Below are 288,358 nucleotides of genomic sequence, written 5' to 3'. Positions count from 1 at the left end.
ACAATGTGTAACTTTAAACAAAGGCCACAGAGTGACTGCTTGCAAGAGGACAGCTCTCTTGTTGTCTGAGCCAGCAACACCTTGGCAAGCAGATGCATTTCCGAAGCTCCGACAGGGGATATTCTGTGCAGAGCCTGAGCAAGAGGTGTTGCTTATCTGGCCCTGGCAAAGGATCCCATATGTTTGTTCCCACTGCTTCTATCCATCTTGTTGCACTTGGAAGAGGGCAAAGGGAGGGACATTTTAATTTGTACCTAACCACCACCATTGCTCTGCACATCTCCGAGACACCCAAAAGCTAAAAACAACTAGATCTTGCAAGCTGCTGTATACCTTTCTTCAGATTCCATTGAGGCTGAAAATTAGTAAGTGTCCCATAAAACTGAGCTCTTCTGAGACCAACACGAATGTTTAAACAGATCTGGTCTGAATGACTCTATGTTCTGCAGCATCATGCAACTCTTTTGTCTTTTCCCTGGCCAGCTTCTCCAGGGAAGGAGCCTCCAGAGGTTCTCCAGCTGTGTGGGAACGACTGAGGAGCACTGGAGGAGTGACACATGAAGCAGGGTGCTGCAGAATGGGCTGGAGACTTCAGAGGGGACATCTCACAGGAGGAATTCCAGCTCTGAAGGCTTTAGTGTTTGCGTGGGTTGTTGTGACCGCTTTTGTTTTCAGCAGCTCTGTATATTGTTATAATACAGCCGGGCAGCATGGGAGTTGTTAAAGAAAAAAGATACTTTTTTTTTTTTTTTTTTTTTTTCTGCCCTATTTAGGAGCAAAAGGGAATACAATTCCTCTAATGTGGAGGTAAAATGTGGTGTGCAGAGGTATGAGCCACCTGGCTTGAGGTATATGGGAAAGCTGCTCTCTCCCCCCTCCCCACTTTCTCACCATCCATCAGAGCTGAGATCAATTCAAGTGTCTTGGCTGCAAATTTGGTTAGTAAGCGGGGAAACTATGCCTTTGTTCTGATGCTGGCAAACCCCAGCAAGCTTGATTATCTAAAATAAAACCATCTGCAGCCACTCTAATCAATGGCACATGCATAGCAGCAAAAGCTCTAAGCTCATGGCTCGTGTAAAATGTTCATTACATCAGACTGTTTTGCTGCAGGAAAGAATTTATGGGAGAGAGCAAGTGGCTCAGAATTACCCAAACTCATCGGTGGGACACATGCCCCACTGTGTGCTGTGGGACACTTGGCCTCTCTGGTGCCTGGTCCAGCAACAATGAGGCTGGACAGTGGCTGGAGAAGCTGCTGTGAGTGCCAGGGCACTTCTGGGGCACTGTTGGTCCTGGATTCAGGACTCAATGTTTGGTGATGTTTCCAGGCAGGCTTAGAAAACAATAAGGGGTCGTGAAGTTTGCTCATGTTACTCATGGGGTGAATGAGCTTACACTAAATATCTCACCAGGACATGGGTTAATCTGTTTCCCCATGCATTAACCCCCTGCAAGCTGGGGACTCATCTTTGGCTCCTCGTCTTGAGGGCGAGGTGCTGTGTGCTGATACCAGAAACCAGGTGGGTGTAACGGGTGGTCATGTTCTAGATCATAGAGTCTGACTTTTCAGGCATTCCTTCATGAACTGGAGCAGATATCCAACGTGACTTGCTTGTACAGGCGTCCGCAATGAAGTACTTATACATCCCTTGCCAGCTCAGACCAGAGCACAGAGGACAATCTTTTCCCTTGAGAAGCGCAATGCAGGTACCATGTCTAGTTCCAAAAATTTTCTTTAAAACTGATGGCCGATCAATGCAAGGAACAAGTTCCTGTGCTACTCCTGTCATTCCGTTGTCGTACAGCCTTGTGTAATAAAGGTAATGATGTGTCTGCCAAGACCAAATATTTCCTCAAGCATGAAAAAAATATATCACATTACCACTGGAGCTCACCTGCCCTAATGTCATAGAAGTTATTCACTGCCATCGTTTCCATTCACGCTTTTTGTATCAAACTATTGTGCCAAAATTGACAGACATGGCAAAGCTGGAACAGCGAATCCATTATCTTGGCTGATGATAATCACAGCATCTATTCCTCTGAAAAGTAAAAAATTCTGGTCCCCCATGGTCTCTTTGGAGCAACATGCAGCCCCGCACTCGTTAAAAAATGTCTTTGACTTTTTCTTCGTGTTTGAACAAATGCTGAGCCTGGGAGATCTTCCCTGCTTTTGTGATCTTCCTCCCGCAAAACCCACCTTTTTGCTCAGCACTATGTGAAGTGGTCGCAGACGTGGTTGCTTTGTATTCGGAGGCAGCCTGAAAACTAGCCTTTTCCCTTCAAAATCTGATGCGCAGGTCAGAGGGGTGACTGGTCACATGCTTTCATCTACACTGCCTGACAGCTCCAATCCTCTTCTGCATATTCATTGCTGCCTCTTTCTTTGCAAAATGATGTACTTGAAAGTCTGCTTTGCATCTGACCACCTTGGGGACTGTTTAATGACAGCAGCATTTTATTTTTTTTTTAATTGTATTAATCTTTACATATTGAACGTGGCCCTGGGCTACACTGCATCGGTTTTGGGCTTGCATGTTTCTGTTTTTGAAGGGTTATTATGTTCCTTTATAGTAAAGATTGATTTAATCAGACAAAATCTCCCAACGTAGAACCAAAGTCCTAATTTAGCAAACCAAATCCACTCAGCAAAGCACGTAAGCACATGGTTTACAGAAAGCAAGTGCTTAACTTGTGATAGGGTCAATGGGTTTGAAGGATTTGCTCAGGGAGCCCTGCAGAATGAGGGGCAGGGGGGGTGTTAGAAGAGGGATTCTCTGCTATTTCTCTTACCAAATTTAGGTCACTTGCATACAGTGAAGTAGTGGTGGGAGCTATGGTAGTCGAAAGCAGGCTGGCTTCTTGTCTCTGCTCGTAGAGGCCAGTGCAGTATTCATGACAAAAGCTTGACAAGAGTTTTTCTAGCCCCACCAGCTTTAATGCAGGCAGTGGACCTGAGCACTTTGCAAGTAATTGCATTGCCCTTGCAGAAGATAACTTTGCCTGGGTGAGATTTTCCTTCTCTACAGTAAATAAGGTAGCTAGATGGAAAAAAACCTTCCGGCCTCAGAAACATGAACAAGTCCCCCTGCGACTGCCAATTTGCATCCATATGAGAACTCCTCGCCCACAGCAAGTGCAAGGTAATCTGCTGGTTTAACCTCCACCGAGGAAAGGCTCAATAAATTCAGGTTGCCTCCTAATGGGAGCGTTCACAGGGACAGCTATCATGGATCAGCTGTTAGGCTGAAATGTGTTGCCCTCCAGTAACTTTGCTCATGTTTCCCAGCCCGCAGATTTGCTGCAGGCACATACTGCAGCTTTGGTATTTACTTTCCTGTAGTACCGTTTGACCGTTCGCTGAAGGAAGGTTCTCAGTTCGACAACAACACTCAGCAAGGGTGTGAATTTCCAAGTTTTACGCTCATATGTGCGGTTCAGAATTCATACTGCTGTTGGTTAGTTACATAAGATTTTTTCCAGCGAGGGAACAGGAGCGTTACCTTGACGTTCCTACAGCGAACCCACACAGCGTGAGCTGCAAACTGTGACTGCTCGCTATGCACCGCTTAAATGCTCCGCAGACTGATTATGATTCACCGAAGAAACCTGCAAATAATTTTAGATGAAGAGTCCAATCAAGAATCTATTTGCAGACAATTCACAAACACAAAAAGAAGTGAGATTCATTGGATAAATTATGCATTATGAATTATTCATCCCGCTCTAGTTAATGAGGTAAATGGTACTATCAGTGTTTAAAGTTAAGCTCATTTGTATATATTGGGCAGATCAAGGCTGAAGTAAGAGATCAGGTTTTGAGGGAGAAAATTGGGCTACGAAGACTTCAACAACAGAACTGCCAACTACATGTGCAACCAGGGTATCATCCTTCAGTTTAAAGTAGTGGCTTGTCTGTGCCCTTAATCAGAGGGGCAAAAAAAGTTATTCTTAATTGCAGGTTTGGGTCTCCACATTAGATGCCATTCAATGGAACTATGTATTAAACCAAGAAATAAAACATGTGCAAGGAAGGGAAACTTGGGATGGTTTCCTTAAAGGTTTCATAACATACTTAATATGGGGACTGTTCCACACTGCTAATCTCGGGTCCTGACTGACTTTTTACTAGAGACAAATGATATCCAGGCATCCATCAGTGTAATAGTATGGAAAAATCCTGCTGAAGGGGCAATCATGAAAATCTGAGAATATTCTAAAACTTCCCTGTTTAAATGAGTTTACTTTGACCGACATTTTAAGACTTCCATACTTAAACCTTGGCTTTAGACCAGCAAAACACTTAAGCACATGCTTGACTTCAGTCACGAGTAACTACTGAAATCAAGGGGAATGCTTCTAAGAGCAAATGTATATGTAAGCATAAGCCCATTCAGAAAATCCAGTGTAAATTTTTGGGTTTAGCCACTCAAAGATTTAATTGGAATTAAATGAGAGGTTGAGTAGATATTAATTTCTTTCAAAATATTTTTTATTTAAGTGTCTCAAGTTAGATTCAACACCTCCATTTAATCACACGAGTTTGAAAGTTTTCACTTTTAATCTTCTGCCACCCTGAGTAGCAGGAATCAGAGAATTCTTTATGGAATGGATGATTACTTTACTGGAAAAACCTTTAATTCCAAATCTAGCTTTTCCTTTTTATTTTCAATTTATGGATTTTTAAAAACTGACTTCTAAGTTCTAGGACTTCTCATTTTTTTTAATATGAAATGACATTTTCAAGAAACAGGTTTTTTGACATTGCTACACTAAATCTTTAGCAGGTAATGCTTGAAATTACAGGCCACAAATCTCGGTAAGTGCTATTTACTAACATGATAATTGTGGAACATTCGATGATGTGTTAAGTACCATGGAGTGGCAGTATAATTACAGTACATGGCACGTTACAATATAAATATAAAGTAAATACATGATTATTTCTGGCTTAGGTCACATGGTAAATACTAAGTGCAATTACGGCACCAAGTAATCTGCAGGAACGTGTAATTACTCTTGGGCTCAATTCATTTACAAATCCTTGTCCAGCTTTTCACACCACACGGGCTGTGGAGACTGTAGAAAACAGATTAATCATGGCTGCAGTGGCCTCCTTATTACCACAGCCAAACCTTATCTGTAGCTGCTGGCTCCTCTGCCCTCTCCTGTGGCCCAGGGGATGGAGGTGAAGGTTGGTGTTTTCGAGGCAGCGCCATGCAGGCAGAGGTCTATTCAAAGCTGGACCAAGAGCTCTGTCCAGCTGATTTGACAAACGTGGCTGATGTTATCTCATCCTTTTCATCTCAGTGGTTTTGCTTTAGTGAGATCATCTTGCCCCACTTTTGAATTACCACCAGCAGCAGGTACCCTGCCTTGCACTGAATGTTAGAAGTCAAAGGCTACAGATGCACTGGTCCCATTCTGACCCAGGAATTTGCTGTTTTGTAATCCCCATTCACATCCCACTGTTAGCTGGTAGGTATGGGGGGCTGAAGGGCATGGCTTGGATGGTATCTCCAGCATCTCCTCTGTTGCAGCAGCAAAAGGAGGCAGTAGAAACACCCGGAACATAGCAAAAATCCCTTGGTCCTAATGGAGAGCAGACATTTGGTTTGGATGATGTGAAACCATCAGTCTACGGACAGCCATAATGCAAAACATCAGAGAAAGGAAGAAAAAAGTAGGGGAAAAAAAGTTTTAAAGCCACCAGGGCATCATTCTGTTTACCCAGCCAAGAGGACAACACCATGCCTCATACATCATCGGCCGCCTGCTCTCCCGAGCACCTGAGGCCTCAGAGAAGGTGATCCCTGCAGTATTTTGCTAGGCAAGATTGTTAGTATTAATCTTACAGTCTGTCAACAGGATCTGAACCTGGGACCTTCGCTGTTAAAGCCCAGATCCCCTGAGATAACATTAATGACTGCAGCTGTTTGCCATTAGCGAGTCATGCTCTCTGGGGACTGCTTCTGGGGTAGCTGGGATTTTGGCTTGTTTCTTCTAGGGTCAGCTGCAAAGCATTTGAAGTAGAGACGGGAGATGAGAAGCAGAGCTGGATGCAGCAGGAAAGCGCCGTGGTCTGAGCTGTGTTGAAATACACAGGAGGTACTGGCTCCTGAGCCGAGGTGGCTGACACTTCTTGGGGTCTGAGGAATAGAAAACTTCCTGAACATCGGATGGATGTTTCCTGAAGCTTTGAAATTCCTCAGACACTTGGGTGCAGGAACATCACAGCTGCACAGCAGGCACAGGACAGCTGAAGGATAACGTGGCTCTGGAATCATTGGGGAGGGTTCAGAGTAGGCACCACTGTGTTTTGGCTGCCCTCAAGAGCTAAAGTGATTCTCCTTGTCTGAAAACTGCTTTCCTGCCCTCAGCAGGCACAAGCACTGCTTGCAGTGGTATATCACACCAGGGCTTGCAGTGCCTTGCTCTGCCACGGGCTTCTCACACCACTCTCTACCAGCAAGGGGGAATGCCAAGCTCTGAGCCAAAACACAGGAACAGGGATGTAAGGAAGCGATCCCCCCTCTCTCAGCTTTCTCATTTTGTCCTTCTACGCTTTCTTCTGTTATGCTTTTCTTTGGCTTGTTCTGTCTGATTTGCTTCAGTTTTTCTCTCGGCCTCCCTTGGACAGAAGAGAGGGAGAAATAACAAACAGCTTGAGGAAATATTTCCAGTGGTGTTGTGCACACCACAGTGCATGGGGAAGGTTAAGTGTGGGACCGTGAGGGTTCGGATGGGGGAGAAATAATAGCAACACCAGTGATTCTGATTTAGCCTCAAAATGCATCTATCTCTTCTCAGTAAAACAGTGTAACACTCTTTTAAGGTTCCCAAGGCTTTGGATAACGTCTACAAAGAGGCATTAGATTATAATTTCTGGCTTGCATTAGGCTGGAATATATGGCTGTATATTATATGATCATGGTGCCGAGAGAAACTCCAGAGCAAAAACCTTCTTATTTGTTACATGCCATTTGCTTATCATGAAATACGAAATGTACTTACACTGTGCTACAGCCTTGAGAAATCGTTATAAAAATCTGTCATCACAAGCAAAGACTCTTGCTTACTCTTGCCACAGTGAAGGCAATAACGAAGACATGAATTACATGTTACCTAACTGAAGGGAAAAGTTCCTTGCCCTAGTTGAGCAGACTACTATAATTTTTCAAGATGCTGTGTCTAATGCTAAGTGTCTGAACACTCTCAGGTTGTTTAGAATCAATTGGCTTAAATCTTGTGTAATGAAAGTGTATTTGCCAAATAGGCTCAAGCTTATTGCCATGCAAATTAACATTTGCAGGGACAAATTTCCAAGTCCTTCCTCTCTTTGTTGCTTCTAAGATGTTACGGATACGATTTTGCACTTGCAGTTATGTGTGGGTGCAGTTCGTGTCATTTAAACTTCTAATTACGGCATCTGATTGCACCCACGTATCTTATCAGCTAGTTAGACACGTCAGTGACACACACCATAACTGCAAATAACTGGGGGTACAAAATTGCACCAGCAATTATTTGCACCCACTGAAGGAAAGGATGGATATAAAGCAGGCCATTAAAGTGTTTAAAATACTTTTCTTACAGTAGCATAAACCACTGCTACAGGGATATTACCTGCAGGAAAGGAGAACAAACATTAGGCTGAATTTTGAGCTGCAGCTGGGCTGGCTCGGGAGCGTGAATCTAACTGAGGTTCTCTTTATGGGTGCGAAGTGTGTCAGCCAGGTCTGGGTTTACTTCCCTGGCTTCTTCCCTCACACTTGGCTCCGTTCAGGGTCCAGACCTGAAAAAGTTCCTTCAGTCCAGCTGAAGCCAGCAGTGCTGTCTGTCCTGTACCCTTTGGCAAATCTATTTGAGAGACGGCACCTGCATGCTCACTGTGAGCCCCGTCTGGCTTTGCAGCCTCAGGGCATCTCTTCACAGCACGAGGAGACACCTCCATGGGATACTGCTCCTATTGAAGGTTAACCTTGCATGTGTCCTGCTGAATATATAAATGGAGTGAGAATAGTGTAAGTACAAAGAAATTAGGCTCTGCTTAGGATAATAGAAAGCAGATTCATGATCTTCCTATTATTAACTCAAGTAACAAATTATAGTCATCTGTGAGACACATCCCTCTGCCTAGATCTCTGTGATCTTGCCATTATTTCCTGGAAATCTCCAGAGATGTCACCAGCATGGTGGCAAAAATTGCTGAGTGATCATCTTCCACCCTGGTGTTAGCCCAACCCTTCAGTACCCAGCTTAGAGAGACTGAGTCCCCACTGCAGGAGCATTGGGGCAGTGCAGAAAGCTTGTCCTGGCCCCAGAAACCTGGGCTGGTTCAATTCCCTGTATCAAGTGTGGGATGTACAAACATTTGCTGTCATAGATTCATGACCAGCTGAAGGTAGTAGAGATGCTAACAGGAGGAGAAATACTTGTGGTGCCATTTTGGGCACCGCATTGTGAAACCAGGTCTGTTTTATTATTTATTTTTTGTTTGGTTGGTTGATTTTGATTATTTATTTATTTATTTATTTAGAATAGGTGCCTCATCAATTATAGCCGTCTTCACTCAGAAATGGAATACATTTTCCCAAGGATGTCATCTTCCTCTGTCTGAACTGAAATATCCTACACTAACTTAGATGTACACAGTTTCAGATTCTTTATTCCCTTATTGCAAATTAGAACAACCATTCAGGATTTGATCTAAATTTTGCCAAGGAGCCGGTAACATTACAGGAATGGAGTTGGAGGGTGGTTGCTCTTAAAAAGAAGCCCTCCCAAAAAGAGGAGTACCATAGGGAACACAAATATTTACATCTACACAGATACCACTGATAATGGATATCTTGGAGCTGTACTGATACTAGACCCTCATTCTTCTTTAGAAATTAATGGGAAGGAGTGAAAAAGGAAACCTGGAAGGAGGATTGTGTTCTGTTCTCATTTACCCTGGGGTAAATCCAGAGCAAATTCAGAGGTCCAAATGGAACTAGTCCAGATTTCCACTGGTCTAAATGAAAACATTGTTTTCATATACAAGTAGGGAATTCTACCTTCTTTAATACCATACTTTTAAATTTTGCTGTCACCACGGGACAGTGAAGTTTTATTTTTTGGCTTACATTTTACCCAGGAAAGAATTAATTGCTTCAGCTTCCTAGAAATCGTTGTATGATTCAAGTTACTCTTTTTCATGATTTGTTCAAAAGTTGAGCTTAGTTTTCACCAGAACCACTCACTGCCCTAAAGCACTATTTATATCCCAAACCACTGCATGTAGAGAAGAGCCAGTGGAGAAGTCAAATAAGCACAGTATTGCCTTTTAGCTGGAGTTGCACTCTGCTCTGCAGAAGGGATAACATTTATAAATCAAACACAGGCTTAATTAACCTTCCGTCTTTGCACAGGATTAGGAGGGCGGGCACAGTCACGCTGATCTGAAGACGCAAGGTGCTCTCACAACTACTTCACAAGATTTCAGGGATTTGAAACAGTAAAATAAAGGTGGGTTTAATAAACAAAGATCTGGGTCCAGGGCTCTGCTGGCGCTGGCCCAAAGCTGTAAGAGCCCTTGGGAAGTCAGTTTATGGCAGTGTGAGATTAGAACACAGTGCCCAAAGTGAGTATTTCTACTTTTCACATAGTGAAAAAAAAAAAAAATATATATATTTTTTTTTATCTCCTGGATGAAAAGACAGTAATACACACTCTGGAATTTGAAAAGGGTTTGCATATACTTTACCATCTTGCAGCCTGCAATCATACACACTTATCCTTAACCTGTCATTTCAGTGAGTGACACTACAGTAGTCAGAACCTCATTTCTCCCTATTGAGAGGGAGAGGGGAAATTCATCTTTGCTTTGAAAAAATGCTATATCCTAGTTGAAAGGCATTTTTCCCGGGAAGCCCCTCTTTGTTCAAGTAGACAGTCCAGTAGCATTCATAGCTTAAAATTAGCAGTTAGGATGAAATCAGTCAAAGAGGAGAACACTCCCTTTTACAATGAAGTTAATTAACCACTTTAATCAAGATTTGGGTGCCTTTTTAGAAGAAGAGCTCTATCTCAGTCATGAGATGTGACTGTTTGATGCAGGAAGCCCGGGGTGCATTTCTTGGTGTAACAATGTAGGGTTGCATGCAATAATCAGACTGGTTCCTGTGGCCTTTAAGCTCCAAGTCTACCAGCTCTGCCTGTGCTGGGAAGACTTTTCAGAACATATGTGCTATCGATAGGGTCATTTGAATGCCAGTATTCCTGGTGGCAAAATAAAAGTCCTGCTGTCTGCAGGTCACTCCCTTATATCCTTATTTTCAGCGCTGTTTCTACTACAGCTGCTGCCTGCACTCATCACCCAAGCTTTGCTAGTCCAATGCAGGGAACTGGTGCTAGCAGGGGAGATGCAAGATCTTTGATGTGAATGGGACATGAATATTTCAAGAATCTCCCTGAAGTCTGCAAAAGCTTTACAATGACCAAAGTGTTGATCCCTGTTTTCTAATTGACCCAGAACTAATATCTGTTTGGTGAAGCCTGTTATAAAGGAGGTGGGCCAACACCTTTGCTCAGAAGCCCTAGTCCATGGATGGCTTCATTCCTCCACACCCACTGGTGACAGCACTGGTATCAGCAGGCATCAGCTTGGGAAAGTGTTTGGCATTGCCTGGGAGCTGTGGCAGAAGAAAAAACCACCGATGCCTGGGAGTCGGGCAAAAAGTCTGGCTTCTGGTCCCCACGGCTGGGGAGAGACCCAGAAGGATGCTTGTTTCTTGGCTGATCAAGGTGGGGGTTCTCAGCCCCACTCAAATGGACACCATTTGGAGGGAGAGAAGTTTTTAGTTCCTCATTATCCTGCCCCTTTTGCTCCCATTTAACATGAAATCCAGTTGGGTGTTTCACTGTGGCTCTTGTTGCCCTGGCAGGCTAGGACACAAGACCAACCTTGCTTGCTTGATTTCTCCTAACAGAGGGATCAGACACCCTGACTGCCGTTCTTGGCTTTGCTAAAGCCTTTTTAAACAAAGGTTTTACCTTTTTAGTGCTTCAGTCTCCTTCCTCTTACTCATTTCAATGCTGTTGTGTTATGAAGAGGGTGAGGAGTATCTAACAACTCCCACCAGAGGACTGTACTCATAGCTGAAGCTCCTAACCCCCCCGGTGAATCAAGCATATGATTTATAAAAGGCTGTACTGCAGGGCGCAGAGATAAGACACCAGTAATCCAACTGGGAGTGCAGATAGGGAAATCACTAGACGTGCACTCACGTTGTACTCTACAATACACAGTGCATGTGTGTGTTTAAAGGACATGTTTAATTCTAACTCCATTTCATGTTTCTTCTCCCTCTTGAGGAATGCTGATGTCCTATCTTTATTCCTCACTTGTTATTTGTAAGGAGTTATCAAGTTTAAGTGCTGTCTTTTTCTCTCTTGTAAGAAGAGAGTGCTTGAGCCTGTTGATTAAACACATCCCTTGCTTTTCCCTGTTCAGGCACAAATTTCCAGACTCAGACTCTGAATGTAATTTCTATTCCTCCCACACCATGTGCGTGTTGCAGAATTTTACCGTCACATTCCAAATGTGCAGTAAAAACTTTTGCAAGTTATTAACAGTCATGGTGGGTACTTCAGTTTTGACTGCTTTAGCCTTTTGAATTGGCCAGTTTGGGTTTTGTTGGTGTTGTCTTCCTTTGTTAATGAGAGATCCTAACCCTTGGAGATCTGGAGAAAAACGAGTTGAGGCAGAATTGCATGGGGCAGCCTTTCTCTCTGGCAAGCCAAATGGCCTGGGGGGGCCAGCCCCAGAAAAGGGGTCCTTGGACCCCAACCCTCTTCCTTCCTCCATGTGAGGGCATCTTCCAGGCTGCTCCCAACACAGCCACCATCGGCCATGCGTTGGCCACTCCATCACAGAGGCTAGCTGGCCACCACTGCCCCGCCTTTGCCCCACAGAGGTGGCCACCACTGCCCTGCCTTTGCCCTGGACCCCATCAAAGGGGACCCCTGCAGCTGACCCAGCACTCGCTGAGCTTCGAGGCCCTCTAACAGCCAGCTTGTGTGGCAGGAGGAAGAGCAGAAGCAGGGAGGTGAGAGGCAGCCGTTCTTGGTGTGAGGACAGCAATGCAGTCCCAAGAGGCACCAAGGAGGGCAGCTACTGAGAAGGAGACGTGTCATGGGCAGAGGGGTAGTGCCTGCGGCACAAGAAACACCAGTGCCCGAGGCACCTCAGGCACCCAGCCCAGAAACACTTACAGGTGGTACCACTGGTACTGGCGTGGGACCTGAACATGGAACTGGACGACCCCCTGGTTCGGCACCCTGGCTCAAAAACATTCCCAAAGGAAGGCATCCTGTTTAGGCAGTCCCAGGCAAGGACTGGCTTGTCCTCGTGCCAAACACGATGGAGCCCATGGAGCTGGGTCTACCAGAAGAGGCGGAGGAACTGATGGAAGTGGATCCACCTCGGCCAGATCAGACCTGGGACTACCCTGGCATGTCTTCTCTCTCTGCTATCAGCACAAACAGCATCACAGGAGTGCCCGGCCAGCTCCCTATTCGTCGCTCAGGCTCCATCCCAAACATTAGCTTGGAGCCACCAAACACCACGAACATCCTGCAGGCTCATTTGCGAGGTGTCCTGGCAATAAAGAACTGTTGCCAATTCTCAGGGGTTGTGTGAGTCCTTCTTTCCCATGCCCCGGACCTTGTGCGAGAGGTGGCATCCCTTCTGCACAGAGCCTTCAGGAACAGCACAAGAGACAGCTCCCTTCGGGCTGCTGCACTGGGGTGACAGGAGGAGTCCCCGAGGGCCACCGTGCACTCTTAACACTTGTGAAAATAGACCGAGGGGTGAAAATAGTATTGTGTAAGCGTTTATAAGTGGCTAATTTCTTATATTAGGAGTGAGCTTCTCTATCTGACTAATTGGTAATGACAGACGTGGAGAAGGCTGAGGTACTCAGTAACTTCTTTGCCTCCATGTGCACTGGTAGATGGGCTTCCCAAGTCTTTCGTTTCCCTGAACCTGTAGAAGGAGGCTGGGAAATCAAAGTCCCACCCACTGTAAGTGAAGAGCAGGTTCGAGACCACCTGATGAATATAAACAGGTACAAGTCTATGGGACCCAATGACATGAATCCCAGGGTCCTGAGGGAACTGGCTGATGTAGTTGCCAAGCCTCTCTCCTCATAGTTGAAAAGTCCTGGCATTTGGGCAATATCCCTGGTGAGTGGAAAAATGGAAACGTCATGACCCTACACTTCAACAATTGAAACAAAGAATTGAACAAAGAGCACTACTATTCAACAATTAAAACAATTAGGAGAGATTTCTTCTCAGAAAAAGTGGTCAGGCATTGGAACGAGTTGCCCAGGGAAGCGGTCAAGTCACCGTCTCTGGGGGTGTTCAAGGAAAGGTTGGATGTGGTGCTTAGGGACATGGTTTAGTGAGTGACATTGGTGATAGGGGGATGTTTGGACCAGATGATATTGAAGGTCTTTTCCAACCTTAGTTTTTCTATGATTCTATGATCAGTCACACTTCTTTGCACTGTGCTATCAATCAAGGTAAAACACAGCATCCTAGATGACCTTGTAGAAATTTATATACCAAAACGGATAAGCATGTCACTCAGGTGAAAAATGGCAACCAAAAAGGTACTGAAACTATCAGATCTTATTACAGTATGTCTGGAGAACTGTGTATTATGGTGCCTGTAGTGTCTTGCTATTACACATGTGTGCAGGGACATAACACAGTGCAGTGCACACGTTATTTTTAATTCATGCAACCATTAACTGGGAAGCCATTAGGTGCAGGGCAAAACTTGCAGTGTGCATGTCTGTGATCAGAGAAATGATTGAGTTATTTACCTGTTAGAGGCTTGAAATAATTCTCTGGACCAGGCTGCGAACCTCTTTCTCCAGGAGAATCAACACTATTCACACATCCCTGGCTTCACTGGAATTACTCACGGGAATGCTTACAAGTTGTAGTAGGTGGCACACTATCTCCCTGTAAACGCTTGTTTCCCTGGGATTCTTGCAGCCAAGCAACACTGATAATTATAGTCACCCACAGGTTTGAGATGTGTAAAATGAGGCACCTGGGAGCCCATCCTGGAGTAACGAGGGTCCTGGAGTCCCAGTTCGTTCTATTCTGATTGTGGTCTTTAGGCTCCTATCCTGACTCCCATGTTCAGTCTGGACACTGGATTTTCTTTTTTAAGCCATGACTTTGGGATTCCCAAAATGATGGGTAAGGGGAGATGAGAAGCAAGGCTTTGCCTCCATGTCTGTTTTGTGACCCAAAACATGTCATATGTCCCCATGGCATCAGCACACACCTTTCGTCCCATTCATGTCCCACTGTAGTGCGGTTGTTCTGGGGTTTCTTTATGAAGAATGACAGAAGCCTACGCTGCATGATTTAGATCTCTAGTGGTCTGAATGCCCTTTATAAATGCCTCTTTCTTGAGTACAGAGGGCAGCTGGTGTGACTGTGCTTAGATGCATCGTGTCTTTCATAGACCCTAATGTCCCATCCTGACATTTGCAGGGACCCATCTGCCAGTACTGGTTACTGAGCAAGGACAAAATCCTGAACTGTCCATCTCCTAACTTTGTTTCAAATACGTGAAAGAACTGGGTGCTCTGGATCTGTTAAAATGAACTTCTGAGCTCAGGATGGTGGGAAGCAGGGTGCTGGGAAGCCACCATCTCCCTAAGGTAGTGGAAGTGGAGGAGAGCTGCATCAGTGCCAGTACAGCCACAGCCCAGAGGGGCTGAGCTGGGAAACCTGAGCGCAGCCAAGAGGGAGCTTCTGCCAAGCGTCTCATTGATGCTTCTGTGGGCCTGAGCACAGTAGAAGTACTTTGGAGATGGTTCTGGGGCAGCTCTGAGGAAGTGGCAGAGCTGGGACTGTTCTGGAGAAGGCTTACTTGCCAAGGCTGAAAGAAGAGCAATGCAAAGACAGCTACCAGGACATCCTGGAGCTGGGGTCTTCAAATAAGTTAACATTGCTGATCTGCTCAATGCTGGGTTTTCCAATTTAAGCCTGCTTTTCTACCTCCTAACACAGTTTGGACCCCTAAAGTGCTTTAGTTTCTTTAACTCTTTGTACTTTGCTTAATGCTTGCGAATGAGAAAACTTTGTAAATCAAAGAGTCTCCAGGAGGGAAGTTTCTCTTCTGGATTTGCGTTGAGGTTGCCAATGTTCTTCTGCCCTTCTAGTGAACATATCCAGCCCTCCTGAGTCTTTGGGCCAAAGTCACTGGCCATGCAAGCCCCGACATTCCCAGGACAGCAGCCATTCAGCTGCATGAAGTTATTGGGGAGGACTTGTTGGGGAGCAGATGGAAACAGCATGAAAATCCTCAGCTATGCTCCTGCCTGAGCTTTGGGCCAGAATCCTGTGCCGTATTTGAGCAGCCTTCAGGCTATGGAGGTGGCATAGACAAGAAGCCGTGTAACTCAGCTCACAAAGCCAAAAGGCAATAGCAGGGTAGATTCCATCACTTTCCCTTAGAAAGCTCCAAGTTTCTCTTCTCTTTATTCTTCTTTTCCTCTATTCAGCTGTTCATCTCCCTTCATAGGAGTCCTGCGTGGCAAAGAGGTGAGTGTCTTTGATATCTCTCTTTCCATCAAGCTGCAGTTATGATGAGAGAGAGATTCACCAGTCTACATTCACCCATCAAACTTCAGGCATTTCACCAAGGTTCCTAAATTAGAAGCCTCATTGTACTGACTTACTGCTGTTTGTGCCAGCAGCATCTTGAGAAATGGAGAAATACTGGCATCTTGAGAGCATGATTCACCCTCCTCAGATGTGAATCCCTCTCCTGAGGTGTCTCTCTCTTCTCAGTGACTGTAGCTGGCACCCGGATAATGACAGTCCTAAGTTTGGTGTCTCTGCCTACTATTCAGTGGGATGCATCTGAACCGAAATGCCAGATAAGCAAAACAGTCCATCAGAAATGTGATGGGGGGATACGAACAACATGACTGATTCAGTCTTTCTTGGGAGAGAAAGAAAAGTTCAGTACTCAGAACTCTTTAAATCTGCTTCTGGGTTAGTGTTTGTCCTTTTTGTCATCTAATCCCTTGAAATAACCTTCTGGTAACCCATTCTGAGCAAGTGCAATGGCAGTTTTTAAGTGTTCACTTTTCAGCATAGCCAAGGAAAAGCACTTCCACCCTTTCCCACTACTGACAGATGAGGTGTCCGCTAAAAAAAAAAAATCAAAACACGACAAACAAACAAAAAGATAAAAAGGAAAAAGAAAAACCTCTACCAGTAGATAAAGTTTAAAATAAATGGTTGCTGCTTTCCAGGAAAAGGACCTCATAGGAAATATAAAACCCCTTGAATGACAAACCTATATCTACCTTGCTAGCAGGTACCACTTTCCCAAAATATTGATGCTTTTAAGCTTTAATCCATCTGTCAGAGGTGATAGGATACTTTTAAAAGGAAAACACTGCTCCAAGCTACTTGGGGGGAAATGGAATGGAGAATGTTAGCAAGATGTGTTACTTGTCTTCTGACAGCTAATGTATCTTTCTTCACATCGCTGCGCCTTTGTCCTCTTTTGCTGCCAGATAAAAACAGAATCATTATGGACGTCCCCAAAGACAGCTTGGTAAACATGTACAATAAATTAAGTTCTAGGTTCTCCTGGCAGAAAAACTCTATTCAGTATCTGTATGGGATCCAGGTGCCTCTGCTCTGTGATTGTGTCCAGAGCCAGTGAGGACGGCGAGACCTTAGACAGGATAAGGGCTTTTCTTTCTTATCTCTAGCAGTTGACTCCTTTGCATTTTTTAAGTCTCTTCTGTTTGTGTGCACAATCTGTTAAAAGCAAGGTAGCTTTGACATTTAAAAGCCACTTGAAGCATTTAAAAGAGAATTGGTGGTGCTCAGGTGAAGGCACCATCCATTCAAAGTTAGGATCAGAGGAAAGAAAGGCAGCAAGCAGAAGAGGCATGTAAGACATGAGGTACAAGCTTTGCAGCTGTAGGGGGAAGAGAAGGACATGCTATCAAGACAACTTTGAAACTTTCTTCTGGTAAGTAAAGACAAGAGAAGTAAATCATTATTATTATTAAAAAACAAACAAACAAACAAACAAACAAAAACATTTACTTGTCTGGTTGTAGGACAACATTGAAACCATACAAATAAATTATTCAGAAGAGGACAACTTGGGTTTAACCATCCATGTAATGTCTTTGCTTAGTTTTCTTGCATTGAATATCAGGGTTCAGGAAAGACAGTGAAAGAAGCTTATGCCAACAGGACTGATAATTCCGTTTTCAGTAAAAGCTGCTCTCAGTGTCTCCTCACAGAGAACTGCTTTTGGCTCCATTTTTCATCATCCACCTGCACAAGTTTTTCAAGCAATTTGCACTCTCTGATTTACTTTGCTGCCTGTTTGAGGGCACGGTCCCAGGTCACAGTCATGTGAGATATAGGAAAAGCAAAGGGTACTCCAATGTACATGAGATATGTAGGAAATGCTAGCTTACTTCTGTCTAAAAGAATTGAACTGTGGTCTTGCAGGTGACCTGCTGCAGCAGGACGTGCTGGGTTCACTTTCCACCTCCACCACAGCTGTGCTATGTAATCTCAGGGGTTTCCTTTGGAGCATTTCCGGAAATCTATGCTCTTTTATTAGATAAACTGAGCTGATTTTATCAGTCTCTCCTGGCCTTCAAACCTGTGTCTTGGCTTCACACCCTCATACTCTTTTCTTAAGCCTCCCTCGGGCTGCACTATGGGATTACACATAACCGTTCTTCAAGCTGGATTGATTTTACCTTTCTGGATATGATCAAAATTCTCAGCGAGGGTAAATCACACTGTAGGGGAATAATGTAAAAAGTCTTACTCATTTAAATTGTTGTAAATCTGGGACAGTTTAAGAGAAGTTAAGTAAATAGTTATCCTGGTAGAAAAGTAAATTTGGGGAAAGAGGAAAGGAAATCATGTTATTTTTTTTTACTAGTAGACAACAGTTTGACAGTGTCTTAAGTGGACTTACTTATTTCCAACCTTGTTCCCTTTGTGATGTTATTTCCACCTTTGTAGAATGTGTATAAACCTGTGGCTGTTCAGAAAGGTCCCTTTCATGTCCACTTGTCACTGCATCACAAAGTGTTTTAGGATGCAAGGCAACAGGAAATCCCCTCATTGTTGTTCCCACCAGAAATCAAAGCACATCTTTAGAAAACATTAAAAAAAGATTTAGAAAATCATTGCTTGGTGAGAGTCCCCTTGTTACATCTTGATTCTTGTCACATTTTGTTGAAGTCATTTAATCCTCCACCTCCTTCCCAGAGTCCACATGCAAACTTTCACCAGCTCAGCTCTCCTGTTGCATTTCTGCTTTCCACTTGCAATGAAGCTTCTGCTTGACTCATGTACACTTACCTGGCTCACAGACTCTTGTGTTCTGCAGCTTCTGTTGCAGAATGGCCATGAGAAATCCTTCCACTAATATATCACCACCTGATTTCTGAAAATCTTCTTGAAATCTGGTTTTCTCTGGTTTGTGTCTTTGTCCTTTGATTTTCCTCTTTCTTGCAGCTTTTCACAGGTCCTTAAGACCTTTCTTCTCCCCTTTTATCTCTCTCCACGACAAAATTCTTAGTTTCTGGAGGAATAAATTAACAATGCAAAGCCTCTCAGAGTGGATTTTTTTTCCTCTCATCCTCAATCTGTTACTTGAAGCAAAGCTCCTGTGAAAGTTACAGTTCCTGCTAGAAATGTAAAGTTATTTTGAGCACCAGGGCATACTGGTTGGGGCTGTAACGTTTGTGCATGCATGCATGCACACAGTGCTGTCCTGGAGACCAGTCCTTGCCCACATCAGCTCTCATAGTAAACCTCAGCACAAAACAAATGTCCTCAGATTGCAGGAGGGCAGATTTTTTAAAGACGTTTTGAGGGCGTAGGCTTAAGACAATGCTTGTGAACTTCCTAACTGAAAAAGTCTGTGTTATCATAGTTATTTCATGGCAATAGAAATGCCCATATTGGAAGGAATAGCTGCATGGAGTGTCTGACCAGGAGATTTCCATGGGCTTTCATTCCTGCCCTCAGAACCAAGATCTACAACAGTGAGAGACACCCACTAACTACTGCATGACCATCTCCATTCTGGGGACTATCAAAGACTGACAAATCAAAGCAGAGCCTTAGCTCAGAGGAGGGAAGGGGGTTTAAACACAGCAAAACCAAACCCAAACAGTGAAACCCTGGGAGCAGCAGCGTCCTTGCACTGCAGTTACAGCAAGATGGAAAAGAGTGGGGTAGAGCTCAGTCTACTGTCTGCTCGGCACATGCATTAACAAATAAAGAACCACTAAAGGACCTTTCAAAAAGAGAATTGCTTTTGAAGAGCTTGAAAAGCTCATGCTTGAACATTGTCCTCAGGACACATTTAGCCCTGCTCTGGGAGAAGGCAGGGAGCCAGCAGCACTGTGCTCTGTGAGACATGGGGTGTCCTCCTGCTTTGCTTGGATTTTCCATAGCAAGCTGCTCACCATTGCTCAGTTTTTTGGGGGGAGTCTCACTTTTCCTGTTTGTGAACAAATTAACTCATTAATACCTAGATTAATTTCAATGGAGGCAGTAAGTTCATCATGTCCCACTGTCTACATACTGAACTTAAAATGAGTTGGCACCAGCAAAGAGCTGTGCTGTGATGCCTGGGACTGCCTTGAACCAACTTGGGCTCCTCTTCCTAGTGTCTCTGCCTGTCTTTTTACAGACCCTTTGGGATTTGACCACAGAGAGTGCATGAGCTTAATTAAAATTGGCTTTAAAAACAGAAGCAGTTGAAATAATGCAAAAGATGTTTGGGACAAAGTTGGCAAATGTACAGCCTCAAGTTAAACAGACTTTTTTTATAAAGGTTTAAATCCACTGAGAGCATCTACACAAGGGTTTCTACCTGTTTAAATTAATTGGTTTTTAAAAAATGCCTTTAATTAATCTTGTGCATTCCTACAGGTAGATGAGGCCTTCCTCGGAGGCAGCAGAAAGTAGCCATCATTTTCAGACAGGGATGGTTGCAAGATAAAGCATTTAGCCATCCTTATCCTCCTCCCACGGGAGGAGCAAACAGCCCAGCCACTGCCCCACAGATGCTGATTCAGATCCATGAAGTGTCATAAAACTTCTGGTGTCACCAGGGGCGAGCTGCTCAACATTTTACCCATTTCTTTTCCTGAGAAAAAAAAGGATAATTGCATCTAATTCCCTGGGGTGCCTAAGAATAAATATATTAAGCGTTATGAGGGGACAAGATACTGCAGTGATGGGGACCATGTTAAAATTGCCTCTTCCTTTCCATGAACAGGTTCTAACGATGTACATAGCTTTGCAGCTATCCATTACTTTTCAGACAATGAAGGCGTAAGACATATCACCGGAATGATTACTGCCAAACTTGTGATGTATTTTTTTTTCATGAAATTTAAACATTTGTGGTGCTTCACAGAAATAAAGCAAACAACAACAACAAAAACCTACAAACCCTTCACCCTTAACATCTTTCAACAGATCTTGTGGTGTTGGATGGAAAATGAATTTAACAGGATATTACTGTTCTGTTGCAATATTTCTGTTGTACAACAATATTATAGTTGGTGTTAAACTTTATTACTAGCCCTGTGATAAAATTAGTTCAATATTGGCTGCTTTTATAATGTGGTTTTACAATTGCAACATGGGATAATGTGATAGTATGGGCAAAACAAAAAAAAAAAAAGAAAAAAGAAAACACAAACAAAACAAAACACCCTAAACCCAAAAGCATGGAGAGGAGGAAAGGAACAGAAAGTTACATCGGAGGAAGGTACAGGACAGGGGCTGCATTTTAATGTAGGTTGCTTGGAAATTTTTTTTCTGGAACGGCTTGAAGCCAGAAGCAGCCTTTTGATTATGTTATATGCAGGCTGATGACTGTCACGGTGAAAAGTGTCAAATGGGGAGCAGTCGGGAAAGGCAGGAGAGAGGCAGGAAAGAAGGCAACAATTTCACAGCAGTGACTAAGCCTGCTTTGCCTGGAGGTGAATTTAGAGCAACGTCATCATTCTGTCACTGGCTTCCCAGGGAGCAGAGGCTTCCAAAATGGGGCTTTTTGAGGTTACTTGTATTCCTAAATTGGGTGAGCTTAACCTCAGAAAGATTTAGTGCATTAGGGTGGAAATACAAGTCTAAGCAGTGTTGTAGTAGCATAATCATTGTGTGGCATTCAGACATCCAACCTGCAACACTATGCCATGTTCAATCAATGTCTTCCTCTCTCTTCTGTGCCATTTGCTGTTTCATCTACAAAGCTTGTGAGATCCTTGGGGCAGATATTGCCTCTTGTCTCATGTTTCTGCAGAGCTTCATGCAACAGGACCTCTTCCCCGTCATTACTTCTGGTTACTGGGCTAGCATAAATCCTAGAAGAGCTTGGAGAGTCCAGTTCTGAACTGGGACAAACCAGGTGAGCTCTACTGGAGCCAAGACTAAACAGGCAGGGATACAGGGCAGAAATGACCAGCTATGACAGCTGAAAGTCATTGTCTAGAAGTGGTGACTTCAGATTTGTGTTTAGAGTGGTGTTGCAGGTAAGATGCAGCTTGTACCATGCCTTGTCTCCATGTTACCCTTACCCTAGGGCTCCCCATCCCTTAGGTAGCAGTTGGCCCTTGCTGTGCCTTGTCATAGAGTAGAAGATGAAATCACCATCGTATCCTGGTTAATATACTACTGTATCATCTATTTTTAATGAAAGTAGGGATTTTACTTCTTGAGGATGGTGGCCTCTATTGGATGCTTATTTATTAAAAACAAGGCTGAAGTTATGCAAACCGAAGGGCTGTACTGATGTCTGTGCACTGTGTCTCTTTGCACAGATTTCAGAATAGATTTCTACTATAACCCCGATGAGCCAACCTGCTCCCAGTGTTTCCTCTGCTTCGGCTTAATCTGTTCCCATTCTGGAGCACATATCTAGTAAAAAAGGAGTGGACGGTGGAAGGAATCTCAAAAATGTATTGCATACATGAGCAGTGTAAGCAGCCAGGAGAAGCAGATTTTCCTAGAACTGAGCTGAGAATAGTTAGAAACACTCATGGGAGGGTATAAAACCCTTTGGGTTTTGTGTTGTAAAGATGTAGTGCCACAGATATATGGTAGTTTCCAGAATGAAAATGCAGCTAATGAAAAGGCATAATGAACTATCAAAGCTTGGAGGTGAAGTTCAGACATTCCCACATTAGCAGCCTAGCTGACAGCTGTCTGTGGATACATGGGCTGTGCTGGTCCTTACCTAATGCACCTTGCACTGAAATCAGGGTGTGCTTTGTCCCAGAAACCAGAGCTCAGTCAGGCTGCAGACCTGGTACTGTACCCAGCTCCTTGGACAGGAAAGGCAGCAGGATAGTTGTAAGGACCTGCTCAGCAGGACATCACCTGCAGAATCCAGGTCTAAAGCAGCTCTTTCTGTCTGTGGTGGTGCTAACTTGCTTTAAACACACTGCAATTTTCTAATTTTGTTGTTCCCAAGTATGCAGGCACTTTGATTTGTATCTAAACCCTGCATCTTCATCACCAGCTGACCCCCAAAGCCTCTGAGACTCTGTCCCCTCCAACCAGGCCATGCAGGAGATTTGGGATGATACATAATTTTTTTTAATTTTTATTTTATTATTTTTTTTTTAGAGCAAGCTCATTCGTCTGTGAACCTCTACATCCTCCACAGTGTTCAGCCCATTGCAGCAGCTGAGCAGCATCACACTGAGATGCATCCCACCGGCTGGGCTTCAGCAAGGCGAGGGATCAGAAAGCAGCGCCTGCCACTTGTTGCAGCACCACGAGCAATGTTTAAAGGAGAACGCAGCATTGCCCAGGCAGACTTCCTTAAAGCTAAGCATGACAGAAGAATGCATGAACATGTAGGTTGGAAGGATTTTAAATGGCGAATAATTAAAGGCCGAAGTTAAACTGTTTAATTATCATTGTAGTGGGCTTAGTAGGTAATAGTACAGCTTCCTTACACCCATGGCTGGAATTGGTGGGATGCTTAAGGTATGTGGAGATGGGAAAAACTTCTTGAAGTGGATGATCCTTTGCCCTAGGTGTATATTTGACTTATCGTGCAGCACTGTTGCAGAAAGTACAATATAACCTGAGACAGACCCACTGGGAGACCTGAGCTGACCACAGACCAAGGCTGGTCTGGATGCCTCCATCTCCCAGCTTTCACCCTTGGGCAGAACATCTCCATCTCTGGCTCTGGTGGCCAGAGCCCAGCCCTGTTCTCTCCAGGCCCTCTTGAAGCATCTGGGCATGCAAGAGCAGGGGCAGGAACACCTTACCCCTTGGCCCCAAATGCAGCCATGCTGGGGTGCCTGGTGTATCAGGGAAGTGAGGCTTTTTCAGGGGTGATTAGGAACACAATTGGAGTGGCTGCAGGCCTGTGACAAGCATGACTGGAATTTGAAGCAGACCAGCACTAAAATCATCCACAGCTCCTGCTCCAGCTCGATGTTTCAGCAGCAACTTCTGAAGTTCAGGGATTTTATTTTTTTTTTAATTAAGGATCTATTTATTTTTCCCACAGCTTTCTCGGGCAGTTGAGATGAAGTCACGGCACAGAATCCACTCCAGTCAGAGGGTTTGCAGCGACTAGGCCTCGAGTAAATAACCGGGCCCCAGAAACGAGCGGTAATGAGAGCGTGTCCTTTCAGAGCCAACCATCGGGGAGAGCAAATCAATCAGGCCCTGCCCTCCGCTGGGACCAGCGAGTGATTGATGCCGCTCCCGTTGGCTGCCCTTATGGACCGGGGTGTGCGTGAACATGAAAGGAGCAGAACAAAGGCCCCATTACCGCAGCGGGCAGAGGGAAGGCTCCCCTGCTGCTTGATGCATCTCTCCCTTTCTAAGCTATTGCAGCCTTCCCATCTTTGTCCTCCATCCTCCTCCAGTGCTTTGATCCTTCCTTCTTCTGCTTTCCAGCCAGCCTGGCCCCGGTCCCTTTTTCTAGTTCATTCACCATCACTTTCTCCTCCCAAAGGCGATGCTTTTGTGAGAGAAAAGCCCCAATAACCTCACGTAGCAACTATTATTCCTGGCCAATCCTCATGGTCAACCCTGCTTTCCCGTCTATTTTTCTCTCCCCAGCATCATTCATCCACCCCTTTCTGAAGAGATAAAAACCCAGGCCCAGCTGAATGTTTGCTTTTGGGGTATTGTTACTGGTGATGCACTGGTCTTCCAGTTCTTGTGGTTCCCAAAATCTCTTCTTCTGGGAAGCTCCCATTTTTCTTTCTTTATCAGGGGTAGGACCATGGCACGGAGTCACAGAAGTGGAGTGGAGCTTGGTTAATATGGTTTGAAGAAGAGAAGTGTGAAGGGAAATTTGGCTGTGACTTCTCTTCCCTAAACTTCTTGGTTTCACTGATATTATTTATCATCCCTGCCTCTTACTGCTCAGGGCTTTTCTGCCTGCAGTGGCAGAGGGCTCTCCTCCCAGCTCCTGCCACCCCTGGGTATGGCCAGGCTGCTTGCCCTCAGATATCTAGGCACAGCTGCAAATATTGAGTGCATCCAGCTTTTGTTCACAAGCTGCAGTCTCTTGGGTATCATTTTCCCTAGGACCCCTAGGCTTCCCAAAGGAGGGCAGGGATGCTCAGAGCTCAGATGTTCAAACTTGCTGCTGCCTTGATTGGCCTTTGGCTGATGGAGATGGGCCCCAGTGCTTGTTTTCCTGTTGCCAGCTGTTGTTTGACCCAGGATAAAGCACTAGAGCTGCAAACAGAGCTTTGTAAGGCTAGAGGAAGAGTTAACACCCTGGAACAGCTGGAGCCCAGTAGCCCCCTGCTGCTTCCAATACACATGGAGTGGCTCAAGGTGAGGAAAAACATCGACACCTGGTACTTCCCCTGCTGACTTATGGGACCATCCTCCCTTTGATATGTCCTTTCTTACTTGTCTGCATTTAATCACCCTTCCATTATTCACAATCAAGCTAAAGGAAGTTTCTGGTTGTGGTGAGTGCAGAATTTTTATTTCTCCAATCCATATGCCCATGCAACCTCAGCAAAATCCACTGGTACGGAGCAGCATGGTTTGTATTCTGCAACTCCATCGTTAGGCTTTGAGTTTTTTTTCCTCCCCTTTGTCTTTCTGTGGACACACACACACACAGGGAGAGGGCAAAGGCTAAAACCTCAGAGGGGCTGCTTACAGTTTCATCAATATTTCATGATTAAGAAGGTGACAGAATTCTGCTTTATTTAATAAGAATATTCCCTAGGTAGGTGCTGTTTTCCCAGCCTGCTCCTGTAATTACAAACTGTTTGTGCATTAGCTGAACAGCTTCGCTGAATTGTGTCCCCCCCCTCAACTGTTTTAAATTAAAGGGTTGACTTTTGCCTTGGTCAGACCCTTGCTTTTCCTGGAAAACCTGTGACATTTTTCATAGTTGAGTATAAATGAATCAGGAAGGGAAGAAAAGAAAGTGTGAGGGAGAAACTGGGTGCAATCGGAGGAGCTGAATTTCATCCTCCCTGAGCACAGCGTGCTCCTGTGAGCATGTAAGCATCATTCTGCAGTAGTAAAAATGTCAAAAGAGACTCTCCAAATTAAGAATCGTAATCTGGGAGCAGCAGCGCCCACCAGCTGGATAGATGGTGGCCTGCAGAGAGGTGGGGATGGAGATGCATAAACCACCACCTGCAGATCTTTGCAGCAGAAGTTGTCATTGACTGTAGATTTCCACAGCTCTGAGAGTAATGGGCCAGTACCTCGTTGGCTTCTCGGGTCTGCCACAAAATGCCATGCTAAGAGCAGGTCTATTTATTACTATGCTTAATGCTCTGCAAGTCCCTGCAGTTTTACAGACAAAGTAAGTATGGGGAGAATGGCACTGGTTTGATTTCCCAGCATGGAGACTGGAAGGGGCTAGGGAAACCATCTCAGGTCCTTGTGCATTCCTGCAGCTCAGGCTGGAGATGGATGCAAGCCCAATGTGAAAAGGGGACAGGCTGTGTCCATGGGTCTGTTGCCAAAATATAGGAGCATGCAGTGGGGAAAAGGAGGGCTTAAACCTCCTTAGGAATCCCTGTCTCGTCTCAGTAAGTTTGGGGCAGGTTTAGAAGTGTTTCATTGCTGGGTCCATCCTGGGTCCAGCTCATGAAGCTTTGGGGCATGGGATGTGTTAGGTGCAAGCACAGGGGTTCAGGCAAGAGCTTTGACCTGTAAGCAATGGACTTCTGAGCCCTAACAGCCCTTGGAATTACCCCCCTTGGCAGGATATGTTTCATTAGCATCTCCCAGGGATGCTGTTAGCTCGACTTGATGCGTCACTGTGGGAAGGCTCTGTCCTTTCAGGGGTTCCCACCATGCTGTCTGCTTTGGTCCAGGCAGAGCAGTCACGGGTTAAGTGAAGCAGTGTTTGCAGTAAGGACATGGCAAGCAAATGACAAGGGGAGCTGCAGAGGGGTGAGGGAGGACGTGGGCAGAATGACGGAGGTGGCTGCTGCAGTCCTGCCTCCTCGCATTCATCTGACTTCTTTGTTGCAGCCTCAGGAGGGCAAATTCCACAGGAGATCAGCGATTCAGCATGCGGCAGGATCAAAGCGGCCTCATTTCCAGGGTTCGTGTCTGCTGTTTGTATTCTCTGGCACAGGGACAAAGTTAGGATTTTCCATCAACCGGGGCACTGAAAGCCGTGTATGTTTGCATGCGTGTGTGTGCGTGTTTCTATTTGGCCTCTCTCATGTCTAATGCTGACTGGGGGTCTCCACACTTCCTTCTGCTTGGGGCTCTCTCAACTACTGGCTACCCATTTTTATGAAACTTGGAAGAACTGCTTAGGTTTGGGAACACTTCATCCCCTTTGTACTTGTTGGGAAGTGACCATTAGGTTCAAAAGTTGTTTAGGATGAAAACACACAAGCTATGATTGCATAAACAGCATTTCCACAGTAAAACAAGCTAGAAGCAGCTCTTCAAATCATTTTTTAGGGTCACAACCCCTAGTTTCCCTCCCAACAAGAGCTGGAGTGAAATTTACAAAAGCGTGATTTTTTTTTTTCCTCCACTAACTCAGCATCTGAACACATGTAGTTAGAAATGCTCAATAAGTACCACAAACACGTGCTCTGAGTAAAGGAAATGTCTGAAGTGAACATCACTGCTTGTGGACGTTTCCCTCTGAGCACTGCCCATCACAGCCATCCCTCCTTCTCCTGGTTAATTTTCCCTCAGCCAGCACCACATGGAGTCAGTGTGGTGCAGCAAGAGGATGTGAACACACAGAAAAAAATGACTCTGTGCCCATATATCCCAGAAAACGTTTAAGACATCCTGAAAATGTCTTCTGGTTCATGGGACCATCCTGTGATAGCCTTGAACATGTGGTCACCTTCTGGGGCTGTAGCATGGGTGGCTTGAAAGAAATGGCAAAGTTATGGCCTACAGCTGCCTACGTTTAGCTGGGACTGTGGCAACATGGGTGGAGGCTTCCAAACTCTCTGTGCCACACTTTCCCTTTGCTAAAAGGATGTACTGCTGCTGACCTTCTGCAAGGTGCTTTGGGGTTTTCAACTGGGAAGCATCCCGTGACCATTGTGTATTATTGGGAAGGGTAACAGAAATTGTTAAGAGCAGAAGGTAGCTAAAATTGCAGCTGGGATATCAGCTGACATCTGTGGGCAGTGATATTCAGAAAACCTCATGTCATCAGGTGGACGCTGATGGCTCTGGAAGCTCCTGCAGAGCAAAAGGGAGATGGAATGACCCTAAGAGGCTGCAAAGGGCTCTCTTGTCTGTGGCAAGTCAGGAGTTAAATGTGAGCAGGAATCAGGCAAAGTTACTGCTCCAGGTACAGAAAACAAACACCAGATCCTGGAGGGGAAGATGTGCCAGGTGGGGAAATGCTCAGCCTTTTCTTCTGAGACCAGGAAAGTGCTGATGAAGTCTTTGGAAAACACCTCCATCAGGTGAGCAGCTTCACAGGCTCACGTTCAGCACTTCTCTTACCCCAGGATATGCTTCTACTATTAATGGAAGCCTTGGAACTAAAATAAAAATAATAACAATAACTGGTTGGCTGCCATTTAGCCAAGAGCTTATGTCTTGAAGTGTTTATCCTTATTTCTCAATGAATTTCCCCACGTTCCTCTAGGTGGATGATTCCCTTCTCAGAGGTGGGAGGCAGCCGGGCTCACCGTGAGCCAGAGGGCAGTGGGGTGCTGTGGTAGAGGGAGCCCTGCCTCGCAATCCCTTCCCACAAACCCTTCTCCTCCTCCTCCTCAGCTGAAGGCCCTGCAGGCAGGGGTATCTCTAGCAGCACCCCACGGCAGGAATGCAGCCCCCGTGGGATGGAGGTACCCAGGGAGCCCAGAGCTCGCCTCGTTGCCAGCTGCTGTTTTTGAGGTGATGCTCCGTGTCCTCCCCGGCAGCAGAGCCTCAGCACAGATTTCCAGGCTTATTTTAGAGAGAGCTGCTAAAAGGGGCCATCTTCAGAGTGACTCCAACATATCAGGCCCCTCTCAAGCTGGAGCTGTAGTGAAGAGGAAGGGTGTTTGTTTGTGGGCATGGGTGATCCTTGAGTGGGAATGAGGAGCAGCAAAGAAGTGTATGCATTGGGAAGGCATTCACATACTTCGTTAGGAAGCCAAATCCCCTCAGGGACAGGGGAAGACCAATTAAGAGTGGATGCCATTTTGTAATGGCTGGGTAGGGAAATTCCCATTTATTTAGGCTGACGAGCCCCTTAGCAGATGCATGAGTGACTACAGAGTAGGAGGAACATCGGGACTTCACGCACACACCTGAGATCCAGGATGGTGGTGGAGAGGCATGGGGAAGCCTGGGAGAGTCTGTATTAAGCTTTCCATTTTGCTGATTGAAGGAATAGCAGGCATCCCTGGAGCTTTTAGAGAGACTGTCTAGTCAGAAAGGGATAAGTCTTAAGTTATTTTCCCTCATAAAGGCAGTACAGCACAGTTGGGTCTCACATAGCTTGTATCCAGCTTCGGAGCCCTGTTTGTGCTGATGACTCAGTTTGCTGCAGCGATACCCACAAGGAACCCTTCCCTCTCTCCCCCCAAATGTTCTTAACAAATCATTCCTGAGAAGAAAAGTCACCTGCAAATTGGCTGTTAATAAAACTTGATCCGATGAATCACGGCGTTGCAGAGACGGGGCTGATCTGCTGTGACCTGGGAGGTCTTTTGGATCTGGGTGTAGAAAGCTTCGGCGTCCCCGTGCTGCCACAGACTCCTTAAAAACAAGTTTCATCGAGAGCAGTTGTTACTGCGAAAAACTCTGCCTCGCTTGCAGTGTGCTTCGTGCAGTCAAGGTCTAGGAGAAAGTTATATAGCAGACAGTAAATCCCACCTACACTTTTTTTTTTTTTTTTTTTTTACAGACAGATCTTGGTGCCTTTGAGTGTATGCTACTTTTCAAAGTGGCTTTGTAAGCTGATAACACATTCTTCCGAGGCTACACAATACTTAGCACTGCTCTAACAATTTTTATCTTCAAAGTGCTCTCCCCTGTGCAAACGGAAAGTCAGTCTCTTCCCTGTAGAATTTCAAATCTAAAAAGACAAAAAAGGGGTAGTGGAGAATGGAGCTACACGAGACAAGTTCTCAGAAGGTAGTTCACTTGCCATAAACAAGTCAGTTTTGGTTAACCTGAGACTGGTGAAATCATGCCACATTTTCAAGGTTTTTCACCCCTGAAGCATGAAAGAAAACTGTTTTTGGAAAGATTACAACCCTGCAGCTTGATCTCTGCAAAACCAAAACATTACATCTCAAACCAGAATTTTGCTTGGGAAAGTAACTAGTTTTGTTGTAACAACAACAAAAAAAGCCCCTTCAACCCCCCCCCCCCAAAAAAAAAAAAAGGAGTATTTCATTTTGGATGAAAGGAAATAAACTTCTGTGTTTGCTGTTTCAGCACTGAATCAAGAAAAATAAAATCAATGCTGAGAAGAGCCTTTATAAGAGAAAAACATTATAACCCCTCCTGCAATGTGGAGAAACTGAGTGGTAGTGGATATCACTGCACTGATTTTTATGGTTGACCTTCTGGCTACCCTTGCCCTCCCCAGACCTATGTCATGCATCAAAGCCAGCTATGCTGTGCTTACAATTTTTTCAGCAAAGTGCTGAGATTCCAGCCTGCATTCCCTTGTTTTGTGTAAAGCAGGACCCTTGAAGGAGTCAGTTTGCAGAGCACTTGTGCTCCTGAGCTTCTCTTGTGTGAAGATCAGCAGACAGCAGAAGGGATGCAGAAGCTCCTAGAAATAATAAAAATACAGTGGGACGGGTGCTGCTGGTCAGTTTTGTGGTGTGATCCTGCCAGGTACAGGTAAGTATGGGATCTGAAGCATCAGCCTTCATCCCAGGACAGCTCTCAGGTTTGGGCTGGGCAGCCACTGAGCTGAGAGCTTCAGGGAGCTGGTTGCAGATATGAGCTTGAAATTCATCTTAAGTGTCAGTGGAGCCACAACAAACAGCTATGTTGGTTGAAGGGAGGGCTTGGATCGTCTGTAGCATCCTGGTCTCGTGCTGTAGCTGATAACTACACAAGCTGTATCCTCTAAATGAGTTTGGCAATGGTGAGGGAATGGCTTCTCCAAGAGGAGGAGGTTCATTGCTGCATGGGGAAGGTGAAACGTGCCCTCAGCTGCGCTGGCCAGGCTGCAAACTCACCTGATTCAGCAACATGCAGTCTTCTAGCTCACTTTGAGATGGCACCAGGGATTGGTTTGTGGGTCTCTTGCTCATTTGGCTCCCAATTTCTAGTTGAGATTGCTTCAAGAGACCACAAGGTCCTTTACTCATCTCCTAAAGTAAGAAGCCTAAGCACAGTCCTGTCCATAAGGAAGAGGAGTTTGGAGGATTATCCCATCTCGCAAAGGACTCACAGCATGAACTCCATCCTCCACCAGCATCCCCATGCTGCAGGCAGAAGCTGTGCATGGGTGCTTGAGAGCACGGTGAGGCTAAGTGGTGGGATGTCCTCTTGCCTTACAGCATCCTCGCTCTGCATGCTGCAATATCAGCTCATAGTACAAGTTTACAAAAGAAGCAGCAGAAGATCACCAGGAGTACTCTGAGAAGCCCCAGCGTCAGGCCTCAGCCTTAAAATAATTAGTATTGATTTGCTCCAATAACTCAGGCAGAATGTGATAGTTCCACAAGCTACATCTGCCTGGAGGCTTTGTGCTCAAAATAGCTTCCTTTTCCACTCTCCTTCAGCTCCCTCTTCCTTGGCTCCTCTACATCACTGCAGAGTAGTGTTTTGTGGGGCTCCATGGGGAAAATCCCATGGTGACTCTGTGGGTGCTCATCAAATATTTTAAAAAAGCCAGGTTAAGTTAGGTTTGAGCATTAGAAGCCAAATCACTGAAAACCAGGCTACACTTCTGCGGTGTCTCACAGCAAACAACCAAAATCAGTCCTGATGAAATCAGCTCCTTTTAAAACTTTGTTTGAGTAGAGTAAACGCCTTTTTTTTTTTTTTTTTTTTTTTTTTTTTTTTTTTTCTGCAGACACTACAAAGCTGGCTGGAAGCGTTGGCAAATAACTTTTTAAAAATCCCTGTTGCCTACCACTGCTGCGCTAACGGGAGAATAATACTCCCTCGTCTTATCTTTTTGGAGTATAATCCCCACAGAGCAAGGCTGTCTATTTGCATTTTCCCATTAGTGTCTAGCACAGTGGGTGCAACAGCAAGTTTAATTACAATTGGGCTGAGGGAGAAGAGGGAGACACGAAGGGGAGATGAGGTTCTGTAACCCATCACCAGCTCTCCTCCTCCTCCTCCTCCCTTGGCTTCTCAGAAAACCTTGGGCAAAGTTTCTCATGCTTCTCCCCAGACTGAAGAGGGAGGCTTTTAAAGAAAGACTTGAGGGGAAGGCTGGAAGAAAATTGGTTCAATGTGTTCTGCCAGTTGGTCTCCTTATGCAGCCATTACCCCGTTTGTTGGTTACCTTAAAGTTTTTCTGACGTGTGCAATTACCAGCCTCCAGGGAGGCTGAAATAACACATTGCACAACGTGATGCTGGGGCCGCCCTGGGCTCCACCTCCTTCCTCCCATAGCTGGGCACTCCTCGACCCCCACACGCATGAATACACGCCAGGGTGTCCCACAGCAAAGATCTGGAGATTTCCCCCCCCCCCCTATTTTTCTATTTGCAGAGCCAAAAGTAATGAAATAAAATGAATTAAGCTCAAAGCTTCCAGTATAATGATAAAAATTTTTGGACTGTTATGTAGTGAAATAGTCATGTCCTGAAAAACATGTATATACAATTCTTACGCTGTTTTGGGAAATGGCCCCACTCTTTAAAACAGAGGAAATTCTCTTCCCACCATCTTCTAGAGATGAATCCCCAAAAAGGGAGAAGGAAACCTCACAGGCAGCTAAGGAGAAACAAAATTTGAGAGCGTGATTTAAAAGAATGCATGCTATGACAGCAATACTTGCCATGCAAATAAAAACTTAAGATGTGAGGTTGTAGGGGATGAAGCTCAACCAGCATCCAAATCCCAACCATCAAAATAATGGCAGGTGGAAACCATGTATGAGATTAACGGATTGGAGCTTTCCTCACTTTAAAATAGCTTTATTTCTGAGGGATATGAATAGAGGACACAAAGATGAGGAGAAAAGGAACAACTAGCCCATCTCCATCAATGCTATTGCCTGGGGTGAGATTTGCTGGATTTCTGACAGTGTAACATGTGGGACCACATGTGGTTGTGTCTCCTGTGCTGTGCGTGCAGAGATCCATTGCGTGCACACCAAATTCCCCAGGCTGGGACTTCCAGGCTTGCAAGTCTGTCTTCAGATTCTGCTTTACCTCCATTTTTGTACTGAGCAGTGGGGTATGACGAGCTGATGTAGCAAACACTTCACCTGCTCAAGACCCCCTCTCCTTCAGTGGGAGTCAGCCTTGCCTTTGATCACCCTTGAAAGTTTGGCAGCTGAACGGATGCCAGAATAGGAGCTGCTTTCTGGAAAATCTGGCCTCCAGTGAAAATGAGGAGACTTTGACATTTTCTTTGGGTGGTATTCAGCTCACAGATTATGGCACAACAAATTCAGCTGTCCAGCTGTCTGAACTCCCATTATAATCAATGGAAGTCAAGGGTGTGATGCAGTTGTCTAAGCATAGGCACCTAGTGCCATTTTAAATACCCTCGGGTATCCAAGATGTCCCCTTGGGGCTGGCAAACACTGCCCAGAACCTATGGAAAACCTGCAGCCCTCTGAAGCAGCGGCTGAAAACCAAACAGGACATCCCGGAGCCTCTGACAGTACTAAATGCCTCTTTTTTATGCAAATGAATTTCTCCCCTGATCAATATTAAGTGGAGTCAAGAAAAACGGACTTGTACACATGTTCAGCATTGAGTAGGTCTCCACTGACAATTAAGGAAATGAATCACCTCTCTCATAGCACACCAAAATTCAAGAGTGAGTCGATGCTTGATCCCATAATTAAGAGCCGATTCCTTCCTTTGTCTGTCTCCATGTTCACAACCCAAGTGAAGCAGCCCTGAACTCCAGCCTGGTGGCCCCTATCTCAAACACAAATGCATTGCAGCAGGGCAGCAGGGAAACATGTCAGGTCTGGTTTCTCTGGGACCTCATGGCTGGTAAGAGGGGAGACAGTGATGAAGACACTTTCCAGACAGCTCCAAAAGATCTGGGGTGGGCTAATAGGAGCCACTTCCATGGACCAGCTTGGTGACTGAAACCCAGCACAGCTCTGGCTCACAAAGCTCTGTAACATCCTGTGCCCAGCTCCCTGTGTATATCCCTGTCCTGTTCTTTCTTCTGCTACAGCCTCTTTTCATTGCATTCATATTTTCCAGGTTTCAGGTGTTGGTCATGGTGCCTTCTTTCCCAGGGAAGTAGGGTTTTTTGCTTGTTTTAAGGCTTATATAAATTAAACAGCTAAGAAAGTGTATATGAATATGACCTCATTTTTCCCTCCTACCTCCCCCCACACACTTCCCCAGTTGACATGTTTGTGCAAATGTTGGAGATGAATAACGTAAATAGACTTCTTTAACAGTGATAGCTTATTAAAATAGCATGGGTGTGTGAATTTCTATTGCTAACCGGGAACCCTGCTGCTTACCAGTTGCAATGCCATACATGCATTATTCAGCAGCTGAAAAAGCCCCATTGTTCCCGTGCTCTGGAATTAATCAGCGGAGTATGAAAATTACCTGTCACCAGAGTATCATGTTTACTCAGTCCATCAAAACAGCCTGCACTGACGGCGGTTGGGTTTCCTCCGCAGAGCGTTACATGTAGAAATACTTGTTTATAAATGCAACGGGGACCTCGCGGTGTTAAGGAGAATGCAGGGAAGCAATCTTTTTCATCTGTCTCGCGTGCTGGAGTTTAAAGCCTGTTGTAGAGGGAAGAAAGATGAAATGCACGGAGCAGGGAGCACCTGTGAGTTATAATTCAATCAATCTGAAATGCATAGTGTTATTATGACAGATCTAAATCCGACTTTTCAGGCTTAAGCATTTTCCAGCTGCAGCAGAAGCATGTGAGGTCCTTGACTTCATTATTTCGCTTCCATGCAGCTCTGAGCCGTGGTACTTCTCTTTACTGAGAGCTGTGGCCTTTCTTCCGTTTCTCTTCTGCTGGCCCTTGACCTCCTCACTGCGTTTGCTCCTCTTGTTGCCAAAGCGAAAGTATTTGAACATCTGTCCTTGCCTATTTTCACCACTCTGCTCTATCAGATTAAGGGGGCCCAAAGCTGAACTACGCTGTGGCACATCTCAAAAGGCCATTGTGGACAGTGTGATTGAACTGACACCTGAGTGAACAATAACCAAAAAAAAAAAAAAAAATAGAAAAAGGGAAAGAGTGCCCTACTTGGCTTTTTTTTTTTTTTTTTTTTTTGGCTTCTGAGTCACCAGGATATTTGGAATAGGCACGAATGCCTTTTACCTTAAATATCCTTTTTTTTTTTTTTATACAACTTTTTTCCCAACATGTATACAAAATTATCCATGAAGTAAAACCCTGATCTTCAGCTGCACAGCCTCCTGTAAGAGCCAGTGGTTTTGTGAGTGGTGATGGAGGAGACGGATGGAGTTGTCCCTGCGGTGCCTCCAGGTCCTCGCGGAGCCCCCTTGGAGCAGAGGCAGATGTGTAGCAGCAAGGTGCTGCCTGCCTCTTTGTCTGCAGAGGCACTAATTTCAGTCTCTCTCCTTTAAATTGCCCAGATGCTGCTTTTAATTAAGCTCCTAAAGTTTCATGGTCTTTGAGACCTCTTTCACTCTGTCAATTTTTTTGGCGAGGCTGGCAGGCAGCGTGATCACAGACCTGGCTCTTCTCATCTCAGGCTAAGGTATGTGAGCAAATATGACTGTTTCCAAGCAGGGTTAATGCATTCACCTGGGGTGTGAGATATCAGCGATGTTGCATGTTACCCGTATGACCTTGAATCTGAGACTGCCATATGCTCGCTGAGGCTGGTTGCAATTTTTTTCCCCTCATTGACTTCAGTAGGTGTCTGATCAGGGTCTTAATCTGCATGTGCCTGTAATCCCAATCAGTAAATGCGCACGCACTTTGTTTTATTTAAAATATAAGCTCCTCAGGATCACCATTCGTGCAAATTCCAGGACAACAGCGTGGGGGTTGGTCCCACTTTCAGGATTGCCTATACCCGATAATAAACACAAAGCCCTGCCACCCACCCCGAGGGATGCTCTCCCATGGACATGCTCCTGTCCAGGATTTTCACAGTGTGTCATTGTTCACATTTTAAAATTGTATACCCAGAGCACCCAAGGCAGAGAGCACAACAGGGAAGAGGTTGGCCTTGTTACATGAGGGGTATGTCCTCTAGCACAAAGGCAACTGTCTCCATGTCTGTCTTTTCTTAACTTGATCAAACCTGTTTGCTTCACAAGGATGTTCTCTTTAAATTTCCCAAGGAGAAAAATGGATAATTTTGACTGAGAAAACCTAAAGAAAAATAACAGCTTTAAAAAGCATTGGGAAAATGAAAACTAGGAGAGAGAGAATGATGCCACTATCAAATATTCCAATTAACACTTTTGGAAAAAAATCTGTTCTTCTCAAAAGCATTTCTTTGATCTTTTGACTGTCTGAGACCCGTTTTGTTGGTTTGAATGCTGGTATCTCTGCTCTTCCCATACAGAGCATGCCCCTGGCCTGGCTATTTGAATTCCCTAAGCTTGAAACAGCTTCATTCATTGCAAGTATGTCAGCTCTGCTCCAGGCTCTGTAATAATAACTCTTTCACTTCAGCTGATGAGATCTAGATATCAATCTTGCTGAGGTCACCAAAGGAAAAAAATGAGCTTGGTCACTTCTCCATTGACGATTCAACACAAACCATTTATCTTCGCCTAGGGGGCCTCACAGTTCCCCCTTGTTTTATCCGAATTGCACAAAAACGCACAACTGAGATTTCACTGAGATAAAAAACAAAAACAAGAACAAAACAAACAAACAAACAAAAAAACCTTCGTGACACCATTCATTTTTGGTAGCTACAATGTCACAGGGACAAAGTGGCAAAAAGCTTCTCCCTTTATTAATGCCAACCATCCCTGTTAGAAAGAAGCTGTGAGGCTGACCTGAGCTTTCCTCAAATGCAAAGCACAAAATCCCTGTACCCAGAGACATTGCACGAAGCTCATAACAGCCTTTTCTCTGGTGCTTGCTACTACTGAGTGGAGAAAAGGGAGCAAATGAATTCAAGTCTGTTTATCCCCATCTGGTTAGATGATGTGTTATTGGCAGGCCTGGCTGAATTTGCTTTGTGTGGCACCTTATACAAGACACCTAAGGCATATGTCTTCCAGATAAAAGCCAAGTCCCCTGATTAAAGGGTCAAAGCAGAGTGCTGACAGTAGGAAGATGAAGCAAGCTGTTACTGAGCTCTGCAGAGGGATGGGAGTGGAGATTTCAGAGCAAGACAGTGAAAAGCTGAGAAAAGATGCATTTCATCCAGGCAGAGATACCAGCACTGAGCGGGCTGCACAAGACACAAAAAACCTACCTCCTTTCACCTCACAAATACAGACTGGAAAGATATCCACTGCAGGGACCAAATTTGAATAGGGATGAGTGGTGTGTGAAGGACATCCAGGAATGGGCAGCTGCTGTGATACGCTCCTGGAGCAGGTCCTGTGATTGTCACCTTCCCCTTTCCCCCACCACTACCTCTCCCTCCTTGCTCACCCCCAGCTTCAAGCAAGCTATGCGGACCCCATATTTATGGGCACACAGGACTGGTGCTGACCCAAGAAAAGATACCAACCTTTATCAGATGACTTCAGGTCACCAAGCTGGACCAGCACCAGCACTGGGGACAATGAGCATCACAACCATTTGTCCCTCTCTGGTCTATACTACTCATTCCAGCAGGGTTTTGCTGTTATATCTCCCCTGGGGAAAGAAAGGCAGCTCTGAGTACCTCAGAGATGTGGAGAGCTAAATCTCCCCTGGGGGAGCAGTTTCCATTTCCATGGGCAGCCCTCAGCATGTCCCAGCAAGCGCAGCTCCACACCTGGGGACCGGGTTTTGGTGCCCTGCGGAAGAGGCTGCCGTACAGGATCCCCGAAGCAAAGATTAATTAATGAGTGTTTGCACAGCACTTCAAAGGTGTGAAGAGCCATATAGATGCTGCTAAGTATCATTGTTAATTATGATTAGGTGTAATATTTTAATATATCAATATCGCACGGTAAATAGTGTGAAAAACGTGAGCTGAAAATCAGCAGCCGCTGCAATTTTGTCTTTGCATCTGGAGATGCATTGACCCTGTGGGCACAGACCTGGTCTGGGGGTCCAAAGGGCATGTGCAGTGGGGGACAGAAGCCAAAAAGCTGTTTTGGTGGTAACCCGGCTTGCACGGACTTTTTGTAAGGGGTAGGGAGAAGGCAGAAAAAAGTGGCATTTTGAAAGCAAACCAAACAGGGCATTGGAAAATTTGGCGGCAGTTGAATGGCCATGATTTCAGTGATCCATTTTAAGGAAACCACCATCTCACCCACCTCCACACCTCACCAACAGCAATGCTTCTGCCAAATGTATTTTGTTCAAAGGCAGGTTTTACACTGCTGAGTACCAAAAAGGATCTCCAGGTTGTCCTCAGGGTGGTCCATGCAGCCTTCTGCAGTTTTGTACTCCCTGTTCTGGGGGTCATTTCCACCTCTGGGTGTTCACACCAAAGGTTTAGCACAGCTCTCTAGATGGGCAGGCAACAATAAACTCATAACATCAGCTCTCAGGGTTTGGGTTTGCCCATGAGCATCAGAGTTTTTGCATTCATTCACCAATCAGCCAGAAGGACCAAAGCACAGGGGGACGTCTCTCCACCTTCCCGTTACCTCCAGCTGCCTCTGTGCTTAGGATAAGCAAAGGAGCTGTAAATCTGAGGATTAAGCTCTCAACCAACACACCTGACAGACTTCAGTGTTAGGCAAAACCCCATTAAAATCAAACACCTGAGTATCCCTTAGGCTGTGGTTCTACTTTCTCAGGCCCTCGCTTTCCTCACCTGTGAGGCTGAGGATGATAATTTCTCTTTGGAAGCAGACTGAGATGTATGGCTGAAGGGCCCGAAGCCAACGAGAGTTAACTTTTATTAAATGGATTCTGAAGGCCAGAAGGACCGTTGTGATCGATAGGTCTTGTCTGTATAACCTTCTTCTGCACATTCTTTGTACTGATCCTTTAACTTCTCTTTTAGGCCTGACATATTGTTTTTCTGTGCCTTTGTCCACCCTGGAGACCTCCGTCTGCCTACCCCCGTGACACCCTGGAGGACAGATCTGGTACCTGGTGCTGCTGATACAAGGTTTGATGCAAGGGTAAAATTGTTAATATTTGTAAGGGGCTATAACTTGATGGCTGAGGTATATTAATCAGTGGTGTGAGACTGCTATCAAAGCCCAAATTTGCCAGAGAGAAGGGAAAAGAAGTGGTGGGTTGGGTGGGGAATTGGTACATGATAAATCTATGTAATGCAGAGAGAGAAACTTGTAGGGAGGGAGCTGCTCTGCTTCCTCTCTTCTCTCTGTCTCTCATGCCTTATTAATAATGCTTGTGATGTTAATTATCATCTCACATAAATGACAAATAAAAAAGACTGATTTATATTGTTCTTGAAATACAAAGATTCATACACAGCCTTGGAGAAAGACTCTGATCACTCATTCCCCCCAGTAAACATAAATATTCAATAATTAATATTGAATTTTTGGAAGGCTGATCTGTTCTCTTGATCTCTACAGCAGCCTGTTGACCCTGTCATGTGTTATAGGCAGCATGATATTGAAATCAGGGCCTCATCTAGAGCTGCACTTACCAAGCAAATCTATTCAACCCCAGTTAGAAGGTGATATATTAACCAGCTCCAACCTGCCATCGCTGCATTACTGCCTTTGCTGAAGAAGCAGCATCCTGACTACACCCTTCATGCAGTGGTACGGGAATTGTTTGTCCTGTATTTGCTCACAGGAGTCCTTGATCTTCCCTGTTCCAACTCACAGAGAGCTCTGCTTCACCACTGAGCCAGCACGGGGTGGCAGGAGAGCCTGGATTTCCTGGGCTGTGCTCACTGCTGCCCCAGAGCTGCCGGGTACCTCTAAGACTCACGGCAACCCTCTGTCTTAAATTTTCCTCTTTGCCACATGGAGGACATCCTTCTGCAGAGCACCCCAGAACACCCTCAAGAAAGGGAAATGATGTGGAGGAGAAAGAGAGGAGGAAGCTGGTCCAGTCCTGGGGGGAATTAGCACCCAGCTGCTCCCTCAGTGCTGGTGTATGGGGAGCAGCCTTCCCAGTTTCACAGGAGCAGGGACTCGGTATTTTGGGCTGGTAGTAACCTTCCTCCAGCCATGAGGCCAGTCGTTGGCAAGCCCTGCCCACAAATTCTTCCAGATCAGAACAGCTCATTGCTTCTGGTCCCAAACAACTGTGGTTTTTTTTTTTTTTTTTGAAAACCAGACACTTTTGAGGGCAGCACATCAGCACTTCTTGAGGCTGAGTCCCCAGCGCCTCAGCCAGAGGACCATCTCTGTTAACTCCCAGGGCCACTGACACAGAAACCTCACACGACCTGCAGTGCGGGCTCTGGGAAGAGGTGTCAGCAGCTGCTGTTTTCCAGAGTGTCCCTGCCAAAACAGCCATGGTGATGGAGGAGGAACATGGAGAAGCAAAATGAAGGGACAGTTTCCAAAGCATGTTATTTTGGGGGTAAACATTTAAAAATAAAAAAATAAAAAAGGAAAAAAAAAAAAAACAAACACAACAACAAAAAACCCACCTCAAAACAGCACAACAAATTTCCTCCCTGGACTCCCTGGTGATTTTATCTTCCTCCTTGCTTGACCTCTCATAACACAGCTGAACTATAAATAAACTTGAGATAGTTATGACACAAGCCAGGCTACCAAAGCAGGCGTGGAAAGTGGATGGAGATGCTATGAATGATCTCTACTATCTGAAGTGTTACTTTCCAGTATTTCTTCCTAGCGACCAAGAGAAGAGGAAGAACAGACCCAAACAGATGAAAAACGTCCTCTTATTCTGCACTTTCAAAATCATTCCCTTTTAAAAACTGCTTTAAAATGTATAGGTACTTTTCTTCCTGTAAATAAATTGCTCTTTTGTGCAATAAACATGTAAATTAGACTATCGAGCATCTCAGATACAAAGTATTTCCTTTTGGGTATCATAAATAACACAGTGTAGCCCCTGTCTGCGTTAGCAAAGTTTCTGTCTCATAGTCAAGACAGAGGAAGAATCATTCTCACAAAAACACCTTATTCCCTGAAAATGGTTTGTTGTATGTTACCAATCAATCCTTTAAGAGTCTGTAGGCAGCCCCTTCCTGCTATAAATTGGTGTCACTCCACTGAAGTCAATGAAGATTATATAAATCGAGGGTCTGACTCCATGTGTGTGTCTCCCACTCCCTTATGCATGGTGTGTTTTAATCAGCCAAAGCAGAGAGCTTGCTGTATAACCTATTTGAGGAAGGAGAAAAAATAACATTAGAGAAGTGATCTTCTTTATCTAGGGCATGGATTTTCTGTTTGAAGCTTAAGCTTGTAATGATGACTGAGAAACAGCTTGTTGGCGAATGTTTGTGGGTCTGTAAGCAACTGAGAAGAACACCATTCTTTTAAATATTCTAAATAAATTTTCAGGGCTTGCTTGTTTATAAAGTATACTTCTGGTGGTGGCATCTCTGACCGCAGGAACATTACTTGTCTGATGCTACGCTCCCGAGTTCTGTTTGCTGACCCATTACTGCATCAAAAATGAAGAGATTGAATTTAGTTCCAATAAAATTGCATTAAGTTTGCAATAGACATTTTTTATTTCCAATTGGATATGGCAGCTCCCTTCTACGTGAAAGAACAAAGTACAGTGTTTCCAACAAAAACCTCTGGAGGTCTCATCTGTGACCTTGTCTCCAGAACTTTTAACAAAGTCCTATTGAATTAGGTTCCTTTTTTTTTTTTTTTTTTTAAATGAAAGATACCTTCCAACTAGTATTGATAAATAATTCTGGGTTGACAACACTTAAAACTTAGTCTTGCAACATAAGCTACACTCATAGACCTGTCCAGAATACCACTGAGATGATCTTTGTTTTATAGAGAAAAAAATGATGTACAGTAGATGTATAGTATTTACCTAGTTCCATTGGTGTCTATGAGAAAGGGGGACATTTGAACACATTCTTGCTTTTGTATCTGAAATTCATCATTACAAGTACACGTGACCCAAATGTCTCCACAAGTGTTCAATATTCTGTGTTCAACAAGTTTTCTGGAGTTTAGCTTATATACTCTTTGTTCTGCCTATCCATTACTTCAATTGGGAGACTGGCTGCTATCTCATTAAAGGAACGCTTTAAATGGGAAAATAATACTATAATGAATTGTGCACTACTGAATAATGAATATTATTATTTTATCCTGACATGAAATTGGAAGCATTCTGGGCATTGTGCTTATTTTCTGAATGCCCGAAGTTGTTGTTGTACTTGTTTGCAAAGAAAAAGCAAAGCAATTCTACAAAATACCAGGAATCAAATTCAAGCTGTTTTGTTTATACTTATTTACCAAATCTGTTTCCATTTTCTGACTAGCTCTCATTGTAACTAGAGTTTATCAACATTTTTCAAATGCCAACATTTCAGTGAAACAGATTTGTTTGGGGGGAGGGAGAGGAAATGTTCATTTCATTCCAAAAAAGAAGACTACTTATGAGTCAAATTGTTCCATTCGATTTTCAAAAAGCTCTATTTTCAATTATTATTCCACGTGTCTTGCAGGTTTCTGTGTAGAATTTGATAGTTTTCAAGACATTTTCCAAAGGCCCCTAAAGCTGGTGAACAACAGCTGTGAATTCCACGTGTGTCTGCTCGGTGAGAGTGATGTTTCTTGAGTATCCCTATATAGGACAAGTATTTCATTTCTCTTCACATCTTTAGTACTTCAAAGTTTAATTATCACTTATTATGAAATTATCGGGAGCTGTAAGCTTACATAGATGCCCTGAGGACTTCACAGAAACAACACAGAAGTGATCAGAGCTAAGGGGAACAAAATCAATACATTCTTGTCGTTGCTTGGAAGGTGATACTTGTCACATTATTGGCTTCACCTCTCATCCTGACCTATTTCCCTACCTGATTGCAATCACCGATGTACACGGTATGAATAATCTGTGGCATAGCCTTGTCTATAATTTCTCATTCTGACTGGATCCAGTAAGTGCAGAAAACTGTGCACCAGCTTCATCGAGGCAGTGCCTGAGTTATGGTTGTGGTAGGGGCAGAGCTGGGCCCAGCACTTATGGCTGGGACTGCTGATCTCTAACATCACTGATTATTTAATATCAAACATTTTGTGTTTGAAGTAAGTTTGCTGGTAGTCTGACTTAACAAGTACGGTCTGTACAGCCCACATACTTTTAAAATAATTATTTTCCTCCCACAGCTATTAGTGAAAACTGTGACATCTTCCCCTTGTTCGCAGTGATATGTCATCTCTGCTTCAGCACCAGATGGTCCAGGAAAATGAGCAGGAGAAATAAGCGTGTCTATTTTCCCCTTCTCTAACATGGCAAGAAAATAAATGTGAAATAAAGAATGTGTTACCTGTGCTAGGATAAAGCCTCCGGATGTGATGGCTCTCTCTGCCAATTTCCTCCTCTGCTCTTTCCTCCTCTGCCCCCTCTGCCAGTGCCATCGCTGCCGACAACCGGACCATATGTATGGACTGGGCCTTTCCCCAAGCCTTCTGCCTTGAGCTTCAGGTGCAGGAAACACCTCAGACACTGTGTTTTTATTTTTTATCAAACACTTTTGCATATCATGTGTGCTACCTGACCCATCCCATGACCAAAGCCCTCTGCTGGGATTTGGAGAACTAACTTTGGTTTCTGACTCCACCATGGGGTTCCCAAATGAGCTTAAACACCATTCATGCCTCATGTTCCCCCAGTTGCCAGGAGAAAGTGATTCTTGCTTCTTCTCTTGCTTATTTAGAGGCAGGGATTGTTTATGACTCTGGAATCAGGCAATTGGATCAGAGTGAGATTTATTCCCATGTCTAAGGAGGTGTTTTGCACACTCACACCTGTGAAGCAAAACTTGGAACTGTGAACTGAACACAGTGGAGAAAACTATATCTGCTTACATGTGTAGGCAGCTGGCACAATAGTTTTGAGGCTCATGACCAGAGGATCATTGCCCCCCCACCAGACTGAGAAGCTGCAGTGTCCTGCCATTCATGTCTTAGCTTTGCCTGAGAACTGAAGATGGCAGTAAGTCCCAGCAAATATACTCTGGTTACTGGGTTAATAACACAGGACCTTTTATTGACCCTCAATACCTTGCCTTGAGAGTTAAAGAAGACTTTTTTTTTTTTTTTTTTTTTTTTCCAGGGGTGCAGGACAAGTGTTCTCCAAGCTGGTGTGCCAGCTATCTATGAAGAGTTTGGAGCTGTGGTGTCCCTCTGTTGAAGTGTTTCCAGACCCATATTTACCTTTATCCAGTCAGTATTCAGGGCTGAGGTAGAAAAGAAAGGGGAATTGAGGATGGCTGTCTCAGTTCCCTTGAAGCCAGGATTTCCTCATACTCTGAAGCCATTTCATACACAACTTGCAAGAAGTTCTTCACCCAGGTTGGAACAAGATCAAATGGAAGGTAACTTGGATATTAGCTTCAGATAGCAGCTCCCTTCCACTACATCTTTCCTTTCAGCTTCAGCTATTGCTGCTAAATCAGCCTAAAATCCAAACTGTCTTAATATTGCTGCCTTAAATTGCTGCTTCAGCTCACCAACCCCTGCTAGGTGTTGCCACCTTTTCCATGGTAGCCACGTCCCTCATGTCCTGTCAGAGGTTCTGATCTCCCAGTCTGATCTGCTTGCATAGGAAGTGACAGCATTCATGGAGATGTGAGCATGAAATTCAGCTGTGAATTGTCTGTCCCCTTGTTTTACTTTGCTGCCTGCTCATTGAAATGTTTGTTAATCCTCAAATTCCCTTCAACTTCTGCACCAGTGATTACATGTCTCAGGGTTTCCTAATACATGTTTCTTATTCTCTTCCTTGAAAGCCCTGTCATTTATCAGATAATAGAAACAGTATGACTGAGATGAACTGCAACCCAATATGGATATAAAATATTCTGAGTGAGCATCTTGTGAAGAAAAAGGTCCTGAACTTCCTTCAGCAAAAGCTTGACAAAAGCGTAGGAATAAAGAGTTGCTTTGCAAAAGCGTAGATTGGGTCATAAGTATTTTCTGGCCCAAATTACAGCTGTTTATCTGTTCTTACAGCTATCCATCACAAGCGGTTTGAGCAGCCACCCATAGTTCTTGTTCTTGGCACAATGCCATGCTTCCATTTTCTTTTCATTACTGACCTACAATAAATTGTACTGATGTCCCAAAAGCAAAAGTCTCTCCAGTCCATTATCAGTCCCTAGAGCCATCCTTTTAAATGTAGTTAAACTTGGATCTCTCTCATCTCTGAGGCCTCTCTCTTTTTCAGACCTTTTTCCATTTGGATTGACTGAAGCTCTAAAAGGCCAAACAACTTGGCCAGGGTCATTCGGTGAGCCTGCGTCTGAGCAAGAGAGAGCCCCTGCACATGACGACAACTGCAACCTTCTTCCCTACCCAAGCCCCAACCCCAACCCCTCAAGCCGTTTAAAAGGATTTTATAGGCACAACTTCAGCTCGCAGCAAATTGCAGATCCTTAAATAGCAGGGTGTATAATGGAAATACTAAGAGAAACCTGACTGTAGCAGTGGAATCGTAGTAATGCATTACTTATTCCATTAATGGCTGTGTTCTTAATAGAAACAGGTTCATTACATGGTAAGAAGCAAAGTTTGCATTAAATAGAAACATCATTTGGTGTTTTATTGATTAAAAGGAGATTAGATTTCCATGATGTTCTTTAGCAAATAGGATGCCTCGGAGGAAATGTATATATTTATATTATAAGGAGGAGGGTTTTATTACAGCATAATGGAAAGAAAATGTATCTCATAATGATAGTTTATATCACACAAGGGATCCAATAACTAAAAGTTTAACTCTTAACCTAGCAGTGAAGTCCAGAAGTCTGTATTAATGGAAAACTAAGGTTGGATAGCCTGTTGTTACCTGCTGCATGTGCAGTGAGGTTAGACCCTTCATCTCGACCCAAAGACCCCATCAAACCCATCCCCGTGGGCTGCAAAGCTGGTGTGTGGAGAGGGGAACGGAGGGGGCAAATTGCTGCACTGAAATGTTGACATCAGCAGAAACATAATCATCTCCAATCAGCAAATGTATGGTGTAGTCTTGTTTCTCCCTGGATCCTTAATGGTATAAACATCAGCAATGTTAATTACCCACCAACTAGTTCACTGGTGTCTTGCCGACACACGTGGCTTTGAAAATGTGTCTTTAGGAAGTGCCAGGAGTGTAGGTGAGGGGCTGAATTTCATCTGTGTAGGGACCACCTTTCCTACTGCCCTGCTGTTGCAGAGGGGTCAGTCCCTGATACCACAAAGTCGTCACAGCCACTTTTGTTAGCAGACCAGAAGCACATTAGCTCCAGCAGGGGAAAATGGATGTGATGGCCAGGGAGGGCTGGATCACCTCACAAGCTTTTGACTTTTTTACCCCTCACACCAGCCTCTGAATGCTGTGGTTCATGTTCCCCAAGGATTGCATTGGATGCAGGGTGATGGATTTTACAAACTATATCGTTAAAACACGGTGTGGATCCCTGCACTGATGTGAATGTGTGGCTGTGCTGTGTAGGCTCACTAAGAAGCAAACATCTGCATGTCCTAGTGTGTGTGTCCAGATTAAATGGAGAATAGACACATCCAGGGTGGATGAGATTCTAATGAATACCCCAAAAGTGGCCGGGTTATCTAAAATCGTAGAATCATTAAGGTTGGAAAAGACCTTCAAGATCATCTGGTCCAACCACCACCCTACTACCAGTGCTCTACTCCCTCACTGTGCAACCTCTCTGAGTCTATGTCCCCACAGCACATGTCTCCATTCACAGGTACGTGGCTTGAAAAAAAAAACAACATGATTGTTCTGTCTGCCTTGAGTCAAATCCATCAGGGCAGTCAAGAGTTAATGGTAAAGCTCCCATTAACTTCAATGGGGCCAGACTTTGCTCCTAAATAATTCTGAGGAGTTCAATTAATATTAATGGATTCCTAATGCTGGTAACTAACAATATACCTTTAACAACCTAATTATTTCTTGACAGATGTTGGACTAGTAAATAATCTAGTGGTCTTTGGTGATAGCTGTTTGACAGCTTTGGAAAAATGCCTCTCAAGGCAAAGCAAAAATGGTTTTCCACCAGCCGCCCTGCAGATGGTCAGGTTTTACAACTTGGCTGTGTTTTGATGCCCTTTTTTTCTTTTTTACTGTGCCTGAAATATGCATAATAGGAAGGAAATACTGTAAACGTAGTTTGGTTGGCTCTACTTCTCTGCCAGAGTGCAAGATTATAGTTCCTAAGTGCTTACTGGCATGTATGACCTGATTATCTGTAGTCTCTTGTTTCTCTCGAAATACATGTATCTGCAAAAGGGGGCTGAGAACTCCTGTGCCATACCATGAGCATTGCCCAGGAACAGACAGCAGCCTGAACTATTTCACCAAGTGATGTGTATGTGGCTGCAGTGGCTGGAGAAACAGCGGTTCAGTGTTTCCAGGTGGGTGCAAGGGGTGAGGTGGGAAAAAAACCAACATTTTAGAAGTCTCCCAAATCTTTCAGATCTTAACATGAGAAATGTTCCTTGCTGTGATGTTCATAAAGGAATCCTTGAAACCACAAGAGGAGCAAAACAGTTCAGAAATGTCTTCTTGAGCCTGCAAATGGCCTGAAAAAGCATGTGAGACGGGAACTGCCTTGATCTTTTAAGCAGTGTGTAGTTTGGTTCTCAGATACTTCTGATGTCTTCATCACTGGTCATTCTGTTTTCACCAGCCTATCCGCATGGTTTGCCAAACGGACAAGACAAAAGATAAACCTGACACAAATAAAAATCTGCATTTACATTGTTTTCAGGAAAAAAAACTATGCTTCTGGGAATACTAATTTTATTTATTTTTCTGATAAGAAAAAATACACAGAATTTCTAGATTTTCACAGAATCACAGAATGATTGAGATTAGAAGGGACCTCTGGAGATCATTTGATCCAATCCCCACACTTAAGCAGGGTCACCCAAAACATGTTGCATAGGATCGTGACTGGGTGGGTTTTGAATATCTACAGAAAAGGAGACTCCACAATTCATAAAAAAAATATATATATTTTGTTGATATGTTGATATGATCATCAACATATATATATGTTGATGTTGTTGTTCTTTTCTAAAATTCTAATAACCATACACAAAAACATACTAGCAAGAAAAAGAAGAATGTTTATTTGGAAATAATGTTGAAGAAACTTGTGGAAATTGCAATTTACTCCATCCACTGCCATCCCAAGCTTCTGTTGCATTGTCCTTGCACGCCACAAACAAGGATTCCCAAAAGGTAGCTCATGTTTGTCACACAGGATGTAATCCAGCTGCTATGTAGGTAATGATGACAGTGATACGAGTGTGGAATAGATAAAATACAGCTCCAGAAGATATCACAGAATTTCCAGATCAAAAATGACACAGTTCTGAAAAAAAATGTGGAATTGTTCTATTTCCAATGAAAAATCAGGACAATTCCATAAATGGGGATAGGGACGAAGAGAGGCTTGAACCTGTTCTATGCACAATTAGAGGTGATGTATATTTGGCCTTCCCTAGTTTTCACTGAAGGACCATGGAGCATGTACCTGTATCACACCTGAGCTGTGAAATCAGTGCAGCGTTCAGCCACCCTCTGCACGTGCCTGCCTTTGACATGTAACGTGTATGGGAAACCTCCTTCGCTCCCAGAAACCTTTTTCACCAGTCTCAGAGGCCAGATCTGGAAAAGGCTGTTTCTGTAACCGTGTCTACCTCCTGCTTGGCAGCATGCCTTGCGCTGCCTGGCACAGGCTTTACCTCCTGGGCAAACACCAACGCTCCCAATACTTATTGTTTTTATAGGAACAAGGCATAATGGTGATTTTTATGTAGTCCAGCATGGGTCTGATTCAGTTTAAAGCATGTGAGGACCTTTTTTTTTTAAGGAAACCATTTCTGTCTGGATGATATTGAATGTCTGCTCCATGTGCTTAATGGTGCTAGACCTGGACAGGAAAAAAGGCTAATTCGATACGTCTATGAATGCTGTGTGTTCAAGAAAGTACTGGGGAAAAGCCAAATACCTTTCTGATCCAGACCTACCTGAAGATAAATGTCAGGGTACTCATTACAGAGCTTTCCTGAAGATATTGGCCCTGTATTTTGGGGATTTGCTTGGCCCAAGAGGTATCAAAGTGGACAGAGCAAAGGCAGAGGCTGCCATTGCGGGGTGCATCTCTAGTGTGGCCACCACTCAGAAAGTGTCTATGGCCCAGCATTTACAGCAGTTTTTCACCAAAGGAGATGAGTTTTTGCCCATGGTGCTCACACAGAGCAGAGAGATGCAACTTGCACAGTGATATGAGGGTGTCTGGCTGAGCTAGCCACCCTTGGCTTCCTTTAGAGTCAACAGAGGGGAATTGCTGTGATTTATCTGGCCCTAAAGCTGGCCGTTTGAGGATGAGCTGAAGCGCACAATAAAAGCGCCTGCTTCTCTGCAGGGATACAGAGGAGTCAGGCTGTTCGGCTCTGATGGAGACATTCACACTGCCAGGGCGAACGCCGGGTCAGACGAATCTCTCCCACCAGGCTTTGGACACAGCTCACTCAGATGGCTGCCGCGTGGTGGCTGGACCAAGCAATGTTAGCCCGGGCCAAAGATGATGATTTGCAATTTGTCACTCACTTCTCCGAGAGCTGTGCTCTTTGCAGTACTGCAAAGAGACAGTTCCTGCAAGTTAATTCTTTCAGCTGTTGATTTCAGTAACTTTGTAATAAAATACTACTTTTTCTTATTGTGTTTTGATGCAACATCAAGTAGTTACTGTGTAAGGTGTTGCTGAAAGCAATCCTGGGATACTGTGCAGATGAAGATAAATATTCAATGGGACTGGTTGAGATGAAGAGAAGCAAAAAAAAATAATAATAATAAAAAACCCAACACATTATGTTTAAAGACCTAATGTTTGTGCCTATGGTCACAAATGAAAGAGACCAGGGCCCGTGCACTGCTCCTAAAAGCCACTGGCATCTCATGGTTCCTGTCCAAGTAGCTAAAACCTCATAGACAGAACTTCCCATTGCTTTATCCCAACCAGTCACAAGCACTGGGGATGCCTCCAGTGATAATCCTGTGGTTCTGCAAGAGTGCATGCAGAACTTTGTGGTTTCAGGCTTAGCTGTACCCATGTTCAGCTTCTGCATCTGTGAAGCCTTACATCTGGTCACTGGCTGCTAGTTTTAAGAACATATTTTTATGGTCAAGTTTATTGCTAACAATGGTGAAAAATAATGATAGTTATAATACCTTGGGAGTAGGTGACATGGAAGAGGGAGACTGCAGGTGAGAATTAGTCCATTTCCAAAGGACAACTCTAAAGATGAGAAGCAGACACCAGAGAAGAGGACAGAGGCACCTGTAACCTGTAGATGCTGAAACAAAGTAAGGAGAGATTGTTTGAAGAAGTGAGATTTAAAGACATATTTGGATGTGTGAAGATAGAGGCCCAGATTCTCAGCCATTCCCTGCTGCTCTCAAGATACAACACAGCAATAAAATTAGGATTTGAAGCTCTGAGTGCCACAGAACTGGCAGATCCCTGTTTTTATTTGGTGCTGTTCCTAATCAATTCAGAAAGGAAAAGTGGGAAACTCCACTTGTTGGAGCAGTTCCTTAGGATCATACACACAAGTTAGAGCTCAGCTGGTGATGGATTTGTGTTGTAGTGGAGGAACTTATAATTATTTGTACCTCCCTTTGGTCATCTACTGGAAATATTTCAGTTGGCCACGATGGGCACAGGGAACCTGCTACTGCAGAATGATGGATTGTGCAGCGAAACAAACCTGAGAAGGGGAAAATGTAGTGATAGAACTGGGAAGACCAAAATAATTACAGAAGAGTGTGGAAAAGGGAAAGATGAGGTCAGAGACGTTACAGAAGGAACAAACTGTATTTTCCCTGTCCCCTTACTGCATCTGCTAACTAACACGTTCTCTCTCTTCTTTTCTCACTTTCATTTTCTGCACAACTCAAAGATGAAACTGCTCATGACTTTATTTTTGGCATTTCAATGTCTGTGTCCATATGAATTTTACTCATCTGTATATCTCAAATGAATGAGATATGAAATGTAATTAAGCAAGCAAATTAAATTAGCATGATTTGTCCTGTCCTTGTTCTTTGCCTCAAGTCCATCTCTTACATGTTTCCATGAATTATGGTTTCTATGGGGAACAAGACTGAAGGCCTAAAGAGAATAATGTGTTGAAATTAGCATGGTGCTGAGACGGGATCCTTGATTTAGGCTCATCTCACATTAACGACGTGAAAAGGTCAAGCTCCAATCCCCCCACACCTTTTGAGCAGTGACTGTTTCCTGGGCTATATCAACTTATGAAAAGAAATGAATGAGGAAAGGCGAAGGTATGCACAGTATCTGTTCTCACCCCTGCCATGGGTGCTCTTGCAGTCCAGCCCTGTGCTGTAGCCACCAGGTTGAGTGAGTCAGGCGGAGGAACAGTGCCAGGATTCAAGAGGCCTCTGGGGTTTTGAAATGGAGAGAAATACTTTAGGTGAATTCTGCTCTTTCATCACACTCAGGGTAGCCTGGGTCACAGGAAAGCTTTTCCTTGCATTTCCTCCCATTGTTTGAAGGTGATGACACAACTGCTTTGTTGTTGGCAATTTTGTTCCTTTTTTTTTGTTTGTTTGTTTGTTTGTCATCTTTAAAACAATGTACTCTCCTAAAATGCCAGGAGTCTCCTGTTCCCCATATCTATTTCATCTCAACATCACACGCTTCTTTGGGCTTTCAGTGACACTACAGTGTGTTGAAAACTTGAACCCATGTGCCAGACTTGCCTTCCAGATTTCTTCTTCTAAAAGTGGCACTTGGACTCTGGTTTATCCCCCTTGCACCCACCCCTAGTTGCAGTGTTTTCTGGTTTATATCTGGGCTTCATTGTGCCATGGCCTAGATGGGGGGATGATGGTGAAGAAGTCTCTTTAGGTCAGGGTGGAGGCTCCACCAGATGACAGTGACTGGCACCAGGTATTGCAAGGGACCAAGAGCCCGTGGCAGCCAGAAAACTCCCCTCCTAGCTAAGTTCACACCTCAGGTTCTTTGGTTAAACAGTGCTTGGTGCAGGTTAATGTCCTTCACTTCCACTCGGCTTCCAAAATCTGTGCTTTAACCACGTTCATGGCAAGTTTACATAGTCTGAGCTCTCTCTATTTAAATGCTTTTTCCCTTTTCTGCATCTTTCTGAGCTCTCAGCCTCCACCAAGACATCATAGTTTCTTGCAGCTCAGTGCAGTTGTTGAATTACACAAAGTACCAAGTGCCATTCTCCTCCAGCCTTTTGAATTCATCCTCTGAGCTATGTGTTATCTATTAGAAGCTTATCTATTAGAAGTTATCTATTAGAAGGTCCTTTCTGACCTGTTACTATTAAGGGAATGCTGTTCCCTTAACCTAGACTACCTAAAAGAAGCACTGAGAGCTGGTTCTGGTTCTCCTACTTCCAAAGTTGATTTTTTTTTCCTTTTACGACCATATTTTCCTGTACTTTGGTGCTGTTTTCTCAACCCCAAAGCTTTGGGAAAGACCACACATAGTTAGTTGCCTGCAGAGCCTGTTAGTCCCTGCAGAGGGAGGTGGAAGAGGTCCTGGGATGGAGGTGGGCTGTTTTTCATCCTGCTGCCTCTAGGCACAAGGGGTAATTGCTTCAACTGGGTCACGAGATGTGCTCTTCCTTTCAGCTCTGCCTGCTCTTAGTGCTCTTGGTCCTGGGGCAGGGACAAGTTTTAAGCTGCTCACCGCTGCAGAAGAGGAGCATTTGCTTGGCTCCAGCCACTTCTGGTGGCAGTAACCTGATGTGCTGCTGTCTGACAAGCTCATTAACCACTTTACATATTGGCTCTCACCTCCTCCTGAAGAATTTCCTGCTAGGGCTCTCGCTGTGCATTAGCTCGAGTGCTGCTTGTGTGCTGGGAATAAAGTGGCTCAGGCAGCAATGTGAAGTGTCCTCTCGGGGCGTGCTTTAAATGAGACACAACACCCAGCTGTGGCCAGGATGTGGTTCCCCTTCTGTCTGACACCAGGGAGAGGCAGGAGGAACTGGGGAATGGCCACCATGAACTGAGCCCGGAGAGGTTCATTTGCATGTCTGGAGAAAGATGGTTTCAGTCTGGGCTTTTGCAAGACATGAGCAATGCTAAAACACAGAGAGGACCAGGAGAATGAGCACAAGGCTGCAGGGGAATCGAGCAGAAACATTTAATAATCTGTGCAGGCATCCCCGTCCTCTCTTGGTCATCATTCTGCCAAGAGAATGGGTACCCCGGAGGACTTAACTTGGGATCCTTCAATTGGTGCTCATATGTCCTGGGCCACACAGGACATATCTAACACAGCAGCTGAATGATGATGGAGAATGCAGAACTCTTTTCTTTCAGGAAGCACAACCAGCAAAACATCTCAGAGAAATAGGACCAAGCATTGTGTTGTCGGCTCCATCTATGCTCCTGGAGGCATAAGCCATGCCCTCTGCACTGCTTTCTCTTGACACCAGCAGTGAGAAGCCCTGGTCAGGTCTCCTGACCCTGAGGTTTGCCCCTACCTTGCTAAGGACACAGCAGTCCACTTGTTTCCCACCCCAGCCTCCTGCCACAGCCACCCTGAGGGTAGTTTGTTCACTGTGGTGGGTCTCTTGTGTTCCCCTGTATCAGCATGGGTTGGCTTTTCACCCCAAAAGAACACAGTGGACCTTTGGGGCTTTGTTGCCACCTCCACACTTAAATCACATGGTTTAAATTGCAAGAGGTCTCCCCGTCTTTTTGCATAAGGAGTGATGAGCAGAGCAGAATTTTATGGCTGCAATGTTGAAATCTTGCTCAGGTCTTTGGACGTTTCCTCGTGAGCAAGATCTGGATATGATGTGTTGCCGGGGGAGCCTGTGCAGCCACTTCCCACATCCTCAGGCCAGCACAGACCTGAATACAGCCTTGTTTCTGCACCACCATTAAGCTGGGATCACTGGGCTGGAAATTTATGATTTTGTGGCAGGCTGAATGCAGGACCAACAGGACTCGCCACGGAGCTCTTTTATGAAAGAACACAACCTGCGCAGACCTGGCTCAGGACCCTTTGACTCTGAGTTGTCTGAGCAGGTTTGATAACACTTGTAAGCTGACTCAGACGCTTTGCTGGAAACAGTTGTGTCAGAGCAGCACACTCCAGTGCTTTGCACGCAGCTTGAGCTGTGAGGATGCTGACGCCTTTAAGCCATGCGCCTCTCAGGTCTCTCGTCTTTGCATTGCTCCACTCTTGGTGTACGTGAGGACAGGGGTCACACGTGAGCTTTCATTAATTGCAGATGGCCACACTGTATGGGAGTGGTGGGTTTTGTTTTCAGCTTTCTGGGGAAAAAGCTTACTTTCTTGCTTGCTTTCACCTTCACACCACATCAATTCATCCTGCCGTCTCCTCCGGTCCCCCCCCCCCCTCCATCCCGCCTTGTTAAAATCGTTGCACAATAATTGTAAATTTTACAATGCTCAAATTAGTTTATTTCCCTTGACACAGAAACAAACAGACTGCTAGGAAATGACCATTTCGGATTACTGGAAAAGTCACACAACACTCTCAAACCCAGGCCAATTGCTGTTCTCAGTTGCACATGTGTAATCCCAGGGACATCATTTAGGGCTGCACAAATGAGAGCCCCAACATGCATAAATAGCTGTGGACCCCATCCTGTGTTCTGCTGTCATCACGTCCAGACCGCTGTGCTTATAAACCAAACACAGTAAATTTAATTAAAGGATGATCCCGCAACGCTAATCAGATACATGTGCAGATCCCAGCCACAGGATCAGGCCCCATCTGCTGCCGTGGATGTGCTTAATAATTTGGGGTCAGAGGAACCATACGACTGAGCTTTGGGGTATTCTTCTGCTGAACTGAAGCACATTTTTACATGTCAAGAAATGGTCTCCCCTGCACCGTAGTGTCCCCAGGACTGGTGGTGGCAGCAAGCAGAGGTACCCCTGCCTTGCCCAGAGCAGGGCTGGAGGTAGTGTGCTTTGATCCAGCACCAGGTTATGACCAGGATGAGCTCAGCTCAGACCAGAACTGGATTTGCCTTGTCCAACAGCAACAAGGACCAGATCAGCAAACAGAAGCTGCTGACACTTCAAAAGGAATATCAGCCTGGAAGGTTGACGATACATTGAGCCTGTTTGATGCTGTAGAGGGAGATCAATGCTATGGCCATGCAATGCCTTGATCCTGATATGCACTTGGCTCTTGGCTCAGAAATGAAGAAAGTGAGTGTAGAAAGAGCAGCTTTGCCATTATTTGTTGGTAAGCATCAGCCTCTCAGGAAGTGTGTCAGCAGGACAGCATCATTTGCTTAAGTATGGAGACTGCAGGTTTGTTCAGGTGAGTTAGTGGCATCTTATGGGATGTGGGAGTTGCTTGTGTGGTTTTTACCTGTGCTGGGTTTATGCTGCAGCCAGGGTCTTTGCTGTGTCTGCACCTGCTGCACAGATCCCCTCTTTCGTGGAGAAGGAAAGGAGCTTCGTCTGCAGCTTTCCTTCTTTGAAAGGGGAACAAAAAGCCCTGACCCGAGTCTCTGTTGGGCAAACACAAGCAGGGATCCCCATTTCCCACGCACTGTGCACCATAACGCTGCCGTTAGCTGCTGCGAGCAGGAATCCAAGCTAATGATAGCAGTTATTCCAACAATGTTAATGATTTGTAGAAAGATGAATTAAGCAAAGAGAGAGAGCTGCACAAGTCTATTATTACCCTGTGCCTAACTCTATTAAAAAGAGCTGAGCTGTTCATCCATTTATGAGCCATTGACAGGGAGGCATATATCTCCATGAAAAAGGTCAGATTGCTCCAAAATGGTCATGGGCACATTTCTTTTCAAGGAGGAGCTTTCTGTGGCAGCAAGTCTGTGTTTGGCAGAGGATTTCCAATTGCAAGGCCACCACCTGCAAGGCTTCTTCCCTGCCTGCTGCTTGCACAAGGATTTACCTTCAGCTTTTGAGGTGCTGGCTAAGGGGACAAGAAAGCCAATTCAGTCTTGACTGCCTACTTGCTCCTTGCACATGGCAAAGGAACCTTCTGGCAGGGGAAAATTCTGTGTTTGGGGCTGGTACAGAGCCCTTGAGCACCCTTGAGGAAAGCTGGGTGCTTTGGATGAGTGCTAATCTCCCACCCCACACTATGCTAACTCATGGGGTTTGCCCTATCTGTCTCTCTCTAAGTATTTTAGGAAGCTGTCATCACGGTATTGAAGTGCCACTTGTTTAGCACAGCCAGGATGAGGCGGACCTGGAGTTCCCTATTGATCTGCAGAAGAAAAACAGCCTGAGCAGCAGCAGGCAGCAACACGAGGCTGCCTGGAGGCAGAGGCAGGCGGCTGCCAGCCCCATATTGGCTCCTGGCCCCATAGGGTGCATGCCTACAGGCAGAGGTGGGGCGGGCAAAGGGCAAAGTAGATCTGCATGAGGCACAGATGAGCTCTTTTTAAATCTATTTTTTGTGTAGCTGTTTATAGCACTGAGAGCAGGTTAGCCAGGACCACCTCAGTATGGATGTACGAGGGTCTATATGTCTTGTCTGGAAATAGTGACCTAGAAGCTAAGCACTTCACATCCCCTTCTGCCCAGTGACCTGCTCTTCTGCTCCTCAAGGGAGTTTAATGATGAAGGTAGAACCCAGCCAAGCCAAATGTTCACTTTGTTCATCTGTTGGAGGCTCTGAAAAATGTGCAACAAGTGATGTGCTCGCCAGGGCCTACTCCGGCCCTTTCCTGCCAACTGACAAGAGATTCAGGAACACCTTGAATTTTTGTCGTGTCTTGGTTCCAGCACGTTGTGTCACTTCTGTTATGTTGGGCCGTGGTCTGTCATCCCTGATGCCATGACATTTATTGACATCTAAGGAAATAAGATGGAAGCAGGCTTTCAGCTGTCAGTGATGCTTAATATTTGTACCGTGGTCATGTCTAGAGAGCTGAAGTGAGACAGGGTTCTTCGGTGATGGCAGCACAGCAGAAACAAGGCAAGAAGTAGGCCACTGCCTGAAGAGCTTTAAGATAAACCTGAAAGGCAAGGCATCAGGGGAAGGAAATATCATGCTTCTTTTTTGTGATGGCAGCTTGGGCCACAGTTGAAACATGTCACACCTCAGGATGCCAGAGACCCTCAGCAGGGTGGTGGGATGGACCCTGCTCTGCTTGATCTCACTTATGTGCTTCATTAAATCCATCCATCCTTGTCTGGCAGTAAAAAGAGAAGCTGTACCTAAAAGGGACTCTGGCACCACATTCTCTAAACCTTACACAAGGCACACAATGTTTTATTAATTCCTTCTCTGATATTTCCTCTTACTGCTAATAGCAGGTAATGAAGGGTGAGTTGCCACTGAAGACCAACATTTTTCATGACACACAACACAATTTGTCCACCTCCTGCCTCCACCCAAAGCTGTGCCATTGTAGCTGCTTTATGCAAGACAGGAGAGTTGCTTGTGAAGCTTCTTTCAAGGGACATTGCTTCCAAACCAAACCCAGCATGTAGGTTATGGAAGGTCATCGTCTGGAACCAACGATGTGTGAACAGGTTTGTGTAAAAGGAAAGGCATCCCCAAACCTCTCCTGTTGCTCAGACTGCATGTCATCCAGGCAGCAACCATGTCTTTATGAAGCCAGTTCTGACTTTCTCTGCAGGCTTGGCAAAATTTCCATTCTTATTCAAAGTCTGCTGTTATCTGATTTCTTGGAGGGTATTTCTGGTGGGTGGGGAGGACATATCTCTCCATCCTGTTAGCTCTATCGTGTTCACTTAACGGGTTTGAAAAAGTCCTGTTAAAATCCAGCAGTGTTGTGGGGAAGAACCTAGATTATATCATCTACCGCCAGATCTTATCGTGGCTTTTCAGCCCTCATCAATTGCAGCAATTCAGAAAAATGTCTTTTTTAATTTTTTTTTCGAACTCAGACCAACTGATCCTAGAAGGCACTCAATTGACATCCTAAATAACACATCATCTGTCCATTACTCAGGCACGGCACTGCTGATGTTCCCTGAAATCAATGTACCTCTGCCACAACAGTACTAAAGCAAAGAGAGGGCTCAATTCTGCCTTCACATTTTTCTGAGTGTCCTCACTGCAGCAGATCTCTGGAGACAGCAATGTAGGTTATACTAATGAAGATAAAAAGGTTGAAGTGGGATTGTCCTATATTTTTGGGATCAAGCCCTGTCCCCTCAATATACTGCTTTCTGTTTCGTGGGTAGAAGTTCATATAGCAGTAAACGCATTAAACACAGCGACAGGTTAAACAAAACAGATTCCCAGACAGAGTAAAGAGTTTGCTCTGACCCAAGAAGTCCTTTTATACAACTAGAATTAGAAACTTCTGGTAAAAATGGAAGTCCTTAATGAAGAAAATAAGGATTGCCAGCAATACAGTGAATAGTTGGGCCACTATTTTCTTTCAGAGACGATTATAGATAAGAACCGACAGACACCAAGCAAAATTGATTTCTGTAGCAATAAAACCCACTCACCTTTAAGGAGTTTGTTACAACCTCAGAAACCAGGAGATAAATGCTTAGAAGAGCTGCAAAAGATGTAGCAGAGTATTGTGCACCACAGCCAAGCAATTTTGTAGGCTCCTTTGAGCTTCATAGTAGGATGAAGAGATGATGTAGCTGAATATGTGGCGGAGCTAGAGGGGCTAATTGAATGTTGTTTGATTAGCAGCCTCCTGAGGGATCTGCTGTGAGACAGATGGAATTTCATCATTACGAGTGCCATAAAACACTGCTGATTGCTGGTGGAGGAGAACTTCACCTGGCCCAGAACAGGGCTGTCAGCAGTGGCAAAGGAGGAAGCTGTGAAATGCTGAAAAGATGGGCATTTAGAAAGCAGAGACTACTGAGCTGGCCAACCATAAAATGGAAAACCATAATGAGGAATTTTTTCTCTTTTTTTTTTTTTTTTTTTTTTTTTTTTTTCTGCTGTGAAAAAGGAGTTTGTTTTGCAGAAAAATCTACATATGAAGTAGCCCAGGGTGATATATGCCTCAGGATGAGATGTACAGCCAGAAAAAGCAACGGCAGCTCTCAACAAAAGCCTCCAAAAGCCAGTATTTCTTCCAGAGGTGAAGGAAGGAAGCAGGGGGCTTTTGATTTTGATGAGGCAGAAGATGCATGCACTATATGTTTCCTAAAAGGCAATGAAGGACTTTACAGCATAAATGTAGAGTTAAACTGCCTGTCAGCTTCAACAGAAGCTCATACAACAACCGTCAATGAATATATATCCTGAAGGGCAAAAGAGGACTGAATCCACTGCTGAGTGCCACATTGATATGTGGGCTTGCTTTGGAGAACTCCTTCTGGCTCTTGGTTTGTTCCTCTAAAACACAAATGCAGAGATAAAAATATATTAGTGTTAGATACCGGGGACAAAACCAAAACCTGTCAGGTAGAGATTGTTTGCAAGAATTAGAAGGAAAATGTCAAACGAAACCCAATGGATGTACTACTTCTCCATGAAAATACATGCAGGGATTTATAAAGGGCTAGGGTGTTTAGAAGGGAGAATAACTGGGATTTATGCCGACAATGGGCTCACACTGAAATAGTTGCAAGTAGGGTTAGATCCCTGTGCCCCTGGAGGAAGGATTAAGGAGGGATGAGGATGGAAGGCATCATTCACAGCTGCTCCTGTCTGCTTCAATTGCACCTTGAGCCCCTGTATTTGAACCAGAAGAAGCCAGTTCCCTCTGCAGCAATTATAGAGCCACTGTGAATCAAGTCTCCAGAGGACACAAGCAGCCCATCCCTTGGGACACAGACTGTCAGGGCAGGGGAGGTACGGGTTGAAAGCATAATTTATGGGGTGCACAGACATGGCAGGATGAGGATCTGAGTCCCAGGAGAGTACAATAGGCAATGACAAGCCTCAGAGATCCCCAAAGCTTAAATGAAACATCACTGAAAGGGACCCTGTGGTTTGTGGTGAGAAGAGGTGATGCTCCCCAATGCAAGAGGAGGTATTTTAGCCACTGGGGGTAGCAAGACCTCATAACCCACCAGCTGGTAGTACCTGGGCTAACTGGTGAGCAAGGCAAGGATTTACCCTTCTTGTGGTTATTATGTAGTCCAGCCTCCTAGGGGGGCAACTAATTGTACTGGGTAAAACCACCACACTAATTTATGAAACATACTTGAGTTGGTTAAAAATTATTATCAGAGTGGCTCTCAAATATTTAAATCCCTTTACAATCACATGAAAATCGGAGGTGACTTGCTGCCGGTGAAAAAAAAGCAAAAAGAGGATTATGAGAAATCTGAAATGCTGTGGGGTCATGGGAAGCGCTTTCCATTTTGACCCTTGCAAAGATCATCTGTGCTGCATCCCGTGACATTTTGGTATGTACCGTGAAGGCTATTGAAGGGTGGACAGATGGCTTCATCTCCAGGTCAGTGACTAGGGCAGAAACGACTAAATTAGCCGGTGAAAGAAAGGCGCGTTGTTGTTCTAGGAATAAAACATCGCTGCCTAGATGGGAAGTGCTTCATTTTTCTGGCAGATCGCAGCCCACTGAAAGGATTCTTCCATGGGAGCAGGGGTGAGCTGGCCAACACACCCAGACGGCTGCTCTGCTGGGATTTAGCCTTTTCTGTGTAGGCGATGATGGTCTGTGGGGTGAAGGCTAACGTAGACGTCCTCCCTCTGGCAACTGCTGGTACTGCAGGGACTGTCCACAAGCAAGCGAGGACGTACCCTTCCCCAGCAAAGGGAAAGGATGGCTCAGGTGCTGCAACAAATGCTGTATGTTCAGTATAGACTGCGGCACACTCAGAGGTCAAAAATTGCATCAAATGCACGGGGCAATTTTGCCTAAAATCTTAAACTTTGGATGAGGTGAAGAGGAGATGAGAAGCCCATCAGCATGTTGCTCATCAGGGGCCATTTCTCCATGTCTCTCCCCATATCCCCTCCCCTCCAGCAGGTCAGATTGACCTCTCCAGTTTTAAAAATTCATTTCGTGGAACTTACACTTCCAGAGATGTCCACAATGACCTCAGAAACCTCTGCTGGTGTCCCCAGAAGGCACAGACCGGCCGTGACTAGGCAGAAACCACCCACAGGGGCTGTGGAGTCTGAAAAGCAGTGAGCATGGAAATACGGAAGGCATTCTGAGCAAGAATCGACTTAAATATGCTCAAGCATTTTAATACAATCCAGCTCCAAATGGCTTATCGGAGAGCTGCTAGAAAGAGGGTGTGAAGGAGATGATTAATGGGAGCTTGGAAAAAGATCCAGATAGATTTCGTTTGAACTATGCCTCAAATTACAATGGATGCGAGCCTGGCCTAGCTGTTGATGAGCAGGAAGATAACACTCATTTGGCCTTAATCTATCCCATTGCAGGAGAAGAAATAAAGCAAGCCTCAAAAATACAAACTGCTCACTTTCATGCTAAGGATGAGCACCGTGTAAAGACCAGCCACATAAAAATGCCAATAGTTGACAGTCTACATTATTTCTGGGTATTACTTGGAAGTAATTGGACTCCTTCTATTTAAGCGGTGGCTTAAGATGATATCAGGACAGTGTGTCTATTGGGGGGTGGTTAAATATAGGAATTTGGGTACCTCTGTGCCTGTGTGAAGGAGTTGAGGCCAGGAGACGTGTGCTTGGACCCAGGATGGAGGCAGCTCCTCAGTTTTGGGGCCTGACGGTGGGTACACCTCTGCCACGTGAAGACGTGAGTGCTATGGAGAGCAGGCACTAAGCAGGCTTTGATTTTTAAAGTAAAGCACGTGAGCTCTAATTAACAGTCTTGGTTGCTAATGGTAAAGGAGGGATAGAATAAAGAGGTCGCAGAAGTGTTAATATCTTATCCAGGGTATTATGGGATGCAACACACTCATTTTATGTTTTCTGCAGCTCTGTTATACCATTAAATAAGGCAGCAGGTTCCCACCTGCAGTGCTGTTAGCAGTGGTTGGTTTTCTTCAACCAAACACTCTCTTTACTCAAAGAACCACTTTTTTCCCCCCACCTCGGTTGAAGTGTGTTCACAGCAGCTCCTGCCACCAGGCACGGAGGCAAAAACAGATCAGGAAGCAGCCCGTGCAACGGCGCAGCTCGAGAGCAAGATCTCTTTGAGTCATTTTGTGTTTTCAACAGCAAGGACGAGCCCCCAGCCCTGGTGGTGCTGAGGTGTGTGCAGCGAGGTGTGCACTGCTGTGCACGCAGGGGCATTGTGTGTGTGCAGAGCACAGCCTCCTCCTCGCCAGCACCTTTCAAAAGCGAGCGAGACGAAGCACTGCTCGTCTTAGCAGCTGCTTTTTGGAGCTGTCTCTGGCTGTCATTTTTGGGGAGGGACGGGGGCAGGGAAATTGGGTTGGGTGGCAGATGGCGTTGAACAGGAAGGGAGTCAGTGTTTGTTTGCAAACATGCCGAGGTGTCGTTCCATTATTGCCCGGCACTCCGACAAAATCAGTGTGGGAGCTTTCTGCCAGCTCCCGCAGCCCCACAACGCCGCAGCAGATGAATTGATGCCAGCCCAGGAGCAGGTCCCTGCCCTGAAAGTCCTCCCTTGGAGCACGATGAGCAGCAGCAGATGCAACAGAGATTTGCTGCCAGGCACAAGCAGGGACAGTGGTGCCCCGTATTTTGAGGGTAGTGCCTCCAGCCAAACTGTGTGTCTAGCTGTTTGGTTTCCTCCTCACCATCCTTGGAGATGGAGATCCAGCCTCTCACAGATAACTTGGCACCTGCCGATGTGCTGTATCTCACGGTGCCCACACAGTGACTTTTGGGCACTGGGGACCTGTGCTCAGCTCTTGCATTTCACCTTGTTCCCGTTAATAAAGTGCTGCTGCTCTGGTGGCTCACCCTGGGGATGCCACAACCCTTCTGCAGTGGCACAGAAGGGCTCAGGTCTGCAGCTCTGGTAGAGGACCCTTTGTTGATGCACCTTTTGCAAGATGCTGACAGCTCCTGCAGACCCATGCCGGTGTCCCAGCAGTTCAGCACATTTAGGAAAGTTGGCTTTGCCATGATCACATCATGATGGGGTTAGTTCTTGGCAGGGTTGGGTGGGATGCTGGGGGTTTTAGCCTCTCCCAGGGCTCGCACTCATTCTAGAGCAACATTGATGGGTTTCTCCTGGCCATCCCCGATGCCATTTTGGGAACCCCAATGCCCCTATGGTGCTGTGTTAAGCACCTGGGCAAGGAGCATTTCCCTGTCCCCAGGCTCTAGTGTGGTGGGCACGGGGGAGGCAGGACCCTGACAAACCTGGGGCTGCCACTACCCTGCCTCTGCCTGACCCTGCTGTGTGGGACGAGCAGCTCAAGGACAAAAAAAGAGATGGCAGCTTTAATGAGTATCCTCCTAAGCCACAAGCCACCCCAGACCCTATTTTTTTTTCCTTTTTTTTTTTTTTTTTTTTTTCCTTTTTTGAAAATATGTTGTTTTAGGACATCGCTGCTCTGCTTCTCCTTTCTTCTCCTGCTGGGAGAGCCAGGATTGATGACTCAGAAATTGCTAAAAACATCACGCTCAGCACTGCCACAATCAGGAGACCGGCTTAAAAATCATGAGATTTCTACAAAACAGAAATCAATTCTTTTCCCTCACCCTCTGGTGTTTTTGACACAGAGGTCACTCTTCAGCCCTCAGCTCTGAGGAACGTGTTTCTTGTATCTTGTTTGTTTTTAATGAAAAATGGGGTTCCCGGCTCGTCTCCAGCAGGCAGGGTGTGAGCACCTCACCACGTCTCGTGCCTCTCCCACAGAAAATGTGCAAACTGCCCACATCCAAGCCCAGGAAAAACCAGGAAGGACGAATGTGAGCACCCAACTCTGCACCATTAGCTCTTGCATGAATATTAATGACCGAGGCAGCACTGCAGAGTGTCAGGATCTGGGGAGCCGGGCTGCCTCCAGCACCAGCGACCACTTGCCAACAGGAAAAATGAGTGAACTTTCCCTGGCTGTTTTTCAGGGCTGGATATTGTACTTTAATGAACAATCAGAAGGCAACTAGCTGGAAAATAACTGGACCTTTAACAGCCTTGGTGCTTAATTTACCATGTACTTTTTCTTACGTTCTCCCTCTCATTGCTGATATTATATCGGCATGGCCGCCTCTCTGACACCAGCTTTATTCAAATATTGCTGTTTCATCTCGCTTCTGCTCCTCGCCCTGCTTCCCTGGGCTATTTTGCTATCCCTGCCTCACCTGTCAGAGCAGCCCATCGCTGCCTCCTCCATCCCAGCCCATTAGGTGATGACACCTCCATCCCTGTGCTCATCCCCTCCTTGCAAGACCCGGCTCCTCCGTGGGGTTTGGGGCCGGTTACAGCGGCGGCTGCTCGGATGGAGTCGCTTGGATCTGTGATTTATGCGTTCTTCACACTTTAATTGCATCGAGGAATCTCTCACTCTGGCAGTGTCTAATCTCCCGACATTTCGCATGCTCTGCCTGCGCAGTGTCAGAAGATGAATGGCCCATTCATGTGGGGAGTGCTTCCCATCCAGATATGCTGACTTACAATGCTGATAGGCTGGAGCGAGAGATGAAGGATAGCAGCAGGGACTGGGTGACTTGTTGTGCCTACCAAACCTCATTGATTCCAAAATAAAATGCATTCTGTGTTTATCTGTAAATGATGGCATTCTTACTCGCATGGCTTTTTGCTTGAATCTTCCAGCAGATCTCCTCCCTGTCTGTCTGCCTCCAAAAGGAGCTGTAAAGCGTATCTTTGCCTTTAGGGTTTGCAGGGTGGTGCTCCCAGAGCCAGCTTTGGCAGAACAGGCAGCTGAGGAAACCTGAAAGCTCTCTTCAGAATATGTATGTGAGTATTGTTGCTATTTGGCACTGAATCTGTCACCTGAAATGCCTCAGATTTTCTTAATGGGGCATGCACATTTGGCTGGCTCCTTTTCTCTGCTCTCCTTAAAATATGTTTGTTCTGAAATACTAGGGCTGAGGTCCTCGATTTATTTTTTTGGCATTGTCACAAATAGGAAGAGAGCAGACCATACCCATCAGACAGAGTGGGCGGAAAGAGGTGACTTTATCCTCATCTGAGGAACTAACACATTAAATAACTTGCCCAAGGTCATGCAGAAAGTCTGTATCGCCAGATCAGAGAACTAAAACCAGGTCTTTTTTTCCATACTCCTGATCATAGAACAAGTTTTATCATCCATGATCTGCTATATTTTCAAACTGAAATCTATTATTTACCTCTAGAACGGGTAAAACTTCTCTACAAAGAATATTTATAAGGGATGTTTCTGCATCCAGTCAGCAGATCCTGTGTGGATAACTCCTGACTTCCTTCAGTAATTTGTGTATTTGGTCTGAAGAGTTTGGAATAAATAGAGGGGTTCATCCATATTGAGATTTGAGACATCACCTGCAAGAACAGCCAGGTCAGATCATCTCAAATTAATAATTAGATATATAGAGACACAAATCAGAACTTGGCTGAGCTGCAATCCTTGTGCGTGTAAATCAACAAACTGAGGAAGAAGTAGAAGGGAACGTCTCCATCCCTGAAATTATAATGTCCTGTTTATTCTGACCACCCAAATGATAGATAGTAAATCTTTTCTGATTGCCTAATAAATGCTAAGTTACTTGTACAAAAGAGGAGCAGCTTTGGCAGAGTTTGAGGCTTAGCCCAGAGCAGTCCCTGGTCTGGCTGGCACTGGTTAAAGGAGTCTCCTGCGTGACTCTTCCTTGGTGACTGAGCACCTCCATAATTTTCAGTCTAAAGGCTTTCTGTCATGCTCATATAAAAATGTTTGGAAACCTTTCTGAGAGAGGAAGATCTGTTTTGGGCCATGTTTAATCCTGAAGCCTGAGGTCAATCAAACTGCACAGCGGTGGGATCAGAAAAGAGGAGGGTTTCTTCCATTTCAGCCACAGTCCCACAAAGCACTTACAGCATGCAAAGGTAATGTATTTACAAGAAAAAGGTAGGAAAAGGGTCCTGTCTGTCACAGCCCAGCAATGTACCAGGGGAGGATGCGTGCGTTCAACTGGCAGAGATGCAAAGGCCTCTTCCCTCTAACCCTCTGCAATTCTGTTCCCGATGTTCATTGTCTGGGTGGAAATTTCCTGGCAGCATCTCTCTGCCACTATCTGCCACTAGATGAACTGTCTTGGAAATGTTGAGCAAATACAGCTTAAATGATATCTTCTCTTCTTCTGAGAACATATGAAGACATGAAAATCTGGATTTTTTTAATTATTATTTTTTTTTTTAACATGGAAATCACAGTTGGATGTATTGGACTGTGCTTGAATAGACCAGCAAATAACTGCCTTTGGAAGGGGGGGGGGGGGGGGGGGAGCTGGGCCTTGGAAATGGATCTAACAGCAAGAGTGTGTGTTTATCATTGCAATGAGTAACATGATGAGATGCTGTCTACTTTAATTTCCACTAATTTGGCAAGTTGCTAGAGTAAGTCTAGGTCCAGATTTTCAGAAGATCTTGGAGGCTTTTGAGCATGTCTGAAAATCTGGCTCTTATTTTAGGTGACTAAATGGGAATCAAACACTCGTAAAATAATCTAGCCCAGTTGTGGGTGCTGAGCAGTTAGAAATCTGGCCTTCAGTTCTTGAGAAAATCTGTCTGCTAACATGTTTTAAGACTGAGAAAAGCATGGCTGGAACATCAAGCCAAAGGAAACAATTTGTCTTGTAATGACAGGGTTGAGAGGTAGATGATATTCTTTTAAATAAGTACAGTACCTAGGTCTGGATGATCTCTGCTTCCAACTAGATGAGGATATAAAGACACTGGTAATGAGATTCATTACAGCAGCTTTCTAATCTCTTTCGCTACAAAATACATTACATTTGGAATTTAACTGTGTGTGCAGCACACCAGGTGGCCAAGCTGCTTTTACTGGGAGAAAATAAAGAAGCTGAAATGCACTGCTATATAGTGCTCTTAATGCCTAATAATGTCATAGAGGAAGAAGTATGTTCTTGCTCTCTGTTGCTGATGACTGCCGAGCGAAGCACATGTTATACAAAGTCACATATGCTGGAGAATAACGCTGCTGCGGGAGCCCTTAGCTCACTGGTATGTGACACTGCAATGTGATTAGGAAAGAAATTACATACCGGCAAAGAGCTTTCCCCCATTTTGAGAGTGAGAGAGAAGAATTACCCCCTTGGAAATGTTATATCTGAGTGAATTTACTTTTCCATGGGCTGGTATTCTTCTAAGGAAGAAGGATGTTCTAACTGCTGCTCAGCAGAAGGGACATTTTTTATGTTATTGGCCCAAGATGGACACAGGGTCGCTGGCCAAATCCCACCTTGGGTGAAGCAGGGAGTGTTTTGCCACAGCCGGGGGAATTTCAGTCCAAGGTTTGTGTTGCACTGAATTTGAATATGGTGACTTAAAAATAGGGCTTCTAGTTCACATCCCAGTCTCTGAGGTGTTCTTGCTAACGGTGGAGGTGTGTTGACATGGCAACTCCCTAAATCTAGCCCTGAACGCTATAAGCTTAGCTCCTGGTCTACCAGGACTTGTAACTCTTTGGATTGAAAGACTAAGTCAAGGATTTCTGTCCACTAAAGGTGACACTGCTTAATCATATAGGTGAAAGTGGCCTATGTTTTTTTTGTTTGTTTGTTTTTTCCCTAGTTTCATAAATGCTCTCAGAAATTTACATTTTAATTTAATAAGAACAGGCTTGGACTGCTCATCTGTGGCCTTCAGTCATAATAAAACTGTGGCAAACACCATTTCTCCCCTTATCATACGTAAGCTCTCTGTGCTACAGAATTATTTCACCTTTTTCTTCCCCCCCCCCCCCCTCCTTTATTGTGGCACTGAGCAGAAGTTGTGTTTGGCTTTGGTAGGAAACTGCAGACGGGCTGTGAAGTACAGTGTGAGCTTTGAGTGCTCTTCCCAGCTGTTTGTCATGGATCAGATTCGCTCTTTGTCATGGGCTGGGATCCAGTTGCAGGACAGATGCTTTACGGTCTTGTTTATTGGACTTGCTACACAAAGGGTTGTGCTCCACATTGACAGGCGGCAGGTGGCCTGTAGAAAGAAAAAAAAAATCATGTTTTTGTACTTTTTTTGACTGTTTACAGATTCTTGTGACATACCGATTGCAGCTGGATGTGCAGAAAGACAGGGCTGGAGGTATCTGTGAAGCCTGCCAGCCCCTATCACTCAGACACAAACGCTGATGCTCCAGGACTTGAGGTTTCTTCACAGCTCAGGGATGCTCACACCATGGCCTGTGGGCAAGTTCAGCCCGTTCATAACCTGTTTTCTCATACCCTTCTCCCGTGACTTCTTGCTCCTATCAAAGCTGTGGACCAGGTGAGTGTCTCTGGCAGCCTACTTTGTTAGGATTTCCCTTGGAGACTCCCTTAGGAGTGCAGTACTGACACACGTCAGGTCTCATAGCAGGTCTTCTGTCACCTCCTGTCACATTACAAGACACCTGCCAGTCATGGCATGCAGGAAACTGTCCCCTGAGTGACAAAGTGTTGGATGTCTCCTTAGTCTGTCTTCACCGATGTCATGGATTTTGCTTGGAAGAGAATAAGAGATGAAGTTATTGAGATATGTAGGTAAATGTAGCATTGATTCACTTGAAAAGAGAGCAAGAAGCTGAACAGTGGAGGCTGGCTTTTGTTTTTGGTCCCAGATAGAACTGCTCAGTGGTCGTGCTCCCTTCATGCCCTCCTGCTTCCTCCATTGCGTGACCAGCTGTGAGACCTTGTATGGCCAAAATGTAGGTGTCTACCTCTTCATGCTGCACCTCTGATGATACAAGTCACTTAAATGAGACACACAAGGTCTTCCTCTCAGGTCCCTGGGAAGGGACCTTAAGTCCCTTCCTAAGGTCTCTCACCTCCCTGGGGACTCCAAAGAAAGGAGAAAAAGCAGAAAAAAATATAGTAGACTAGTTTGGGTAGTGATCCACCAAATACCTTCATCATATACTTTTAAGGCAAAATCCTGGGGAACAAGAGGTGATATGTCAAAAAATACCCATATGTGACTGAGGAGTCCTTGCTGTCAGCATATTTCCAAGTCTGTGTGATTTGTCCATGCTGCACTGGTTGTGCAGAGTGCTTCAGAACTGATTTGCAGTGTTTGGTGATTTCTCAGGGACTTTTCCAAGCAGTGCCAAACAGTTATCCAGAAATGTCTTGAACAGTGGGATGGGCTTTCAGACTCTAGTTCGTATAAACATAGCCTGGAAAACCATATTAACATGTAGCATGACTGCCATTCTGGCATGCACATGCATTATTTCTGCACATGAATAAAAAATAAAGAATATAATAAAAAATATGTATATAATAAAAAATAAACACATGAATAAGCATACTTTCGCTCACATCTTCATGCAGGAAGCACTGGTGAAGACATGGGACGTCCCATGCCCTGTTCCCACCCCATGAAGTTGTAGGGTGGGATGAGACACTTGGTCTTGGCAGCTTGGAGAGCAGACTGGGGACTGGGATCCTGTTGTTCATAGCAGCAATGACCAGTGTGTGAACAATCCTGATGTCGGCACAGGTCTGTATAAAGCAGCCAAGGTAATGAATTGTGAATAGGTGTGGATTTGGGAGAGATCAGCCTGTGTTAGTGGGGAAAAACAGGAAAAGGAGCTGGTTTTTAGAGAGAGCTCCCAGCCAGCAAGTTGCCCAGCTCTGGGCAAGACTGGAGAGCTTTGGTGGAAATATAGGAAATGAGGAGAGAAATTGCTTAATTTTAGTACACAAGGAGGTTAACAGGAGCCCACTGGAACTCTTTTATTTGGCAAGTAGCTCTGTGGAGACGGGGACATGTTAAACAATCATCCTGGTAATCCAAAGCACAGCTAGGCTGGAAGTGTTCACATCTATCTTGTGAATTCCTTAAATAATAAACACTGGACAAAGTTCAATAAACAACCAGATCAAATCTCGCTGAGAAGGCACTAGGAAAGCAGCATGTATGGGGCAATGCTCTGCAAACAGGGAAAAATCACACAGAGACGTGTACTGGAACTGATGTCTCCTCTGAAAGGATTTCTGGCAACACGAGGTGGACTGTTTAGGGCAGGGCAGGTGCTTTTTATTCGTGTTTTGAAGCGAGAGTTAGAAAACTTTTCCAAGAGTTGACTCAGCCTATCGGACTCATTTGGTGGACCAGAAATGAATGTCAGCCCATAATAATGCCAAGAAACAACGTGTCCATGAGCTATATGAAATGGAATTGTGGCTTGTGGAAGGGCAACAAGTTCTCCATTCCCATCTCTAACGTACATGGGATTTGGTTCAACAAATCTCTTTTCCACAGCCTTCTTCAGTGTCCACAGCTCTCCTTTATTGGGGAAAATGTTAGTGTCCCTAAATTACCACCAACTCAAAGTATGCTTTCCCTGAAACAACATTATAGTTCCTTGTTTTTTACTTTTCTAAACTCCTGGCATGGATCTTCCATATGATGCCTCCAAGAAACCCTTCAGATGGGGTGACTGGACTGGTCAGTCTGGACCCGGCACAGTGTTTGGGACTAGATACTGTGGAAGCTCAAGCAGAAGCAGCTTTGGGGTACCCATGGTAAGCAGCTTTAAGCCATCTCATCCCTCCCTCTTGGTGAATACCAGTCCAGACCTGGTGGATAAGGTTTATGGGGTGACATGTAGGGATGGGAGAAGGTAAATTGAAGGGTTGTGCAGGTGAGGGTAGATATAGGTGGGCTTTTTGGGACATGTGAGGGATGTAGACCACGGTGGGATTTGTGGGGTCATACACAGGAGGGCAGTGGTGCTGTGCATGGGGTTGGGGAGGTCAGTAGATCATAGGGGAGGGCTGGGAGCTGTGTGAAGGGGTCAGGGGCCACCTGGAGATGTTATATTGATGTTGTTGATGCATCCTGAATGAGTATTGATATGATGTTAATGGCCTTGAAAATGAAGAGCTTTGGGTATCTCTTTTTCCCCCAAAATGGAGATCTCTAAGCCTTGTGGATATAACACCCTTGTCACATTTAACAAGCTACTTGTGAACTGCTGGCTTTCCTTCTGCCTACCTGCACTTCTCCCGAGCCGTTATGCCAGGCCCCTTATCACGCAACACTTTGCTGTTTGCACCTTGCTGATGGGTTGTCAGGGCAGTGCAAGGGAATGTCACGGCGCCGTTTGTCACCGTGCTGTCACAGTGGAAGCAGGTGACAATGACGTGCAGGTCTCCTTCCCAGCTCACCTCTCCCTGCTCTGCTGGTCCTCAAGATCATGGCAACCTCCCCACGACTCCTTCCGGATTTTTCTCACCCCATGCAGCAGACAGACATAAATGGGGGGGGGAGGGTTCCGAGTGCTGCAGGTGTCCACATTTGGGTTGGAGGATGGGGTTCAGCCTTTCTGTGCCACAGTGATGCAATTCCCAACCACAGAGCAGAACCCCACAGAGCAGCTCCTGGTCCCTGAGATCCTACCCAAACCCGCTGTGGATATATCAGTATTGATTTCTGCAGTGAATAAACAGAGAAAAGTCTCTCTTGATCTCTGCCATTGTCTCAAAGAGCAAAACTGGTTAAAGAAGGAAGTAATGCTGCTGCCGTATGATCAAGTGGCACGTCATTGTTTGGGCTTTGCAAGGTTGTTTCTATTAGGATGAGCAAGCAGCAAATTGAGCCAGGTACCAGGCTGATATTCTTTTGTTTATTCACCAAACAATGCCAACAGAATCCTGTTTCCCTAAGTAAAGTGGAAGCAAAGAACAAGCGGCCTCCTTGACCTAAGAAGCTCTGTGTGCAAACGGCTTGCATTTCTGTCTCTTATTAGGATCCTGCTCTTAAAAGACTTCACATCTTCAGCATAAACCCTTAGACAAGCACGTCCAAGAGCAGGGACTTGTTCCTTTAGGATGCTCTGGCCCAGGCCAGAGGAAGCTGATGTGGGGTGAGCCCATGGGTGACACCACCCAGCTCTGATGGACCCACACAGCCCAGCTGAAACCAAGCCCTGGCAGGTACCTTGGCTGTGAGCAATCACTAACAGCTCTGCAGCACCCAAGGATCAAGCTGGATATTTCATCCAAATCCTCCAAATCTTGGTGAGATGCTCCCCAGTGCCTGCTGGTGTTAATATGGCACATTCTCCAGCAGAGCAGGGAACAGATCCTGTACATCCTGCTCCACACATCCCTTCACCCAAAACCCTCCAGCATGAGCAAGGAGGACCTTGATATGGCAGATGAGCTCTGAAAGGCGAAGCAGCAGAGAGATGCAGGTATTTATAGGTGCAGCCTTAACTGAGGAGCAGCACTCATCAAATCCATCGGGTTGCTGGTAAAGCTGGTTGGAAAAAAGCTAACACTGAGTTGCCATCATGTCTTGAAAGGACAAAAGCATGAGTGAAAAAACCACCAGCTTATAGTGGTGTTGGGCTTTGAGTGAAGTGACCTCTACTCTGGGCCTCCAGAAAATAAGACGGGAAGCTAGAAGGGAGATGGGTCAGACAGGTTTCAGTTGTGTCCCTTGATCATAGAGAGCAAACTGAAATACTGCACTTAGAAAGGTGGAAGGTAGCACCTGCTGTGGTTTGAAACACTCTCTTGCATGCCTCCTATTTTTAAAGCCAAAGGAGAATGTCAGAACTGTGTCTTGCAAGAAGGATGAGTGAATTTCCTATAGAAGTATAAACATTTAACATGACCAGCTCTTCAAGCCTGGAAAGCACAGGGCACTTTCTGTGCAGCTGTGGGTAACAGGCATGCTCTGGGGCTGATGTGTCCAGAGAGCGGAGCAAGATCCTACTTTAAACAGGATTTACTCCCATCTAAGTCAGGATTTACACCCATCTAACCTCATCTGGGATTCACCTGGCATAGCATGTACATCTAAATGATAGAGGCTGAGTTTGAAGCACTTCAGGCATCCTTTATAGCTGAGGGGGAGAAAAGGGAATTCAGCCCCTCCAAGAGGTGCCTGCAGGGCCCCTGTAACACTTGTATTCGTGTCCGACTACCACAAAGGGAAAGGTCTGGACCAGATGTCCAATTTACAGAAGGTATTTGTGATTAGACCCAAATCAGACAAATCTGGCCTATTCTCTTTTTGTCTTGTTACAAGTCGGAGAATGAAGCAATGTGTTGGCATTTCAATAATAATGCCAGCAGGATTTCTTCATTTCCTGTGTTTCTTAGCTCCAGGAGGGACAATGAACTGCATGGGTGATGAGTCAAGGTTTCAGATGTTACCTCCCTGTGTCAGCATGGATTCAGTCAAGTGCACATTTGGATCAGCTTGCTGGGAGGGTGAGAGAGACCTGAGGCAGACCTTGCTTAAAGAAATGAAATTGAGTCACCATTGGGGGAATCGGTACGTATGAGATTCTTAGTTATTTTTGATCTGGATGGGAGCATTTGGAAACTCCTTGCATTTCCTCAGGTAGACTGTCTTATTGTGCTGTGTAGCTCAGCTGTCCTTTCAGAGCTCACAGCACCTCTTGCAGGCAGTAATTGCTGGACCAGTGCATTTATGTAAAAGTTTTCCTCTCTGTCGGGTTGTGTAAATGTGTCTTACTCAAGTCGCCCTTGAAAACTGGCCAGACCCCTGGATCCAATTTGCCTGGACCTAGCAGACAATGAGATGACAACATGAAGGATTGATGGGATGTGCCTTGCGCATCTCTGGAGTCAGCATCCTCACAGTACGGGGACAAAACTTGGTCCTGGCTGCAGCAACCTCAGACTCATCTCTGTATCTCGTACCACCATCGGAGCCACACAATGTAAATGTTTATTGCTGTCTTTCCATAGACCTGCGGTTTGTGTTTTGAGTTTCAAGCCATGCTGTGAGGAAGGCCTCCGGAGAGCAGCGCTATAAAGGAGCCAGAGGCCTGATGCATGTGAGGCTGGAGAAAAGCCCCATGGTTTGACTCTGTCAGGGCAGCAGGGCATTGAGAACAAGGGAAAACTGAGCTGGCGGGAGGATGCCATCTGGTCTTTAGGGTGGACAAATCCACGCAGCCTCGGTGGGGGCTGTAAAAGCAGCACTGCTAGGCTGGAGGGGGGGGAATGCCCGGCTGGGGAGCTGCTAGGATGGAAGGAGGAGCCTGGAGGAAGGAGGAGAGGAGCGGCATTCGTTTTCCCTATCTGTGAACTTGATGCAGAGAGACATTTGTAGTTTCCAATAAGCAGTTCATTTATCTTAACTTAATACCTTTTTACTCCGTTGCTAGAAGAGTGATCCCAATTAAGGCAGCACAGCAGGGCTTCCTGTGTAAACCTCCTAACGCCGCGCGTTGCGTTATTTGCTACAAGCAGCCAGAGTTATGATCACCAGTGAAAAATAAGCTTCCCATCTGGCAGCTGGCCAGCAGCATCCTAGCGAAGCAGCGGAGGAGAAGGGCTTGGGAGAGGGAATGCATTGAAATGTAAAGCAGTTAACATTTCCACAATATATGTCAGCATCCACCAAGCAGCGCGGGCAATTAAGTAATGTTACATTGTACACTTCACCTTGGAAGAAAAGCTCATTTTGATGGAATAAAACACCCGAATGCCGCAGTCTCTGCTGCTGGTTTCACATCTAAAGCAGTGTTTTCCCTTCTATGTGCGACGCTTAGCATAGAATTAAAAAAAAAAAAAAAAAAAAAAAAAAAAAAAAAAAAAAAAGGCAGCATGATTTTAGACTTAGGAGATAAGTAAAAGTGTGGGCCCTCTGCCAAGTTTCTCACCATTTAGCAGTGCTGGGATGGGATAAAGAGCAGATTTCTGACTGCTTCCCACAGCCACTTCTCTAGTTTTGCGGAGCTGTTTTATATTAGAAAAATGCCGAAGATCTTTCGTTACGTCTTTTCTCCGCTTTAGAGGATCTTCAGGTCTCCTCCTCCCCCTGCTTTTTGGTGGACGCAGCCCCTGACCTCACACCGCATGGGAGCAGTTTGCTCACAGGAATGTCAGCTCTCTTCAGCAGGGTGATGGGGAAATTGGTTGTGGCAGCATATGTCAGTCCTGCTGCACTACTTTTACATTTTTTAAGGTAGGGGTATCCCAAAATTAAGAACGATAACACTGCTGGAAATCTTCCACATCACCCCATGGGCTGGCTTGGAACTGGAAGGTGTTTTTAGCTGGGAAATAAAATAGTGTATGTGCAACTGGGCCATTAGTCTGAATAGCTGAGCTCCTCAAGAGATGAATGGAAATTGCCTGTTGCTTGAGTTCACCAGAAGGGAAAACCTGTCTTTCAAAAAAAAAAAAAAAAAAAAAAAAGGATATAAGCAAAAAAATGTAGTCTCTAAATTCCTGTGGGTTCTATTAAAATTCTTCCTCCACTGGCATGTTATTGGAGAGCCTTTAGCTTTGAGAACTGATTGTCCAGCACTGCTGGCTTGTCTTTTTTAAAACCTGGATGCTGACTGGAACCAGATGAAAAATTTTAGCTGAAATGTCTATTAGGGAACTAATTCTGAGAGGAATTCAATGGTCTTTCAGGCTCATTTCTGATACACCCAGATGCTGAATTGGTGAAGAGATACTGCACATGCTGCAGAGCAATAGAAGGAGAGAGATAGGGAAGGAGAGAACAAAAAGAGAGTAGAAAAACTCTTTGCTTGCAGGGCTGGGAGGTGGAGAACAACTCTTTAACCAGGTCTTCTTTTGCCTTTGGTCCATGAATCTAATGAATGTCACTGTTAGCTTAGTCACTTAACTTAATAGGATCATGAGATTCAAGGAAGAAAGTTCCTATTTGCAGCTATGCCAAAGCTTCCAAAAATCCCTTAGATACACAAACCACTGTTGTGCAAATTTATTATTTATTTATTTATTTGTTTGTTTATTCATTTATTCTTTTTCTCAGACGTCTCTTTTTGGGGCATCAGAGCCTGGTGCAGCAGCATCCCTTGGTATGGTATTTTGGAAATTTGTTAGGCTCACAGTCTGAATGCAGGCTCTGCTGTTAACACTTCGAGGGTGTAGGAGGCTTGCTTTGATATTTTGCATAGGTTCTGCTGAACCTATTTCAGGCTGCAGTTTACACAAGAAAATAGCCTGAAGAAAGTGACATTTAAAACCCGATTGTTTGTGAACTACCAAACCCAGGAGAAATTGTATGTAATGGGAGAGCTGGAAATCCCAATTTTGTAGAGGTTCCCTGCTGGTTGTGAATGTTAGGCTTCCGGAGAGTCGCTGGTCATTCACACTAGGCAGGAAATAGGTTTTTCAGACCTCCCAGAATACCCTGAACAGCAAAACTGGGTTTCTCAAGCAATCAGGACCAAATTACTCCAAACAATGTCAGCCCTAACAATGGGACAATTATTCAAATGGCAAGAGAAAGACACCCTAGAAAATGTCTGTGTGACATAAGGGACATTTGAGCCATGGGGATGGCATTGTGTTTAAATGACAAATACAAAATGTCCTTCTGCCAGCACTTCCCCATGGGTTATATTGCTTCATCCTGCTAAAAGCTTTGCTGTGATGGACATGGGTGAAAACTGCTTTCTGGGTTTTGTCTTATCATTTATTTAGAGCTGTTTTTGTTTGTTTTTATTTGTTTGTTTGTTTGTTTGTTTTTTAGGTAGAGATCTGCTACAGTTGAAATATCCAGGAAGTCAAAGGAAGGAACCTTCAAGGGCTCAGCCTTCTGAAGACATTGACTTAGTTGGGACTAGTTGAGCTTATTGTTAAACATTCTCTCAAGCCTTTCCTGAGATGAGGGCTTGGATTAGTAACCAGGACAATAAACTGTCAGCGGTGACTTGGAATGCCAAGTAGCTGGTTTAAAATATTTAGATGTCTGGGACTTGAATCCAAAGAAAATTGATTCTCTATTTCCATATTCTGAACTGACCTGTATGACACAGGGTTTTTTAACGTTCCCTCAGCACTCTCTTAATCTCTATTCCTTGTATTAGCTGGAAAATGAATGTACTGCCTGGGGGGAGCAGCTTGGTTCATCTTCATGCCGTGGCTCTAGTTGCATGTCAGCTCAAGCGATGGGCTAACAGGGTTTATATTATTCCTGGGTCATTTTCTGCTGGGTTCACTGTTGCCTTATGTATCTTTTAGCCTTATAATGCTAGCATTGATTGTGATACTTTGAAACAATGTGCCCTACTAAACCCAAAATATGAGCATTATGGGTGATGTATCCTTCATCCAAACTTCTCTATGTCCAGCCAATTCTCTACTAAAGCCTTTTGAACCATCTGAGATTATTAACAGTGGCAAATCCGAGCACCTTCTCCTGCCACTATTTCCCATATGGCTTCAGAAATAAGACTCAGGAGCCTGAACAATCTCTAGCAATGGCACATCCCTCCCACAGCAATTAAGAGTTGCTCTGTGGAGGAGAATGGGTGATGGATCAGGCCAAATGAACTGGTGACTTGTACTTACAGCACGGATGTGGCAGGCTGGGAGACACATGGTCGGCTCCTGGAACCGTGCTAGTGAGGATAGCCCGCTCCCTTAAAAATGATTCACATGCTGTTCCTCAGTACGATTCCTGGTCTGTTTAATAGGACAAATTCATTCTCTGCCTGACCTCGGTGAGTTTTGTACCAGCACTGCATATAGCTCACTGTGCCCAGCTGCTATCGTTGTGGCTAAAGCCAGCAGTGGGAAGAGCCACTCTGTCATTGCTTACATTACACTGCTACATGCACAAAACACTGCCAGCAAAATGTCCTTAACTAGGAAATCCTCTTACATGCTCTGGAGAATGAATACAGAAAATGCCCTGTGTAAGCTGAGATACAGAATACATCAGTAACAGTGCCCTGAGTTCCAGTTTTGGTCTGAAATAATGATGTCAGTGAGCAAGGGGCTCTTCTGTGTGTAAATAGTCTGTGATAGTCTGTGGTACAGAGAGCGAATTCAGCCTGTGGCCAGAATGCACTGTGCAGTCTCTGGATTTTCTGTGTTTCTATGAAATCAGGTTAAACAAAGCTCTGACAGCCCCAACACACAGTGGTCGCCCACCACCAAACCCATATTGCCCTTGTTAGCACAGGGTTGCACCCCAGATGTGGAAAGTTCCCCTTCCTCTTTGCCCCAGTTTCAGCAGGAGGGGACACGAGGCTCAGAGCCCGTCTTTGTGCTCAGCAGTTCCAGTTCTGGATGGGTAAAATTCATCTCCACAATAAACATCTTCAAATATTTACATACAATAACAATTATGGGCATTTTGATTTAAATGATTAAAACACCAGGCTTGACTAGACACTAATTGCTATTGATTGTTTAATGATATTGTGGAATGGTAATGCAGGCTTCATATTGACAGTCAAAAGCAATTGACCGAAAAGTCATTATCCATTTTTAGCCTTACAAGCAAACTGCCTGAATTTTGATTAAAAAATATTGTACTAAATGTAGAAAACCTCCTAAAGAAAAAGGATGAAAACTCTAACCTCCATATTATTGAAAGCATTTAAATTACTCTTCTGACCACACAGCGGGAATGCAAGAAGAAATTTAACCTTAATTTCCAGAAGGAAGCTTTGACTACAGTCAGTGGTTAGAACACTAATCTTTTGGTTCTGGGACTGGGATTTAAGTTCCTTCTCTGATTTTTATGTGCAGTATGTTTATGGCCTCATCTCACTCCTATAATTGGCATTGCATTTCATCACAAAACCATTATACATAATTTAGCTGTGTTCTTCATAGGTCAGACCTGAGTAGAAGGTCACATTGGAGCTACCTAAACCATATGCATTCTGAAGATAAACACTGAATCTTGATTTTCATTTTGCTGCCAATTCTTTTTTATGGGAAAGGGGGAAGGTAAGATGCAAGGAAAATCCTGACAAAAACGCTGTATTTTATCAGTAGCAGTATATTTTTAGTATTCTCTGTGCATATTATTATGCATGCAGCTTGCAGCATAGTATACGAACCTACTGGGTCAGATTAAGGGTCCACAAACCACTGTCTTGTCTCTTATCGTGACCAGTATGAGAATTGTGATTACATTGTTAGAGCTAATGTTTCCTCAGAGGTGTATGCGAACTAAAGCAGAATCAAAGCAGAACCAAGGACCTACAGGACCATGAGCCATTCAGAAGATCAGAGTTGGACCACGACTTGTGCAGAGCTAACCAGGTCCAAAATAATCTTCCCAAAGTTGGCCAAGCCCAACGTCTATACCTCATCCCTCCCACTCCTGTTAGCAGTTGTCCAGGTTTCAACACACATCTAAATTCAGGAATGAGATTAATCGTCCCCAGAGGAGCAGCCTCAGTGGATTTCAGTTCAATGTTTTGATTCTGCTCCTGGTGGAAATAGGAAGTCTTGGTTAACATGTGAAACAGGAATAAAGCTTGCATGAAAGGAATGATTTGAGGAAATGGGGGGTTTGTTTGACCTGGTAGTTGTAGGCTGGACCTTAGCTAAACTACTTGAACATTCCCAAATCTCCAGCATCTCCCCTACAGCTGTTTTCTGGGACTTCCCTACGAAGGGGTCAAAATGTGGCTGTGTGAATAGCGGGGGTAGGACCTATGGGCAGAGACAAGAGAAAATCCTGCTAATATACACAGCATGAAGCTGGGCATCCAGAGGAATACATCCCGAGTATTTCTTTGTCTTCAACTTGTTGCACTGGCGTGAGGCTCCCTCCCACACTTAGAGTGACTTGCTCTCAGCCAGTGGGGAAAGCAGAACTGCTCCACCAAGATACTCAGGAGAGAGAAGCACAATTTATACACTTCAAATAATTAGGAAAAAACATACCTCTTCTGTATCGTTTATTGTGATACTCAGGAATCTTTTCAAAGAAACTGAAACTAGTCACTATTCTAATTAGTACACTGAATTCTCATCTTCACTCCTTGTTCAAAGTATGAAGCTATTTTGTTACAACTCCAAGAGGCTAGGCTGCTAAATAGGATGCCTCAATCAATATTAAATCACAAGTGCTTTTCAGGGCTGTAAAGACACAAATATACACTTTGATAATTGTTCTGTGACCCCATTATATGACAGGTATAAGCCACTGCTGCTAATGAGTTGTCATGAAATAAGACAAAAGTAACCAAATTAAATTATAAATAGCACTTTTGTTTGGAAACAATTCTGAATATATTTTTTTCCTAAATGAAACTTAAAAAAATGGCTTTTAAATACTTCTTCACTGGGAATGAGGAAAATATTTACATAAGTTACAATTAAGAAGGAAAAATAATGTTGTAGTGGCCCTCCCAACACAGATCATGACCTTTCAGCCTAGTTATACTGTGAAGTTTGCTTTAAGGTAAGACCAACACTTTCAAATATTTGTTTCCACTTGTAGATCTCTAAAATCTAAACAAAATCAACTGGAATTAGCCTTATCTTTATAAAACTGTTGAACCTTCAGTGACTATAGAAGTTGAGACCAAATATTATTGATTTTAAGGTCAGAAAACCTTCAGAACAGCTCAGGGAAAAAAAATAAATAAATAAAACCACATTGTTATCATACCAATCCTAGCTGGTATATCCAGCTAAAAATTCTTTCCAGAAACACATCTAAATTTGATCTGGATAACTCAGTCTATGGAGAATCTTTCTTCATCCTTGATATTCTGATAAATTCATGCATTTTTTTTGGCTTTCAGGAAAGGAAAAGAAAGGAGCAGGGCCATTTATCTATTTAAAATTTGTTCAACCTACAGGCACCAAATCTAGCTGATAACATTTCTCTGCTACGAAACCCTTTAGAACCTGGTGTTCTCTCACTATGAATATGCTTGACGTTGCATAATTATCATCAAGATCGCTCAGTTTTAGGCTCAGTTCTGGGAACTTTCTCAAAACCTTGCAGAGACTATTGCCCTGTTTGGGTAAAGAAGGGAAAATGACTTCCTCCAGTGCCCAGTGGCACTGATAAGGTGGGAGTCTGATATTCTGCTTCCTGCAGAATATCAAAAAAGATTAAAGTAGTAGGGGATGATGGCTTCTCTGATGTGTGCAATTCTTCCTTAGGATTCTGTTCATTCCCTGTGCTGTTGTTCTTACATGAAGAATACCCATGAAGCAGATGCACTTCTCTCTCCTAACATTTAATAATAGGGTGGAACACTTCTGGCCATGTTTGGCTACTTGGTTTGCATGCTATTTCATTGGATTTTGTGTGCCCCATCCTGAAGAAGGATGGAGGTGATGCAGTCCAGATTGCCTAGTGTATTTAAGTACCTTTTCCTATGATAGAGTCTGACCCTTCTGAAGACCTTCAGATTAGAGTCCATTCTACCTAATTTTGGTACTTTCTTTTTTCATACTCAGGAGACTTTCTCTGGATCATACCTGTGTCCAGGGGACAATTCAGTCTGCTTTTGCCTGTTTGCCTGAAAATACTGGGAGGTAATGAGAAGCCAGAAGCCAGAAAAAAAAAAAACAAAAACAAAAACAGAGGAGGTGTGGTGGTGACAATAGTAATGCTGGTCTTTTGGAAAGCAGTGTTTTTGTCCAGGAATGAGAAGACCCTAGTCCCTTTGTCTCTAAACAGTGCTCAGCCAGAAAGGGACGTCATTTTTTCTGTCCACCCCAGTCAGTGTTCACTGGCACTGGGACTGTGTCTGTGACAGCCTTCAGCACTCTCCTAGGGACAGGGAGCAGCCAGGGCTGGCAGATTTGTAGGCTGGACAGAGAGAGAGAAGAAATCTAACTTTAGGCAAACCATAAGAGCTCTTAGCTAGAGCAAATCAAAACTGGGCTCCAGGCCCAGCTTCCTGGCAACCCCATGCAATTTTCTTTAACTCATCGTTGGGTTAAGTGATGAAGTCTGGGACCTGAAGCCTACTCTTTTCTCTTGACCACCTGCCACTCCTTTCCCACTCATCTAGTCCACGGTATCAGTCTTTCATCTCCTTTCCTCTCCTGAAAATTCTTGTTCTCCTGCCTGCAGAAATAGCACAGCTGGAAGAGAAGAGAGTTCAAGAGCAGGCACTTCTAGGCTATCTCATGGCCTACTGGTTAAGGACCTCGAGATAAGTGAGAGGGAGGTTAGTCAGTCTCCTTTGTAGTGAGCAGACAGAAGTTATGGCATGCTGCTGTGGATGCCATAACCACCAGAGAAATAGGCCAGAGGCTGGTGACACCTCCACCACCCCATACTCCCTAGTACCCCCTCCTTGCATTGGAGAGGGCCATTGTCTGCTAAGTTAAGGACATGTTGTGATGGGTGGGTGAACACAGCTACACAACCAAGGATATTTCAGGTTTAGTAGACTTAGGCACCCCCAGGCAAGGCAGATTGGCATACACACAAGCTGTTTGGGACTTCAGATGAACTTCAAATATTTAGGTCTCATTTGAGGCAGGATTTGAGCTAACTAGATCCTTTTGCAAATGACTAAAGTCAGTTTATGAGTCCATGACTTAATACGTGATCTTTTGATAAAATTCACAGGTATTGAGCTGGTGAATTAAATTATTTTGAAATTTCTTGCTAGGAAAATGAAATGGTTGTAATTCAATTCAAAGAGACTTTCTCTGTTTCTCTTAGATACCCAGCCCACCACCTTTGGTGTAATCCTATGCACACTGGCATCATAGATGAAAATAAGAGCTCTATGTGCTTCTTTCTAAGATCTCTTTTTCTTAAGTGACCAGTACTTTCTCCTTTACATTGAAAAGTTTCTATTTAAAGTGTGAAAATTCACTTATATGAATTGATGTCTTCTATATATATACATTCCTTCTGTCTTTATGTCTGACCTTTATGGTGTTAACAAGAGGTTTACTAAGCATCTAATAGGTAAAGCACTCTAAAAAAGCATGTAGGCACTTCTACTAGAGCTTTGTTTTTACTGCAGATTGAAGAAGGCGGAATGCAATGCAGATATTAATTATAATCCTCTTTGCTCTGTAATCAGAATAATATAGGAAATACATTCCACTTTCCTGGCAGTGGCCCTGATCCAGCAAAGCACTTACTTATATGTGGGAATAGTCCCATCCAAATAGGCAGGAATCTTATAGGATCAAAGCTGAGGCATACATTAAAGTACTTTTTTTTTTTTTTTAATTTATTTTTTTTTGGTATTCATGTGAAAACACACATATATACATGCACATAATCCAGATTATTATTTTTTTTTTGTCAAATTCTTGAAAAGTAATCCTCTAATTACTGAATATTAAAGTCAGATCTAAAAGGAGAAAATTGTCCACTTCGCAGAAGGTATTGTGAGGCCTCTCTCTGGTAGTATTCTTAATAAGCCACATGCAGCACCAAGCCAAGGTGGCTATATAACCCTTGGAAAAGAGCTAGCTAGTGGGGTGAGTGGGAAGAAGTTGTTCGTCCATCCATGTAGACATGCCCTTAGTCATGCTGAGTGAATCACATTTTAAAGGAAAAAATGAATTTCTGGATGAGAACGTCCAGTTCTTTTGGATTTATGATAGCACAGTCTGAATTTAGATCCAAAATTCATGGCTGACTCTTCCCTCCAATGATCTAAGCCAGAATTCTGGACAGGAATAAATATCCTGGAACTGTTGGAGAGTTTGAGATCCAGACCAAAGTTCTGCAACTCACATCTCTCTCCAAGGGATTGCAAGGTATTTTTAATTGAATGGTTGTTTTCTTCAAATAACACAAGGCTTCAGAATTTGTCTTTTATCCTCCAAGTCTGTTTTGTCACCTGCAAACAATCCATGCTAACACCTCCAAGTCAGACACCCAACGTTTCCAAACTCTGCATTGCATACCACTCTCTCTTTCCTTATCTCATCTTGAAATAGGAATAAAAGCCCTGCTTGCTAGTAAAGTGCTAGGAGCTGGCACACGGAGGAAGGCTCATGGCACACAGGATTTTCTTTTTCTTCTTCTTTTTTTCCCAACTAAGAACGAAAAAGAAAAAAAATCCTAGGACTTGTATCTGTTAAAGTCTGACTGGACTCTACCACTAAGACAGGAGGCAAGGTAACAATTAGCACATAGATGGCTAAGGGGACAGCATTTGTGCTTCCTCCGTAGCCCTCTTCTGATTTGCTGTGTATTCCTTGCAATCTTAAGACCTTGATCCAAAACGATACATCTTTGCTCAATTTTGCATGTGGAAACTTGATGTACATATAAATCTGCATAGGGTCGGGGTCTGAATGAACAATGAGAGAAGTACTGTGACAGAGCAGCTTTCTCTTGGTCAAAATCAGTCAGGAACTGTTCCAAGAACAAAATTCTGTTCCCCTTACTATCAGTCCACTAAGCACTCACAAGTGACTTCTTCAATAAAGAAGGGTTGTAGTCCTCTCCAAGAGAGAGGCTGCAGGTGGTTCTTTACACCTGGAGATGTGCAAAGACAAGCTCTGAAGTGGGACAGGAGAATAATTCAAGAACATCTAGACATCAGGAGAGACCGCAGCTGATCAGACCGGAGAGCAGGAAAGCCACCTTCCTGCCTCTCCAGAGGAAAATCCAACACAACCTGGTGGACCTAATTCTTTAACTCCTGGCAAAGGGTTAAGCACTACAGCAGCTCCAGCCTAATGGCCACACTCACTGTGAGTAGTTAGGAGCTCTTTGGCCCATTCTTCACACTTTAGGAGGCCCCTCTCAAAGCAAACATACGTCAATAGTTTAGAGGCAGAAACTATCAAGTCATGCTGTGTTACTCAGAAACAGAGAGAAGAAACCGGTATAATGGGAAAAAGAAATGATCTCACCTGCCTGGTGGTAGAGAGACATTTCTCACAACATTTAATCTAAGAACTAGTCTTAGCCGCTGGCCATATCTATCATTCATCATGACTTAATGAGAGAGGAATTGTCTTCCATTGGGCTCAGAGCTGTGCAACGGTAACAACAATAAACATTTTTGCAGTTATAGTGGAATTCTCTTATCTTTCTTTCTTTCTTTTTTTTTTTTTTTTCTTTTTCTTTCTTTTGACATATTCAGCACCACACAGCAGGGAAGAGTTTGGCTTTATATAGAGCTGTACACTCTCTGTATGCTTTGCAAAGTAATTGATTGGTATAGAAGTAATGATACAGTTGTACTGCTCGGACTGTCAGCTCAGCAAGGGCTCACTGGTGGATGTGGAGCTTATAGAGATGAGGAGTGTTGGTCACGGCATCAGAGATATCCTACTCCCTCAAGCTTTTCTGTGATAATTTACAAGTGGGATAAAAATATGAGTTGCAAAAATCCCACTGAACCTCTGTAATCCTTTGCATCTGAATGCTGTTCCGGAGACTGCGGTGCAATGAACAGATGATCAGTTTTCAAACAAGCAGCTTCAGAAACTGGATTCATCTTAGCTGGGGTAGCATGAATGTCCATGCAGCTCCACAACTATCTGCCTTTCGCAGTCCTACTGCACTGCAGGTGTTTGTGAGGGTCCCATGTTTCCTGCCTATTGGCCTTAACTGGGCAATAAGGCAAAATGTCATCCTTTGGTCACTTGTTTGCCCTGTCACAATGTTCTGTCTGTCCAGACACCTTATGGTACATGAAAACCATAGTCATATGGTCATAGTACAGTCATGGCTAACCCTATTGATGTGAAGATCTGACACAGGGAAGGCAGAGCTAGCCAAGTTAGCACACAAGTACAGAAATAATTACCAATATCCAGCCCAGAACTAAAGAACCATCAAAATTTTATTTGCTCTTTAGCAATCTCAAATGAAGCTCTCTAGAGATTTTGATTTCTGCTTTCTCCAGATGAGCAGATCCAGAGGAATGGTAGCCTCAGATTTTGGGAGAAATATCAAAATAACAACAAGGTGAGTGCTTCTCAAAACATACACTCCTGGGAAGGGGATTCAGAACATTCACAGACTTTTAGGAAGATGGCTTTACCTGCTACATAGCCTGTGCTGCTGCTCCAGGACACAGTATCACAGCATATGTCAGGTCGGTGGTCCATCTAGACCAAAATACAAAGCAGAAGTTAAATAAATTCAGCGCAAAGCAAAAAGAAGAGATTCTTGACTGAGATTTCTTTCTCTTCTAAAATCTACAGTGCTACAGGCAGAGATTAGAACACAGAAACAAGAAACAAGAGGATTTGTAAAAATCACAAGCAATTATAGAATGGAAAAGATGCTATCAGAAATGCCACCCTTCTTCCCAAGTGTGAGTCTTTCTTCCCAAGTTGCTAATACAATGTTGGAAAAAAAAAAAAAAAAAAAAAAAATCAGTTCCAATATTTAATTTTAGCAAGCTGGACTCTTTTCCTCTGTTCACCCAGGTGTGTTCTCAGAAAAGTCTGGACTGCTTTTGATTATATTGAAAGGAATCAACCTGAGGCAACATTTAGTGTGGAAAACATTTTCTTATACGACCAGAAGTTTTCAGAGTTATAAGAAATGGAAAACAGGACATTTTAATGAAAAGCATTGGCTTAGATTAGTAGTATGCAGAGTTAGCTTCCCTAACAGTGACTTTGTTCATCTGAGGATGAGATTACAAATAACCACATTTCTATGTACAAATTAAGGCACATATATAGGAACTCCTCCAAAATCCCTTGAAGTCTAGGAAAGCCTCTCCACTGATTTCATTGGATTTTCACTTGGATCAAGCTCAAGGGGTTGAATTTGTTAAAGCAGCTTAAGACAGGAGAATGTTACTTCAAGCTAAAATTTGCAAGGTAATTATAAAAATAGTTGGTCGTTGAAGTAATGTACAGGGAAACCACTGTTTGTTAATGAGAATAGCAATGTGCTTAATATGTCTAACTGGAGGTAATAAATGAAGCAGTCTCACATTGAGAGTCTGGTTAGTTACCTGAAGCCAGGGTAAAAGAAGCTATGATGTACTTAGATATGATGTGTAATAGGGACTGAATCTGATGAGAATTTGTCTAGAAGCAATAACTGTTTCATAGTCAGGTTCTATTTTTTTATTTATTTATAAAGCATCTTAAACTAATGTGAGTTGAATATATTACCAGATTGCATGCACCGACTTTAGTTACATTTGTGAACAAAATATTGGATTTAAAAAAAAGAAATTCTGTCCAGACTCCAGTCTCATATTATTTAACATAAAGCATCAAAATTCAGATCTTTACTAAGATCTGTATGTATAACTCTTTGGAACTTTTAGGTGATTTTGATCCAATTCAAATAGCTTGCTTCCTTCATCCTATAAATTTCAATCTGTTTCGATCATACTTGGGGAATAGTACAGGTTTCTTTCAGCAGATAAAACTACTCCTTTAAATTCCTGTGGGTGTTAAATGTCTACTAACCCACTGCTAGTTATAAAAACTAATGCTAAGCTATGTTCCACCTTGAAATGCTTTCATCTGAAAATTCTTCAAGTCCTTTTACAGTGAACATGTTATTTGGAAGTTTTTCCTTTTCATTCCCCATATAAATTCATAGACTGTGTGTCCAATTCCTGTCTGAAGGAAGGTACAGGTCTCACTCTGGTGGTGTCTGGAAATGATTCTTTACAGCATCAGCTAAGGCAGAGATGGAGACTTGGTCTGTTTGTACGGGGGTTACCAGAAGTTCTTCACCACAAACAATGCAGTGTCAGATACCTGCTGCGCATTTTTCTATGGCTTGGCAAACAGTTGAAAAATAGAGTTAAATAGTGACCAAAATATTGAGCAGGTCTGGGTAACAGTTCAGAGTATGGGGTGAACGCGGTCTGTAGGTGGGTGTTAAGCTTCATGGATGATGGATTGAGAGGCACAGGTCCCTCATGCTACATGCATGTGCACATGTAGTTGGCAGGGTCTGCTGGTGCAGGCGGAACCCTTGGTATACCCTGTGTTTACTTCTGGGTGATTATTGCCCAAAATAGATGAAGAAAATAAGGGACTTTCCAGAATCCCAACATTGCAAACTTGGCTGGAATTTATAGGCCAACAATGCCTGGTCTTTCTGAGGACAAGCAAAACTCTGAATAAGGCTAAAGGAGGGGACAGAAGGGACTGGGGAAAGTCTTTCTGGAAAGCCAAGGGAAGCTCCATGTGTTCAACAGGTCTCACTGCCCTTATCCTGAGTAGGAAATAACATTCAGACCTATTTGCCCCCATCTGAACCCAAAACCAACCCTCCTTCCTTCTCCTCCAGCAGCCTTGGCCCCAAAGTAGAGGAAAGGATGTACGAGTGCTTATGCCCTGGAGTCGTCCTTTCCATTTGTGAGCTCCACAAACACTCCCACAGGCAGAAACACAGAGACGACTAAATCAGGAACGTTCTTTCTTTGTAGGTGGGAGATGGGAAGGAAGAAGATGTACCTGGAGAGGTGTTGGGGGGGAAGCTACAAAGCTAATTTGGGAAGGATGACTTACTTAGCACAGCGTACACACACTCAAAGGGACAGCACGCAGAAACATTTACCAGTGCCTGGGGTGGAAGATAAAGCTCCTTCAAAAGAGCATTTTCAGAACATGACAGCAAGTGAAGAAATAAAGATATCCTTCTTCCCCTGCACCTAGTGTAGTTCCCTCTCAGATATCCTCCATCTTCTCCCCCTCTGAGGTCTTGTAAGTTAAGATGGAACTGGGAAAAAAGCTAGCAGTTAGCATAGCTCAGCCAGGTGAAAGATTTGCTTCTCCCTTTCTTCTCCTTGGAGCAACAAGGCAATGCTGAGAGGGGTTGAGGTGGGAGGGGATGAACTTTATGTGTTTCGGGGATTTTTGTGGGACTCTGAGAGGCCATGCAACAAGAGTCACTGGTTAGAGACTGCAGAGTGACCTTTGGTACTTGGCCAGTCTTTCCTGAGCAAACTGGCCCCTCCCACTGCATATATTGGACTTTTGAAAGGGAATAGGTAAAGTCCACAGCTGTTGAGGGACACACAGCCCAGTATGGAGAGCAGCACAACCACGGCAAGGGAAGCCCAAAAGTCTGTCCTGACCTACCTTCTGAGGGAGCATGCTGCTGCAAAAACATCTGCAGCCTTTCAGATGGGCAGGGGTGCTGGGAAAAGAGCAAGGAGTTTGCTGAGCCAAAGATTTGCAGTAAAAGGAGTGGAGAGAAAGACATTTTCTGAAGATGGGTCTGATCTGAATATCTCCGAGCAACTGAAGTGCAGAGGCACCAGCGTAAGCAGAGCATCTCCGAACACCAAGCTTTCCCCTTTCTCCTCCGAGCTGCAGGAGGACCCTTCACATGTAGAGCAGAGGAAGCCCTTCCAGCTGTCTGCCTGGCACGTTCACAGCAAGCAGAAATTGTTCTGGCTTTCAGTTTTGGGAAAATCCTCTCCCTCTTTAAAAAAAAAAAGAAAATAAAAGACCCTTTTGCAACTGAGCAATGTGGGAAGAACTCTGTTTCTTTCTGTTGTTTCAGCCTTCTTTATTAATAAGGAAAAATATGAATAACCTAAATGGATGTGTTGTAGAGATGGCTGGTGCTGTTCTGTTCCATCGTCTTGCTGATGCTAAAAGGACCCAGTAAGGGCAGTGATGCAATACTGCATCCAGCATACACTGGTATTAATAATATTGCACTGTGAAAGGCCTTTATCAGCTAGATTAGAGCAGCAGTGGTGGTAACATTAGGAAATGCCGGCACATTATCAGTACAATAATAATTATATAATTGTGTCCCAGAACTATTCTGTCATTAAAGAGGACTCTGAGAGATAGAAAATCCAGAGGCTGAATTCTAAAGAAACTCATTTGGTTAAAGTCCCTCTCATCGGTAACCTATTTTTCTGACTATTGAGGAAAGAGACTGATGATTTTCCTTCTCTGCTCATTTAAGGATCACCTCCAAAATAATGCCCTTTATGAAAAATTTCAATCAGGTTTCAGACCTTATCATAATGCGGAGGCAGCTCTTCTCAGGGTCAGCAATGATTTACATATGTATAGTGTGCTGATCGCAACTTGCTGTCAGCTATTTTATTTTTGGATTTCTCATCTACTTTTCACAGGACAGACCATACAGTCTTGAGCTCAGCCTGGGGAAAAGTGACTATGATTTCCAGCATGGCTTTCAGGAAGTTCAGCCCTTGCATTACCACATCCACCAACCAATTTAAGATTTTTTTTTAATTTTATTTTTATTCCTCCCACAACTTTGCCTACCAATTTCCTGAAAATCTAAGCTCTGGGTTCTTCCTTTAGTAGAGATGATATCTTTTGTATTGTCAGTTAAGCAGCAGTAGGATGAGCTGTGTGAATTTCAGCTGCATGTCTCAGACCATTGACACTGAGGCTAAAGTATCCCTGAAATCTTCCCCTATCAACTCAAAGCAACATATTCCTTGAATCTTTCATTTAAGTGGTGGGGAAACGAGGCTGAATTTTCCTTTTTTGCTTCACCACTTCTATATTACTCCTGTCTTTTTCTTCCTTTTTCACAGTTCAGCTGGCAAAAATAAAAATAAAAATAAATCATACCACTGAAGCTTGGATTCCTGTTCACATATTTCCACTGAAGCTTGGGTTCCTGTTCATGTATTTGAGCAGTCATTGTGTGTTTTTATGGAATATCATTTAATATCAAGACATAACTATGCCTGAAAGGATCCCAGGACCCTGTTCCTGCCTTTGCCCCTTACCAACAGGCTGCAGAATGAAGATCTTTTGACTCTTGAAACTTGTATTCCTGAAATGGGGACATTTTCAAGCCATTTACCTGGCATAGGTGGACTCATACCCCAGCACCCCAGGTAGGGAGGGAACTTGGCTCCCATGAACAGCCTTAACTGCTCCACTGTCACTGTCTTTGAGAGAAAATATTTATAAATTGCATTACTTTTGAGGGGCTGGGTCTTGTTAATTTAAACCAGGGAGAGGCAGACCTATGAACCAGGGACAGGATGCACAAGACAGTGTTTGTTGGCATGAACAAGGCTGGGACAAACATTTCCTATAAAGATGTCTTTTCTGTATCCGTATCTTTGGTTTTGTTTGGTTGTTGTTGTTGCTTTTTTTTTCCTCATTTATATTTCTGTAAAAAGGAGATGACAACTGTGAAAGACACTTACTTCAGGGTTTGAACAAGTCAAGGGTGATTATTTTTCCTTTTGCTGAAAAAAAAAAAAAAAAAAAAAAAAAAAAACAATCAAAACTGATGGAGATGTTTTCCCTCAGAAAGCTTCATCGTTGTGACATTTTAGAGTGATGTAAAGAAAAACATGTTTTGCACTGCCCAGTGTACAGAACCTCTGATTAACCCCATTAACTTCAGGATCTTACTCCCATGTTTAAATCTAAGCATGTGCTTAAGTAACTCACTTTACTGAACATTGTGGGACTGCGGTGCTCTGCTTCTCTACCATAAAGACCAGCTGGTTTTAGGGCACGTCCACCTGAGCTCCTTGAAGCTATTTAGAAAAGAGCAGCCTAACGCTAAGTGTCTTTGCTTTTTGTTTCCTGTATATTTGAGCCTTCAAAGTGTTCAGGATACAGGCCACAGATAGTTTATGCTATCCAAACTCAACACGTCAGAGGCTTTAACGCTATAATTCAATCAAAATACCAAGATGCTTTGTTTGATTTTTTACTTTCCCTTACAAAACTTCACTCCTCTTGTTTCTTTTTCATCTGTACCATGATGGCACCTCGGGGCTTCAGTCATGACTGAGGTCTCTCCAGCTCATACAAATGCTAAGAAAGGATTCCTGCTTTGAAGAGGTTATGGTCTAATGGAAGATGATGCAGCAAAGATACTGCAAAGAAAGAATGAAAAGGAATGAAGCTGCACGGAGAGGATGAGGAGAACACATGGTGGCTTAGCTGGGCCATTAGTTGTTTGTAAAAAATGTACACAAACAAGTGTAAATTGTATAAAAGCACATGGATCTGTTACAGATTTTTCTTTTCTTTCAATATTTGTTCTGTTATTTGAAAAGGTGTTGAAGCTAGGTTTGGAGGATGTAATAGGTTGAATTTTTGAAGAGAAGCATGTTGTTGATCTTTTTTTTTTTTTTACCCTTTCATCTTTTTAACACCTCTCCAGGTGTCTAGGATTTCTAAAAAAATAAGTCAGTAGGACAGTAAATTCATCAGCAAAGCTCCCTTTGATCTCCTTGGAATGGATGTCTGCAGATATTCCCTCAAGTCTCCTGTCCACTTCTTATTGACAGATTTGACTGCAACTAAACCGTAGGAGTCCAGAAATAATCTGTCAAAACTCCCTTCCTTTTTTTTTTTTTTTCATTTTTTGGATGTTTCAGTAAACACAACACTTTAGAAATAACATCTGCTTCCTGAAGAGGACTTCCATTCTGGGAGAAAATCACAAATATTTTCAGGCAAGTCCCCTTTCCCTTTCCCTTTCCCTTTCCCTTTCCCTTTCCCTTTCCCTTTCCCTTTCCCTTTCCCTTTCCCTTTCCCTTTCCCTTTCCCTTTCCCTTTCCCTTTCCCTTTCCCTTTCCCTTTCCCTTTCCCTTTCCCTTTCCCTTTCCCTTTCCCTTTCCCTATCCTTTTCTCCCTTGCTCTACCTTGCCTTGTCTTCCCTTCATGTCTTGTTTTTTTTTTTTCTCTTGATATCCTCATGGAGTTGCTATTGTCGCCCATTACCCATAACTCCATCATTATATGAGATTTAGCTGCCAAGCAAAGCAATTCAGAGGAGGGTACAGCTCCACAGCACTGGCCTTACAGTGGAAAAAAAGGCAGCAGGAGGATGAAGTTGGCTGTGATACAGCCTCCCAGATAAGCAGTTTGGGGTCTGTAATTCTTTTAAATTAGTAATATTTGGTTTCTGTGAATTTCCTTTAAAAAGTATGTTTTTAAGGTAGGCTATTATGCCTTGTGTTCATCTGACTAAACTTCAAATCCCAGCTCGTTACCCCCAGCTCCCTCTGCAGTCAGTGGAGATCTAGTCCAGGGAACCAGTGATTCATTTCATCCTAAATTAGATGCTTAAAATGGATGAGAGAATCACGCCTCAGGTGCCTATTTCTCTCCATTGACTATGCGGGAATAACTGGCAGAGTGACTAACTCACCTGCAGCCATCTACTTACAGGCATCTGAAGTTTGGTGAGACAGACCTTGCCTTCTCTGACTGATTTCTGAGTTTTAATTTCATTCTGTCTGGTTTGGTGCCACTTCATACATTCTTTGTTAGCTCATGAACCTAAATTCTGTCTTCTGATGCTGCAAGATGGGCCTTCGAGGATTGGAAGGATTGGATTTAATTACTGAAAAAAATTGCAAATATTTACGTTTCTACTAGTATATACTGGCAGGTGTTCCTTTTCTTGTGGAAATACATCATTGCGTTTGTGATAGAGACATCAAAAAATCTGTTTCCTATCCAAGTGGTTTTATTTATACCAACTATTGAGAAAATGATCATTTACAAGAGAAATAGTTTCTATTAATATTCATTATCATATGCCTTGAGAACCCATACATGAAATGTAATCACAACCTCTATTACTTCTCTAATTTGTACACCTGACGTGCAGCTATTTGAGAACCACACTGGCACTAGCATTGACAGGAACTCTTCATTTATATTGTTTCACGGTACTTGGAAAAGAGGAAAAAATTGTGGACAAATGAGGGATATTTCCATTACTGCCTGAGAGATGCTCAGGTTGATCTGTTTGCAGTCATGGAGAGCTACAAAAGCTTTCTATGGAAATTGGAGGGGGAAGAAAACCTTAATGTACTGGTAAAGGATGTAGATACTGAAGGGCTTGACTGAAACTGAGGGAAGGTTGGAAGATTTTAACTCCAATTTGGAAACGAAGTTTGGAAAATAAGCGCCAAAATATGTTAGTTTATGGTCGTTCAGTTGGGGATGGAGGGAAAGTGAAGTAATAGCTAACTTGAGTGAGTGATTTAGTGTTATAGCACGCTGGAAACTTAGCAGCAGATACAAAAAGGAGGAAAAAGACTTAGGGGTGAGATTCATCTCTCCTAACTTCAGGGATAGGATCCATCTCACTGAAATGTGGGCGTATAGAGAGTGATTCACTGACCAGACGTAGGAGTCTGCTTTACAGTGAGACAAATCGCTTCCTAGGCTCTGCCGACCACGTTGACTGGATCCCCAGTGCCGGCAGTGGGAGTGCAGACTTCCAGCTCACATGTAGACTCTTGCATTGCACCGTCCCACACTACCTCCCACCCAGACTGGCTTCAGGGCTGGGATTCACTTCATCTAATTTCAGACGTCTTTGCAGCACACTTCTACATCAAGCTGGTCACCCTGGGCTTCCTGCACCGTCAATGGAGAGGCGCAGGTATTTTTAGGGAATGAGTCATGACAGTGCAGATCTCTCCTTCCCAATTGTTGGGCTGCAAAACCAGAGCCCCTCTTGCATGCTCCTCTTGGTTCAATGACTCCTGCCCGCTTGTCTGTGTTTAAAAGAAGGAAAAAAAGAGTCCCTCATCCCAGTCTTGTTGTAATGTGAAGAATGGGGAGCTGCAGACTCAACGTTGCAGAGGAAAGCATGGAAAACAGCTGTGTTTTTGTTGTTGTTGTTGTTGTGTTTTGTTTGTTTGTTTGTTTGTTTTTTCTGATTTGTCTTTCCCCAGCTGCAGGTCCTCCTCAGCTCAGTCCCTGTGGTTATATCCAGCTCTGTGCATGCAGCCCAAGGGGTGGCATTGCTGTCACCTTGTCCATGGCCCTGAGTCCATGACCTAACATGTGCAGCAAGGTGCCTCTTTTGTGGTGCTTTGCTCAGCTTCTTTGGAGCACAAAGAACCTCTGGGCTTGACCTGCGTGATGCTGGACCCCAGCTGTGGCTTCCACACCACAGACAGACACACTGAGATGTGTCTCTGGCCCACCTCAGCTGTGGGCATGCACATCCCTTTCTGGGACTCAGAGCTCACCTGGGTTCCAATCTTGCTGAAACTATTATTTCAGCAAGATATTTGCCAGAGGGAAGCGTTATGGAAAAGCTTATTGTGATTTTGGCTTTATTTCCATGGAGTTATTAATTTGGGGAAATGCTGCTTTACCTGTTCTCAGTTTGTAAGATCTTGTGCCAATAGTGCTCCCAGTTGTGAGACCAATAAAAACAAAAACAAAACCCGTCATCTTATACCGCTTCTCTCCTTTCCCCAATTCCTAACGTCCCAAGGTGCCTTGCAAAGTGCACATACATGTGCACAGAAGGGACATTTAGCCATCAGTCAAAGGACGGTAGCTATTTGGCAGCCCGCTGGACTCTTAAACTTCTGTTTTGGACAGGAAGGGAAGAAAATTGCTAAATGCCAGGGAAAACTGAGGAAGAAATTTAAATAAGTGGGATATAATTACCTGAGCTGGGACTGAGCCAGGATACCAGAACAAAATATCTTTGCTGTTTGGGTTTGCTGGTGCCATCAAATCCTCCTGGATCAGGACTCTGCTATTTTAGCATGCATGAGAGGGGGTCGGTTATCCCTGAGCCATGGCACTGTTGGTGGGCTATGGTCTGAGCCAGCACCACCAAAATGTTTTCTTGTAGGACTCCATCCCTGTCACACCCCCAGCCCAAATTTGCTTAGCTCTACTAGATGTTTGGAGTCACTTCTTTTGAACAAGCAACTGTTGATTTAGTCCCAAGCCGCAGGTTTTCCAAGTGCAAAGCACAGAAAATAACAAGCTACACATCTGTCTCTGCATGGAGAGATGCAGTCCAAAGCCACTGGAGACAGGAAGAGCTAATTCAGCACTCTTGCTGAGCTCCATTAATTCACATTTTTAATACAAACACAGCATTAGAACTAATTCTGGCTTCGATGTAGAAAGCAGATGTAAAGACTGTGTGTGTGTCAGAAAATCCAGCTTTTCATATTACCTATCATTTGTGGTTTGGATGTTAATATGGTAGTCAAACCTCTTAGGATTATCTACCTGTCAAGGAGAGAAAAGCAGTGGTATTTTCTGTTAGGCAAATGTTAAACCACATAAATGAAGTTAGTCCATTGCCAGCTACCTTAGAGGATTGTCTAAAGATCCAGTGCAGTTATCCTGTTGCAGAGCTAAAACTTGTTTATCTAGCTAGGCGAATGTAATTATTTGGATTATGCATGGAGAGGAAAATCATCGAAGGTGACTCCACTTTCTGGTGCTCAGAGAGGTTACACCAGAGGAGGCCAAAATTCAGAAGCTGGCAGTGTATCCAGCAGCTCACCCCTGTTGAGTGCTTCACGGGCTCAAGTTGTCATGCAGATATCTGAAGAAAAATCCTTTTGTTCCCAAGCCAAACGCACCCAGAAATGAGCAGCAAAGACCTATAAATTTCTCTCCCATCCTCTGGGACCTGACCTCTTGAATTCTCTTTGTGCTTCCGATGGCAGGTCCTTGCTGCAGCGGATTTCAGTTTGCCCTGAAAGCCAAGTACGTGACAGCAAAAGGTAGAAGAAAAGGGAGAGTTATGTACCGGGGGGCAAAGCTGGGACTGGTGCAAGTGGCAGTCAAGGGGTGATGGGATGAAAAATACAGCTGGAGTTTTCAGGGGTGGCCAGGGTGCAGAATTTCCTGAAAAGTCACTCAGAGAGCTGTTCCTCTGACTCAACCCCAGCCAAAATCTATGAATCCTTTCTCGTTCAGGTGCAGCCACCATCGCGTGGGCTAGCTGGGGCAACAGGCGAGTCCCCGTGCTCTGCAACACGCGCCTCTGCTCCTGGGAAAGCCAGGGAAAACAAAGAGCAACATTACCATAAGGTAAAAAACTCTTCGGTGGGGGAGGGATATTTAGTGCTGGTTCTTGTGATCTTTACCATCTGTAGAACAGATGGAGCTTCATTATGAGGAAGGGAACACCTTGAGAAGCATTATAATCTCACACCAGCCCGGAGAGAAGCAAAACCTGACTGTAGTCGAGATCTCTCTCAGGGAGGATTTTGGCTTGTGTTTACGAAGGTTTAGGGAGTGGGGAAAAGAGGCTAATGAATCGTCGGCCAAAAAAAACGCAGCCATTAATTTCGTTAGCATCTGAGACAAGAAGAGCAGGAAAGGCTTTATTTAGTTCTCTGTCTGAAATAGCAGAGTGTATATAATTTTATTTTTTTTTAATCCTGAGAAGCCAGCCTCATACTTGCATCTCAGAGCCGGAGTTAGCTGGGTGTTTTTTGTTTGCAGGGTTTGATGCAAACACTTTTATTTTTGTTTGTTTAACCTTTGTGCCTTCACCCTTGGTCTGCCCTTTGGAGCATCTCTGAATCTGGCATTCTCACAAATCCCAAACTCGGTACAAATCTCAGCTCTGCCCTCTGCGTTCTTCCTGCACTGGCATGCAAATAACCAAGAAACCACAAGATTCATCCAGCTCACGAGTGGTGGATGCAGCACAGATCTGCAGGGAGGCTGTGCAGGCATTCCTGCCTCACGTGGCCGAGAGGGATTCTGCTGCAACAAGCCCTAGAGCAGGGGGCCAGCAGCCCCTAACCCCCTGGCAAGTCTGCACCTGGCTTCTGCACCGCAAAGCCATAAATCAGCTGCGGGACACACTGCCAGCCCCTTGTTCCACCACCCTCCTGACACGGCACAGCTGAGCTTTAAGTGTGAAATGAAATCCAGGTGAGCTGGAGAGCTGCAGACACAACGGTGTGAGGCTCCAGATCCTTAGTGGTGATGAAATGAAGCTCTGGGAGAGCAGCCTTTGCCCTTGATGATTTTCTAAAATTCCTTTCTGCTGGTTCCCATGGTCTTGAGCCCCCAAACTGCAGCAGCTCAAATAACTCGGCATATTCTTGTTGCCCTTGCAATGCTCATCGTGTTTATCTGATGGAGCTCTGAGAGGTCGTATGAAACAGTCTGGTCCACTAGATGGGACTGGGCATCAGGAGCCCAGCTATGTTTTTTCTCCAGCTTCTCCATACAGCTTTGTTCCTTGCCACTCTTCACCATCTTGTGTCTTCCTCCGTGTTTACGCAGTGCCTAGCACAACAGGGCTCGGGGCTCAGCCGAGCCTCTAGGAAGCAGCACCACAATGCAATAAAGACATGCTCCTTTGGAAACTCTACCACCTCCGTGAATTGCTGTGAGCTTGGTTCTGATCCAAGCAACCTTATCCACAAAGTACAGAGAGAACCTGTCATGGTGTGAAATACTGAACTCTGCCTCTATTTGGAGGAAAGCCACAATTTATCAAACTGAACACCACTAGGAGCAGATCCGTCTGCCTACCTAAATCTTCCTTGCTAGCTAATAGCTAGGCAGGGAGTTTTGCCTTATATATATGTTTAAATTTTTTTTTAAACCGAGATGATCATTTATTCAAAGCATAATGACTGCAATAGATGGGACTCGTAACAGATTCAGAATTAACATAATGATATTTGATAATAATCATAACATTTCATAATATTGATTGCTGGAGAGAACTGACAGCAAAAGAATGTACCAGCTGTCTCTACGTGTAACATCTCCCAGATTTTAACTTTCTGTCTCCCGAAGAAAGGTATAGGTGGCGAACTTCATTTATAAATTTATTTCTTAATGTATTTACTTATATATTTGGGTTTGTTCATTCATAGAGTGTGGAAAGAATGATGGAAAAAGTGCAAATATTAGAGAAGAAATAAAGAAGAAATTCAAATATTGAAAATATTAAAGAAGAAATTCCTAAGAAGGAAGAGACCTTAAAATCACAATCAGACGTGTTTTCTGGCCTTGCTGTCTCCTGTCTGTCCAGGCACCAACTCTCTGAAGAGGAAGGCCTGATCCAGACCCTCTTAGATGTACGTTGGGGTCCCACAGTCTCCTGGAACCTGTGCCCAACCTCATGCTGGGTGGTGCCTGTGGCCGTGACGTTGACTTCAAGAAGGAACTGTCCCCTATCCCTGAAGCCAGAAGGAGTGGCATAACTTATATCTGCATTGCTAAACACTCTTATTTTCTCTCTTTTCTCCCCCAGGCTGTGTCCAAGCTGCGTCCCACCTGCAGCCAGGAGCATGAACCCCTGAGCTGTGCCTGGGAGAGAGCCAGCGAGCACCAGCCAAAAGCTGCCCCAGGGTCTGCACTTCCAGTGCAGCTGTGTGGGTCACTGCTGGCCACTGCATGAACCCAGGACTTTATTTATGGGCACACATGGAGCCTGGATGTCTCACCAGTCCTAATTCCATGACATATTTAATCCTTTGCTGGGCAGAGCCGCTGCGATGGTGGGGAGGCTTTTTCAGTGGCTGTATGTTTTGAACTTCTTCATTTTTACCATGTATCCCTGCAGATGCCAGGCAGGAATTTAAGTTTTCAGGTGCTCTGAAGCTTATAAAAACCTACGTGTGTCAAGAGGAACATTCAAAATCAGTAGTCATATCAGCTAGCATCGGCTGGAGAACCTGAAGTGTTTCCTGAGACTATGCAAGTTTGAAGAAGAGAAATCAGCCTAGCTCTCTTGAATCTTATTCCACCTCTTTAATTATAAAATCTTACTGTTGGTGAGCTTCTTTTGACCACTCAAAGGAGAATGAATTGCTAAATTTGTTCTGTGGGGAAATTTGTATTGTGGGAAATTATTGCCACTCCTACCACAACTTAGAGGTACAAGTGCTTCTAAGTGCTGAGATACAGCACACAGGGGCTGCGAGTAGATATGTACGTGTATCAGAGAGCTCACTTGAGCTCTCAGACCCCTTTTTCAATGCTTACCTACTCATTCAGCTACATGGCAACCCTTGAAATTTTGGGTGTGGAATTAGTTATGCTTATGAAACCTAATGATGTTGTTGCCAGCATTTTCTACCCTGCAACTGAGCTTAACAGCAACGTGAATCAGGGCTGAGAAGCATTATCTGGGAGAAAGAGGGAGAGGAAAGGAGGGAGAGAGAGTCTGTTGACTTAAGAATCCTCCCAAAGAGCATGGGATAAGAAAATAAGGAGGCTGGTGGAACAGTCAGTCCCTGTTTGGCTGGCTGGCTGCAGATTGAAAAGATCAAATATTTACCGGTGCTCCCAGTGCAGGAGAATTGCTGGATCTCTGGCTGATTGGAAGCAAAGCGATTCTGAGTGCTGTTAAAATAACTTAATGCTTAATGCATAATGCAGTTTTTCAGCCCATACTCCAGTATTCAGCTAGACCCGTGCTGAAAACTGTTTGTCACCATAATTTCCTCCTTGGAGGAAGGTGAGCTGGGGAAGAAAATATACATTGGGGTTGGGGAAATGAGTGATTTTGTAAGGAAAAAGATACCCTGATGTGAATAGGGTATCATAGAATCATTAAGGTTGGAAAAGCCCTCCAGGATCACCTGGTCCAACCGTCCCCCTACAACCAATGTCACCACTAAGCCATGTCCCCAAGCACCACGTCCAACCTCTCCTTGAACACCCCCAGGGGCGGCAATGCCACCAGCTCCCTGGGCTACCCGTCCCAATGCCTGACTGCTCTTTCTGAGAAGAAAGGAGCCTTCCCAGAGGAGAGTTTCTCTGTCACTGGCATTACCATCCCCTGGTAGCAGCAGGAGGTACAAGATGGAAGAGCCACCCACCACTCATCCTCTGCCTGGACCCCACGGCAATTTTCTCAGTGTTGCCACCTTCCTCCTGTGCTATGACCCAGGCAGTAGGCATGAACAAGCAGCCCACGTGAAAATGAATTAGAGGATGCTGGAGAGCCAAATCACTGCCCCAAGAAAGGGCACTTTTTTAGGGACTTCTGGGTTAGGAGATGGCAGCAATGCCGAGGTACCAGCCCTGTGAGCTGTGACCAGTGCATAATGCAGGGGATGCGACGTGTCTGCAGATCTTCTTGCTAACAGTCAGAGAAGCAAGAGGAAGTAATAAAAGGCACGCCCTGGATTTCAGAAATGCTAAGATTCTCCTGTTTAATGAGTCCAGCTGGATTTGAAAATGCTTGGCACCTCTACAGCATCAAGCTTTGCTTCTTGGGGTGATGGATATAAAACCAGCAGAACTGCATCTGGCACTGAGGGTGAAAGGAGAGTGAAGTTCAAAAGACACGTGTGCTTTAGCTTGGTGTTCTCTGGCCTTTTAAAGCCTCGGTGAAATCCTGAAGCTTTCACCTAATGTTGATTCGTCCTTGCTCAAGGAAAACATCCTCTTATTGCAGTGGTTGAGTTGCCAGAGGAAATTCTTAAGGATTTATCTGATAATGAAAAGATGATCGGAATGGCTGCGTAAAAAGCCTAAAATGGTGAGAAAGTAGCAGCAGAGTGGTTTGAGAATAATACATTCGCTTCTCTGTGTGTATAGCTCCACTGCATCTTTTGTGTAAATTCTCAGCATTCCTGGAAAAGAAGAATATCAACCAAAGGTGGCATTTCCAGGAAACTCTTTGAAAAGAATCATCCTCATATTCATTCACTGGAGACTGCCAATATACTTGTGTGAGAAATTTTAAAGCCTTTTGAGAGAGCAATTGAATTAAAGTTTACTGTTGTTGATCTGTGAGATAGGGAATTTTCCCAAACATATTGTGCTATAATCCCCACCTCCTCTTTTTCCTGTTGGTCCAAAAGTTGCTGCTAAAGTTGTTAATTTTAAGTACTTGATAAAATTGATGATTTTCAGTAATTAGTCTGCCCTACATAAGTTTAATTAGAAACTGGAGTTGAATCAGTTACTAAACGCTAGAAATGGAAAATGTTGGGCAGAAACTGTTAAAATGTTATTCAGTGATCATATACCAATGTCGAATGCAGTGATTTGTTCAGGTGCTGAAAGGTGTGAACTAGTGTATTAAACATTTCCTCTGGTTACTTCTTTGTGGACCCAGTAATCCAATGATTGACTTGGTGGTGGTAGAACATAAAAAATGAGGGTTTATAAATGAGAATGAGAAGGGTTTTCTTCTCTGCAGCAAACTGCTCCACACTTAAATTTCTGTAGCAGATCATCAAGTCAGGGTTCCTGCTAATGAGCTGCAGCCCACAGTTTTTCATGCAGTGTACTTTAAGTCCCATGTGTTTCATTTCTCTTGAGGGACTATGGAAGAGCCAGGTGAGAAGACATGGTGCCATTCAGCCTGCATGCAGCTGCAAAGTTCAGCCCTCCAGGAGACACTGATTTATTGAAGAGGATTGAACACATTAGAGATAGTTTGCTGGAGAGGAGAGAATATGTTGAAACCCAGAGGAAAATTCTGGGATCATCCAGGTTCAAAATGGAAACCAGGGCTGGTCTTAGTTAATAACCTGACTATTGGAAAAGTGGCAGGAGAAAGGATGATCTTTGATCTTGCCAAGCATGTAGACTAGTTGGTAGGATGGCCAGCATGCCTTACATACCCTTGATAAATGTCAGAGAGAAAAATGCACCTGCTGAGAAAAAATTTGGCACATGTGAGATCTGAATGCCTGTTTGCAGAGTCCTGTCTCCCTCAGCTACAGAAGCAGCCCAGGGTGATTGATTAAGTTTCCAACTCGGATGCCCTAAGGAGGTGCCCAGTGAGGCATCATGAGATTGCTTTCACCCAGAGCTGGTTCCTGGAGAGGATGAATTTAGATCATTGCTCTTCCATATGGAGAGGGATGGCTCCCTGGGAGAGGGAGAAGGAAGGCTAAAGCAATGCGGAGTACAGGGAGGTTTAGTGAGCTGCTGTCTGCACCCTGGTCTCTGCTTCTCATGCTAAGAAGCAATTGAAATATTAAAGGTAATAAAACATGATTTAGTTCATGCTGTGAACTTCAGTTATTTACTTCAGTTCACGCTTTGCATTTTATCTGCTGGGCCTCAGACTGTCTATGTTGATAAATCACCATGTTCCAAGTACAGAAGGGGGCAAGAACACTTTATTTTATAACTATTCAATTATGAAAGTAGGGAGGAGGGAAAATGCATGAATCAATAACATTTTTTTCCAGAGTTACCAATATCTCTAGTGTCATCCTTATTTTACCCTTTCTCAGCCAGAGATCCTTATCACCATTTTAAGAATGGTAATAGTGACTTGTCCAAGAAGGCAGGAATAAAAATGAGGTTTCTGGTTGGTGTTGACTTTTTCCCCTACCCAAAACATTCAGTAAAGTGTTTCTTTTCTAGAAGGCTCCTGGTTAACTCAGAAGAAAGGAAAATCAGCTGTACTTCCTCCTACTCCCCAGGGTTGAGTGAGAGAAAAAAAAAACACCACAATAGCTAGACAAACCCTTCTTCTTGGGGACAACCTGCACAGGGTCCTTCTCACAAGCACTGGGACTTCGGTACTGCACACTAACCCCATGCTAAGATTAAAACCAACCCCTTCCATCCTGGGGAGCCCCTGACCCCAAATCCTTCCTACCCCAAACCCCAAGCAGTGCTCCCCACTTGTAGCATGAGGAGATTGTCAACACACAGTGATGCTCACAAATGAGCAGTTGCTGCATCTTTAGGGGCCTACCCTTAAAATGATGAATTGTGACACTAATTGACAGAGGCCCAGATAATTAAATGGAAGGTTGAAAGTGAGTTCCTTTTTTTTCTTGCATTTCTCTCCTTTTGCCACCACCAACAAAGGACAAAACGTCAGTCATAACTTCCACTCGGCCAAGCTTTGTCACTTTATCTCTGTTTTAAATGTTATTATATAGCTCTTTACATTTGCTTTTCTTTATTTAATAAAAAAGGCAAACCAATCATAATAGGCATAAAACCGTCATGAGAAGGTCATAAAATGCATATTGCTTACTGAAAGAAAGGGGACATCTCTCATTCTATCTGTTAAATAAATACTGAAGAAAGTTTCTCTATCTTGCTTTTGTTTATACGTTTTCAAGTGTACTCAGAGCTGGTATAAAGTGCCAGATTGACAACTCTGCTTGTTGCCAGAACAGTGACAGCATAGACTGCAGGCAGGGTGAGACACCGTCATGTTAATATGTTTCAAGCCTGTGTTGGACCAGACTGGGATGAAAGAAAATATATGAAGTGAAAGATCCAGTGTGTGGCCCATGTAATCTTTTGTCTCTTTAGTCTAACATAGATTGTGGTTGTACGTGCCAGATTACAGAAGGAAAAAAAAAAAAAAAAAAAAAGGGAAGAAAAGTAAAAAGGCCTGCATTAGAACATTAGAATAATTACTAAGCAAAGACTTCGCCAAGATTTACAAATGCAATGATTTCAGGGTGGTTGGATGCCATAATTTCTGGGTGTGCAAATTGAAATACCTTTGAGTTAATTTTCAGAAAGCATGGCACACTCCTCGTCTGTGAAAGCCATGCTTCTTAAACAGCATGCCTCTCCCTCCAAACCTAAATAATACTTCTGAATATCCAACTTACATACAAACAGGACATGAAAAAGCCAATAGCTTGTGGCAAGTAGGAAGTTTCTCTCTGTAAATTGCCCTTGGATCTTACCCAACTAAACATTCATTAAAGAGGAAAGATATCCCTAGACCCACAGGTTTCTAGAAAGTCCTTTTGGAACCTGAACAATTACTAGGAACCTGAAAATATTCTCAGCTCCTGGGTCAAATAGGTAGCTTGGATGTTTTTCCTGCTGCTCCTAGTTTTGTCAGTACAGGGATTTAAAACTCTTTAGAACCTCATTAGTCCTCACTGATCCAGGGAAAAACACTGAGCCAAAAATCAGGTCAAGTCCATTCTGCTGCTGCTGCTGCAGGTTGTACAGCAAAGTATCTGTATGCATCTATCTAGTGTACATATATTTTCCTATACATTAGAACTGCCTGTGGGAACAGGAAAAAAGGAAAATGCCCTCCACCCTTTACTGTCAAATTGGGAAAAAAAAATGATATGAAAAGTAAAACAGAGAGCTTACATGGCTTATGGGGAAAATTGTTATTTAGAGGTTTGAAGAGGAAATCTTTTTTTAAATACACACAGTGAGCTGTACCAATACTTCCACTTTTTAAATCTGCAGGTGGCACAATTGATAGACAAAGTGGTAGTGTGGTTGTTTTTCACCTTGCCTAGGTTCATGGGCCAGAAGAAGTCAGGTCAGCTTTTGGGAGTTCAGTTTTGTAAGGAGTTATATTTTGTGGTTGGAGAGTCTGTGAGCTGTACAGTGGATGCCTCCAAAAAAGTTGCTACCAGGGCACAAATGTCTTAGTAGAGGTGGGTGTATACACAGCGGATGAAACTGCAAGGACTGGTGGACAAAGAGGAGAGCACCTACCAAATGTACAGATACGTCATCAGATATAAGCCAGAGAACCTGCAGTACCTAAAGGAGCAGAGGAGATAGGAGAAGCAATGTATCTTCCTCATAGCTCCATAAGCTCCACTCAGATGAATTAGTCTACACTCCTTTGTGCAGGATATGCATGACAGAGCCTTGAACTGAACCCACAGCCTCACATTTAACTCTACTTGTTTAACTTCATGCACGTGCTGAAGTTTCCTTCAAAAGCTTAAAAGTTATCCTAGGAACTCATGCACAGCAAGTACAGTTCCCTGCCTTTTTCAGTGACCACACCTCTTTCAGAAACTGGTTTCAAGCCATCTTCAACCCACTGGATATTTTCTTTAATTTCATTTTTGGCCAACACTGATGAGCTGCTTTCGAATCAGCAATGCCTCCAGTTTACCCTGAACGATGATATTGTGCTGAGCTGGGACACTGTGATCTTCATCATAAAATCTGATTAACTTATGGCCTTTTCTTTTACATATTCTTCTTATTCTTGCTAATGTTAAGCTTATGCATCTGGGAAACGCTCTGGGCTAGGACACCGAACACATTCATGTGGAGTGATGTCTCCTTCCTTCTTTGCGATGGAAGGAGTCATGAAAAAATGGGTGCACGAATGAGCCTGAAAAAACAATCCATCGCTGCTTCAACTACAAAGAGGAGCTGTAGACAAAATGCTACCCATCCAAAAGCTGTGAGCTTTAGTGACCCACCAGGCTGCCCATCTTACATAACACATGCTCTTGGGGAGGGAAAAGTTTTGATGTCTTTCCTGGCACATACACAGGCAATTCCAGTTCAGATGTTGTGTTCGTACCCACCAGACACTTAGCCAAGTTCCAGTGAGCCAAGGAAATGCTTGGCTGAGCAAGAGAGTTATTTGGGGCTTGAGTCATGGTGGAAATGAACCTCCCTGAACCTTGAGGCCCCAGCCAGGATTGTGAAATCACTATGTGTCTGGAGATCTCTCCTCTTCCGTGAATAACAGCTTTGCTCAGTTGACTTTTGGAATCCATTTTTTTTTTTTTTTGTCCTAATAATTCTACAACAACATCTTGGGAGAATTTATCTTAATCCACAACATGCTCATGTTTCTGTTTGTCATAATCTAAATTTAGGCTAAGAGAAAGCTACAGTCCACAAAGAGAAAGCTACAAACCATCCCTTCTGAAAGAGAGGCTAAGAAGGAGCTTTTACTATTTGCACAAGCTAATGGAGATACATCTCCTAATTCCCTCTTTGCCTCGTGGACTTGAAGCTGCTTCTTTCTTTCTGTTAAAGCTGGTAACTGATAATAAAGGTAGCAATTATTTTTACGTTGCAGGATGCCCAGTACAGAGGCTATGCAAGGAGTCTCATTACTAAACAGTATTCAATATTTATTCATGTATGTAAATTCCACTGGTCGAAATCTTGACATATTCACAGCATCACATATTTCATTCAGTTTATCCTCTGTAATTGTTCCCAACTGCTCAACAGCTCTGAACGATGAGTCCCATTGAGAGCAGGAGGTACAATAAGTGTAGTGGCTGTTGCTTCATAAATAATCTGAGAAGCCTGAGGACTGCAAAAGACCTTGTTGTATTTGAGCTTGGAGCAAGGAGAGCACTGCTTGAAAAGCTGTTTGGTGGGTTTGACTTTTCCACTCCGTGTTTACATATGTGTTTCATTACTCTCTCTTCTTAAGGCAAAGATGAATGTCACAAAGAGGTATAGTGAACATGGGGTGAAAGAGGTGTGTAAGAGTCATTGCAGTAAATTACAAACTTGATATTGTGACTTTTCTGTTTTTGAGAATTTATGACACAAAACCACATTGTGCAGCTGGTAGGAGCTGATCTAGAAACTTACATGCATATCATATTTTAGGGACAAAAAAAAATAAAGGGGATATACTCAAGGAAGATTAGAGATTGAAGAGTAATAGGTTAATGTATATTATGACTTTTGTTTAAAATTTATCTCCTGATTCATTTATCTCTGTCTGGAAGCCATTTTGGCATGATTGACTACATTCAGAAGACTAGTTCCGTGCACTGGTAGTTCAGAATCTGAAATAGTGGGCGTTGCAACACCCATATTTTTTCCTTAAACCACGCTCACGTTGATGGCCCTGGCATCATTGGAAACACTTGGCAACTAACTCTGAACTGCCTGGCAATTGTGCTGCAGAGCTAGCCGTGCTTTGCAGTAGTGCAAAGATAAGCCCAAGAAAATGGCGTTCTCACATGTTGTTTGGGCCATATGCTGTTTACTTACTTCTTAGATACATCAGGGGTGAAATTGCCCACTGTGTCCTCACTGCTATATCCCAGGGTGCTCCCTGCCTCTTAAAGCATCAGCTAGTTCAGCCAAGGGAGAAAGACCCCTCTGAGAGATCCAAGCATTAATGAGACACAGATTATGCCTTCCACCTTCACACATAGCAACTTGGAAGACATTGCTAAACATGTTGAAAGACAAAATCAAGAGTATTTTCATAAGGCCAGTCTATACCAGAACAGGAAAGGAGGAGAACAAAACACCCAAATGTTTTTTAATGTATCTGCAACTTGTTTATTGCTTTAAGCAAGACACAAGCATTGAACTGAAGCCCAGAGAGGAGGTGGAAGAATACTAAAATTAATATTACTATGTGTAAATTAGTATGTTTCTGAAGGGAGACTTGCCACAAACTATCACAGACTAGAAACTTGCACTGGGGAACCAAAAACTGAATGGCTGGAGTCCCAAGCCCAGACAAGTGAAAGGTAATCAGCAGGCTGGATCTCGCATAAGGAAAATAATGAGGAGGCTTGCATTCCCACTGAAAAACAAACAAACCCAATCTTGGCACAAAACTGATCTTGGCCTTCTTACTACTGCCTAAAGTTTAAGAACTGCATGTTAGTGATTACCACTTCAGCATGGAAGGAGAGAGACTGCTCTGGGCTCTGGCTGAAATTACAGTATCTTGTCTTCATGTACCACTTCTCTGCATCTCCAAGCATGCTGCTTATGTGGCAAGAGGCTGTCGTCAAAACCTTGGCACAGCGACTGCCTGTTACAGACAAGACACACTTGCTGTGCTGATGTTCATGGTTCTCTGACATTTGTTCTTTTTTTATTGTTTTCTTTGAACTAGGTGATGTTAGACTGAAAGCATATGTTGGCTGTTTGTAAAAAGAAAATCATGACCAACCAGCGCATATAAATTACAGCTGGTCTTGTAACTTCTCATTAGCTAGAGCAAATTGGAGAGGATGTGGTTTGCGCTCGCCCTGACAAGGTTCTTGCAGGCTTCTGAGCTGAAGAGCTTTGTACTTCTGCTCTTCCATGATGTAACCTGGCCCATCCGCCGGGTTCAGGCTGCGTCACAAGCTTAGCAGGAATTACTGTGAGGAGAAGAGTGTATAAATGATTAAAAGGAGCCTTGACCAGATAAGCTGTGAAGGCATTTGACAAAAAAGTCCATGTCGCTGTCACAGTAATTAACGGTGAAGAGCATTTTGGTGCCATGAATATTGTACTTAAGGAATTATATCAGCATGTTAAAAATGCATCATGAGAGGGCACATTTCATCTGAATTACTTTCAAAAAAGAACAACTAATAATAAAAAGACATAAAAACTTGTCAGCAAGGAAAACCAGCCTTTCTTCGTGTAGGTTGCTGTAACCAGACTCTTTCAATTACCAGGAATCTGAGGATGTGCCCAGTTGTAAAATTTGAGCTTATCAAGATTTCAGCAATACTGTTTGGTGTTGCCAGCAATGTACTGGGTGTTACAGATGGGCATGCTTGCCAGAAAAAAATAAAGCTTTCCAAAAATTGCATGCTGAAGCACTGCTGTTTGGCCACATCCTTTATTTGTTGTGCAGCTCCAGTCGTCCAGCCCCATCTTGAGAAGGATTCAGTAGAACTACAAATAAATGATACTAAAAAGGTGAGAAGGTTGCTTACAAATATTAAAAGGTTTTAATGCAGGGAGTCTGTGCTAGCAAATGCAATGGTCCAGGTCTCCAAGGACAGGCAGCCCAGCACAGCTTTCATGCGTGCAGCTAAATACTTCTGCAACAAAACAGGTAAATCTCTTGGCCATTCCTGCCTTCATCTATCCTGGGGAAGGAGTCAAATCTCCATTAAGGGAGAACTTAGAGAACAGGATAAAAAAAGTCAGGAGTAGTTTATCTGTACCTGAGCCTGCCTTGGGAGTGGGACTGTGTGTCTTTCTTCCAGCCCCAGTGCTTTTGATTCTGTTAGTTTACAGATAAAACAGTTCTTGACCTAAGATGTGCTACAATTTTTCTCAGTGTTTTTCAAGTCTTACCTTTAACTTGCTTCTGAAGTGGCTGCAGGAGGTGGTGAAGTAATCCTTGTTCATAACAATCTCTGTATTGTATGTCTGTACCCAGTGTCCCTTGGGATCCAGCCCCGGTACTGGATGTGTACTAGACATGACTATTTTAGCCATCGCTTTTCTATTCAAGCTGTAGGATGCTGCTCTGCTCTTCCTTTCTTTTGATGGTGTCATCTGTCCTATTCTTCTTCCAGCTTTTAGTTTGTTTTGTGTTGAGGAATGTTTCTTGATTCTGACCTGAACAGAAAGGTTACTAATGGAAACCTCACATCCAAAATGCTGGGAAAACTCTGCCCAGCTTTGAGAGATGACTTCTACTTCTTAGGATATGTTATGACTTTGGCCTTCATATCTCTGCCTGTAGCAAGAGAGACCACCTTGGACATACAGGGACATAGACAAGTGCAATCTGTGTATTCCAGCCTTCTGGCTTACTTTCCTGATGACCTGTACCTTGAGTAGTGACCTGCATGAGGGTGTACCAGCATTTTAATGCTGTATGGCTACTGACCTTTGCAAAGAAGCAGTCCTCTGCTTCTGTATAGAAAGGAAGGTGGGAAAAGAGTGTGAGTAGCACCAGGGGACAAAGCTGTCATCTGGGGGTTGAGGTCCCAAAAGAATAAACCTTCCAGCTGAGCTTTGTGGGCTTCCCCACTAAGTGTTAGGTGCTAAGTCTGATTAATACAGCTTTCTCTTGCTTTGTCTTCAAAACCTTTGGTGTTGTCTAAATTCATGAAAAACATGTTTCTTTTACCAACAAATTGATTTGATTTTCTTTGATAAATTATGAGTTACCATAAAAGAAGAAGCACTCTGTGTGCCTGGTGACAACTTCCTTTGAGGTAGAGCATATTAATCTACATACCACATTTGCTTTGAAGTCAGAACAAAATCCTGAATCGTGATGTGCGTGCATGAAAGAGAGACAGACGGCAAGCTCAATTCTGCTCAGCTACATCCGTGTAAATCCGGATCAGTGCCAAGGCTGCAATTGAGATCAGGATTGGGCCCAGTATGTAATCTCCAGGCATATCCTATGCTCAGTAGGATGCAAGAGACAGGAAAGAAAGAAGTAAAAATTCCCTATTTTAGCTGTATGTCATCTCCCTGGTGAAAGATGCCTTGAAAGTAGGATGATCTTGCACATTAAAGGTAATATTGTGTGTCTGTATAGAATAGCTTAAAGGGAAATGGAAGCAGGGAATGTCCAAGGAAGTGGCTATGATGTAAATATCAGTGTGACACAGGTGAAATAACTCAAAATGCTTTTTTACTGACAAAGCGTCAGCAAGATGTAGAGCCTGTTTCTCCACTCGTACCAGTTTTACAACCACATAACTCACTGGATGGCAACAGAATAATCCTTGATTTGTGCTGGTTCAAGAGGGTCAGGCAGTTACCCAAATTTCTTAGTCCAACCCTCTCATTTCCTTTTGCCATAATCTAACCTCTTCCTTCCCAAGCCGGCTGTGGCTGAAGCCTGTTGGCCCCCTGCTCTGACAGCCCCCATGCCTGCGGGAAGGTCCTCCTGCATTACATTAGCATCCCCTAGAAAGGAGTCAGACCCTGCGTGTGGTTGTCAGCATCCCATTTACACAAATCTCGGTCAAGAATGATGTGTATAATGCTGCATATAATGCTGCTGCTCGTGGAAACCTAACTGAAAGAAATATTGCAGGAGAAGGGGGATGTCTCACCTATTGCTCACCATTCCTCACTTTTCTTGCTTTGTTCCCCTCCCACTCTCACTCTTTTGGCCAAAGTACAGACCTCAATATCACCCCGGAACTTGGATATATTATAATTTGCCTTATGATTTTTACTTCCCAGGTGTCTCCCAGCACACACCTGGGTGAAGGAAAGCTGCTGGATGTGAGGAAGTTAACATGGGGAAGATAATGGAGCAAGAAAAGCAATCACAGGCATCTCTGTTGGATAACATGGGAAAACCACAGAATCAAATACAGAGGTGGTGAAATCATTGGAAAAGACTGCTTTTACTGCTGTCATTGCTGGAGTCTGTGCCACAGCCTGTAATGCTCATAAACACAGAAGCAGCCCATCCACTTGTAGTGAGGTCTCCCCATGCCCAACCTGATGAGGTTGTGCTCCAGGATGGATGCAGACCTTGTATCCGCACCTAGCACAAAATTACTGAGGTGTTGAGGCTGGGAGCTGCCTCTGGAGACCGTCTGGTCCGACACCCCTGCTCAGAGCATGGTCAGCAAGGGAAGGTTGTGCAGGACCTTGTCTAGCTGAGTTTTGAATATCTCCCAAAGAAGGAGATGCCACAAGCTCTCAGCAACCTGTTTCAGTGTTTGACCACCCTTACCATATATATATGTATTTAGTTTAAATGGAAATTTCTGTATTTCAGCTCATGCTCATTGCCAAGATGTCCTGTCACTGGATAGCATTGGGATAAGTCTGAGTTCTTCTATTTTACGTCACCCATCAAGTATTTATACACATTGATATGATCCCTCTGAACATGCCCTTCTCCAGGCTAAATAGTCCCAGCTCTTGCAGCCTCTTCTCTCCACTCCATTCATCATCATTTCACCATCATCATTCAATGGACCTACTCCAGTATGTCCATGCTCTTCTTAACTGGGGAGCCCAGAAGTGGACCCAGGCCTACAGATGTGTCTCAGCAGTGCTGAGCAGAGGGGAAAGACCACCCCCTTGCCCCTCTGGTGATGCTCCTCCTAATGCATCCCAGGAAGCTGTTAGCTTTCTTTGCTGACTTATGTTTAACTCAGACCCCCAGGTTCTTCTCTGCAAAGTTGCTTTCAAGCTGATCGGCCCCCAGCATGTACTGCTGATTGGGGTTTTTCCTCCCCAGGTGCAGGAGCTGGCATTTCCCTTTGCTGAACTTCATAAGGTCCCTGTAGTTCCATTTCTTCAGCCTGTTGAAGTCCCTTTGATGGCAGCACCACTGTCAGCTACTTCTCCCAGCCTTTGTACTTCACCACTTTGTCAATGGGGATGCTATGTGAGTCACTGTCATAAGCTGTGTTAAAATGGTGATAACCATCCACGACTATCTCCTCATCCACCAAACCCCTCACCTCATTGCAAAAAGCTATTAGGTTGGTCAGGCATGATTACCTCTTCATAAATCCATGCTACCTACTCCCAGTCACATTCTAGTCCATATGTTTGGAAATGGCTTCCAGGAAGACTTCCTATGGACTTCTGTATGTCCAAACTTTAAATGTTCCCTAACCTCATCCTCCTCATCTTGCCCCATGATTTCCTAATGGTCTCATGGTTCTGGAATTCCTGGAGGCAAGACTTACCAGTAAAAACAAGATCCTTCAACACAACAACATCCAGCAATGAATTACTTTGAATTACTTAGGCAGATTACTTTTTTTTTTTTTTTCTTTTTTTTTTTTTCTCCTTTTAAATAATTACAGGAAATGTTGTATAAACTGAGATAAAACTAGGTAGCATGTAGAGGCCAATTTTAAGAAGATAGTAATGCGGTTACATCCTTCCTAGTGTTAGTGTGATTGCCAAATAAATTATTTTCTTACTAGAATTGGAGCCTCTTTGACTTATCAAGAATGTTACAACCACTAATGCCACAGTCTAGTCTTGTGTATTTTCCTTACGAGCCTATAAATACTGTAGTCTTGCTTATAAATACTGTAAAGTCTTGCCTATAAATACTGGAGTCTTCCACAGAAGGCAATTGGGGTCTTCAAATAGTTTCCCTTTACACATACCTCATTAGAGTATTTGGGGTTCTCCTCAGCGTATGATAGCAAGTGAAGCAACCAGAAAGGCGAAGACGCAATCTGGATGGTGTTGGATCTACTTCAGCAATTATTTTGGTGTGTGGTATATGTAAGAGATCATTTGCATCTGCATCATCTTTGGCTTATTATTACGTAAAAAAAAAGAAAAAAAAGAAAAAAAAGAGAGTTTATATATATATATTGGTGAAGGGAGGGTGAAAGACAAAAGAATTGGTTTGGGACCTTATCAAAAAATAAAATAACTCGCAATGCATCTTATGAAAGAAGAGGCATACTGTGCCTTTTTTTTCCACTGGCCTACTGCCTAAGGGAAACATTCACTGGCAAATCTAAAACTTGTTCAAAACCCTTTGGAGAAGCAGACTATTATTAAATTATTTATTTTATCTTTGAAGTGTTTCCATTTTTACACTGTTAAGGATTTCTCTGTAAAAGCCAGGGTGCCTGAGAATATTTGGCCTGTAGTGATCTTAGAAACATAAGCCTCTTTTTTTTTTTTTTCCTGTCTTTTCTTCTCCCCCATTTTCTCCCCTGTGTGAATGAGGATCTGTCTGATGCAGAGAGCCTGTACCCATTGGGGAAATTTAAGGAGATCCTTAGTAGCTGGAGACAAACAGAGCCTGGTTTGCTCTGTGTTTGCTTAATTTTTTTTTTTAAGAGAAACAAACCTGGCAGAATCAGAAAGGGTGGCAGACATATTCAAATGCTCTCAAGCGCTTATTAAAATGTTATGTAATTAAATGTTAAGATCATGCCTGTAGCAGCATCTTTTGAAATAACTGTGCTAGCTAGGCCTTCTGAAACCAGCACAGGAAAGCAACCTATTTGCAAGGTCATCAGCCATTGAGGCATATACCTCAGGGACCTAATTTAATGGGAGAACTGCCATGGACTTGCGTGGGCTTGGACTGGACCTGAGCAGAGCCCTCCCTTGGTTCCTCAGCATGGTCCTTGCAGGCTGAGCCCTCCATGGGTGCTGGGTATGGGGAAGGATGCTCTGCTGGAGGCTGCTGAAAGCTTGGAGGCACTGTGGCCATCACTGGTAAGATTATGGGACTTTCCTTCCCAGTGGCAGCTTCCCAGTTGCCGTGAGGAGGGTATTCCTGTTCCTGATGCTTCAGGCTCAAGGAGCAGAAAGGGTCCAAATTTTGGGCTAAATTGTTGTAGAGGTGCAGCCTGAGTGCTGTGAGCATCTATGCACCAGCTGCTCCATCCCTCAGTGTGGGATGTCCCATGCCAAGAGAAGGCATTATGGAGTGACTTATGGAGTTGTTAGGCAGAAAAAAAGGAGAGGTAGGACAGGTCCCACTGCAAAGAGGCTGCTGGGGTGGTGCTTGCTGTGGTGGGTAACGTGCTAGCTAGTATGAACCCAAAATGCTCAATGTTCTTTGCTGAGATGGGTCATGGGGAATTCCTAGCTCCCAAGATTACCGGTAGTGAGATGCTTTCCCTTTTATCTAGCTCTGATTGAAGGGCACAGCTAAAATGCTCTGAAAGCCTGTACACAAGGCTCCATTTATACTGCTGAACTTCTTTTCACAAGGGAGGGCTTCTGCCATGCTCTGTTTTGTCTTGTGCAACCTCCTTCTTGCTGTCTTAACTGCATATGATGATTAGGTAAATGAGTCTCTTCTTTCCAGTAAGTAATGGGCATTTTCACTCCGCAAAGCAGGCTGGGTTGCACAGGATCATCTCACGCTTTTGCACTCAGCAGATTGCCTGTCATTAGAAATCTGCTCATCCTCCCTTCATTTCTAAGGCCAGTTAAGTGCACATGGCTGTAAATGCCTTCAGGTGCTGCCTCTGCTCCCACAACTCTGCTATTACAAAATATCCGGGACTTAACGTGCTGAGTGTGCAACCTGGGAAGGGCTGCCACAAATCTAAAGCCACGCTTCCAGGTCAGCTCTGTGCGGCTCCAGATCAGCCCCTGCTACAGATCAAAGGCTGAGCAACCACGTACCTGCACTGCCATGAAGTGGCAGGGGTGGGCAGGATGGAAATTATATTCCTAGTTGTGGGAAGAATAAATACACGGTCAGCAGAACAACCACCGATATGGGGTTTAATCTGTAAATAGTTCTGAACTTTTAGATCCACTGATCTAAAATTCAGAAGTGGCCTATCATTAAACCAGGGTTTAGGACTGCTGCAGGCTCCATGTTACGATGGGAAGGCATCGGTTTGTAATGCCAGGCTGCCTGCTTTTTGTTTTCCATGAAATAACATAAGTGAGTGCAAATAATGATTGTGGGACCCAAAAGCAATATCAAAATGTTAATAATTGAGAGGTTTGGGGCAGCCAAAGCAACAGGCCACCCTGTGGTTTCTGGACAAGTTGGTGAGGCCACATTTCAGCCCTCAAAAAGGCAAATTTGGAAGTCCTGCTAAAGTCAAAGGAATTGCATATGCCTGTGAGTGTCCCTAAGGCAACCACTTCTGATAGACTGAGGGGTTTAAAGAACAGGGTACAAGGGTAAAAGGAAACCTATTTTCCTTTCATACAACATAAAACTCAGAGCCAATGAACAGAATAATTTTTATGTTCCCTGAATAACATTTTTTTCCCCAGGTTTTTAACATTTTCATCTACTACTTGCAAAGCCCTACACTCTAGCTCCCTCTTAGCAGATGGAAATTGAAGAGAAAAAAAAAAAAGAAAAAAAAAAAAAAAGACTGTATGTGCTGGCATATCCATATGGCATTCAAGTGAGAAATCACTTGGAACACGGGGCCTCGTGTGGGGTCACAGCCTCCATACGTTCTTTGATGGGTGCAAAGGGTCCAGAAACTTGTTGCTGCCGTAACAGCGGGGGAAAAGGGGTTGGTGCAGCACAGGCTGAAAATCACTGCTGGAGGAGGAGAAGAAGACAAGAGCTATGAACAACCCCCTAGGTATTTAGATACGTACCTGCCCCTGAAATCTGGAACACCATTAAGAAGCGAGACCTGAGTGCTTCTGAATGATTTGCAGCCTCTTGCTAAAAAAAAAATAAAAAAATTACATCAGAGCAAGTATATGCCGGCTTTATCTTGTGAAATAAACTTGGTCTGAGTGAAGCTCTCCGGCACAGAGGATCTGCATGTGGGGAGGTTTTGAGCAATGCAGGAGGGTCATGTGGACTTTCTGCCCTACTGGAAGGATGTGTGAAGACTGCACGTGCTACAGCAAGAGGATGAGTGGATACAATAAATGTTTGTGCATCGTTCTGAGGGGCTCAGTAGTCTGCTCAGGTCTTCTGAGCAGCTAGATGTATGCCAAAGGTTGTTTTTGAACAGGGTCTTTTCTCCTGTCCCCCCACATTATTTATACCTGCTCTGGAGTCATCTGCTACATCCGTCTGCGGCTTTTCATTGACTTCAGCAGGTTTGGCATCGGCCCTGTGTACGTATACGTCTCTCTCTGTAACTCTCCTAGCTGTTTACATATCTGTCTTATGTATTTATTTTCCCTCGTACCCACCACTGCAATGTATAAGGCAGAAATCATCCTCCACAATGCCAATTTCTTTTGGCTTCTTTCCTGTGCATGTTTGGCTTTGCACTTTTCCTCTGAAGTTGCGGCTGGGATTTTCAGTTATTCTGAGATGTTGCTCTAGCTCTGCTCAGATGAAGGGCCTGCCACCAGCTTGCATGGGAGTAGATCCAGAGCAGGGCTGAGTTTTTTTCTGGGTATCCTGCCCTACAGCAGAAATAGCCTGGGTTTTCATCCTATGACGAGCAAAAAATAGAAAATTGTGTGTTTTTTTTCCCAGAAAATCAGGGGGCTTCAGAGACTCTGCAGATGCTTTCCCACCTGGGCAGGCTTAATGGCAGTTGTTGCCTCTCTAATTAGGAGTTAAAACGGCTGTGACAGATATATGTTTTTGAAAACGGAATATAATTTACAGAAAGGAAACTAGCTGTATTCAAAACTTTGTTCAGAATCATAAACACAGCCCCAACCTCCCATGCATATAAATATGTTGAGGGAAAAATCCACTTGTTCATATTCGGAGTGCCAAGAGGAGGCTGTGGCGAGTCACAGGACTGCAGCATGTGCAGACCTCAGGATGCTCCGAGGCTGGCTCTGGTTTATTCTCTGTTCAGCCTCGTGCCAGCAGGTCTCTGTGATCCTTTCCAGGCTCCTTCCTGGGGAAAACCACACCACCGATGCCCCAAAGCCCACTGAAGTGATGGGGAGCCTTGGGCTGGCATCCAGCTCCACGAGAGGCTTTCATCAACCAGTGCTAACGATTCAGCTGCAGGATGGCTGATGGACATTAGCTCTGTGTCCCTCGGAGCTCATTGGCAAAAAGCTGCTAGTTTACACGCTGTTATATTAAGGACTAATCTTTCTTACAAGCACTGACACAGACTTCTCATTAGTAACCACCTATGAACTTGAACAGCTCTAGGTCACGTCAGTTGCGACTTCTAATTTTCCAAGAGGAAAGAGATTTTTGAAATATCACCCTTCGTTTCTTTGCTTCTCCCCCTTGCTTGGCCTTTACAGAGCCTTATCAGAGGTGTGCACCCATAAAGATGAGTTTTTGTGGCAATGAAGCAAAGACAACAAAATCCAGATGCAGCTAACGCTTGCTTATGCACTGGAAGTCCGAGGAGCCAGTCATTATGTATGGACAGCTTTATACCAGACATAAGTATTGCTTGGCATGGGTTCTTCTTTAATTGCATTATACAAACATAACAGAAAATTGACCCAAAGGGGGAAAACAATTTTATCCTTAGAACACTCTTCTGACTAAGTACAGAGCTTTTAATTAAATTCCCTATACAAAGTGACTGCCTGTCTCTCATGTTGAGCCTAATTGATATCAAAGCCATCCTTAAAATCGATATTTTTTTCTGGAAAAAAAGAGCAAATACCCTCTCCACCCCAACAGAATTCAATAAATAATTTGATAGCACTTGACTCCTAACTGTAATCTTTGTCTCATTTGAGCAGAATATAAAGTGAAAATTTGTCCCCACTGCCCCCCAGCATTCCCATTGCATCGCAAATCAGCTGCTACAAAATGTCAGTATTCCTCCTCAGCAGGTCCGCTGCTTCCATTTACTTCTGTGAACCACGCTGAGCAAGGGAGGAATTCAAAATCTTCAAGTGGCAACACATTTGTGCTGCTTTTGTTACCTATTTTATGTTTTTCACTTATTTATGATTACGGCTGCAATTGGATCCCATTAGAAGGCTCGGTAAGATCAAAGGCTTGTTAGAGAAGGCAGTAGACAAACCCATGCTCTTTTGAGCCTGCTCTGGAGAGTTTGCAGAGCACTGTACCCTGCTGCAACCCCCTAAGCAGGTGCTTAACTCTACTCCTAGGAAAAAAGGCGTGCAAGTCCCTGAAAGTCAGGGACCAGCTTTGATAAGACAAATGCACAAATCAAAGAGGCAGGCCTTGTTCATTACCTTTGCTTTCTAAATAGTCCCCTTCATCTGTCCTTCTGCTTTGTGCAGGAACTCTGTCAATCTATCCCATCAGAGCTGGCAAGAGAGCTAGTCCCCTTTGCCAGGAGCAGCTTAGAAAACCAATGAAGAAGAGCTAAAAGAAAAATGAAGCTAAATATTAGGTCATTGTTTTTTTTTCTCCGTCTTCTTCTCCTTTTTTTTTTTTTTTTTTTTTTTTTCCCTGCTATTCAGCCAGAATATTTTAGGGAAGAGGGGAGCTGAAAGCCTGGCATTGGTTACTGCCCCACCAAAAAGATGGTGTGAACATAAGTCAAAGCAGGGCCAGCACATGCAGTCTTCTTGCATTGCCTGTTCCTGAGAAAGGCAGGAGCAATCTCTCAGAGACCTGCCAAGCGCGGGTGCATGGACATGAAAGCTCAGCCCTGATCTCCGGTTTCTGCTCTGTAATGTCTCTCTGTTGGTATTGGCCCTTGGGGACTCTTGCTACAAGCACAATTTTCTTTCAAGAGCGTATGCTAATTGTGGCATTAGGGGTGTATTTATGATCCCTAGCCGGCTGTGGCAGGTAAGATGGAGAGGGAAGTGGTACTGAATCTGCAGACTGATCGTACTCATAAAGCATGATATTGTGCTTCCCGTGCTCTGTGACATCCTGAAGCAGGAGGGATTAGCATAAAGAGAAACCTGCCTCTGCATCAGGGAAATAAAAATTCATCCACAATTTAGTTATGCGAGCCGGCTCCTTGGACCTGGCAGCGTGTGGTAATGGCTTGAGACTTGGTTGTCATAGGCAAGCAGCAAAGCCTGCCTCCTGCCCTGGGCCTTGGGAAAGAGGAGAGGCTAGGGGAAGGCTGAGGGGATGGAAAAATAATGCTCTTTTACCACATTATGCTTCTTCAGTGGTCTTTTATTACAAAAAGCATCATTCATTTAGTCCTGGAAATCATTTAGCTTGTGTGCTCACACCTTCTCTGAGGCCCATGGTAGAAGCAAAAACCTAATGGCCACAGAGCTAGCAGCCAACTAGCCCTCTAAAAGGGTCTCCTCCGGGGTCTGCATCCCACAGACCTGTTAAAAATTAGTGGCTGGCTTTGGCAGATGGATGTGATGGGATCATTGCGTGAGCATTTTTGTGCCTGCTGCATCACAGCCTCCCTTGGGACTGCAGCCAGTGGTGGCAAGAGGAGCCAGCCCCACCACGATGGGCAGAAGGCCCTTGGAGATGGCATGCATTCAAACACACCACCATTCCTCACTTAGCATACACTTGCTTCAGCTACGTGCAACACAAATAAAAATTTTCAGCAGAGGCTGGCCGTACATCTGAATGCCCGGGGGAAGGGAGGAGGGCTGGGAATAAATATTGACGTGAAGGCTCAGGGTATGTCAGGTGGATGTGTCGCTGTTTTGCATGCTCTGCTAAACGTTCACAGCCTGATCCTGCTCCCAGCTGCACTGGTGAAAAACTGGAATAACTGGGCTGATGGCAGCCACCCCTAAAACGGTCCATCTGAGTCTCTGTCCAGTGGGGCTGAACATTTTGGTGCCATCAGGAAGACCCAGACCTCTCTTCCTATTAATATTTCTGCAGGGCCCCTTAAGTGTCCTCAGAATAGTTGCCATAATGTTTTCATCAGTGTAGGGAGGGACCTGAAGTTTGCAGGCTATTGTTATCATTATTAGACATGGTAATTGAATTAGTAGCTTTTTAATTACTGTTATTATTGCAATCAATAGATCTTGATCTCCTTGGCCCTGCAAGATGTAGCCTGTGGAAATCCCAGTATGAAGAATGAACCCCAGTTGGAGGCAACTTTTAGAAAAAAGCTTTCTAGTAAAGGAGAAGCCAGAGGAAACACCCATACCCACCCAGAAGGCAATTGTTGAACACTCTGAAACATTGCAGAAGATGCTTCTTCTGGGGTCTATTTAGGTTTATTCTACAGGTTTATTTATTGGGTTGATTTAGGGGAGAGTCAGCTGAAACTGTTGATATACATCTATACATATTGGGTTTTGCATCGTTGAATATACAGCTTGGGCAGCCCCGGCATTACCAGTCAACTTTACCACCGATAAGTTGCTCTGAGTTAGGAGAAACATTTACTTGCTGGTGGAGGCTGTGTGGTGACAACACAGCCTGTGAGGCAGAGCAGGTGGAAGGAAGGGTCCGTCTTGGCCAGCCTTTAACACAAGCCCAAGAGATAAGCGTTTCCAATGCAGCATGCCAGAGCGATGTAGGGAGATTTGTCTCCTACCCAAGCTAATGATGGAGCCATGTCACCATATGTGTGGTTAGTTTCCAGCAGCTCCTCACTTTTTCAGCACGAATGGAGGATGACAGATTGTATATTAGACAAATTACTCTTCTCTCGAAAGCAGCAGTCACGGTGATATCCAAGTGCCTTCTTCATTCGCTCTTCACTGCACAATTTCTGCACCATCATTCAAGGCTCTTTGCAACAAAGAGGTGGTCGGTAAGCAAGAATTACAGCGCAGCTCCTTTGCTCCCAGCCAGCACATCCCTGAACCAGCAAAAGCAGGCTGCCCTCCATCCATTCTCTGATTTCAGGCCAGCTGGCACTGCCCCCCTGGCACCTGCCTGGACAAAATTTCTTCTTCTGAAAAATGGGGTGGCCACATCTCGCTGGGAGCAGCCCTGCCAGCTGCTGGGGAGGATGCTCATGGGGACAGTGCTGATGTCGCAAGGCTGGGGTTTGAGATGGTGTCTCATGGCATGGGTGGCAGCAGGGGGTCTCCAGGTGTAGCAGGGAGGAAGGCAGTGATTCCCTGCCCTTGGGGGTGCCCCCAGAAAAGCCTCCAATGGAGTAGATTTGTCAGTACAGAGGGCAGGAGGTGGGGAACTGATGTCTTTGGGGGATGCCATAGGGGTTGCCTCGGATGGTAAGGTCGGTGGTTGCCTAGGGGGCAAATATGGCAAGGGCTCCTCAGAAACATCAAGCCCCTGTGCATGATTTGGTAGAAAGAAGATTGTTTCATTGTGTTCACAGCATTCAGAGAAAGACTGTGATTCCCTTTGCAAGCTCAAATTTTTAAGGCATTTCTGATATTACCAACCCATCACATAGATCAGTCGACCAGTTCCCACTGGTCACTGCCCAAGGACACTGTGTGTAGGGACACCCAGCTGGCGATGATGACTGACCTGTAAAAGCCCTCTTGGCCTGTTATCCTTTAAGGACAAACCTGCAGATCCCATCAGCATGATGTTGCCAAGGCTCCGGTGCTCCACGTTACCCTCCCTCTCTCTGTATTTGTTATTGCCTCATGGCACACCTCTTCCAGAGCATCTTCCAGGCACCACCCAAAGCAAGACCTAATTCTTGCTTTTTCTCTTCAGCTGTCACTTCTGCCCTTCTCTCTGCCCCCTCCTCAAACTCCTGCTGCTGCTCTGTCTCCAGGATGTCACTGTGGATAGTGCATTGCCCTCTAATGGATAGATTTCAAACTGAGCTCCTCAGCCAAGCAGAACTGCGGGTAGGAACTAGTCCTTTGACCCACTAATGAGGCAGGAGACTTATTATCCATATCTAAGCCACTTTCTATTCCCTGTTTCTCTCGAATCAAAATAAAGTGTATATATATTTTAATAGCACAGACATCGGTCGAAATGTTGCAGCTATTTTTAAGAAGAGGCAGAGGAAATCTGTGCCATTGCGAATCTTGGTTCCTTCATGTCCATGAATGCTTTAATTGGCTTCAGAGTCAGAAAAGCATTAACAAAGCTGATTTTTGTGATTCCATGCATCTGGATTTCAGGGTGTTTTTTCTTTCTTTTTTCTTTTTTTCTTTTTCTTTTTCTTTTTTTTTTTTCTCTTTTAGCTTGCTTAATCCTGCTTAAAGTCTTAAGATTTATTTGTATGTTTACAAGATGCTGCTTTTCTCATCATATGTACATTATAGTCACCATGAAAATAATACAAACAAAAGGAAAAACAGAATGGACTTGCAAGCAGCTAATAATTAATTATAGGGAACTTTTGAAAGGGTGGCTTAGCATCTTAAGCAATTCCTTTTGCTGCCAGATATATGGGCTTGTTTTATAAACTACAATCAATCTGCCGTTGGGGGGGAAACTGCAAAATGAACTCAGTCATCTGAGCTCATTTTCAGTTTCAAAACTGAAAGGCTTTGGAGTATAAAGTACCCTCTTCTTTTAATGTCAGTAAATAAGTTGATCTGTTTATATGGTTTTCAATACAAGTAAACTGCTTGCCATTTAAACAAGCTCAATCAGCTGTGAAAATTGACATTTTTAACCATAAAATCAGACTTCATCCTACCATGATATTAAATATTAAGGAATCATTTAAAGGACAGTATACATTTCAGAAACCTGCCTGGAGAGATGAATACCAATTTCTGCCATTCACAAAGAGGGACAACCAAACAGCCCCTCGGCTTGGGCCCTGCTGCTCTGACAAAGCCACCACACAGATTTATTCTAGCATGGGAAATCAGCGTTGCTCTGAGATGTTCAAGCTTCACATTCAGTCCATGTGTGGCAAAAACACGGTGAGGATGGATGGAAAAGGGGCATTGTGTCCTGATGTTATTGTTGGTGATAGCATGTCCAGCTCTGAGATCCCATGGGAGGGCTTAGTCTTCTCCAACCCCTAAAGCTGGGGGTTTGGAAGCCCAGGAGGCATCTGCCTGGCCATACACTGCCCATGGAGGAAGGCACTGGGATTTCCAGACGGCATCGGGATATTTGCAGCTTCAGTTGCAAACAGCACCTGGAAATGGGACATTCCTACAATTACAGAGGCTTCAGGAGGTCTGCACATAGTCCTCTGACCCCTACATTTTCCCCCCCTTTTTTTTTTCTTTCTTTTTTTTTTTTTCTTTTTCTTTTTCCTTTTCCGTCTCTTTCTTCCCCTGTTTCTATCCAATTCTGGGGACAAAAAAACCCACACTGCTTCTGAACAGGCTTACAACTGACACAGCTCTTCACAGCTCAACACCCCCGATGTTTTGCCTGTGCCAAAGGGGTCTCATTGTGTAAGGGGGGTCCTTCTGAATAGGACAAAGCAAAACAGCGAAGCAGTGGGATTACTGGGCCGCTGAAGGGAGACAATGGGGAAACAAAGCTCAGGCTGGAGAGACATTTATTTTTTGGAGGGGCATGGCTGCCCTTACACAATCCCTTTTAAAGCTCTGTGAAGTCTCCCTAACACAATCCAGTCCTGCAGCCAGGCACAAATCCAGTGCATTCAAAACCTTCTCACTCCTCCTTTAGTTCAGAAAACTTGCACCCACTTACTACCACAAAAAACTGCAGGGGTATTGAGGTATAGGAAGCTAACAACAGGCTTTGGTGCTTGCTTGCTTGAGCATCTTGGGACATTTCCAACACCAAATGATGGAGGAGGTTGATCTTTTCAGTGCTGAGTAGTTGATGTGGAAATTAAAGTCGGTGCAGGTTGCAGTGATGTGCTGCCTGTTGACCAGCTCAGGACAGCTCTTCTGTTCATTGTTCTAAATTGGCTTGCTTTTGGTTTCAAGACTGAATTTTAGCTCTATGTCCCCTCAAATGGCCTGAGGTGTGTTCTCTCAGGGACAAGGAGAAGGGGCAGCCCTCTGTTTGTGGCTGTGGTGGTGGTCTGCATCCTTGGCAGGGTGGGATTGAAAAGGAAGTGTCACTTCTGGGGTGATGGGGATGGTGAAAGCACCCGGGTTTGCTCCCTGTTGGGGTTGCAGACTGCAACTGGGGTAGTTTCCCTTGTAGCAATTTACCCCAGAGCCCCCTGATACTAAATGTTGACCTTGCCCATACAGGTCCACTCATTAATGTTTCACTTGCCACAAGCATGAGCCCCCAAGGTCAGCTCAAGGAATTCATTTCCTCTCAGCTTCCTCTATGCCAAGCTGTGACTTTCTCCACGCCCTGGGTATAATGGGAAAAATGCTGGAGAGAGAGCACTAACGTGTCCCACAGGGCTGCTTGCTATAGGGCTAGCTCTTGGCACTCCTTTGTTCCCCTACAAAGGCATGTGGGATGGGGAAAAGCCAGTCCCATCATAAGCAAACAAATGTGCTGAGTTAAATTTTTTAAATGGAGTCATAAATAAAGAACTATCATTGGAGAAGTCCCTAAAGACACTATTTCTGCTGTTTTTTTATTTTTTTTATATAAATGTTGGCAGCTTCAGCAACTTTTACAGAGATGTCAGAGTAAATAGCCTGTGATCCTACAGGATCTTATAAGTGTTTAACAACAAGAAGAATTTTATGCTTTCATATTAGATGGGTTCCTAATAGACATTCTGTTCGTGTCTCCTTATTTTATGTAGTGTAGAAAAAAAAAATAATCCCTGTCTGCAGTATATCTTAAAATGTACTTTAGCAATTTCTGACTTAAGGAAGAAAGAACTAGATGCCTTTGGGACAGGAAACGATCAGGGTTTTCTGGGATTTGGAACATCCCATAGCTTCTGTGCTAGCCATAAGGGGGGTGGGAGGGAGAGAAATGTTTATTCTGTTTAACTTAACAAACAGAAATTTAAGCCAGACTTAATCACAGTGCGCAGGTAAATTTCCTGATACACTATGAGAAGGCTCTTTCATCTTGCAGATTAAAGGCTACCTGGGGAAGCTGTTGCACAGAAAGGTAAAGAGTGCGTTAGCAATCCTGGCTCAGTAAGTACAAGGTGGGCCATTTCACTTTCAAGGTGCAGTAAGTCTTCTGTTATGAGAAGAATTACTACAAGGAGCTTTAGTACAGTGGGCTACGTGTTTACATCTTGCATTAGGGGCAGGGTGGATTTTCCCTCCCCACAATGACATCTAGCAGGTGGAAAATGAATATCTCAAAATTCACCCCGAAAATGAGCACACTCTTAACCGTAAGGATGTTCAGCTTGTGGAACAACTGACACAAACTCCCCATCATTTGACATCTGTAAATCAAGTCTGGATGTGCACATAGATAACGGGCTCCAAATCAGCTCCAAGTTATGAGCCTGAAGCGTGGTTCCAGCAGTAAGGTTCTCCAGACTACATTCTGTGGGAGTTAAGACCAAGTCCCTCTGATCTTAGAGTTGTTGAAACCAATGAACAACATGTCCCTCAGCACTCTTGACCGACTGCATCTGCCTGCAGAGTAAATACCTTTAATAAAACATCATTTATTCATTTCTGTATAAATCTCTTGTTTCAGCTCTGAAGCTTTCTCAAAAGCAATGCTAAAGGGGTCCAAAACCTTGACCCAAGGCAGAAATGTAAACACAATGACAGGATTTTAAAACTTGGAGCTAGTTTTATTAACGTTTCTTTTCCCCCTCCTGCCTGCAACTTATTCCTAAAACCTTCAGACCCCATCCCTTCCTAAATTTACTTCCAAGGAGACAGAAAGATGAAACTCACCCAAACTACCTTTGCAGTAGTCTCTGCATTGTTGATGTTCCCCAACTCAGTCTCCATGTATAACGGAAGAGAGAGAAATAAACCTTTGTAAATGGGGCCCTTATGACCAGCATTAAGATGAAGATTAGGTGAAGAGAGTCCTGGGCTCCCTTGGCTCTACCACCTGGATTGGCAGTGAGTGAGGACCTAAGTGTGACAAGCTCAGATCAATATAGAGCCAAGACAGATTTGCTCGCATCTTGAACCAACCTCCAGACAAACATTTAGCACAGTCAAGTCAGAGGAGGGAAGGAGTGGTGACAATTTTTTATTAGATCTACTGATATCTCTGGGAGAAACCCTAGATAAACTTCTCAGAGTTGTCTTCCTTCAACAGGGCTGGCAAGAAACTGTAGATTCCAAGGTAAACATGGGTTAGATGCAACTGCTCCTAATCAAGTCCTCTGCACAGGTCTAGCTCAAAGGCTAGGCACTCAGGGGTGTCAGGAGGTGTCCAGTTCCCAGGATCACAGTTACCTGTAGTTCAGCTGTGGATATGGGCAACTCAACCCTTCCTCCAGCACCAGCTACCTCAAGTTCTCTCTGAAAACTGGCTTTCTCTTCTCCTTTCCATGTATGTAAACCATCATCAGAACCTCAATGTTTCTTTTTAGGCCATAAATAGACAGACTACTATTTCCACAACTGTTTTTAACCTATGCACTTTTTAAACATTGCTCGTGGACTTCTATTTTCTTTATTTTCAGGTTACTGTCAGATTAGTGCAAACTCACCATGGAAATGCATGCAACACTTTACAATCAGTTAGGAATCATTCAAGCTACAATTGCTTCTGTTTCTTCTGGAGGCCTATACAAAGACAAAAGGGAAAAAACAAAACAAAACAAAACAAAACAACCTCAGGCATGCTCTTTGTACTGTCTCTATACCAATAACCTTGGTGACTTTGTTAAGGCAGAGAGTAGAAGTTTAGAGAGTTCCTATACCTGCAACTGAGATGGAGGCCTAATGAGCTTGGGCAGACCACCACACCCCTGTTGGTGCATTAATGTGCGTTGCCCGGTGCTGTATAGTCAAGCCAGATTGTTCAGAAGTAGATCAGGCAGCTCACATTACACAGGATGTCCAAACCTTGGTGTTTATAAGACTGTCTAACAAGTAATAAGACTGGGCCAAAGGAACAGCAGCCTACAAGTCAGGTCTACTTCTTAACAGGCAGATCTCTTATGCTATAGAATGATTTCCAGTGGCAGCTCTATTTCTTGGGATATTTAAATCTAGTTCTGGAAATGATAAAGATCAGCAGTGGAATATGACCACCCACAAGGCCTCTTCCAGATCAACTTCCATCAAAACCACGGATGGAAAAATAGTAATGGATTTTACATCCTGAACTTTTCTGAGGCCATTGCTGGCAGATGGCACTGGACTTTATCAACAAGGCTCTAACAGGCACCTCTCTTCCTACTCCACTACAGTACATTGGTTTATGACTGCTACCAGCTAACAGAGCCACATTTCTTAAACAATGTGAACAAAGTTGTTCAAATCTTCCACTGAACTATGAGGAAGTCATTGTTCCACCAAAATGTAAGAACAGATGCTTTAGATTATTCTGTGCATATATTTGTTGACCCCCTGGTACTGTGATATCCAAGGGTACTTCAGTCTTAAAAGAGTAAACAAGGGGGTAATAAAAAAGTTTTATTAGGTGCTTTGAAAATATCTGAAGACAAATTTAATTCTTTAGTGCATAGACCTTCAAGAATTATCTTGCTGGTTATTGTCTTTGAAGCGCAGATCAACCTGAATACCAAACTCAAAAGGCAAGTACGAACTGGAAGTAGATGTTTAGGGTTGCTTCATTGCATGGAGATGTGAAGTGAGGCTGGGTTCAGACAAGGACCTTCTTGTTGTCAGACAGTGGTTTTCTTGTTTGCACTATTCTGCGTTACCTCTTTTTGAGCCAGCAAATCCCTTGTAGCTAAGTCATGCAAGTGCCTGCTTATAGCAATAGCCAAAAGAACAGAAAAACTTCACCAGTAGCCAAAGGCACCAATATCCCTTGACCACAGCTAGAACTGTTATTTGTGCAGAATATGTGGCTGGAGCAATAGACTGGGGACCCATCTCGCATTCCCAGTTCAAAGCAATCTTTGTATATCTCAAGCCAGGCCCTAGAAGTTACAGTCTGCAGACAATGGCAACTCCAGTGGGTCTATAAAATCACAGATCTTCTTAAGCCAGAGGAGGGCCTTTGAAGAAAGCAGAAACAAACAGGCTGAATATGGATTGGCTTCCTGATTTGCCTCCCTCCTGCTTATCAGGGCTCACACCCTGTCTCATTCCCTTTATGCTCTCTATACTTCAAATGGCTGAGTAGCTACTGTGAGTAAATCTGTCATTACGGCCTTACTTAGCATTCAAACCGACTTTCCTCTGGCTGCCGCTTGTGGGATCCTAACTTTGCAGACCTAAGATGACTTGCGTAATTTGTGTTCATATGAACAGAAGCTTGTGCATTTTGAAATGTTACAATCAAATAATCCCATCTGTACTTGGGAGTTTGTAGCAGGCTGACTTACGGTTGCCTTTTTGCAGCAATTATGGAACTTCCTTGGTAGGAAGCATTTTGGCTGAGCTATACCTCCATCCTCTCGTCTTTCAGCTTCCTTGCAGGATCAGATTTGTAAACATAATGAAAAATTCTGTATTTTACATTTTAATTATCTCTAGGAAGGCTGACCACTTAGTGACAGCATCTTCTACTGTCTTCAGAACTTTTCTGATCTCCCATACTTCAAAATCCCTGTGAGCTCCCAAGGTGACAGGAGGGTATTTTTATCTCTCTACTTTTCTTTATTTTTGAGCATTTCAATTGCTTCATTAAATATAGCAAAGACTCAGAGAAAATTGTCCTCTTCTTCCAATTCAGGCTTTGCTCATCGTGCTGAAAATGAAATACACTGTTTTCTGGTTCCTGCCCTGAGAGGCATTTTTGGCTGTAGGTGGGATAAAATAAAGTCTTCATCAGCATGAACAACTAAAATAAAATATAACAAATCCTGTTGTTTGTTTGTACTGTATTTGAAAGTATAAATCAAGAATTTTTCACAAACTCACATGGATCTGGCATTGAGGCCTGAATGCAGGTTAATAAGGGTTTCCTAAATGCTTGTCTCCTCCTCCTGACACTGGCGAGGGCCACTGAATATTTCTGAAAATCAGCCCCTTTGCTAAAATGTGCTGCCAGACAGAATTTGATATCTATTGTGAAAGTTCATTAGACTGAAGCCAAAAAAAATCCCCGTCTGGTTTGGTGCAAAGCTCTTTTTCCCCTGAGTGCCTTTGGCTACAAATTCTGCATATTCTAATTTTAAAGTATCATTCATTTTCTATTTGGTGATAAATGCTTTCCTGCGTAAGAGCCTTTTGATTGCTCTGCTAATTAAAGTGGATAGTTTCTTTTTATGTTAGGTGGCTGGGCTTCTGGGTAACTGCAGTGTGCAGGGAACAGCCAAGGTTACGTGGCAGTGTTTATTACCCTCGCTCTCATCACCAATGGGCACTTGTTCTGGAGTTCCAAATTCTCAGTAAGGAAATGACTTATGGAAATGAGGAACTCATCACTTTGGATGCTTTTTGGACCCTCTCTCCTGGAAGTGGCTTTTTATTCATTTGCTCTCCTACAGTCATTGCACTGTAAGAAAGATTTAATGGATTAACCAACATGGAGACAGAAGTAGGAATGGAACTACCATGTTCTTTTTCTTCTCCTGTGCACATATTTTGGTCAGCATTGATAATAGTGATCTGGCAGATGAATATGTGCTGAGAAATTCACACTTTTTGTGAAGGGTACTTCAATTGCCAAACCTCATTCTGCCTACACTTCTGGAAAAAAAAAAATAATAATAATAATCCTCTATCTGAATCTGATATGGTGTGGAAAATGTGGGGCACTTGATCTGAAACATTAGGGAAAACACATGGGAATACCCAGAACAGAACAGAAAATGAATAAACATGGCAATCTGTTCAGAAGGAAGACTCTGGTGTGGAGGTCTACCCACCAACCTGAACAACATTGCTCTTCCAGGCTGGACTTCTGTCATGGATCAAGCTACCAAAGAGGAGCCTCAGAATAATCTCAAGTGGTTATCTGATAAAGGGCACTGCTATAAGCAAGGAGAACTACTACAGAACTAAAACTCTTTCCAGTGAGTGGGACTTATACAAGGCAGAACAAAGGGTCAAGGAGAACTTGTGGAAGTGCTTGGGTCTCTGTGGAAGGCATTATTCACATCTTCAGGATGCTCCTGCAGGTGTATAACTATTGTGTAAAGTATGCGCATAGCTTAGGAGTGTTGTTACAACGTGGCATGAACAGCTTTGTTTGTTTTCACATTTTCAAGGTGGCCAGGAGCTTTGCTGATGGTAGGCAAGAGTTTTTGGTGAGGGTGAAGGTCCTGTTGTTTCTGAAATATATGTGGAAACTGGTCTTCAGAGCTCACATAGAGCAGGAAGGGGTACAATGCTTAAAGGTCACCTTCAGAGCTTGTGGCTAAAGGGATCTTAGTCTCAACAGGCTCAAAATGGATCAAAGCTTGGGTTTGACAAAATAGCATGACGACAGCTCTTTAGGAAACCTTATAAATTGTCTTACTTCAAGTGAAATTTGGAGACATCTAGAGACATGTAACAAACCAGTCTGACTGCTCCCTGAAAGCTAAATATCCCTCTCAGACCCCAGTTTCCCATCCTGAGTAGCAACAAAAAGCATGAGCCTTGCAGGTTGCATCAGCAAGGGAAAGCAACCATGGATGCAGCATCTGTATATAGGGTAACTTGCTTTAGTGAAACCCTTGAGGCAGAAGGGGCCATAAACTGAAAATTTTATAACAGCACCATGTTTCAGGCTCCACAGGAACAGAGGGAACCCAAACCAAACTCTTTATAGCTTGACTGCTTTGATCTTCCCAGGACTCTACATAACCTGAGCTGGGAATATTTAAATCTTCCTCCCAAACTGAACAGGCCTTTGAGCTTGGAAGTCAATGTGTGCCATTAGCCCATACCTATGTCTGATGTGTAGCACATGAGGAAAAAAATAATAATAAATTGTCTTGTTGTTGGAGACATAGCTGCCTGCTTGATTTGTGTGCTGGTGTGTGAGATGGGATCTGTCCTACTCCCTGCACAATGTTCCCGTTTGTACTTGTGGCAGCAGGATGAGTTAGTTATAAAGCTACATACCACATGCAATACATTGATGCCCCTATAACAATCAGGCCTTTCCTTTAATAACCCACTCACTACATACTGTCTATATGATTTCCCCAGAACCGTCTCTCCTTATGTTCCTGAGGCAGAGCCACTGAGTAATCTACAGGAAGATTAAAGGAGCTGCATAGTCTTGTTTCAGCTGATGTGCTCCTTCCCTATAAACAGTAGCAGAAATGAAGAGGCCAGCCTCAGAAGATGCACAGCACAGCCTCCCAGGTCTTTACACAGCAATTCCATTCCTGTTTTCAGGAGCTGCTGCTCATATCTCCTGCAAGAAAGCCATCACCTCCAGCTGCAGACAGCTTCATGTCTGGCAAGCAGGGCACACTCAGACAGGGGAAACCATTGCTTTCTGCTCCATGTTTTGTGTTTGCACAGAGGCAGGTACTTATGTGCTCCTCCCCAGCAGGTGGGATCACAGGAAACTGCTGAGTACATGGGTGAGTGACCCCAAACTGCCCAGGGATCCCAAAGTGCTGCAGAAGCAGAGGGTGTATGTGCTCTCCAGTTTAGCATGGGGGCCAGAGGTGTTTGCTTGAGGCTTTGAGGTAATGGAGAGTGGCTCAGCCCCAAAGACTTTGCTTTTGGAGGCATGACATAGTGTTAAATATCAGGCTGAGGAGGAGGGCAGTGTGAAACTAAGAACATTGCATGTCTGAATGGAACAGCAGTGACTAGGGATCGCTGCCATATCTTCAAAGTCTCAAGTGGGTGCCTTCATAATTCCCTTCCCCACATTTTAGGGGTCATATCACAGGGTTTGCCTCTGGGCCATCCCTACCCAGCAGCTCCAGTGCCGTTGCTGAAGACTTTTGCTGCCCTGTTCTGAAACCTCCTGTAAAACATAGAGGGAACCAGGGAAAAAAAAAAAAAAAAAAAAAAAAAAGAGACAATAACAGACGGGTGAGCCTAACGCTTGGCCACTGTGGTTGTAATGGCTGCAACCACTCCTCGTTACCTGTGAAACAAATGTTATTCACCTTCCAGGTATCCTCTTGTGGGCATGAGGTTGACTGCCCTATGGAGGTTAATTGGCTGTTTAAAAGTGCCATTTCAGGGTAATATGCTGCCAACAGGAAGCCCGCAGGTCCCCAAAAAGAAATATTCATCCCCATAATTCTAGAAGGCAGAATTCCTCTGGATATTATGAAGTCATTGCAAATCCTCCTAATAATGCATTTTAAGCCTGGATGCATTGGTTCACTGAAACTGTAATTCCACAGCACCCGTAGAGCTGATGTGGAGCTGGGGAGTTGTTTAACAGACGGCTTCTTTCCGAGCTGAGTAAGAAGAGCTGCCTATTAGATACAAGACAAGGAGTTGTGTGAGGATTTTTTGAGTGTTCAGGTTGCCTTCCAGCTCAGCACATCTCTGGATTTAGTCGCTGAGCCTGACTGACTGAAGGTTATGGTTAATATGGAATTATATGCGTCAGGAAACAATACAACTTTTGTTAAGCCAGGTCTCTAGCTATAGCAAGAGTACAGGCTACAGTAATCATATAGGGGGCTTCTTTAAGCCTGAGTCAGCAAGGTTGGGCATGAGATAAGATGCCCAGGCCAAAACTCTGCCACCGAGATATAAAACAGAGGTAGTTGCAGATTCTGAGGGCAGTGCTGTTGTCCAAGTCCTTGGTCAGGGTTAGAAAAAAGTTCATTTATTTGATTCCCTAATCTTAATGTGGGAGAAATATTGTAAATTTTAGGGGAAGAACAGTATTGTTCCCTATTTCTTTTTAATACAGACAGCATCTGCACCCCTGTATATTTATTTTGAATGACTAAGTGCTGAGCTCACTGGAGGAAAGCCATGACAATCAACTGCATTTTTGATAAGGCTAGAAAAATTGGACTTTTTTACACCAGGTTCAAGATTTCTTAGTACTTTAATGACTGTAACGATGTGAGTCCCCAAGGGAATTTTTACTAGGATATTCAACAGAGGCTATGTGAAGACTTTTGGTCTAATCCTACCTTGTGAAGTCCTGGTGCTGAACTTCGCCTTCATAGAGCTGTACCCTTATACATTTCTTGTAAATACATGTAATTGGCAATGAAACCTGTATGCCACAAAAGGCTTTTTGCCTCCTCTGTGAGAAGGTAAACTCATGGCAACACCCACAGCCATGTGTTTGAGATTAAGGGGAAAAAGTTCTCCTTGGCTTTGGTGGACTGTGTTTGTGATTCATACCATACAGCCCCACAGGGAGAAGCTAATTTTGGAAGAAATGGTGTTTTCCATTCATATCACATTGGTCATTTCTCCTAATGCCATGTATAACCAAGTGAGTGTCTTTCCTTTACATGGACACTTTTTGTGTTATATGGCACCCTAGTCGGAGATCAGACTCTATTCCATCACTAGCACTATGAACAGCAGCATGATAAGCAGGAAAGTTTGCTGTACTGAGAGTGTAATTGTAAAGAAATACAAAGCAATATAGGTCTAATCTAAGTTAAACTGAGCTTTAGGGATTAATCAAATCTTAATTATAGTCCAAACCACACAGCCATAGTTATTTCTAAATTCACAGGCTGAACATTCAGGCGGTTGCTGGAAACTAAATATCACCTTTTTGCATTACTGTTATTAAACATTACACATTCATAACCTTTTCAGGTGTAAATTATTAATGTGTGTAGTTATACTTTTAATTAGGACAAACTCTTAGGGGCAGATTCTACTACTGTTATTAATCTTGTACCTTTTCCCACCACGACTTCTCTTAAGTCCAATAGGAGGGTTCATCTTACAATGTGCTATTCATTTGTATTTATTTTTGGAAGAGCACATAGCATGTTAGACCATACGTTCAACAAGGGAATGTTCACGTCCAAAACAATTTGAAACATAAAACCAGCAGGCAAGAAGACACAGACTAAAAGAGAAGAAGAAAGAATGATAGAGAAAATGGATGGAGAAGCAAGGTGGTAAAATTTATAGCTAACATCACTCCTGTGTCCAGAATAGGCAATAAAGAATTTCTGAAGGTCGTAACTGAATTAGGTGAGTGGACAGCATGAAGGCACATGACAAGTTAGTGTTAGCAGTAGTATTATTTTGTGGGCTTAGCTGTGGATCAAGGTCTTACTTTGCTAGGCACCATATAAGCTCAGCTCAAGGTGAGAGTCCTTGCCCTGTTAGCCTTCAGTTAAACCACTGGTGAATGTAAAATCAGCCATATCAAAAGTGGAAAGGAATTTGAGTACATTTGCTAGCTGCAGATGCCGTGCTATCACAAGACTTGCAGTGATAGATGGCAGGGGATCTCAGGATAATTCAGAGGTTGACTAGAGAAGGTTTACAAAAATCTTCTATTAATTAAAAAGTATTAATTAAGAGAAAACAAACTGAGTTCTGTTGACTTACACTGTCTCAGCACAAGTCCTCTGTGGGGGCTAGTGTGTGTTTATCCCTGTAACCACTAATTACAGGTGCCTCTTCCTCTCCCACCCTGGAGGACCCGAGCTGCTGTCAGCAATGAAAGGCAGTTAGCAGCTCCCTGGTTGGAGTAGATGAGCTTGAGAAGAGAGAAAGCTTGAGAAACAAAGAAGCACCTTAGTAACAACAGTGACCAGCAGAAAATCTCTCTGAATCATTATTGCACCCTTCTCCGCTGAGTCTTCAGCTTAGGGTACAGCTTGTGTCAAGCAGCCAAACAAAAGGTGAGGGTGTGTTAGAAATGGGACGGAGTAAATTTCAGCACGGCATAAAACCAAGGCTTCTCTCTCATCTGGAATGCTATATGTCACTGCCAAGGGAATTAAAGGATGTTCAGATAAGGATGACAAGAATAATTTGAGACCTGAGGAAAAAAAAATCTTATACGGGGAGAGATTGAAAAGATAAGTGGTGTTTACGGTAGAAGGGAGCTAAATAAGAAGGGCTGTGATAAAAGCTCATGCTGTCGGGGCCACGGTGAGGGAAAGAGGGGGAATGGGGAAGAGAGACCCAAGAGGCGTGAGCATGCCCAAGCCCATGGGCAGCGGTGCCATGACTCTGCTCAGGAAGAAGTCAGGAAGGGGGTGGGAGAGCTGCGGGCACTGGGAAGGAGCCAGAAACCTTGCTAGGGCTGAGGACATGACGTGGGTTGGACAGGGAAGACTCACATGCTAGTTGCCAAAACTTCCTGCCTTAACAGTAAAAAAGCATTCAGCAGTCCTGGTATTTTTTCCATGTTTCCTGAACCAAACCCAAGGCATGAAGTAAAAGGCAAGAAACTCGAGGTTAATGAAAAAAGCAACTGTGGGAAACCTGATGGGTTTGTTGGGCTCAGTCCCACCATGTGTTGTAGATACTGAGGGCTTAACAAGATTCGAAGAGAGACTGACCATTCCCATGAGGAATTAAACCCAGTACTGCCACAATGAACATGGACAGAGTATTTGGAGCAAACAGTCTCCTGCTCTGGGAATTAAGCTGTCTTCTAGCAATCAGGAGCTGAGATCTTCATGCAGAATGTGGTCTCCACAGAGACCACGCTCCTTCTTCTTGCACTTGGGCTGAAATAGAGGCAAAGTCCATAGCAGGATGGAGGCAGGACAGTTTCAGTGTGACTAGCTGCTTGTTCCCCTGCATGGAAGGGGCTGGTCTCCAGGGAGCTCAGCTCTCATAACATTTATACTCTTCCCTAGGATTTGGGGAAAGCAGTGGGGTTTGGCACTGCAGCTCTGAATGTTGATCAGGAGCTCTGGGGTGCTCACAGCTTCACCACGGGCTCCTTAGGTGCTTTTCTCCATTCCACAAGCAAAATGTTATTAATGACACTGACTGCTCTTGAAAATTTGGTGATACACTACTAAAAAGCACCCTACAGATGCCAATTATCTATATGGTTTTGTCACATAATGCATGCTGAGTTTCCCAAGAGGAACTGGTTCCCAGCATGAAGCTGCTGCCTTTGTTGCCACCATCCTTGCTCTGGACAGGAGCTCAGCATTTCCTCTCCCCACCTCATTCAGGTCACATTCCAGTAAGAGGCTAAATCAAGTTTACCCCAAAGCATTTCATTTAACTTCACTAAAGACAGTTATCCTATATTAGATAAATACCTACTGGGTTTTAAGAGCATATTTATTTGAAGATTAAGTACAAGGCAGAGTTGTTTATCCAATGGGACAAGTGGATTAACAGGGTGAAAAGTGAAGCACCTGTCCTATTATAGTACAGCTGATGACCTAATTTTGATACTTCAGTGTTTCAATTTATTCTAAGTTACTATTCACCTTCTGCTTCTCCTGCTCCTCCTGTCTAAGCGAAGCTGCTGCCCTGAGTCTGTTCAGCTTCAGAAAGGGGAACTAGGTTAAAAATTGTTCAGTAGGGTCATGGATATTAAAAAAGTCTTGGGGATGCAATCTGGGGTCTATCTCAATTTTCTTTCTTCTTGCCCTGCTCTCAGGACCTCATCCTTCTCCCATCTCTCTGCACTACAGGCTCTCTGTAGACCTCAAATCTTTAATCTTCCTCTCCTTTTGAAATTCCAATCTTTTGCAGTAGGTTTGTATCCAGTTGTCTGATCATGTTCCAAAGCATTTTTTTTTTTCCATTAGCAAGTGATTCATGGTTGTGCTGGACACAATTCAGGTTCCTGAAGACAGGTGTCTAGTGGCATCTGAGATGGTCTAACATCTGCTATCCTGAGGAGCACAAGTAGGTTTTACATTGTATCTACCAGCCCCTTCCAGAAGTCATGGATATCCATACGTCCATTTAACCATCACCTCTTATTTTGGCAACGGAAACCTGTATTTTTGTACCCAATTGGGATATGAGAAAAAGAAGTGGGGATGTGGAAGCATTGTAGATGTAAATTTAGACTTTCAAATCAAATAAGCTGTATCAGCTCCTATAAACTTACAGTTTGTTCCTCTGAATTTGTTAGCAGCCATGTTCTTTCCAAGACCCCATTTGCAGTAACATCAGTACATGTAGCATCAAGAGCATGGCATCCCAAACTGGCCATGACAGTCTTGCCTGAGCCAGTTTTGAAGACCTACTTTAATCACAAATCCAGCAAAAATGTTCACCTCTCCAAATCAGTGCTAAGCAAACATCTCTTATCTACCTCTAATCAGGGAAATGTTTTTTCTTGTTGTTGTTGCTGTTTTCATGGCAAAGAAAACTCATATTCAAAACTAATGATGTGCAGAAGATTAGTCCTTGGCATTAGTAAAATGCCTCTAATTCCAAATTTGTTGCCAGTTTGAGTGGGGCTTTAATCACAGGACCTCCAGTATTACCCCACCAACCTTAACTGCCCCTCTCACTTTGTTTTTTTTTGTGTGCAATGACACATTGAAAGTAATGAGTTCATTGGAGAAACCAGTAATGAGCAGCAGATTATAAGAAGGTCAAGGAACTATGCTAAGGAGAAATGATCATCAGGTGTGCTGATGGTGACCTCCTCTTCCATGGGACAGAAGATACAGATTGAGCTTGGCCCCAAAGACAGAAGGGGGAAAATATCCTGGTGACATTAAATTGAGAAGCATTGTCAATACAAAAGGGGCTCCAGATATCCTACAGGAAAGCCTTGAAGCCACTAATTCCTGCAGTAATCAGAAATTCTGTGGATTCCCCAAGGCTGCAGATGAGAAAGACCTGCATGTATCGTTTAATCATGTTTGAGCTACCAATGTCACGTCATGTCACGTCAGCCTAATGCAACCCTGATGTGTATCAAGAGACACATTTCTAGCAGAGGTACAGCTGGACTAATGCCACCGTACAGGTGGCTGATGAGGCCTCTCCTGGAACAGCATGTACAATTCCCGTCGCTGGTGCTCGCAGCTGATGAATTCAGACCGAAGCAGGAAGGACCACTGATCAGGAGGGAAATGGACGAGTTGTTTTACCAGAGGAGATTACAAATTGGACTCCTTCACCCTGGGAAAGCCAAACGTATATAAAGACTGCTTATAAACGTATCAGGGAGATAAACATCAAGGGGGATGGACTTGTTAGCCTGCAGGACAATGTTATCGCAGGAATAGGCAGGAAAAAATTGGGCATAAATTTGAACTAGTAAATAGGAAGAAGTGTGCAAGAGACAGGAGGAGTGAGTCTCTCAGGGAAGAGCAGCCTCTGCTCTGAACTGAGGAGGGGAAAACTGGTTAGGTTGAAGTAGGAGCATGAACATTTCTGAAAGGGAAAATATAGGATCTGCAACTGCAGGAATTTGTTAAATAAAATAAAATAAAATAAAATAAAATAAAATAAAATAAAATAAAATAAAATAAAATAAAATAAAATAAAATAAAATAAAATAAAATAAAATAAAATAAAATAAAATAAATAAAATAAAATAAAATAAACCTAGAGGAACCCTTTAACCTGAAATAACCCTATTATAACTCTATTTATTTATTTTGATATGTCCACTGCACCCAGTAGCATTGCATGGATGTGAAAGGGGAAAAGTCAGCTGTAGGATGTCTCCTGGGCAGAACTCCAGCATCCAGGCTTAAAATAAACAAAGAAAGAAAGAAAGAAATACTCCCTGACATGTAGTTTTGCTGTTGCTTAACTATTTTTAATGTGCTGAACCCAGAAGCGTCATTTCTGTAGGCACATAGGTGCGGTTCCTGCCCCAAAAGCTTACAAACTAAGGTAGGGCTATTTTTAGTTAAAAAAATGTTTTATGGTGTCACAAACAGGGCCAAACCATAGAATTAAATTCACAATATGCTTTTAGCTTTCAGCTGACATATTAAACTGGATTATAGACTTGTATCATAGGAAATTATACTTGCGCTTTAGTTCCATTAGCCTACTTTAAACATTGGTATTAAAAGCGGATACTTACTTAAATACCAAACTGTGCCTGGGTTATAATCTGTTTCTCTGATATCGTAGATCATTTGCAAACCACAAAGCCCCTTTGATCTTGCAGAATGCTCAACCGAACTTAAAAGGAAATTAAATGCAGAGCTCAATTTTTCATTAAATTGTCACCCACTGTTTTAGAGTTATGACTCTTCAGATCTGTTTCTTCCAACAGGTGGACAAACAGAATGTTAATACCACAGTATCTGTGGAGCTATAAAATCTGCACAGAGCAAGAGATTTTCTAATTATTACCACTTCTTTATTAGCAATTCCAACTCTCATTTTTCCAAAAAGTCTCAGGACACTAAAACACCACTGAAAAAATCAGGGCTTTAAAATACTGGGGACAATTGTGTAGCCTCAGATGGTTTAAGGCAATAAGAGCTAAACAGACTTTTATAAAACTGGAGCTGCAAAAACGAGAGCTTATGTGCAATTAAAGAAGTTTTTGAAAAAAAACAGATATACTCCATAAGACCTGCAATACAGATGCAGGTTTTGATTATGAACCTAAAACTGTAGCATTAAATCTTGCAGGTACTTTTTTTCCTGCAGGATTGATGGGTGCAGGACCAACCTCCATGAGGAAATTCCAGCTCACTGGATCTTACTGAGCAGGATCACAGCAATCACCTTGTACCCTGGAACTGCATCTCCAGCTCCCTGAAACACCGGCTGTGCAGTGCCTTGCAGAGATTGAGTCAGGAAGCTGGGTGGCAGGAGCCCTAGGTGTGTGTTGCATGACTCTCTTGCTATCTCATCCTCAGAGGAAAGATCTACTGCAGCTCCATCCAGACAGCCTTTGGTGTCTTTAATCCTCACTGTGGCAGATCGCCATTTTAGGCTTTAAAGCCTCCAGGTTTGGCAAAGATTGTGGTCATAATAGATAGACTTATCAAGTTACCTATTGAGATCGCAGCCTGATGCTGCAGATATGGCAAAGACTGGCTCGAGGGGAAGGAAGGAGATCACGATGAGGGGAAAGAGATCATGAAGCTGTTTAATGCATTCATGTAGTAACATCCATTCTTTTAGACCAGGGTTCGAGCCAGTCTATGCTAAGAAGAAATAAAAGCTGATTTGGGTCTGCAAATTATCCATTCTCCAAACTCCTATTTATTATGCCAGAAATCTGCTGGTGAAGGGGAATGAGTGCAGTAAGTGAGGCTGCTCTGTATTGGTAACATTTTGTCTGAATCAGGCACATTTCTCTGCTTCTAATTTCTTTGCTTTGCTGCTGGGCTTTGCTTGCAAATGGCACTTTATTATTATTATTTTTACTTTTTAATTACAGTAGTTTAGTAATTGGAGGATTTTGGGGTGGGTTCTGTCAGGTCCAACAAGTCCTGTTCTTGGAAATCTCCTTTTGTTCTTTTTTTATTTTTTTTTTTTTCCTGGCAGTGTTTTGGATAAATCTCACTCTGGTTTCAGAAAAAAATCTCTTTTGAGAAGTTGGCTGAGCTTTGTTTGTTTGCAGAATCATTCTTCTCTCCCAGGAAGTGCTCAGACAAGTTGAGAAATGGAGAGCAGGAGATGTTTTTGAACTGTGGAAGAAAAGAAATGTTGTGGGTGTTCCTCCTTCCACAAACATCAGTGGAAAGAGTAGTACTTGATGATGTTTTGAGACTTGATGGATTAAGACAAATGACAATCTCCACGTCCAGGGCATACCGCAAAGTACTGAGGAAGAGTATTATAAGAGTTTGCACCCAGGGCCGTCAGCCTGGGCTTGTTTTATTTGAGCCCTGGAGAACCTGGGAGTTTTAACAGTAGACCAGTAGAAAAAGATCAAAGGTACCTTTGTCAGGTACACATCTTCAGGGTTGTAGCTGTCCTGAAAAATTTTCCAACCCAAACAGTGGTGAGAGGATCACCTCTTAGAAATCCTGTCCATGGTCTCCACACCTGAGTGAAAACAATTCTACAGACATGGGCTTGGCTGGCACTAAATGATTTCTCTGGCTATCAGTTTGAAAATCTTTCCTTAATTAGTGAATCAATGCATAAAGGAGTGATTCCAACTCCCTTTTGAGGTTACTGTGCCTTGGGCCATGCTCCTATTGACACCCTTTTCCAGTGGAAGATGGAGCAAGACTGGGAGTTTCTGTTGGGGTCTCGCTCATTGACCATCTTGAGCTTCATCATGCTGTGAGCTTGCATTACATACAAGTACACCATCCCTGTCTATGAGGTACCCACAGGATGAAAAAGCAGATGAGTACAAACATAGCAAGGAACCATGAGGCAGCAGCAAGATAATTGCAACTAGCTTGAAAGTATTGTGGGCCTCTTGGCCACTGCTACATCCCCATGCAGTGTTTGAGCCACTGTGTGCAAACAAAGAGCAGGGAGGACGAGTTTCTACAATGGCACTGCAGTCAGAGAACTTCATAAAAAATTCTTTATGCTTAGCCTCTATTAGTCTTGCAATGTTAATTAGGTCTCCCGGGATGTAAAACGTTCTTCCAGGACAGTCTTTTGCTGGGAGGCAGAGTATGGATTGGAGAGATGATCATTTGTTGGGAACAGAAGGCTCAGAAATCCCCTTAGATAATTGGCAGGACCAGCTTATTCACTGATTCCCTGCAATAATAGCTGTCTATCTATGTGGGATATCCAAAATCCAGGAAACCCAATAGATACAGTTAATTTTCCCTTTGTGTAGTCATCATTTTTAACTTTAGAAAACAATGGCTCTTTACAAACCAACACTTAGCCTCTAGGAGTTTGCTGTTGAGGTCTCCTTAGGGCACTCACTATCATCACTGATGTGTTTGACATGTTTAATGCTTAGATTCAACTAGCTAACTACCAAGAATTAGCCCTTAACCAGCTCTGCTGTGCCTTTGAAGTGAGAGGAGACATAAGGTATACAGGGATGCTGCAAACTTCCCTGCATGTTTCTGTCTAGGGACTTCAAAACCTGTGTCAGCAAGAAAGGCTCCATCCAGAGGGATGACCATTTGCATCATGGTTCTTAGAGAGTCTCCATCCAGCATTTCCAGGGAGCCGTTTACCGACAAGTAAAAAAACTTTACCTGGTCTTTCAAACTTAGCAGAGCAAGGCTACCAGTGTATTATACAACTACATCACACAACCTCCAGACAGAATATGTTATTAGGATTTATTAGGTTATAATCCTTTTTTGATTAAAAATTATAAATCAGCTCATGTTTGATGTTAACCCATAAATGCGTAGCACATGTTAAGCAAGACGGAGTATGCATGGCCCCTGGGCACGCATGGAGGAGCCCACCATGCCTCTTCCATCGATCTGCAGAAAATAAAGGACCTGATCAAAGGAGCGTGGCCCACTCTGTGCCGGGGACATGGCTTTCAAGAGGTTAACTCTCAGAGATGGAGCACGCTAAGCTGTTGTGTTTGATTTATTGTCCCTCCTTTCTTCTTGTTTCTCCTTGAAACATAAAAGCTTGCAGCCCACAGACTCTTGACATTTCTTTTAAATGCTCTTGTCATTCAGAAATTGCCACAGTCATCTCCCGTAACTTTGCACTTAGTGTTTCCAGCTTGTTTGGGGTTACTTGCAGAAATTGAAAAGGAAATACGAATAGATTACAGGGCTCAATCCTGCAAGATGGAGAGTCTTCTAGCTCTGAACCACTAAAGCACTTAACCATTTACTTAACTTCAAGGGTAGGAGTAGTCTGACAGAGCTGCGGTACCACCAACTGAATTATAATCTTGAGAATGAAATTGTGAAGATGTCTGCAAAATAAACAACCACTCCAGCTACCGAGGGCAGGTGACACTGTGGGGTTTTTAAAGGATCTTGTTGATTTATGAGCACAGTTCTTACTTGCAGGGGAACCTGCTGCTTAAATGCTTCTCTAAATTCCTCCCTTCTGATGATTTGGGTTAGGTCCCCTGGCTCCTTGAATTCTCTTTCACACTGCAGGACTATTTTTCCACTCATCCTGACCATACCACGTAGGCATCCTTTTCTCTAATGCATGATAATGACGGATGGAAAGTCTTTCAACGGGTGAGACAGCTGAAGAGTTTTGCACCTTGTTATCCCAGACCTGAACAGCTCAGCTGGAAACTCAGGCGTGGGCCTAGGCAGTCCTCTAGGGCTAAGAATAAAACTTGAGGGTTAAGAAAATTCCAGGCTTCTGGAAAAGCGCCTTTATTTACTGCAGCACAGTGCAGGAATGTTCTATATCTGAACAGGGATAGAGGTGATCAGCTTGTACATGGTACTACATGCAATACGAAAGCAAAATATCACCCACAGTACTGCCTTCTGGAAGACAGCCAGAGTGAAGACACCTATTAGGACCTGCACTAATTGCTGATAGGAAAGGTCCTATGCTTCTGACCCAGGTGGTGTTGGTTACAGTCAGTGCTTGGGTTTCTTACCTGCTTTCAACCTTATCTTCAATCCAAAGCTCATCTCCAGGAAACATTCCTAGTGACCTAGTCCTTGCATACATTTAGTGCTTTTTTTTTTTTTTTTTCTTTTTTCTTGGAAATTGTCTTCACTTACCCTTTCTGGTGGAATTTATTTTATTTTTTTTTGTGACTGATGGTTCCAGAATCCTTTTCAGCCCTGAGCACTAGGGAACCTGAATACTAGCCAGCTCTTCTAAGGACACATGGAACTCATATTTCCTAGCTGAATCCTGACAGTTAACTTTGCAAGAATTTTTTTTTATTATTATTTTTTTTTTTTTGGATCCCACACACACCATAAATTGGAATAAAATTCTTAACTTTTTCAAGTTGCTTGTGGCTGAATTTAGCAGCTATTTAAATGAAAAGGCCGTGTAAGAAAAGCATGGCAGAGTGGTGGCAGACAGAGGTTTCAGATGTCCTCAGGCTGAGGAAAGGAATGGACCCAAGTCTTCAACTTCTTGGGTAGGTGCCTGAAGACAAGATTACTACAGAAAATGTGGTTCCTCCTCTTTTCACTGTATCCTTTCAAATGCAATGCTTCTGGAGTCCAGAAAGCACCTTGCCTTCTGGCTAGGGCATCCTGGGCACTTCAGGCAAGCATCAGTGCTTGCAGGTGCCAACATCTACCTGGACATAGGACCTGGATTGCCTTAGTGAAGACAAGGCGTCCCCAGACACAGGGAAGATCAAATCTTCAAGGAGCCTCCTATGAAGCTTTTGCCATGGAAATGGAGACTTACAACTTTACAGGCACCCAAGTGGGATGGCATCATCTTTTTCCCAGATCACTCAGTTCAGCTGACGTGTTTCTATTTTATGCAACTGCTGTTTTAAATGTTGCCCTTTGTGATTTGCAAGACGAGGCCTCAGGTGGCTTCAGGAAGCTGTGCTGTGTTGAGCAGGCACAGCTTTTTTCTCAGTAATCCTGGCTAAGATAGCAGCGACAAGTGACATGAAAGGTGCATTTTGCGTGACGTACGTGGAAAAGCCAATTACATGTAATTAATGTTGGTTAAATGCTTTGAAGATGAAAAGCTTTTATATAAGCGTGATTAACATCAATTCTGTCGAAATGATTGTCTTTCTAATGTTTTAAGAAGCTTAATAGCATGTTTCAGCTTTTCAGTGTTTATCTCTGAGATGTGATGACCCCATGTAAAGCATTCACTGGAAAACTACATAAGAAAGACCTTCGGTGGGAGCTGACATTGGTCACAAACCAAGAGAAAAGACTGAGACGTTGTGGGACAGAGATGATTCACCTGTCAATAGCTCAATCTCTTACAAAGGTTCCTAATCAGCAAACCAGTTGAGTGATGTTCAAGCATTGTACTGATATGAGTTCTTATATTGTGAGCAATTGCTGCAGGCTGACTTATGGAGTCGTCTGCAGAGTCTGCAGGATGGGTTCAGTGTTAGAAGGTGCAGGATGAGGAACACCAGCTTATGCCTAGCAGGCATCCAGGATCTGGCCCAGGACCTAACAGACACCTCAGAATGGGAATTTTGCCACCAGTTTCAATGAATGCAAGAAACGGCTACATTTTTGCATGCACAAAACTAAGCTGTTATTGACTGAAGGCTTATAGTCAATTGTCTTGCTCTGATGTACTTTGCTTTCCACTGTAAATAAAGTTGATTTCATTGCAAACCACTCGCAAGAGATGAGAAACAATGAGGGTTGGACACTGAACAATAGGCATTCTGAGAAAATAGTGAGTTCATACGCTGGCAGTTGTTGTTATTTTCTGAAAATGAGTGCAGATGTTTTAGTATGCTGAAATCACTCAAGACTTTTATGGCAGAAAGAGGGCATGGAGTAAATAAACTGGTGACAGGTATAATGAAAGGCATTCGGTTTATTTTCTTGTTCAGAGAGATTTTATTCAAGGAAGCTCTGTTTTGCCTACCACAGGCAAATCCTTGAGACCATCTTGAAGACGTATTTCTCTGGAAAAAAAAAAAAAAAGAGAGAATCGTGCAAGATCATGTAACAAACCCAGGACTTCTGGATGACAATCAAGTGAGTTACTTAATTCTTTGTATGCAATTCCTAGAAAGCATCAGTTCCCAGAAAAGCTAGATATGAAGGCTCCACTCTTCATTTACTGGGGCGGAAACACAAGGGCTCCATCTCCAGAAGCAAGGGGAATGCTATTTGTTCATGGTTTCCTTAGGGACACGTCTCTTGATAGTCAGCACGTCCCCCAGAAACACCAGTGACGTGGCAGCGAGGAGCACTTGGGTCTAACAGAGCCCTACAAGATCAATGCTCACCTTGTCAGCCCCCACCTGGCAAACCAGGTGAGACAACCCCAGCCTCACTTGGACCTGCTGGCACACACAGAAGATGGATGAGGTCCTCAGGGCTCATCTCTGTCAGTTCACATGTATTAATACTTTGGCTGCTTTGCCTTCGCTGGGATTTCACCTCCAGCTAATGACTCTGTATTTGCTAATGCCATGTAGGAACATGCACTTTTTTTCCCCGTGGTGAAGACAAGCTGCTTCCAGAGAAGCACTCACCTTCAGCACAGCTCACAGCACGTTGCCAGCTTTGTCTTTCAAAAATACAATGGGTACAAATGTCAGCATCATTCCCGTGAGGCTGCTCCAGGAGCTCTCCCTGCAGACCCCAAGGTGTGCTGCTGGAAAATGGGCATTGCTTGTGCTGTACCCTTCCCTGACTTCTACCCTGCATCAGGTTTTCAAGTCTTCTACCCTTCAAAAACATGAAATTCCCTGAAAAAGAGTTTTAGAGGAGAGAGCTCCTCAAAGGGAGGTGTGTGATAACTTCAGCTTTTGTTCCTGTGACCTGCCCTTGCCGGACTGAAAAGAGCTTTGAGCACACACCCAGGAGAGCAGGAAATCTCTCCTATGGATCACTTGTAAAATGGCCCAGTTTGAAAAACATGCTGCAGAAAGAATGAAGCCTGACTGCAAAGGAGAGTGGTTTTTTTTTTTCCTCCCGTGAATAGGATTTCAAACTAGCAGCCAAAGTGAATCATTATACATCCTTGCCATATGCCACTTTCAATCAATAAGGCCTTATGCTCTGCTAACAATCATCCTAAACTATACCTATTAACAAGAACGCACATTTTCATAGTAATATTCCATGCATGTCCCTGCACACAGACTGCAAACAGCCAAGAGTGATCACAGCCAAAGGGAGACGGAGTTTCTGAAACAACGGGCTAAGTGTGTGGACGTACACCACGCTGTAGAGGCTGCCGCTCTTACACGTGTAGGCTGCTTTTTGCTTTTAATGGCATACGCGTCTACAGACAGACTTTTTTTTTCTCTCTCGCAAGCTTTTGTTTTCTTGTTGATCCAGCCGGTGTCTCTCCCGATGATCCAATATGATCTCAGGAGTGGCTGATGTGCTGAGGATATGGTGCAGCAGTAGCCACAGGGGTACTGGATATGGCTTCAACAGGACCCCTTCAGTTAGAGGGGTGACAACAAAATTTAGCAAATCCTTGAACCTGAAGACTTGGAAAACTGCTATAAAAGAGATGCAGAGTTTCAGGGGTGCAGGAGCAGGATGTGTAGGTTGTATTTGCTGCTATTCACCCTTGCTCTGATTCCCAATCACTATTTCTTTTACCTACTTTTATTGCAAACTCCTCGTGATGGGTGTCACTCCTCCAGAAATACTGTGCTTACTGCAGAAGTTATTGACTGAAATGCCACAGTCCAAGCTGCTCAGAGCAGCCGAGTCTTATTCCACGGGCATGAAGCATTGGGTGGATTCACCCGACTAAAGCAGAAATCTGTATTTGAGCTGGTCACCTGTGGCTTCCTTGCTAGTCAATGGAGAGCCAGTCAATACAGTCAATGGAGTCTACAGTGATTCATCTCATCCTAAAGCAGATGGTTAAAACAGAGCAGATGAATCGCATAATAAAACCGCTTATTTCTTCTTGCTGCCTGGAAAGCCCAGGGACTGTCTGCATGGAGACATCTACTCTGTAGAGACCTGAAATGAGGTGAGTCTAGTCCCACCACTCATGACCTGGCCCTGATGCAATGCTCTGTGCACATCTTGGGCTTTTGGCAGTGCACCTCTCTCTGAATTGTAGGGTGCACACAGAGCTACTGTTGGCCTGAGAGATGCCAGAGCAGAGGACAAGTAGCAGTCCCACACTCAAAAACATACCACCCCAGTCAACAGCCCATGGCCCCAGGTCCTCCAATGTGTCCCCAGACCCTCCCAGACCTGCTCACATGTCAAGAACACAGGACACAAAATGGGTTTTGCATTGGGATCACATCAGTCCTGGGTGTCTGGTCATACTCAGGCCAGACCATGCAATGTTCTAATGTCTACAGGTCCTGGAAAAGAGTGGTCCCAATGCAGCTGAAACCTGTGGACACTACTAGATATAAACCAAACCAAAAAAAACAACCCACAACCCAACCCAACCAACCAAAAAAAAAAACCACCCAACTTTTCTCTTTCCCTCAGATGTGAATTGAATCTTTGCTTATTTTCATGTTTCATAACTAAGGGCTGTTTCTGCAACCCCTGTGTAGATATCTTACATATGGTCTACGTGATACCCTTCATGAGTAATCCTTGTGTGTTTTGCAAGGTTTGACATACTTTATTTTTTTTTTTTTCCAGTCTAAAGCCATCACTGCTCAAACGTTTCTGTGCTGTGAAATGACCCCCAGTCAACCAAACCCCCCTTCAAAAAATCCCTGCCTACACTTAGTGCTGCGTGACCTTGCTTCCTGTGGGTGAGGGTGGGAAAGGGGAACGTGCTTACCTTTGAGTAAAGAGATGTGCAACTGTGGGTGTCAGGAATATCACCAGAATATAGTTGAGGTGGTGCAGTGCCCCTTTACTGGCTTTCCATGCAAGCACATACCCGTAATTGCATCACTGCAAAGATTTCACTTGTTTTTTTTCCCTCTCTGGCATGGTATGTGCTCACTGAATCTTGAAGTCCTTATTCCTCAGACAAGTCCTCTTGCCTTGGATGAAGATTCGTAATCCTGGAAGGGTTGTTCAAAATTTATACCGGTAATTTTTCATATTTGAAGGTATTAATGATGTACAAGCTACCAGATTCGGTACAAGATAACTGGCTGAGCTGCTGTAGCCTACTTTATCTGTGAAGTAAATATGTGATCAAAGGAGAACTTCTGGCTTGAGAATGCATTAACACTACTGATATCAGCTGAAGTAATGACACTGCAAGTATTTGTTTAAGCACTTAGTGTAGCTGTTGACCCTACGGCATCCTTCTTTTTAACATCTACATACATTTCAAAATCCGTGGGACCTTTGGCAATGACGGTAGTTAAGGCTGGACAGGAAATAGTTTGCCCATCATGAGAATGCTCAAGATTGTGAAATAAATCCAGCTTTATTCCATGTGAGGATGAAAGCTCAGAATCACAGCCCCAGCATCCAGTCTGACAAAAAAAAAAAAAAAAAAAAAAAATGGTCCCACCTAGCTTCATATATGGAAAAAAGGGAAAAAAATCCATATATGGAAAAAATCCTAACACTTTTGGCTACTGTTTGTGGAAGCTACAGGATGTGCCTGCCTCTAAAAAAGCCCTAAATCCCTGGACATCCCCTGCAGGCACACACTGGGAACCCAGCTGACCTTAGACGGATCCCAGCAAAGGAGGTGGTGGGTACATCACACGGGGAGGCTGCATTTACATCACTTTAAAGGTCCGTGGCTAATTGAAAGGGAGATTAGCATTTGCCAGTGGAGTTTCAACCCTACTCTGTCCACAGGCATAATGTATTGCATAGTTTGGGATGTAGGACTGATTTCTTAAACGTGTCCTCTGTGGCCCTTTGGAAGGATGGCAACTATTGAGGTCACTATTTTGTTACCAGTACTATATCCAGCAATGCAGGACAATCTCCTTCTCTTGGGTTGGTGTTTCAGAAACAGCCAGTGGGGCTGGCTCAGCATGGACACGTTGATCAAGCACAAAAAACTATCCTGCAGCTAATAGAAGGTACTTCCAGAGGGTGAGGTACCGGAGAAGTGCTTTAACCATGGCACACCATGGTCTCTTGCCAGATTCAAATCCACATCCCCAGCAGCACCAGAAGTGTGTTTCCTACCCCACGCAGATCACATCTATTAGTATTTGTCATTGTTTTTTTCATCCTTCATTTCCCTTTACATAGTTTTATTTTTCCCAGTCAATAAGAATGATTTCATTCTTCTTAATTAGATTTTTTTTAGGCTTCCCATAGTAATTAATGCACTTTTCTTCAGCACTATAACCTATTACAGTAGTTAAAATATTAAATCATGACAGCTGCCAGATCTAAGGGACCAAGAAACATAGGTTTTTCAGTAGCCACTTTGTCTTCATCTTTTAAATTAGTTTGCAGCCTGCTTTACATTTTTGGGTAAGTAATAAGATTTGTTGATTGGAATGAAGAACGATATAAAAATAAATTGCATTGTACTTTTAATTACATAGTCTTAATTTTTGTGGTGACACTCCAGGCTCTCATATAATGTTGTTTAATGTTCGTATCTCTTTATTGATTTGATAATTTAAATACAAAAATGTTGTCTAATTTGCAAATTTCTACTTTCAGCGTTGGGGTGCTGTGCTCATTAAGGAATCGGGAATTCTCTCTTTTCCCCCATCTCTTTCATGCACATGCAGGCATGTATGTTCCATGTTTTTTGTTGTTTTTTTTTTTAGGCTCCAAATCCCAGCTACAAAATGTTTTTCTGCACCACTCTGAGCCTGAAATCCTCCCTGTACTCGACAATTCAAGGAACTTGGTGTGAAATGAGCTGCTGCTCTGGGGTGGGGCTGGTTTGGGGCATCCTTGGAGGTGGTTGAAGGTAGAGGTGGGTAGGACAAGAGCTACCATTGGAAGACTTTGGCAGACTCGTTCTTCACCTGGGAAGTCAAACACCCTCACGGGACCAAGCATGTTTGGAGTCCATCCATCCTCTGCAGGGCACAAGGTGGAAAGATCTCACAAAAGTCCACAGAAATGGTAGAAGAGCCCATTTTGGTGGGCTCTATCAGTTTAGATTTTCCATGTGCCATCTTATAAGAACACAACCAGCCAGTGGTGTTTCAAACCTTCCTTTCTCCATCACAAATGACATCTCCAACCTAACTCTTCCATCCACGTCAGCTCTCTTGAAGAGGAGCCACAGACTACCCCAGGCAGCCACCCTGCCAAATCCCACCTTCATGGACTGGTTTTGAGATGTTTGTCTTTTGGTTTTGGAGCTGCAGGCATATTGCAGAGTTTCTAGAAGTTCAGCAAAATTCAACTTTTCTTGCAAAAATCCATCACCATAAAACTGTTTTCCACCCCCTCTTCATTAATGATTTACTTTCTGTGGAATAAATGCACCAACTGAGGACAGAATCATTATTAAAATCTCAGTTAACAACACAATATCACTTTGGTCCTTTCATTTCCTCCACTATTATAAAATTCAAGATTCATTTCATCTATTAATATTAGCAATCTATTTTTTTTTAATTTTGACCAGACACAAATTAAAGGCAGAATGATATTATGGAAGCGACACCAGAACTTATTCCTTTTTCTGTAAAAGCTATTTTTTCCCCTTCCATCAGTTCTCTCTTTGCATCTAACGTTGGCTTCTTTTGCTCTGATATTCCCAGTGACTTCATTTGGTACCTGGCATTACTCCCATGGAAGTCAACTGGAAGACGCCAACAGCCTTCCCTGGAAGGCGATTAAAATCCAGGGTCAGTGGAAAACTGAAGGCTGGCAGATGGGTTTGGGAACAAGAGAGCTGGGTTCTGGTCCTAGCTCTGCCACAAAATTGCTCTGTGACCCTGAACAAGTCATTTTATTTCTCTGTGCTGCAGTTACCATGTGTTTAAAATAGGAACAAGAGTGTTTGCTGTTTACCGTTCAAGTCTCCTAGCAAATAAAATGTGATGTATAAGAGCTAACTAAGCAAGAAGGCACAGATCCTGCTCGCTGGAAATCTGTCCTAAAGTAGCAGCAGGCTGTGAGAACAGGGCAGAACAGAGATGTACTTTATTTTTTCATACAGCTCACAAATTGCTTCTGTTCCTTTTATAACAGATCATTGTCAGTGGGTTCTAATGAGATTTTCTTTGTGCCTCTGTTACACTAAACATAACTGATATTTCTTTGCAGCATTTCACACGGAAATGCTCTGCTCATCTGCAGTGTTTGCTTGTCAAAGAGAGGCTGGATTTTTAATAATCTCGAATAACTAACTTCTGTGGCTATGGCACATGTATCTGTTAACTTGTGCCTGCACCCCACAGCCCTGGGAGCTGCACAGCAGCTGAACATGCACAGGGTTGTTGTGATCTCCTCGGCTGCAAACGGAGGTTACTGCTGTTGCAGGGCCTCCCAAGCACTGCAGTGCTGAATTCCAATGATTTTGGTACCACCACCACCATCCCTGCATGGTTTTTGTCTAAAACCTGCAGTGACAACAGGAGTACATCCCCATGCTGAGCTATTCCTAGCACTGGTGTTTTTCCTGATGTTTCCTGCACCTTACCCATTGAGGCTTAACCCCATCACTCTCCTCACTTGCAGAAGATACAAGGACACATTGTGCTTTGCATGCACTTGGCAACTTGCTTTGTCTCACCCCGATCCCCCCTTCAGACCACACGCTTCTCTCTCCCTCAGCCTTTCCTCAAAGCCAGAATTTTTACACCTCCAGTCGTTCCTCTTGCACCTCTCTGGGCTTTTCCCAGATGAGCCGTATCTTTCCTGAGGTGTGGAAATTGTTCTTGAGCCAAGCCCCTGCCTCTGCCAGGCTGAATGGAGAGATTGTCCCGTGCCTCTTGCGGGGTGCCCTTCTGAACAGGATCCCAGCATCACTGCAGGATTTCAGCAGTGCTGGATTCCTGCAGAGCTCGTAAGCATCACAGCCCTGGATCCTTTCCGCACGACAGCAGCCCGGCCAATTGCTCCTCGTCTTGTATTTGAGAAATTGATTTTAACTCTCCTGACAGGGAGTGCAACATTTTAATTACTTCTGTGGATAAAGCCCGTTGCTCCCATTCTGATCAGGACTTAAGAGATAAGCAAAGCAAAGCTTATCAGAGATCCTGCAGAACCTCGAGCTGGAACCCAGGCCACCAGAACGTCCCCAGAGAGTTTGTTTGCCATACATCCTTCAGCCTTCTCATCTTCGTCCCATGCCATCCCTGGCACAGGGTTTGAATCTTTCTCCTCCCTTCATTATTACTGAAATCTTTTCAGATCTGGTGTTCGTAGCTGCAATCATTTAAATTATGGTAGGGGAGATAATTAAGTGTCTGTGCGCTATCCCTCAGCATGGCTAGGCTACAACAACAGGGAAACATTGGTCACTTGATGGATTATTGATGACATCCCTGCTTCCAGCTCCTGCTTCTCAACACAAATGAGTGATATTTGGTGACAAAAACAAAGAATGAGATCAGTGGCCTTTGGGAGCAAGAGTGGCCGAGTGGATATCAGGCCAGCAAAGTCAAGGTGTGAAGTGCAATGTTCTTTCCAAAGGACCTAATCCCAGTTGAGGGGACACCAAGAGACCTAAAAATAGATTAAACCTTGAGGTTCTTGCTAAATACATGAAGAGGCACTGCCCGTGCCAGGAACCTACGATCCCCTGGCATCGCAGCCAGCAGGGCTGGCTGCTCTCACTTGTGAATGCATTTCTCACCGATAACAGGCCAAAATGTCCAAGAGCTGAACTCTGGGGAGGGCTGGGAAGGGTACCAGATTCTTCTCAAAAGCAGCAGTGCTTTACCCGCACCCGTATTGGCAATGTGTCACTTCTGTCAGGAAAACTGATGGACCAGCGATGGGAAGCTTAACAGAATAGTTTTTACACTTGGTACTTTTATGACATGGTATGAAGCTAAGCAAACAGATATTTGCCGAGACAATGCATTTGAGCATCTGGGCAAGAAGCAGTTGATAGGAGGGTGAAGACGTAAGGTCCTTGTGGAGGTCTGTGAAACCTGGGAATAGCTGGGATGAGCCCAGCAGGGAGCCCTTTCCATTGAAAGAGAAAGATCTCTTTCAATGCTTGCTCCACACAGCAATCACCAGCTGCCAGTACATGGAGATGAGCCTTCTCCAGGCGGTTTACACCAGCATTCCCCCATGAGGATAAAGAGACAGTCACTTTATGCTGTAAAAGAAACCCCTGGACCCAAGGAAAACCGCCACGATAGAGATGTCCAATTCATTACTCAATACCATGTAACACAGTAATGTTGCACTTTAAAGCTCCGCGCATCTGCCTTGCTCTATTTATACTGTGGTCTTGAGTGTTTATCACCTCCTGCTAATGGCAGCAGAGTATTTGCCACAAAAACTTAATTATTTGCCTTCTCCAAGAGGGAATTTTTCCTGAGTCAAGCCTTCACGAGAGCAATGCAGGAAGCACTTGGCCCCACCGGGCATTCTTATACCCTAACCGCTGAAATCTGGGACAAAGGCCAATAATCCGGGACAAACTCTAAAAATACACCAAACACTCCGGGACGTATTTTATTGGTCCTTCCAAGCATGCCTCGAGCGTGTCGGGAGGCACAAGGCCACAGGTAAAGGGTGCTGAAAGCCAAACCTCCGGCACAGTCCAGCTGGCTGCGGGCGTTTTGGCTGGGTGGCAGGAGGGATGGGGATGCTTCTCGTCGAAATGTTCCTGCTGGCATTTCGCAGGCAGAGCGATTTCAGAGGCACGGCGCCTCTGTACGAACCTTCCCATTGTTAGAGCTTAATTGCAAGTGGTTTAAAAATGCCAAGTCTGGGCTTTTCAATAAAAATTGGAATTTGAAAGATGTTCTTCTGCCAGCTGAACACCTGGGGAGGGAGGAAGGCGAGGGAGCTGGAGAGATGACAGGTCTTGGCTCCGTAGCTCCCGTATGCACTTTAAAACACCTGCATTTTCAGGTACAATATCAACAACTAAAGATAATGTGGGTAAATACCTACTGTCCTCTTTTATGGTGCTAACTCAAGTGGAGTTTCAGGGACCAGTCTATGGGCAGCAATCAAACACGTTCTTCTCACAGCTGAAGGGCTGTTGCATTCCCAGGTTCATTTTTAGGTGTTGCTAAACTCTGCAGGATCTGCTGGCAGGCACCCAAATAAGCGTGGCACTAAATGCTGCCCTGACCTGCTCCTAATGCACTCCAAGCCCAGAGGATGCTTCACACTCGCCCTCTGCCTGTTGCCCCAGCTGGTGTCAGCACCAGCAGCTGCTGCATGAGGCAGAGCTGAATGACCAGAGGGACCTGGGGGGTCCTCACCCCAGCCCCAGGCTTGCAGCATTGCACCCTGGCGTTATGCTGACGATGGGAAGATTTTTTCTGTCCTTGCTGCTTGCCCACCTCGTGCAGAGGCTTCGTAGACACCCTCTATGGGAGCAAAATGTTCTGATGGTGGGACCTGTGTTTATTTATTTTCAGCCTTTCATGAAAGGAGTGTGGAGAGCTTTATGGGCATGGAGCAAGAAATTAACAGATTCCCATTTCTGGTGGCTGTCATGCTTACTGTGATTGTCCCAAAGACATGATTTCAGTGTTGCAACCACCTGTTCAGAACATGCAGGCAGTCTTAAACATTTTGAGTGGAAGCGGTTTTACTGCCAAAGCACTTGATTTGAATGGTTAAGATGTTAGAAACATCTTCCTTCCACTGAGTTTAAGATGCATTGACTTCAACTCTGCAACACCCATGCTGGGAATTTAGAAAGATTTAGCTTTTAGGAGGCAAGCATCATCAATATGAAACAATCATATTTGTATTTTACAGGGAAACTGAGGCAGTGGGCTTGAAACAAAGATATTAATGTGAATGTCTAAAGTGAGGTACAGAAGTCCACTTCCAGAACCACTCAGCTTTTTCTGAGCCCTGGCCAGCTGCTGCAAAAGGAGCTTTAGCCCATGCAGTGCAGGGACATTCCTGCAGTGTTTAGGGGAAATTTGTTTAGGGGAAAATTGAGTCTCATCACTAAAAAGCCTAACAGACAAAAGCCTAATAAGACAAAGCCAGCAACCACATAACCTTAAGTACAGTGAATCTCAATGAAGAAAACACCTGAAAGGAACCTCAAGTATTAGGCAGACTTTGATGCTATGTCCTGGGTTAAAAAAAGATAGGAAATGCAGCCCTTTACCGATTAAGCATATACCGTCACTGCGGAATTAGTCATATGATGTCCATAATCCTTGTCTGAGCACAGAAGTCTCCAACTTGAGCATGGGTATGGTTGGTTCCCAGCTAGCTGGCAGGGCTCGAGGTAAGGATTAGAGCTGGACTCTGCTTTTTTGGGGAGGTAACACGGTAACGGTGCCGCCAGCACCCAGCGCTGGCAGCCCTCTGGAGCCTCCTCGCAATTAACTTCCCCACCCACAGTCCGGGCAAGTGTCCCTGGATTTAAAGGGAAATAATTACACAGAGACGCTGCTGCTTACAGCAGTAAAAATAACGAGCTATGCCCCAGAAGCCCTAGCAAAATTCGTGGATGAGTAAAGCGGCGCTAAGGATCCAGCGGGAACCAAGCTTCATCGTGTGCCAGGAGACACGTGCCGGCTGCTGGAATTTACACCTCAATATAATAAAAACAACAGGGAAGAGCTCAAATTCCGGTGACCTGCAAAACTACTGGGTTTTGGGTATCTCGGGAACAGACCCCTTTTCTTGGTATGTTCCCCCCCGTCTGTCAACATCTGATGCCTTGCTCTTTAGTCTGGAGCTAAGAAAAGCTATTGAAAATAGCGCCGTATTGCTTAGGGCCCGCTCTGTCTGCCCTACCACTCACTATTTTTACCGGCCTCACTGAAGCCAGACCGCAAAGGGCAAATTTGGCAACGTGGGTGGGCTTTTTTAGTGCGAAAATCAAGGGCTCGTTCAGACAGCAGCAAAGACCATATGCAGGAACGTCTGGAGGTCCAGGCTCTAATTTAAAGCTGCTTCAAGTATAGAAATCCCAGCAAAGTTAATTGTAGCCGCGTTACGGAGAGGTGACACCAGCAGCTCCTTCGAAAGCCGAGGAAGGTTTAAATCTGCCTTTTAAAGTTATGCAAAGCCACTGGGAGCAGAGTCAGGCCGATAGCAGGTATGCGTCCTCCTGGGAAATCCTGCAGGTGAGGCACTGACTGCGCAACTCCTGCATTGCCACACAGCACGGATAAAGACCTGGAGCAAAACCACCTTTCCTCCGTGCCCTGATAAGCACGCGACACCGCCCTGCCGTATGAATTGGCCTGTGCTTTTAAAACATTCCTAATTACAACTGACAACTTCGAGTACTGTTATATTAGGAAACCGCTCCGTAGTGTGGGTTGGGTATTACTGCAAAGCACTGAATTACAATACAATGTGTAAAGTGGCAATTTATTTACTCAAAGTTATTAATATATATGCTTTTTTTTTTTTTTTTTTTTTTTTCAGGGTGGTTGTTTTTTTCTTTTTTTTTTTTTTCTTTTTTTTTTTTTTCTTTTTTTTTTTTTTCTTTTCTTTCTTCTGAGGTGCTGGTAGCTTCTTTAGGCTGGGTGTTTTCCTACAAACAGCAGTCACTTTAGAAACCAGCATGGGAAGCCAGGTTGCTGTCTTGGGGACCCAGGACATGGCTCTCGTCTACTGCAAGGAGCACAGATTTGGCTTCACAGGCCTGCAAAGGGGTCACTGCTACTGTGTCAGGGCTCTGCACCCTGCAATGAACCATGAGCTGCAAAATAAATCCATGCCAGTGAACACAGGAAAGGATAAGAGAAACACTGGGTCCCTTTACCCCAGTATTTTCCATGTTTTATAACACCTCTGTCAGTATAAATTTCCATTTGCTGAAGAAATTACATTTCACAAGAGCTACAATAGGATTTTAAGATAAATGACATGTGAGCACTGCAGTTTCGTACAGGCTTAAGTGATCCAAGTATCTTTATCACGTGCGGGGTATCAAAATACATGAATTTGACTTGTTCCGACAGTCACGCGAGAAAGATTGAGTGTCATATGATGCTGTGAAGCATAAAACCATCAGCTAAAATTTATTTTAGCGCAGGAGGGTTTTTTAACTGCTAAGTGTAATTATTTAAAAACGGTCTGAGCTGCGCAGCTCTAATGATAACTGGAAACAGGAAAAAGCTCTTGAAAACACCGCTCATAAGGGCACTGCTCTTACAGCTTGCTACCTTTCTTCATCGCTATTTCCGAAATTCTTGGAGGCTGGCAAAGTTTTCAAGTGTCATCTGGCGGAGGCTGTAACACTATCCCCAGCGCAATGCTCAGTCCTGGGTGTTCACGTTGCAAGAGGAGAAAACATTTTAGCTTTTCAGGCCAGTAAACACCTCCCTGTGAAACAATGTAAGCAAGGCAGCCAGCCGCCGGGCTGCTCGGGGGACAAAGGAAAATTCGGGGTGCCATTTACACCGGGAAGAAAATCACCCCGGGCTCTGGCTCTTGGCCTCTTTGCTCCTCGTGGTGCCCGTGGCAGGGTGCCCAGGCACAAATGGCCACGTGTGTGGAGGCCTCAGGACAACGGCCAAAGAACACCAGGCCTTTTTCCTCAAAAATGATGATAGCTGCGTGCGGAGCTCTTTGCCTGTAGAGCACAAATTTGGGTGCTGGGGAAGGGGCCTCTTTATGGGGTGTAGAAATAGGAGCAGCGTTGGCCAGGGAGCGTTTCAGTGGGCGCTGCCTCAGCCAGGCCGGGCCGCCTGTCCCCCAAACATCTCCTTGTGGCGAACCATGTGGATGCCAGCACTGAGGAACAGATCACATTTTCCTGTCCCACACATCTCCCCATACTTCAGCTGTTTCATTCCCCTCGAATGAAATGAGCAGCCTTATAGGAAAGGTCGGCCTGTTCCCTGTCTCTCCCCTCAAGGCGCTGCCCCGGCCAGGCCATCCGCCTCTCCCTGCACCATGTCCCTGTCACACCCTGCAGGGCCCTCTCAGCACGTTGTTCCCCAAGGGTTCAGTGACAAAACAAGCCCTGGGTGCCTCCAGATTAAAAAAAAAACAACCAACTCAAATGTGTGAGAGCTGTTTCTGAATGGCCAGGGATGGATCCCTGACCGCCCTGTCAGACACACCCTCATCTTGCTTTCCCTGCACGCGAGGTGACATGACCTGATTCCCTCCTCACCTACCCATCACTGACTCTTCGTGGGCTTGCCTCTACTGCTTTTCACCCCACAACACCTAAATTATTTTCTTGACCCTTTTTTGTGGCTTTACGGGTTGTCCTGCCCCATCTGCGGGCTACCTCTAACTTCTCCTGGGAGCCCGGTGTTGAAGTCACAGCCGCTGCATTCCTGCGGATGTACCCTGCTGTACCTACAGCAAACATACCGTGAACGATCCCATTAATCAGTTTATTGCGACTCCACCTAGGAATCCCATTCACAGCTACCAGCTTGTTACACAGGTGTTACACAGACAGAAAAACAAACCTCCAGCTTCAAAGAGGTTACGAGCTCGCACAAAAAACCTCCTGCACTTTCCTGTGAGCTTCTCATTGTAAATAAATAAATAAATAATAAATAAATAAATATTGAGGTATTTCTTCTTGGACCAAAACGCTTCTCAAACTTTCAATGGAGTGATTCACATTTACTCTTATCTCCCTCCAGAGGGAAAAACAAATGGTTTTATGAATATTTTCGGCCTCGCTCCCCATCATATAGTCGGCAGGCTGACATGCCTTGTCCGATGATGGGGTTTCTGCTCCCCAAAGTTGGGCATGGCCGAACTTTGTCACCTTCCCTTCCTCTTCCTTCTCACTAAGATTCCTTCGGGCTCCCTAATGCCGCGTTATTTAGTTATAATTAAAATAAATTGCAGGCAGAGTTCAATTCCTGTAGCCCTGGCAATAGAGAAAACCCTATTAACCCTGAAAGGGCCTGAAAAATGGGGCTGCCGAGGTGCTTCCCCAGCGCTGCTACCCTCAGCTGCTGTCCCCATCCCTCCTGCAGCCTCCTTGGGGACATTTCTGGGCACGGGGGTGCTGCGGGGCAGGCTGATCAGCAGTAGGACCCCCACGCCTAAAAGAAGAACCCTTATTCCAAGCAGGACACAGCTTCTTTCTACCACCTCCCCCCATTCCCCAGCTTCACCCCTCGGCTCCCCAAGCCCCTTTTTCCCCCCTACACCCCCATGCGGGGCGCGGCTGTGACGGGCAGCCCCGCTCCCCATTCAGCGGCCGCGGAGCCCCCGCGCCGCTCCGCCTCCCTCCAGCCTCTTTGTATCAAACATCCGGGTTTCCCCCGCTGGCTCCGCTTCGCCTTCTCCTTTTTTTTTTTTTTTTTTTTTAGAAGCCATTTTGGACTCGGTTCAGGTTTTTTTTTTTTTTTTTTAAACCTCCCTCCGACACCCGCTTTATTATTTTTTTCCTGCCTTTTTTAATCTTTATTTTTTCATCTTTATTTTTTAATTTTATTTTTTTATATTTTTTAATTTTTATATTTTTTATTTTTTTTTATTTTTTATTTTATTGTATTTTTGCCCCCCCCCCTCCCATGTACATGGCAACTCCCGCGCCCGCTGTGCGCCCCTTCCGCGGGCTCTTGCCTTGCAGCTCGGCACCCCCCCGGGCTTCCAGGGGCCGTAACCTCGCAAAGTTTCGCCGCCGCTTCCCCTGTTTCTCTTGCCTGCGCTGGGAACGAGCGTGCCTGGCAAAGAAAAAAAAAAAAAAAAAAAGGAGGGGAAAAAAAAATCCCCCCAAAATCGAGGAGGGGGGGTGCTGAGCGCCTGGCGCACGGCTGCGCGCACATTGCGCGGAGCGCAGCGGGGTGCGCGCAGGCGGGCGGGGGAGCTCGGGCTGCTGGGGGAGCCGGAGGGGCTGGGTTGGGAGGAGGAGGAGGAGGAGGAGGAGGAGAAGAAGGAGGAGGAGGAGGAGGAGGAGGAGGAGGAGGAGGAGGAGGAGGAGGGGGAGTCGGTGTGTGGTGCACGCCGCGCTCCCAGCACAAAAGCCCAGGGAAAGAAACTCTTGGAAAGCTCGGAGCAAACGCCGGGGCCGGGCAGGAGCAGGTCGAGGCGGCCGGGCGCTGCGAGCGGGGCTGCTCCTCTCCACTGGATACATTTTGCAACTGCGAAGGAATTAAATCCGATTTTTCGGGATTTTTTTTCCTCTTCTTTTTTCTCTTTTTTTTTTTTTTTTTTTTTTTTTTTTTTTAAAGAGGGCAGAGCCTCGCTTCCCTCCTCCTTTCGCTCTATCTCTCTCTTTTTTTTTATTATTATTATTTTATTTTTTTCCCCCCTTGGGGATAGAGGGGCGCACGAGGAAAAAAAAAAATAAAGGGAAAGGAATTATGATCGCTTCGTGGCTGACTTTCGCCTTGCTTTGTGGAACTTTCTGTGCAGGTAAGAGCATTTCGGCGTGTTTACCTCCCGCTCGGGCTTGCGGTCGCCTCTCCAAATGCAGAATTGAATGGGCCGTGCAATTCTTTGCAGCCACCCTCCGGGCCGGCCGACTGGGGAAAGACCCCAACCCATTGGGGAACAGTCCCCCATGCCGCGATTTTCATTTTCTTTCATTTTTTTTTTTCTCTTTATTTTTTTTTTCTCGCCCCTCTCCTCCTGTTTGCCCCCCTGCTCTCAGGACGAGCCTTCCCCGTGCTGCTTTTTGTTCCCTTTCAGGCAGGCTGTGGGAATTAATGGCAATGTAAACACGGCGAGATATCGAGGAAACTTTACAAAAAAAAAAAAGAAAAAAAAAAAAAAAGGGTATTTGGTCCTGGGGCGGGGGAAGTGGTAAGGTGCTGGAGGAGTCCGGGGAGGGGGGAGAAGTTGGGAGCAACCCGGAGGAGACCTTTGGGGTACCCCGGAGTTGCTCAGGTGGTGCCTTGTGTGCGCCCCGCTCCTGTAGGGCTGCGGTTGTGTAAGCCTTGGGAGGGGAGAAAGGACCCCCCCCAGCACCCATGGGACCCCCCCGGGTCCCCCTTAGGGTCGCCGGCTGTTTGCACGGAGCGAGCATTTAATGGGGCCGCTCCGCGCTGCGGGGAGCTGGGAGAAAGTTGGGAAAAAGGGGGTGTGAGCGTGCGTGGGGAGGGGGTTAGGGGGGAGCACGCCCCCCCCGGGGGGACCAAGCTTTTGTTGCACGGGGGTGGGCAGCTTTAGGATTGCTTTCAGTCCTTCCCCCTCTGTGGGACCGGCTTGAACCCCGAAGTTCAGCTGCAGCCTGGGGGGGGGGGAGTTACCGAAACGGCCGGGAGCATCCCTGGGGAAGGGGGGGGCCTCTTGTGCCCCCCTCTCCACTTGAAGTCCTCTTACCCCCCTCTTTCTTTCCCTCCTCTATTATTATTATTATCATTATTATTACCCCACTCTTTATTATTGCTGTGTACAGACATCAGCTCTTTTGCCCCCCCCCTCTCCTTGGTGACCCCCCCCCTTAATAACCCCCTGCCCCGAGAAAGCGCTGGGCAGTAACTTGTTACTCTCCAGCCCCCCCTGGAGAGGTGGGGGGGACACCCATACACAGAAAGGGGGGAGCTCATCAAGGGGGGGGGGACACACATCAAGGGGGGGGGACACCCACCCGAGGAGGGGGAGCACCTTTCCTCCTGGGGGCTCCCAGGGGCTGCGATGCTGCAGCCGAGGGGTTCCCCACGGCGCCAACACCTCGCTCTCATTGCATTGCGAAAAGGTGGTTTTGGGGGGCTGGGGGGGGGTCCCTGCATCCTTTACCCCCCCCCCATTACCCCCTTCCAACCCCCCCCTCAGCGGGGCCGGCCCCGGGGCTCTCCTGCAGCCGGGCTTCCTTTGTTCCGAGTGCCCATTAAATATGCGCTGCCACCGCCTGCCTCTGGCATGACAAACGGTGCCATCGCTTAATTATTACCATTTTTTGGTAAACTCACCCCAAAACCGGAGGAGGGGTGGGAGGGGGAAAAGCGAAAAGAAAAGGAGTGTGTGTGTGGGGGGGAGGCAAAAAAAATAAAACATGAATGGATTCGATGATGGGCAAAGCCAGCGTGGGGTTTTTTATTTATCGTTATTATTATTTATTTTTTTTTAATATCTGATGGCTGGGACACTTGTGCGCAGCTTTGTTTCCGTGTGTTGGGAAGGGGGGGGGGGGCGAGGGGCTGGGATTTCCATCTCGGGGCTGCGAGGGCAGGTATTTGGGAGGCAGCGGGCGGTGCGGTGCCATCAGCAGTCGCGGGGCTCGGCGTTGCTATCAGCACAACAGCTCTCTTGGCTGGAAAATTCTATTATGTGCATAAAGGAGATTTATGGTCAATGTATTTTCTTGCCATATATCTTGGAATCCTTTTATCTCGTGTGATTCAATAAAAGGGATGGCTTCCGGGTCGTTTCTTTTCTTTTTTTTTTTTTTCTTTCTGTTATTGTTGTTGTTTTTGTTTGGGGTGGGTTGGTTTGTTTGTTTTGGTGGGTTTGGGGTTTTGATTTTTCTTGTTTTGGTTGGGTTTTAACCTGTTCCTAGAGCTGTGCGTACAGTGGCAGAAATCTAACTTGGAGGGAAAAAAAAACAAACAAACCCACAGTTGCTTTAAAAAAAAGAAAATTAACCCCGAAAGCTTCTTAAATGTATCATGTTATAAAAAGGATAATCTGATTGGGCATACCTACGCTGATCCCCCCCCCCCCCGAAAATATGATAAAGAAACCCCAGAAAATGAATATTACTCTGTTTGTTTGGAAGGGTCCCCTTGGATCATTCAGTCAGTGCATTAGCAATTCTGTAAATCCCTCCCTCTCTTTTAAAGCCTTTTCTGCGTTTCTTGTGATGTTTATGAGCATTTATCAACGTGATCTTTATTGTCCAGTTTTTCCTCAAGCTGCTCAGTCAGAAAAAAAAAAAGAAAAAAGGAGTGAAACCAACCCTGAATACCCAAAGTTGCAGCGTGTTGCTGGGGTTTCCGAGCGCTGGGCTTTGCTTGAAGTATGTCTTTTGTGTGTGTACATGTCAGGACTGGGCGAAAGTGGTGGGCTTTTCGAAAATCGCTTGACCTCCATTGTTGATGCTTCTCATCGCTACCTTGGCTGGCTGTAACAAAGCAAGCATGGGCTGCTATTCTTTTTAAAAAAAAAAAAATAAATCCAAAAAAAAATCTGCTATGCTTAATTTTTTGGAATACTGAGGATTCATTGAGGAAAACATTATGTTCATTTTTAGCCCTTTGTTTGCAAATTTTCTGCAGCCCAAATGTTCAGAAATCATGTTTTAATCTAGGAGCTATAGAAAATACAGAAGGTGTAAAAGGATTTGTCTTGCAGAAGGCATTGCTAGCACGCTTTTCCGAGCCATTACATTACTTTTATTTTGGTGCAAGTTTAAGTAATGCCATGCAGCAATGAACTGTGCTGCAAATGGATCTGGTCTGCTCTTTCACTGTCTTGTATTTATCCTCTTGTGCTTGAGAAAGGGAATAAAACTGGCTTCATTAGCTTGCTAATTAAACACAATGAAGTGTATGGCCCAAGGTTAATGGCAATGGCCTTTAAAAACACAAAACTCTTGAACAGGTGTTTGAGATATATATTTTTTTTAATCTGTCATCAAATCCAGATAATTATACCACAGAGATAACCATTGTCACAGTTCCGTGGAGAAGAAAATGCCGTGGTAAAGGCGCGAGTGGTGCGGTGCATTATTTTTAGTGGCATTATTTATAAACCGGGTCCTGCGCAGCCTTGGTTTAGTTCCCCTCCCTTTCCCCCCTCCCCATTTCAGAGCATCTCCCGCGCTGTTCCTTCAGCTCACGCTTCTGTTCCTCGGGCAGGGTCACAAATTTGGGATCCCTGGACCAGGGCGAGAGCCTGATGTGAGCCCGGCCGGTCAGCCCAAGCATCCACGCACCGAAATTTCTGCCATTTCTCGTGTCTCCGAGCAGCCCATCGGGGCTGTGACACCCCTGCTCGCTTGATGAGACAACGAGAGGCAGCCAATTAAAGCGGCGGGCTCTTGCTCTCCGCGTTAGGGCTGTCACCAACCTCCTGTCCAGTCTGGTCTCCATCAGCTAAAACATGCTTGTCAGGTTTTTTTGTGCTTGGCGTGACGCAACAGTTGTAGACCTCCCCTGCTGCCACTGAATAGATGGTAGAGAAGAAAGAAGCCGGCCAGCTTCACTTCTTATTTATTTATTTATATATTTTAATTATTTTTCCTTCTTGTTCTTTATTTACTTCTGTTCTCTTCCCCTCCCTCCCACCGTCATCCGTCCCTGGCACTCACACGGTGCCGCGCAGATCAACCCCGAGGGGTGTTCTGGCCTCGCCAGCCCTCGGGAGGATGCAGTGCCGTGGGTAGATGAAGGAGCAGCAGCAACTTCTGGAGCCCTGCTGCTGGGGGACCAGCCCAGGGGCTGAGCCACTATGCTTTTGTGGGGTCAGTTCCCTTGCAGGAGGGCTGCAGGTGTAAAAGGAACCAGCGGCCCGTCTGTCATAGTTTATGGAGAGCAAAGGAGGTGGGAGGAAGAGGCAGTTTGAGGCTGGGCATCCAGCGAAGGCGTCCTTACGTGCTCTGTGCTCGTGGTGTTTGTTCCTCAAAAGGCAGGGCATCTGGAAAATAATTAAATAAAATAAAGGGAAGAAGTCAAATTGATTGGACTTTTGGGTGTTGTAGTGACAAGTGTTTTGGCTGTCGTGTTTCGGGGCCTGGTTCTAGGATTTCTAAAATTTTCTATTGTTGATAACTACTGACCACCTGGAGCCATGCTAGGACAGAGTGAGGACTGTATGGGGTTGTGGTAGCACTACACCTCTCAGGCCTGTTAAGATCCAGCACCACGTACCCACTGCACCCAGGCCTGTTACTTCCAGCTTAACATCACAGCCCTGCTGTGAAAGTTGCATGTGCTGCTGCTTGCACAAGGCCAATTTAAGGCAGTTTGCTGGAAATCCTATCTCCAGGGAGAAGCAGAGCAGCATCCCCTTGGGGCTGGACACCCGCAGCCAGCGCTGGAGAAGCGTGCTGCAATTTGGGAAGGCTGGAGGCAGGGAGATGATGACCTGTTGAGTGCAGCCCTGATCGGGACGCTAATGAAAGCCCTGATGGGTTTTCCCTGGGCAGCTTCCTCTACTGAAGGATGATTTGTCCCTTGCAAAGGGTTGGTATCTGCTTCGGGGTGGGCATCCCCTCGCTTTGGGGCTGCAGGAGCAGGGTGGGAAGGGAGGAAATGCTTCCCAAAGGCAGCTGCAGGAAGCGGTGCGGCAGCGCAGGGCTGCGTTCGGTGTCCCCACAGGACCCGGGTGCTCCAGAACGGGGTGGGAAGTTGGGAAGTGGGAACCAAGGGGTTGAAATCTCTGCTTTAAAGAGGTGTTGTCTTTCCCTTTTATCCCTCCTTGGCCTTTGATTTTAAAACTAGCAGGGGGGTGTGATTTTCTTGCCTGGCCAATCGCGCTGCCTGGACCTGAATTATTCAGTGTAGCACTTGGCATTCTGCACCCTGTTCCCACTTAAGCTCTTTTTCGCCTGTTCCTTCATGTGGAGATTTTCACATCAGTGAAATTGGATGTGTTTAAGAGAGGTGTTTGTGGCCACAGCCTGCATCAGTATAAGTTCTTCCTTCCTCTGCCTTTCCCCTCCATTAACCATTGAGGATCAACTGATGTCTAATATCCTTTCTTCATTAGTCCTTCGTTCTGAAATAATTCTGAGTCTCATTAGTCGTTTGTTCTGTTCAGGTGTTTTAAAGAAAAACTCATTGCTATTTTTTCCCCGCTTTCCTAAACCTTCCTCGTAAGTTGTCTTGGAGCCGTTGAAGTGAAGGGAGCAGAGAAGTAAATTAAAGATGAAACACTCTGCCTGCGTTCTGCAGACCCAGCACATTTTATGCTTAGATTTGAATATAACTGTTGGTCTTTTCCACCAATTTCATGTTCTTTTCTCTCTGTCATCTTCCTTCTTTAGTACAGGATGGTTTCAATTCAAACTAAAAGTTAAGAGCAGCAATTGTCAGTGTACACTGTAAAATAATAATATACTTCCCTCCAGCACACAAGTGCCTCTTATTTTGCCAGTATTTGAGTTTTGTTGCTCTGATTATGTTATTGCGTGTGGCATCAGTCCATCATGGTGCTTAAGGAAAAGAAAAAAAGTGTTACTGATGTCTAGGTGCTTTGGAAAAAAATGGCTCCTCTTTTACAAGGTGATACTCGTGTGGAGAGGGGGTCCCTGCCCCAAAGACACAGCCCTGGGGGACAAGCACAGGACGAAGTTGCTGCACCAGGGACATGCTCACCCAAGCTCATACCAAAAATTTGCTCTTGGAGAAAATCTGCTCCTTTTGGGTTGGGCTGGCAGTGAGCAGGGACAGGTTTGCGCGCACAGGTTTGGGAGTTTGAACGGAAAAGCAGCACGGTGGAAAGGCTGAGCCTGTTTGTGAAGGTGCTGGTTACCCACTGTCATGAATAATTCTGCTGTGGCCAGCCCGGTGTGGTGTGGTGTTTCAGGGCAGGTTGGGTTTCTGGGCCAGGGGAGGCTCAGGGAGGAGGCCGCAGGGCTCGGCCTGCAGTGGTGGGCCTCAGAGGTGGAGGAGCTGAGGGGAGCACAGGAGTCAGACCCCTCTCTGTGTATATTTGTGTCCTATTCCTACAGCACGCAATGTATGGGACACAACAAACATTTACCAACCTGTATTTGTTATTTTAACACCCAACGAGGCAGAAACCTAGAGTTTGGCACTGGGGGCCTGCCCTTTTCCATGACTGCCCTGAGGTGATGGGAGTTGGATGCTGGCGAGCGTGTTGCTCGTGGGCCTGTGACACAAGCTCTGACCACCACATAAACCTTTTTCAGCCACCTGGAATTAAATTTGCTGGAAAAAAAAAAGAGTGCTACATTAACATATGATACCAGATGTATCAATGTGTTGTTTCCTGTCCCAGTCTCATACTGCCATGTCCATACATGCGCTCCTCTCTATTTAAAAAAAAAAAATAAAGCGTGTTCATGAAAAGATGCAGTGCTTTGCAGTCTGAGCTGTATTAATTTTCCATCCAAGTGGATGCTTGTGCGAATGCAGACCTGTGTTTTGAACTCTGCTCTTCACGTCTGATTTCCACCCTCATTTGATAACAGTAGAAGAGGCTCCCAGCAGCAGAGGCAGTGCATGAATCCAGTAAAGCTGCAAGAGCCGAGTTCTCGACAAGAGCAGAGAAAGGAACCAGCAGTGGGAGGGAAGAGCATGTCCCTGGCACTTGTCAGGGCAATCCAACATTCCAGGCCTGTACCGAATTGTCCCCAGCACAGCAGCAAAGGCTCTCATTTTAACAAGTGCACAGTAGCTGCCACTGCATGGTAGTATCCTAGGTGTTGTGACTGTCTTTCCTTTTTTTTTTTTTTTTTTTCTCTCTTTTTTACTACTGTTATTATTATTATTTAAAGCTTTTCCCATTATATAACCTGCTTTCTATCTGGTGGCAAAAGTTGAACTTTTATGTGCGGTGACTGTAGTGTTAATGCAATGCTTATTCCTAATTTATGGCTCCAAGGTGTGAGATTATAAGCCTCTTGAGTGGATGAGAGGGATAAAGTTAGCTCCATTTGTGCCTGATTTATCAAATGGTCAATCCGGGCTGCTAACTCTTCTTTCCTCTAATGTTGTCTGTTTAAAATGCATCACATAACGTGTGAAGCTTTTTTTTTTTTTTTTTTAATTTGGCTTTTAGGAATAGTTTACGTGTACCTAATTTACCTCTGCGGACAGGTTTGAATTCGTGGGGAGGAAGGAATGGGAACGTGGGTCGGAAGGGAAGAGGTGTTCAATCACGCTCTGTCTCCTTTTTGCAACTTCTTAAAAGTGTTTCATAAAACGAGGGCATTTCGGGATTTTTAAGCCCTTTTAGTGCTCTGCTCGTGTTTTGCAGTCTCTGGTTTGTTCTCGTGGACTGGTGCTGTTTGCAGTTCAGCTGAGCCCTGCAAACTCCGCCACTCTCCTGGGGCTCTATTTGCCATCAGTACATCTTTTTATTATTATTATTATTTATTTTGTAAACAAGGGTGTTCAAGCTTCACAGAATTGACATTCAGGCAGAAAGCTGAGGACTCCTTTAGTGAAGCTGTTAAAGAGACCGGTACCAGTGTCAGGAGAGCTGTGAGCTGCCCTCACCTGTGTTTGAGTGCTGGGCATTTGCTGCATGTTTGAGACCGGGATGCTACCAGGTGAGCTTGCAGAAGGCTCAGCAGCCAGCAGGGTGACACCGTGGCTGCTCATTGAAGTAACCTCAGGGGGAACTTTGTCCTGGCTGGCTTGCTTGGGACAACCCAGATGGCAGCACAACCCGGGCGCACGCGGCTCGTGGGTGTCTTGCTTCTTTCCCCAATGTGACAACCGAAACACAGCCGGCTTTTGTATTGCTGCTTTAGTTCCTGAGAGTAGCTAATCGCTTCAGAATGCTAATTCTCCTATAGATGTGCAGGCTGAGAAGTTCAGCTCTCCTTGGGTTTTCATGGTGGGAGTATCCAGTTACAGCCCAGCAGCTATTGGGCAGCGCGCTGGTGCACTCCAGTTTGAACTCGACATCGCTTTCACATGCGTGCACAACTCACCGGGCAGTTTATTTTGGTAGGAAAACCTCTATGAAGGCCCAGCCTTGTGCCTGGCACAACACGTTTTCCAAAATACCTATTGTGGTCGCGCTGCCAGTGCTCTCCCGCTTGGCAGTGAGATGCTACAAAGCGAGCTTGAGGCAGTGCCAGCAGGCACCAGTGCTGAGATAGAGACCTTAAGGAATGCCCTGCCATGAGATTCCTGTTCGTGTCAAGCTTAGATCAGCCAGGAGAAGGGAAGATGCTGTGGCTGATACTCGGTGCTGCCTTGCCGGGGTCTGGCTGTGGGTAGGTTTGGTGGGATGATGCAGGACCAGAGCATCTCTGGCTGAACCACTCTGCATGGGCGCCCTTGGGTGGGGAAGATGTCACGCATTGCACTCTGCCATGCAGCCTCCTCCTCTGTGTTTCCTTCTAAATAGTCCGGAGACAAATGTTTGTTTGTTTTTCTTTAGCAAAACATAAACTCACGGAGGTGAACGTTTTCATCTGCTCGCTGTTGTTTTATTGCCTTGCTGTTATGATAGACCACAGTCCCTTCCTCGAGCTCGTGGTGCATCTTTTTAAAGTGCAAGCATGAAGCAGGGGGCAGGCTTGTCATGATTTGCCATAACACGAATTCCCGTGTAGATTTAATCACCTTTTAGTGTCTCAGAGCGTGCTCTCGATTGCCAGGCTTCTTCACATGGGCACTGATGGAGCATTTCTGATGGGCATGCCATGCTTGCTGTTGCTGGGCAGCTCGGTTCCCCTCCTGGCCAAAACTGGGTGGCACAAAGCTCCTCCTTCCTCTGTGTGGAAGGTGGTAGGCGCAAAAAAAAGCTGCAATAAAAATAAACACTTCCCTCCAACCGTAGCGTCATCCACCTGGCCCTGTGCCTGCTGGCACCAGCAGGGAGTTTGTCCCTGTGCACCCCTTCCTGGGGGGGCATTTTAACATTTATGTTGTACCTGAGATAACCAGGGAAGTCTTTTATAGATAATTTTTATGGCTATAGATAATTTTCCGTAGATAGCTTCTGCTGTCGTCTAATGGGACGGAGTTAGTGCTGCTAAAAGCAAACACGGGAAACCTCTTTCGATTGATGATAGAATTTCCTTTCCCACGCAATCCTGTACGGATTGACTATTTATTCTGTAAATAACAGCTACAAGAAACCCTTCAAAGGTAACGGGAAGCCCCAGAGGTAAATGAGATCGCTCTTACCCTGCTAGCAAAGTCAGATGCGAGCGTACCTCGGCGTGTGCCTGTGTCTGCAGGCTCCTTCCCGGTGCGTGGCTGATGAAAGAAGAAACCCGAGCGAGGGACGCGGCGTTCCTGCGGGAGAACCGGGGCCGGTTATTGCCCGACCGAGGCTTTTTGTGCATGGAAATGATTTCGAAAGAGCCAACGTGTAAAACTTTGAAGCGCAGTGCGACGAGATAAAGTCGGCTAAAAATAGGCCTGGATATGAAAGGCGGTTGAAAACTCGGAGGGAGGCGAGAGTCGTTTTACAGGCATTGTTGGTTGAGTTTCAGGGTCCCGGGAAGGGAAGATGAATGTCTTTCTGTTATAGTAACAGCTGCTCTCTGTCCATCGGGATCCAGTGTTTGCCCATCCAGCTCATAATAATTAAACAAAAGAGTTATTTCATAGCAGCCGTGGCAGAGGATTACGCTGGAATTTTATCTTTCTCCATTTAGACTTATCTCCGTCTATTAAAGAAAAATACAAAGTTAACCTCTCACCTGGGCTGGCTCTGGCTAATTACTACTGGGAGGAAGCCAGCACTTAACTGAGCAGCCAGACTTATCTTTAATAAATAAATAAATAAAAAAGATCCAAGTGTCACTAATGCACTTGTCCTTAAAGAACACTTCAGCTTTCTTGTGTCCTGAGCTCTTGTGCTGTTGGTAACCCTGCAGGGTCATTCGTGGCATCCTAGTCTGGCTGCTTAGTGTCATGTGCAGATTTTTGTTCTTCCCCTTTGACTTCTTAGGGATTTTTTTTGTCCCCTTCATTGCTACCCACTTGGAGGGCTAACAGATAGGGCCGTTGGCTTATCCACCCTAAAAGAGTTGGATGTGAAGTCTCAATGGGGCGCATCTCTCCGTGCAGCGAGCCCTGCTCACCACTTCAGTGCCACTTACCCTGCCCTGAAGGAGAAGAGGCCCGGCTGGGTTGTGGGGTTAGCAGCTGAGCGGCGCTATGTTTTTATTAATAATTTCCACTGGTGAAATATGGATCTGAGGTTTTCCTCATTCATTTAACCCTCGTAGTTAATAGGCAATAGTGGAAATGTACCATGTACACGATGATTGCGCTGACCTGATTTCACATGTATTTCTGATCTGACTTCTGTTTAAAAACGAGAAGAATTATATATAAAATTGATTTTGGGAGCCCTGGGAAGGAGAAGGAAACCATTTATTTCAACCCCCAAATTCCTTTGAGCTGTAGAAACATTGTCAAAGTAATTGTAGCCTTTTCAATTTTTCTGTGTAGATTTCTTTCTGTGTAGTCTAAGAAAAACTGTGCTCTGTTGATGGATGTCACTGTTTTTTAACTTGTGACAAATATCTCCCAAGGTATTGTTTGAGTGATGTAAAATTGGTTCATGTGTAAAATTCTAGCTTTTTCATGAATGCTTTATCATGGATATGTGAATGCCAGCTTCTTCTGGATTAAGGTGTTATACCTTTAGTGGTTTGCTGTGGGATATCATCTTAATCATTTTTGCTGTAATTTAATCATCTTAATTAAAATTGCATTGAATTGTGGAAAGTAATTTGGGTCTGGAGAGCAGTGGGTTTTGTATTTGTAGTTTTTTTTTTTTTCTTGTTAGGAGATGGTAATGGTCTTGGCAAGATTCTGCTAAAAATTAGCACAGTGTACAAAAACTCATGTTGCCAAGTTAGTACAGTATTTCTCCAGCTAATTGTGGCCTTGAAGGGTATAATATAAAAGGTCATCTTTGTTAGTGAACTGCAGGCTTCTCCTGCGAGACAGAAATCCATGTCCTTATCAAGGATGAAATCTTGGCTCCTTGGTTACACAATTGAGCTTTGCTATAATTTGGACATCATTAGGCTCTTTATTAAAGCAGCGGAACACTCTAATCAATCTTTGTGCTTTGCTTTCTTAAACGTATTTCTCTATGAGAATTTGTGTTATGACTTTCCTTTCTTTTTCTCTGTGAATCCTGCAAAGGGGTAGGGTCTGAAGATGGGGTTGGTTGCTTTTTTTTGTTTTGTTTGTTTTTCTTCCATTTGGGGTGGTCTTTGTGGAGATGGTTCCCATTTGAGGACATGGTTTTGAGACCCAAGGTGTTTGACCTCCTCTTCTCTTCCTCTTGTATTGAGAAGATCTAGGGGGTGGCCCTTCTGGAAGGAAGAGCTGTTCCTTTTGGTTTGTGCTGTTTGAAAAAACAAATAGACAAAACTTTATGAAACCAAACTGAATTGTAAGAGTGGTTACTTTTGTCTGTCTTTAAGCCCAAGCCAAAGGGTTCAATTTTTTTGAAAACAAAAACAAACAAACCCAAACAAAACTCTGTCACAAACAACACATAGTCATAGGGCAGAACTGTGCAGGAAAGGAGGTTGTGTGCTTTTTCCCCTTTTCTGTTGCCCCCTTTTTGTATCCTGGGTCTTGTTTTCATTCGTGCCACATGTTGGCATTCCCAGGGACATAGTTTTGAGGCTCTGACTTCTGCATTGTAAAACATAGCCAGAGCTTAAAATCTCTGTTTGGCTGCTGTTTCTTTAACCAGCAGATATTTTTCTAGTTGGATAGATAAATGGATCTTTCTCACTTACTGGACAGTTTGATCTGATTTTGCACAGCTATAAAAGTTAAACTCGTGCTTTGGCAGAGCTTCATTCGCAGGGTTTTGGAGACTAAATCTTGGTGCCTCTCTCCCCCCTGTATTTGGGTTTGTGATGTTCTGGAAATGCGCATGTCCTTGAGACAGTCACTGGTGTTAGAAACACTTGCAGAAGCAACAACAGCACAATCGGATCATCTCTGTAAAAGGCTGTCTCCTGCAATGGAAATGCCAGCTTAGCTTTCAGACATCCTGAAGATGATGCTCTGGGTGTACCACACCAGTGGGATGTGAACATGCTGCTGTTACCAGCACAGATGGGACCAAAGCAGGGACGTGCTCTGTGGGAGCAATGCCCACACCCTTGGTGGTGTTTGGGTGAGTTGAAGTCTGTGGTCTGACCCCCAAAGACAGGGCTTTGAACCTCTAGATCATCTCAATGTTCCCATCATATGTTAGGCCAGGGAAAATGCTAGGAGGTAAATGCCTACAGTTGTTATCATTTTAATAATTTACCACATAGGTAGCTTCACCTCAAGCTCGGGTTCTGTGTCAAGCTCCTGGTTTTGCAGTTGGTCAGTGGGTGTGCCATGGCTTTGTTCAGAGTTTCACAGAATCACAGAATGGTTTGGGTTGGAAGGCACCTTCAGTATTATCTAGTTCAAACCCCAGTGTTACATATTTTACCTTTAAAAAATAATTAAAACAAACCCACCAAAATCTGGAGAAGCGACTGTGATGTGCTTACGGATGAAGAAAGCTCTGTCTAGGGACTTGTGGCATCCAGCAACTCCTCTTCAGGAATCCTGATTTTTCCTGAATTGGATTTCTGAGGGCTCCCGTCTTCATGCTGGTACCACTGTCAGTGGTTCCTTGCTGTGTGGATGTACGCCAAAGATTTGGTGGCGTCTGAAATATTTTGCACCCCACCTCATTTACAGCCCTTCCAGCTGGTGCTTCCCCAGTTTCTGTCAAACAGATCCATGTGCTCTTCAGGAGCTCTCTCCAGGTTTCACGGGTTTGTGCAAAAATTTGCTCTTTGAGCAATTACGGGAAGCCAACATTTCGACTCAGAACAGGAGAGCTCTTTTCTTGGGCTGCAAGTTTTTAATGAAAGCTTTAGGTTATGAATGTGTCATCATCTCATTACTGTTCTTTACCGCTTGGCGTCCTGTTGGTGTATGCTAGTTTAACTGTCTCCAGCCTAAATTGAGTGCTGCTTTCAGTATTTATAAACTCTACAACTGTTAAAACAAACTGAACCTCCAATCGCAGCAATGGTAGTGAGGTTGAAGACAAGGAGTTGTCTCCGAGGAATAGAGTCTATTATATGTTGGGTATAAATCAACCTCTGACTTGTGGGTGTTGGGAGGAAAATTTCCTTGGGGACTTGTAATCCAGAAGCAGCCTCCTATAAATCTGCTTGGGTCTTCTCCTGAAGCGTGTGGTGGTGCTGGAAAGCTGATTATGGATGTAGACTGTAGGTCTGGGAGCATGAAATACTACTGCTCCTTCCCATCTCGCCGCCGCGCCGGACGAACAGGTCTGAGCAGCAGATTATTGTCAGTGTTAAAAATGATGAGTTCGTTGTCCTGTTCTCTCCCTCCCTCTCAGTAAAACCTGCAGACTTGGCTTTAGATATTGGGAATTGAAAGCAAACAACCACCAATATAACTGGCTTGTTTTTATTTGCTATCTGGGGCTTCAAGTCTGAGAACGCATGCTGGTGGCGTTCTTGTGCTTTTCGTATTTCTTTTCCCGTTGCTTGAGGGCTGGAAAGTATTTTTCTTTAAATGGAAGGTAGCATTTTACATCTCCTCTAAATGTCTCTGAGAGATGGGTTTGCAGCAGACAAAAATCCAGCTCTTCACAGGGTAGTGAGAAACCCTGTGAAGGAAGAGAAGGGCAGGAGCTGATGCTGCCACATCTACAGGGACAGGTTGGCTGCTGTCAGCTGGGCATGGCAGTGCGTGAAGTTTGTCCTCTCATGTTTTCTTCAAACAGAGGATTTCTTATCTTATTTGGGGTGCAACCCAGTTGCTAGCAGCTCTTTCAGTGCTGCAGGTTAAGGTACGGCTTGAAGAATGGGTTCGTGAGAGCAGCTCTGGTCCTTTTGGGGCTTTCCATGAAGTGCATGGTCTCCAGGAAGGAATATGGATAATGTCCCTGAGCTCTTCAGTCAGTGAAATTTTCCCCAGATGTCATCCCTGTGTTGTGCAAAAAAATAGTCTCAGAGGAGTTTTACTCTGTTCAGTTGCTGGGTGGGGTTCTTAGGTCTTCAGATCCCGGAGGCTGTAGGATCAGGCACCTGTTATAGGGCACGGGGCTTGATCATACCTCATGTTGGTCACCTCCTCCTCATCCATGTGTCCATCCAGGTTTGTGTGCTGCTGATGGGGTATTTATAGAAGGTTTCTCCTAATAGGACATGTGGCCGGTAGCAAGTGATACCGGGCCTTGGGTTGTTTTTTTTTTTATTTTTACTAACCTTTTTCTTTTAACATTTCTCATGCAACTTGTCAGCTTTTCTTGCGTCTTTTTGGGTGTGTGCTCTCCACCTTTCTCTCTCTTCAGAAGAAATTGTTCCGACTTCAGTAAACGTTTTCTCACTTGTCAGAACAAAAGCAGGCGAGCCTGGTAGGTTTTTTTTTTTTATTATTTGTGTGTGTGCAGGGAATGTGTCAGGGTGTTTTTATGGGCAGCGCTGCCGAGCTTGTCAGCGGCGGCTGGGCCGGGAAAGCCAGGCTCTTTTGCAGATTACATATCTCCACAGATGCTTATCTCCTGTTTGCAGGGAAGGGTAGCCTGAAGTCAGTCCTGGTAGTTCAGTGGAGGTGACAGCTGTAAACACTGCTCCTCCAGGACCTTTGGCAGCAGACACGTCCTCCTGCCTGATAGAGGAGGCGATGGGCACTGTGGATGGGGCCTTCTCACGGCTTCCCCCCTCACAAGAGTGAAGTTGTCCTGTGATGACGGTTGTGTTGGTCCTTCTGCTTTTGCAATGAACTCTGCTCCCTTGCCATCACACACGTATTTGTTGCTCCTCACGGCTGGAGGATCCCAAGTGGAAACGGAGGAAGTTCTCCCTGTCCTGTCCCTATGGAGGGGAAAGCCCTGTCCAAGCCTGCTCTTCAGAGCCTGAGTGACAAAGGGCCTGCTATTAGTCAGGAGTCCTTAAGCCCCTTGCCTGATAAAGGCTTTTTATTTATCTTTCTCCCAAGTGGCTGTTTGGGGTGGATGCTTGCAATTCTTTATGCATATTTCTTCTGCTGCTTCTCCTGTTCAAAAGGCCCTGGAGAGGGGTTGAACCAAACCTGCGGGGCTGGAGCATCTGCGGCCCGGGGCAACTCCCCCAGTCCCTTGACGTATAAATTACAAAAATCTGATACAAAATACAGATTTTGCAAAATCTGGGCATTGCTTGCTGTGATCCGATGCATTTTATCTGCAATTTAAAGATGTTGCATGGCCTGTTCATGTATATGGACACTCACACGCATTGCTCCCCCTTTTTCCCCAATGGCATCTGGGTTGTGATGCCCTGCAGTAGTTTGGGGTTTTGTGGAGGATGAGCTGTCAAGAGTTAAATCGCAAGCAGGCAGCAAGTAACTGTGCTGAATTCAGCTGGCAATGCCCTACCAAGCCCTCGCTCCTTACTGTCACATCTTTGGAAATGCCTTTTATCTGGACTGTAAATTAAATTACTGTTGTTGATGTCGCTTCAAAGAAGCTGCAAGAATGAGTTAATGGGAGCTCCTGAGAGAGGTCTCCCAACGAAGTCTCCTCTTAATAAAATGTTAAGGCATCTCCTTTTGTCTCTTCTGTTCTAACTTTGGAGAATTAGGGAAATAATAGTTCTGTCTTTTCCGCTTCAATTTCTGTGGTATGTTTACAAAGGGGGGGGAAAAAAAGCCCTATAAATGTCTCAAGTATTATCTTTTCTTGCCAGTTTCATCATAAAAATATTTATTGAGGCCTCAAGGGCTCGAAGTGTTGTGGTCAGTTTCGTGAAAGTAATGTGTTTGTTTTTATTTTTAGTGGTACTTCAAAAAAAAAAAAAAAGAAAAAAAAAAGGCCTGGAAGTACTTGTTTCCCTGGCTTTTGGGTATTTCTTTACCAGATATGAAACTGAAAGAGGGGAGAATCAATTCCTTTCTGTTGCCAAAGCTGGCCAAGTGGCAGAAAGTGTATGTTTACAATAATGCTGGAGTTTAATAGCATGCAAAGCTTGTTGTTTTGTTTTGTTTAATTATCCTGTTTTTGGAGCTGTGGAGGGCCTGGTTCCCAGGGGAGGAGAGGAAGGGGACCTTTAGGAATGCCAAACATTAGTAGATTTGGAGAGGAAAGAGTGGGGTAGTCGGAAGATTTGCAGGAAGAGAGACAAGGAGGCTCGTTGATGTTTCCTTTCAGCACTTCCCTTGCTTTTTTGTTTCTGCACCTCTTCTGTCTCCGGATCTTGGTATCATGCGACTTAAAGCTTTTGATAGCTGCATCTCCTGTGTGTTTGTGTGTCCCTCTGTTCAATTCCTGTTAAAAACACGTGGTGTTTGGGTTGGAAGGCTGGTGGCATGTATGGCCCTTCGCTGAGCACCTAGGGACCCATTTGCACAGAAGTCCTGGCAGATTTTAGCATACAAGCTCTGCAAAGGACGGATTCAGTGCAGTGAGGCCAAAGCTGGAAAGAATTCAGATGCGATTGTAGTGTAATGGAGAAACGTTCTTGAGCTTTCTCAACACCGATGCCCCCTTTGAATTTTTCATGAAGAAACTCCTATTTATGGTCAGATGTGCAGCTGAAAACCTACACTGACTCTGGGGCACTGAAAACCTGGTGGGTCTCTGGGCACCACTCGGGAATCCCTGGGTCAGAAAAGCACAGGGAAAAAATAGCTTGGAAGGTGTTTAAAAGTCTCGGACTGGTACCTTTGTATGAAATGTAGCTACCTAAGTTGTTCTTAATATTTCCACCTGCAGCCGTAAAGACATGGGGCCCACTCCTGTCACGAGCTGTGGTGGCATCCAGCCAGGCCCGTAAGCAGGGCTGACACTGACCCTAACTGAGACCAGGTTTTGAGGCAAGAGACTTTCTGAAAGTAACTGATGAGCTAATTCCCCTCATTTGTCATTGGAAGTTCAAACTTTGGAAGTCCTGCCCTCAAGTCAGCCAGGAAAAAGACGAAAACCAGGTGGGGAAGGTCTCTGTGATGGGACATTGCTCCAAAACCCAGCAGCAGCTTCTTGCTTGCCCGAGCACTTTGCAAGCTCCTCTCCTGGAGATGGTGCCTGACACAAGCCCGATTTTCCAAGCAAAAAATCATCTTTTCCACAAAACACAAAGGTCAGGGTGTGTGTGTGCAAACCTGCCGCCTCTGAAGGCAACCAAGCAACCTTTGTCCTGTCAGGCCTCACCTCAGTTGCTCCGTATCGCGTGCCCTTCAAGGTAAGCCGGGTAAGTGGCTAGCAGTCAAAGCAGGGAAAGAGAAATCCCATTTGAGGCTGACCTGATGCTACCTGACATTTTGCTTATTTGAGAAGAGGAGGTTCCGCATGGAAATGGCTAGTTCTGAGTTGCTACAGACCCTCGTGACATATTAATCTTGAGGGTGAATGACAGCTTTATAAGGCAAGGGTATTTTTACTCTACGGTAGACTTCTCTTCCACGTCCACCTACGTCTGCTTCTGTTGACCCGGTGCCAGGAGGAGGTTTCTCCAGCCTGCCATCCAGCTTTCCATGACTGTAGGGTTTCGGGCACGCTGTCAGCACAGGACAAACCCAAGCCTCAGCACGGGAGCTGCTGTGTGCCATGCCCTTGTTGCAGCTCCTGGGACTTGGACTGGTAGTACAGGTGCAGCAGCGATTAAAAGGCGATTAAAAGCCTGTTGTTGGTGCTAAGAGTTGCTGGAAGGCTGGATTTTTGTCACTTTTGATGTCACCAGGAGGAAAGGCAGCATCTTGTTCCACTTATCCCCTCCCTCCAACCTCTAGAAGCTGTCAGGCAAGGCGGCTGCTCCCCTTGCCCTTCTGTGTCCTGCTTGGGGAAACAGCACGTTTCTCACCATGCTCTCTGCTGGAAGTGACCAAAGCCAGAAGAAAGGGCCCTGTCCCACCAGGACATAAGGAGGAGGACACTGCCAGGGCAGCCAGCGAGCCAGGCACTTGGCCACGCGGCTCTGTGCCCACGTACACTCCTGCAGTTGCATCTCATCCAACATTCCTCATCTCCTTGGCCCAATGCTCATTTCCAAGATAACCCGCTGGGTGCTTTTTAAAACCTACTGTAATCCCAACAGTGGCTTCGCCTGGTCTGAGGGCCACCGGCCAGGCTGTGGGACAGGTGACACTGTCCATGCCAAGATCCAGCCTGGCCACCACGGGAGCAGATGCCAGGATGGACCAGGAGGAGATGTGTTGGTGGGACATGGGGGTGGCAGTGGGAAGGTGAAGGACATCTGGGGATCTTTGGGTGGCTCCCTGGGTTTTTTATTTCCTACTGTGCTGTTGGTGTGGCTTTCAGTGCTCTTCAGGATTTTCCTTCCTAGAAGCTGGGTTAAAATCCCTGTGTGGAAAAGTCGCTGTTATCCTCACAGGAGCCAAGTTTTAGAGTGCCCTCTAATTTGAAATCACAGCTGAACCAAACTTGTTTCTATTTTTTTTTCTTGTGTGTGTGTTTGCATTCCTAAAAGTCATCCAGACTTTTCCTCTTCTTAAAAGCAGCAATGCTGCAAACCTCTCCAGCTGCCGTTACAAAATGAGTGAGCTGCTCTAGCTCTGTTGAGTAGATTGTCCTTGAAGCACTTCTGGAAATACCATGCAGATTGTGGGCCAGCTGCTGGTAAAAACTAGCTAGGGCTTCATACATACTGGACCCCAAAAAAGAAATGGTGTTTTGCTGTAGTGAGCTTTTTTCTCCTTCCCTTATTCTACAGCAACACATGTGAGGGGTCAGAAAGTGGAGTGAGCATCTTTGTGATTTTGGACTTTCCTTGTTGTCCTCACCTCTTTGTAAGCTGACTCTACTGCACTCAACAGTTGTCCCGGCAGGAGAAGGGAGTAAGGGACAAATTTCCAATGAATGAGATAAATCAGAAGAGGATGGAGTGGGGAGCAGGAGAGCTCCATCGGGGACAGGTACACTTGCACTGATCTTAATCCAGGCTGGCACTTGCAAATGTCTCTGTTTCCTCTAGAGGTTTCTCCAGGTCTGTCTCAGTCTAATACTCCTGAGCCCTATCCAGCTTCTCTAAAGTTTTCTATGTTCATAAGAGCATATCCCGGGCGCTCTTAAATTTAAGCCTGTGGTTTATGCACAGGTGATGATGAGCTGTTTGGAGCCTTCCCTGCCTAACCAACAGCATGGGTCAGGACCAAGTGCAGAGCAGCCAGTGGCTTCTGACTTGTTTTTCTTTTGGATATGTAGTCAAAAATTCCCCCAGCAGCATCTCCCCTCTTTTATGGAGGGGAATATTAACACAAAACAGATCATGAAGAGCCAACTTCTTCAGCCTGTGTTACTCTGATTTATAAAGCACATGTCCTTTGTGACCCCCGTCTTAAACGGCCTTCTTTCCTGTTTGAGTCACCTCTTAATCCATAAACTTTTTAATAAGGTGCAGTTTTGGTTTTGTTTTCTTGCTGCACTGGCTTTTTGTCTGCAGTCGTGTATTCTGCCTGAGACGTATTCAGGTGCCTGCAACTTTCTGCAACCAAGTGACCGAGATGTTGGCAGAGCTGATGAGATGCTGCTGGTTGTGTCCCGCTCACTGCTAATACGCCCAAGAAGTTTTGATTCTTTTGGGACAACTTGAGTTAGTCTTCGTGGAGTGAGATATTCCTGTTCTGCACTGAACGCAGCATCTAAAGCAAAAACAAACAAAAAGCAAAGAGAAATCAAGGTCAAGTGAAGTATTATGAGGTTCCACCTCTTCCAAAGTGAGCAGTTCTTCAAAGCCAGAGGCACTTACACTTGTACTTATTACAAGTAGGGTTTAAGCTTTATCATGAGGCTGATTTGCCATTCCTAGAATCCAAGCCACTACATCCTCTGCCAGGGAGGAGGCACTTCTCCTCCGCAAAGGCCTCCCCATGTGTGGGCAGCAGAGCAGGTGAATGCCAGCCCCTGGGTCTCTCTTCCTATGGGGAACCTTCAGCGCCTTGGCCATTCATTTCTCCTTGCAGAATTGCCGTTGTGTGAGCTCCTACAGCAAACTTTGCAGCACCAAAATGAATTCTTGAAATGTTGCTTGTGGTCCCGCAATGTGTGGCTTTAGACAACAGCTTTAAACTAGGCCACGCTCTGATTTTGGGGGAAGACAAGGCAAGTGGGAGCTGCGGCTCTGTGGCTGAGTAGGCGTGTTGTTGCAGTGAAATGAGCTACCACGTCCTCCCCTTCTGCTAGAAATTTTGCTGGAGATGAGATGTGAGAGTTGTTCACGGGGACACGGTTAGGTGACCTCCCAGGACCTCACTGAACTGTGGGTGCGAGCTTCCCTGCTACAATTTTAGAGCAGTACAGCCATTGTGCAGTGGAAAAAAAATAAAATTTGGGGGGAGATTTTACTTGTTGGCTGCTTTAACTTAACTCCGGTCGTAGCTTGAGGGAAAACACCCATCTCTTCCTGCTGCGCATGGGGTCAGAGACCCCGCATACCTCGCCTGGAACCTAAAAGCACTCGGGGAGCTACGTGGCTAGTTTTACTAGGTGCACTCCAGATTGTGCTCTGCTGATACAATGCCTGAAAACGCTGTGCGTGCTGTTTGGCCGTGGTTGTGTACTCTGCAGGCTCTGAAAAGCGCTGCTCTTCTCCAGGCAGGCAGGCTTGGAAAAGGAGGCTCTGGGGGGGCTCAAGTGGCTGTGGACAGCTTCACAAATCCTCCCCCCCGGCCGCATTGAGCCTGGATCCGGTGGGGAGGGACGCTGCCCTTTGGAAGCGATTCACGAGCGTGAAATGCCGTCCAGCAGCATGCATTTCCCCCCCCGCCCCCCTCCTCTGGACAGCGAAATTTTTGTTTGTGCAAAAAATCAGGCAAAAACGTTGCCTTGAATGTTGAAAGCGTGCCTCGCGAGCTTGAACCACGCTCTCTTCCCTGAGCTGGAAAACATTTTGAATGGGCAGCCTGCTTTGAGAGGAGTTATTTAAGCGCGGAGAGCTCGGTGCAGTAGGTCATCAATGTATTGCACATATTACGGCCATGCCTTGGCATTTGTTTTTCGTTTGTAATCCAACACCCAGCTGCTTCGGCCTCCAACTACAAGCAGCTATTTAGCGGGTTCAGCTAGTGTGGAGGAATGCATTGTGGTGCTGTTTACTTCATTACGTGGAAGGCATGTATGGAGCACAGGGAGGTTCAATTAAAAAACAAAAACAAAAAAAAAAAAAACAAAACACAAAAGCTGAAAACCCAGGCCAGGAAACGAAAGCTTAATATAGACGTTAGCCCAAGACGGGGGTGAGGGATCCGACGGAGAAAATCGGGTTTCTGTTCTGCAGTCATTGCAAACATTCTTGGTGATGAGAGCAGAGATTACTTACACTGTGATAGGGAACTGGACCAAAAAAAAAAAAAAAAAGAGTATCCATCTCCTCGTCTGCTGCAGCTGTTCTGTTGCTTCTCCATCGCTGGCTGGGCAAAAATCTTGGAAAAACCCCACCCTGCGCAGTAAATGGGGGTTTCCTCTGGTGGATTATGCTAAGTAACCTCTGGGTAGCCTGGCTTGTTGCTGGTCCCGATCCAGGTTAAGGCTTCCCTTGTGGATGTGGCAGTGCGGGTGCTTTCACCCAGCCTTTCCACTCCCCATGCCCTAAAGGTTCCTGAAGTGGTGTGGGGCCAGCTGCCCTGCGCCCTGGTTTATGCCCAGTGCCTTGGAAAATAGCTTTGCACAGAATCCCAGCCCGGTGAGGCTGGCAGCACCTCGGGGTCCCTCGGGCCCAGCCCCTGCCCCAGCAGGGCCACCCAGAGCAGGGTGCCCAGGCCCATGGCCAGGCGGCTTTTGGAGCTCTCCAAGGAGGAGACCCCACAGCCTCTGGGCTGCCTGGGGGGTCAGGGGAACCTCCTGGGCTCCAGTTTTCCCAGCTAATACATCGCCTCCAAAATAAGGAATGATAAATGGAGGCTTCTCCCATCTCCATGCTGCAAGTGGCAGAGGAGGGATTTGAGGACAGAGACAGATTCAGGGAGCCCAGCCCATGTCCCTGACCAGTGAGTTTCAGCCATGGATGAATTTGGTGGGATTTGGGTTAGGGTGCTTAGCAGGACACCAGCTTGAGCTGGCCACGCTGTGTGAACCACAGCAGGGTGCATGTACCAGGTGTTGCTTTAAAAAAAAAAAAAAGTGAGAGAAAGGAAAAATGGGCTTTCTTTTTTTAACTGGAAGCACAGCATATGGTTGTAGCCTCTTGGAAGAGGCACTGCAGTGCAGTAGTACCTGAAAATCCTCCAGCAAACGGGGCGTGATGCTTGGCAATAGGGCTCTGAGGGTCTGAAGCGCAAGCACCTGCCCGGTTCACTTTGTGGCTGGGCTGAAATAAAACAACAGTGATGTAACAGCGTGGGGCTGTTGAACTCTGGTTTCTTGAAAATAAATAAATAAAGAAATGTACAGCCTGAAAGGAGCGAAGGTGGGATTAGGATAAAAATCTGAAGGCAGCTTGGCTGTGTGACCTGGGCATGCTTCACAGCTGGGGTTTTTTAAGTATTGGGGTAGAGATCAAGTCATTCCAGTTTTATTTATTTTTTTCTTTTTTCCCCATTTTCTCCATTTGTCATTGGACTTTCTCACGATGATATTGTCCTTGTTAGCTGCTCACTCCTCTTGTGTGGACGCTAAATGCCTCCAGGTAGGCGGTGAGGAGTTCAGAAGTGTAGATGGACACAGACACTCAATGGAGAGGTTTTGAAATGTGTTTGATTTTATTCAAGCAAAACGTCCCTTGGCATACGCTGCTGCTTCTGACTTGGCATTTATTTTTTTGGTTCAACGATCCGTTTTAAAGCCCGTGTATCACTGACGTGGTTTTGGGGGATGCCGTTATATCCAGCAAACAAACTCTGCTGGGCTCTAGGAAGGGCTTAATGAGTAAAGGTTGGAGCCGTGACCTTTTCCACGTCTGTTGTTGCTGATGTGATCCTGCCACACAGCCTGGTGTCTGCCTGTCCCGCGTTTGCGGCAGGAGTCAGGGTTTTATCAGACCAACTCAGCACTGCTTATCAAATCCCTGGGCAGGAGTTCAGTTTCAGTGCCAGGAGGAGAAACTCCTTTCTGCAGAGGAATGAATTTGAGAGAAATTAGAGAGACCGTGAGCTCGTTCCTGCTCCCATTCCCAGGGCATCAAGCTGATGGAGGCTGGGCAGCGAGTGTGGTCCCTCTCCCCGGGCAGGGAAACACGCAGGGCTCCCAAAATGAGCACGCAGGCAGCATCCTTCAGGAACATACCATGCTTCTGTGTTGAAAAGAAAAAAAAAAAAAACCAACACACACTAAGCCTATTTGTAGCACAGCAAATAGGAAGAGGGAGTATTTTATTGAGAAGGGACCGAGACATCCCTTAATTCTGGTAAGCTCTTTGTCCTTTACGGCGGCAGTGGAGAAGGATCTTCCTGCCTCAAAGCTGATGCTTCCAGAAGGGCTTCTGCCCGTTCCGCAGCAGTCTTTACGTTCAGAGAGGTGTCGGATCCTTCAAACGTATTCAGCTGCGAAATGGTTATTATCCAGCTATTTTTATAGCGGAGGGCATGTAAAAGTGGCTGTGTGGATTTCATTTCGCTGTTTCCCCTGTCAGCGCAGGTTAGGTATCTTGTCATATTCTGCGGCGGCTTTCATTAAAGTGGTTTCCAAGCAATAGCACTTCAGTGTTTGTGTTTTGTTTCTCCCTCTCTCCCCACTTTTCTGGCAGCACGTTTCAGGCAGTCGAAGAAAGCTGGGCACGTTTGTGGCGCTTTCTCATCTAGCATGCACATCCTTCCCTGCAAACTGGGACCAGCTCTTACCTGCACCCCGTTTTTACAGACTCCCAAACCTTCCCGGTACCTGAAGTAAAAACTGGTGGATGCCTTCTTATATCTTATAGGATAGTCTAAAAATAGAACGCTGCCCTTTTTGATGGAAGCATGTATTATTAAAAGAAGAATGAATAGGTGCAGAAATGGAATGAAATGCCCAATCTTCTTGCTTGAAGATGAGCTTTAAAATCCAAAACCCAAAACAGTCAACGTTTTTAAAAATGGGTGCTCCTCTTCTGGAACTGCAGTGTAAAAACTTGGAATTTCTCAGCTGGTGACGAGGCTCTTGTTTGCCTTTGCAAATCTAGTTCCCAGGTGATGGGTGATTTTCCTCCAAGGGGAGCGGCAGCAAGGATAGAGCTGGAGCCAGCATTTTCCTAACCACTACGTGCCCTTGCATCTCTGCCAGGGACTCGTGGGTGGTTTATATATAGTGATAACGGGGCCGATTGCGTTTGTCTTGCCTGGGATGTAGCAGTATAAAATGCTCCTAAATTGGGCTGGTAGCATCTGACACTGCACAGTCATTCACACGGTGCTGCGCTGTGTAAAATGATCCCGAGCTGCTGCGGTAGCATCTTATATCCTCTGCTGGTGGAAATGGAGGGAACAAGATGCTCTCTGCCTTTTCTCGTCTGAATGACCGGCTGGGACAAATTATTGAAGGGTGTTTGTAAGCAGTAGGCCCTTCTCTTTGGCTCGGTTTTCTGCACGTTGCTGGTTGAATAACAGTGTGTATAATAAGCAATTAATGCCTATACATTTAATTTTAAAGGACACCGTAAATAACAGGTTTTACTTCCCTCCCTCCCCCAACTGTTGCATTGAATTTCCTTCCCTTTAATTATACTAACAAATGTGGAAAAATTTATAAATATTTATAGTGGACTTAGTGGCTTTATTCCACGAGCGAGTGAACATCCCAAGGTTGATTATAATCTTCCATTCAATTACAAATCAAAAGTATCTATTATACAACTTCAAGAATGAAACTCCAAACTTCTGCCAGAGGCAGAATGAAACATAATCGGACGTCAGGAATGCTGCTAGCGCGAACCGTGGTGTGGCTGACAAATGCATGTTTGTTATCCTTGATCTCAGCAGCTAAAAAGTGAATTCTGTGACTGTAGTTCTTGTCCGAGCTGTTAGCTGGGGTGGCACAGTGCATTTTAGATGCTGCCAATAACTAATTTCTGGAAAACAAGTGCCAGGCATTGTGCTTTGACGTTGACATTGATTCAGCAAATCTTTCAAAGTTTTAGGTTAATAGAGGATATTTAGGCAGGCATATGAAACACCTGGGGGACACAAGTATTTTTTTTTTTTTGCCATCTTTTAGTGTAAAACCTCCAGTTTCAATAGCGCGTTTATATCCCAAATTTCGGCACTCTGAGTTTCTTTTCTCATCCTTCCCATGTGTACTGGACACAGGGGAAGAAATCCTCCTGACAGAGCAGGGTGTTACATGGATTGCTCTATATCTATTTGGCCTGAAGAATATTAGCAGCAACCCCCCTTTATATTTCCTCAAAAAGCATTTTTACTTGGTTTTCTGCCTTTTTTCCTCACTTGAGAAGTGCCCTGCTGTTTCAGAGTGCCTTCTGCTGCTGCAATAAGAATATGTAGAGCCAAGTGAAGCTGTGGAAGGGTTGAGCATTGAGCTCATGGTGGGAAGTGAGAGCTAAAAGCTTGATACAGGAGGGATTGTTCTAAAACTAGTTTAAAACCAGTTAGCTTGCATTAGCACATGCCTGCCTTTGCTCTGTGACTGTATTCATCTGCAAAATTAATCTCTGCTAAACTGCTGGGACTGTCTCTGCGTGCTCCAGTTGTGTATCTGCACCAACTGCTCCAAAGGAGAACCTGCCTGAGCTTTCTGCAAATGAGAAAGGAAAGGAAATCTGGTCGGATGTGGCACGCTCAGCCCACATATGTATTTATTAGCATTGCAGATACAACCGCTGAGTAATGGTCTGTCTGATTAAAATTTTCTTTAAAAGAAAATAGAAGACTTTCAAAGCTTCTCTCAGTTCTTTATTAGCCATTCCTCTTTGTGTCCTCCAGCTGCTGTAAGCCAGCCAGGTAGACTTAATGGTACAGATTGTATTTTATAAAGAGTCCAGCATAAAAGAGTCCTAACTGGAGCCCATAATAGAGACAGTGATCATTATTAGCAATAAAAACTGGCAAAATCACTGGAAATGTATTGTGATTTTATAACTTCAGATGTTTTCCTTACATTATGCTTAAATAAACGGGTCTCAAATTAGGAATCAAAGGCTTAAATTAGACTAATGTTCCCACAAGTTTCATGATGTTTGTTTTGACTTTGAAGAGCTGAAATAAAACCACATCATTTTATCCCTCTTCCCCCTCCCTTTTTATTAGTGAAGAGGATTGAAACGACAGCTTCGAAATATTGTGAATGTGTTCAGATGAAATGTGTTGGTACTGTTGGCTTTAATATTCGGTTTCGACTGCAAATAGCAGCTTTGAGTTGAGGTTTGAGTGGAAGACATGAGACACAGATTTTGAGCCTTTTGGTTATAATTTTATTTTATTTTATATTTTGAAAGTAAGTTGCAGTGATAGGTAAATACTATGTACTCCCAATGTCTAGGCCCCTGGCGTTTGCTTTTTTGGTCTCTTGGTGCTTTACATCCCCATTACAGCCACCCCCATGGCATCATGTCTGTCAGCACCCCCTCCTATTCCTTCTCCCTTTCAGCCTATTTTCTCTGTACCCAGTATCACCATCTTTTTTTTTTTTTTTAATATCCTTTTCCTCATATTTAAAGCACTGAGGTATCGAGGTGCTTTGCTGCCTTGCTGGTGTGATGCTGGCCTTCACCATCCGTTTGCCTGGCTCTCCTGTGGGCCTCCTTGGCTGTAATTTCATGTACTTCTTAAATGGGTCTGTGAAGCAGCTTCTTTTTCCTCCAAATTGTTCTTTAAGATTCCCCAGCTCCCACAGAGAGCTGGTATTCACACATGCTAGGAGAAAGGCCCTTTGGATTTGCTGAAATAGATAATTCAGAGAATCCCGGAGAAGTGGTTCCATGGGAGGCTGAGGGCATTAACTTGCCAAGCCCCATGAATTTTAGATGGTGCCTGTGTAAATCACATTATCCGTGTGTCTTGTTTTGGATTTCTGTTCTTGTCTATAGTGCTGTCCCTTCCCATTGTTTCTTCTCAAATTAAATTGCAAATTATGGGATGGCAGGGCAGTGCAGAGCAGGAGGGAGGACAGGAACCTTTCCTTATGTGCTTAACTGACTCCTAGCACAGGGAGAGCTGGGCCCTCATTATACCTTTGGATACTACTTTAACACAGCCCTTTCCACTGAGTGCCCCAACACCATGGTCCATTTTTGCCTTCCTGGAGCCTTCACGTGTCCTTCACATAGACAACAGTGTCCTTCAGGTACTGAACAATGGCCAAATTTATTTCCTTGTGGCCCCTTCCTGACGCTGGAGTAGATAACTCAGCACAGTTGCTGGTTGAGGCCTAAGTCCAGTTCCATGAACCAAAGTCAGTGCTCTCTGCTGTGGGCATTCACCGTGTAGCTTTTGCTGTGTCCAATAAGTCACATCACATCATATTTACATCGTCCCCATCCTGAATATCACCGATTTGGCCTTCCCAGCCCAGGAGGCACCCAAGTGCGTGCAGAGCTTGAGCTCTTGGGGCAAACCGGGAGCCAAGAGTGAGGAGGAGGGGGAGAAAGCAAGGTCCTAATTTTTCTAAAGGAAAGCATGGCTGAACACCTGCTGTTCCCCAACAGAATAATATGAATTTGCATCAAAAAGAGGTCCCAATCAGTTGTGCTGGCTGCTTTTGAGGAGAGCAGTTGTGTCTGGAGGCATTCTGTTGGGGGAGATGTCTTCCAGTGAAAGCATTTTCCACACAACGGCCGTGGGGCCCACCCTGCGGCTGGCATTTAGAGAGGGGTGGAAATGCTATTTAAATTTCAAATGGCCTCAAGTTTTCACAGTTGCCATGTCAATAGATCAAGTTCCTTGAAATACATTTTAAGCGGAGTTTACACAGAGCCGCAGGAGCCCGCATTGACTCCCAGGCCTGCCTTTATTGTGCCTCCAGCAGCGGTAAGTCAATATGGCACATTGAAAGCAGCTCTGCTCCGCTGCCGAGTGAAAGTTAGTAAATTCCCCCATCTCCTTCCAGCTCTTTTCCTGGGCAGCAGCATGTTTAACTAGAGCCATTTAGCTCATGCTAAACTGAAATGGTCTTTCTTTTTTCTCCTTTTTGACTCCTTTTTTGGGAGGTGGTGATTAGGTCAGGCTATGGAGCTCATCACTCCTTCCAAAACTCCCAGCTGAAAAATCAGCGCGGTGCAAGGGAAGGTAACAGGAAAACACGTGGGACCAGGGCGGCAGTGATAAGGGCCGACAGTTACTTCGTGCAGAACAATAGAAAATAAAACTCGGAAAACAAGAGGGGCCAGAAGAGTGGTCGTATTTCATTGCGGGAGCTGATAAAGGTTGCAAATCATAAATGCAAAGGTTCCAGAAACAACATCCTCTGGGACTGACCCGGTCTGACCCTGCCTACAACTGTCACCCTTTTCTAGTTGTAGGTCTCGTTCGTTTGTCCTTGCTCCCAACCCAAAACACCTTTGAACCACAACATTTAGGGCTTGCAGCAGATGTGGCTTGTGGGCAGAGGCTGCAGGAGATGGGATTGTCTCCGAAGAGCACCGGGCTAGGAGCTCCAAGTGTGGCTGGAGGTGGCTGCTCTGCACTTTGTCATAGCCCAGCTGTCAGAGTATGACTGTATCTGACAGAAATGTCAGGGGTTAAAACTGCCTGATGTTTTTCCCCTTTCTCTTTCCTGGGGAAACAGTGCATGGAGCGCTGTGCTTCTGCGAGCTATTGTTTATGGCAGCCGCTCGAATCAGATTTTGTCTCTGGTCTTTCAGCATGCGTATGTATTTGGTGTGTGGGTGCACGCACAGCACTGGAAACTGTTTTCTTTGATTTCTACAAGACGTTTGAAATGCTTCTGGAGATGTTGTGGCTCTAAACGTGTACTTCCTTCTACATCATCTGTGCATGCATGAAAAATAGTCTTTTCTCCTTGGTGCAACTATCTTATGTAGTGACCCCGTTCGAGGTGCTCACAGTAACCATTTCTTGACGCACTTTCCCAATGGATCTGAACATCCCCATCCTTGCTGAGCAGATGCTATCAGGTACCTTTGGTTTTGAGTTTGACCTGCTTCAGTGCTTTGGGCTGTGGCATGATGCTGGCTGTCTGCAGCCCTGATCTTCGTGCTGTTGTAATGCGTGAGGAAGCTGGTGCAGTACACGAGCTGGTGTCTAAATTTTGAATTCTGAATGCTCTGTTGTGAGTTGTTTTGTTTCTGTTTGGATTGTGCCTACTACTTTGATACACCAGTGCTATCCTGCCAGGATAAATTGCTCTTGAAGTGACCATGCATTTCCTGAGAAATACAATTAACTTAAGCACACAAATGAATGACCTGAGAAATTGCCTTGTGATGTTAGGCAATGGTGATGGAGCCTTTGATTATACCACACAATAAAAGTTCCTCCCCCTTTCCCAGGGCTCTGGTAAAGCTCTGTGATTGTGGTGCCCCAAAAAAGATGCTAAAGATGGTTAGATTTACATTTTACTGGAAACAGAGAGAGGGTGGCATGGGAGAAACATATGCCTTGATTCCTAAATGGAGAAGAAGAAAATATTTAGGAAGGAAAAACAGTTCTGTGACTAATTATTTTTAATTGTTTTCTTTATAAAAAAGATCAAGATTGTTAGAGTGTTTCTTCCCCTCCAAAACATCTACAAGTGATCAGGCTACCAAACAGACTAATTAGATGTCAAATAGACTTCAGTTCTTAAATTGGTTTAGTTACACAATACAAAACATAGCATTGGGAAGCAGATGGCGTGTCATATTTAATATGTCTTGTAACTTGCCTGAAACCACTTCAAAGTTTTCGTAAAGAAAATGTTGCTACTACTGACCAAGCAAGATGCCGCTGAGCATCTCTCATCATAACGTCAAGGTGTTGGGCCAGGGTCTTGCAAATAGTCACTGACTTCAGGGGCTTTGAGGTATCATTTGAAAGGGTTTCTATTCAGAGGATAAAGAGCTGGCACTCTCTTAGAAAATTGGGACCATTTAACGCTGGGCAAATTGGACGTCAGAAAAATTCAAAGCTGTAATATAAATAGTTGTGAAAAATCTTTCTCTGTCCCTGGACTACATAGAGAGATGAGTTCAACTGAGAAGCCTTTTGGGCTTTGCCTGCCTTCCACTGGAATCTAGAAGATATTTTTAATAGGAATATGGAGAAAGAAAAACCCGGCAGCAGCGTGGGGAACCGTTAGGCTTGTTTGCAGAAACATGAAAATGGCTCGATATCTTGTAACTCGAGTCATTACAGCATTAATAAAAACAGCATTAAATGCCGCCAGGCTGTTCCATTGCAACCTTAATTACTGAAAGAGTAGGAAACGAGTGTTTGGGTGACAAACAAGTTTAGGATTGTGGTGGAGATTAATACGAGAGTGGAGGGAGAGCTGTGCTTGAGTAATCAAAACTAGGGGATAACCTCAGTGGTATTTTGAATCCATGCCCACAGCTATGCTTCGGTGGCCTTGGAGGGTCTATTTGTTGCATAGGTGGAAAAGTCTGTGACATGTTGACAGTGGCAATGAAAACAAAGTCAGTAACAGGTGAAGAGATGGGTTTTTTTGATAGGCTCTGGGATATATAAAAGGTCAGCGTAAGTATCCTCAGATGATTTCATGCTTGAAGAAACACAGCTCCCCATGGTGGGTTTACTAAATGTTATTAGAAGAACGTTAATTTGGGTTGGGGTTAAAAACAGAAAATAAAGCAGTGTAGACAAAGAGGGTCAAGGGTTTAATTTCTCTCTAATATTCATTATTCATAAACAGTATTAGTTCCATTATTCAAAATTCATATTTCTAAAGAAAAGTGGTAAGCACAAAGGATTATTTCCAAATTAATATTTTAACCTGCTGTGCAAAGTTTAGACATATGGTATTCTCTGATCAAAACCTTATCCAAACTAGTGAAATTTCCTCCCTCTCTTCTATCTCTGTCTTCCTGAGCACATATATGGCTGGAGAAGCTGGGTAAGCTTTGCCATGGGGCATCCTCTTGTCAAAGATGCTTAATTGCCTTCAAGTCTACTAATCTAATATATGAACAAATACCGAAGCAATTAATTGTGTTGATTTAAAAACCATTTTTCCTCTTTTCCTCCCATTTCCCCCTCCCCAATCTCTTGCCACAGTCATCCTGTTGGGGACAGATTATCTATAGTAAAATTGGGCAGCACGTGGATGGTTTTGGTGGCCAAAGGAGGTGGTTTTCAGGGTGAGCGCTGTTTTAGGAGGGAAGGAGGAGATGAAGGAGCTCTGTTGTGTTGGTGGCAGAGGATGGGACAAGGCACAGTCTGAAACTGCTGTTGGGTGTGGGACCTTTGGTCATCACCATGGAGAAAGAGGAAAACCAAGCTGGATTACAGCTTCCCTGGGCAGGGAAAAGGGGAGCTGGCCCTTTCGAGTTGTTTTCTCACCCTTTAGTCCCCCTGCTGGTAACAGAGTTTATAATTAGCCTCATTAATACGGTACACGGGGCTTCAATCAATCTCTGGGCAATCGCTCCAAGGATATCCTGCTAAAGGAGTATATGATAAGTGCGTTTGGCACCAGGACGTGCTGAAGATTTTTGTCCGTGGTGCTAATTGCTGGTGTCAGCCTTCTGCTGCTGCCAGCGGCACGCGGGGCTGGAAATTTTCCTGAACGGCAAAGAGTTTCCTTGAAATGCAAGCAGTCTTGCCTATATTTTGGTTCCTTTTATGCAGCAAAGGTTGTTTCGTTGGTACTCTTGGGAGGGATTTGAGGAGATGGTGTGGGAGCCCCTGCAAATGCAGGGGAGAGATGGGGTGGGCTTGAAAGGTGTTTCTCACCTTCGGTGTTTTAGCAAAATGTGTTTCTAAAAGCAAAGCAGAACTGAGAGTGTAAAATGAGAAAAGCACGGAGCAGGATGGCTTTGTGTTTTGTGTTTTTTTCTTGCTTCCCCAAAGCACGAGTGCATGACAGCATGGTGCCGCACAGAGCTGCAAGATTCACACAACAGTAACCAAGTGGAGGAGAATGGGAGAACGAATGCAAAAAGACGTTGATTAATTTGAGGTTTTCCCCCCCAAAAATATAAATAAATAATAATAAAAAAGGCCATCCAGTGTGTTTGTGAGGTAGGCAGCTTTCCATCACGTGCATATCATGTCATCTCACTTCATTCTCCTGTTGGCATGATTTTTCTTTTGGTACCCAGTGGGTTTCGTCCTGCGTGGGTTTGTGGACCTCAGAATTGTGCATTTACAGATCTTGTGGAACACTTTTCTTTATTCTGCCAATAGACTTACTTTTAGTAGCTTGCTTTCTAGACCCTTAACAAGTAATCCCTATATCCTAGGTCTCCTGTTAGCGGTAGCTTGAAACTCCCCATCCTTTTGCGTTGCAGCGGTGCCTCAGCTGATGGACTGGGACCCATTCAGCTCTTTTATTTCTTTAAATGCAGAGGAAGACTGGAGACTTCGTTGTGTTGCAAAGGAGTTATGGAAACTTTCAGCACGATCGCGCTTCTAATCTTGCAGTGGGAGTAAAGACGCTGGAGCAGTTTTGAGAAATCTGGGGGGAAGTGGGTTCTCGGGAGCCTTGACTGACTGCTGGTTTTTGGATGTTTGCTCACAGTTGGCTTCTCCACCCATCTTCTCTGTAGCTGGATACTAAGAAAAACTATTGGGCAGGGAGGTTATATTTTGCAGATAGTTCAAGTCTCCGCAATGTCTGTGCTGTTCAGAGAAGGTGAGAAAAGAAGAAAGTAAGAAGGTGGAAGCCAATGGAACGAAGCACCAGCCGCAACGTGGACCTTGAGGACAACGTTGAATCCTGCCATGCTCATAGCTTTAATTACAAATATTTCACCTTTCATTTGCATGGGGGCAGGGCTCCAGCAGGAGCTCCTTGACCGTACGTTGGAATGAACAAAAGCAACTCAAGAAATGTGACCTACCGCCGCCTTTTGTTCTCGAAGCTATTTTCAGGGACTGTAGGCTTTGTTTGCGCTACGTCTGAAAAAACCTGTGCGGCAGTCTCAACTGGTGGGCTCCGGGAGGATGGGAAGGCCCTGTAACCATTTCCCCCATTTTATTTTCCATAAAGTGCAAGCATTTTAAACAGAAAACCTGACAAGTCGTTTCCTATCATGCATTGTAATTATCTATTATAATAGGGAATAAAGGATTAATTAGTTTTCAAGCTGCAGATATGATTTAATTAGTTTTCAAGCTGTATCTGAAACACCTGTCTTGGCAAAATCAAAGTGCTTTCAGTTAGGGGAATAAAAGAAAAAGGGGAGAAGGAGGGGAAGAGAGGGGGAGTCCAAACCTGGCAGTGCTCACCCGCTGCGGGTCGCTCCCCTACTTCGCATCCTCAGCAAGGCTTGATGTGCCTCTTCATTTTTTGGGGGGAAACCCATGGATTTGGGGACAGGTCAGTGCTGAGTGGTCATTTTAGTTCAAACTACATTTTTTCTCTAGGTGAGCAGCTCACGGTGGGCAGAAGCTTCTTTCCATTAGGATTAAGTGTGACTCGGGAGGAAAATGGGTGTAAAAGGGGAAGATTTGGGTAGGTTTTACTGTGCCACCTGGCACTTGCAGGAAGGTGACCGCCCCAGCTGCAGCGTTGTTTGGGGCCAGCTCTGCTTCAAGTGCAGCTGCATCCTCTCCACTATCTTCATTTTCCAAAATAATAATAATAAAATTATCCTACAGGAAAATAAGCTGCTTCTTCCCCTTCTCCCCCCAAAACATATTTCTGGAAGAAGTTTCCAAAGGCGAATTTTTCAGTTTTTGTGATCAGAAGAAACCGACCATTCCTATTTTGGGGCAGTATCTACAGATGTTTTGCTTGCATCTTTTTTATTTTTTATTTCCATCTCCCTTTCACCCCAACACTTTTATTTTGCATTCTGCCTCGCACAGCAGCCCTACCCACCCGGCCAGCCGTGCCGCAGCGCGCTCTCTTCCTGTAGTAGTAGCATAAAGGTCGCGCTTCCCCGCCGTGATTTTTTTTTTGGCCGGGTTATTTTTAACCAGGCACAGCCCCGGCCGTGCTTCTCCTCTCCCCGCAATCCTCCCCGCACGCGACGCAGCCCATGCGAGCAGAACCCCAACCCTCTCGCAGCTCCCTTCCTTTTTGCCTCCGTTGCTGTTACGCTGACGATTATTTTATTTATTTAATTATTATTATTATTATTTTTTTTTTTGGAACCGCTGGGGCTCTGCGGTCGAGCTGTGCCTGGGCGCTCGCCAGCGGCTATAAATAGCCTTGTGTACAAGCAAGAAGCGCCTGAATGAGGTTGAGCGGCAGGAAAGGAAAAGCCCCTTTTGGCTTCCAGCTGGCCGCCGGCCAAGCAGCGCATTGCTTCAGCAGCCGAGCGCTCGGAGGTAGCGTGGGAAGGAGAGAGAGCAGGGAAGCGAGATGGTCTTTCTCCGGTGAGAGGTGCGTGTCTGGGCTTCGGCTGCCTTTTATGAATGGCAGCGCTCGAGGCAAGGGGGGGTGCTGCCCGCTTGTTGCCCGGCTTTGAGTCCTGTAGGTTTGGGGAAGAGGAATGGGAACGGGCAGGCTGTGCCCGAGGCAATGGGGAGGATGCTGGTGTTACGGCAGCACCAAGAGGGTGCTGATGCGAGTGGAGGAAATACCCCAAATCAACACTAAATATACACACGTTTCCCTCAATGCATAGACACCTGATTTAAATACATATTTTTTAATTTAGTCTTTTAGTTTTACATATATTTGCAAGAAAAATTCAAAAGTGCCCTTAAGTGCCATGTATAAAAGGAGGGATTAAATGGCACTGTTACTGGTAAGCGAGTTTCTACCAGAACACTCACAGCCACTTTTTCAATGAAGACTGAGCTGGAATGGGAAAATCCTGACCTTGCCCCGCGCTGTTCCTCTCTCCGCACCGATGGGCTTTCGAGGAAGAGCTGCCATCGGCGTGAGCTGGCTTTGTGGGAGTGCAGGATGAGGGCTGAGGCTGCTGATTTTGGCTTTCCATGTGCTAATGGAAAAACATCACGAAAGCCCATCGAACCTCCCTTCTGAGTACAGGCTGAATTCATGATTTTTAATCTAAAGTTGGAGTATTTCAACGGGTTGTAAGCTGCCAAATGGGGAAGAAATAGAAAAGTTTAGGCAATTTATTAATTCTTCTGTCTCCCAGTTATCATTTGTCTGCAAACTCAGCAAGGAACATTTCTGCTGAAAAAAAATATGACATCCTTCAAGAAGTACAGTCAGTGATTTACTTAACTGGGCAAGGTTTCCTAAAATTTCAAAACTGATGAATTAGCACTGCAAAAAAAAAAGTAAGCAGGGCATTACGGATCGGCTGATATGCCGGGGAAGGCAGCATTAGTTTTTAATAGTGCTGGTAATGAGTTAATGATTGCTTATATGGCAGCCCCATCTATTGCAACGTTTATGGTCGTCTTTGCTGTGCCATGACTGAGCAGTTGCTGAAAGCATCCCTGCCCAAAATATTCGGAGATCCTGCAGGGTTTGCTTCAGAGAAGCCACACACTGTGGTACTTGCTCCCTTCACATGTTTTGGAGACCTTCTTTTTGGATGCTTCCTTCTAATTACATCGACAGCCCTGCAGTATAGATAGTGGAGCAATAGTGGAGTAAACAAATAAATCCCCTCTTTTTGGTTTCGTACCTATTCATGTGCTATCGCTGCATTATAGTGCTGGCTAGTTTTTTCTTCTATAATTGAATAGTCTCAAAATGCAGAAATGGCACGCTATTTATTTGAACTGTTTAGTGGAAAATTAATTGGACTGTTTTTATGAGTGGTCCTTTGTGTCAGAGTCTTATTTTTAATGGGCTGATTTATGTAGCTAGAGTAAAAGGACTAAAAAAAAAGTCTCCCTCATGTGAACTGCTGAGGCTTCTTTTATGGAGTTCCAGGTTTGGATTTTGTCATTTCTGCTTCTGTAGGAGGGGGCGGAAAGTTTCGAGCAGCACAGCTGCGTGGCACAGCCTCGTCTGTGTGTGTGCTTCTGGTGGGGGAGAATGCAAAACATCCACGTTTTCCCTTGTGCTGTCGTGACACGGGGGCTGCTTTGATCTCCCCCGGCGAAACGCGAGATGCTGCTAGGGGAAGGGATGCTCCTGACACCGAGGGGGTTTTTCCAGCCCTTCACATTCCTCGGGCAGCTGGTTCAGACAACGACCCTCTGGAGGCAGGGGCTGGGGTTGGGGCTGCGGGCTGGGAATGCCATTATGGGCAACGGGAGTGACTGAGGTCCACAGGAGCCCTCTGGAATGACACCAAGAAGTGTTTTTCCCTTGTTCGAAGTAGGCGATTTGTTCTGCTCCTTGGGGTTTGCTATCTGAGGTCGGAGACCAAATGCCAGCCCGAGCAGGGAGTCTGCAGATGATAATTTGGGGTGGCTGCAAAGCAGAGGAGGTGAGGGCACTGCCTGCAGTCCCACGGTGGTTTTCAGACTTCGGAGCTGTGGTTTCTGCCTTTGTTGGCACTATGCTTGGCTATGGGAGGTTTCCATCCAAGGCACGGTGGGGGAGCCTCTCCACAGTGATACCTTCCTATCCAGGGAAACGTTCTTATCTCGGTGATAAAATTCTGGTTCTGTTGGTTTTGGCAAAGAGCCTGCTCCCCTTACAGTCACGACGACTGCACAAGTTAAATCATTCAGCACGGGACAGACCTTTCGAGGGACCTGAGCAAAGCAAGGTGGCTGGAGAGCTGCTGCTCCAGTCCCTGTGAGCTCCCTCCTTCGCGGCGTTGGCACGTTGGTGGCAGCACGGGTTGTTGATAGGGAAGTGTTGTCCTCTAATAACTGAGAGATAGTGGATAAGGACGCATTAGTGGGGAAGGCGCTGCATGAGAAATCAGCACCAAAACACTCCAGGGTCTGCTGGCCGCCTGCAGATCTCGGCGCACTCCTGGGCTGTGCAATTCGTGGAAAATCCAAGAGTTGGTGCTAGCCCTGAGGCTGAAATTTGGCTTATTATGCTACAATACCTCTACATTTCACAGTTTTTTGTTTGTTTTCTTTCAGTTTTGACTGTATTGAGACCTCCTAGTCTGTAAGCATGGAAAACGCTGCACTGGGAGGCTGAAAATAATCTACCAATGTTTGCAAGATATTCGAGCCATCACGTGGAGCTTATGTATGCATCCAGCATGTGCTACTTGAAACTGTCTCCTGGCTAGGCGTACAAAAACCTGACATTGTGCTCAAACCACGTGTATATAAGGTGCTCCTTGCCCTAGGTGATCAGGTTGCATCACTTCGGGCTGGGTTGAAGGACTGCCAGGTCATGACAAGTGCGTTCAGTATGCGAAGAACAAGATGCGTCATCCCCGATCAGCAAGTCTCTGTCTTTGTTACTACTGTTAGGTACATCTTGGGTGTATTTATACGTACATTCATTGAAATCGTGGAAAGCGTGCTAGGAGTTCACACAGTTTTGCAGGGCTATTTCAGGAGCAAAACACCCTGAGTGATCCGGCTGCCTGTAGTCACTGGAGAGAGTGGGCTGCAAGCATCCATACCTCATGTTTTCTTTCTGTATTTGAAACTCATGCTGGAGTATGAGATCAGAGTTGTCTTTTTGAGAGATGGGAAGCAAGTATTTGGGTGCACAGTGTAATCATCAGTGTAATTACCCTTCTAATTAATGAAAGCCTTAGTTCTGACATCGGAAGGAGTGGTTGGGAAGAATGCACATCGATGTGCTGGGTTGTGGGTGTCCCTGACTCCTGCACTGAGCTCTGCTGGCTCGGGGTGCTGGGGCTGAGTTGCCGCAGGTCCCCAATGAGATGTGCAGGGCAGGGACGCCAGCTATTAGGAGAGTGCTGCAGGCACCCTGCCATGGAGGTAGAGGTGAAATTGCAGTGGCCTAATGCAGATTGGCACTAAACCTTGCCAAATTAAATGCTCAACCTTTCCTCTGTCAGGGGTTGCATTAACGGGTGGTGTAATTAAGAAAAAAACTAGTAATTTTGCGCTGAGAGAGAGTTGAGAGGGGTCTTGTGCTTAGAGTTGCAGGAGCCAGTAACGCGGATGTCTGTCCAATTCAAGTGTTTGTACTCACAGGTTTCTAAAAAAAAAAAAAAAGGCAGTAGGGAGAATTAATTCTAGTGCCAAGCAGAATCCCAGTTCCTGCTGTACCTGCTGTAAAACACTGTGACTTAAAGAAGTGGAGAGGATGGAATATGGTTAAAAAGAAAGGTAAAAACCCTTTCCATCAGTGGAGCGACAATAACAATCAGTTGCTCACTGCTGATCAGAATTTTAGTTGTATTAAATGGGCATAGTTTCAGACTGTGCCTTCTTGTCACTTGTTTTGGTAAACTATAACAATAAAAACCACACAAATTAGCATGTGTACATTAAGGCAGAAGGAGGTTTTCATCCTGGCTGCTCAGCATCATGTCCCCTCCCAGGGCCGTGCTGTCTCCCCAAAAAACTGCTGCTGATGGTTAACCATCATTTATTAAACAATAGTTCCACCTGCAACAAGCTGCATCATTGCAGGGAGAAAGGAGCTTTGTATCAGTCTGTTTTGGTGATTCTTACCCCCCTGGGCATCACAAGCTCATGTTGGCAGGCTTGCAGACTGGATGCGGAGAGAAGAGCAAAGCAAAGAGAAAAAGCCTGATTTCTGTTTTTTCCCACCAAAGGAGAAGATCCCTGGGAGGATAGCTCTTGTGCTAGGGTCTTGCTTTTCTTATAGCCCCGTCTTTATAGCAGTTTAAAGCCCTGCTAATTAAAAACTTGCTCTTAAATTAGTTAATTGAAACTACATATTTCTCTTTTTTCTCTGCCGAAGAGGCAGATGTCATTCTCGAACCCTTCACTTAAAAACAAGTGTAACATAACTTCCCTATTCAGAGAGGGTAAAGGCTGTGGGAGAAGGAGGTTGAAAATCAAACATCTTCTTATTCATTCTTATTTCTCTTTTGGTTTAACCTGCAGGGAAGTGGAAGCCTTGGTTGCTCACATGGTAAAGTGGTTTTAAGCAGCTGAGCCAATTAAACTAGATTTTGTTTTCTGCTCCAGAGATGGCAGGATCTCAGCTGAAGCAATGGTCCTGATGTGGTAGCCCAGACCTTCCTTCGATTTCATGTTCCTCTGTTGAAGCTGTTTCTGATATTTGTTGGTTTTATTTGTTTGTTTGTTTGTTTTGAGCCCTGCTGTTCAGTAGCTCTTCCATGTCTTCACGGGAAGCTGTGCAAACCTGAGCACTGGCTGCGGTGCCTCTGCAGTGCTGGAAGGAAAATATTTGGGTTCTGGGTTGGGATTTGTGGGTCTGCTGGGTGGGAAGACAGAGCTCTCCAGGTCCTGTGAGGCTCCCAGTAGCCACATAGGTGCTGCTGATCATGCCTGGGCTGCCTGAAGAGGCTGTGCTGGTCCTTCCATCTCTCTGAGATGGCCCATATAGTGGTTTAAGCCCAGCACATAGCTGAGCTCCACCACACTGATCCTCCTCCTGTAAAGGACAGGGGGAGAAAATGTGATGAACAAAGTAAATGGGTTGAGATAAGGACAGGGAGATCACTCCGCAATTACCATCACGGGTTGTACTCAGTGGAGGGGGATTAATATAATTTATTACCTATTACTAACAGGCTAGAGCGGTGAGAACCAAAAGCAAACTAAAAATACCTTCCCTCTCCTCGTCCACCCTCTCCTCCCTCCTCCCCCCGAGCAGTGCAGGGGAATGGGAATGGGAATGGGACTGGGGGCTGCGGTCAGTCCCTGAGGCTTCATCCCCACTGCTCCCTCACAGTCCCTCTGTGCCGTCCTGCCCAAACAGAGCCTGCGGGGGCTGCCCACAGGCAGGAGCTCCTCAAGAACTGCTCCCACATGGCTCCGTCCCACGGGGTCCATCCCCCAGGAGCAAACTACTCCAGCACGGGTCCCCCATGGGTGGGTGGCAGCTCCCCCCAGCCCCCTGCTCCTGCGTGGGCTCCTCTCCACAGGCTGCAGCTCCGGCCTGGGGCCTGCTCCTGCGGGGGCTCTCCATGGGCCGCAGCCTCCTCCAGGCCACATCCACCTGCTCCACCGGGGGCTCCTCCACCCACGGGGGGGCTGCAGCGTGGAGATCTGCTCCATGTGGGACCCATGGGTGTAGGGGGACAGCCTGCTCCACCAGGGGCCTCTCCCTTCACAGGCTGCAGGGGGACTGCTGCTGTGTGCCTGGAGCACCTCCTGCCCTCCTGCTGCACTCTCCCTGGGGGCTGCAGGGCTGGGTCTCTCAACTCTCACTCCTCTCCCCCAGCTGCTGTGGTACAGCAGGAGTTTTTTTTCTCTTTCTCAAATCTGCTGTTCCAGAGGCACAACCAACATTGCTCATGGCTTGGCTGTGGCCAGCGGTGGATCCCTTTGGAGCAGCTGGAGCCGGCTCCTCTCTGACACAGGGCAGCTCTTGGACTCCTCACAGAGGCCACCCATGCAACCCCCAGCTACCAAACCCTTGCCACGTAAGCCCAACACGCACTGTCACAGGTCTCCAGCTATCACAACCGCCCCAGTTGAGTGTCACGGCTCCTTGCAGGACACACAGGGCTGCAGCATCCAGCAGAGCCCTTCCAGCAGCAGCCCCAACGAGGGACTGAAGGCGCTCCTTCAAGCGGTGCCGCCTCACGGTTCGCTTGCAGCGAGCAGGAGGTGTCAGCAGTTCTGTTTACGAGCCCCTGTCCTCTCCCCTGTAAGTCATTCCTGACAAAAGGAAGTTTAAACACTCGCATTGATTCCTGACTGGGAGTGCAAAACATCTGCACATGGCAGCGACGCTGAGATTTTTCAAAGCAGCCTGGAGGATTTAAAGTGCTTTTAACATCTCCGGCACGGCGCTCCCAGGCCTTGGACCGTTGCTTTTAAGCATCTGTAAGTCACAAATAGATTTATGAGATAAAATGCTGGAGGCTGTTAGTCGTCTCAGCGCATACTTTTGTTATTATTTCTTTTGAGGAGAGCACGCGTGCTAAATTTACCCTTTTTAATGTTTGGAGATTGATACTCACAGATCTGGCCTCTCTAAAAGCATGTTGGGTTTTGTAAACAACGTGATGGCGAGGAAGTGAGATTTCTGGAGACTTTTTTGTAAGTCTCCTTCTCCCTGTCTCTGAAGAAACTACTCAAAATATAGTTCTTATGGTTTAACACGTGATACATGTAAGAAACCAAGATGCTTTTTAGTTTTCAAGGAAAAGCCGCTTTTTTAAAAACAACATTTTTTTAACAGAAGTGGTTAATTTTTTGTGCTTTTTAATAGAGTGAAAATGTTTCATACTTGAAAGCTCCCTTTGAATTTTTTTGAAGTGGCTAATTACATCTTTGCTGGGAAAAAAAAATAAATCTGAATATTGTATAAGTCCCAGTATTTAGGGAAAATGTGGGAAAAGAAGAAGAACTTCTGTTTGAAACTATTTCTTGTGTTGGACATTTTGGAGTTTTTTGCCTTTTGTGTCTTGCTCATCTGCAGAGGAGGTATATGGATAGCGCAGGTGACTGCTCCGCCGGGTTGGTACCTGGCTCCGTGCGATATCCCCATGCAAGCAGCTGGCCACGGCTGTGAAAAAGCTTGCGGGAGATCCCCGCAGATCGGCTCTGGTGTATGTTACCAGCTTGTCAGGACCCGCTTGACAAATTGAAAACTAGCCAAATGCTTTTGCGAGCCAAAAGTAGCCCGAGATGATGCGCCTGCTTTGTACCAAAGAGCTCTCTTCGGTCTTTAAGGTGACTGACTCCAAAATTATTAATAGTGCCCTAATAAACCTGGACAGCGATCCTATAAATTTCTACGTGTTAGGGGGGTCAAGCAATGAAGTCAATATTAATTAATAGTCAAATGCAGTGTTTTATTTCATGTAATCAGCCTCCTGACAGCCTGAGCAGCCTTGGAGGTTCGTTACGCTCGAAGAGTGGGAGCGGTGCCAGAGCATCCCATGCTCCGTTGTTATAAAACAGCAAATAATCTCGAGCTGTTCCACGTAATAGCTGCAGATTTAATGTCACCTCTGTGATATGTGCCTCCGGGCCCTTTCAGAAGGGGAGATGTTCTGGTGGACCTTCTGGTGGCTTCTCCATACCCTCCCACCAGCTCCCAGCGCAACCCGATCCCATCCATGGTCCAGCACAATGGAGCAAATTGACTTCTGGCATCACTTGAAGCTAATGTGGCTTCAGCACAACGCTGCTATAAAGGTTATGGGTTCTTGTCATGTGGGCTTGTTGATGAAGGATCGTGCTGGAGGAAATGGGAGGAACAAAGGGAGAAGCAACCTTGGTGTTCCTCGAGCAGGGAGCAGAGAAATGGGGCTGTAGGAGGATGGACTTCCAGTGATGGGGGTGATGGGCTGGTGGGTGTAAGCTGGGGAGGGTTTTTTCTGACTTTTTGTTCCCTTTATTTCCTACCTCATTTTCTCATGGAAGACTTAAATATCTTCTGAGGAGAAAGCATTAGGAGCAGGAAGAAAGAGAAAGCTAAAGAGTGGCTAGGATCAGACGGGCCAAAGCAACCAGCAAAAGTTGCCTTTATCATCAAGTTGCCTTGACCTCGGCATCAGGGGAGCTGGGGTGGTTGGTGGCTTCCGTGACTTTGTGGTGGCAGCTCCAAGACAGAAAGTTTCAGGGAGAAAGGAAGGACATGTGGAGAAGGAGAGAGGCTCCAGAGGGAGGGAAGAGGATGCCCTCAGGGGAACGTGCCAGCTCTGGTATAAACTAGATGACTTCAAAATTGTCTAGCATCCAATATGGGGGATATGTAAAGCCTTCAAGTTCTTTTTAAGGAGGAAGGATGGCGTTTGTGTATCAGGACTGTCAGTTTACTGTGCTCAAAAGCAAATCCATTTATTTGGAGGAACAGTTTATAGATTTTTCTACCTTTCAGTAGCTGCTCTGCAGCTTCTGGAAGTTCCTCATAAACTCTTCTCCTGTGAAAATACCTGTAATGTGCCCCAAATGCCAGCCTTCACTCCCTGAAAAGGGGGTGATGGGGAAGAAAGAGGATCAAAAAACAGCAGAATATTTTCCAGGCAGATGTGCAGATGCCTCTTGGCTGAGGATATTTGGCAGCTCCAAGATTAACGCTTCATCCAGGTATTTGTATTTTCTCTGTAATCCGTTATTAGAGTGAATTAGGATACCTTTTGGCTGCCATCTCTTTTCCACGCTGCAGGCTTCTCATAAGTTATTTATGTGGGAGATGTCACCTTATTAATTATGTTCCTATATAACCTTATGGTGCTGATGCAAAGCATTCCCCAGCGAGGAGGATTCACATGTGATGGAGCCGGGCTGGATCCACAGCCCTCGTCTTCAAACCTGCATCATACTTCATTCTTGCTGAAAAAAAACAAGAATTTGCAGAGATTTGTGGCCAGTTAACCCAGGCAATACTTCATTTTTGTTGAAGAAAAAAAGAGATTTGTGACTACCTAAACGTAGACTATTGGATTTTAAAAAGATCGCGTATACACACATGCACACATAAATACAATATGTGAATGTAAAATAAACACATATTCACTGCCAGTGCTACTTATGGTACATTAGTGCTTTAATTCAGCTGAAATATGTTGTGCCTGTCATGCTGTTGGAGTCAGAGTCGCAGTCACGGGATCGCAGCATCCTTGCTGAAGGATCCTTCCCTGTGGGGCAGCGTGGTGGTTTGTTCTACAAGGAGGCAGCGCTGAAAAAAACTGAGTGTTTTGCTTTTTTCCAAAGCAAAATTTTGCTCTTTTCATCTTTTTTTTTTTTCCCTGCTGTTGAAGACAATTGTTTCATTCTAAGAAAATGAGATTTTGATTGAAATCTTCCCGTCTCTGAGTTTTGGCCCCTGTTCAGCGGAGCGCATCTTGTGATTCTAGTTTACACCCATCATATATTTATAAATATTGTCCAAATGTCATGTTTAAGGCCTTTACCTGAAAGATATGGGCTAACACACGTATCTGAATGCTCTTCTGAATCTGGGTCTTTAATAACATTAGCCAGATGTTCAGCAGCCTGTTTTTGGGGGGCGTATGCAGATGGAGCGTAGGAGGGGAAGCTCTTCCTATCATTCTCTGCTTTTCTAACGCTTACAGACATAGTTGTTCATCTTCCACATTTGTGTATCCAGATGCAGATGACAGTAAATGTTCTGAAAACGAACCATTTTTCAACAAAATTGTAGAAATAATTTCTGCAGAGCTTGGGGTTTCCTTCCATGAGCAGTTCTTATCCCAGGAGGTTTCCTAACGGGACGTTAGATGGCAGCGCTACGTGTCCACCTGTTCAGCTCTCTGCTCCTCGGTGGATGAGTTTTTGGAAGGCAGCATGTCTTTCTCCATTTACCCTGAGAAAAAGCTGCTGGGTTGAAAGAGTTGTGCTTCTGCCATTCTTTCGTCAAGTATTTTTTTCACATCTGGGCGTTTTGGGTTTTGGGGTGTGAACCCCAGCTCACGTGGCCAGTTATAGCAAACTTGTGGCTGATGGGACATGCCCAACACTGGGGTGGTCCCACCAATCTTCCCTTCCCTTCCCTTCCCTTCCCTTCCCTTCCCTTCCCTTCCCTTCCCTTCCCTTCCCTTCCCTTCCCTTCCCTTCCCTTCCCTTCCCTTCCCTTCCCTTCCCTTCCCTTCCCTTCCCTTCCCTTCCCTTCCCTTCCCTTCCCTTCCCTTCCCTTCCCTTCCCTTCCCTTCCCTTCCCTTCCCTTCCCTTCCCTTCCCTTCCCTTCCCTTCCCTTCCCTTCCCGGATTTTGTGTGTTTGAGGAGCTAAATGGAGGAGTTCTCTCAAAGATGCCTGCTGACGGACTCTCCCCACTCCCTCAGAGCTTTCTGGTTCAGAGCTGGGGGATTTTTAGCTGCAGCATCCAGGTTTTGAGTGCGTTTTGTTGAGCACGTTGAAAATCTTTCCGGTTGGCAAGGCGCGTGTGCCTGCAATACCGGGTTCCCCAGCACTGCGGTGGATTTTCTTTTTTAGCTGGCTATCTCAAAATAGCTTGGTTGGGTCCCTTCTTGCTGCACTGGTGCAAAAGCAGGAGACATTCGTGAAATTCATTCATTTGTTTGGGGACTGGTTTTGGAGTTGTTTTTCTTTTAGATTGATTGATGGCTTTCTTTTAATCCGTGGGGCCAAAAATTGCTCTTGGCTTGAGGAAGATGTGTTCCTGCAGCGTGGATTGAGATTCAGCTGCAATCTGGTGTGTCTTTTCCTAATGAGGAAGCTGTCTGCCTCCTCTCCCCCGTAGCATTTCTTGCTCTGTTTCTTGTCGGTTTTGTTCTCTTTAAGTGTGTGCCTTCCACAAAACCCAGTAGCTTGAGCATCTCCGAGCCTCAATTAACCACATGCCTTGGAGAGGGGAGGATTTAGGTCCTTCTGAGCTGCCACATTTCACTGAGATGTCACTTAGAGCAGACGCAGAACCCTTCTTGGTCCATCAGCATCAAAGTGGGGAGGAGAATCGCTCTGTCCCTACCAAGCTGCACAAATTGAATGATTAAATAACTGCTTTATGAACTAATTCCTCTGTCATGGGGTAGGTTTGAATGGGTGGATGTGGACTGATGCCCGCTGTTGGGCTTGGACATTCATTCCTGAGTCCTTTTTATGGGAAAAAAAAAAAAAAGAAAAAGCGGCTGCAGGGGCTGGCTGAATTGGTGATGTATTGGGGTCGGAGCTGGTTGGTGACGTGTTGGGGTTGGGTAGGAGCAAGGCTGGCCAGGGATCCAAGGTGCCTGCCTCAGCTGTGCTTCATCCTCCAGGATGGGAAAGATGCTGAACACCCCCATCCCTATAAAGCGCTTAAATATTTCAGTGTCTTGGCAGCTCTGAGCCTTAGAGCTGGGTTTTCAAAGGGTGTTGGTGGGTGTTGGGTTTTGGCCATGCTCCTGTTTGACTTTGGTCCTCCTTGCTTTTTTTTTTCCTGAATGCCAAGAGGCTTGGGGTGAGAGGCTACGACACATCTCCACGGGGGTCCTGCTGCATTTGCAGGGGCACTCGGGGGAGCTCTGCAAGGGCATCCCGTGTCAAAAATCAGCCCGAAAAACACAAGCAGGGCTCACCAGACTCCCCCAGCTCCTGTTCCTTGCAGCAGCAGAGCGATGGGGACGGTCCTGGCCTACTTTGAAGCCAGAGGAAGGGAATGCGCGAGGGGAAGCAGGAGCTGAAGTTGCTAAGGAAACACGAGCGGGGATGCTTGCAGGGCTCTCACCTGATCCCTGCCACCGCCGCTCCTCGGCGCAGGTTCCCTTTCATACAAGCATCGTGTAGCCTCCCGGGTGAATTCACGGGCACAAAAACCTGCTCCGGTTGTTCCCCCTGGGATCGTTTTCCCCAGAGGAGCAGCAGCAGCAGCCCAGCAGGACACGAGGGGATGTGATCAGCTCCTGGGCTGCTGCCGGCACCGTGGGCAGCATCAGGATCCCCTCCAGGGCCAGTCCCCGAGGGCTGCGTGGGGAAGGAGGCAAAAAGGGGATTTTCCCCTTTTAGGATGGCTTTGGGAAAATTGCCAGTTTTTCCCTCGATAGGAAGAAACGCAGCAGGTTGTGGGGTTTCTCTGGCTGCCCCCATATCATGGGACATGGGAACAGTGATGGACCCATCCTTGTCACCCTGTTTCCATTTCTCTTCCAAGTGCAGCTCCCATGCATCCCCCCAAACTACGAGTCCCAGGGTACTTTGCTATTTGGGCAAGCTGTGCCAGGCAGCCTGCCTGCTGCTTAGCACAGTCCCTAAACACGAGAGATGACTTTCATCGAATTTATCATTATGCAGGTATTTTCTTTCCTGCAAATGTTTTATTTATTGCAGTGATTATTGATAGCTGCACTTAGCAATTCTGGTGAGGCAAAACAACCTTCTACAGTGACTGCTTGGTGTTTTTTTTTTCCTTTTTTTTTTTTTTTTTGGTGCGTGTGGAATAAAAATCAATCCTTGGGAAAATTTGAATATCTGGATTCCTCTCAGCTTGTTTTAGTTTTTTTTTTTCCCCCCTCTGTAAAATTTAATAATGCCTTGTAAATGCATTCATCAGCTGCTCCCGTGTTCTTTAATTGAGCGCAGATGAATCCTGAACGAAGGGTTTTGTACAGCGCTGCTGCTCGCGTTTCAGCAGCCATCCATTCACTTTGAGTGCTTTCGGGGGTGGATGTGGGACTGTTTGTGGGGCGATTATTTTCTTAAGTTGAGAATTAAACCATCAAGGAGTCCCACAACTGAAACTTTCCCATGCTGGCTGGCTCCTCGGGAAGCAGCCGGCTGCGTGTCGGAATTGGAAGCAGCTGGCTTTGCTTTGTAATTCATCAAGGGAGTGATTATCTCGCGATAATCTTGCCCCCTTCGTCTCCTGTTGCAGAAGCAAACAGAACTTCAGCTTGTATAAATGGAGCTCTGGCCTTCCGCCTTTTGCTACCAGGGGCCAAAATTTGGGTGTGCTGAGCCATCCCTCGAGCAGCTCGGTGTCCCCACGCTGGGACAGCTCAAGGCTCTGCCAGGAGCAGCGGCACGGTCATGCAGGGACCATGTTGCACATCCCAAAAGGCACACGGGATAGGTGTGCATGGGGTCTGCAAGAGCCTGGGGTTCCTGAAGCACACAGAACTCTTTTTTTTTAATGAAATATTTCTTGCTGGAGGCCTAGAACCAAAAACAGAATGAAAAAATGAGGTGGGACTCAGACAGCGTGGGACTGAGCCTCCTCCAGCCCAGGCTGCCCAGAGGCTGTGGGGTCTCCTCCTTGGAGAGCTCCAAAAGCCGCCTGGCCATGGGCCTGGGCACCCTGCTCGGAGTGGCCCTGCTGGTGCAGGGGCTGGGATGGAGGGACCCAAACCCACTCCTTGATTTTGTATCCCGTGCTTGGGTGCTGTGGCAGCACCTCGCTGACCTTGCCCGCAGGCTGAGATCATTCCGGTGGCTCTGGGCGAGATGAGCCAGGATAAGCTGAGCTCCTGTCCTTAAGAGCCTTGGCTACAGCTGAGCTCCCAACGGGCTGGCACGCAGGTGGCTGGCAGGTTTTGGGCTCTGCTTGGGGCCAGCCTCAGGTCCTCGAGCCCCGGTGCTGGCAGGGTAAGGGGTGGCACTGCCACCTCCGCGAATCCCAGTGCCACTGTCCCCACCCTACCACCCAGCTTGGGGTTTTGCCTTTCCAAGCTGCTTTCAGGGCCCATTTAAAAGGAAGGAGAAGACACGTAGCAGATGCTGTGCTCATCCCTGCGTTTATTCCTCGTATTTCTCTGCAAATCCCACCAGTGGGTACGTGAAACCATGAGGTCGAAGGCGCCAGCTCCTTGCTGGTCACCAGCACCGGCACAGCTGGCCGGGAGGTGAGGGATGCTCAGTGCTCGCTCCTGTTCAAAATGCACTTGGTTTCTAAATTAGGACAGAGATTCTGCAGAAATACTTGGCACAGGTGAGTTGGAAGAAGGTTTTAAGGGTAAGCTGGTTATTTATACCCTGCCTTGCGTGCCCAGCTTGCTTTAGTGCTGTGAAGTCAGTCATCTTTATTTTATGGAAGAAGACCTCTGCCATAAATACTCCTCTAAGCACCCATCCCAAGGAGGTGTGGGTTGGCTGTAGGGCATGATGGCCAAAGGGCACAGCTGGGGAAGGAGCTGCCATGGGACTCAGCACCTCCTGAGGACCCTATCCTGCACTTTTCCCTCCCCTACAGCATCCAGGAGGGAGCACTGGGCTGAGCGGTGCGTGGATGAGCAACCCAAACCAGGGTTAGAGGCTAGGGCATCTGTGTCCTCGTGGTAACTTAATTTGAAACAGGAAAATTAAATTGTTTTCCTCCTGGGGACATAGGGACGAGCTGGCCATTGGGCAGCAGAACAAGTTAAAGGGGTTTGCAGGTGCCTCGTGGTTAAGGGGTGGAGGAAGAGGGGTTGCAGGAGCTGAAACCTGCAAGGTGTTAGAGGAAATCCCCATCTTTCCGCCGAATGTCTGCAGCGATGTTTATCCTCACATTTGTCTCACGGAAAGAATTAAATGTCGGCTTACATGTGTTCATCAGCGCAGCCCTGAGGAGGTTTCTCCTATTCAAGAAATAAACACAGAGCTTGTTCGGCTTAAAATATTGCAGGCAGAGCTTCCTTCGGCCGTCATGCTGGCAGGGGGGAGCAGCTGATGGGAAGACGTGATTTCCTGGGGAGGTTTTAGTGAGGAAAGTCAGGGATTTCGTTTGTTTTCTAAACTTTCCTTGAGAACATTGAGCTGCTCCGGTGCTGTGCTGAAGACCAGAGGCGCTCCAAACCCATCTCCGAAGCATCCCTGGGGTGGTCGCGGGGTGGTAAGGGAGCCAAAATCCCTGTTAGCCTCCCCGTGCATCGGAAAATGGATGCAGGCTTGAGCTGTTGGGCGGCTGTCTTCAATGTGGGCTGGAGCAGGCTGCTGGTTTTGTGGTTGCCTGCAAAAGCAGCACCCTCTGAGGGTGCTGAGATGGGCTGAGGGTGCTGAGATGGGCTGCCCCTGCGTGGCTGCAGGATGGAGCATCTCCACCCCCGGCAGTGCAAGAGTTCAGTGCTGCACACCTCCATCGTGCAGGGCGAGAAGGGGGAGTCTCGAAGGCTTTTCCCCCCTGCAGGTAATTTCAGTTTCCATTAGTCTTCTTAAATCTCTGCTGTGGGGTTATTGCTGCCCTGATGGATGGAAAATTCGCCCCTCGTTTGTCTCACTAAGGCGCTGGGAAGTTGTACACCAGGAGGGCTACGCCGTGTGCTAGCTGCTCCCAGTCCCAGACAGATCATTTTAAAAAGCGCCTTACTTTGCATTGTAAAAATAACCCTTCCCTCCTTTTTTTTCTTTTTTTTCTTTTTTTTTTTTCCCTCATTTTCTTTTTATTTTTCTCCTTTTTTCCCTCCATTGCTGGCCAGTCATTCGCCCACCACCCCAACCCCAATTGAGACCTGATGCGGAGGGGCAGATGAGGCAGCGAATGCATTCAGCCCGATGATTTCCACATGAGAAGGGCTCTGTGCTGGTGAAAGACGTGAACTCATTGCAGAAACCTCCCAAGAACAAAGCTTTGGAGAAAGGATCAACCTTATTAGCACATTTAAGGAGAAAGGGGGTTTGTCACTGTATCAGTTTATGCTTCAGCACATTAGTGTCGTAAATCTCTTTGTGGAAGGATTGATTAAAAAAAAGAAAAACACACTGTATTTGCTTCGCTCCCTAAAAACCCAGAAAAGAAGGAAAAAAAAAAATGAAATTCCCAGCACACTAGTTTGCTGTAAATCTTTTAAATAAAGTTTATGGGGTTTGATGGTTTGAAGCCTCCTGCAGTTAAAATGATTTTTTTTTTTTTCCAAGCAATCTTTTGGTTTCCCAAGTATTCTTCTGGCCTTTTCACTTGAAAAGGAAAGGCAAACTTTCATGAATTGAGCAGGGGCACTCTTTGAATGAAGCGAGGGTCAGTGCTTCTCTAGGCTTTTCTTTCCATTGTTTGAAGAATACACTGAGGATGCTAGGAGCAGATGTGCTGCTTCTATCCAGGCTTATTCTTCCCCTATTATGGATATGAGCTGCCTTTACATTAATTTCTCTAATGCTCGCTGCAGTTTAATCTACGGTACCTAACGTGGTGGGGCTGTTTGTGGGCAAGGAGCGAGGCTCTTCTGGCGAGAGCTGGTGCTGTACGTGGACACCGCCTCATTTTTAATCAACAAAAAGTAGGATGAAACGTATTGGCAGAAGGAAAAATCAGCAGAAATCTTTTGTTTCGGTGATTTATGTTCCCAGACAGCATATCCTGCGCGTGTGACTTGTCCTGAGGTGTATCTGCGTGTTGTCCTGGCACGGTTGGGATGGCCAAACTCAGTTTTTGGTGACGAGGGATGAACTGAACCTCACGCAGCATCCATCCATGGACTGGCAAATGTGAAGTACCATTTGTAGCAGCACCTGCCAGTGGCATTTAGTTCTGGCTAAATAAATAAATAAATAAAATGTGAAAGGTGAAGGAGATTGCATTTAAAATAAGTGTATGGGAATGATTTATCTGCATTTCACAGTATACGGCGAGATCAGCCCTCCCAGCGCTCTGAGCACTAGACTACTAATGGCTTTTGTTTGGCCAGCGACTCTCAATCTAAGTGTGCTATAAATGAAATTGAGAACGGGCGTTTGTGGTCAGGAATGTTTTAATGCTAATGAAAAAGGAGTATGGTTTTTATTAGGGCGGAGGTAAAGCGGGGTCTGGCTTTGGAGCATCCATCGCAGGCAGCCAGCAACCTGGCAGGTTTTTTTTTGCTTTGGGGAGAAATCCTGCAAACTGGGGCTTGCTTCTGACTGTCTAAATTGCCGTGACGATCTACCTGGTGTTACTCACTGACATAGCGTCCTTGCTTGAGCTCTGTCCCGTTAGGAAATGTTGCTATGTCACTGCGTGGTAGTGCCTGGGCTCCTGCTGTTGTGATGTCCTTCCAGGTAGGTTTTGTCTTGTGGGCACACATCATTGCAGCCACCATTTCAAGGGCAGGATCTCTTTCACGAGGACTGTGTCTCTCTCTCACCCTCTGCGCATCTCATCCTCTTGAAGCAGAGCAGTTGTTTGGGTGAGGGTGTAAATGCATCCTCATCCCTACCAATGTTTAGATCTCCTTCGGCTCATGAGCAATGCACCAGGAAGGGATGTGTCTGCTCTGCTGGAGCCACCTGTGGCACAGCCCTCCTTCATATTTCAGCCTTTTTGGCACCTGGTTCATGACCACACCATGTTTTAAAAGCAAGGCTAAACTTCGACCTGCCAAACTCACTCCATCCCCTGGTCAACCTGAGGTAGAGGGATGCTGTTGTGAGCAGGGTTTGCGGTGTGTTTGTGTGCTTGGAAGACTCTTCTTGGTCCCCAGCCACAGGCTGACCATTCGGGGAAGCGTTCAGCTGCCCAAAGGAGTCACCCAGCACCTTACTGCGACGGCCTTTAGATTCTGCAGGCGTTGAGGTTGTCGAGGCAGCTGTGAGGCACTAATTGAACCCTCTGCAGCGCGTGGACAGCGGGACCGTATCCTTGGATTCCTGACTCTTTTCTGCAGGATGCTCTTTGGGCTTAGCATCCTTTCCAAGATAGCAGTCTGCTTAAGCCTCTCAGATCGCTTAGCATTCAGCAGAGCTGCAAACAGCACGGTTGGCTGAGGAGCGAAATGATACTTGGTGTATCGGTTCCAAATCCGCCGGGGATACCCGCGATGTGGCAGGGGCGGCTGCTACCGAGGCGAAGCTCTGCTGAAGGAATTGGGACCCAGAAATCTGGCTGCGGTGAAATCTAATATCCGCGCTGGCGTTTGAGTTGAAAACCGTCTGCTCGAGCTCTCCTGCTATTCCAGCAAGATAAGGCGGTGTGCTTCCAAGAGGAACCGTGCCGAAGTTGTGTCGTGCATCTGTAAAGGGGGAATGGAAACAAGATTGGGAGGTTGAAATCTTGGGAAATGGGGGTGAAGATGGGAGAGTGTTGCATGGAGGAGAAGATACCTGGGAGGCACATCTGGCTTCTGTATAGGACTTGTCTGAAAAACCCTGTCAATTCCTCATCTCCTACTGAGGATGCACCGAGTTTAGGATTCCTGCTGTGCCCCAGAAATCATATTGCAGCTTCACTGGGCTTTACTGTGCATTGAAATTCACGAGAGAGAGTCACTTGCTTTCTAGTGCTGCTGTGACACGCTCTGTTCCCCCTCTCCCTGAGGCAGATAGTTTGCGAGGCGGGATTTCCCCAAAGCACTCAGTATTGACTCAGCCCTGCAAGGGGAGATATCTGCCGAGGGCCTCGCAAAACCACTCGTGTAACTGCTTGGGTCTGGGGGGACTTGCACATGGGCTTTGATCGGGCTGCCTGCTGCTCTTTGAAACCCAGATTTTGTGTGTAGCAGATAGCTGGGATTCCTGGAGGCTTCATCCTTCAGCTCTACAGCAGCTCTTCGTCTTCCCTCTATAGTGACAATGGCTAGAAATGAAAGACCCTGACCCTAGGCAACTTGGGCACCTTCTTTTTGGGCTTCTTCTTCTTTTTCTTTGGGCACCTTCTGTTTTTATGCCAGGAAGATGCAGCCAGCATCCCTGGAGCTGGGAATGGGTTTTCCCACGCAGATGAGCTCTGAGAAGCAGCTTTCTGGTTTTCCCAGCACCAAAACACTGGGTGCAGTTGGGCGCTTGCACGCTTGAAGCTGGTGACCTGAAATGTTCTGTGTGGTTTGTTGTGATGCCTGGAAATGCAGCAGGGTGAGTCACAGAGAGAGCCTTAACCCAGGGAAACAGCGCTCTCAGAAGTGTTGGGAAGACTCAGGGGAAAAAAAAAAAAAGCCCAAGGGCTGTGTACTTTGTTCTTAATTAGCTCCGGCCTTAATTTAGCTTGTCCTAGCTATAGAAGGTAGCCTCGAGTGATGTGCTCGATGCGTCTCAGCCGGAGCACCACCGCTGCACGGGGACCTGGCTGCCTGAGCTGCGGTGCCGCCGCTGCAGCAAGCTTCACGCAGCCCCAGATCTCAGCAGTGACCTGCGAGTGCTCCCCCTCTCCCCATCCCACCTCGGTTTTGTTTTCTGGAGAGGGAAACCTGAGCACGTATGTGACAGAAAGCGTTGTTGCCAGAAGCTCTGGATGCTGCGCTGGGAAATGCTCTTTGGACTGCTGTTGTAACGCGCTCGCTCAGCACACCCCGTGTTTGCCTACCTGGTTTAAAGTGTTACCAGCTCCTGAATACAGAAACTATTTGCAGGAATTCATTAGCTTTCCTGCTCTTGAGCTCTGCAGCTTTTAAGCAGTGGCTGCTAACAATTTGGTCTGATGTGCTGTTGAAAATAAAACGCAATATAAATGTAACGTGCAATAGCTACTCCTAAATGGCTGTGCCAACGTGGATATTCCTAATCTGGAGCAGAGATTAATTTTTAATCTGTTTTTGTTTCATTACAATATATCCACGAGGCTAAATTGGAAAAAAAAAAAAAAAAGTTATTCCAGGACAAGCATGTTTGCTAGCAGGTATCTGGGAGAACTGTGCCTGAACAGCTCTGCTGCAATCGCCCCATGCGTGCACAAAGCACCGAGCGACTGCAGCCAGCAGTCATGGGCTGCGATTTGAAGAGGGAGCCCATGATGTGGAAAATCCCTTGCAGGTGATGTGTCAGTCATGCCTGAGGACCAGGAGGGAGGGATAACAGCACCTTTGCTTCTCAGTCGAGGGCGAGCAGCCTGGAAAAATCTTGGGCACTCTGGACAGCAGAAATGCCATGTGTGGCTGCGGGGCTCCTCTGGCTACCATGTCCCCAGCTTTGAAGCAGTGCAGGATGCCACATTTTGCTTTTCAAAATAAAAAATGCTATTTTTTTCTTTTTATTTTGTTTATTTCTATACTTTTTCCCTTTCCCTTGTTTTTTTCCTTCTCTTGGGGGGTAGAGGGGGGTTGTGATGGTGTTCTTCAGCTATTTCTACGTCCAGGCTGGGAATTACCCAAACTAAGACCTACAATATTTTTCTCTTAGCCCTGTAGGGTGGCTCAAAGCCTGGGTGCTAAGCAGCACTCATCCCAGCACCCGCTGCAGAGGTCACAGAGCTGGCTCTGGATGTAGTGGGAATGAGGTGAAACTTCCCTTGGCTTTTAGGATTTTTGTATAAATTGCTTTTGCAAGCTGGAAGAAGCCCTAAAAGTTTGTTTCATGGGTCACTCAAAACCACAACCCCCTTCATTGCTGCAAAAGAGAGCAGTTACCCGGACTTTACTGCCCTGGAAGGGGAGGATTTCAGGTGTCCATCCATCTCGATATGACTGGTGGGGAACGAGCAGAACTGGAGGAGGTGGAAGGCAAGAGCAGAGGGAGGACAGGACCAGGGCTGCAGCTGAGGTCCTTGGTGAGGGTCAGCAGTGAAGTCCTGCAGGAGCCAAGGTTACTGGGAGTCATTGCAGCCCTGTGGCATCTCCTGGCCATAAGGGAACAGCTCATTTTATCTTAGCAAAACCCGCTGGGTGGTTTCGCTGAGAACTGGGCATGGTGGCACGGCGGTGGTGGTGGCCCACCAGGAGGTTTTGTTAATTCAATACTGTGCTCTACAATGCACATCCAACAGAAATCCTTGCTTTTCATCCAGCCCCAACATCATCTGCACTAAAATCAATGTGACTTTCCCCTGAATTCAAGGAAATCTCAGCAGAAGGCTGGAGCCCAGCTGGAAGCAGCAGCAAATGCTGTCTCTCCCTGATGGGGAAAGAGCCTCTTCCTTCCCCGTTAAAAAAAAAATTAATAGTCCTGAAATAGTCCTTTGTACTAATTGTCAGAAATACTTTGAACATCTCAGGAGTGTCCTCAAGTGTTTGCCAACAGCCTTGTTCAGGATGCAGAGGCCACGTTATTCTAGATCAAGAAAATTTCTCATTGTTGGGAACATCGCTGCGATAGTGCATTGGTCACAATAGGAGAGAGCTCTGGGCATGGGGGCTTCATCCATCCCTGGAGGTATTTAAGAGACCTGTAGACATGACACTAAGGGATGTGGTTTAGTGATGAGAATCAGTAGGTCAGGCAGATGGTTGGGCTTGGTGATCTTGAAGGTCTATTCCAACCTAGATGATTCTGTGACTCTGATTGTAGGATCTCATATCAAGCCTGGCAGCAGGTTTACCTGCTTGGTTTAATGCACACTGTGCCTCAACCAGGTCACTCCCTTCTGCTATCAGCTCTTCTCACCTAAGGTGGGAAGGAGAAACTCAGCATGAGAGCAGAGCAAACCCCGTCTGCACCCAGGAAAGGGTTGGGACCGTGCTGCCCCATAACCTTCAGGAGCTTCCAGATCCCTGGTTTGACAGCAGGTACCTGCTTCCGTGCCAAAACCATGGAGGGCGTGAATGTGTGCTGCTTTACGAAGAATTTGGGCAGAATTTCTGTAATGTTGAGGCCGCTGGAGATGAGTGGATTTGAAGAAAAGTGGAGATGCTCAGGTGAAGGCAGCGTGCTGCTCTGAGGGTGGTGGGAACTGGCTCTGGAGTGTTACGGAGGGCGGGCTGAGATTTCAGGAGACTAGAAGGCAAACGAAAAGTGAAGCTAAAAGTTCTTCCTCAGAGGTGTTTGCTTAAACAAGCGAAATAAAATAAAATCTCTTGGCAGCAGCTTTGCGCTAGTGCGCACCCGAAAGGTCTGACAATTCAAAGGAAAAAAAAAGAAAATGCTAAAAAAAGAAACTAAAACTGTTTGAAAGGCAAGAGGCTTAGAAGAAGGGCCATTGGCATGTGCGGTGTGTTCTGAAATTGCTTAGCAGAGAATATTGAATTGGGGGGGTGAAGAAACGGAGGGAGAGACTAATTATATATAATCTTAAAATGAATTAGGTGATATAAATGTAATGAAAGCAAATCCTGTTCCTGGAGAGACTTTTCAGTTTGCATTTTGATATCCTAGGGCAATGGCATGTTGCTCTCTGACAGACAACCATTTGATTTGGAAATATGTGAATAATTGGGAAGTGGAACCTCTTTGAATTTGTTACTTTCCCCTCTAGCGTCTGAAGGACTAATTATAGGAAGAGCTGAGAATGCCCTATGCGGGCATGCATGCAGCCAATTTTATACTTTGCCGGTTGCATGAGTCACTGAACTGCATCCTGTGCTCTTTGATATGTGTCCTTGCTTGGAATATTATATATTTATTTTAGTGATGGAGAGATAAGCGCGCTACACTCCGTGTTGCTGAGCTCCTGCAAAATATCTTACAAATACACGAAGTCCTTGGCTCCTACTGGAGGCGATGCTCACAGCATGCACGAAACCACTGCTGCATGGGGAGGAGCAGGGGCAGCTACAGCGTGGGATGAGTGTAAAGCCATGAGCCTGCAGGCAAGAGCTGCAGTTCCCAAGCTGAGTTACAGTGTCTTATATTCAGATTTTGTCTACTGGGACTTGGGAAGTTTGGGATCTTCTGACATTGACGGGTCAGATATTGCTGGCTGGTGCAGCCATTACTCATGGCTGGTTTGGATTCTGGGGCTTGGAGCTGTGCCTTCTGCTCTGGTTCTCCCCACAAGTGACACCAGGACGAGAATATTTGCTGCCCTTAGTAGAAGAGAGCTGGGATGGGGAGCTGCAAGGTGAACCAGGAGGCTTCACAGGATGGCAATGCAGGATGAGGCTGTGCTCGTGGGTGTGCATGAGGCTGAGCGTGGGCATCCTTTGTCTCGCCTTGTTCCAGCGATGGCCGCTTCGGAAGAGACTTAACGTGGTGAGGACCAGATGTATTTTAAGCCCTTGGGGCCATATTGAAATGCAAATGGAAATGAAATGGCGTGTTACATCCAAGAGCAGTCGTGGTGGTGCGGGCGAGAGCGCTGTGTTGGCAGGGCTCGCATCAGAAGGGGCGAGCTGGGTATCAGCCCGGACAATGCCTTCCGCTGTTGGGAAACCTGCACATCATGCAATGTTGTATCTGGGGCTCTGAGGTCATTGTTACACAGATTATTTAAGCCTGGATGCATTTTTAGCTGGACTTTGTCTAAAGAATAAACACAGCCAGGGCTGATTTCCAGTCATCAGCTAAACAGCCGGATCGAGGGCTTGAGTCAGCGATCCTTGCAAAATGTTCCTGGCTGTCTTCAAAAACATTCCCTAACACTTTTTTGCTTTTTGGAATTGTAATTGTACAATGTAAACGGATGCACACGTTATTTTTACTTCATGAATGACTCTGCTGACGGGAACTTGTGTGCGTGTGTTTTGTTTCTTCTTCTCACATGGGTGCGTGGGGCTCTGCTTCTGACCTGCCTCCGTGCATGCCTGAGACTGTAGCCTAAAGACGGGACTAGTCCTCTTCTGAGAATAAAGGAGCTTACTTATCTCCTTCCAAAAAAGCAGTGGCATGGGGATCGAAGTTAAATTTTTCACTAAACATGTGTCTTATGTCAGCACAACCAACGCGTAGTCCCCATCCCACGAAGAAAGGTTGCTGGAAGCAGGACTTCAGCTCCTGCTTGCAAGGTTGCTAGGTCTGCCCTGGCTTTTGATGCAATTTGTACAACAGCTTCTGGTAGAAGTGCCACTGTAAATTCAGATTTCAGGGTGAGAAAGCTAATCCCCATTAGTTATCCCAACGTTTTATGGCAAGGAAGACACTATGTCGAATCCTCGATGTGCCAAGCTCAAACGTGGTTGTAAAATGCCAGCACGGACTGAGCACCATGGGGACTTCTCTTCTTGGCTTAGATTTTCAAACTGTGTAGTGCCTTGTAGTGCTTACTTTGAGACACTTAAAACTTGTTTTCATCCCCCTCGAGAATCATTTTAAGATAGTTGAGGCTGGCGGCCCTGCATGAGCATCTTCACTAGCTTTGAAACTCTTGGACCATGTCTTCTTTCAGGACGCAGTGGAGTGGGCATGGGCAGGTTCCTCTGCTTCAGTGTAGAAGTCACTTACAATGTCTCATTAGTGAATAATCACCATACTTTCCTCTCTAAATGGCAGGTATAAGTTCACTGTATTTTTAAATGGTAATTTTGGGTTTGAGGACATGAAGTATGGCCAACGTACATTGGCCAGAAGGGACCAGAACAGAAGCCCACCCAGCCTGGTGGTCTGTCCCCAGCTATTGCCAAAAGACACCTGGGGAAGAACATCAGGACAAGCAAATACACGTGATTGAGCACCCTGTAGGAAGGGTTCCCCACATCACCTGCCCTTTGTATGAGGAGCCACCTCCTCCAGGCCTGCTTTGGACCTGCATCCCACCAGCTTTGAATGTAGCATCATCGGTGGCTTCACCCTTACAAAGCTGGGGCTATCCCTGAGATGGAGCAGATCAATCAGAGATATTATTCTCCAGTCTTAGTTCAGCATTAAGAAGAGCACGCGTCTTTGCGCTCACAAGAAGCCCTAGGATAGCTATAATAACAGATTATGTTTTGCTGGGGTTATTATATTAAAGAACATAAATCCCATACTGGAGTATTTATATTGGAAAGTTTGAAATGTGATGGATGCCCACGGGAGATGTCCACGTGTAGCAGCGGACTGAAACTCTCCCAGAGTCTGATCTTTGCTCTGACCTTAAAAATAAAAGGCGGAGAGCTCTCCATCCTTGTGGCTTCTGCAGTGTCCAGAGCTGCTTTGTCTTGGGCAGGTGCATTCACCTTCTTGTCTGTGTGAAGCAGGTGGACAGGCCTGCACCCTCCAAAAAGTTACCTAAAGCCTTGTTTGCTCTTCTTGGACAGCTGCCACGCGTTACCAAAGTTCATGAAAACTGGCTGAAAAGCCATGTTCAACCCTAGCGGGTAGCTGCCTGGTTTTATTGCTCCACCGGCTGCCATCACGGGGAAACTTTTCGCATTGCCTTGGAATTTTTTTGTTTTATTTTATTTAGAGTAAAAACGGAGTTTATTGCTGGTTTGTCTTCCATTTCTGCTCCCGCTGATTACCAGGAGTGCGCAGCAATGTCTCATTCTGCACCTTTTTATTAGACAGGTGGGAGTAGTTTGCACGCCTGTCCCCCCGAGTGTATGTGAGCGTGGGGAGGCAGTGAGAAGATGTGTTCAGGATTGCATTTACTCATCTCTGTGTAGCTGCCAGACCTCCACGAGCCTGTTCCTGCAGGCACCTTTCTCGTCTTACAACGCACGCATGCGGAGGTAAATAAATGATTATTGCACCTCGCTGATGAAGCTCTTGAGGAGAAAGGAAAAGGGTTTGGCTGCAGCCTAAAATGAATGTATTGTAGGGTACGGAGGGAGTGTCTGATTTTTGCAGGGTGGTTTAAACAAGGATGAATTGATCTTTGGTTGCCCTCTTAGTGAAATCCGGAGGAGTGAGAGGGAAAGAAATGTAAAATATCTCCAGGCTGAAGTGGTCTGCTCTGTCATGGTTGGGTATGACCTGCTCTCTGAAATCAGGAAAGGTCTCTCCGCTGAGTATTCAGGTCAGTAGAGGGAGGATATCTGCATAAAATGATAGCTTAGAAATGCAGCCAGCTCTCACGTGGTGCTTCACACATAGATGCCTGTTGATCAGCCTACTTATGTATGGGGGAACCAAGGCATGGCAAGTCAGGGGGATGACTTGTGGTGGAACCAGGAGGGTGAGTTTGGCATCAGAGCAGTGCCAGTAACACTCAACATGATGTGAATCACCAGGGATAAAACCTTCTCTTGTCACTGCAACAGTTGTGTCATCAATTCTACCAACCATATACTGTTGTTTTCCTTTCAGCAACTCATCTGCCTCCACCACCTGGGTTCTCATTACATTTCCAGTGATAAATCCTTCCAAATACTCATGGCTTTCCTGAAAGTGCCCAGGGAAGAGCTCCTCCATCTCCTTGTTCTCATATGTCAGCACCTGAATATGTGGGAGCAGCTTCAGAGATGTGGAGATTCCCACACCTATCTTTGGTTTGGAAGTCATCTAGGAGTACACTGCTGAATCCTAGAATATTATTTAATGTCATTTGATGCAATATTTGAGCTTAGTCACCGTGGGAATGGGCATCTAAATAGAAAATTGAACAGGAGGGGGATGCGTGCAGTTTCTGGGGTGGAGCTGTTGAGCTCGTGTCATCCAGAAAGCTTGGACATGGATGGAAGGTAAATGCTTCTGCTTCTATGCCAAAGTGGTCCAAAGCGTTTTAGTCTTCCTTATGGCTTGAAAACACTGCAAAACCCCAGGAAGGAGAATACCTGCCCAAGGACACACAGTTATTTTGATGCTTTCCACCTCTGGAACAGGCAAAGTTTCAGCTCTTTGGGACAGCTCTGCTCAGAAACACGTTTATTTCAAAGTGCAATCCAGATGCTGGTGACTGCATGTAATCAAGATAAAAGCTAATAAGGTGATTTCATTTTTTTTTTCTCTCTTTACATAATAACTCTTCAGCATCTCTTGTATAACTTGTCTTTAGAGACTCGCTGTAGTTATCCAGCCGTTTCTTTTGTGCCTTTCATTATTGTAACAGAAACAATCACTGGAAATTGCATGATGCTATTGGATTGTGCTACATTCCTTCCTCAGGTCATTTGATGGTTGCTTTTTTCAATAGGCCCAAAGGAGAAAGGTATATTTCTGTAAACACGAGACAAGTCCTAGATGTGCTGTAGTCACTTGGGAGATACTCCATTGTAAAGGAGGCTTTTGAAATTGCTCTTGTGGGATTTGCCATTAGAAGCATAAAGACTGGAGAAATGGACTTCTGATTCAGCTGACAACTTGCTTCTCATCCTGTGAAGAATTTTAGGAATGTCTTTACTTCCTTTTGGAGGGCTTAAGGCTAGTGTGCGATTGCAAAGGCTAGAGAGTGGCTTTTCTTCCTGCCTCCCCTTTCTTCCTAGGTTCAGCCTCCTTCTCAGTCTTTGGCTGAAGCCTGTTAACTCTTGAAATACCAGTGTATTGGGAAAAAGGCTTTCAAAAGTCAGCATATTTATGTTGTTGTTGTTATTTTGTTGTTGTTGTTTGTTTGTTTCCTTTTTTTTTTTTTTTTCAAAAGTAGAATGATGTAAGTAGTGTAATAAATGTTGCTTGCTTCAAGGAGTTATCGCCTATTTTCATATTGCTGTGGGCAGAACTGGGGAAACTCTGACTGGGATGTGGTAACATGTGTTTGTCCTTCATCAGTTATAAATTATATAAACTATAAATTGTGCTGGTGCTTGTTTGTGCACTGTACTTGGGTTGTATTCTTACCTTTTGAGCTTAAACTTACCAGGGCATCAGAGCATCAGTGCTCGCTCACACACTGGTGGTTGCAGGTAGGACCAGCAGCTAAAACTTAGGCATTTTATTCTTTAGAACATATTAAAACATGGGAATTTTGTCATTCTGTATTTCGTATGAGTATCGTCTTTGCCCCAAAGGCTTAATAACCCATCAAAACATTGACCATGAAATCCAAGCAGGCTGGGAACTGTGGCCCTTGCTGCAGCTCAGTTGAGGCTCTGGATCAGCCAACAAATGTTCATGATCAGGCTAGAATTGAGATTGGACCTCATACATTGGAAAGAGATCTGGTAAAATTTTTAATTTTCCCATGCCTTCTCTTCACCTGGCTGGCAAGAAGCTAAATACCTGTAGAGCCATGGAGGAGCAGGGGGGTAACCTTACAAATGGGATTTCCAGGCAGAGAGAATCTTCCAGTGACAAAGAGTGACGAGATTAATTCTTTCATGAGTCTACCACTCGCTTGTGTAATCTGCTGATAAAGTGAGTCCTCTCTAGGGTACATTTGGATCTTGGTCAATGATGGAGTTTAAAACAGTGATTTTGAACCCTGTCTTGGCAGTTTAGAAAGATTGTGCTGTTTTATTTTCATTCTTCTTCCATCCTGCTGAGAAAACTGCCCAACTCCGAGTTTTGATCATTCAAGTGGAAGAGGGTGACAAGAAGACAAACAAACATCATTTAGTTCTTGGGGGCATGCTTTCCTGATGCCTGACCTTTTGGACTTCCAACATCTTCTTGTCCATTTACATGCATTACAGTTTTTCCAATTACCAGTGAATTAAATTTGGAATTGTGGTATTTGGAAATGTCAAGCAGAATCAATAGAAAAGCACTTGGGGCCCAATCTTAGTAGACTCAGCACATTTTAAAGCATATTTGAAATGTCCCTGCTGATAAATCTCGGAGGACCACGTGTAGATTATGAATCGAGGTGCTGCTCTTTGGGTACCAAAACTCTCGGTGGCTTACCAGGTGCGCAGTTTCAACATTATTTTAGGTGTGCGTGGTGTGCTAGATACATCGGGCTCTGCCTAGAGAAGATCTTAAAAATAAGGAGCTCTGAAAGGGCATTTCTGCAGGTGACAGCAGCACGGGAGGATGAAGGTGGTGGGATGGAGTAGAAGGACCGGGAAAGGTATCACCAGGTGGTTATCACTCTTCAGGTCTCTGCATTCCACAAGGAGATGCTCCCAAATCCTCATCCCTTTGCCTCAAATGAAATTGGTTTTGTAGGCTTGCTTTGAATGCTTTTCAAAACTTCAGTGTGCGGGGAGAAAATATTTATGAACATACATGATTTCACTTCCTCCTCCCATGCTCTTTTGAGACCTCATGCTGTCTCCTGAGGAGAATGGGAGAGAACAAACGATTTTGTTTTAAATGTCATTTCAGAATTTGCTGCATATTTTACTTAGTGATTTGTGGCATCTGGTCAAAATCTGCCCTCTGCTTGATTTTTAGGAGCGCAGTTGGAAATATCTTTATCTTGTCATTAAATTCTAATATTTTCTCGCCGAGGTTGCAAAGTTTGGGGGTTGACACAACCTTCTCAGTAGGTTATTTGCACAACGTGTAGCCCAAGAGGGTCCTTTTTCATGCCAGAGAGTAGTTGTTGCCATCCAAAGGCAAATAAATTGTCTGCTTAATGCTTTTACAAATGTGCATCTTGAATTTAAGAAAAAAAAATACCGAAAAAAAAACGATAGGCTTGTTCAAAATCTCACGGATCAGGGAAAAAAACAACCTCTTCTTTATGGAAATCCTATAGCAAGCAAGGCACTTCCTTAAGTGTGGTGGTGGAAAGGGATCAGTGGAGATAGGGTTGGCATTTTCCTGGTAGACTTGTGGCAAGGGTCCTGGACATGCAGGTGTCCTTTGGGGAGGTGGCACGTTGGGGACAAGGAGCCCAGCTCAGGTTTTTGGTGCGTAACGCCGCGTTGGTTGAGGCTGGCTTCGTTTTGTTTTTATCCTCCTGTGGGCAGCGGAGGAGTGTGTGCATGTCTGTTAAAAAAAAAAAAAAAGGAAAAAGAAATTGGGCCTTTTTGTGTGTTATTACTAATCCAGTTTGAGCACTGCTGTCCAAATTGCCTCGTTTGTGACCCCGAGTGCATTTAAACATGAACTGCAGAAGCACCATGGCATTAAATGCTTCTGATTGATCTCCCTGATGGCTTTATTAAAGAACTAAAACCTTTTTTGGGGAGACAGATACAGTTAGCAATGCAAAGGGAGAAATCTAATTACATTTTGGCTTTGTCCTTAACCGAAATGGTACAAAATAGGATTTTTCTAATGGCTAACTAAAATGATCTCTTCTTTAGATAAAATATAGGAACGACCAGCTGAGTTCAAGTAAAAAAAAAACAACACACTGCTTCCAAAAATTGATTAACTGCTGGCAACGTTTCTGTCCTGCTGCACGCCAGTCCAGCCGCTGACCTGGCCAAACCTCCTTGGATCCCTCTGCCTGGCCGGAGAAATGATTTACGAAGCCTTTTTCTGCCCGATCCTCCCCTTTGGGCCAAGAGATTAATTTCACCGGCCACGCGTGTGTGTGCGCGCGCTCTGTATTTCACCGAGTCCTTTTTCTACCCACCCTCTTTGACTTAAAATACCAGGGAAATCATTCAGAAGGATTAAATCTTTATTGCATCCTTTCCCCTGGTTGGTGGTAATGTCTTAAAGTGTGCTCCTTCTATTTTACAAAACAGGTTTAACTAGCAGTTTGGGGGGAAATTGTAATAAAGATCTACTTCTTTTAAATAATTTCCTTGTTATCTTTTAACAGACTTAAGCCCAAGTTAAAAAAGAGATATATGGGGAGGGGATTGCTACACAGATGTCCGTGGAAGCTGTGAAGCGTGACTCATGGTGTGAATATAGAAGCCCTGAGTTGTCATCCCTGGTGAGCAGGGAGGATGTATTTCTTAATATTAAAGTTCCTTTTTTAATTTTAAAAGAAAATGACTTAAAGCCTCCTGTCCTTTTGAGACTGGTTGTCAATGGCATCATTGCAGGTTACCATGGCGATAGATGCTGAGATAATAGATTAACAGCCATTGATTGACTAGAAAACTTGAAGCTCTTTTATCGTGGGATATGCCAAATCTATTGACAGAAAACAGAATTCAGAGTAATATCCTCCCTTGGCGTTATGTTCTCAGTGCTGCACAGGCTGCTTTTACCTGAGCCAGCTCGAGAGCCAAAACGTTTTGAAATAGTTCATTTTTTACCAGGATTTTTAATTAGCCAAGACGCTGCCCTGGAGGATCTCCCGCACCCAGCTGCCTGGAAGGGCTGAGCCTGGGGCTTGCTCCTGGGTGTCTGTGGGCACGGGGCTGGGCTGCCAGCCCCAGGGTCCCTAGAGGCACAGCAAAATTTTGGCTTATTTCTGGTACGTGGGGCCTCACCGATTCAAAGCTTTGGTAAAGAGCGGGGGATGTGAGCAGGAATCTTTAAATCCTCACGCACGGTTACGTACTTAACCACAGATGTCATCGCTGGTTTGATGCTTTGCCTAAAAACGTATTTTGACCTATTATTTGAGGACGGCAGGAATGAAATCACTGCGCTCGGGGAATACGCGCCGGAGCACCACGTACTAATTGTGGAGTCGTTGTAGGCTCTGCAGAGATGCAACTGGGTGGTCTCTCTAGAGCAACGTTTTCCAAACTTTTCCAGTTGCAAGCTTCCCCTGGCTTGGTTTCGTGATTTGAAATGCTAGCAACAACAACTGGAGTTCCTTTAAACTGCAGACCGGTGTGAAACTTTGGGGCTGGTGTCTGGGGCGGGGAGAGTTTGGGGGCAGCAGCCCTATTTCATTGCCTTTCCCTCATGCACCCAATGCCTTCTGGTGTGCTCTACACTTGTTTCCTCAACCAGATGATGTCCCTGTGCCAAAAGGCAGCCCTGGTGGCTGGGTGAGCATCCCTGCGGTTGCTGAGCAAGGGCAAGGGGCGTGCGTGTGCCCGCGCTGCAGTGGCTCGCCCCGGAGGATGCTGCGCGGCCAGGTGAGCGCCCGGCAGCCTCAAAGTCCCCTGCCTGCCCAAACCATGCCATGGTTTGAGGGATAGCTCTTGGAAACAAAACCAAACCTCAAACAAAGGGCCCGACTTTCATAATCACACATGCAAGAATGCATCCGCAGTTGCTTAATTGCTACATGCAATTACCCTCCAAATTAGAGGGCAATTACCCCAATTCGGTGTACAATCTCTGTCATTTTATATTATAAAATTACATGTACAAATAGCTATATAGGGACATAACTAAGTGTTTGCAAATAACTTCAGTTGCATACACAGTTTCATGTATAAAGCCCGGTGGTTTTGACAGTTAGGCAAACAGACTGTCTGGGAAATCACTCCGTGTTTATGCAGACTATTTTGACACATCCCATCTTCTCGTATATACTTTCATTTTAGGTTTTAAAAAGGGGGCAGGCAGAGATAAGGAGCTGAGATTTATAGCAGCCTTCAGCCTTGGGGAAGATATTCCCTGTGTATCTAATTATGAGTTAGGAGCCCAGCAACTGCTAACACCTAGACCCGGCGCTGCTACACAGGATCCTGGCTATAATTTAGCGGCTGTCGGATAATGACACAGCCCCGTTGATCTGTCAGCAGCTCCAAATGAAGAGAGCAGAGCCTGAGTCTCAGATCAACAGCAAGGTCCCAAGGCTGAAGTCCTGCGGGTCAGGAGGACCCTGTTTAATGAGCTCCCCGTGCGCCCGGCAGCTCCCAGGTGCTCCCGTGGTCCTCCCATGTCGCACGGCTCCTCTTCCATCATTACCTGCCTCGGATGGATGCTGGGGGCCTTGCTAGGCAAAACCCTGGTGATGCTCCGCTCATTTGGAGCAGAAAATCCACCTGAGGGAATCGGCCTGATGACAGCTTCTCAGGGCTGAATTCGGGTGCTGGTGGGTGGGCTCCCCCTGTCCTTGTAGCATTGGGGTGCTGGGTGTTGTTTGGGCTGGGTGGTGCTTTGGGGATGTTTTTGCACAGTTTCTGTTTGGGGTTGTTTTTGCACAGTTTCTGTTTGGGGAAGGCTGGGGAGAAGCCGTGCTGCATCGTCCCCAAAGCTCCAGCTTGGTGCAGCAGGATGCCAGAAACCAAGCCGCTGGTGCAAAGCCTTAACTCTTCGTTATTCTTCAGTTTCAAGCAGGGCTCAAGATTTTATTCCCTACACGGGGGTTTGTAGGTTGTGGTGTTAAAAGCAGTTGGTGCACAAAGGGAAGCCCCTGTTCCAAGCCAAGCCTCGTTGCATCAGGTGTGCACAGGTGAAAGGAGAAAAGTGCTTCCCTTGCCCATTTTGGGGCAAAACCCTCTGATTCTTTCAGCTTGAAGCAAGCAGCAGGGCACGGCTCAGCTGCAGCAGCTTCCAGCCTGGCATTTCTTGCAGACCTCATGGGGTTTTGGGGAATTGGGTATGTGTCCTTGACCCAAGGGGGGAACAGGAGGCAGCAAGACCTGCATGCCTTGAAGAAGCAGGAGCAGAGGTTTCCTCCTCTTACCTCACCTCAAAGGGACAAAACCCACTTTGAACCCTTCCGTCCCTCCATTTCAAGGGGCTTTTAACACAGCAAATGTAGATAAGGTGGCCAGCTGCAAACTTTGCTCTCTGCCTGATCCATCCCAGAGCAAGGTGAGAGGGTTTCCTGATGAGCCGAAGCAGCAGGCACATCAACAGCTGCTCCTGGAGCTGTGTCCTTCATGCTGAGACCTTCTCGGGCACAAGCAGAAGGGTTTCCTGCAAGTCTGGACATCCAGCAGACTCACCAAAGGGCTTTTTAAGAAGATCTAAAAGCAGGTAGCAAACACACGGGTTTTTTAAAGCGTCTCCCAAAGGCGAGCATCCTTAAGAGCGGCGTTAAGGGAAACGTACGTGTATTTAGTCATCCATCCCAAACTTTGAACATGCTTTTGTTCGACTTTGATAGGGGGAAAAAACTGCGAAAGGCCGTTTTCTTGGCGCGGTTGCTGTTTGCAGAGTTCGCTTTGCGTGTTTGCAAGCAGATCGTACTCTTAATCTGAAACTTGTTCCAGAAAAGACAACTGTCTTGGGGGAAGGGAGCCTGGGCTGAGCTCAGGATTTAGCGGGCTGAAGTTTCTCTTTTCAAAGCACAGTGGAAACCTCAAATCTCCCCGCAGCTTTGTGCATTGCATCGGCCCAGGTGGAGAAAGCAGAGGCTGCCCGATATTGCTTGAGGTTACAGACAGCGGTAGCTGAGCTGGGATTAAATTTTGGGGCTGCTTCCCAGGCAAATGGTTCATTAAATCTCCTCCTTTCTGGGAGATTTGGTTGGGGGAGGGAGAGGAAATTTCCATCGAGTGCAGAAGCAGGATTTGGGTTGGGCTGATGGGAACGATGTCACAAAAAGGGATTCGAGGAATGGACCAATTTCCAGCAAGTATCAGCTGGAAGCCATGTTAAGTATTACAATGAAGCTAAGATATTTACTTATTCCTTTATAAATAAAAAGACATCAGCCCCTCTGCACACGAGGCGATGCTCCCTCGCTTTCCTGCTGATTTAACTCTTATTTAGCAAAAACGCTTAATCTGCCCTAACAAAGCGCAGCGTAAGTAGCAGCAGAACAAATATCAAGGCTTTAACAAGGAGTGTCAATATTGACACTGTTCCGTGTTGAGGGATATTGGTAGGTTGTTTTTATTATAGTAAGCAACTTGTCAGAGGAAAACTCAGATGGAGCTTTGCAAGTGCCGATAAAACCTGCAGGTGCTATTGAAATTGAGCTCTTGTTCGTGTGTGCTTTGAATATAATTTCCAGTTCCTGAAGTCAGCTTTATGACTTGCTCGTACCCCTCCTCCCTTCCAGTCTCTCCCATGGTGCAGATGAAACGTTCTTCCCAAAAAAGAGTTATCGAGGAATCGAACACCTCTTCAAAATGCAGAGAGATCTTTCCAGTCCGATGGGTTTGCTCCATACCACAAGAATTTTACCCACCGCTGAGGCCAGGTGTGTTGGTACCAGGAGCCACACCACCCCCAGCCCACGCAGGAACCGTGGTCATACTTCTTGTGGTCACTCTTCTTGTGGTCACATTTCTTGTAGTCACACTTCTTGCGGTCACGCTTCTGCCCTGGACAGGGTCATCTTTTCTCAAGTGACAAGGGAAGGATGCAAGGAAATGATCTCAAATCGCACCAAGGGAGGTTTAGATTGAACATTAGGAAGAATTTCTTGATGGAAAGGGTGGTTAGGCACTGGAACGGGTTGCCCAGGGAGCTGGTGGAGTCCCCATCCCTGAAGGTGCTAAGAGACATGGAAGTGGCACTAAGGGACGTGGTTTGGTGTCAGGACTCGGTAGGTCAGGACAATGGTTGGACCTGATGAGCTCAAAGATCTTTTCCAAGCTGCAGGATGCTGTGATGCTGTGCAATCCTTACCTGCTGCATGTGGCCAGCAGAAGGCTGCATTGACAGCTTGATTGCCATCAAGGCAAGGAGCTGGTGCCCATGCCTGGCTGGGTGTTTCCTCTGCCAGCTGTAAGCCACTTGCTGCTCCATGTCTCCTGAAAGTCAAATTGAATCACCTTTTACAGACCTTTCCGAAGTGGCTGCTTTGCCTTGTAGAGCAAGAATCAGAGAGGAGGTTGCATTTAGATCATCCAGACGTGGTCCTGACCGCCTTAAACCCAACATTAAAAGTTGCACACGCAGCCTTGGGAGAAGGCAGAGTCATAAAAACACTGCAAAATTTTCCTGCCAGAAGCACAGTTCTGCGGTTTGCAAAGCTCTGGCTATTCTGGGAGCACAGCACTTTCATTTCACCATCCTGCGGGACCCATTCATGTTTTTTTACCCAATTGTCAACACAGTTTATTGGGATACCTACATTTTTTTGTGATTGCGATCCATCAGTGTAACAGCCAGGTCTGCCCTTGCCTTGGATGGGTGATCCCAAGGGCAGATGGCTGCAGGACATCTCAGGATTCGCAAAGCCACACGCTTCGTGGTGCTATTTCTGGCTATCTGCTTACATCTTGTGTGTTTGGTTTCCTTCTTTCCTCTCATTTTAAACAAATCATCAAAATGCCGTGGTGCAGAGTATTTCCAAATAAAGAGAGGATTTCTAAGGTTTAAGACAAATTATGTCACATGCGGATATCACCATGTCCTTGCTTAACTCCTTTTTTAAACTGGTGTATCTATAATTGTGTTTCTGCTCTGCAGTCTGATGGCCGTGGAGGAATTGCTTCACTTTAGGGACTGCAAAAACTCCTTGGTCCTTTGATACAAGTAAAAGACAGGGTATGGAGCGTCCTTGGTTTGTGGTGGCCAGAGGTCCATGTGGGGTGACCAAAGTTGTTCGGGGAATGGAGTTGCTTTTGCTGAGGGTCTTGCTTTGGTGGAAAGGCGACGTGATAAAAAAATGGCATTTAGCATGAGGAGGCTGAGTGAAATAAGCCTGAAATGGGATCTAAGGTGAGGACTTGGTACTGGTCTGGCCCTCCTCTGCAGGATGAATATTCTCCATTCCCAGTTATGTCCTACCCGCATAATAAACCCTTTATTTTTAGCTGGTGTTTCCTGAAATGGCGTTGGAGAGGGAGGCTGTAACTACCTTGTGTGCCAGCCCAGCACGTGGCAAGCAGCACACTGGGAGGTTCTCTTTCCTAACCAGGCCTTCTGTGGTTAAAAAACACGGTGTGGATTGCTGTTCCACCTCCCCATGCTAGGGACCTGTGGTTGAGGCACTGGCCAGAGGGGGCCTTGGGGTCTGTGTGAGGCTCTTGACTTCACCACAGGCTCCTGGTGTGAGCCGAGGCCAACCTGATCCCTGCTCTCCACCTCAAATTGGCAAAGGAGAACACGCTGTGCTGAAGTTCACGTCTATGGCACGTGTAGTTTGATACCAACGCGTGCGTCACCCAAAGCAAGGCCCCGTGGAGATGCGCCTCCCAAGATCTGTGAATGATTTTGCTTGAACGTGCTTGGGCTTTGACTTTTGCTGCAGGACCAGGCCACGGGGAGGCGGAGACGAGGGAATGCATTTACTACAACGCCAACTGGGAGCTGGAGAAGACCAACCAGAGCGGCGTGGAGCGCTGCGAGGGGGAGAAGGACAAGCGGCTCCACTGCTACGCCTCCTGGAGAAACAACTCGGGCTCCATCGAGCTGGTGAAGAAAGGCTGCTGGTTAGACGACTTCAACTGTTACGACAGGTAATAGCCTAACTGGTTTCCCTGAAGGCAGGTTTAATTGTTGCTCTAAGTGCAAAAGCTTGTGATTTTTGCATCGAGGAAAAGAAAGCAGGTCCAAGTCAATTGGCCCATTCATCCCCAGTAATTACCTCTGTTGCTAATGCAGCTCTCAAAATTGTCACTTTAGTTTCTAAATAGAGGCTGCAAAATGCACTTTAAGTTTTTTTGTTGTGTGGTGTTTTTTTTTTTTTTTCTTTCTTCTTTCCCTTAGCAAAGCTTTGATAATTCTGGCATGCTTTGAAAAACGTGTCCTGTACCATCAAACGAAGAGCAATATGTTCTTCCAAGAGCATTTGGCGATACAAAGGAAAACTTGGAATCATTTGGAGCTCTCTAGAAAAAAAAACTACAGATATCTGGGGGTGTTTAGAGGTTGAGATATTCTGGCATTTGTGATGTTGCAAAAAGTTTTGCTGTTCTTCGGCTGAGCGAAGAGATGGGCTGGGAGAAAGAGTGGGACAGCAAAAGTAACGCTCATGTTTGCGTGTTGCTGCAAGTAACGAGCTGAAAAGCAGAGCAGCTTTGTAGTATGAAGGCTCCAGCCTCATTAAATAGCTGGGAGAATAAGCTAGTCTTTTCTCATTTCCCTTAATGCAATTCTACAGAGGGGAAAATAACTCCAGCTGAAGAAAACGGCCCTCTGAAGTTTCCCGGTTCAAAAGGACAATGCTCAGTAGTTCAGAGCTCAGGCAGCGTTTCTGTTAAAAGCGAGAACAAAACAACAAACACCAACCAAACAAAGCCCAGCCCTATCAATAAGGAGGATCAGAATACAAAATTCAATGGTTTCCCTCAGTGTCACACCAGCATAAGCTGCTGTCACCTTCGTGCAATCACAGCATCGTTTTTCTAGCTTCCAATTCTAAAGGTTTTAGGACACCAGGTCCTAAGCTGTCAGGTTTAGCTGGGACCAGCTCTGTCCGATGGCTGGAAGTTTTCCTTAGTCATTGCACGGTGTCCCTGATCTTGTGCCTATTGTCTTGGCATGTCCCAGCTGTGAGTTAGTTCCTCATCTTCCTTCTCTTACTAGCTCTAGGCTTGCTTTCCTACCACACCTATTCCCTTGCCAGTTGCAGGGTTGGGCTCTGTATAAAATTAACTTTTTATTTTTAACTGATAAATCAATCCTTCTTGGCCCATTAGTCTTTTTAATGCCAATCCTCCTGAGAACAGAAGGTCACTCGAGCTCGGTATTTCCAAGCAGAAGTGTTTACTGTAAACAGATTTCTCCTTTCAGTGCCTGCTCTCGTTCGCAGTGACACTTGTATTGTCACTGAGAGCCTCCGTGCAGGGATGTAGTGCTTCTTAATCTTTGTCATAACATGTTGCTCCGTTACAATGGTAAAAAGTTTCCAGGGCTCCTCACAAGCCTTTTCTCAGCCCTGGGGTTGAGCATCCATTATCCTGCAGCCCGATTCTTCAAAGTCGCAGTTCAGGGCAGAGCTAAAAGATGTTCTGAGAATTAGCAAACAGTGCAAGTGTTGAAAGCAGCATTTGAAATAAAGGTTAGCTTTAATTAAATAAGGGCTGTTTAAATCGAGTCTTTTTTTTTTTTCTTTTTCCCTTGAGTGCCCTCTTCAGTCTTTCATGCAGGTAGCGTCGCATCCCACAATGGCAAAAACAGCTTAAAAGATGATTTTTGCAATCAGCAGTGCTGTGTTGATGCCCTTCCTGTCTTCGTTTGCGGCACCTTTGTGCGGGATGCTGAGCTCCTGGGTGCTGAGCTCCTTGGGCGATGCACCTGGAGCTCCCTGCAGTGTCCCCTGAATGCAGGATGAGGCCCTGCTGGGTCCTCCTGCAGCATCTCTGGGCTTAGCACATTGGCAGCACTTGGTGTTACAAGGCAGGCATGTAACTGTGTCACAGGAAGGTGACGAATGCAGGGCAGCAGCAATCAGGATGCTGAGGATGAGGGCTCCTTCCTCTGCTCTTTATAATAAGGAAACCAGAATGTGGCACACGGGCATTGAAGGCTGTAGGGGAAAGGGACTGGTTAAAAATCAACCGGGTGCTATTTGTTTATTTACACAGCCCCACCGGAGAGGTCGTGCTCACATTCCCTTGAAGAGCACGTGAACTGCCTCGAAACGTGCTCTCGCTGCCGTAGAAAGATGTGTCATTCTCTCCCACTGTATCATTTCTAATATTTGCTAAGTATAACATGTCAGATGTACCTGGATGGCTGCCCTGAGCGCGCACCAACTGAAAGACGGGGATAATGAACTGCAGATGTGGAGCAGGCTGTTTTCACTCATTAGCTTGATTTCTTAACCAACAGATTTAGCAAAGGATGTGTTTGCCATTGAAGACTCCAATACCGATGCTTTTAAATCCAAATGGCTTGTTATCTGATTTCAAGGAAAAGCATCTGGAAGCATTGCTTAACTTGTTGAAATATCTGTGTCCATTTGAATAACTCAAATAGCTGCTTTCTGCTTTGAAGTCGAAAAAGAAAAAGCCCCCCGAACCAACCAAGTGCTTCCCAGCTGAGGCCTGGCATGAGGCATTTCAGCTAAAACTGCCTTGTTTTTTTTTTCCCCGAAAGGAATAAAGTCCTGACAACTACCCTGCGTGGCGATTTAAGAGAGCCCTTTCCATCCTCCTCGTGGCATTATGTCAGCGATACCACAGAAAGGGAGGCTTGGCATGGGTTCATAAATGAGTAATAATGTCAAACACATATGATTGTTTTGCTACTTCCTCCGAGTGGTTGAAGGAAGGAAGTTATGCATATAATTTAGCCGGTCTTCAGGAAATAGTTTGATACAGCTCTCTGCAGAGAGCGGCTCTGCGAGCGGAATAACTAAAAGCAGAGGGCAACGCCGCGAAAAGTGGCAGGGAAGGGAAGTGGGTATTTAAGAAACAGAAAGAAAGGACTGCTGGAGCCCTGCTGAAATCATCTCTTCTGCATCGATCTGTGGGAGAGGGAGGATGGGGGGAAGTGGAGTTGCTCTGGCACGTGGAAGCCCCCTAACGCCTCGTGAAATGGGGAGGGAAACCTCAGCGCCGAGGAGGCTGCCTTGATAAAGGGGAAAATAGAAACGCGAGGGCTGCAACCTGAATTCCTTAAAGGCTTTCGTGCAGGTATAGGATTTTTTTTAAAGGGGAAGGAGATGGCACTTGAAGATAAAACTTAGAAAAAAACAAAAACACAACAACAAACCTCCAGCTTCCCTCCTGCCTTCAGCAATCAGAGGCACTGCAGGTGTCTTGCGGCGCGTACAGTTAGGGATGCTAACGCCGGTGAGAGCAGGCTTAGCGCAGCCCTCTTCATACGAGCTTTATGGCACAAGCCTTAATTGCATGCTCAAACACCTCTCACCCCTAGCAGCATAGGTACAGGCTGCAGGAGAGGCACGATTCAGGATGCGAGGCACCTCTCTGTTGTTTTTCTGCTTCTTGTTCACTTAGCGGAGCCTGCTGTTATTTATTATTCACCATCTAATGCCTTCAGTACATATGGAAGCGTTTGTTTCCTTTATGGCCTTTTCAAGGGTCTTTGCTATCCACCGGGGTATGTGAGTGCTGAGTTTCCTGTAAGCAGAGCCTGCCAGGCTGTGCCAGCAGGACAAGGCACGTGGAGAAGACGATTTTGGGGATGTCTGTGTTTGTTCCTGAAGACGCAAGTTGGCTGACGTTGTTTTTCTCTTCCCTTTGCTGCTGTGTGTGTCCCTCCCTGACGCAGGCAGGAGTGTGTAGCCACAGAAGAAAACCCTCAAGTCTTTTTCTGCTGCTGCGAGGGCAACTATTGCAACGAGAAGTTCACCCACTTGCCTGAAGTAACCGGCCCAGAAGGTGAGTGACTGCTGTGCATGGGGAATTGGGGGGTTTCTTTGCCTTGACGCAGTTTGTGATGACTTTGGGTTGCTGGATGCTGAGCACAAAAATGCATCTGACAGGACGCAAGTTGTCATTTGCTTACAAAATCCCCAAATCCTTCTCCTAAGATTCTTTAAGAACAGTTTCTTAATGTAATGTAATTCTGGATAAAGTGTGTTGTACCAACACCTCGTCCATCACTAGTGAGGATTGGGTTTTCTTGGTGGTGGACATTCACAGTGGGCTCTTAGAAAAAACAAGCCTGCAGGGAGGAGGACAAGGGGGATCAAGACTCAATCTCCTAAAGGCATTTTGACACCTACTTCTTTAATTTTCATTTCACGAGGCTCCAAAAACCTCGGGCATCCAGAGTTTTTGCTTTTTATTGGCTGAAACGCAGCGTTGTGTTGGTCTGAGGATTAAAAGGGAATGGGTGTGAGGTTTTGGATGTACTTCAAGGAAAAAAAAAGTCATAGTCAGTCCTGCTTTAGAGGCTAATAGAAAAGTGTTGGTTCCTTTTGCTGTAGGCTCACATTCAAGTATCATTCAATAAAAAATTATTAAAGCAGGTGTATCTTTTCTGTAAGATGATTCCTTTTGCTATCAACTACCTGCATTTACTGAGATGTTCCCAGAGACCATTATCAGATTTTCCTGGGCTTTCCTGTTAGGTTTTTAATTGTTTACATGGTTTTTATTATCTCCTGTTATTAATGTACCCGTAGCAACCTAGTAGCAAATATTCTTTCTCTCACAGTTTTTTTGTTTAATTTGGCAAGTCTTGCTATTTTTTCCTTCCCAGTCTCCAACATAGCAACATGGCTCCATTTAGTATTCCCATTGTTTGTGTCTCAACTGCACTGATGTAATTTGGAACAAGAACTACTGTGGGAATAGTGCATTTGATTGTGGCTCCTGCAGCATTTTACTGAAAACTGACGTCTTGTCAATCACTGCACAAGGCAAAGCAGCTCCATGAGGGGTTTCGTACTCTGCTTGCTTCATATCTTCAGAAGGGTTAAGAGGAGGAAATTTTCAGCCTTTAGATCTCTCAGTTAGAACGCCCATGTTAAATAAAGGTCAGGGGGAAGCTCAGTCTGCGAAGCGTGCTTTGGACCACTGGACTGTTAGTAATAGCAATATGGAAAAGAGTAAATGGTGGAGCCTTGTGCAAGGATGTGAAGAGACATGCCACTAAGATTTGTTGGCTTTGGAGCAGAAGGAAGGGCAGTCTTGGGTTATGTCTGGACAGGTAGCTCACGGTGTGGGTACACTTCTAAAAGGTCTTTCCCCATGTTCTCCCTGCTCTTTCCTCACAGTCATATACGAGCCGCCTCCACCAACACCCTCTCTGCTCAACATCCTGGTGTACTCTCTGCTCCCCATTGCTGTCCTGTCAATGGCTATCCTCTTGGCCTTCTGGATGTATCGGCACCGCAAGCCCCCCTACGGGCACGTCGACATCAATGAGGTGAGGAGAAATTTCTGGCTTCTTCAAGTTGTTTCCCTCTGTTTGTACATTGTGGTAGGCACAGAGGTTGCTCAGTATATCTACAATACCAACTGGTTTGGGTTAGAAGGGACCTCAAAGCCCATCCAGTTCCAACACATCCCACCAGTCCAGGCTGCCCCCAGCCCCATCCAGCCTGGCCTTGGGCACTGCCAGGGATGGGGCACCCACAGCTCCTCTGGGCAACCCATTCCAGTGCCTCACCACCCATATCAAGAACAATTTCTTCATTTTTCTTCAAATTTCACACTGTTCAGGTGGCCTAACTTTTCTTCTCCATCTTTTTGAAGTCAGTGCTACAGTCGGCCCCATGACAGTATTCATACCCGCTGTGAGGCTGGTGGGTTTAGACCAGGTTATCACCATTTCCAAAATTCCTAAGGGATGGAGTTACACAACCCTGCTTGGTGGCTACCCTTCCTCCCAAACCGTCAAACCCATTGCCTAATTTCAGCCAACTTTGCAGAGGAGTGGAGATTGTAGAGATTAGAAAGCCCCTATCAGTTTTATGGGGTGAGAGGAGATGTTTTTCCCTTGTTGAAGCTCAGTTTTTATGAGCCATCAGAGAATGCATGCAGGAGGTCATCCTCACAGCCCAAAGCCATCAAGAACTGGTCTTTGCTGGCTCTGCTGCGCCCTGAGCCTTCTGGTTTCTTCTGAAGGGGCCAGCAGCTTCCTCTGCCGTCTTCCTCTGCCCTGTACAGACCATGCTGGGAGCCTTTCAAGGCTGAAAGTAGATAGGACAGAGCTCCATTGCCACATGTTGAGGCTGCATTGTTCTCCTGGCAGATACTATCTTTATAATGCTGACAGACCTGTTTACTGCCCACTGCTAGGGCTATGGGAAGCACTCCTAATTAAGTGCAAAGCAGTTGGAGGTTTTCGGTGTATTTTGCCGCTGGGTCACAAAGATGAAAAAGTTCCTACTTTTGGCAGGAGGTAGCCTTGAGGTCATCAGTGTTTTACAGCCCGAAATAGCCGTTGCTTTGAAAACACTGGAGAATTCAGGTTTTGCCAGAGGATGACAGGCAGTGGTTTGACACACCGAGTGACACTTGAAGGCATAGGTTGTTATATATGTTCTGTACAAATACCCTGCAAAGCAAAATAGGGAATTTAGTGCTGCTCTTGCTGTGAAGAGCACATTTCCATAATTTGGATGAAATAACAGGCCCCTTCTTCACACCTCTTTCCCCACACACAGTGTCTCCATTCCTCCCCCTTTGCTCTACAGTCCCACTTCAACTTGCGACAGTGTTTTTCTCTTGTGCAGGACCCCGGCCCACCACCTCCTTCTCCCCTGGTTGGCCTAAAGCCTCTGCAGCTCTTGGAGATCAAGGCGAGGGGACGCTTCGGCTGCGTGTGGAAGGCTCAGCTGATGAATGACTACGTGGCAGTGAAAATCTTCCCTATTCAGGTGAGAAGGGCATCACCTTCAGGGCTCGCTCGTAGGGCTGCCTGCCAGTGCTGAGATGCTCCGAGTGCCTGTGGAGGTGTTTTCGAGACCATTACAAAGGTGTATTTGGACTCTTCTGCTGGGGGAAAGAGTTCAAGGACCCTCCCTCCCCTATACTTTTCTCTGTGTTACCTCATTACCGAATGCTTCCTGCAGTAGTTGTTGCTGCAAGAAGGGCAAACAAGCACATTTTGAAATCCACGGGATCACTGCAAATGGCCGTGTTGTTAAAAGCCGGTCTGCAATGCCCGAAGTGCACAAAGGACCAAATCCCTGGCTTTGTGTGTCCTGCCCCAGCACACAAATCCTAAACCCAGACCCCAACCTAGCAGTTTTCAGCTTGCAGAGGCACAGCCCTGGTGCTGTGCAAGCTCACGGCGCTGCAGCGTGTCTCTCAGCTCACGTCTTCCACTCCAGGAAACCTTTGAATGCTCCTGACTTGACTGTCTAGGAATGGTAAATGGAAAGAGTAGAGCAATCAAAAGTCAAATGAGAGAAGAATGACTAAAACGCCTTTGTGCTCCTCTGCTACCTCCTTATTCGTTAATTTTTTCTCCCTGTATTTGTTGTCATAGCGTTGCTAAAGGAGATTTGCACATCTTCTGTCCATGCCAGCTGTGACCTACTAGTAAATATTCAATAGAGCCTAGATTAGATTTTGCAGTCGTAACAATTACGGCTACAATGCAGATCTGGGTGCTGCATGCACAGGCTTTATCTCTGCCTTCTTTCTTCGGAAATCTCAAGAAATCTTATTTCTCAGTGAGGCTGGGCAGGGGGGTGGAATCCAAACCCAAACATGCGCTTTAGGAATAGCTGAGGATAATTTTGGAGAAGGGAGACTGAGAACAGCAACTTCCATTCTTCCTCCGGCACCTACCCTCTAGGAAAACAGCCTCATTTTGAAGGGATGCATCACATCAAAACGCTGGAGAATGGTATTAAGAGGAACATGAGCGGCTCTGACTGAGCTGAAGGGGCTGTTTGCTTTAAAGGGAAGAGTGATCTTTGATGGTGCATTTCTCCCTGCTTTAGGATAAGCAATCTTGGCAGAGCGAGAGGGAGATTTTCAATACTCCTGGCATGAAGCATGAAAACCTTTTGCAATTTATCGCAGCAGAGAAAAGAGGGACAAACCTAGAGACAGAGCTCTGGCTGATCACAGCTTTCCACGACAAGGTAACGTATCGTTGCACATACATTTGGGGAAGGCAGAGGGCTGGCTGGGCATGAAGCAGCAGCGTTTGGTGTCTATTATTCTCCCAGAAGCTCCCCCATAGTCCAGTTAGTCTGCCACTGGTGGTAGTGGAGGGCTGGTCCTACTCCTCTTCTTCAGAGGCCCTTCGCTTAGCTTTCAAGGCTCTCCTACAAAAACACACAATGAAGAAAGGTGGGAGCTGGGGAGAGAGAGGTGGTACAAAAGGCCACAGCTCCTGTGTGCAGTGGTTGCTGTCTCATAGCACACGTAGATCCCAACCCAGCCCTTGCAGATAGGCTTCGTGTTTGCTTTTGAAACTCAGGGCATACCTCCTCTTTTTTGCTTTAGTTATCAAACGTGACTAACACTTAAAATAAAACAAACATGCACAAATCGGGGTTGAGCCAGCAGCGTTATCCCTCTGTTTAATTCAAGGCCTAGTGAGTCAATCATTTCCACCACCAGCTGATACCATGCAACATCCTCTTGCATGAAAGGTTCTCCCTTTTCCTAAGCTGTTCAACTTGCTCTGTTATGAGACCATTTTGTCCCTTCCAAGCCTTCCCTGGCAGATGAGTAGATTTGGGACTTATTTGGGAGATCAGACACTTTCTGTGCTGTCAAGGGCTGAGAACTCATAAATGCTTTGGGGTTTTACTTCTCCTTCATTTGCACTTCTGCTGGTGATATTTTTTACCTCTTAAATGAAGGTTCATGTTTCTCAAGCACTGATGAAAACCATTTTCTAAACTGATGAGTTTAGAAGCAGGGGCTGTGGTTAAGAACATGCGATGTCCTGTTTTACAGGGGTCTCTTACGGATTACCTGAAGGGCAACATCATCAGCTGGAATGAGCTCTGCCATGTAGCAGAAACCATGGCCCGTGGCTTGTCCTACCTACATGAAGATGTCCCTTGGTGCAAAGGTGAAGGGCACAAACCTGCTATAGCACACAGGTATGGCCTCTTTGGTGAACACTTTTCAAGTTCCCTGTTCAGCTATTCACAACCTCTTTGAAATGATGCTGTCAAACAGAGGAGGAGATTGTGCTTTTGGAAAACGAATGCCTTTTAGCCCCAAAAGTCCTATGCTAAGACAAGATTTTTTTCACCCACATCAGAAATGGCAAAGAGCAGGTAATCAGCATCTTGTCTGTGAAGCAGTATGTGTGCTTGGTGGTGGTTTATGGCAAATGTCTGAAGGGCAGGCGCTTCCCTCTGCCCTCAGCTCTTCTCTTGATGTGTGTAGGGAAGGGGAGCTTGGTTGCTGGAGAACCTCTATTCAGAGAGGCTGTGCTTGATGAGTTACATTATAATCCATGTATTTGTGTGGCCATCTGAAGGTTTGGACCGTGTTCTTCCCTACGTGTGTTAGACTGATAACTCCACTGTATGTCTTGCCACAGAGCTTTTGAACATTGTGTTCTGATGAGAAAATGTAGAAATGTAGAAAATAGCTGCTATTTATTTTTCACAGTAGTTTTATGGTGCCCAAATCTCGCCAGGGTGCTTATGAGAGACAGCAGAGGAAGGGCACTGTGACCCCAAGACCTCCTGGCTCATATGTGGGTACAGAAGGAACCCCAAATGAAGAGGGTGAAACCATCCTTGTTTCAGCGATGCTTGTCTTAGCCCTCACCCATCCCTTCAGTCCCACGTCCTTTGCCCTGGTTGAAAATCTCGTAGATTCACAGAATGGTTTGGGTTGGAAGGGACCTTAAAGATCGTCCATTTCCAACCCCATCACTACCGAGTCGTTTGCCAGCAGCAGGGCAGGAGGGGGAGCTTCCCCCAAGGGATTTGTGAGGGTTGTGTGGCTGCGGGCGGTAATCCACAGCCGTGCTCCCCCACTGCCCTTCATCGAGGAGATTCTTAAACCCCGTGCCCAGCTGCAGCAATCTGCATCCAACCTAATGGGGCCGTCTTCCTACACGGCAAGACGATCTCTGTTTTTAAAAGGATGTCCCAGCCCCCGTGGGACCCCCCCGAACCTTCAAGTTGGTGGGAGCTGGGGGCTGGTGAAAGAGCCTGCAGCTGCCTTTGTGCCGCTCCTGGGGCTGACCCCATGGCCCTGACATTTGTCCCCGTGAAAATAAAGGCTGCGGTGTATGCATGAAAATTCCTGAGGGTGGGGAGCAGGGAAAAGCTACAGAAAGGCTTTAAAGCAACAGATCGTGCTCATTAGTGTCCCCGTCCGTTTAATAAATGATAAAAGATGGAGAGCGTGCCACTCGGGTGAACCGAATACATTCCTACGGAAGCGGGGTTTCAGGACACAGTGGATTTTCCTTGGATTACCCCATTCTTTTCTTTTGTGCTGCAAACAAACAAACCACGCTGAATACTTTTTAAAGCTGGGGTGTCACTGAACGGGTTAACACGATGCCTGCGAAGATGCTGGAAGGCCAGGTGGGACTTCCTGAGTCGCTGCTCTGCAGACTTTGAGCAAACTCCTAGGACAGTGGCCCCGGCACAGCGGGATGGAGGTTATGGGATCGCTCGTCGGTGCTAAAGTGCCCCCACGTGGAAGCAGAAAATAAAATCTCTGGTGTCTAAACCAGGTTAACGCACCGACCACTTGTTGTCCACTCGCTCCCTTGTTCCCTGATTTCAAGGATGAGACTGAAAAGAGAATTTTCTCCTTTTCAGGCCACTTTTTTACTAGCGACTATTTTAGGGTCCCTACTAATGGTGTTGGTGGGAATTCTCTTGGGCGTGGGTTGAATCAACCCTTTCTCCCAGTCCTGGGTGTGTTTGCATTGAGTTCACTCTTGCCAGCTCAGGGTGCCCGTGGAAGGAAGGAAAGCATGGAAAAATGGGGGAGAGCGTCGCATAATTCCTGTGCGGTCCCAGCTGAGCCACAGCTTTGTGAAAATCTCGTGCACAATCTGTACCATCCTGGAGGGTGTAATCCCCTAACGCTGACCGAGCAAAGTCATTTATCGGTGTCGTTGGGCGATGGCTGCTTTCTAAGCCTTTGGGGAAACTGCTCCAGCCTGGAGGCAGCCGGTCTCTAAGATGGCAGGTAGCAGCTTAGGGCTGTTTTTAGGTGCAACAGAGATGTGCAAATGTTTCGCAGGCTCTACCAGACTGCCCTGTGTCTTTAGATATCCCGTGGCCACAGCAGGCAGATTTCTGCTGTGTTCCTCTCTCAGGCTTCACAGCTGGAAGGGGAATAACCCACTTCCCCCACACTAATCCCCGAGCCAGCAATGCCCATCGTGCTGCGGATAGCTTGCTGTGTTGCTGCAATCTGGACAAACCTTCTGATGTTTTGAGCTAAGAATCAGGGCTGGGTGACACAGGATGGGTTTTGCACATGATGCTTTCTCCACGGCCACAGGCAGTAGCTCTTTTCTCTGGTCCAGCAGTTTCTCTCTTCCCAAGGAATTTTGACAGGTCGCTCTAGCGCGGAACAATTGTATCTGCCCTCATTAATTATTTTGTGCAGGCCTGCAATGTCCTGCAATCAGCAGGGTCACCGAGTGAATTGATGATAGGGAAATTATAATGCTGAGCATACAGGACAATTGCCATCTGCTGTCTAAGGTCTGTAATTTAATTATATTGCCAAACATTCCTTTTCAGATGAAAATGCGGGGAGCCCAGGGAACAAGGCTGGGCTGGTTCAGTCATCTCGGTGCCATCCAGCCCCCCCCTCCCCGGCTCCTGCAGACTCACCTGAGCTGCCCCGAAGCAGCAGTGCTGCAGCACGGGGCTGACCCAAATGTCCCCTTGAAGTCATCTTCAAGCACAGCGCCAGCCTCTCCACCGCAAAGGCTGACACCCACTGCTCAGCTGCGTGGGCAGCTCATCTCCGTGGGGGCTCACCCCCTCCCCTGCTTTATTTCCAACCCAGGGGAAGCCAGTCCTGCAATTAAAGCAGAATTGTAATAGAAGACTGTGGCTGATGCCCAAGGGAGGCTTGGTCCTGGGTTTCCCTGTTTTAATGACACGTGGGAATAGCTCAAAGCTGCATCAGGGAGGTTTGGATTAGACATTAGGAAAAACTTCGCTGAGAGGATAGTTAGACACTGCAACAGGCTTCCTAGCGAGGTGGTTGATGCCCTGTGCCCATCAGTGTTTAGGAGACATTTGGATAATGCTCGTGCTGATGTTTTAGCTTTGGGTTAGCCCCAAAGTAGTCTGACAGTTGGACTTGGTGATCTTGGTAGGTCTCTTCCAACGGGAACTGTTCTGTTCTATTCTATTCTATTCTATTCTATTCTATTCTATTCTATTCTATTCTATTCTATTCTATTCTATTCTATTCTATTCTATTCTATTCTATTCTATTCTATTCTATTCTATTCTAAATTCTATTTTAAATGGGATGAATATGTAGCCCTTTTTTTCTTCCCTTGATGCCTCTTGGAGGGGAAGGGAGGGATACAGAGTTATCCAGTGGTGCAAAGGCCTACACATGCTGTGTGTGGGAAACTCATTGTCTGGATTTCGTTTTGCTGGTAATTTCCTCAGGACTTCTGCAGCTTGCCTGTCCTGAAGCTGTGCTTTCTCTCCCTCCTTTTCCCCGTTGCTCTCCCTGTGCCCTGCTTCCCCTCTGGGCAGGGAGAGGAGGTGGCACCGCCACGTGTTCAGGCGGCGCATCAAGGTCTGATCACACTCCCCCGGTACCCAGGGCTTGAGGATGCTCAGGGTTATGTGCCCGAAACATGCTGTAAATCACCCTCCTGCCGAGCGTGAGCTCCTGCAGAGAGCAGTGCTGGAGACCTTCACACCCTGTGAGGACAGCGCTCAGTGAAACTGTTTGCCAGCACCCCCGTGACACCGCTGCTGTGCCACCCTCGGTCACCCCTGCTTCCAGCAGGTGATGGCAGTCAACAAAAGCACCCAAAGAAGTGCGTGGTTGGGGTCAGGGTGGCAGCAGCGGCCTCAGCACCTTCCCCGGGCTAGGTCAGGTCCCAGCCCAGCAGCACAGGGCTGCCTGGTGGCATCTCACGGACACCAGCAGCTGAATTTGCCAGCTGGGGAAGGAAGGAAGGAGCCGATCCACCCAGGGCTGCTAAACATAGAGGTTACAAAGTGGTGTGTTGCGCTGTGATTCAGACCTGTGCCGTAATAAAGCCTCCTAAACTCGCTTCTTGGCTCTCTCTAGGGACTTCAAGAGTAAAAACGTCTTGCTGAAGAACGACTTGACGGCGGTGCTGGCCGATTTTGGTCTAGCTGTACGGTTTGAACCTGGAAAACCTCCAGGGGACACTCATGGACAGGTAATCTTTATCTTTAAAAATAACATCGTAAAAAGTCAGCTTCTCGTGCGTGGAGGCGGTTTGTGCAGATGCAGGCTGGAGGCCGGGAGATTACGGGAATGTTTTCTTCTCCCTTGCGTAATTCATATGGGGGAAAGCACCTTTTCTTTCCCCTTAGCATGACCCTGGAAAGCGAGACCTAAGGGAACAGGAGCAGCATGCAATCCTGAGCCCAGACGCAGCTCTCAGCCCCTGGCCCTTTGTGATGGGAACCCAACCCCACATGCTGGTGCAAACGTGACATCTCCCCTGTCCCCCCATGCACCTTTTCCTTGCAGTGCCACTTCTGAGCATTTAATTTCCTCCAAGACAGGCACTTTCCAAACAATTAGATGTGCAGTCTGGCCTGGCCCTGGTGGCAAGCGACTTCTCCCTTCAAACACGGGACGTGATGTCTCTTTATTGCCTCAGTATTAAACATTAACACTCCTAAAACTATTCAGTTATTTTTAAGAATTCAGCCAGGCTCGCTGCCAGGGTGACCTTTCGCAACGGTGAACTTTGCGTGCTGGCTTTGCACTGTGTGAACAATTTCCTGCGTTTTGATCAGTTTGGGATTTTCCACCTGTGAGCTGCAGCGAGTGGCCCCTCGCTGTCTCTGGGCAGGGGTGCAGCAAGGGCAGCCGTTCCTCCGGGCACCTCCTGGGTTTTAGGAATGAATGTCTCCAATGCCATCTCCTTTCTTACCCTTACCTCAGGTTAGGTCCTCACAGCTTTCCTCATTTTTGCTACCTTTCTTTGTATTTTTCCAGCATTTCCCATGCTTTCTTACATCTCTGTTTCCCTCTCTCCCCAGTTCCTCAGGTAACAGCAAGATCAGATGAGAAACCCCTAAAGAAAAACATTAAAAGTGTTTCAGCTCCCATATTAAAAGGTGCTTTTCACCTTGCTGTGCTCTCCTCTCTCCTACATCATGGGCTACTGCCCTATATATAGCCATAAATATCTGAGAAGTTTTGTAATATGCAATTTTTTTTTGCAAAGTTTTGCAAGTTTTCCTTTTTCTACTATTTCAGGATACATTGATTTTACCCTTTTTCTTTTTTCTTTTTCTTTTTTTTTTTTCTTTTTCCTTTTTCCTTTTTTCCTTTTTCTTTTTCCTTTTTCTTTTTTCTTTTTTTCTGTTTTACTTTATCTTTTTTCTTTTTCTTTTTTTCTTTTTTCTTTTTACATATATATTTTTAGAGAAAGAGGATTGAATTTTCACCGACTGCAATAACCAAGTCTGGCTTGACCTCGGGGTGTTGTGTGTGTGTCTCCAAAGGCAGCGTTTTCTCCTCCAGCATGTGCTGCTGGAGCAAGATGCAGTGGGACGCAGAGGATTTCATCCCCACTCGCTGTGCCTCGCTGCATCTGAGTTAGACCTATATTGTATGCTGAATGTATACAACACACGTAGCCATGCTGTTTGGCTTTTTCCTTCAGGTAGCTTATCTAGGCTCAAGTGAACTTACTGAGAATCGGTGTCAGAAGAAACAACTCCCTTTTGGTTGTCTTCTGAGCGAGGTGCAAATTTAGCAGAAGTAGCCTTAAGGCTAATGAAAGCAGCTGTCATTCATCTCTGACCAACGGAGGCTGACGGACCCAACTGGAATTTAACTCGAGCTGTTTCTTTCTCTGTAGGTGGGAACGAGGAGGTATATGGCTCCCGAAGTGTTAGAGGGAGCAATCAACTTCCAACGAGACGCCTTCCTGAGAATAGACATGTATGCAATGGGACTGGTATTGTGGGAGTTAGTCTCCAGATGTAGAGCAGTTGATGGTAAGAATAAAGATCTGCCCTGGGAAAGGCTCTGTTTCAGCATGGTTTGCTGGCCCAGAGAATGGGCCTGGCTTTGTTAAATATGAATAATAAAAAAAAAATCAATGGCATATTCTTATTAGGCTGCTAACCTGTTTTTCCTTTTCTTTGTTTATAATGCAAGCTGTCATTTGCTGTGGATAACAATCTTTGTAGTGTTCAAGTCTCAAAGTGCTTTTAATACCATCAAAGTTCACCATGTCCGCTTTCACAAGGGGTTTTATCCTAAAATGATGCTGCAAAATGGGTCATCTTTTCTGTCCAAGTAGCCCATCTGCTTTCGGTTACATCCTTGCTATTTGCAGGACCTTGCCTCTGGTCAGGGAAGCTATCGTTTTGTTGTAGTAGCTCCAAGGCTGCCTGCTGCACCTTCTACTTGTGCAGATATGGGTGCTCTGGGCTGAATATCAAGTTTGTGAATTAAGAGTACCTCACCTGGGCTTCAGACATTGACGTTAATATTATAGGAGCAAAGGTGAGCTTGATTATAATTAGGATGTGAGCCTAGGAGTGTGGTTCTTCAAAAAGTTCCTGCCTAACCTGATGAAATGCCAGAGGAGCAGGGAAGTAAAAGCATAGCAGGGTGAAGCAGTTGTACCCAGGATCACTCTGCAGGTCTCTGTTAGATGCAGCAATAAGACTTCTCATTTGAGGCCCCCCGGATATCTATCTGGATTTTTGCCTTTTATTTTTGTGATCCCCTTTCAACTGTGCTTAGGAAGTAGCTGGCCAGGATACTCCGAGTGTCATACACAGCACCTTGAAATCAGAGGGAAGGCTTTCTTTGGGCTGAAGGAGAGTTACTCCAAACCCCATCTGCCCGTTTAGGTCAGAAGTGATGTTGTACAAATCCTTATTTAACAGATCTGTTCCATCGTTGTGGTCAGCATTGTTGACTTCATTGACAGGCAGGCCTTGTCTTGCTCATTGAAGCTGAAAGGCAGTGAGTGTAATTTCAGAAACAGGGTGTTGACTCAATTCCAGTTGGTGAGCATGGCTGTATTATCAGTAGCTTCAGCTTGGAGATCACCAGTGCAGCTCTTTATAGTCTTGATTCCTCTTTGAAGAAGAGGAATGGAAGGTCATGAGCATTATCATGCCATCTGTTGGAACAAGCACTTCAGTTTGTTTTACTGACTGGCATTGTGTCAACAAGAATAATGATAAGCTGTTTTAGTGACTGTTTATTTTCAGAGTACCTAAACATCATTTCCTTGGTGGCACAGTTCATGACCAGCTAAAGTGGTCAGTTCTTTTATTTTATTCTGGAAAGACTCTCTTGAATTACTCCCACTATTGCAAGAGGTCACTTTTCGCTACTGAGAAATCATACGTAATGCCACTGAGCACCCTGAGAAAGCCCATTAGTTAAGCTGGGCTGCGTTTTTCTAAGAGGGCATCTCCACATTGCCAGAGGCCAAATGACGTTTCAGTGATCAGGAGTTATTGCTGCAGTCCAGGGTCTGCACTGGCACTCAGAACAGTTTTCTCATTCTTGTGGCCCAGAGCAGTTCACAGCTGTAACAGATATAACAAAAGCATTCAGAAATCATCTTGTAGTTAGGAGCTGGTACTTGGGACAAGTGCATCTGGCTCTACTCTATCAGGGCTGACTTAAATCTATGAACAAGCCAGATCACAAAGGAAAAGATTACAAGCACTGTAAATGTTTGACCTTGCTAGTCAGTGTCTAAAGTGAACTTATGCTCATGCCAAAACCTTTCTTTAGGTTATTTTGCTGCAGTGGGTTGAGGTTGCTCTGGAGCCACAGCTTACACACGAGGAAGATGTGGCTCTGTAGAGGCTGTGGCTCTACAGAGGCTGTTTCTGTACTAATCTGGTTCTTTGCTTGCACTTCAGGTCCGGTGGATGAATACATGCTGCCTTTCGAAGAAGAAATAGGTCAGCACCCATCCCTTGAGGACCTGCAAGAAGTGGTGGTTCACAAGAAGATGCGCCCCGTGTTCAAGGATCATTGGCTGAAACACCCCGTACGTCCCTCCTGGTTAATGGGGGAAGTTATTTCTTGCGTGAGGGGCACGAGGGATGTGGTTATGCATCACGTGTTAGCTTCAAAGGGAAAAATAGCAGGGAAATCTTCTAGTGATCTGGCAGGATTGAGGTGCCTTGAGGCACAAACTAAACTGCAGATGACCTTTGTGTCTTCACCACTCCCTAGTGCTGTCCTAGCACAGTGGCCTCCTGCAGAGAGAGTCTGAGCCAGGGAATGAGGGCTTGCACGGCACCTTCACGTTCCCCTTTCTGTTTGTCCCTTTCTGTATTTGGAGGGTAAACTGGCTGATTAAAATCAAAAAAAGTGAACGAGGAACGTGGCGTGGCGTGCTGTGCGTTTGTTTTAGTAGGACTCATTTAATATGATTAAAGAATGGAAAATAAAGTCCCTTTGATTATTGAAGAGAGAATGATCCATACCATCAGAGACATGTTCCTCACAAGCCAGATAGCATGCAAGACTTGAGCAATTTTTTGAGGGAAAATTAATTAGACATGAAGGCAAACAGACAATGAGGTAAAATGCAGCATGGGTTTCCCAGAGGTAGATAATTTCAAATGAGCGTTTTTAATAAAAGAGCTGATTTTTCAGACTGGGAAAGTGAGCAGATCATGAAACCTCCCAGGGCTTCAGTAAGAAGCTAAATGCCTCTGTTTTGACCAAACTGCTGCTGTTTGGGCTAGATTCAGGTGTAGTAACTCATTGCCTAAACGTCAGGGAGAGCTGCTGGGTGTAGATAGAGTTGACTGTTCCAGCTTCTGGATGAGTGGGATTCAAATATGAGCGGTGCTCTTCCAGCAGTGTTGGATTAAGGTATTTTTTGGATATCTACAGAAGTGATTGCAAACAAAACAACTGCTTCATTAGTAACTGATACAGAACTGCCAGCTCCGGTGGTGTTATCATAGGAATCGTAATACTGGATGGCTCATTTTTTAAAGCTTTAACTGCTAAATCTCATGATGCACTTTGTTATTAAAAAAGAAAAAGAAAAAAAGGACTTTTGGGTCTATGAGAAAAGCTAGATATGACCAAACCGTACAGCCTTAGAAGGCAGAAGCTTAAAAAACAAAAAGAACCGAGTGAAGATAAATTTTAAAGTTAATCTCCTGCTGATTTGCATACCATGGAGAAATTATGCTTAGCTCTTCTTCTGTTCTCCGCAGGGCTTGGCGCAGCTCTGCGTGACCATCGAAGAGTGCTGGGACCACGACGCGGAGGCTCGGCTCTCGGCGGGCTGTGTCGAGGAGCGCATCGCTCAGATCCGCAAATCCGTAAATGGCACTACCTCGGACTGCCTCGTCTCCATCGTGACGTCTGTCACCAACGTGGACTTGCCGCCCAAAGAGTCTAGTATCTAAGTCCTGGTTCACATTTGTCTTTCCAGACTCAGTGGATTTGAAAAAAAAAAAAAAAAAAAGAAAAGAAAAGAAAAAAAGTTTTAAAGAAAAACACACACAAAAAAAACAAAAACGCAAAAATCCAACAAACACGTGAATGCAGCTGCTATTTTATCTTGACTTTTTATTATTATTGTTATTATTATTATTATTATTTTTTTGGATTGGATCAATTTTACCAGCACATTGCTCTACTGTATTAAAAAAATGGACATTTCAGCAAGCATTCAGGTGCCGACTAATGAATGCAGAAAAGGTGCAGGTACCTCAGAACCTCAACAAACTCACTTCAGTTCGTTTTTTTTTTTTTTATTCAGTTTTCTGGGTTTCTCTTTATCAGTCTGTCTTCTGAGCGGAGCATCTGTGACATAAAGGAAAACCACCTACCATCTTAGAAAATGCAATGCTGCAAACTTTGGAGGAAACTTAAGACTGTTATATAAGATTACACCTTCCTCAAAAGGATTTTTTCCCCATTTTGTTTTGAGTTTTGGGTTCCGTTCCGTTTTTAGGGTTCTTTTTGGAAGTGAGCTTCAAAAAAAAACAGCAGATGTGTCTTTTACGGATCTAACGGGTGTCATTGTAACATGGAAAAAAAGTAACTGGGCAGAGAATGTTAATTCTTGGTGGTAGAATTGAAGGGGGGAGCGTAGAATAGGGGTGGGGAGAGTGACGTTGGACTTGGCAGCATTTGGGGAAACATCATTTGCTATGGAGCTACTTCTCAGGTAACCATTAGAGGAGAGGAAGGACATTTCTGGGCAGAGTATTAACGGCTGCAGCGTATGGAGAAAGCTGCGTTAAAGAGCCAGTGGCTGTAAGCAAGGCGCTCCTTCATCCTTCCTCCAGCTTCTGGGGCTTGGGTGGTAAAAGAAAAAAAAAAAAAGCAGAACTATAATTACCTTTTATTTTTCAACTCCAGATAGTAATGGGAAGGATGCTTTTAAGCAGCATAATTGGAAGAGGTGGGAAAGTGCGTTCTCAGAAGCACTTTGGTAAAATACTGGAAGATAGGAAAAAAATTTGCATCTCGCATGAAGCGTGAGTCATTTCAGGCAACTTGGCCTCGGGGTTGATTATCTGCCAGCCCAAGCCACCGGTGCAGATGGTGGAAAGAGGAAAAGCGTGAAAACTGGCTCTGTAAATTTCTTGTTTTCTTTTTAATTTGGGGTTGCAGGGAGGTGGAAATTACCTGAACCAGTGGCAGATGGCTCCTGTAGCATCCCAGAAGCCTAGGAACTGTACAGTTGCAGACTGCCGAGGCAGCTGAGCAGCAGCAGCAGTGATTCTCACGGCATCTCGCAGACTGGTTTCTTTGACGCTGCTTTCTCCTTACTCTGTGACTAAACTCTTTTGTCTTCAAGTGGTGCATATTCTGAAATACCGTTACTCTTATTATGCCATAAACTCGCTCTAGTCAGTGAATGTTCCTAATGCTGCTGATTCAACATTGAAATATTTTTTTAATTTGCAATACATGCAATGTTAAAAGAAAAAAAAAAAAGAAGAAAAAAAATACACAAAACACACACACATACACACGTTACGTGGCTTCCGAGGTTTAAACTGAAAAAAAAAAAAATTAAAAACTTCATGACCACAGACCACCTCAAACCAGAAATACCTCAGAATTTTCTACTTGTATGAGTTTTATTATATATTTTGTTAGTTGTGTTGTCTTGTAGTAAGTATATTTTAATGTAAGTTGGCTTTTATGACAAGGGAGTTTTAAAAAAAGAAAAAAAAGAAAAAAAGTTCCAAAATCTTTTAGGAAGTGCTACCATTTTTTTGTTTGTTTGTTTTATAAAGCACCATTGTAAATAACTGTATACAGTTGTAGAATAACTGCCTATATAAGGTACCTGGGCATTATTCACTTTTATTTGTGAAGGCTGTTTCCATTCTGTGTTTTTTTTTGTTTGTTTGTTTGTTTTTGTTTTTTGATTTTTTTTGTCTGTTTTAGTGAAAGGACAGTACATCTTTTTTATTATTGTTATTATTGTTGTTTTTGTTTTTATTTTTTTATTATTATTTTTATTTCTTTTGGTCTTTGAATATAACATGAATTATGTGTCTTGCTAGACTGACAAAGTTATGTCCATTGGATGGCCAGAACATCTAAATTTTTTCTTGTGTTAAGCCAAAACGCAGTCCTGAACTAATCACCCTTCAAAAAGAAAAAACATGTAAAAAGTCTGTACTATATAGATGAATTGGGCTTGTTGTCACTGCTAAATTGCCAGTGTGGACCCTTGCACAAATGTAATTTACTAAGCAAACAAAATTGCTAATTGGAGAAAATATGGAGAAAATATAAAGTAAATTGAAATATATCTCTTGAAAAAATATAGCTTTAAAACCTAGAGGTCACAAATGAGGACGCGGTCCTTTCTCTCGAAGAGACATGAAGATAATTGCCTTAATTTGTCTATCTGAATAAAGTCTTAACCTATTCTTTCAAGTTACTGAATGTATATTGCATATTAGTATGTACACACATGTAATTGTGTTTCCGTGTGTAGGATTGGAAGTTTCTGTTCCTTAATGTGATTCTGTTGAGAACACCGTGACAAATCCGGACGGAACGACACCAGTTTGACCCAGCTGATGTCGCTGGCGAGGGCTGACATCTTTGGGGCTGATGCTGCGGCGTGCCCATGCTGCACGTTAAGCGAGTGGGGTGGCTTTCCTGGTGGCACGCCATCAGCAGCTCACTTAACGTGAAGCATGGTCGTAGAGGTTTGCAGGATCAGCGCTTTTCACGTTCTAATACATTTCTGCACTGAGATTTATATGAAAATGTGACTATGTTTTAGAAGTGAAGTGATGTAAGGGTTGGGGTGGAGTCTAGAGCAGAGTTAAGACTGAATGAATGCTTGTTTTGAGGTGGGCTTGCTCCCGTTTCCCCAGGAATGGGAGCTGGTTCACACTGCTGCAGAAAGAAAAAAAGCTGTACTGTCTTTTAACTGTCAATATCTGTTTGCTGTTCTGGATTTTTTCCTTCAGCATTATGTATAATGGCTAAAACAGGCTTATTACAGCAGTTGCTTTTTTTATCCTGATTTCTTTGAGAAGCTTTAAAGTATTTATTGAAAGTGCCATATGATTTTAATAGCCTATTAGACAGTCTCTTAAATCGTCTCTTCTGAGAAAGCATAAACAAAAAAATCTCACGTGTAGCTTACCTTACTGCGGGGAACTGTACAAACGTGGACCGAATGTTGATTGTATTGCCTGGTGTAATGGTTCCTTATAGATCATCTTGTCAGCAGGGTGCAGAAACTGGTTTTAAAAAGAATTTCCAAAATGCACGTGTGCTCGGTTACAAATTTTAACTCTATGTTGGTAATATGTGTGTCTTGCTACCGCAGCAGAGAAGGAAATCCTGAACTTTTACCTATTTCCAAATTTGTACCAGTTCAGCTAAAGTTGTTCTTTTAACTGGTATTTATTTATTTTATTACTGAAGACAAGCTCTGATGAACTTATCGGTCTTTAACCACTTGAGCTGTCAAGCAAGTAGTTTCCTCCTAGCTAATCTAGCATTTGAACTTTCATTGACAACATGATTTTGGTTTTGTTCAGTATTGCAGAGGCTTTTTCCAGGTCAGCAACAGGGCACATCCATAGGTGTAGCTGTAATAAGCAGTTGTGACTCTTTTCCTCTTAACACTCCCTTGAAAAAGCTGGATACGACACATATTAATTCCCAAACACTCAATTTCACTTCCCATTCTGATTTTGAGGAAGTAGCTCTTAAAAATTTTGTCTCAGAATTTTATTGTTGACCTTCTCCTCTTGCATAGCAGTTCTTGGGTACATACGAACCATGAAACCAGTGGTAAAAATTCTCCATGACTCGAGGAGCCAGGATTCCCCTCTCTCCGGTCTCACTCCTTTTATTAATTTATTGCACTGGCTGGGTCGGTTTCCTAGGTGAAGGAAGTCTGAGCTTACATTTTGAGACTGGAAATACCACAGGAGCTAAAATTGCTTTCTTGAGGTGATAGAGCTGTGACTTGCTACTACAATTGCATTAGTACAGCAAGGCTGGAAACTGTACGTGGCTCCCCTTGAAATATATGTGCACGCTCTAAGAGAAGGCTATTAACTGGTCTAACCATCAGTTAAGCAATACCTGGCCTACTCGTTATTCTGATTACGGATTTCAGGTAGTCCTGATCATGATGTTTTCTCTAGTGAAGACAAAAGAAAAGCACTTTTTTTTTTTTTATTCTGCCTCATTCTTTGGCTGAAATTTTCTTACGGAATAAACTATGCTTGGTAAAGTTACACCTATGGAAATGCCGAGGTCTTTGTGTTTCTGTTTGTTTCAAAGAAAAGGCACGTGAGTACCCCCCAGTAACTCTGCTGCATTTTGCTGAGGTCTCATGATTCACTGCTGTTTCTGTTGAAGTTGTTCAGCTCAGTGGGAGCAGCCTTGGGTCCTCTGAGTGCCGGCGTTGCTGGAGTGGGGTTTGCAGGTTGGTCGGACAGGCATTTGCCATGAGGAATGCTGACCCCCCCTTAATATCATAGCATAGAAACTGGAGAGCACAGGTTTTATTCCTCTTGTGCTGCTTTCTAGGCAGACTGTCAGAATTTACCTGTTTTGCAGGTGAGAGGTCTGGTTTCACTTAGTAAGGAAGAAACTCCTACGGCAGAGGAAGGTGCTGGTTGATAATATTGTGACAGTGCTGTTGGTGCAGTCCTCTACAAGCCACACTCCCCTTGAGAAGTTGCTAAGCAGGAAGCGTCCCACAAACTATTATCACTTTTACATACAGAATATTGTTTGGTAACACTGTAAATAAAATAGACTATATAATAGAGGAAAATAAGGACATTTTGACTTTTTTACTTTTGGAAATATATATATATATATTTTAGTTACATATACAAACAAAAATTCTACATTGTGTGAGAATTCTTTTATACCACAAATTATTTTTGTAATGTCTAATATGTTTCTGCAGGGAAAAGGGAGAAAGGTCTGTGTACGCACAGCAAATAAATAAATATATATATATACTGTTTAAAATAAGTGTGCACTACATCAAAGTCTAGAGGGTAGAACAAAGTTAGCCTGAAACCAGCGTGAGGAGCAAGCTTGGATGTACTTGGACATGCTTTGAGGTCGGCACTGAGTATATGTTTAATAGGTTATCGTGCATGTCACATCCCTTCTGCTAAAAATGCTTATTGCTTTTCTATGACCATCTTCAGTTTAACCAGGAAGTTTTTTCATCTAGTCATGCAAGTATCCGTGTGTGAGCAGGGTGTCTTTTGACATATGCCATGATGCCGCAGTGAGTTGTGAAGTCAGGGTGTTAAAAATTTACTGAGACCAAATAGTTGGGCTGATCTAACTCGCTGCCATATCCGTTTATAGCAGCTGCGTTTGCTGCGTTGACAATATGATCTGTAAGGAGCTGTTGCCAGTAGAGTCTTGATAAAAGCATTTCCCAGAAGTTCCTTCTCACTGAAGTGACACCAATAATCAGACTTCACCAGAACATGCAGATGTGCTCTGTGTTCCCAGTGTCAGATTTTACTGTCTGGGTCAGAGGCACTAAGGAAAAGGAGCACTGTCATGTCCAAAGTCCTACTTAGAAAAAGAGCATTCCTAATTTGTGTAACCAATCCAATGTATTCTAAAGGTGTTAAAGAAAAAGAAAAAGAAAAAGAAAAAGAAAAAGAAAAAGAAAAAAAAAAAAAAAGAAGAAAAAAAAAAAACTTTAAAGTATTTATTTTCACTTAAGCTAACTTTGCTTGTTGGACCTAAAAATCACTCCAGTCTTTCGTTCTCTTAATCTCAACAGCACAATGCTGGCAGGGTAAAAGGTAACTGAATAAAACCTAATACCAAACAATACGTTGTGCTACTTGAAAGCTGTTTTGACAGTGTGCCTTTTGAAATTAGTGCTTGAATGATTTAGAGCAAACTCCTGTGATTGCTGAATCCTAATTCTCTCTGTTCTTGGTGAAGTCCTGGCCCTGTGGAAGCCCAGGGCAGAGTTGGCATCTAATTCAGTGGGACCGTGAGTGTGTGTGTTCCTGGAGCACTTTCTAAACAATACCTGGTCAATACCCTCACTCACCAATATGGGACTTCTTTGCTAATATCCTAGTCTTTGGGTGAAGCTCTGTTCCCTGACTGAAGTAATAACCTAATCAATTAAGCAGTAATCCTTTTTGTCGGGACACTTCCACAGAAAGAGGTCATACTTGTGTTACATCCATCCAGCTGTTCTGAAATGTAATGCTATTCTGTTGTGCCTTTATTTTTCCATGTAAAAGCAACTGCTGTAAGCTTTTTTTATTTTTGATTTGTTTTTCTTTCTTTTATTTTTTTTCTTTTTTTCTTTCGTTTACTAGTTTTTTTCTGTCTGAAAAAACACTTTTCATTGCCCAGCTGTTATTTCTGGATGCAGTCTGTGATCCAGGTATTTCAAGAACCAATTACCTCAAACCTCATGTTAAACAGTGTTGCTATCTGGATTCTCCTTGATACTACAATATTGTAACATACACAAACAGGAACCTTGCTATGTGTTTATGTATATATATCATATACATATATACATGTATGTGTTATATATATATAAATGGAAAGTGATCCCCAAGGACTGAAGGAAAAAAGCAAAACTTTTGTTTTCCAACATTGAAACCAAAAGGGCTTCCCTGAAGCTCTATAATGGCATTGTGCTGGATATGTATTAAGAAAGTGTTTTCTGAAAAGTGCTTCCTTTGTTAGCCTTTTTATTTCAGTATTTTAATGGGGCAGATGATGTGATTAAAACACTATATCTGCATTTTTGGGCCTGTTTTGAAGCAGGGGCCTCTTAATCTTTACAGTTGTTAAAAAAACTATAAAACTCAGTATACAACATTCCAGTAAGGTTAGTATTGCAAAACTAGCATATTCTGGGAAGACTTCATTAGCTTTTTTTTTTTTTTTTTTTTTTTTTTTTATTGTGAAAGGGAGGGTATTGGCCATACTTTACTCAACTTTTCCACCATTCTAAGGAACTGAAATTTTATCAGTAGCCATCCTAGTCAATTAAAATTCTCATTCAGTAGTCACAGGCATCTCTGGATTGCCACCCCCGTTAAAAATAAAAAACGCCAAATCAAAAAACAAAAACCATGAGGAGGAGGAAGTTGGAGGAGGAATCATAGCTCCTGAATGTGGACTAAGCATCAGAACAATTTCTGGATATCAGGAAACATGTTGCAAGACCTGATACCTGTTTAGCCCTTTCTTTTTTCCAACTACCTTCTCCGGAAAACCTTCTCATAAAAACAGGCCTTCAACCACAATGACTTCTCCTTAATGATACTTTGCCAAAGATAATTGGATTCAGGATATTTTTTTCTGGAGAAAAATGACAACAACAACAAAAAAACTTTCTTTTTATTAACATTCTACTGTATAAAAAAAAAAGTCTTTTTATTTTTTCTTTTTTTTTTTCATGTATCTATGTAACCGATGCACACTACAGTCTTCATTTTACTTAGCCAAAAACGTAACTTTCCAACTCAAATAGTAATTAGGTTAAAGTAAGAAATGAAGTTGTTTCCCTTTTCCCATTTTTTCTCCATCTAATGTCTCTATGGTTATTGATGGTTTACGATTATCTCTGTAAATAATTTGCGAAAGTATTAAAATCTCCCAGAAGCAGGCATTTTGCAATGCTGTTGGCCTTCCAATGGAATAAGTATGATGCAAAGTGAATCTGTTAGTGGATCAGAATTGAAGGAGGTGGTTACTGCAAACTAAGTAACACTCTTGACCTCTTCTCTATGCCATAAGTCCGCACAATGCCATTGTCAATCTGCTCAAACTATCTGCTTATGAATTCTGCATGATCCTCATGATAGAGTTGAAAGCCTGATCTTTCACCTGTTAATATTTTCACATTTGTCCTTAAGTTTGACAAATTTTATACTGTAAAGTTGACTTAAGTACAGTTTGATGTCAATTCTTGTGGAAAGAGCTTTCTGCATGTAACATTAGACACATACAGTTAAACAACACAGCATAGTACAAAACTCACAAGAAAATGTTTTGGCACCAGCAGAAAGAAATCTCACCCTAACCATTTGTCATTTTAAACCATCTTATTGTAAGTTTTACCAGCTACTTCTAAATTTGTGCTTTATTTAAAGAAATGAAATAAAAATCCTAAGACTTGTCTAGCGTAGTGAAATATGTGTATATCAGTTTTAGGATAAATAGCTAAGTCTTATTACGCTGTGTTACTTAACTTGTATATATAGAGTATACATAAGAGTTTGCAGTAACCTGTTTCTCCAGGATTTCCAGTTTGAATGGATTTAAACTCAAACTATGAGATTACGTAAATGATTTAGAAGATTGCAGAATAAACTGAGTGTAAATTACAGGAAGCTCTATCAGATGGTGAAATAATTTTTAAAGAGTCTTTTGGTCCTTGGCTCAAATTCAATAAGTACTGTTTGTATACCAAGATATGTGAAATGTAAATGTTGTAGGTTATATTTCACTCTTGTAGCTATAAAAATGTAGAACAGAGATAGCTTGTACTACTGAGTTAACAAAAGATATACTAAAGTATCCTGTTAAAAAAGTATACAGAGAGTTAAGCTCGTTGCTGTAACCCCTTTTGGATTGAAGTGTGCTGATTTTTATATGTATATTATATATATATATTCTGCAAAAGTATATATATATATAATGTATGTGTAAAAAGGCCTAATGCAGACATCCATTGTATTGCAGTTATGAAATGAAGACATTTTGGAAAAAACATTGTATCATAGTTCATGAATTTGCAGTGGATCTTTGTTCCTTTTTACTGTGGTATTTTAGAAATGAGTCTCAAGTTTGACATTAGATCTGCCAAGTTGGAGTTTTGCTGCTTCAGCTTTGCACTGGGTGTCCGAATAAACCAGTATGAATGTAGTATTTGCCCTGTGTGAAGCAGCTACACCCCAACAGATAGGAGGAAAAAAACTAGAAAGAACTATTTCAAGTTTATCTTTTTGTATATGAAAATAAACAATAAATTACAAATAATTGCTTCTGTTGTTGCTGCGGCGTTAAAACTCATTGCTTTTTGGCAATATCTTTGGCATCTATCTGAAGTATTTCCTTTTTATAGAACCTTTTGGTGTTTTAATGGCATCTCTGCTGCAAAACGAAATCCCTGCAGAGGCATAGCTGACGCCTGCATTTCGATCCATAGTTTTCAAACCCCTCTAAGGGGAAGAGGGAATTAGCTCAGATAGCTGCGTCCTTTCAAGCGTGTTGCCCCTTGTAGCACTGTGGTAACAGCGCTTACTATTCCCTGAGACCTGTTCAAACACAACAGTACGTGCACGCTAAGCTGTATCAATACAAGGTCCAGTAATACAGCTGCAAGCATCAGTGATGGGGGTTAAGCTAAATCCCAGGACCTTGCCCTGGAGTGTCTTCTTTTCTGCCAGCTCGAGCAGAGGAGCAGAACAGAGCAAGGGACACAAATCGTTTAAAATGGTTCCAACCGGATTTACAAAACCTTCTCTTCTAAGACTTTAATATTTGCTGGAAGTGGAAGTTACACTAACCCTAAGCTGGTTTTAGAGCCATGGCTGATCTGAGGCAGCACACCCCTGCTCACAGCGTGTGAGGATGGCTGGATATTTGCTGGTGCAGCTGTTAGCAAATTCCCTGCTGGCACAATGCTGGGAGGTCTGTCACAGGTGGGGAAATGGCTTTGGTGTGAGGTACAGCTCAGAGCAAGCGTTGGACCTAGAATTGTAATGGAGCTTCCACTTCACATTTCCCCCCCCCCTTTCAGCTTCAGCTGAATACCCTAAAAGATACAGTGAGGTTGGGGTGGACATGGAAAAAGTATTGAAAAATAATTTTTAAAAAAGAGCTTTTTATACTTGTGCCAGCATGGTGAGGAATGTAATCCCCCAAACATGAGGCAGGAAAGGTGTGTGCTCAACTTCAAAGTGAAGCATGGCAGGCCTTCTCCAGGCTAGTGATGGTGGGGAGTCCCAGCCCTTGTATGTTGGCATTTTTCATTGCTATACGCATCACTTTTCAGCAAAAATACTGCTTTATTGGAGCTGGGAAGGAAATGCTTACAGGTGTGGGCGCCTATGAGGGGTAAACATAATAATAATCACGCTGTCAGATTCCCTCATGAAGCACCTGATGTCCAGTCACCAAATGGCGGCACTGTCCCCTGCCTGGGGACTGGTTTAAGCACACCTCTTCGGGCTGTCCCTGTGAGGGCGAGCCCTCTTTTATTTTATTTTTTTAAGCTTTCGGGGAAATCCCGTTTTACCCTTTATTAGCACATTATTGTACTGAGGCGACGCCGCCATGGCGGGCTGACAGAGGGCGCTGCAGCGCGGCGCCGCCATCCTTGCTCTCTCTCTCCCTCCCTCCCTCCCTCCGCCATGGCGGCTCTGCCCCGCCACCGCCGCTTTTTGGGAGGTTTCGTTTGCGGGGCCGCTGCGGGAGCTGCCGCGTCTTGCTGGGCAGCCTGGAGGCTTCTCCGGAGCCAGAGCCAGCCGGAGCCGGCCCCCGAGCGGGTCCTGCCGGAGGGTAAGAGCTGAGGGGGCTGAGGGGACGCGGGGAGCCGCGGCTCCATAGCGCAGCGCGGGGCGGGAGCTGCTCCGCCTCAGCGCGGCCGCGCTCTCCACAGCCTCCCGTGTCCCCCCCCCAGAGCCGCTCCGTTCCCCTTTGGAGCTGCTTTTTTTTTTTTGGCTGCTTCCTCCGTGGAGTGCCCGAAGGGGGCAAAGGAGGGCGGAGGGATGTTATATTGGGGGATTCAGGGCTGAAAATGGGGTTATGAACGCGGCTTCCCGCTCGCAGCCAAGCGGTGCGTGAGGGGAGGGGGTGCCTGCGGCTGACAGGATGGCTGACCCTGTGGGCAGCTGCAGCAGCCCTGCGTGGTCTGGTCATTTGGCATGTCTTTGTAAAGATACAACAAACACACCTACACATATGTTTACTTATAATCCCACAGGTCGGGCAGGCCATAAATAAATTTCAGCCCTTTCGCCCCCCACTTCCCTAGGGTTTCAGGTGTGTAGGGAAGGGGTATTGAGGGTGCCTCAGGGTGTGGAGGGAGTTAATGTATTTCTCTGTAGTCTGAAGGCTTTAAAAGTAAGTAAGGTGGATGCAAATATTCTTCCATTAGAGAAAAATGTTTAAAAAAAAAAAAAGTCTTACAGTGAAGTTTTCCTCCATTCAGCAGTGTGTAACTATTCCTAGTGATGGTAGGACTTGTGCTTAACACCCTGATTTGCAAGGGGGAGTCTGATTTCTGGCTGGGTCCCTGAAAGGGGCAATCTGTGTGTTGGTACCCTGTGTCCTGAACTCCTCTTTGGCCGATGAATCCCTGAATAAATGATAGTTTCTCCTGTAGAGGCCAACCCAGAGTAATTGCTGAGTAAATGAGTGCAGGCATTGCAGTGAATGAGTTAGTCCTAGAGCTCAGATCCTCCTGTGAGGGCATGATGGAAAGCACAGCTGTTTTTTGGTGCAAAGAAGTTTCACTGGATTGCTCTCTTAATTATTTTTGTCTTTAATTGTGGCAGTAATCTCAAATAGCTCCCTATACAGTATATCTACATTCACAGAGATGCTTCGCTTACTGTCTTGTTTCTGATCACATTTCATCTTTGGATTGCTTTCTGTTTATTTTTCTCTTCAGAACCAGTAGAAGACTCTCTGCTGGAAAAATATGGATTCCCTGAAGCTGGAACAGAGACCAGATGTTACACAAATCATGCACTGTCTTACGATCAGGCAAAGCGTGTGCCTAGATGGGTGATTGAACATATTTCAAAACAGAAGACACTGGGTATGTAGGTGTTTATTTACTTAGATTTACGGCACTGAGAATAGGTTTTGCACTTCACAGGATGCGGACCCAGGAATAAACTGGGAGAAAAACCCTGTAGTGATCTCTAGGTATGACTTTTTCCAGCTATTCACAATCTTACTGGAGGCAGTAGGCCTCTGGATGGATGTCAGCTCTGTTACATTTGAAGGCTGATATTGCTAGTGAATTAAAAGAGATCTGTCACTGCTGGTTGACAGGTCTCTTCAGTATTCCTTATCTTGCTGGGATTTGTCTAGTATTGCATGTATAAGACAGGTCTGCATGACACAGCCCAAGGGCTGAGTGTGAAGGGGGAGTGAAGAAGAACTAGAGCTACCTTCCATGAGAAGAAATTTCTGTTGTGAATTTATGAAACAGTCTAAAAGCACCAGATCGGTGTAGCTGAATCAGTATAAACCTTCTAAGTCATGTTGCAGGAGGGAAGCTTAACTTCCCTCTAATAAATATGAATGGATGGAGAGAAAGTAAGACTGAAAATTAAACTTTTACCTTATTCAACCTGAAAAGTTCAGTCTCAAGTCCCTCAAATTGTTCTTGCTTCCTTAGCTAGTGTAGTTATTTCTGTGGGACAATTTATGTCAGTTGAGGCACTGCCCCAAATGAGTCAATGCCTTTAATAACCAGACCGTTTCACCTATAGATCTTGAAGAGATTTGCTCAGAATGTGAAGAAAAGATGAATCTCTGCTTCTGAGATAAAAATGGAGCAGAGGGCATCAACAGTTATAATTGTTCAGAGCTAGATAATGCATAGCTACTCACTGCAGACATTACCTACTTTGATGCAGTTCTGTTGTATTTTCTGACGTGCATTATCTAATAGTCTGTTCCCTGTTCTTTATGCAAGACAGGCTTAGTGATTTTTGCTGTCAGTGCTGAGTGAAATGTGAATGGTATACAGTCGTTATAAATCAAGTTTATAGCATTAGTTCAGCTTTTATAAGGTGAATTATTAGTAATGGATAACTGTATAATTGTAAAATGTTTTATGAAAGCAGTAGCCCTCTAAATACATCTTTATCACTGTCTTCAAATTACCTTTCAAAATTAAAAGCATGATCCTGAAAATATTTATAACCCACCCCTAAGTAGCATCATTGATTTCCCTTCTTTCAGAGAAGAAAGCGGTAGTTCCAGGCTTACTTTCAAGCAGGCCTTAAAAGTTGAATTGTTAAAACTTTTTCCAAATGATCAGGTACAACTAACTGCAAATTGAAAATATGTATCTTGAGACATTCGACTCAAGATTTATATATAAGAGCTATTGTAAGTGAGATTTGGGGCATACCTGTGTTGTTCAGGGTATCTGTCACAAAAACCTTCCGTGTACTGGAGTTTTTGAACTGAGAGATGTAAAAAAAAAAAAAAATAAATAAAAATGGGGGGGGGAGGGAGTGTTGGAAAGAACTTAAGTGTTTAAAAAACACAGTGGGAAGGCATTAGCTTTAAATGTAAATGAGGTCTAATTACAGGAGTAATTCTCCATTTTATCAAAGCAGTGGACAGAGAATAAATCTTGATATATTTTCCATTTTTCAAGTTTAATTGATAAATTACGCTTTGTGCTTTGTCTTAAATAGTGAGATGAAGTGTCTTTTTTTTTTTTTTTTAATGATAATTCTGTTGCTTTGCATGCTGATAACATCATCGGTGTTGCTTCCTAAGCATCGATCCTGTGTTAAACTATCGTACCACATTCTTTACAAAAAAAAAAAAAAAAAGAAAAGTGAGAGCTCCTTCCTTCTACCTGCGCTGCATAAAGATGCTTTGACCACTCTCCGTTTTGACATTATCTCCGAATTACCTCCATGGACATATGCACAGATAGCCAGTGAAGAAGAGGAAATTGCTTACAGACACTGGTTTCTGATCTGCATTATCAATATGTCTGCACGTTTCCCACTCCTTCCCTTCTTTCTTGTGGTCTTTAGATATTCTTGGATAGAGAAGCTGCCAAGTGGAGAGCGTGGAGCACAGCATGCATAGGGTGTGTATGCACTCAGTAATATCACTGAATGTACATGCACAGTCAGCTGTAGAAGACTTAACTTTAACAACTAACAGTGGTAATCATTGAAAATTGCCCTTCATGTTTTATTGCAAGAGAAAGTACTTTATGAAGTGCCAAGTTTGAGGAAAATTCTTGTGTGCACAGGCCCTGATTCATGCTTGAATGCAAAGAGATCATGTAATGGTCCTCTATATATTGCGTGTGTGAAATTTTGCCTGACACCCTGTATTTGCTGAAGAAAAATCAGCATGCTGGGGATTCTTTGAATTATATTGGCATTTGGAAAAAAAATGTGGACAACAGTGATGGTGCTTGAAGCTCTCCCACCGCCTGCGTGGCCCTGTTGCACAGACTCAGCCTAGTCAGCCCTTGGGTGTTCCTCAGCTGCCTCCATGGCACACCTTGCTCGTAATGGCTGTTCATGGATGGACCCAAGGCTATTCCCTAAGAAAAACGGTGTTTTGTTGGAGGTTTTCAGTGCCAGAATAAATCATGCAAGTCTTCTGGCCATCACCTTTTCAAGGAAGTGGCCGATTTTGGGGTGAAGTTTTCTCAAAGTTGCAGCCTGCTCTGAGAAACTTCTTTCCCAGGGAGCAGACTGGGACTTCACACAGTGCAGGGACACAAAAAGGTGTATGCCCACAAAATCTGTAAAAAAAAAAAAAAAAGCCACAGGCTCCCTGGCAGATGTAGCAGCTTAGTTTGGGCTGCCATCTCTGGAACAGTTCAGCTAACTCCTCCCACAACCCTCTGCAAAAATAAAAATAAAAACTGTCTTAAAGAAGACTTAAGCCAGGTCATTTTTGTGCATCATTTCCAAATGTCCGGAAAGGCAGCAGGGGAATCCCGGAGAGGGGCAGGAAAGCTCTTCACTTAATTCTATGCACGTGAAGAACAAATGACTTGATGTTCTCTGGAATGGCCTTACTACTAGTGGGAAGTTTATAAAATAAAGCTATTCCACTTCCAGGCTAGACTTGGAAAAAGAAGAAATGCTTGTAGTGGCTCAAACATTAAAAAATTGAACTGCTGCTGGTGAAGATTTGTGTATCTTAATTGTCCTAAAAAGAGAATCTGTACTGGTTTATATCTTTAGCAATCTTGCTTTTAATATTAGTCTGCCTTTATGATAAGGGTAAACTATTTTTCTTTCGTTTTTCTCTATAAAACAGTAAAAATGCAGTCTGTGGTAGGGAAGGGTAGTGGGAATGGAGGTAGGAACTGGAGCATGGATCTGTAAGGAGAATTCTTCTCTTGTACGGCTGAGGAGAATATTCAGATTATTGTGTTGAATCCTAAAGTGTGGGCAATTTGGTGAGATGTCTTGTTGTTGATAGTTTAATGATAACAATCCAGTGTGTTATTTCTTAGGCAATGCAGACCGAAGGCACTGTAAATTCAGACCAGATCCTAACATCCCTCTAATGTTCAGTGCTGTCAATGAAGACTACCTTGGGAGCGGGTGGTCGCGAGGACACATGGCACCAGCAGGAGATAACAAATTTTCAACAGTAGGATTTTTTTATTTATTTATGTTTATCGGAAAGGGTGAAAAATACTCTTAAGAGTAACGTATGATGTTCCTTTCACTGTTTTTAGATGGAATACAGTCTCATTGTTGAAGCACAGACCTGATTTCAGACTTAAAAGGTCTGTTCTTGATTGAGCATTGTAGGATGCTTGTGCAATCTAATTCAGGTGTCCAAACTGAGTGAAATTTAGAGTCTCAAATGGGAACAAAGAAGTTGAGAACCTTCACCAGCCAGACCTCACAAGTGTCTTCTGAAGCTCAGTCAAAGGGAGACGAGGAGAGATGACTTCATTTCAGCCAACAGGTGCTGAAATGTTTAAGGCTAGATTGGGCAAAGCAAAGATACTGTTAAGTACTGCTCTACATTGGCAAGAGGATTGACTGGATGATTTAAAAAGCTTTTTTTCCCCTTTCTGGCAATGTATATGAGGTAAATTAGAACCTTTTTGCCATAGTTCTTTCAGTCTATAAAATGTCTTCACCTGCCATTTGTTTGAGTTGTAAGAAAAGCATGCCCTAATGCCTTGGCTGACTAACAAAGCAGCCTCGGATTTATTGGATCCTCATGTGAAATGTGCCTAATGCAGGCAATTTGTCAATTAACAAGCAGTTTGAATTTGTATTTCTGCTCTGCGTAGTAGTATGCTCTGGGGCAGAGTGACAGCATGCTGGCATGTATCGGATCAAAGAACCAGTCGTTTTATTTCTGCTGGAAGTGTCTTGGTGGGAGGTTATTTGTGATGCCTGGGCAGTTTTAGCAGATGAGCTACCTGCACGGAGAGATTCTCTACCTGGTTTGAAATGCAGTGAGGTAATACAGTCTTTCCAATACAGAGTTATAAAACCTTAATTTCACGGTTTAATTAGTGCAGGCAGTGTTTGCCCATTACTCTAAAAAGTTCTGTCAGCACCTTCACTTTGATGAAGAAGTATCTGAAAAACATTGACAGCTGTAGAACCTGTGAAGATTCTGGGTTAAGATTTTGGATTTTTTTTCCCCACTGTATTTCCCTGCATATGTGTAGTTGTTTAGCCCCAGGTCATTCACATCTCGAGATATGCAAGCTTCAATTCAGAGAGGTTTCTGACACTTTTAAAGCATAAAATTACGCAGGTATGTAGGTGTTTGCATGTTAAGGTCCCATCATTTCATTACCTGCATCATATGTATTTGCAAGATTGTAAGATAGAGGTGAATATTCCGTCTTTTGTTCTAACAGAAAGAAAAAGCTGGTGAATAATCACTCAAATAAATGAAAAGCATAAGTGAAAGCATTGTCCCCTTTAAAATAAAGAGTATCTAGTTGCTTCCAAAGACATTACAGTATTGTGAGTCTGTTAGCATGTTAATTACTACTGTGCCTCTAGAATTGGACATTCTTGTACTGTTTCTGTCCAAAAAAAAAAAAAAAGAATAGATCCAATTTGCAAGGTTTGCTTCTTAGTTTTACACTTCTTATTCCAAAACATTTTTGTAGATACTCTGACTCAGCTTGTCTGACCTTTTATTCTGGTAATGGTAAAACTAAACTAGAAATGGCTTCTGATCCAAAAACTTATAAAATGTGTTTACAGCTCAGATGTTTCAATGAAATGATACTATTTTCTTTCTTCATGCAGAGAGCTATGGCTGAAACGTTTTATCTTTCTAACATTGTGCCTCAGAATTATGAAAATAATGCTGGATTTTGGAACAGGTGAGAAATTACTTATAAGGAATTAACTAAATGAAAAATATCAGGCTATCTGTAGAGATCATGTCAACCTTCTCTGAAAGGTAACAGTCCTCACAATGCAAGAGCAGTATAATGGCTGCTTTAGCTCTTTATTCAGGAAAACTTTACAGGGCGTTTATTTAGAATAAAATCATTTATTCTGGCTGATGTGGGTAAAGATTCCAGGCTTAACATTTCTGTCTGTAAGGAAAAATAAGTAGGAGCAGGGAAGTGGTTTAGATCTAGTTTTAACACCTCCAAAAAATCACTTCCAATATCAGAGTATCCACATCTCTGTACGTGGACATCTGTTCACTTTGAATAGGAGAACTGAGTGCTCCCTGCTGAGCTGTGACTACTCCAGGGCTTTTTTAGGTATTTCTCGGAGTGCTGGCTTCCAAGTAGCAGTCAGGCAAGTTCTCTGTTGTTTGTGAATGCTGGCTGGATCAGCTGGGAGGTGAAGCGAGTGGAAGTAAATCTTACCTTTCTTTATGTAGGGTTTTTATTCTGTCATCCCCTTGAGCAGAAAAAAAAGCCTAATAAAACGAGCATTCATTCTGTGCTTCTTGCATAGGGCTTAAAGAATGTGAAGACTCAGAAACAGGAGGGGAGAATGATGAATTTCACAAGGCTCACTCGAGGGAAGGTTGGCAAAATCGTGTACAGTATTGTACTAGAAGTATGTCAGAAATGCATCATCGTTCAACGACACGCACCTGCTTTCCAGTTTTACAAGAGTGCATATAAAATCATATGAGGCATTCAGTAAGGTTACACTATTTTATAGACAAATAAAACGCTATAACGTTTTAAGAGATGTTTCTGTTTTGTTTTAATACCTCGAGTATTTGAGCGTAAAATTTCCTTGTACTGAAGCTAAGCGCTGGAACCAGTTTAAGGCTGGAAACGCTCCTTATTTCTCTGGAGCAGGATTGGTGCCTGATCAGGAAATCATGGGGAGTATTTTAGAATTTCCCCTGCCACTATCAGCCCCACAATTTAAGCTGCTGTTATAACTTTCTACCAACCCCAGCACCTTATCGCCACAGTTTAAGTACACAAACCGGGCATTTGTGTCACTTGTTTCGTCAGTCGCTTTTTAAATGATAGGTAGTTTTAAGGGTACTGTACCTCTTATGTGTTGCATCCTTTCCTGTCTTCAGTACTCCCTTCCTTTCTTGATTTTAATCACTTCTTGAATTGTCTTGAGGTGCAGACAATACAGTTTAGACAGTTTAACAGTCTGATGATTTTTAAAGTGGTGTTTGCCCTCCAGCTGCGTGTTTTTGCTGCTTTCCCAGTTCCAGCTCTGATATGTGCCTTATTCTACAGCGAGTCAGCTCCATTTACTAACCCAGTTAAACTGATCCACATTTTGGTTTGGTTTGTTACATTTCTGCCAGATTAGAAAATTGGATCAACTGGTGAGATGAATGCTAGAGCCAGCGTGGAGTAGGACAGTGCAGCTGGGGCAAAAAAGGGGAGCAAGGGGAAAGAATTGCAGGACTGTCTTTCAGGAAACTTAGATAGTAAGATATTAGATTGGGTTCTTGATGTGGTCTAACTGTTCATTTGTCATTTTCTTTCTACCAACGTGCTTCTTTCTTCCCTTCTGTCTTGAGTGTAACTTCATGGTTCCTGTAGTCTGATCTCTGTCCCTGCTACCACTGACAACAGTCTGTTCCCTAGCTGCCTTTATTCACTTTTTTCCCTTGTGCCAGGTGGTGTTTGTATTGCCATGCAGGGAGATGTCCAGAGGAGCTGAGCAACTTGGAAGCAAAGCTAACGAGAGCAGAAAACAAAATTAGCTTGTGGTCAGTGCTTTGGCTTGTCACATGGCAGCGCACTATCACCAAAGAAAAATGGGTTAATTCCTGCTAATTCTGATTTGTGTGAGCTTTTTTAACTCACTAACCCATCACAGGAAAAAAAGTCTGGTTTTGGTCAGGGTTATGGACAGGTGAGGAGTGCTAAAGCTGGCCCAAGTGAGAGGTATGAGGAACAGGAGGGAGAAGGGGGTGAAACTTTCCCCCGTGAAAGCAGACATATTATCTGGGGTCGTCTGTCTCATGTTCTGGTCTCTTTGTCCATTTGAGTGAGGTACAGTTCTGTCTTTAGTAAAAGCCCAGTAGGTGCTCACTTTATGTAATTTCTGTAACACCTGGGATGTTAGATCAGAGTGTTTACAATCTCCCATTTTCTGAAATAAAGCTGTGATCCGGAAAACTTTTTATTTGGGGAAGTATTTTATGCTGTAAACTAAATCAGCTAGTTTAGAAAACAAAAAGAATGTTAGTATTTCTGGAGTAACTCTTTTTAATTAGTTATATATCAAAAAAAGCAATAAGTAGGCTTAGCAGGAATGGCACATAACAACTCTGGAAGTTCTTTGAGCTACAGAAAGAGCTGCTTGTTCAGGACATGGATTCCTTGGGGAATGCATACACACCCAGTAGTGTGGTAGAACCATTTGAACTAAGAATGCCACAGCCTGTTTAAAACAAGTGTCTTGCTAATCTAATCAATAGTTATCTTTCTGGTGTCAGGTGTGGGATTAAGTAGAGAATTCAGATTTTCAAGTTAGATGGCAAGCCTACAGGAACTATTTTCAGATGTGTGTGATAACACACACCTATCTATACATAAGTGAAACTGGAACAAGTGGGAAGTATGGCTTGGGCCTGTGGTTTACCTTCTTTGGCATGTCAATCAGTCATGTGAGTGTGAAGTCCTCTTGCCCTTCATAGTCTGTTTTGAAGTTTGTTGTGTTAAGTTTTCCCATCTGGCTCTACTCAGTCTGACAAATATGTTTCAGAATGGAAATGTATTGTCGGGAATTGACCGAGAGATTTGAGGATGTCTGGGTAGTTTCTGGACCTCTGACCTTGCCTCAAACAAATGATGATGGAAAGAAGAGTGTTACTTACCAGGTATGTACTGGGTTAATTGTGCAGTGGTTATACTTTTTTAAATTACTATTTAAGAACAGGTTTGATATCATTGCAGCTTGATAAAACAAAGTTAAACATCCTACTATGGACAGTATGTCCAGTAGTAGGTGGGACTAGTTCATTGGAAATATCTTGCCTACGTGTTAAAAATATAATTTTAAAATTATTTGTTTTATTTACAATGAGAGAACTATTGAATGTCTTCATGATTTGCAGTAAAACTATATTCTGACTTCTGTGTGACAGTGTCTAAGCAGAGCGTGGGTTTTGCGGATTTGAATGTATCTGTGCAGTCACTGATGTATTTTTTTAGAAACACTGAGCTACAAAGGTAATGGGGGTTTTTCAAACATGTTTAGGGGATTGCAATGCCTGTGCTCTGCTAAAAACAATTTCAGAAGCAGTTGGTGATATCCCATACGTATCACTTAAAATCCCAGTTGCAAGGCCTTATCTAAGAACAACAAAGTCAATTGAAAGACTTCATTCAAGTTCGGTAGGTTTTAGGTGAATGCAGTATAATTGCTTGTCCATTGTACTGATACCTATTTTGGTCCCCCATTTTATTATTTGTTTTAAATACCTTGAAGATACGGGTTTGATCAGGCACACTCTCTAGAAATTATCGCTGATAGACAAACAGGAAAGGTTATCATGTTGAAAGGTGAATTTATGGTTGCTTGTCCTAACTTCTTGTAAGCATGCTTATAGACATCTGTAGGATCTGTAAGGTTCCTCAAAAACCTTACTGTGCTCTTCTGCCCCTACTGTAATGACATATTATTGCTGTTTTCAGTTGTTGAATGATGCAAGCATAATGCAAATAATAGGGTATTTTGCACCTCTTGAAAAAAACACTTCTCCATGAAAATAAATGCTCAGATGAACTGCAGCGTCAGCTTGTGAGTGATTCAGCTGTCCAGCTAGGTCTCTGAGGAGCAATGAATGAGCTTGCTATAAAAACAAACCCTGTAGCTGAGAATATGAGAGATGCTAAAGAGCGAGATGTTCGGCTTTCAATGCTAGCTTGTTTAGCAGTGAGATTTAGGCACTATTTCTCTGTTCTGAATGCGATTGGAAGTTTTTTTTGATTGAGCTTGGAAATCAGTAGTGACAGAATGTGATTTTTCCTGTTCACTTTTACCTGTTTACTTCTTTAAAACCTATCCCTTATATCACCCACACGTCTATAACCCTGACTGTGATGAAATCACTGCTTTGGTTTTTGTTTCTTTTTTTGTTTGTTTCCCTGACAGCCCTATGTTACGCACATGAAAACGCAATAATTATAGTTCATCTTTTTCATGTTGGGTGGCAGTTGCAACCTTCAGTTCCGACCTTGTATGCAGGTGCTGATTGGCACATCCTTCCACGAGGTCCTTAATGAAGTAGTGCAACAGAGAGAACCATCCATGCCGGCTTGTTTTTGTTTGTTTCCTTGGCTTTTTTTCTACTGCTATAGAAAGATACATCAGCACACAGGAGTCCAGCACGTACCGGTGACAGTGTGAGATATGTGGCAAAACCACGTAGCTGGGAGCAGAAGGGAAATGTTCCTTTTCAGCAGTGTCAAGCTTAACATTTGGCTCACTGTCACACAGAATGGTACCGTAAGAGTTCTCCAGGTTTGCACATAGCTTGCTGGAATTTGTTTCCTTGTAGTTGTCAAGATACTGCATTTATTTACCATTAAAAATACAGCTTAGTCTTACATTGCAAAGAGCTAAAAATCCTGAGCAGACTTGAAAATTTTATAGGCTAAAATGATTTTCCAGAAAGCAGTTGAATCATTTATCAACTGCATCTATCAACCATTTTGGTTTAATACTGCTCGTCTTTATTTTTTTTTTCTCTAGAGAAAGTGTTTGCTTAGAAGAGGAAAGATTACCTTTTCTGAAATACAATTATGGCTCTACATTTTGGTTTTGAAATGTAAATGTTAGTATTCCACAGGTAAAAAATAACAGCAGACACTGCATCTTACTGCCTTTATTCAAAGTAACTCGATACCAGGATCTGGTGCTGGAATAACAGTGGCACAAAATGTCCGTGCTGCTTTGATTATCATATCGTTCTGTTCTTGTCCGTTGCCAAGATGTCTTCATCATCTTTGGGTTTGATGACAACTCCGGTCTTTTACGAATGTTTTATCAGTTTTGGTCTTAATATAAACTATGAAGTGAAGTTCAGTGTGGAGTTGAAAAGGGTGGAACGATCACACTCACGTGTTTATTTCGCCTTTTGGCCATTCATAAATCCTTCAGTCAGCTTCCTAGGATGAGATTCATTATATAGATTGATTTGTATTTAAGCTGTATTTAAGAACAGATAATACTGTCAGCAGGTGGAAAAATAAAATGTTGATTGGGGGTGAGGTTGGGTTGAATATACAATTATTTGAGTTGGATCCTGTTTGGGTACGCTTCTAAGCGTAAATAAATGCAGGCTGAGGATTGTTTGGTTATTGTGAGATTTCTTTATAGTGTAAGTGCCTTTGTTTGCCATTGAAACCCTCCTTTAGGGGGAGAGAGTTCAGAGTAGAGTGTTGAGGGATTTTTTTGGTTTTGATTTATTTTTTTTTCCTCCATCCATCAACACGTACTCTTAGAAGAGGGAACACAACCTGTGAAAACAGTGAGGAGAAGTTCTTTTCAAACATACACAATTGCTGTCATCGCCATTGATTTTGGTAGTCTAGGCTTCAGCCCCTAAAACGAGAACACTTAAAGAGTTTGCAGCTGAATGAGAAGGGAAGGTACCTCTTAGCCATCTTTCAGGAGCAAACCCTGTAAGGTTCAAACAAGTGACTTAGAAATGAAAGGCTTTTAGACCTCATTGTTTGGGCTTATGAAGCTGATGTGGGAAGGTGTCCTTTTTCTTTGTGTGTGCTGTTTAGGGAAAAGTGCTGTAGTGTACACCAAAGTGCTGAGACTTGCAACGTGTCATCTGGCAACATAACTGTTAAGGCTGAGCTCCTTTCTGATGTTGTTCTCATCCTACAAGACTAGAGATGTAGAAGAAGAAAACACACAAGTACTACTGTGAACGTGTCCACGTTCATTTGCTTCAGTTCCTCTCTTCAATTGTAGTTTCCTTGTTTTTTTGGCTAAAGAAGTGATGAAATATGTATCCGTGGCTTTACAGGCTGGTGTTTTTCTCATCAGACATCCAAAAAGGTTATTTTTAGATCACTATAGAGGAAAAACAGAGCATCGGTCATGGCATTGTTCCCAGTTCCTGCTTGGACTCTGGTACCATTTGCTGTTTAATTCCAGAAAGGGAATTAACCTTGAACTCCTTAGATGCCAACGTTGTTCTATCTATTGGCTGAACTTGCTGTATCCTCAGATATGTTCTGTCATTTCATCTGTCTCCAGCAGTGGCTTTTATTGCAAAGAGTAGATTGATGACCACGCTTGGTATCTGAAAAATACATTTTGAGAATGTATGTAAAATAGAATGCCAACAGGAAAAATCTGTTCTGTGTCGTTGGACAGGCAGATGCAGGTTTTTCATCTTCGTCCAGATCAAATCAAAATGACATTGCCTCGTTTTGTACGTTGCTGCTCTCCAGTGACTGTCACTTCGGTGTTTTTCCTCTGTCAGCAGATTTGGAGTTGGAAATACAAATTTTGCAATAATTCTCCTGCATCGTGCTCAACCCTCCACTCTCTTATTCCCTATGCCACTGTAGTAAATGTTAATTTGAGAAAGGTTTCCCATTAAAGTAAGTATGGTTCAGATAACACTTTGTTTATTGCTTGAAGACAACATTTTCCTGTACTTTTTAGTGAGCTCTTTCTGGAATCAGGTCTACGGCTTAATTTTCAAAATGGAATGGCTGCTTTCCTAAGCTGAGCCAGAGTTGTACAACAACTGAACCAGAAAATACACTTACTTGTCATCTATTTCTGTGGCAAACAAGTCCCCAGGACACAAATCACACCTCTCAAATATAAGATGGTACTTTATGGTTTCCCCGGTCAACTTTCAGAAGCAATAGAGATTCCCTTATAGTATCTCAACCAGAAGAGCAGGAATCTTTGTTAAAGGAAAAAATAAACCTGGGAGCTACTTGTTGGCTTTGCCAGATGTGCTCAAGACTACACAGACACCTAGGGGATGTAGGTCCATTATACATGTCTCATAAAACCTGCGTTCAAATGGGTAGTTACTAGATCAGCTGGTGTAAATGACCAGAGTGCTGTCAGCCCTAAATTTAGACATGATGTACAAGTGAAAATAATAGACACTGGGTTAAGATCGGAGGAGAAGAGACACCAAAGGTGCAGGGTAGATTTATGGGGTTGCTTTTATTTAGCACTGTAGCACTCCTGAAGGTTCTTTTATTATAGGAAGAGTGGTGATAGGGGCTGTGGTGGATCCAGTGTTTAGTGTAACCTGAATGGATTTTGTGGGAGTAGTAGTCTGTCATCATGTAAACATGGCAGTGGAATGCCTGAACACATCCTCTTGATTAAGACAAAGAAAAAACAACATGGTGGAGAGTGTACTTTAATGCTGTAATTGTGGTTTTAGGCAAAATTTTTGTTTTACCATCTCATTTCCTTTTTTTAATTTATTTTTTTAAGATTGCCAGATTTGGCAATAGCAAAATGACCATAACACTTTTTTTTCAGAAATACATAGATTTGGAGAACTTGGCTGTGTGTTTTTGTAACAGTTCATTAATACATTTTTATCAGTACTGTTTTCTATTTTCTGTGTTACCAGAACTGCCTTCATAACGTTCAATTCTTGTCAACGCTATCTGATAGAGTTCTCCCAAATACTGTGGGGGAAAAAAAAAACCACTATCAGCAGAATCAGTGCTGCCTAACACAAATCCAGAAGGAATTGGAGTGAAGGCGGTTAAAGCTGTCACAACAATCAAGTAAACAAATTATACTGATAGGAACGGGATTTTTTTACATTGCCAGATTGTCTGCTTCTATATAGAATTCAATATCAAATTATAATGAGCTCCTGACTGTCAAACACAGGGTCGTATCAGCAGGAGGGATACTATCTGCAATAAAACATCTGATGGGCCTGGTCAGTGGCATGCTGTAAGTTGCAGCTAAAATGAAACAAGCCTCTCTTTAGAGGGAGGTGCAGTCTTATTTTGTGTGATGGGAATGTCCTTTTTAATTCAAGAAACGTGACGGACGTCTTAATTTCGTTAATGGCCAGTTAGATGGAAGTGTTTTTACCTGGTGAATTGTACGTGTGCGGTTTTCAGTCCATCCAGGCTTGCAGTATGGCTTTGTTCTAAACTCAGGTTATTAAAGACAGGGTAGGATGGAAGAAATGGTTCCTGGAGTGCAGAGGGAAAATCTGCAGCTATCGTTTTAATGTCTTTGTGATGATACCCTTTGATGCAAGGACTCTTCAGCTTGTGCTGGCAGTTAAGTCATGATTGAACGTGATTTCTGTTTACCAGAATCTCAGATAATTGCCAGTCGAGAGCTGGCACTCGCTGATGAAAGGCTAGTCCCTTCTGCTAATTCTCTTTGTGGTTGATTTTCATTTTCTAGTCACTAGGTGGCAAAATACTACTTTCACATTCATGAGTCCTTACTTTTAAAAATTATTCCTACCCTTTCAAAAGAAGATAAGTTTCTTACTGCTCAGGGCAGCTGTAACCAGCACAATGTAAAACGAAGATGTGATAAAGCTTGTTTTAAAATGTCTAATCAGAATAACAGTTCTGCTACTGTTCTAATGCAATCTTTCAGGTATTCTGCCATTACGCCCTTTATGTCAGAATGGAATTTTCTTTCTCATAAAGCCCAAATTGTGATTTTTAGGGACTGCTTTTTCCTGTCTTTATCTGATTACCCCCATGAAGGTGACATTATTTAATGTCGTATGCTTTAACTTATCCTGGATGCTGTTAGCAAATGCCTTCATTCTTTATTGTGATATTTAAGCACTCTGCAGATGTTATCAAATTTGTCCTTATTCAAATTAAAAAAATAACTACAAGCAAGAATAGTTATGAAGAAATATTATGCAAAAAGCCAAGTTCAGGAAAATCCTCATCCAGTGACTTAGGTATGAGACTGAATTTATCAAAGTTCACTAGTTCTCCATGTTTTAAGAAATCTTGTTGCTCCTGCCTTCATCTTTGTCTATGTGTGTGAGCTCGTTAAGTGCTTTAACTGCTGTTATGTTTGTTGTTTTAGCAATATTTAAGCATCTCTAAATGTTAGGAATTGTGTGCGTTTTGATGGCCCATCCTTGTGACTGCTGTCCGTGTTTAATTGGGCATAACATTGAGTATAACATTGAGTATAAAGTTCAGACACACTTGTTGAATATCAGTATCAGTGTCAATGACAATAATAATTAAAACAAAAAAATAAACACTATGCTGAAAATGGCGTTGCCGTAAAGTTGCATTATTAGATGACATCAGTTCAGTTACAGGGCTTCAGGCAGCACCAGATCACTGTGGAAAGCAAAATACAAGGGAATAAGCAGCTCCAAAAAGTTAGGGCAGTGAACATAAGTATGCTGAACAAATACAAACAAAAAAAGTGAAGTCATATCTGAAATTTCACATCAGTATCCCAAACGATGATGGGAAAGGAGTACTTTTACTGCTGTAAAAAGAGGATCTTTAGGTTTCGTGCATTTTTTTCCTTGTCATGAGGATGTTGACAATTGGAAAGTTTTAGCAAAAGTTTACAGGAATAGAGAAGACTTTCCTTGTGGCCTGCTCTCAGCAGGGTGTGAAAGCACGTGGGACAGCAGTGATTTTCAATATGCCATGGCTGTATTTTCGAGATTGTTGTATTAGCTTGTGAGATGTTTCTGAGTCACATATACTATTAAAAACTGCTGCTCTTTTCCAGCTGGGACAGATAGCTGTTGCAGGCATTGATTGCTAAAAGATCGTCTGCTGCCTGTGGGTAGACTAGCACAAATCAAATTCAGCTTCTGTATGGATAATCTTAGCCCATTTTCCCTTTTTTTGCATTAGGGGCATATGTTCCCTGCCTCTGTTAGGCATGCATTGAGGATGGGGGATAAAAGGGATGGCACAGGTCAGGTTAGTGACTCAGGCTGCTGTAGTTAGGTGGGAAGATCCTCTAGGTGGCAATAGGAAATGACTTGTTGAGTTTGTTTTTCTTACCAGTTGCTTCTGTTGCAAACTTCACTTCTGCAGAATCACACATTGCTTCACTCCCTGGCTGCTGGGCTGTGTGTTGGGCCAGTGATGTGGATTCATTCCTCTGCAGCTTCTGTGTCAACTCCCAGAGAAAGGCAAATTGTGGCATATTAAAGAACATAGTCATGGAAATATTACAGCATGCTCCAGAACTGCATTTATTTTTTAACAGGAATCACTGCATCACACTGGCAGCAGAGCTGATCGGTGATGCTTCCTGTGTGTGCTTCATGTAAGTGCTAAAGTGCAGAAAAATCCTTGTCAGGCATATTTAGTCTGTCAGAGAAATGGGGCACCCTCTATTTTCCTTCCTTCCTACCTGCAGAAAGAGCTGGTGGCAGGGCTTTAACACCCCGTTTTGTGCAAGGAAAGGATGCTGCCGTGGACTCTGGCCATTTGGCAGGCTAAGAATTTGTCTTAATCATTTTAACGGTATTAGAACTCAGCAAAGTAATTGCAGAAAGAGTTTATTGCTACTCAGAGGATACGGTATAAAGCCTGTGCACTACTTAAATTTTATTCAAATCCTCAAAAGAGAGCTTGTGCGGAACTGAAGTGGTACATAAATTGCATGTATGGCCATTGCCTGTGCTGAGTTGAGTTTTTTAGAACTGCTTTTCTCAAAAAAAAAACCTTCCTTTTTCTGGAAGTAGTCCTCTCTTTCCTTCTTTTCCTCCTTCCTTCATATACAGTGCATAAATGTGCATTATTTTGCATAGAATATATAGATATATATCGGGGGGGCTTAATATTGCATAAGCATAGGGTCTGTTTTCCCTTAACACCCACTCCAGGCATTCAGCATTTCCATTTCGTACCTAACCACTCTCTGTGCAGCTCTGTTCATTCCCTCGCCTTTCTCTCCACCCACTCAAGTCCTCAGCCTCCATCCCCTGTTCCCTCTGCTAGCTCGCTCGCACACATTCACCTGTTTGTTCTACACATGCCATATATATCCCCTAATTGGAGGTGCTCCCAGCAGCTCCAGCTACCTGTTCACCCTTCCTCTGGTCTTTTATACAACAGACAGAGGATGCTGGTGTGTGTTTGTGCGTGGGAGGTGTTGAGGAGCGGAGAGGACAAAGCTAAGGAGGACCAAGGTGTTATGCAGGTATTTATAGCAGGAAAAACTTTGCAAAGAGCCCTGGAGAAGGCAGCGCAGGCACAGGAATGATGATGAGGGGTTGTTGGCCCAGGAGAATCTGGGGAGCAGGGTTTGTTCTCAGTATTGCCTTCTCTGGGGGGGGCCACAGCAGCTTCAGGGTGCAGCACAGCTGTGCACAGCCTCTTCCTTCTTCTCTGCCCTGCCCTGGCAGCGTGCAGGAGGTGGGACTGGAGCACAGGCTCTGCAAGCTCCCTTCTCCACCAGGAAAAAAAGAGCTCCAGCCTCTAACAGCATCAGTCGCTGCCTGCGCTCAGGTGAATATGGAAATATGAATCCCCTCCTCCTCTCCCCCTGGGGGCTTTTCATGCTGCTTAGCTCCCTCCCTCCCACCCCCAACACGTTGCATGTGCTCCCCGGTTTGAGTGCCAGCTATCTCAAGCAGGTTACACCCCGGAACGCCTCGTTTTTGTAGTTCAGTGTAACCCACCAGGTATAACAGTGGGGCGAAGCGTAGTTTTCAGTGTGTTTTAAAATTACCTGTACGTCAGTCGGCTTTGATTATTTATGCAGTTGATCCTGAGGAGCTGCAACTGTGGTTTCACCCACACTGAATGCTAAATGTAAAGTGCTTTGACACTCGGGAGCTCTCATTTCCCTATCAAGACATCTGTCGTAGAAAAGGAAAAGTAGCTTTGGCATAAGGCATTTATTTATTGCTTTCCGTTTTCAGTCACTGCTAGATGTTTAGGCAGAGCTTTATTTAGGAGAGTGTTGGTGGCACAAGCAAGATCATTTCTGTAGAAAAGTGTAAACTACAGCAATGCTGTTAAATAGCCTCGTATGGGGAAGGGGAGGAAATATCTGTTTTTGGTAACAGAGTAAAGAAATCTTAAGAGCATGTTTGTCAGAGACTGTAGTAAAGTTACTGCTACGTTGTTGTGCAAAACCTGGAATAAATCCTCTGTATTTAGAGGCTGGCCTTTCTCCTAAAGGTGCTTTTCTCTGGTTTCAGCCTAACCAGAACTGGCATCAGAGGTAGAAGACACACGTCCAGCACTGAACGGTTAGAATAGACTGAAGTGAACTTTGTTTCAATAGCCACGGTCAAATTTTAATATAAAAAATGTGTTTCCTTTTGCAGAAGTACCAACAACTCTCAGAATAAAGCATACATAGGGAATATTTCTTCTGTGGTTGAGTTATACTGTATATATAAATCGACCAAGCATGTCTGAACTGATACACCAACTTAGCTTGTAAAATACTTGCAATTAATGTGATCAGTTGTGGCAGTGAAATAAATGCCTGCTTTCTCTGAAATTGTGTTTTAACTGCATCTAACAAAGGCTGTCAGAAATCAAATAAGCAGCCTTCGCTTCTGCAGGTATTGCAAGTACTGGAAATACTACCAAATTACTGGATTTGATGTGAAAACAAGATGCCTTTGTAGTTCTTGCAGGGAGTCTGTATCTTTTTCTTCTGCTGCCGTTAGAATAAAAGCACGAATTTTTGAAGGGTGGTTATGCAGAAGGGTTATGCAAAACTGAAACTTCCCCTGCGTGAGCCTGTTGTACCTTGTCGGCACAGCAGACCCAGTTCAGCAACACTGCAGAAAAGAAGAAAAAAAAAATAAAAAAGAAAAGCCTAACACAATGCATGCATGAGCATCGCTTTCTGAATAGAGATTACACTTATCTTTGACAGGTATCTTCCCTGGGACTAAGTTTTGAGACAGGGTGGGGTATCTTCTGTGTACATATGAGTTTACGGTGGGCTTTGTCTGACATCAGATTCCAGATCATCCCATCCTGGTGCTTCAGTTAAATTCCAGGATCCTGATCCGATTGACACAGCAGGAAATCTATTACATACACGCTCATGAGTTGAATCATAGTGAATTCATGGAAGAAGCAGATTCATCAAATTATGCATTTTCTTTGGATAGACTTCCTTCAGAATACTGAGTCACCGAATGTACTTTATATCCAGATCCTCTCAAAAATGTATTTCCTTAGGTAATACAGCTTGTAAAAACAGCCTATATAAGGGTATTACAGATATGAAAAATGACTGGCAGAAGGTAAGTGAGAGCTGATTTGAAATGGGTGTAAAAGGTACATGATTTGGAGCAGTCAGATCAGGATTCATGTAAAACGTATAGATCCAGCGTTACTGAAAAAGCGTTAGCACTCAAAGCACTGTTAGCACTCAAAGTGTTAACAATGTGACGCAGCAGGACAAGAACCTCTACCATGCCTTCATGTCAGTTATGCTTACAGATCAGCACCAGAGGATTAGGGAGCTGGGCTCTTGGCTGACTCCCTGTTTCCAAATATGTTTTTCGGATTCGGTTCCAGTTCAGTTTCAGCTGTAACTGAAGTTGCTCTGGTTTGCAAGTGCTTGGGAGATTTAGGTTAAATTCATTCTTCTGCCAGAGCTCCTTGCTCTGGATCTTTACAAATATCTAGACAATGACAGGCTAATCTTTTGGCCTTTTGTCTGCATCGTTGTTTTTAACACTGCAATGTGAAGTCAGTGGTGGTATGAGAAAGGCAGAGAACCTTCTGGGAGAGTCTTCTACCAACAGTGGCCAAACAACCCTGCAGCAAACTGTTCTCTGCCCTGCTTCTCCTCTTTGAGAAAGAGATTCAGATATCAAATGACTAGCTCAGTCCTGACTGGCTGTATGAGGAGCTGCAATGAAATTGTGCTTTTCCACTCTAGCTTCTGGTCTGATAACATTGCACGTGATTTCAGTGTGTAGTTACGTGCTGGGACTCCTTTTTAGAGGCAGTAGGATCTCTTTTCCCCTCAGTTGACAAGATCTGTGTCTTTTCTTTTGACAGGTAATTGGAAAGGATGATGTGGCTGTGCCATCCCACCTCTACAAGGTGATCCTTGCCAGACGGACCAGAACGTCGACAGAGCCCTTGGTGCTGGGGGCTTTTGTGGTGCCAAACAATCCCATAGGCTTCAGTCACCAGCTGACCGAGTTCCAAGTAAATATTGAAGAGCTGGAAAAAATGGCAGGTTTAGTTTTCTTCCCCCAGGTGGACAAAACCAAAGATGTTAAAAATATCTGTGAGGTGGACACCTGTAAACTGATAGGCTTCAAGGAATTTACGTTGTACATCACCACTCGAAAAGTGCAGAGTGCCCGTACGTTGCACCGGTTGGAGAAAGCCATGTCAGAGTTAAAGGAGGCAGGAATTGAGCCTGATGAATATCTCCTAAAGCTTCACAAGAAGAAGGAGGAAGAACTACTGCAGGAAAAAGAAACAGCAGCTAGAGAGGGGAAAGCTGGCTGAGTACTTCTTTAGGAAGATGCTTGGGTTTTGTACTTTGAGAAGGGAACTGAAGGCAAACAAAAACCAGGGCTTTATAAACGATCCTTTTCTGAATAGTGAAAACAATAAAGAAACATTTGGAAAATGATGGGTTTGGAATAATGTTCATTCTTGTGTAACACGATGCCCACATGTGGCTTGCTGCAGTGTTTAGGTATGGGAAATGAAAATGACCCCTTTCTGTCAGGAATAGATTACAGGACCTCCAGAAAAGGCTTTGTGCTATTTTCCAAGCTGGACGTCAGACTTGGGGTTTGTACGGAATCCCTTCTAGGAATATTATAAAAATAGACAGTAGACACCTTGGGAGTATAGCTGGAACATGTCTAAATGTAATTCAGCCTGCAATTGTCTTTCAGAATGATGCTGTAGAAACGGTGGTAGTTTCTGGGATTTTTTAAGATTAGATTAATTTAGAAATACTTAACACATTTAATAGAGGTTTGTAAGGCATAATCCAAATCCCTTAGAGTCTTTAGTTAGTTGTGACAAACAAAACACATTGTCTCTTACCTCTGCTGACCTTGCATGCTTTGGATACCATAGCATGTCAGTAGCTGTCAACTGTTGCCCTCTGCAACAGGCTTCTTCCCATAGGATTCTGCAAATTTAAAAAAAAAAACAAAAAACAAAACAAAACAGCTGAGGCAGAGTTCACACAAGTTGCTACCAGCATAGATTAGGTTTTAGAAATTAATGTAAGCTATATCACTTTAACCACTAAGTTTGGACAGACGTGTTTTGTTGCTTATTGTTTGATTTGAGAGGTTAACGCTGCTCTTTTCATTTGTGGTGGTCACTCGCTGGCTTCTTGCCCAGCATCATAGGCTTTGGTCTGTCAGCTTTGCAACATGAAAGCAGATTGACTATAAATGCATTTCCACTTCTGTTGCAGCTGCAGCTGAAGTTGCTCTGATTTTCATCTTCTTGGGATATTTTAATATATTTTTTCATTAGTTTTGCACTGTGTATGCATCTTAGTTTCAGACATAAATTCGTGTGATTGTATCCTGTGAGATTTTATGTCTGGAAAGAGTAAAAAAGTCAATATTTAGAATATTTTTTTTAATGAAAAGCATCTATATAAATTCGGAGTTGTGCAGTAAAACTACCTTTAATAGTTTTATTGTGAGAACTAATAACTTCTGAGAAAGGGTCTCATGCCAGGCTGAATTGGGTTGTTTCCTTAAAGGATGAATCAGGAGCATTATTTGGCTATTGTGAATCATTGACATGGATGTTCTAAAAACTATATAGTTTCCTTCGTCTCAGTTCAGTTGCACTATCCAAAAGCAGATCGCTATAATGTCGTTATGGTTCCCACGATACTTCTACGTTTGCCAAGAACCCATTTACAAAACCCAGGCATTTAAAAGCAGAGAAGTGTGCCTAGCTAAGGACATCGTAAAAGCTTACTACCCACATAAATTAGAGACAGATTGGGCGAAATCCTGACAAAATGTTTGCTCATTTCAATTTTAGCCCAGAATTTTGGTTGTTAATCTTACTGAGTGTAACAAAACAGTAAACTGCAAAACAACAACCCACCTCTCACTGTGTGGGATATAGATGTCAGCGTTACAGCCTGGAAGAACAAACTGCCTGCTGCTTCGTGTGTATTCTGAGGGCCTTGCATGTGCTTCGCAGGAGTCCAGGCAGCCCTTAGAACTGCCTTCTGGTGCTGTGGTGGCATCAGCTGCTGTGGAAAAGGTACCTGGTAGTTGTTTTTGGCATCGACTTTCTCATTTAAACACTACCCAAGATATTTATGGTTTTAATTCCACCTTTCTCTTAGTCACCAAAGTTTTCAGCTGAGAGGATAGAGAGGTACAGATGCTCACGCACACCTAGCTACCGCTGAAACAGATCTCAGTGCCACAGGTACGTGTCCAACTGGCAAAAACTTGTGTTTGGACAGCACCAGTTGCATGTGAAGAACTCATCTCCCTGTTCTGCTGCCAGCTTGCTGTTACAGCAGGAGCACAAGCACTGAGGGTGACTCTTCTGACAGAGGCCAGCTATGAAAATAACCCTAACCCGATACCTCCTTGGGCCTTCTGTGCCCCACTGAATTCCTGCAAGCCTCAATTACCGTAATTTTCATGCCTTGTGGCTTACTGCATCGACTCTCTGTAATTTTCAGCTGTTTCAGCATGCTTGGTGTCCCTCAGCTTCCCTCAGAGGGTTGCAGCAGGTGGTGAATGGTGAAACCGTGTCCGTGGTGGCTCACGTGCCAAAGGTTTCTATGCCATGGTTCACGTGCTGAAGGATATGGTCACCTGCACGTCTTCGGCTGGTGATGTCGCCTGAGGTAATTGTGGAGTCTAGCATGTAACAAAACAAATGTGTTCTCTTTACTGAGAAATACAGGACAAGTCATGGCAAGGGGGAGTGGGGGCTGACTCAACACCAATTTGAGCCACCTCCACAAGAAATTGCTTCAAGATCCTTCACGAGAATAGTGCTTGTGTCTGCGTCCACCTGTCTTTCCCTTTGCGTGCTTAATCACTTGCAGCTGTGCATCTCTAGCGACGATGTGAACCCCTTGATGCACCTACGTGCCAGGAGTCCCAGAAACAGAGAAGACTCCTTCATTCCTCCACTATTTCAATATGTTTGTTTCTAAAGCTAAGTAACTGACTTTTGAGGGAAGTTGACAGCTAGACTGGCCGTGGCCTGATACAGTAATTTTTTGATATTCCACTGACGGCCTACTCCTGATTGTTGCTGCTATCTTGAATCAGGGGGAAAGTGGTGGTAAATAGGATGATGCTGTCTAAAATACCACAGTGAGAGCTGCTGCTGTGCTCAAGGGCTCTCAGCTCCTGCTTCGCCAAGGCTGGTGCTGCCTGGGTTTGCAGCCACCGTCCCAGCTCAGTGTGCTGTTGGTGTCTGGCCTTTTGGTGGCAGGCTGCTTCTGCAGTGTCGGCCTCAGTGGCCAGAAATAGTGGGGGATATGGATCGTGTATATCTGGCCCGTAATAACTTTCTTTCTGCTTGCGATCTACTAAGCTATCCATTTAAAATGAATTGTTGTTTGAAATGTTGTACTGACAGCAGTGCAGGATGGAGCTAATGATTTTTCATGGATAAGGGTTTTGACAATGTTTTAAAGTGCCTGTAGATTGACCGGCCAAATTGAGTATCTGCTCCAAAGACAATTTTGAGTCCAGCTTCTTCATGAATCTCATTCTGGGTGAGGATTTAACTCCGTAGCCTTGCAATAATATTGCTTTGCATCTATAAAAGCATCTTATTGAGCAGTTTTAAGTTCTGCTCTTTATTTTTTTGTGTGGTTGGCTCGCTTTGGAGTGCTGTTTTGCAATTTTCAATTTGCACTTCAGTGGAAAAAAATGGGTCTCATTAGCTAGTTATGCTAAGGGCTGTACTAACCTGTGGAGAAACAGTCCCTGTCCTGAAAATGTAATATGTATTGGATACAGTAGATAACAAACTAGAAGGGGAGAACGTACACACCCAGAAATTTGGGTTAAAACACATAAAGCGGCTTGAGTTTCTGCAACACCCAACTTTGTGTCCTTTCCATTGCTGGAATCATCTCCCTGACAGAGACACTTGGGTGTAGAATAAATGGAGACAGGTAGATAGAAAAAACAGGATTTGTGGAAGGTACAAACCTTCCAGCAGTGACTGCTGTGGCAGGTGAACACTGGGTTTCACTGAGGGTTTTCAGTCATGAGCATTTTCATGGAACTGGCTAGATAAGCCCTTCATGGAAAACCATCCAAGGCCAATATGCCACCTGGTTTTGTGAGACATCCAAGCAGAAGTCCTGTCACAGGCCCTTTTATTCAGTTCATGGCCTTGAAGCCACTGATGTTCCAAGTGGAAACCTCCACTTCACATAAACGCTGCTGAAGTGGCCGGCTCAGGCCTTGCTGGGGCTGCTCGTGGGGGAATCAGCCTGGCTTGGGGCCTTCCCTGGGGGATTTGAAGGCCTCCGGTACCCCAGGAGGCTCTGGAGGAGTTCATCACCCAAAATACACAGCTTAAAGAGGCACTGGCAGAGGAACAGGGAAGCAGGGTTAGGATTTGGTGGCAGCTTCCAGAGCAGTGGGCACCTCTGGTACTCTAAATGATTGGGACTCTTTGTGTTTGCACCTGAAGGGAGGCTGCAATGAGGATGGAGCCTGGTTCCTTTCAGTAGTGCCCAGCGCTAGGACAGGAGGCCATAGGCCCAGCCTGGAGCCCAGGAGGTTCCCCTGACCCCAGGCAGCCCAGAGGCTGTGGGGTCTCCTCCTTGGAGAGCTCCAAAAGCCGCCTGGCCATGGGCCTGGGCACCCTGCTCTGGGTGGCCCTGCTGGGGCAGGGACTGGGCCCGAGGGACCCCGAGATGCTGCCAACCCAACCCAATCCCTTGGTGCTGTTAAACCCATGGCAGCCAGTGTGAAGTAAACCCTTTCTGTCTCCATCCAGTCCCCGTGTGTTTGTTGCCTGGCAGTGAAGCTGTGGTGGAATTATGAATAAACCCCAAAGAGCTCTTACTGGTAACCTGGCTCAATGGGTAAGTGAAGAGCAATTTTGCTGTTATTTTGAATTGTCTTCTCCTGCAGTTACACAGGAAAAGCTTTTCTCACCATGCAGCAAAGCAGATCAGCCAGTATCGGCAGGGTTGTAGGAAATGTTCCTTTTTTTTTTCTTTTTTTTTCTTTTTTTTTCTGATTCAGGTCCATCTAATCAGCTCCACCTACACAGTGCTGGTGTAGCCAGTTCTCACACGCTTCCTAATAGCCATCTGCCTGTGCAATTAATGGCTTATCTGCCTTTGCCATGCTTTGGAAAAAAAGACCAAACAAGAGATTTGAGTATTTCCTTCAAATATCTGAACTGTGTGCATGGATGCTCTGGGATGGGTGCTCAGCACTGGCTACAAACACACACACATCCCCTTTCCCATGGTGTAAAATATTACAGAGCGATAGGCAGTTCCCACTATGCCCTTCAAACAGGGCAGGTTTCCCACCTGCCATGTGAAAAATTAATGGCTGTGGCGACATAATATTCCCAAAATACTCGCTTCAAACTGCTGAATGCAAGGCTTTTGATGTTGGTTTAAGAGGTACGGTGGCTGGCATCCCAGCTTCCCTGCCGGTGCCTTCAGCGGGTGGGGAGAGAAGTAGAAAACATTTTTGGAACAAAGTGCCTCCAGCTCTGCTTCAGATGCAGAGTGGAGGTGGTTGGCTGCTTACAAAGGTAAGTTTGGCTTGTGCCAGGAATAAATGTTTTCTGGGACAACAAATAAAGGCCCTTGCAAACCTTCTCTAGCAGCTGATGGAGCAGGGCTCAGCATTGAGCATGGCTGGGGCTAGGAGCTACAATGCTCCAGAATCAAGCCCTATCTCCTCATCGCACTGTGCACCCATCTGGAGGATGGCCTTGTGTGAGCTGGGCAGCTTGGATCAGGCTGGGTCCACCACTTTTGTTGTGGACTGGAGCCATAATTTGCACTAGGAGCTGGTGTTTGCTCAGCAGTTGGTGAGCACCCGCTGGAGGATACAGCTCTGCACAGTAGTTATAAAGTAGAGGCGAGAGCAAACGAAAGCAACATGTCTCAGTCTGGTTAAAATCACATGTGGCTTCTGCTTCAGGTCCGAATTAAAAAAAAATAAAAAATAAAAAAATTCATTTTCTAGTAGTCCAGCCTTATTTTACTCCCATTTGGAAAACAAGATGCATTCCTCCCTATGTGGCTGTGTTGTGACCCAGCTGATGCTCTTTGGCAAAGCAGTGCCCCGGGAGCAGGCTGGCCATACCTGAGCACTTGGGGAGCTGCAGTGGGACACAAAGTGCAGTGAAATGACACCATAGCTGGATTAGACAACATGACTGTGAAAGTGGACTTGGGCTTGGATTTGTTTTCAACAACTGAGCCCTGCAAGACGCAAGGTAAGCCACAATGAGGCTGTGAGAGCAAGGCAAGAAAACTGACCTAACCTGTGGTGCTGCTGGAAGGGGGGTGCCAAATCATGTCCCTATGCCATCAGCCCACAGAGATGTGCTGGTGATGGGGTGTGTTTCCCTGGATCTACATGCTGCCCTCACACCCTGCCAGGGGCACTTGGGAGCCCTGAAAGTACCTGTCAGGGCCAGAGAGTGAGCAGAGCGATTGCTTTGTGCAAATTTGCGTGGGTGACAACTTCTTAACCTTTCCTTTCTGCTTTGTCGCAGGCACCCTGTAGTCTGCCAAGGAACTGTAGCAGCGGCTGTGCAGGAGCAGCAAAAAGGTTGCAGCAAAATCTCCCCAGCCTCTTTCATCTTCGGGTGTTTAAGTGCATGGGGAGATTCCCGCAGGTGGGGATGCGAAGGGTGTGCCCGTGTGGAGCCAGGTTCTGCATGTGGCTGCGAGAGGGAGCTTTGCCTCCAGGGTTACGTTTTCATTACCTGAGATCCGTGCTGTAGCGAGTAGGCGGTTTCAGGAGAGAAATTGATGTTCTTGCCCTCAGAATAATTCCTGCCAGTAGCAGAGTATCCCTGTTGCCATCTGTGGAGTTGCCCATTTTGAATCCTTGCTAGGGGCTGGGTGTCCAGGGCAGGCCACATTCCTCTTGCAAAAGCAGTGTCCATAAAAAGCAGAAATGGGTATTAGAGGTCA

General features: G+C 44.7%; 2 protein-coding genes and 2 long non-coding RNA genes across 5 annotated transcripts; 3 read left to right on the top strand and 1 right to left on the bottom strand.

The window, feature by feature from the left end:
- Positions 1-4,802: 4,802 nt before the first annotated feature.
- LOC137851648 (uncharacterized) lies at positions 4,803-5,947 on the bottom strand. 2 transcript variants are annotated; one of them, XR_011093318.1, is made up of 2 exons: positions 5,734-5,947; positions 4,803-5,641 (listed from the first exon to the last, which is right to left on the bottom strand). It is a non-coding gene; the product is annotated as an uncharacterized lncRNA (long non-coding RNA). The 2 variants fall into 2 exon arrangements; XR_011093319.1 differs by having other exon boundaries at positions 4,803-5,595.
- A 32,607-nt stretch (positions 5,948-38,554) lies between these two features.
- On the top strand, positions 38,555-41,576 carry LOC137851647 (uncharacterized). Its single transcript, XR_011093317.1, has 3 exons — positions 38,555-38,709; positions 38,798-38,918; positions 40,057-41,576. It is a non-coding gene; the product is annotated as an uncharacterized lncRNA (long non-coding RNA).
- Positions 41,577-160,165: 118,589 nt separating this feature from the next.
- ACVR2B (activin A receptor type 2B) lies at positions 160,166-251,543 on the top strand. The gene is made up of 11 exons (XM_068673375.1): positions 160,166-160,572; positions 231,305-231,512; positions 235,237-235,346; positions 236,690-236,841; positions 238,154-238,297; positions 239,372-239,515; positions 240,342-240,490; positions 244,650-244,764; positions 246,427-246,565; positions 248,465-248,595; positions 249,785-251,543. The coding sequence occupies exons 1-11, from the start codon at positions 160,521-160,523 to the stop codon at positions 249,977-249,979; spliced, it is 1,539 nt and encodes a 512-aa protein (XP_068529476.1). The 5' UTR covers positions 160,166-160,520; the 3' UTR covers positions 249,980-251,543.
- An 8,840-nt stretch (positions 251,544-260,383) lies between these two features.
- Positions 260,384-281,833, top strand: EXOG (exo/endonuclease G). The gene is made up of 6 exons (XM_068673374.1): positions 260,384-260,603; positions 261,718-261,867; positions 265,291-265,430; positions 267,071-267,147; positions 269,981-270,095; positions 281,245-281,833. Exons 1-6 carry the CDS (start codon positions 260,456-260,458, stop codon positions 281,704-281,706), a joined length of 1,092 nt encoding a protein of 363 aa, XP_068529475.1. The 5' UTR covers positions 260,384-260,455; the 3' UTR covers positions 281,707-281,833.
- Positions 281,834-288,358: the final 6,525 nt, after the last annotated feature.

This window comes from Anas acuta, chromosome 2, assembly GCF_963932015.1.
Source record: "Anas acuta chromosome 2, bAnaAcu1.1, whole genome shotgun sequence".
In the NCBI taxonomy this organism is placed as follows: domain Eukaryota; kingdom Metazoa; phylum Chordata; class Aves; order Anseriformes; family Anatidae; genus Anas; species Anas acuta.
The sequence above is the reverse complement of the archived record's forward strand: the minus strand, read 5'-3'. Positions and strand labels throughout refer to the sequence as shown.

Excerpts from the sequence above, each read along its gene's own strand:
- EXOG (XM_068673374.1), top strand. The coding sequence starts at position 260,456 with ATGGCGGCTCTGCCCCGCCACCGCCGCTTTTTGGGAGGTTTCGTTTGC. Across the intron at positions 260,604-261,717 it reads CGAGCGGGTCCTGCCGGAGG|AACCAGTAGAAGACTCTCTG; the intron begins GTAAGAGCTGAG and ends TTTTCTCTTCAG. Across the intron at positions 270,096-281,244 it reads AGAAGAGTGTTACTTACCAG|GTAATTGGAAAGGATGATGT; the intron begins GTATGTACTGGG and ends TTCTTTTGACAG.
- ACVR2B (XM_068673375.1), top strand. The coding sequence starts at position 160,521 with ATGATCGCTTCGTGGCTGACTTTCGCCTTGCTTTGTGGAACTTTCTGT. Across the intron at positions 160,573-231,304 it reads TTGTGGAACTTTCTGTGCAG|GACCAGGCCACGGGGAGGCG; the intron begins GTAAGAGCATTT and ends CTTTTGCTGCAG. Across the intron at positions 238,298-239,371 it reads TGAAAATCTTCCCTATTCAG|GATAAGCAATCTTGGCAGAG; the intron begins GTGAGAAGGGCA and ends TCCCTGCTTTAG.